At 40.0% G+C, this 288,358-nt stretch overlaps 5 protein-coding genes and 1 long non-coding RNA gene across 17 annotated transcripts; 4 read left to right on the top strand and 2 right to left on the bottom strand.

Annotated features, from left to right (window-relative positions):
• The first annotated feature begins 62,881 nt into the window (after nucleotides 1–62,881).
• Nucleotides 62,882–67,891, top strand: LOC120411610. Its single transcript, XR_005604055.1, has 3 exons — nucleotides 62,882–62,956; nucleotides 65,963–66,030; nucleotides 67,731–67,891. It is a non-coding gene; the product is annotated as an uncharacterized LOC120411610 (long non-coding RNA).
• Nucleotides 67,892–137,008: 69,117 nt separating this feature from the next.
• On the bottom strand, nucleotides 137,009–164,606 carry ERMARD (ER membrane associated RNA degradation). Of its 6 annotated transcripts, XM_039570059.1 has the most exons (19): nucleotides 164,301–164,606; nucleotides 158,226–159,022; nucleotides 155,589–155,757; nucleotides 154,312–154,451; nucleotides 153,713–153,814; nucleotides 152,472–152,561; nucleotides 151,256–151,353; nucleotides 150,605–150,741; nucleotides 149,222–149,336; nucleotides 148,582–148,684; nucleotides 148,106–148,135; nucleotides 147,524–147,592; nucleotides 146,600–146,770; nucleotides 145,618–145,701; nucleotides 144,736–144,815; nucleotides 143,665–143,793; nucleotides 141,996–142,205; nucleotides 140,968–141,081; nucleotides 137,009–140,406 (listed from the first exon to the last, which is right to left on the bottom strand). In XM_039570059.1, exons 2-19 carry the CDS (start codon nucleotides 158,241–158,243, stop codon nucleotides 140,247–140,249), a joined length of 2,019 nt encoding a protein of 672 aa, XP_039425993.1. In that variant the 5' UTR covers nucleotides 158,244–159,022; nucleotides 164,301–164,606; the 3' UTR covers nucleotides 137,009–140,246. The 6 variants fall into 6 exon arrangements, with proteins under 6 accessions (XP_039425993.1, XP_039425995.1, XP_039425994.1 ...); XM_039570061.1 differs by lacking the exon at nucleotides 140,968–141,081; XM_039570060.1 differs by lacking the exon at nucleotides 158,226–159,022.
• Nucleotides 157,007–162,287, top strand: DYNLT2 (dynein light chain Tctex-type 2). Its single transcript, XM_039570068.1, has 4 exons — nucleotides 157,007–157,115; nucleotides 159,623–159,763; nucleotides 160,591–160,749; nucleotides 162,113–162,287. Exons 1-4 carry the CDS (start codon nucleotides 157,068–157,070, stop codon nucleotides 162,221–162,223), a joined length of 459 nt encoding a protein of 152 aa, XP_039426002.1. The 5' UTR covers nucleotides 157,007–157,067; the 3' UTR covers nucleotides 162,224–162,287.
• PHF10 (PHD finger protein 10) lies at nucleotides 164,046–182,387 on the top strand. 4 transcript variants are annotated; one of them, XM_039570065.1, is made up of 12 exons: nucleotides 164,046–164,172; nucleotides 166,751–166,857; nucleotides 167,418–167,548; nucleotides 168,357–168,440; nucleotides 169,875–170,008; nucleotides 170,120–170,269; nucleotides 171,368–171,477; nucleotides 172,929–173,082; nucleotides 175,532–175,687; nucleotides 180,343–180,451; nucleotides 180,726–180,914; nucleotides 182,163–182,387. In XM_039570065.1, the coding sequence occupies exons 1-12, from the start codon at nucleotides 164,104–164,106 to the stop codon at nucleotides 182,291–182,293; spliced, it is 1,524 nt and encodes a 507-aa protein (XP_039425999.1). In that variant the 5' UTR covers nucleotides 164,046–164,103; the 3' UTR covers nucleotides 182,294–182,387. The 4 variants fall into 4 exon arrangements, with proteins under 4 accessions (XP_039425999.1, XP_039425997.1, XP_039426000.1 ...); XM_039570066.1 differs by having other exon boundaries at nucleotides 164,051–164,172; nucleotides 168,363–168,440; XM_039570063.1 differs by lacking the exon at nucleotides 175,532–175,687.
• C3H6orf120 (chromosome 3 C6orf120 homolog) lies at nucleotides 181,070–186,091 on the bottom strand. 3 transcript variants are annotated; one of them, XM_039570067.1, is made up of 2 exons: nucleotides 185,852–186,091; nucleotides 181,070–184,157 (listed from the first exon to the last, which is right to left on the bottom strand). In XM_039570067.1, the coding sequence occupies exon 2, from the start codon at nucleotides 184,111–184,113 to the stop codon at nucleotides 183,556–183,558; it is 558 nt and encodes a 185-aa protein (XP_039426001.1). In that variant the 5' UTR covers nucleotides 184,114–184,157; nucleotides 185,852–186,091; the 3' UTR covers nucleotides 181,070–183,555. The 3 variants fall into 3 exon arrangements, with proteins under 3 accessions (XP_039426001.1, XP_010389882.1, XP_010389881.1); XM_010391580.4 differs by lacking the exon at nucleotides 185,852–186,091 and adding an exon at nucleotides 185,607–185,764; XM_010391579.4 differs by lacking the exon at nucleotides 185,852–186,091 and adding an exon at nucleotides 185,337–185,525.
• Nucleotides 186,092–190,267: 4,176 nt separating this feature from the next.
• On the top strand, nucleotides 190,268–283,902 carry WDR27 (WD repeat domain 27). Of its 2 annotated transcripts, XM_039570031.1 has the most exons (24): nucleotides 190,268–190,588; nucleotides 191,462–191,603; nucleotides 193,882–194,006; nucleotides 194,451–194,564; nucleotides 195,283–195,334; nucleotides 195,828–195,898; nucleotides 196,799–196,913; nucleotides 198,235–198,370; nucleotides 201,377–201,480; nucleotides 201,929–201,996; nucleotides 202,921–203,054; nucleotides 204,454–204,530; nucleotides 206,104–206,182; nucleotides 206,710–206,781; nucleotides 207,950–208,053; nucleotides 209,172–209,261; nucleotides 212,125–212,246; nucleotides 212,832–212,965; nucleotides 216,773–216,870; nucleotides 217,169–217,290; nucleotides 221,208–221,305; nucleotides 230,504–230,606; nucleotides 242,560–242,658; nucleotides 283,180–283,902. In XM_039570031.1, exons 1-24 carry the CDS (start codon nucleotides 190,406–190,408, stop codon nucleotides 283,225–283,227), a joined length of 2,490 nt encoding a protein of 829 aa, XP_039425965.1. In that variant the 5' UTR covers nucleotides 190,268–190,405; the 3' UTR covers nucleotides 283,228–283,902. The 2 variants fall into 2 exon arrangements, with proteins under 2 accessions (XP_039425965.1, XP_039425966.1); XM_039570032.1 differs by lacking the exon at nucleotides 194,451–194,564.
• The last annotated feature ends 4,456 nt before the right edge of the window (nucleotides 283,903–288,358 follow it).

Raw genomic sequence — 288,358 nt, 5'->3', positions numbered from 1 at the left:
CTCCTTTTCAGAAAGGCAAACCTTTTCAGAAATACTGAAAGAGTTCTAATGGAGACTAGGCATCCTGATACCTTTGGCAGCTTTGCAACCCAGCCTGGACATGCCCCTGGGTGCCCCTGGGTGCCCCTGAGTGTTCCTGGGTCTGTTGAGGCACTCAACCCACTGCTGCAGGGAGTGCAGAGTGGTGCTATCATGGTGCAATCTGACCTCTTAGGGTGGCGGCCACCTCAAAAAACATTCAGATGTTGCTGAAACGCTCCTCTATATCTCCTGCCTGCCTGACTCATCCTGGTTCTCCAGGATGCAGGTCACATCCAAGCCCTTCCAGGGCAGTGATGGATATGCCATAGGGAGCAAGGGGGATTGTGGACCCTCCCCACCTCTGCCCATCAGCTACACTGTGACTCAGCTCCATGAATGAAGATGTGTTCCAGCTGTGGGGGCCTCCTGGCTCTTCTCAGGGCTCTCCTCCATCCTGGCATGGCATGAGCACTGGTGACCCCCGGCTTGTACACCTGCACAGCCCTGGAAGACCCCTTTGGAAGGTGGTCTGGGCTGATCTGCAGGTTCCAGGTGTGCAGTGGTACTGGAGGTCAGCCATCCTTGCCCAGCCCTCAGTCCCCAGCAAACTGCTGCCCTGTGTGTAATTGAATATTACCATGGGGCTCGCTCACAACACGACAGAGTTTAATAGCTGCCATCATTTGTCTTTCACAGCAAGATGCACATCTGAAACAAGGTGATTAGAGCAGGGCTGAGCATAACTGAGGGCCGGGAAGGGTTGCCTTATTTCAGAGGGCACCCACATAAAAGGGAGCTTTTACAATGTGAGTACAGTAACATTTGCACAGCCATGCTTAATCTGACAGTTATTTATTGCTCTGGGTTAGAGAAAAACCTCCATGTAGAAAGGAATTGGGGCCTGAACTCAATATGTGCCAAAATCCACAGATGGCCCTTTTCTCTGGCATGAGGTCTTGAGAAGCGCAAGAGAGACCTTCAGCATTCACAGGATTGCAGAGCCTAGACCTGCTCCATATCTGCTCCACGTCTGCTCCTTGTGTTTGGCACCTGCAGTCTCACCCCAGTGGACAAATGGGATGGCGAAGCAAAATGGTGGCACAGAGGAGACCAGGAGTTTCCAAGTCCACAACAGCAGGATCAGCTTGGGAGTCCTTGAAGAGAGCTGGGGGGTGGATACAAGCAGCAAATCACAGAGCTGGGGAGCAACCTACAGCAAAACACGTGCATCTCCACCCGGATAATGCAGCCTCACTCAAACGCCTTCTCAAGGTGGGGATTTTATAACCAAGAGCTGGAGGTGGCATAAGATTTCAGATGGCAAGAAAATAGCCATAGAGGCAGTTGTGCTGGAAAGTGGGGTCTGGAGCTATTTCTGAACGTGAATTCAATTAATCTGCATTAGTTTTTCAGAGAAGAATCTACCTTTTAGAGAAGAAAATTCCCAGTGATCTTTTTTGAACGGAGACATTTGAGTTTTCAGTTGGAAACAATGCTTTCCTTTAAAGAGCTTCCATAACATTCAATAGGCTATGCGCATTGCCCATAGCCTAAAGACAGCTTTGTCTATTTTCTTTAACTTTCTCAGAAAATGGAAACTTTTAATTTTTGTACAGCAGAAAATAATTATTTTTGAGCTAGCAAACTGGTGTCCCAATTACTTAGATAGCTGTTAAAGCCCAGCTGGGGCTGAGGTATAGTTTTGGAAAATGAGTGCTGGTCCTCACAGGGTTGCAGGAAGAAAGATTAATCCTCCTACTAGAGGGAAAAGGAGGACAGTGGAACCTAAAATTGGCAGAAGGCTTTAAAATACTCAAAGGATGTAATTTATCTAATTTCCTATACATGCTTCTCATCTACATTGGGGTATATCAAAACCCCATATCTGAAAGAATAAGCAGAGGCCCTTCTCTTTGGAGAACAGCAGTGGACAGAGCTTTAGTGTTTCTTGACCAGAAATTGCCATCTCTTGGACTGAGGCATGCCCTGGTCAAGGGCTCTGATTGCATGGCAGAGAGGGGCACGGACCATACCAAAAGTAACAATTTCCCTGGAGCTGGTGGCCTTGGCCCTCACCTGAGCTGACCAACCTGTGTCCAAATCTGCTGCTCCTCTATGTGTGTGGGAGAGGGGGCAAGGGAGATGAAATTTCTGCATCTGGGTAGTCAAATTGGTCAGATTAACCTTCATTAGCAAGATACAGTGTCTTGATGAATCCCCAAACCCCAAAATTTCTGTTCCAAAGAGGTTAGGAATTTAAATTTCTCTAGGAAACCAAGTCATAAACAAGAGGACCTAAAGCTGCAAAAGAGGTAACAAAGGTGAAAGACACAACAATGTGAAAGTTAATTCCAGCATGAGGAATTAGCCATGAACATTTGGCTTTCCTCCTTCTCCGCAGGCAACTGCATACATGCAATAATATTTGGGAAGCCCAAATGCTGATGCTAATTGACACACCAGATGTTCCTGGTGGGCCACGAACACTCTCTTCAGCTCTTACTGCCAATGCAGCGGGCAGTTCTCCTTGTGCAGTGTCCCAGGCAATGGTACCTCAGTGATACATTGAGGAGTTTCATGGCTTTTTGTCCATAAGGATGGAGTTCTCCCACTCTGGCATCCCATGCCCGAAGTGTTGTCCACCAACGTGTGTGATCATTCACTTTGGGGATCTCGCTCTGCATTGTTTGCAAGTGAACATCATGTTTAAACACAGTCAACTTACCACATGAACAAGTAAACTTTGAATAAAACTTAGTTATTCTGAGAATATCTGACATCAGGTAAACTTAGTTTGTTTTATCCAGTTTTGTGTGAATAAACAGCCAGCTTTGCATGATGTTTGCAAAACCAACATTCGCAAATCCATGTTTGTCCCAAAGCTTCCAGAGCCTTTGGAATCACACAATGTTTTGAGACAAGAAGTTATGCAGGTACATAGGATAGGAACTACCAAGAGGGAATGAGGGTGTCCAGGCTGTATTTCCACAACACAATTTCTTATTCCTAACAATAACATAAGCCTCCCTGATCCAGCATGTTTTTGCTCAAACACATGGTTTGCTTCTCTTGTTAGACTGGCAAGCCACACACAGGGTCATCTCAAACCCACAGGAGAATAACGTGGTTGCTCTGGATTTATCTTAGTGATATTGAGTATTGCCTGAGCACTAAATGTGCAGGGCAGGACAAATATGTAACCACATATTGCAACATATAGCTATACTGTGGACTTCATGTTATTTAATTAAAAAAAAATTTGTCAAACTCCATTTAGTCCAGAAGGAGGATGAAGAAAAGAAAGAAAAATTGTTCAGTCTATTGTATTTTCAAAGCATTTGCCCTTTCAAAACTGAATGTCATGAGCAGGGAATGTTTCCAGCGATCAATACTTGGATGGGAGGAAGCTTTCCAGCACTGCTGAGTGGCTTTCACAGCAGCTGTGATCAAGATGGAGAGTTTGTTGTTTTGTTTTTTAATTTTATTTCCTTGTCTGTAATATTCATTGATTTAAATATTAATATAAACCTGATGTTCATCTTGCCTTTGCAGTATTTTGCACAGAAAGAGTTTTTCTCCCAGTAAAATGAACAGTGCATGAGAATTCAGGAGAGGATGTGCTGACTGTTATTGGTTTCCCTACAATCAACAAAGGAGATAAAGACAAGAAAGAGTTCACCTGGGAATGGCTCACAGCTCTCTCCTGTCAAAAGGACAGTTTAGCAAAAAATTGGAAAAGGGGCTTAGGTAGCAGCCGAATGGAGAGTGCCTGCCATGTTCCCAGGAAGGTGGTGCAGGGCCCTGAGGCTCCTGCTGCTGCTCTCCAGGGATGACTCCAGCTCTGGGCTCTCAGGTGGCTGAAGCAGCAGTAGGATCAGCTCAGGCCCAGCCTGTGAGATCTCCGCTGATCTGGCCGCTCCATGCAAGGCCAGGCATCCCTTGGCAGTGGCTGGGAATGCAGCCCCTGCTGTGCTGTGCTGGGTTTGCAAACTGGAACCCCAGCACCTCTGAGGTAGGCACCATGAGCATAAAACTCTCTCATTGGCAAGTCTTCTGGAAAGATACAGAGTGGCTTCCTGCTAGGTCCTCTTGATCTGACCATACTGTTGTTGTGCTGATGAGATTTCCACACTGATGCTTCGTTTATGCTGAACACAAACAGTGGCACACAATGTGTGGTCCAAGGAGATCTGAGCAAGTGAGCACTGAACCAAATCTGGGACAGATTAGGGCCTGTTATGGGATGTACATTGATGTTACATTTGTGTTGCAGTGCTGTAACATTTGAATCACGATGTCGTGATATGCAAGATAAAGCCTGGGGGGCCCCTTTATAATAGTGCAATCTTTATAGCTCTGGCACTGCACAGTGAAAAGCTGCAGAGATGAGAGGGAGCTGTGAGCAGGAAAGAAAAGCCATTGAGTGAAAGCCCTGAGAGTGGTGTTTAGCATGAAAGACTCAGAAGATTGTGTCATGTATTTTTGAAGGAATTAGAGATGGGCTTGAATCACAATTCCGAGTTCCAAATACCTTCACTTGGTGCAATATGGAGCCAGATTTATCACTTAAAACCAGTTCTGCTTGGACTCTTCTGCCCTTTTTCTCTGTTTTGGCCTTGTGGAAAGCCCACACTCTCCAAACAGAAGTGAGGGAATCATGTCTTAGCACTTAGAAGGTTGTAAACTCCCTGTGGGGTATGAGTGGAGGCTTGCTGAGGAATAGCCCACTGCCCTGAGGGCAATTAGAGGACAGTCCCAGTGCAGGAAAAAAGGCAAAGGTGGATGAGTTGAGGTTGTTTGCCTCATACTGCCAGAGTCACCAGCTGCAGCCCTAGCTTTACACACTTGCTGATTCCTGCTGTGCCACTGCCTGGATGCAAAAGTGAGCACCACCTTGGGTGATCCAGAAGGATGTGGTGGCTACTTCAGGTGTCCTGGGTGCGAGCTGACAGCAACTCTCTGTGTGTCAATGGACCTACCTTGATACAAACTAGGTATAAAAAAATGCAGAAAATCTGGGTTTAAAAGTCCAAGTCCATGAAAACAGCAATTTGCCAAAATTTAATAAACTGTGGTTTTGTATTTGTATTTTATGAGAAAGATGAATGAGAAAGAGATAATTTGGAAAGTTTGCTGTTCTGGACTTTGTTTTTGCTTTTAATTTCTGCAAGATGTTATTTTCTTTGGGTTTATTCTGTCACTTATTCCCAGGGTGGGACTGAAATTGTGTGGGGTTGTTTTTTTTGTGATGATGGGGCTGCAGGGACAGTGGCTGTATTGCAGCACTGTATATTAGCACAGTAGCAGCAACACTGGAGTTATCCCAGGGTGATCCCTGCTTGACACACATTTCGTTTAAAGCAAGAGGGCAAAGTACAGAAGACTTTTGTGCATCCCTGAGTGAGCTGCTGATAACCAGTGCAGCAACACTATTATTTGTACTTCATCTGCAATTAGAGACCAAGTCAGGGGTCAGGTCAGAATGTACTAATCAGGACACAGATAGGGAACAAAGACAGCCCTTCCTGTCAGCACTCCAGAGGCCTCATCCTGGGTGAGCTGGAATAGCTCCCTAGGCTGGTGGATTTCAGCAAAGCAGTGCTGATTTGCTGTGGCTGAAGGTCTGGCTGTTGGCACCCAGACACACGTGGCAGATAAAGCACACAGATACACACAGTGTGGCAGATGAGGGCTGAAGGGTGAGACAGCAGTGCTGTGCAGAACAGCACACTGTCCAGCTCACTGCTCCCTTGGTCAGCACCGAGTGGTGTTAAATGGGTCATTGCTTTTCCTGACTACACGAAATGCCCCTATCTCACATCAGGCATATCCAGAGGATTCTTGTCTTGGGGAGACTCAGCTTTGGGAACCAGCAGGGATCTTCTAATCCTCTGTTGTGCAGCCCCTGGGGTTGTCATCTGTGCCAGGTCAAAATGGCTAGGTGGGAAGTACACAAAATGCTACCAGTCCAAAGTGCTGTTTGATTTTAGTAGCACTTGCTGCTCCTTTGAACAGGTGTAAATAACTGTGTAACACACGTGGCAAAGGAGAGCTATCTTCACATGACGTGCTTTGACTTCTTTGCTGGATACAGCTCTGTTTCTCTGGGTTCTGATACCTTTCTTTCACAACATCCATCATTGTTGGAAGTGGAATCACTACTCTGGAAAGCATTCAGAAAAAAAATATGCATCCTTGTTATGGGGAGTGCTCAGCTAACTCCCTACCAAGGAAGCTGCTTGATCCTTCACCCCAGCCAGTGAGCAGCTCTGCCTGCCTGCCTGCTGGCTGCCCTGCTACCCTGGCCATTGCTCATCTGCACAGTCCTGCCTCACCTTGTATCTGCCCTTAGTGCCTTCACCCTCTGCCTACACTGACCTCACAGCATTGTATAACTTCTCTCCCACTGTCCTCTGTCAATCCATTGCAGCACTTCCACACTTCCTAATGCATTTCCATTACTTTCAGTTATTATTTCTTTGCAGGCTCTTCTGTTCAATCTCCAGTTGAGTCAGAGTTTCTCTATACTACTTGATGCTCTTCTTTCTACCTTGCATTCACTTTTGCCCTGCTTTTCTCCTTCCCCCATCTTACATGAAACATTTCCTGATCCATTGCTTCATATTCCCTATTGTGCTCCATCCCGTGACTCACTGCACAGGAAAGCTCAGTTGTTTGCTCAGGATGTTCTGGAGGGCAGGGGCTGAGGTCTGAAGAGAAAGGGGGGTAAGAGAGATTCCAAGAAGTCTGGAGGGAGACAAGATCTATGGTCACTTTCAAGCCTTGCCAGCTGATGCTCTTGAAAATAATTGATTGCTCCTGCTAGTTTTGTATTCTGTGTTTTCTCCCAGGAATGGAAGATGCTGTGCCCCGCTCCTCTGTGAAGGCACATCCAGTGTGGCACAACTAACCAAGAAGGCTCAGGTTCATCTTTCAGTTTTCAACCTCTTGTCTTTCCTCATCTGTGAAAAACCTTCTGATGAGAATTTCCCCATCCTTCTAGCTATGAGGTGCTGTGACTCTTGTGGTGACAGAGGGGAAGAGAAAGCTTCTCATTTTGCTTGCTTGTGCTTGGTTATGATGCTGATGGTGGTAGTGGGAAGTCCAGGTAGAAATCCTTGATTTCTCTAGTCAGGAGTAATTTCAGAGAAAGAAACTTTGCCCCAGAGCCAGCAGCACAGGAATTTGAACATGGGTTTCTGCAGCTCTGACCAAACCCTTCCTTATTCCTGCTCCCCCAGACACTTGGGAAAGATGCTGCTTTGGTTCCAGGTCAGATGGAGGACTAATGTTTGAAGTTGGCATGAAACAGCTCACTCTAGTTATTAATAACCAGGGGCTTGACTGTACCTGGTCAAAGTAGCTCTTATATGTGGTGGAAACAGCACCTCTCTTGTGGGAAGAGCCTTGAGCAGCACCTGGGGGCTCAGTTCTCTGCTCTCTGCATTGTGCAGGAGAGAAATTGCTGACTTTCCTGAATTCAGCCAGTTCTGGTTGCTTTAAGGTTGTGGAGTTCCCATATGCCTTGCTATTTCTCTCCTGGAGAGGAAGAGATGCTTTAGACAGAGCAGGGAGAAAGTGAAGGAGTTTAAAACTAAGGATTTGTGACAACTCTATTCAGAAGTGTGGAGCTAGGGGAAGCATGTTTCCATGCATTGCCCAACTTCCTGATTCAAGCAGTTCCTTTTGGCGAGCCCCGGGCGGGTGGAAATTTGCAGTGTTTTGTGTGTCAGCAGCCCACGGCAACCTCCCCTCCCCTCCCCTCTGTGACCTCTTCCTTCTCTGCACCAAAAATGAGCCTCAGGGAAGGCAGGAGCTGGAGACTGGGCTGCCCTGGGACTTTTCCAATTCATAAAAATACACTGCTGCCACCTAGACAAAGGAGGTCCAGGAAGGGAAGGGAATCCCCTTGTCTCAGCAAGTTCAAACTCCTGCTCCCAACATCCATGGCAGCAGTCCTGTCCTCAGAGGGACTTGGATGAATCACATTGTCCACAGCTTCAAGCTGCTTGCTGGGTGCTGCAACACCAGACCAGAGATTGCGAATGCTGAGGGGAAAACTCTGCCCTCTTGCCCTGGTAATGAAACCTCCATTATTTGTGTTGTGCTGCAGGCAGCTGCCCCAGGTGGCCCTGGTCTTGTGTTGCCCAATGCTGCGCAAAGAATAGGAGTTTGTTCCTGTCCTAAGGGGTTTTTGGAGGAAACATCCGAGGTTGTATTTTATGAAGAGGTGAGACTGAAAGTAGCAGGGGAAAGTAGTGACCTCCTTGCAGTCACTTGCTGAGGTCAATACCTCAGAGGTTGTCTTAACTTAGAATGGGCCATTAAAACAACAGCACATGGTGAGGCAATGGGAATAAGTCTGGGATATGGCTGTAAGAAGTGGAACTGCAAAATAAACAGACTTTCTTGCTTCAATTATGTAAAATTCAACTATCAAGAAAAACTGCAGGAGGCACCCCTACCTCCTTCCCACTCTAAAAAAAAAAGTAAAAGAAAAACCACATTTGCCTTGTACAGGAGGACAAAAGTAACCTCCAGCTGTTACAGCATGCTGAGTGTGCCCCCAGGCTCTCTGCATCTACCAAGCACCACCACAGGCAGCTCCAAGGTCCTACCAACAGCACACATGACTATCTTTAAGGAAGCAGTTTTCACAGGTAGCAGTACTTCCTCTTAGTTTGAAAGGTGAATGGTGATCTCTATCTGGAATTCATGCATGTGTAAGAGTTAGTGGCAAGGCAAGGATGAAAGGGTGGGAAAGGCAAGGAGTATTTTTCTGAGAAGAGTTTTGCCATGTCCTGGAGACAGACATTACAAGCTACCATCAACCTTGGCTAGAGAACATTAATAGTGGGAGCTTCCACAGGTACATGTGTCCATTTTTAATGGACCATTCAGAAACAGTTCATTCAGAGCACACATCTCTTTTTTAGATGTAAGAAACAGTACTGTTGAGGGTGAAGTCATGAGTTTGCTCTCCTGCGTAGCTGCGCCTTGTTCTGAGGAACACTCCTCTGACCTGTGTTGTGTCTATAGCACAGAGAAACTGGAGACAGGACCACAAGGCACAGGGGGTGTTACACCAGCATCCATGTGGCATAACCAGCCCCACTGATTCCTAACAAGACACAGACTTTCCAAAGTATGGCATGGCACTGCGGTGGGGCACCGTCTCCTGCAGCTGCAGAGCCCAACTGGAACATGTAAACTCACAGGGGAGGTCTCTGCAGAAGTGGGAATGAGCCCAGTAGCTCTGACTTGGGATCAAACAGCTAAATTTGCTCTCTTATGGGTAAAAAAGCATTGAGAGGAACAGCACCTTTTCTCTTGCTAGATGGGTAGTAGGACTGGAAAAGGACTTGAAAAAGTAAAACTGGATTGTCCCAATCTGCCAGTTATACTCTGGAATTTAGTACCATTTGATCCCTGCACTTGACTTAAACATCCATTCTTTGATCACATGAATATTCTTCAGGCAAAGCAATGTTATTCATTTCATGTTTTGGGTTGTTTTAATCAGTCTGTCAGACTGATGTGCAGATTAAATACAGATGCTTGCATGGTTTTCTGTGTGACTTTTAGAGCAGAAAGACTATTATATTTACAGCAATTTCTTCTTTTGAGACAGTGATGCTCCCAGTCTATTTGAAATCCAGGGGTACAAGAGTATCTGCGAGCGTGCCTGAAACAGGAGCATTTGCTAAATTGGTGCAGCCAGGGCAAAGCTGGGCACACTATTAGACAGACACTATTTCATTCTCTCCAATGCACTCTGCCAAGCACTTAGTGTCCCTGCCACAGCAGTTCTGGGTCCTTCCTGAGACGAGACCCACACTAGTGTCCATAAATACACAGAAATGTGCCTGTGCCTGACAAGTGTCCGCGGGAAGCTGTCGTCGCTGAGTCGTGGTTCCCAGACTACTGAGTCCTCAGCAGTCTCGGCAAGCGCAGCCACGTTCTTCAGATGAAGGGCTGCTGCATGCTGCACTGCTAATGACGGGCCCTGCAAGCTGTCTCTGCTCAGCTAAGCACACAAATGGGAAGGTAATGTGCCTTGGTGGGCAGAACAGAAGATCTTTAACCCATCTTCCAAACTGATCTGCTCTGTGACCCTGCACTCTTTTTGATTTGGTTCCTAACACCTTAGGTTAAGTTACATGTGCTGCGATGCTGACTCCTGTGATGGTCTTGCATTGCTTGCCAGTCCCTTGGCCCCCCCCAGTGAGGGTGGCTGTAGATAGGATCCTGAGGGATGAGAAGTTTCCTCACTTACCATGTTCTGCCCCAACAGAACTGCTCTGGCACCCAAAGGAGCACCCAAACACTGCTTTTCTATCACCATTAAGAGCTGTGTGTGCTGCTTTGTGCTGCAAAACGGGGAGTTGCAGAGTTGCTTATCCCATGGTTATTGCTACAAGCTTATTCCCTCTGACCTCCTGCACCCTGTTGCTGCAGGGCTCACAAGGCATTGCATTGCACTGCAGTGTAAATCCCCAGACAATAAAAAGTTGATGTGTCCAAGGAAAACAGAGACAGCAACATCTACGTGCTTTGAGCAGCTATAAATGAGCTGTGTTGTGGAGGAGTTAAGTATTTTCGTAAGACTGCCTTGGCTTTCTATCATTGCTTAGAGGTTCCCTCAAGGCCAGTGTACCATGAAGGCCCTGAGGAACCACTCCAATCCTGTGGTCTGTGTGCTGGAATTGATCGCAACTGGGTATTTGCGGCTGCACAGCAGACCTTTCTCTAGACACTCTGCAGTGGTGTTAAAGGCCCACACATTTCAGGAGCTAGTTAGCTGCTTAGGTGGATGGTTACTTAATCTCAGACAAGAGCACAGCCTGATCAAATACAGAAGATAACGGACCTCATAAAATGCAAAACAGCAATCCTGCAACAGTGGTGGAGAATTTTGAACAGTCCCTCTTCTGCTCATTGATGGACTCTAGGTACTGTGTATGAGTACAGGAGAGTCCTTACCACCAGATCTCACTCTTTTCTGGCATCTTCCCATTCCCAGATCCTCTGTGAGGTGAGAAGCCAACCCCCTCCTCTTTAAGCTCTTCACCAAGGGTATCATTCATTGTGAAGGTGGCAAAACTGGGCTTAGCATGTACATGAAACCACAACGGACTCACCATTTCACAGAAGTTTAATCCCTATACATATGAGTATAGGGGGAAAAAAAGGTCTGTGAGGCAGATGCTTTTAAAGAGCAGCATCTGCCTTGTAAATCTATAAAAGGCACCCAAATGTCCTTGGAAAATGTTCCCACTGCTCCTTAATCAGAATATATTCTTTTTGAAGCCATCTGGGACACGCATGTTGTCCATTTCGGCTCAGCCAAGCAGAATTGTCATCACTGTGGTTCAGTACGTTCCCTCTTCAGTGGCTTATTTTGTACATGGTGATGAAGATGAATTAAAGAGTTGATAAAAAATTTGGAGCAGTTCTGTCCAAATCCTGTAGAAGGAGATTATGTTAAAGAATAAAATCAAATGTCAAAAATATCCCTGAATTTTAAGTGATGGTGCTCTATTTATAGAGAAACATATATCAACAGCCTGCTCTATCCTTGCATGAGTTTTATCTTTGTGTCAATACATTTTTTATATCAGTTATTTTTTGATTTACACTATGAGCAGAATTCTTCCACCCTAGATTACTCCACAAGTTTTTATAATATGCTGAACAACCGTAACTATGAGTAGTAGCAATGATATCCCTGCATAAACTTTTAATTCTGTTCATGGAAAAAGTGTAATGCTCAGTTTCCAGGTCCTTATGCTTTCTTTTGTGTGGTACAGACTGGGCTTTCACCTGGCTCAGTACTGCTCTTAGGATTGCTTTAAGCTCTGATTTCTTCCGCTTTTCTTTTTCCAGACCCGGCTAAGAGAATACCCCCTTTGCAGCAAGTTTGGGTCACAGCCCCTCCAGAGCAACAATTGAATGAGAGCAGCAGTGGCTCATGGCTTCCATAGCAAACTTATGCTGGTTGAGGTTGGATCTTGCATGTGTCCTTGGAGGAGATATTATCTCCTTGATGACCTTTGACCACTTCCAGAGACACATGGAGAACTAGCGCATTGTCATTGGAATGAGGTATTAGAATAATCTGAACCCAGGAAATTTCTTCTTGGTCTCATGCCAGGAACTGCTTGCCTAATAACACAGGGCTCTTCCCAAAGACTGAGAGGGGACTTTCCAGATCACAAGCAGTTTCCTCAGTAATCATAAAATCAATATATCTGAGTGATATGTCTGGGTACAGCCTGGATAAACACTCAGGTACATAATTCCCATGCATGTCGTAGCCTGCCTGGGTGGCCAACAAGCAGTCTGTGTCAGGAAGAGTTCTGGAAGGGATGTTTTATCTCATATGGAGTGCCCACAGACCCTCTGCTACAAACCCTAGTGGTGGGAGAAAGTCAGCAAATTAGAGATTTCATAAAATGAGATATTTCTTCAGAAAAGCAAAGTGGGAAGTTCTCAATCAGCTACACGACCAGCCAAAGAGGGAAAATATCAGTGGAATGAGAAAAAGGCTGAAAGAGCATCTTCTAGTGCAGTCCTGCCTCCTCACCACAGTCCTGTTCTTCTCTCCCTAGCACCATCTACACTAATGCCTCATTGGATGCAATCATTCAGAAACACTTTGAAGCCTTCTCACAGGATATCCCTGCATCCATCCCAAATTTGGATAAGCAGCCATAATTACCATCTCCTCTACAAACTCAGGAACCAATTCCTTTTGGTAAGCAGAAGTGAGTACAGGTGATGTGGTCTCCTAGGACCACATACTTTCCTTTCAGAGACACTTCATTCTCATGTATCATTGAATAATTATTGTTGTGGGAGAACATCCAGAGGCAAGGAAAAGAGTGTGGCAGGTGCCTGACAGATGTACATAGCAATAAGTTGCCTGTCCTGGAGTATTTATAGTTGAAGCACACAAATAATACACAAAGGGCAGGGGGAAATGTGAAGCAGGCAGTCTCTACATAGACACTGCAGGGGCTGCAGGAGGCCCGGCTGAAAGACGTGCTTCTTATTCTGTGACAGATCTCAAGATCTGGTGTTTCCTAACCAAGGTAAATGAAAACATGAAGCTGAACATTCATGAGCAAGAAAAGATAGGAAAAAAATAACCAGCTCTATTTGGGACAAATAGTTTCCTTACAACATTTGGTAATATTTTATTTTAATCAGCCTTTTTCCTTTTTACAAGAATCTGAAACTCCAGATCTCAGTTGAAATATGTTTATTTAAAAACAAAAATTCCCCCTAAAAGTTTTGTTTTAGGATATTTGGCAGCAACTCTGTTATTCTGTGAACAGCTCTTAACAGACTGTGTTCTGGTAACAAACGTTTTGTCACAGTACTACTAAGCAACTCTGTTGTTTCCAAGGCTTTTCTTCTGTGAAAGCATTTAACTAAATGATGCTGCTTCCATGAGGTGTAATCCTGTGTAACCATCCCAGGAAGAGATTTGATGGAGCAAAATGTTCAGTATAGATATTGGATTCTGGTCCAGCATAGAGCTTAAAAGGACAAGCCTGACCTTTATCAGAAAGGGCAGATTGAGATCAAGCTCCTACTCCAGCCATTGTTACCTGCCTTTTTACCATCTTTACTTCAAAACTCAAGGGCAGTTGCCAATACCGTGGGATCCTGCTCCAACTGGGAATATGTTTTCATTCAAGGGTAGCAGTGAAATGGTGACAGTTTCAATGGGAAGAGCTCCTTGTTTTGGAGGTAAAGAGCAGCCCATCATTTGAGAATTGGCCATTTCTTCTCCTGAAAAGATGACCTTCTTTTCCGTTAATGATTTCAGATCAGGTATATGCAGTCATAAATCTCTCTGAGCTATCTCTTTATTGTATTTTCACCAGATTTGTGAGGGAACATCCAAGGCCAAGCCTGCAAGGGTCAGATATTTTCAGGATGCTGGTACCTTTGTTCTTTCTTGAGAGAGATATTTGACCAAATCGATTTTCTGTGCTTTGTCAGACATGCTGTCAAGAGACGTCTCCATATGAGTGCAGTGACTTGAAAACTGGAGTTTGTCTTTGGTTTGGTGGGATTTTGTCTGACATGTTAGATTTCAGCAGCCCATAAGATCCTTGCACGATACAAGAAATTTTTCTAAAACCAGCCATGTCTCATCATTCAGAATTCCTCACCTGCATTTAGTTTTAGAGGAGTGTAGGTTTACTACTGTGGCATTGTGCAGTCTAGTCTAAAATTAGTTCATCCCGACCACAGGGCATTGGTCAGACTGTCTGCTACTGGGGAGTGTTGACTCACTAAGTACAGGTAGTCTTGAATCAGTGAGTTTCTTAGAGTCTGGGGTTTTGTAAGTGTGATTAAGTAAAGAAAAAGGTTATCTGTTCTTCTACCATAGCCAACCAATGTGAAATAATTGTCAGAATAACAGTCTAAATTTCCTTAATTAATTTCCTCACCCTCTTATTTTTCTATCTCATTTATCTAAAATATTTCCTTGATGTAGAGCTGCAAAAACTGGAGAGGACTTTCAGCCAATGGTTTAGATTATGGCTAAAAAAGAAGATATAAAAAGTGTGCTGTTACAATAAATACTGACTGCATAAACTACAAGTTTCTGAGTCATCTTCCTTAGGGCAGACTGGAATCCAACCAGAGCTGCCAGTGAGACCTGCATGTCAATAAAATGCGTCTCTGAGGGGTGGCCCTGGGAAGGGGTGGCTTCCAGCCCTCCACTGAACCCCACAGCCATAGTCCATGTCTGGGCACAGCTTCCTGTTCGCTTCCACAGTCCCTCCACTCCAGGCGTGGAGAAATGCCACTCAAACAAAAATGAATCTACGTTGCAGAAATTGCATTCATTGTAAGCTTCAAATAAAAGCCATCAGTGTCAAAAGAAAAAAAAGGAAAAATAAAAAAGAAAGAAAAAAGACAAGAAACAAGCCCTGTCCCACACAACCGCATTGCTGGCTGCAAACAGCTGAACATTAGTCAACCCTTGACTGCACAAAGAGAGACTGGTTGTAAACAAAACGGAGAGAGCTGAGACGGAGCCTTCTAACGAAGGCTATTGAAGTTTGTGCTCTCTGTAACTTGAAAGCCGCAAATGCTGAAAGAGCCATCTGTATTAAACCATGGCTGGGATCATGTTCATTAGCTGGTTGGCTGTAAATATAGCCTCCCCCCAACACAAAAGGTAACGCATGTCAGCTCAAACCATCACCAGCAGGTTTGTGTAAATATTTACTGGGCTGTTCAGACTGCTGTAATTTGAGGCTGTTGATGTCTCACAAACAAGTTAGAAAATGAGCTGGCAAGTTCCCGAAAACAGTGTCAGAAGGCAGCTCCGGTACAGTAGAGGGAATGGGAGCTTTGTGCTCTTTTCTCCGAGGGCTGCAGGGCTTCCCAGCTACTCCAGTCTGGCTAGCTTTTGGTCTCCTTACAATCCAAACTGAGATTTAAAGTTTTGTAAAATTTTACACTTTTTTTTTTCTTTAGATTCCAGGAAAATGTTTCTTGGGAGTTTTGGATGTTGTAATAAGGATGAGGATTTTCCTTATTAATTAATTTTTCATTCCTTCTTTCATAAAAACACATTAGGGCCTAAAGCCCTTGTAAGAGGGCTGCAGGATCACAGGTGGTCCACTCACCTCAGTGAAACTGCTGCCCCAGCCCCTGTGGATCATGGAGAATGTTGGGGTAATCTCCATGTGGATAAACAACCATTGGTCTTTTGGGCTTGGGATGATCAAGTATCCAAGCCTACTGGAGAACACAGAGTAGAGTGGCTGAATATGGCACAGCCTTTCTCTGCTAGTCCCAAGAGTGGGAAAGCAGAGAGCCACAGCCGTGTCTTCTGCAGGAGGCAGGGGCAGGGCACATGTCAAAGCTCTGACTCCATGTCTGCCCACACACTTCCTTCCATCTGTGCAAGCTCTCACTCTCCCAGGATGGTATCTAACAGGCTGTTCCCAGGGAGCTGTTGGGATGTGGGCACTTGTACAAAGTGGGGAGTGGAAGCAGGGCCAGAAATTTCAGCAATTCAGTCATGAGGACATGCCTCAGGACTGAAGGACAGTCTCTGACCTGTTGTACCCTGTGGAGTGGCTGTAGCTACAGCAATCACCTTTCCCCAGTCTCCTTGGAGTGGGAGAAATCTCCTATTCACAAAAAAAACCAAAGTCAGTGAAGATCACTCTTCCTCTACTCTCATGGTGTATGAGATGCCTGGGTATCATTTTAAAGATCTGCACAGTGAGGATTACCTGAGTAGCCTTTTTTTGGGCACCTCTATTTTTGAAGTGTGCTGGTTCCCAGAGTCTTTTCTTTTTGTCCTCCCAGTGAAGACAGCAGGGAGAGTTTAGGGACCAGAGGTGATCTGCGAGCGCAGGGAGCAGTACACACACAAGTGCTCCTTGGGGCCAAAGGGCTGGGAAGGTTGGCACATTCAGCATGTACCCTAAGCCTGTAGGCCTGCTCAGCCCTGGAGGCACTCCCTGAGAAATGACACGTTTGTCTCTCTCATGGAGAGTGCCATTGCCCAAACGAGCTGCCGGCACAGTGACAAGGAGAGGGTTTTTCCAGATGAGATCTGTTTTCCTCACTGATGAAAATCATCCCTATCAAAATGAACACTTGGCATCTGAGTGGCATTTGCTGCATTTAAAGGTGTTGGGGATTCCTGAATGGTGCAGAACTGTTGGGGCAGGTTTTACAGAAACTCTGCTGCCCTCCTTGTGGGTGCAGGTGTGTGCAGCAGTGCAAGGGGTGGGGTGTGGTCTGGCGTGTAGTGCACCCACTTTGCCTCCCTGTGATGTGGCTGGGTACATGTGGCTATCACAAGGCACCCATGAGACCTGCCTCCACCTGTCTGGGCTTCTCCTGTGCACTGCCTGCCTCCAGGAGCAGGGAAAAGTGTGGCTGGCCCAGCTCAGGGGCCATCAGCATTGTTTCTGGGCATGTGTCAAGAAGCAATCAAGCAACAAAATGACTGCAGCTTTATAGCCAGTTGTACTATTGTTTTATACATCTTCCCCCTGAACTATTGTGTGCTGACTGTGGCAAAGTTGTCCTCTCAGATCTTGAGATGGCTCAAAGCAGTGAGATTTCATTTCCCCCACTGGAGTGCCCTGGACTTACACAACCTCATGGTTTAGTCTAGGAGACTTCATGTGATAGACCTCAGAGTCTGATCCTGTGATCTCAGTGTCTTACAATGTGACTCGTGCACTAAAAGCAGCCCTCTGAGAAGCCAGCAGTGTAACACCCAGATAGTGAGTAATTTCATTTGTTGGGTGACAGGGGACAAGATTTCAGCCTTCACACATAATTCAGTATTTCAGGTGATTTCCATCTGAGGTAGGACTCTGTCACACTGAAATTCCAGCTCGGAGAACCATGTTAAGACAAGGTGCCCATTCCCAATCAGCCTTCATCGAAGGTTTTCCTGTTTGGCATGAGGAAGGCACTCAAAAAGGAACCCATGTGCTCATGGTATGGATTTGGGGCAGCAACCCCTCTTTTTAAAGTGGTAAAAGCAGAGGTCTTGTGGTCCTCCTTATCAAAAATCTTCCTCCTCACGAAGTTAAATGAAGTGTCTAGATTCCAGAATCGCAGACACAAGAGGTCCTGCTCTTTTGGTTACTGCAGGAAATGAATAATACAGATATTACCAGGACAAGTGACTAGATCCAGCCCTATGGAGGAAACATAAAACCCCATCTGCACTATGGCATTGTGTGGGTGTGTATTGCATCAATCTCCATTGGAGGTCACTTACATTAATGGCAAGAGCTAGTTTACCATGAGAGGCTGTATTGTGGGCACCCCAGAAACAAGGTCTGAGCTGGCCTGAAGAGAGAAGGAAATCCCTCTGCTAAAGGTACCACTTCCAATAGGCTAGACAGGAGCACAAGTTCTGCTCTGTCAGTCATCTTTCTCCATGGGTAAATGCAAAGTGGAGAAGCTTCCTCAGACAGCTCTGGCTCCCAACACAAGGGAAGTACAGGAAGAAGTGAAGTGGCTGAGAGGAAGAGAAATGTAATGTTTTTAATATATTTATAATAATAGATATTATAATAATTTTAATAATGAATTTTCCAACTGCTGTCACTCTATCACCTGAAAAAGCAGCCCAGAATATGAGGATGTTGCCATGCTGGCTTATGTGGCCAATAAAGAAAATCCTTTATGCAGATATTCCTGTAAAGGGTATAATTTCCTGCTTGTCATAACTACCGGCTGGCAGAGACCACAGCAAGACGAAAAAAAGTCTGTCCAGTTAAAAGCAAGGAGTGAATCTAAGAACTCTGTGTCAAAGCCTTTTGTATTTTCAGTTCCCCCAGCTGATCACAGCTTGTGCTGGTGGTGTTACTACGCTGTGCCACAGTGAGGTGTGTTTAACAAGTACATTTAAATGGAGGCTACTCAATGTACCTGTTACATACATTCTCCTCTGGTACAGGGGGTGTCCCAATGGCCAGACTGCAGATTGCCAGCCTACAGGACAGGATACCATGCTACTACCATGTGATCAGTTATAGCAATAGTGGCAACTGCCCATCTTTGTGTTTTATGACAGTGGAAGAGGAGGAACATTACCAGCAGGTCAAAGGATGTGATTGTCTCGCTTTCCTAAGCACTGGAGATGCCACACTTGGAGTGTGGGGTTCACATTTGAGCTGTCCAGTACAAAACAGACATGAACATCCTGGAGGGAGACTGGTGAAGGCTCACTAAGGTGGGTATGGATGTGGAGCATCTAACAGATGAAGAAAGGCTGAGACAGTTGTGACTATTCAGCTTGGAGACCAGAAGGGCCAGGGATATCTCATCAATATATAGAAATATCTGAGGGGGTAGTAAAGAAGATGGAGCCAGACTTTTCTCAGTGAGACCAGTGACAGGACCAGAGGCAATGGGCACAAACTGAATCACAGGAGATCCTGTCTGAACATCAGGAAACACTTTTTTAGTATGAGGGTGACTGAGCCCTGGAACAGGTTTCCCAGAGAAGTTGTAGAGACTCCGGACTTAGAAATATTTTGAACATGACTGGACAGAGTCCTAGGTCACCCTGCTTGAGCATGGGCGTTGGACCAGATGATCTCCAGAGGTCCCTTCCCACCACAACTGCTTTCAAGGAAGTGACATTTCCTGGCATCAGAGCATCCATGCTGGTTTTAACTGAGGTCTCAGATAGCTGTAAAATCCAACGTTTATGAGAAATATTTTCCCATATATAGGAGAACAGGTGTTATACTTAACAGAAATAATAAAAGACATTTTTAATAGACTCAGTTTGATTGTTGCATAGTTAAACATCCTTGTACCTTGAAGGAAGGCTCTCAAGTTCACCCTTTTGTGGGGTTTATAGAGGTGTTACTGGGAAGCAATTTTTAACCAGAATGCATAAAAGACTTTGAGATAAGACCGACATCTTTTACCTCCATCTGACTCATCCAGAAAATCTTGTTATGTCTCTTGATCTGAAATTAGCAAACATCAAGAAAGTTTATCTAAGTTAACAGCTGTCATGTCTGTAGTCACTCCTGCATAACTTTAATTATTACCATATGTCTGTCTCCTGCTACTGTACATGAGGAATAGGGAAGATCTTGTCCTTCACAACCAGCTGCTCTGAAACCACAGTACTGTGTACCCTCTTCCTGGGATTGCACACTGAAGAGCCTGGTCCCTAAAAAGTGATTTGAAGTCTCTCAAGTCTGTACTTCTTGAATGAACACTAGAGTCATGGAGTAAAGAGATTATTTTGATGCATTTAAATACACATGAATACACATTTTTAATTGTTTAGAGTATCTACTTAGTCAAATCCCTGTGCAAGCCTGCAAGAAAATTACTTATGAGGAACAGAAGAGATATAAAGGTAGGATATTGCAATTTATTGTGGAGACATGAAAATTATAGCAGACATTACTTTGGAAGACTGGCAATTGCAGCAATTTTCAGATGGCTGCTGGCTGGCACAGGGATCTGTTTCCAGACTGTAGGTAGGCTGACACATGCCAGGATCACAAACTCCAGGTAGCCCTGGCTGCTGGCTGTCATCCATCAGCTTGTGATCTGGCAGTATTTCACAGAACCCTGGAGAGAGAGCTCCCAGCATGGGCTAAGGGGAGTTGGAAGGATTTCTCACTGTTTAGCAGTGATACACCCTGTGTCCCAGGCAGTCAAGGTGAAGCTCTTAGCAAGCCAAGAGGAGTCTGGAAGGAGGTAATAAGTACATCTGGGAAGACAAGGTCTCAGTTCTTACTGTGCTGATGGAGAATGAGGCCTTGTTTTCCCTGCTGCAGCACTAGTCTCTCACCTAGCCGTGGCTCCTTGTCCCAGCTAGTCTCCACACCCTCTCCTTACCAGCCTCTATCCATGTTAGTGTCCTCACCCCTTTCTACAGTTCTTGGTCCAATTTATGCCCACACAACTAATTTTTATTCTGTTTGACTACAAACTGCTTTTTCTTGGCAGATTGGGCCCAGCAGTTGTGTTGTTTGGAGCGCAGATGGGAGAAGTTCTCTTCCTTCATTCTTATTTCAAATGCTCAAGCTGCAGCTCTGGGAAAGGTCTTGTTCTGCCTCCAGATGAGCTTCCCTAGCTTGAGCTGGTGCAGTCAGGATCTTTGGGGAATGTAAATTCTAAGACTGCAGAAATCTCTGGTAAGAATTAAATTGCTGCTTTGCTAAGAGGTAACCAATTTTGGACAGCCCTTTTGTGGGAATAACCGACAAACTACTTATTTCTCCATGTCCTGTCTCCAGATCTGAAGTCTCTGCTCCAAAGCAGGGGTAGTGAAGCTTTTCAAATGAAAGACTGTGTTTGATTTTTTTTTTCCCTTCTCAGAAACTAGTCAGCTGTTCTAAAACTTCTTGAACATAAAAGCAGATAGTCTCTCCAAGATAAGCCAGACATACAGAACACACAAAACGTTTAGCCCAGATTACTGAAGTTAGGCAAAGTTAAGATCAGGCAGAGGAAAGATTTGATGTAGAATGACGAGAGGAACCTTACCAATAAACTGTGCATTGGACAGAGACTATGAGAGTAATGCATAGTTAGGCAAGATTCAGGAGTGCCAAGTTCATCCTATACAATTAAGAGCTGCTTGTTTTTCTGGGTATAAAATAGCTAAGAAATGTCATAAACATTGTTGTTTGTTCTTCAGCAAGTGCTGACACTGAGCTATGGAAACACATCAGACAAGCAGGAGGCCCAAGCCTCCAAAGCCATTGTACTTCCCCAAATAATCTAACAACCCAGATCAGCTCTCTGCAAACCCAGGCAATGGTGCAAGGCTGATATGGTATGAGAAGCAGGCAAGCATTGTAGCAGAGGCAACAGTGTGTATACTCTCTTTGGCAAGAGGCTGTCCTTGATCACAACACACCATCCTCACGCCACAGACCTGCAGATCTAGAGACCAGGCAGAAACATCCTCTCTGTCTGGGTTTGCACCTCTCAAGTGCATAAAGAGCAAGAGTGTCCTGGCCTATCTCCCCAGCCTGAGGATATTGCTGTACCACCAGCATGCTGGAGTGTAGCTTAGGATTTAGTTGTAGTTGGAACCATTCAACACATCAGTACCACAGTGGGAAGAGTTTAGCAGCTCAGTGTGAGGTCAGTGACACTACATGTGCTCAAGTCATCCCCAGTATGTCTAACGTGTGTGGGATGATGGAAATGGTGAAATGATCTCATCCACTTGAACTATATCCAGAACTGCAAGGCAAAGCACTTCAAGCCATGAAGTGATGATATTTTATCCTGGCTGCTAATTTACCAGCCAGCACGGAAGTTGAAAGAGTGACTTATAAAAAAATGTTGCCTGCATGGAGTAAGGGAAGATAGGAAAAATAGATGAAATATGCCCTGTGTTTGTTCCTTAAGTATCATAATGTGCAGGCACTCATAAAAGCTGGCTATGGTAACATGTTAGAGAGAATTATTTCAAGCAGCTGATAACAAGGATGTAGCTCAGGCAACTTTTTCTTACGGGAAAAATGAAAGAAAATATTTTATTCAGTGTTAATCTGTGTATTTACTGTTAATCTCTGGATTTTAGACTTTGACAGCCTGTGGCTGTCAGCTTCAAGCAAGAACATACAGACTCATGGATGTATGCAAACGCCAACTATTTTGTTTTTAAGAGCATAGTTGCCTCTTTCTATCCACATGCTTTGTGTTTGTAGATGTGCTGTTGGCAAGGGTTGTGCTTGCTAAGGAAGGCAGGGACTAGAGAGAGTGAGAGGAAAGGAGTCTGAGCCCTCATAGCTGTAGCAGGGGCTGTGTGTTGCTGGCAGGTTTGTGAAATGATCTAAGTCCATCAGACAAAGAGCTGTCTCATTCTTGAGCCACCCTCAGAGGACACCTTGAATGCCCCAGAATTTCCCTGCTCTTATCACTTTTATGACTAGTGTGATCTCATAAGCTCCATGGCCAGGTCATGTAGGACGCTAGGCCTGAGGGCATCATGGGGCATTCTTGGCTCCCAGAAAGCAAACACTGTCCCTGAGAAAACAGCTTTGCTGTTTTGCCTGCAATCTTCTTTCCCAGGGAGAGCTTACCAGACTGAAAATAACAGGTATAATGGAAAAGACATTACACTTCCTCAGGGAACAGAGAGGCACAGGGCAGGAGGAAGCAGTCTGCATAGAGAGGAGCCTAAGGACACCTGCAGGTAAATGAGATATTGCTCAAAGACATTGTGGATGCCTCATCCCTGGAAGAGGTCAAGGCCAGGTTGGATGGGGCCCTGAGCAACCTGATTTATTTAGTAGGTGGCATCTCTGCCTGTGTTAGGAGGGTTTGGTCCCTTCCAACCCAAACCATTCTATGCTTCTATGCATTCTATGCTATTACTTAGACTTTGACAGCAACAGTTAAAAAAATGGAGTGAGAGTCTACCACAACAGAGCTTTTGAAGTAGTAAGAAGCAGGTACGGTCTGTGGAACAGAGAGTCTACAGCACAGAGCAGGATGTGGAGAAAGAGCTGGAGCACCTTGGCAGGAGGAAAACCAGTGGGTACTTCTCTCTAGGTGGCCATCCCCAGCTGCCAGAAATTTTCTTTTTAATCCCTTTTATGATAACTGGTGACCTGGTTTTTTTTTTTTTTTTTTTTTTTTTTTTTTTTTTTTTTTTTTTTTTTAAAGCCATGATGGGTTTTGACATGATGAAACAAGCTGGATTTTCCCTTCTGCAGAATTTTTAGAAGGAGAGGTTAATATGGCTCAGTGCCACAATTCACTGATCTCCCAGTGTGCTCCAACACAGCATTGCTCAGCAAGAAAATGTAGTCCTTTCATGAGTCCTGGTGGTTGCTGTATTGCTGCTATGTTGGAGTTACATATTTGACTTGGTCAAAGAATAGTTTGGCATACAAGGATTGTTCCTAGAATCTGCTATTGCAAAGCTGAGAGCTTCTCATGGGAATTTAGAGGGATAAGCATTTTGCATGGTTGATCCCAGAGCTCCTAAACAAGTTCATCTACAGAGCATCAGTTGTATTATAGCCTATAGAAGGCAATAGTGCTACATTACTTAAGAGTGGCTGGCACACATTGGGCAGAACTAACTCTCTCTGACAAGATTTTTTTATTTGGAAAACATATCAAAGCAATCTGAACATCAGGAGTTACGCACAACTCTTAAGAACTCCTTTCAAAGTCTCCTGGGGCAGCTCAGGATTTATTCAGCTGAGTTCAAGTGTGGAAGAACAGTGTCTGAGGTGAAAAGTACAAGCCGTTTGCATTGGCTTTGCCAGTATGTGACTGTGGGGAGATCCTGTGCAGATAAACTGATGTGTGCAACAGGGAGTTTGCAAACAGGGGGCAAGTTTGACATTTTAATGTCATTGCTGACAAAAAACCAGCGGTGTAATAGGCAATGCCAAAGAACTCTCTGATCTGGAGCTCTGCCGCTGATGAGTAATATCCAGGTGGATTGTCAGGTGTGGCTAGAAACACAAACAACTTTCAGGTTCTCCAAAGCCATACCTGCGCTGCACAATGCATTCACTTCTGAAGGGACATCAAAGGTCCCAGGGGGAGCAGAAGACCCCTGACCACTCTCTCTTTGAAGTGCCATGGGAAACCCTGGTTATGACTATGCCGGGCAGTAAGTGCTGCTCCTCCATGTGTGATGTACAGCCACTGGTTCTCTTGCCCAGCAAGGCTTTTAGCCCTTGTCTGCCCTTGAGCTGGTCTCTTGTTGCCAGTCCACCTCAGGTCTGTGCCCACCCACTGCCATTGACCACCAGCACAGGTACTGGAGAGGGGCTGGACAAGGGGCACACTCTCCTAGGCCCGGTGGAGAGAGATATATATATGTAGAATGACACCTTATAATATCTTGCCTTCTCCCAAGGATTAAAGAGTTCTAGAGACTCAGCCCACAGCTTGAGATGTGTGTTTGGAAGAGCCAGAGTTATGAGGAATGGGCAATGAAGAAGAATTTTCCGCTCTTTGCCTCTCTAGCAAGTTAACATGTTACACTGGAGTAAGTGGAGTCTAAGGGCTCTTGAGACAGGTGAATTTGAGAGGAGACTGTCAGTAGCAGGGATGCTGGAAATTAGTCTGGTTAAGAACAGAACTGGAAGAGGCCAGTTCTGATCTGCATTTGACAGTGGCCTTTTCTCCGTATTTTTATTTTCTCTAATTCTCCAGGTGGGTGTCTTGAAGAACTGTTTGTGAGGTTGGTTAAGAAGCAGAATCAGGCAATTCAAGGCAAGTAGCAAATGCCTGTTTTTAATACTGCCTTTCTACCAGGACACTAACCCTGCTGCTGTCCTGACCTGAGGTCAGCAACAGGAACAGTCTGGTCCCAAACAAAGGCTTTTAGGCTTTTCTCTGCATGTGGGTCCTTTTGGACTGCTGGTGGCATGAGGCCACCACCAAGAGCCCTGTGAGACCTACATGATGTAGGACAGGTGAGGGACTGAGCCACAAGAATGATTCTGGTGGTGGTGAGAGATCGCTGGGTACAATTTCCTTGTCTTCTCAGTCCCTGTTGCTGTGTGTTCAGAATTAACATGGGCTGCAGTCCTGAGACTGCAAATTCTGACAACTGTAAAGCCCCACTGTAGGATGCAGATATGTTGTTGACATGGGTAGATTTAAAAGAAGAATAAATGAGAGCTGTTTTGAGACCTGAATAATCTTTCTTATTTTTTCTTTATTTTTTCTTTAATAGGCCTTTCAGTAGCAAAGGCAACCCCCAGCAAAGGCTGGCATCTCATTGTCTCAGGCATCATTCAAATACATATTAAAAGGTTGCTTCGTTCCAAAGAATTTACAGTCTAAATAGGGCAGACAAAGCAAGGCAGGAGAGATGAAGTTACTACATCTACACAAGAAAATAAAGTAGGAGAGGGCCTATTCTCTGGCCCTTCAGGCCAGTCGTGGTATGTTTTGTGTCCATATGGCTAAGCACTCCCCCATGGTGACTGGAGAAGGGGGAACTCCTCTGTCCAAACTGCCCGCTGGGGTAGTCCCTGCTTCATGCTGTCTTCTGAACTGAGCATTGACATTGTCTGGGGGAAATCAAGTCAGCATGGACCAAAGTCATGTGAGTGAGTGTGTTAACAATTAAACATTGTAGACAATTGTGAGCCGGTACTTGAGTCCTTGCCCTGGCCTTGTTTTAATTACCATTTTCATGAATTGATTTTTGACCAACATTTTGTGGGAAACCCATGACAAAGCCTGAAATCCAACCTATATCTACTGAGTCCTCCTCTGGAGCCCCAGACATCATTCCTTCTCTCTCATTCATTAATTTTTTGTATTCTTTCTGTGCTACATTAGTGTTTAGAAACAAATTCTGCTGAGAATTTCAGTTGGATGTGGTCAGTAGTATGAAAAAACATAGCTCAGTGAAGGAAGACATAAGATCAACAAGATATTTAATTTGGTAGCTAGTTTTACCATTTTAGGAAAACAGGAGAAACCTTAATAGAGTAAGACAGCATGTCAAGGGACTGTGTTCGTTGACATCTGATTTCATTCATCCATGCATCCTCTGGTCCTCAGCTTGGATATAACAACTCATCTTGTATTTACAGACCATCTGAAGCTACAATTTAAAAATCCAATTTGGAATGATTTGTCTGTAAACTGAAAGTTTGTCTCCCAACCATGTAGCTGAGATTGTGTTTGGTTTTAGCATGGTCTCTTGAACAAGCTTGAAGAGCATACATCCTGATCCCACCATCAAGCAGGTCAAAGAGTGAAGCAGAACAAGGACTAGATACAGACTGAAGTCTTTAGCCTCCAGTTTTCATTTGCAGATATTAAAGGGGGAAGTATCTGAAACAGGAAATTCAAACATTGTTCTGCTGAAGAGAGGTCCTATAGGATCTTTCTTGGTGCCGGGCCAGGCTGGGTATGAAGTTGTTTGTCCACCCTGAGGGAAGGTCACAGTAATTTAGAAGTTAAAGGCAATCTAGTCCCAGAAGGAAACAAATGAGCTATGTATCCTTCTTGCTGCCTTTGAAACTTCAAGGCGAGCTCAGAAGAATATGGCACAGTGACCATGGTGGTTTTGAGGTGTTTCAAAGAGGGAGCAATCCTTTCATTTCCTGCATACATGGACTGTGACTCTTGTCTTTGGTCAAGACATAAAGGGGAGCAAAAAAAGATTATCCTCTTTCCCTATTACATGTGTGTGCAAGGATCGCTGAATGAAGACTTGTCTGTTTCCTGGAAGGTCAATAGTGATGTACCATTTACAGCTATGTGACTTTTTGAGCCTTCTGGTCCATGAAATCTGCATTCTGCACAAGAAATGGAAAGGACTGTTTATTACTGAAAGAAAACGTTTATTACATCTCATTTAACATAGGTTATGCAGTATTTATACAATTTCTAAACAACAGTATAAGAGGATTCTGGGGTGAAGAACAAAACAAATTACAGGGCTTGTCTAAGGACATATATGAAATATGTTTTTGAAGCAGGCAGTACTGGTTGTCCCAGATTGTATCTGGCAGAAACATCCTACAGAGAAAGAATTACCTTCTACTGGCTTTCTGTGTCAACAGAGAAGGCTTTTGTACAGAGTGCTAAAAAGTGTTCAGCACGGTCCAAGAGCGAGAATAGGACAACCAGGTGCTAGGGGAGTAAGAGAGGACCCAGGGAATTAATTTACCAAAGCAGAAAGGCTCCCCCTTGTGAAGTGCAAAGATAAGATCTCTGTGGTCCCCTCAGCAACCAGGTATTACACATTGTCACGTGTTTGCAGAGTAAGTGCATAAGGTACAAACATGCAATGAGTAATTCTAACTTGCGAAAGAAGCTGAATTTTCTAAATTTGCTAAGCTCATTTGTTTCCACACCCCACACCATATTACCTTAATTTGCTTCTAGTTTATTAATTATAATCTAATGTGCTAATTCTTCTCTCTCTGAACTGCAGAACAGCAGCTCCCAGACTGCTGTCTCTAGCTAATATCACTGACTGCTACTCCTGCTGCTGTTGTTTCATCTGCACAGACTTTTCCAAATCACTAATCATTTCATCAGCATTCAAAAAAGACATTAAAGATGTGCACATATAATTTTTCCTGCCTTTGTAAGAGGCAACAGTGGGGGTTACTCAAGGGAAAATCTTAAAATAAGGTCATTATTCAACTTCCACAGGCTGCTCTTTTCTTTCATCTGCAAGTTAATTTTCTAATACATTAATTGCTCGTAGTAGAAAGTAGCAAGCAGACTGAAAACCAGTGGGATTGTTTCTTTAGTAAGTGGTAACATCATGCTTGAAATTAATGAGGAGATCCAGATAAGTGACTTGGAAAATACTTTTTTTCCTTTTGTTTATAAATGGAAGTTATTTTCCTCCAGAAGAAAGGTTCAGTCAAGACAGGGATGCTCAGAAGGGGTCCCATGAAGGGTATCTCATGCTTATCTTTCATGACCGTGTATTCTGAAGATTATGGTTGTGCTTAGCTAATTCACACCCTGAACCTAAATAGTTCACACACACATGCACACACATACAAAAACACTTTGTATGATGTTTTCACCAGCACCAACCCTGCATTTATATGCGCATCTGCAGACTATCCACTACAATGCTGCCTTTAGAGCAATGTCAAATTTACTGCTGTGGCATCAAGAACACAAAAGAGCATGAGTTGCACCCATGATGCTGAGAGACATGACCCCATCACATGCTGGACATGACCTCACGCTGGAAAGACACCTGCCTGGTTAGATGTTGCAGGCTCTGGTTCATGACACTGTAAGGGAGCATGGCCAGCCTGAGGCATTGTGCTCCCACATGAAATCTCTGTGTCTCTGGCAAATGAAACCATTTCCCAAAAGCCCAGGCTACTCAGCCTCTGTCTGAGCTGCCCTCCATACCACGGCCTTGATGGGGTACATATTATCCTTTTACAGCAAGCTAGAAGAAAGGTGATCATGCACACAGTGGTAGACATGGTGTGTTCCGTGGTCTGAGGTTGTCTCAGAAATGCATGAAACCAGCACTTCAATGTCTGCCAAAGTTTCTCTTTAACAGAAAGGCTGCTCTGTTGCTTTACAAATCACTATAGGCCTATGCACCGAGCTCTTTCTACAAAACGTGGAAGGGGACTGCAAAAGGGGACTTGTGGCATTGCCAAGAGCAGAGTCTTAGTACATTGTCTGCGACACCAAGCAAGCCCTCTGCTAGAGAAGATCAACCACATTGAATTCTCTGAAGTGCTTCTGCCCTTCCTGTCTCCATGGGAGCTAATAACAGCCCTGTGCCCATGGCTCTGCGGGCTTCAGGATGAACCCTCCCTGACCTCCTCTTCTCTTCACAGGCGTGGAATGCATGCCCACTGTCCTAGGCCACCTTCACCTGTGTCCAGCTGGGCAACTGCATACTTCAGGAATGCTATAACAATATCATTTACAAACTGCTTGTGGGTCATAAGCTGAGGAAATTTTAAAATATTCTCTTAGCCATTTTGGTTCATTTGTTGTCCCAGTTGTTCTCTTGTGGATTCAAGCAAGGAGCAGTAAGAGATGGATATATTTTCTTCCTTGCTTCTTTTGTATGTGGAACTAAATTAGATCTCTGTGCTGCGACTAGGCTATAAAAGGGGCTCCAATGCAGGCAGGGCAGGTGATTCAAAACAAAAGGCCTTGATTGAAGTGGTTACAATACACAGAACCACTAATGTTATTCTGGGCCATTCAGTGTAGTTTATAGCATTGTACAACAACAAACAAAGATGAAACTCACTGTGCTTACTGACTCAAGAAATTTTTTCTTCAATTTATTTTGTCTCACTCATTTAAAGAATTTATTTTAAAGGTTTGGAACGTTTTGTGACTTCCCCCCCTTCCCCACCCCCCAGACCATTTTCCTGTCCCCAAAGCCCTTTTTATCAAAGATATCTTTGTAAATAACCTCTTTTTCTTTCTGTGCACTGGGCTGTCCTGCCAAATTAGCTCTGCTGCCATGGAGACGTGGCATCAGCAATCCTTGTTCTTTTTCTGTAGGATTTCACTAGGCCCTTGTCTCAGGCCTTGACTAAATTAGAAAAAATAATGAGATATTGAATGTAAATGTTATACTCTTAATGTTGTTGGTAATGGTGCTGCAAGTGTTGTAATATTTCATGATGCAACGTCTTAGTTTTTCCTGAATACATGTATCTGTTGGGTTTTAGTTTATCCTACAATTCAAGCAGGATATCAATACCCTTATTTAGCAAATAAGCTGGTTAGAGAGATAGTAATCTACATATGTCTAGATAGCGGAGAAGATAGATGAGCCTTTTAGAAATTATGTACTCTATTTATGTTTTTTCTTGTTTGGCCTCTCTGTGAAGCATGCTTCAATATTTAGCAACATAATAAAGGCCATTTATTTACAAAATGGACAAAACAATGTCTCTGTTCTACCTTTGGCTGGAAATGACACTCCTGTAAAACTTACTGCACATACCACATGAGATACATCCTATTACTCATCCATATTTCTTTCATCCTGTGTTCAGTCAGTCCTACAGTCTTATGTTGTTTCAGGAGGGTAAGTAAAGGGTTATTTCTGCAGGGGAACTTTAGACTTTGACATTTCCTGATGGAAAAAGGCAACTCAAGACCAACTCTGCCAAGAATTTCCCTGTGAGCTCCAGAAGGGAGCTTTATAAGACAAGTAACAAGGTTTCTATAAATACATTAGCAACAAAAGGAGGGCTTAAGGGATCTCCATCCTTTATTGGATGTGAAAGGAAACATAGTGACAAAGGATGAGAAAAAGCCTGAGGTACTTAATATCTTCTTCGCCTCCATGTGTAATACTAAGACCAGTTGTTCTCCAGGTATTCCACCCCCTGAGCTGGAAGACACGGATGGGCAGCAGAATGAAGCCCCCATAATCTGAGGGAACGTGATCAGCAACCTGCTATTACCACTTAGACACACAGTGGTCTACAGGGCCAGAAGGGATCCACCCAAGGATCCGGAGAAAGCTGACTCAAGTTGCTCACCAAGCCACTTTCCATCATTTGCCAGCAATCCTGACTCACCAGGGAGGTCCCAGCTGACTGCAAGTTAGCAAATGTGATGCTTGTCTACAAGAAGACCAGAAGGAGAATCTGGGGAACTACAATCCTGTCAGCTTGGCCTTGGTGCCCAGGAAGGTCATGGAGCAGATTTCCTGAGGGTCATCACGTGGCATGTTCAGGACAACCAGGGGATAAGGCCCAGCCAGCATGAGTTTATGAAAGGCAGATGCTGCTTTGACCAGCCTGATCTCCCTCTCTGACAAGGTGATCTGCCTGGTGGATGAGGGAAAGGCTGAGGATGTTGTTTACCTAGGCTTTGGTAAAGCCATTTCCCACAGCAGTATCCTGGAGAAACTGGCTGTTCATGGCTTGGACAGGTGCATTTTTTTCTGGGTTAAAATCTGGCCAGAGAGTTGGGCCCAGAGAGTGGTGGTGAATGTAGTTAAATCCATCTGGAGGTTGGGCACCAGTGGTGTCCCTCTAGGCTCAGTAATAGGGCCAGTTCTGTTTGATATCTTCATTGGTGGTCTGGACAAAAGGATTGGTTTAGTGGTGGACTTGGCAGCGCTTGGTTAGTGGTTGGACTCAAAGTTTTGAAAGGTCTTTTCCAACCTAACAATATTTTGATTCTGTGATTCATTGGGAGGAGTCAGATTTTCAAGTAGATTTATATTGCATGTCTGGAGCACAGTTTTCTCAGGGTAAAGCTTTAGCTGGGAGACAGAGCAAGTGCTACAGAAGTGATTACTGTCCATGCATTAACGTGAAGGTAGATGAGCTTCCTAGTGTAAAGCTACTCAGAGTTCCTTGTTAAATGATGTTCTTTCTCCTCTGAAAATATACGTTAGTGACAGGACTAATAAGGAACCATAGACACGAGCCAGAGACCTGACAAGTGGTTAAGAAGCAATTGAGTTAGATAATGAGATTTTTTTTTCCCCCAGTGTTTTCATTCCCCCAGGGACGACTCAGGGGAATTTCTGAATGAACTAATATGAATAAAAAAGGCAGAGCTGCATTTTGAAGTTTCAGTTTTCCAGGAATATTTTTTTGCATTGCAGAGTCAGTTTCCTGTTCCTCCTCAAAAGATGCCAGATCAATGGCTTTTTAGCAGAAATAAGCAATAGAAAATGAACAAAAAAATTCCCTAGGAAACTTCACCTCTCCTCCCCTCCCCTCCCCACCGCTGACACTGTATTTGCAAAATAGGTCAACGTTCACATTGAAGACATTGAGTTTGCATAATCACTTCCCTTTACAAAGATGTCATCTTATGGTATTGACCCCTTCCATGGCAGCTGGAAATTCCCTCAGTGCAGCTACCTGCACAACCCCTGCACTGCAGTGATCTCAAATGGAGACAAGATGACTTTGTTATGCAAACCATCATTCTCACTGCTAACAGGAACAATATAAAGACTCCAGAAAAATAAAAGATGGGAAAGTCCCTATGAATTTACTTCCTCGAGTGGTTTTTTACAATATATACTATGAGAAAAGATGACTTCTAGAGCAACTGTAATTTCTTCTTGCAGTTCCCAGTCTGAGTGGCACAATTTACAGATGGACCCTCCATGCACTGCTGTAGGGCATCACTTGAAAAAACGCCTAAAATGGCTATCAAAATGCCTAAAAGAGCATTTGTCTTTGAATGTCTGACAGACTTAAATGTACTGATTGGACACTAGAATAAAGCTGATAAGCGTTAGCTGAAATCAGTGGTCTAGCACTAATGTGGTGTTACAAATTTTAAAGCCACAAACTATCAGAATCCTAATACTGAAGAGAATTTTCTGTTCCAAGGTCTACTTTGCTGTCCATTCATCTTATCCATGTCTCAATAGGTTCAGGATTCCCTACTTCCTTCATGCAACTCTAACCACAAATGACTCAAGATCAACCTTTGGGGTTGGGCTTGTAGACACAGACCAAGCTCCAAGTGACTGAGTGTTGGAGGAAAGGGATGTGTTGGCCTTTCTGCTGCTCAGTAGCAACATCTGCTGGCTGTCGAGGACCTGCTGTTAGGAAGGCCAGTTAGGGGCAACTGGCTTCAAAATTATTAAAAACACATATTTTCAACACAGAGATCTTGAGCTACATGTTGGGAGGAAACAAGGTGCTAGAAGTAATTATGGACCATGTGTTGGTTGGTCTGGGGTAAACCTCTTTGGAGCATAAAAGAATCCAAGACTTCTGCAACGGATGGGGTTGTTCCTCCAGCTGAGACTGCAAGAAGAATAAAATATTCACCACCTTTTGCTTGTCACTTTTACATCCTTTGATGGAGCCACAGCTTGCAACTGTGACAAACTGTTCAAAGCAAAGAAGTGGTTTCCTTACTTTTAGAGAAAAAGAATTTGTGAAGCACGGGGGTGGCACAAATTAGGACTGACTCCCTCACATCTCAGCTACACCATGGCAGATTATTCCAGGAGAAACTCCATTCCCTTACCTGAATGGCTTTTCATGTACTCACAACCCAGCATGAGACCAAGACATGGCACAGCTCTTCAGGCTGTCACCACTGTGGTTGTGTCCTTCTGTCTTGAGACTCCATGCTTTTAAGAAACCCTTTTATTCTCAGCTGGTTACTGACTGTGAAATGGCAAGAGAGGAAAGGATAATGTGCATCCCTCATCTCCTTGCAGAAAACCCCAACCAAATAAACAATCACATATGGGTATCCAAGACACTGTAAAATTAAACTGTGGATTCCTGCTGATAAGTTATAGGACATCTGGAGGTGTTCTAGAAAAACTGAGTATTAAATTCTTCATTGTAAGTTTCTCCTACCTTATGATGCTGGGTTGAAAGTGGTGTTACATGACACTAAGTAAGAAATTGTTGACCGTTACTGTTAATAGGACACAATACTTATTCCCATTTTACATGGACCAATGGAAGAAGCAAGAGCTGCCTTTCTTATGAAGCTGAAACAATTGCGAGTACCATCTTTCATACATAAAATTAAGAGATACTTTAAAAAATACCCAAAGGCAATATTTACAGGGACATTTTAAAAAATGGTATTCCTCTCAGTGTGGCATGAAATTGTCTTTCAAAAGTATGTTTCTACAGCTGTTTAACTTAAAATATTATATATGTGAGCACATATTTACTATTCAAAGTGGTGATTACCATGAATTTAAATGTGTTAAAAGATATTTTTGAGTTTTACATCAGTTTCCAAAGCACTTACTGTCCCCAGTTTAGTTAACTTCAATATAAAACCAAAGCTCTGCAATCTCAATATTTTCCATTTTATCTTAATGTATTTAGACCTTGTTTACTCAAGGGAAATATTCCTTCATTAGTACATTTGATGTAAGAATAAACACAGTAAATACCATAGGCTTAAAGAAGCTGACATAATGATAATCGGAAGATAAATTATTGGATCCTTTTCTAATATTTGTCCTCTGAAGTGTGCACAAACACTTTGCTAAGTATTTCAGTATCTGATCTTTCTTCAGATCCAAATAAGCCCCACTACATTCTGCATTTCTCAGCTCTCTAATAATATTTAAAGCAGTCCAAAAAGTTGGCATTCTTTCAACAAAAGAAGGCTGATTTAAGGTAAGACAATTTTGTCTCGAAAATTTGAAAGGACAAATAAGACTTTGCTTGCAGAAAAATCTCTTTCCTGTTCTTCTGTTTTGGCATTGCATGTTTTTAGAAGGGAGTTGCTTTAATGACCAGAGGCACTGTCAGCAATGCTTGCTTGTAACTTACCTATGCATGAATGTGTTATATTACAAGCAGCTCTTTGTTCTAATCAAAGAATTTATTTCAAAAAAACTTACTATAATGTAGATGACCTCTACAGATAATCCAGTCATTCTTTTTGATCTTCATTATACATAATCCTTACAGAGTTTACCATTTCCAGCTGGAGAGTCTACTGAAGAAAAATGTCTTTTAATAGTTCCATATTTTAAGATTCTTTCATTACATGGATAAACACCTGAGACTCAAGTTACTGAGAATTTACATAAATTTAATAGTGATGGAATGAAATTAAATGTGGATACAGTTGTAATTTTTTTTCTGGTGGAGGAAGAAACTCAAAGTATTGGCTAATGGCCATAAAGATCAAGTGATAAGTTATCTTATGTTTTATTGTATTCTTTCAGCTACAAGTGAGTGATTAGCTTTAAGGAAATATTTGTGCTTCTGTTTGGAAACAAATTTCCATCAATTTGTTTCTATTAACTTGGTGTGTACCTGGAAGTCAGCTTCTCAGATGAGGATACTGATGTAAAAATTATGCCAAAGTATACCTTCTTGTTTCATAGTTTCAGAAATTTCTGAGGTAGTGTGTTCTGCTAGGAAATAATAAGGAATTAATGAAATATTTGATTTCAGTTGTGCGTAACAAGCATCAAGCAACATTTATATGAGACAGCAGTAGCAAGAGAGGGATAAAATACACTCTTTTAATCAAGTCCATGATTGTTTTCTCAATGAAAGAAGAACCAATATATTGCTGGTGGGACATAAAGATCTGTTTCTTCCAAGATGTGTTAACTGTGGGTGAATCTTGGAAAGCAACATTTAATTACCTGTCATGGTCAAGGATCTGTATGAAAGATGTGTAAACCAGAAGTGATATATGTCTACTGCTTTTGCAGCTTCTGCGTGGGGTTTTATTTATTTCCATCTTCCTTGAAACCTAAAAATGTTTTATGGACTTTCTTATCATCAACCATACTGAAATTTTTATTCAGACCTTTTGTTTAGTAGTCCACCTCATGTAAATGGCAAATTCTACATAAGATCCAGCCAATTTTAGAGTAAATGTTACCGATTTTTCTCATCCATGCAAAATAAATTTGTTCCTTATCCTTTTTCTTAGAGACTGCATCTTGTTTTTCTGCTTCAATGTGAGAATTGAGGTCCTTAAAGAGATATATAACTACCCACTGAAAATACAGAAAGAGTATTTTAACTCAGGCTTTCACCATGATCACTGTCTGCCCTGCCCCTGCCTCTAGTTGCCTAGGACACATTTTCAAATATTGCTAGCATTTAGCTTATAATGAACTTAAGAAAGAAAAGCATTTTTAGACACCAAAATTTTCAATTTAATAATAATCATAGCCACAGCTCTTGAATATATATTCATATTACAGCTGAAATAATTTCTGTGTAAAATTTTGCAAAATTTTGGATTCTTTAGTTTTAAACAAACAACTTAATGTGACTGTTTGGGATGTGATGCATAAGATATCACCTAATGGGGTGTTAGGGAAAAAGTTATTTAGAAGAATTATCTCAGTTTCAGGGTCTGTAAACTCTCACAAAGTCACACTTTATTTCCTGGTTTGTCATCTTCCTCAGCCCAGGCTCTTCAGAGAACCAGCAGAAGTTTTACTGCAAATCCAGTGGGATTTCCACCTATTTTGAGGGACCTCTCCCCATATTTGTTATCTTTGTTGGATAAGGACACAAATGAAAAATGAGGTTTGCCCCTACCACCAGGGACCCCATGTCTCTTCCAAACTCTGTCTCACAGGTATGAAACTGTCCTCTTGGAATCCTTCAGACTTCCCACTGCTTACAATAATGGGAATGCAGCTGGCAAACACCTCCTCTGAGCTCCCCCAAACCACTTCAAGGAAGCTTGGTTAAAGCCTGTGTTTGGAAAAAAGGAACACTACACAAGGACTGTGTAGTGGCTGGAGTCACAATTCACTGAGCTTTAACAAGGAAATGTATTGCTGGCAACATACAATGGTTGTTATGTATTAGTCAACGTCTCTTTCCAGAAGTTTCCTTTCTTACATCTTTTCTTACATAATGCAGAAGCAAAAAGCAGAGGACCAGCACGTTTTAACAGACAAAGTCTCACATACAAACCTATATTCACAATTTTCATTTCAGATGTGTAATTTAGTGCAGTCTTAAGACACCCAAAAAGAAAACCCATTTTTGCTCCCTGCTTTGTGGTGAGTTTTTTGTTACAAGACTGTGACTTCAGGCTAAAATCTACACTGAAAAAGTGAGGTTTAATTAATGGTTATATTGTTTAATGTGACACTGCTAAGGCTGGATTAATTGATTCAGCCTTCTTGTTACTGGTATAACAAATCAAAGAAATAAAGGCTGGTCTCTTCTAATTGCAGGCAAGTGGTATGCTCTGTGCCAGCTCTCCTCTGCCTTCCACGAGCCTGGAATTCAGCCTCTCTTACCCAGCCCTAGCACAGAGCAAGCAAGGAAAGGAAACACCTTGGCTGCTCTATTGTTACCCATCCAGCTGAAATGGGCACAACCCATCACTGAAACAGCCTGATCCCAACAAGTTAAAGCAAAAGAAAATGCCCACAAGAATCAAAACCCTTCAAGATCAGTGTCCAAACACATTTTTCACAGTTCTGTCTGGGACAAGTTCCCAGTGTAAATTTAATAGCAAAAACCCTTTGTCACCAGATTAAGCCCTTACACAAATATGTTTTTACTTTAGGAAAGTTCAAGCAAGGCTGAGAGGGAGGGTGGAGAGAATTTGAAAGAATCCCAGCCAGGTTCCATACAAAAGTAAGGAGGAGCCGAGTATTTTCAACATAGGTTTGTAGGGGGAAGCCCGACACTGTATTTAGTTGGAGAATCAGCAAATTGAGAGCTGGTTAATGATTCCATTAGTCCTCTAGTGCAGAGAGTTGTGTATGGATCAAGCGAGATTGCCATCTGGTAGGGATGTACAAAGTGCCAGTGTGAAATCGAGTATGCCATTGAAATCCTGAGTCCTGCCTTCTGCCACTTTCCTGGTCTCTCCTGGGCATACTTCTTCCTCTTGCAGTCATGCTCGGGATCTGGTCTGATGCCAACCCTTTTTTATGTCTGGAGTGGGTCAATGAACACTACAAGATGTTTATAAGTAACTAACAGAAGTTCATGGCAGGATAGATCCTTCAGAGTCTCCAACAGTGTCTTGGAATAAAATTTATCTTTTCTTCCCAGACACGATATTACTAATAAACCACCTACCTCAGTAGCTCCACAAGTTCACCAATCTGTTCTTTAAATGATTTCACCTATTTTCTGGGGTTTGCATTGTTGCTGCAAGCCATTATTTTTTCATTCTTTTTGACTACAGTATTTCTCATTGCAGCAAGGAAATGAAGTGATAAAGACACAGTTCTTCTGCTAGTGCGAAGTGCATGGAATTTACTTATTGGTCTTTCAGTCAGAAACTTTTAGGATAAAAGGATTTCTGCTAGTCACCTTGGGTTAGTGATCTTCTGTGTTTGATCATTTGTCTGTGAAAATCACCAGGCTGCAGATTGTGCCTCTCTCAGATGTATAAACTACTGCTTTTGCTGACCTTTATTGTAGAGAAAAGTTTGGGAAAAGGAAATCAGGTCATGATTTCTTTCCCCCAGATAAATGTTGGCAACACAACTAACACTCTGAGCACTGTTCATTTCAGAAAGGGACTGGGAAGAAGAAAGGTGTTTGGGAATGTGGGGTGGGAAAAATGAGATCGGCTGCAGGTTCACAACTGTTATAATGCTGTTTTATGGCTGCTTCTCATGTGTACATTCAGTATCAGTTTGCTGTCCATCTCTCAGGTTTGATCCATGAATGGCTTGACTGGTTCCTACCACTGGTCTACATTTCCCCTCTAGCACCTGCTGTGCTCCCAGTGATGGAGGCTTTGATGTGACCCTGCCTCCCCTCCCCTCCTGGGCATGGACACCCAGCCACCACTGGGTCTCACATTGCTGCCTGCGGATGTTCCCACAGCTCTCCCCAGTCCCACCAGCCCTCTTCCAGTGAAGCCAACTCATAGAGGATGAGCTCCCCCATTCCACCAAGCTCATGCTGGGGATGCCTGGGAAAGGAGCACCTGACACTGACCCCCAGGGCTGCTCTCTTGCCTCCCTTCTTAGGAGACGATGGCTGGCCACTGTTTAGGTAGTATTAAAATCCTGTGTTTTCTGCAGCATCAATCCATCAATCAATCGTGAGGAGTTTCTCTTTAAATCCAGCCTATGGCAGAGAAATGCATAATGTGTATTTAACCATACCTCCTCGAGTGTCCTTCCTATAGAAGAATGCTTTTTTCTGGCTCTCTGAATGTTTCCAGGAAGCCCATGACAAAATTTTAGCAGTGTCAAAGGATCCAATATTAGGACATTTTGATGGATTTTCATCACAGATAGTTTATTTCATTCCTTTTCATAACACCATTCTTTAATCCTTCCTCTATCAGCATGATTTATTCCTGTCTCTTTTAAAATTACAACTCAAAGATGGATGTCAGCAATCTCTCATGCTCACTGCACATGAAGGGATTCTTATTTTCCCTGCTGCCTAACATGGGTCTTCTGCATACAAAACATCATAAAGTGTAAGTCTGTAAGTTTTGTTTATCATTCTCTTGTGCTGCCAAAACACACTGTTCTTACTATCTGGTATTACTACTAGTAAGTGCTTGGTGGGTCCTGCTGATATTTCTGCTTTTTGTGTGCCTTTTATTTTTCAATACTTGTTCATCTAAATACCAAATGTGCATTTAATGCAATCTGTGTTCCTTTTCCTTATGCACTACACACATTTCAAACTCTTCCAGGTTGCCTTTGGAGCTTTTCCCTGTGCCTTCACTGGTGCCACCACAAATTGGGTATAACCTGCAGATGTAATGTATGGTTTATCTCACCCAGTCCTGGTGGTTCCCTGCTGGACCCATGGCCAGCTCAGGACACTGCTGTTTCTGGTTACCTGTTGTTTGTGACATGCAGCAAGTTCCTAGATTTTGGTGGTTTTATCCAAGCTGGAATTAATTTGAATTTCACTTCTGTAGGATAATTTTATGGGGCGAGGTATCAAGCGCTTATGGAAAGGCATTTATTGTACCACATTCCTTCCATTGTAATTAGATTTTATAAACTATCAGTCCTGGTGCCAGGTATAATTGGATTTCTGGAAACATAGTCATAGAGGAGTGTGATCTGAAATGAGCTTTGAATGAAGTGCCAGTAACTCTTGCATGTTAATACCTGTTCTTGCAAGTTACTCAACTTCCCTACCTCTCTTCCCCTAAATGTGAAGAAAGAGGAATTAAACTGTAAAATAAAAATTACTGTGTTTACTTCTTTCTTAAAGGTGCTAAGAGCTGATTAACACTCAAGAAATATGTAACCTGTTATTTTAATTCCTCAGCTTCTGTTGTAGTCAAAGTCCTTAATCGAGTGAATACATTCATGCTTAAATTTCAGTCAATAGTGTTGAAGCTGGTCCTTTCAGCATTTTCATCATAAACCCAATGTGATTAGTGAAAATTAAACTAAACTTTGAAGATCATCACCAGCCTCACTGCTTTGCTTTTTCCTTAAAAGCAATCCTAATTTCCATTTCAACTTCTATTTGTAGTTCGAGATGTCTTTGAATTTGTGTACATAGTTACTCAAGGTTCAGTGTAAGTTCATCATGTTCCCTAAAACTTCGCAGGTGTTTCGTCTTAGCTCACTGATCTGCGGATCTATAGTTTTTCTTGATGTTCCTACAATTGTTTTTCCTACACAGTATCATAGGTAATTGCTTACCTGAAAGCTGCTGGGCTGAAAACACAGCAGTACACAAGAATCCAGCAGTTTTCTGGAGTGCAGTGATGATAAATTTTTGATACAGGTGATTGAGGAGCTGACAAGGAGAGATGGACCCTGTACCTACAAACAAGGAAAAACCATTATGAAGGATGTGGAGGTTTGGGGCAGGCTTGACTGCAGTGATCATGGGATGGTGGGGTTCAGGATTCTGAGAAGAGGCAGCAGAACCAAAAGCAGGAGCATCACCCTTGGCTTCAAGAGAAGAGACTTTGGCCTCTTCAGGGATCTGACTGGATGAAGCTCATGGGAGAGAGAACTGGCAAGGAGAAAGGTCCAAGAGGTCTGGTTGATTTTCAAGCACGATCTCCTCCAGACTCAGGAATGGTCTACACCAGTGGCAGAAAATCAGGCAAATATGGCAGGAGGTCTGCATGGATGGCCAAGAACTGAGACACAAAAAAGAACTGCACAAGATGTAGAAGCAGGATCAGGTGACCCAACAGGAATACAGAGAGGCTGTGTGTATAGGGATGGGGTTAGAACAGCCAAGGACCATCTGGAGTTGAATCTGGTGAGGTATGTGAAACAAAATAGGACAAGCTTCTGTAGATACATTGTCCTCAAAAGGAAAAGGCCAACATCATAATGGCCAATCTTGACAGTCTTTGAATTTCCCTGGTGGCTGGGGGAGGTTCCTAACAATGGGAAGAAGGCAAGTGTCTCTCAAAGATGGGCAAGGAGCAGGACCCAGAAGCTAATGGATGGTCAACCTTACCTTGATCCCCGAGAAGTTGATGAAGTGAATATTCCTGGAAGTAATTTTCAAATATTAAGGACAAGTAGGTGACTAGGAGTGGTTAACATGAGTTTGGAACAGGGAAACTCTGTTTGACCAGTCTAATAGCCCTCTATGAAGAGATGAATGGCTTGGTGGGTAAGAGTGGTGAAGGCTGTTTATCTTGACCTTAGTAAGGCTTTCAACACTCACTGCTGTATAATCCTCAGAGAAAAAGTGATGAAATATGGACCAGATAAATGGAGAGTGGGGTGGACTGAAAACTGGCTGAATTGCTTGGCTCAGCAGGCTGTTATCAGTGGCATGAAGTACGACTGGAGGCCAGTCCTGAGTGGTGTAAATACAGAGAGTGATCCTGGGACATCTGTGTCTGTTCAGCCTGGAAGAGAAAAGACTCAGAGGGGGCCCTTATCAATGTGCATAGGTACCTGAGGGGAGGAGTAAATAAGGAGTCATATTTCTCAGTAGTGTCCACTGATGGTACAAGAAGTAATGGACACACTGACATAATGGAAATTTCATTTAAATGTGAGAAAACATTTTTGTAGTTAGTGTAGTCAAACCATGTTACAGGTTTCCCAGGGAGGTTTTGCAGTTTGCATTCTTGGACATATTAAAAATGTGACAGGATACAGTCCTTGCAACCTATCTAGCTGTGGCTGATTTGAACAGAGGGTTGGATTAGGCAGTCTCTGTGAGTCCCTTCCCACTTTCAGCTGTTCTGTGTTATTCTGTGAAATGCATTTGCAGGGTTCATTCACATGAGCTATTGCAAAGTGACAAGGGTAATATCTTTACTTAGGAAGCACCTCTGTATTTTTTATGGCTACTTGTATTCTCCTCTGAATTGTCTTCGTATCACATCTTCCCTGTGCTAAACATGAATGTCCACAGAGCTTCGATCACCCACGAATTCTTGCCTCCACTAAGTTCTTCTTCATGGCCCTAAAGGAAAGAGATTTCTCTGTATTTTCTCAGGCAAAATCAAAAAAATTTCTACTGATGACCTAATTCTAGTTTGCTCTTTTAATTCTCAGATTTGCAAAAATCACAACCTAATTTATGGAAATACTTTGATTGATTTGAATTGTGTACCTTATATCAGTTTATGTCTCTACTGCCCCAAGAGATGCCCTGAAGAATTTTCTGCTGCTGTTGCTGCTCTATGTCTCCTCTGATGTTTTGATATGGCTTTGGAAGGTTAGCAAAGAAGCACAGCATCCTCTACCTTCAGTGCACTGTTTCCTATCCTCAGCTGAACAAACTGATGTAGTGGAATAAATGACCCAGTTAGTACCAGTGATGAGGTCGATGCTTCAGCTGCACCATACTGTGACAGACAAGCTGAAGAACTGATGAAGGCTGACACTGAAACTCCTGACTTGGAGGCAGTGCAGCTGGCATTTGTGAGAGGTTTGCAGTTAAGGAGGATGCTGACATCTGGGTACAGCAGCTTCTTAGCGAGAGCCTTGCTGTGGCAAGGCAGGGTAAATGCCACAAGTCCCCAGCTATGAGCTTGCACATAACAAGCTGAGACCTGCCTTGTCCTCACACCCATCCCTCCTGTGTCCAGGAAACTTCACAAGTCCTTTGTGACCCTCCCCTTTCACTCTGCTTAGTAAGTGATGTTAGAGACCATAACTGTGAACAGGACAGCCAGACTCTGTCATGTGCAGTTAGAAAGTTGATGGCCATCGGGGTGTGTGTATACCAGATGGAGGGAGGGTAGGTTTTGCTTTTTTTAAATTCTCAGAAACACTCAAGGAGTTATCTTATGATCTGAGAGACCTCGAAGGGAATTTCAGCTCTACCATAAATTGTTCAAGCCAGGCTGGTGCCAAAACTCCATGAAAAGTTCGGAATGAACCTAAATGCTGTGAAAATCATGCACACACCCCACACACCCCCTTCCATTGTATACTGACATGCATTTTCTCCTCTCTATTTCCCACTGGAGTTTAGAATTTTACAAGCACTGGAATACAAGAGAGGACAGGGGAAAACCAGCTCCCGCTGTGTCACTGGCTGCTGCCCATTTCCTTCACTGCCTTTCATATGTGTGCTGGTTCTTGTTTTGTGTGTGGGACACTTTCCACTCCCTGGTATTTTTTGACTCATGGGCTTAAATTTTAGAAATAACTTTTGAAATGTGCTGATATGTTTTATGAAGCATATCAGCACTACACATCTAAAATATGCCTGTGAGGGATTTTATGCTGCTCTCCTTTGACAGGGTGTTGAGACAGAGAACACCCACCAATTGGTTGCAGCACAGTCAGGTGTGCTGTAGGGAGCCAAGAGCAGGGCAGGATGCCCCCCAAGTGTCTTAGAGGAAGTGCATTACTGAGGGGTGACACACTGCTGTAGTCTCAGTGAGTAATTGTGACTCTGACACTGAAAAGCAAATAAGCCTCCTGAAGAAACACACATGGTTTACAGGAGCCATCACTTCCTCTTGAGTAAGATGCAGCATCCAAATTTTGTTATGGCTTGTCAGGATTAGGTAAACCACATAGGGGGGCTTGGACTTAGTTTCAACCAGGCACCTACATTCCAGCTAGGACACTGCAAGGTGTTTGCAACATCTCACCTCTTCCTAGAGCAGTTTTTAAGGTATGTTAGATGAATAACTCTGTACAAAAGCATGTTTCCATCCTTTGACAGTAAAAGGGGTGACTACTCTTGGAGGAAGATGGGATGTCTGGAGTGAGGTGGCATGAAGCCCACTCGTGAGGTCAGAGCACAGCACGGCACTTCGTAAATCCAGACTGCAGACCTCATCCAGCTGTGCTCTCCTTGAACTCCTGCTCAGGCCTCTGTCAGAGAACAAGAAGAAGACACACAGTGATCCCTGTGAATATTTAGATGTCAAGGTTCTCAGCAGGGCAGAAATTTCTCTTTACTTGTTCACTCTTTACCTTATTAGGGGACCCTAACTCGTGCATTCATCAATCCCCACCTTTACAAGATGCTGAGAATCCACAGATAAAATTAGAAATGCTCATGGCTTGACTGTGTCTCTAAGCCTTACATATATCTGGTGGAAAATTTGAAGTGTAAAAATCACTGAAGGCACTGAGTGGAGAAGTTTTTCCACAAACAGCCTAGCTGAGAGATCTGAGGCTGGCAGTAGCCCCTGACAAGAGAGAGGCAGCAAGTGTCCCCAGAGGAGTTTGCATCTTGCTTAGCTGTGTTGGGAAGAGGCTGTGAACCTATGGGCTCTGGAGATGCAGCAAAGAGGGGTGGAGGGAAGGTCATGTCCACCTCCTCTTTTGTCTCTTTCTTCTCAGAAACGGCTGAAATGGAGCTGCTTGTTGACTGTAAGGGGACACTGTGCTAACTGGGGTCCCTGGCTGGGCAGGAGGGCATTTGCTGCCACCTTGGACACGACAGGGACATGCCAGCTGCTGGCTTCCTGTCATGGAAGTCCAGAGTGTCCCGTTTTGTAGCAGCACGGTGCATCTGTGCAATATCCTACCTAGACTGGGTGTATCTTCAGGTAACCCCTGTGTGCCCTTTCCCTTGCAGTCAATGCACGAGAGGAGCGTGTGGGATTCACCTTTGTCTGTGCCTGGAGCACATTCCTCGAGTGGCTTTGGAGAACGTCTGTCTCCAGCAGTGTCCTCGGGGCATGCACCGGGGGGCTTGGCTTGCAGCAGAGAGCAGGAGCGGGAAGGAGCTGCCATCTGCTAACACTCTGAGGATAACCAGACTGTTTTTCCATTACCACTCTGTTTGTGTTGCGGAAGTACCAGAGGACACATTTCCAGTCTACAGACCGGTCTGTTTACTTGCTCTGAAGGGGTTTCAAGGGGGAGCAAAGGCAGCATGACCTGATGATCCAACACGTTAACTGCTGTCATTAACTTCTACCTTGTCAGCTCCCAGAAGGAGGTGACAGTTCTGGGGGCCACTAAAAGGGCTCTGGACCTGTACAGAGGGACCAGGCACGACACACCCTTCTTAAGTCCAGATTTTCATGGGTGACAGCTGACAATAAAAAAAAAAAAAAAAAGAATAATAATAATTAAGCTCTTGGATATAAATACAAAATCTTAGAACATACTAGAGCTTCTCAGGCCACTTAGGAAGCTTTTGTTACTGTTATTTAATTTGCTGCATTAAATTGTTATTTTTATCACATACCTCTGATGTGGGGTGGAAAAAGAGAGTGTTTGCAATGCAAATAATTTTTGGGGATTAGTAAATAGGTGCAAAGGTCTAACAGTAAGCAGTCTGTCTTCCAAATCACAACCTTCCCTTTTATCACAGATAATTATAAATCAAGCAGGAGTTGTTTAGCTTTTTATTAATGAGTTAGTATCCCTTAGGGGGGTGACATGGATTTGAGGGATTTAAAGGACATCAGAAAATCAAAATGTGCGGCAATAAATTCTATTTATTTTCCCAGTGCAGAAAATCAAATGTCAAAGCATGTGTTGATACTGATTTCCAGTGGTTAATTTGCTAAATGTTTGAGGTAAATTAGCTTTAGATTATTTTGGTCTTTAAACAAGCCTTTACTATGACTTTGTGCAACTTCTTCCGAGAAACCTGACCCTGAGCTTCAAGTCTTGAAGGAGAGACAGCCTCTGGAAATGCTTTGTGGTGCTTCCTTCTAGTTTGGACGAGACCTTTCCCTCTGCATCCTCAGGCAGTTTCAAGGATTTCAAGACCAACTTTGGGAAAATGCACATAATCAGGGAGGAGAAAAAGAAAGGAAAACGTTCTGGATGTTGACAGCCATTTGAACTCTTTCTGCCAACAGCCAGTAGGGTTGGGGTTTTTTTCCCTCCCTCTCCCCCAAACTGACTGAGCTAAAGCCTGGAAGAGGAAAGTCTCACTACTTTTTCTTGCCGAAAAAGGTCTCCACTAACATAACTCTCAAGTGCAGCTGGAGGAAGCTGGTGCTGTGTCTGGTCCCAGAAAAACAGAAAGGGAGGTTTCATGGGACTTTTAAGGATCAGTTGATGCCAGAACGACTCTGCTTAGGAGTCATTAAGCCCTGGCCACTCACTGTGAATGGTGGTTGCATCTCCCATATGACCACAGGGAAGGGAACAGCATCTCTGTTTGCACCATTTGCTCTCTGTGAATACAGAAGTGTTCCCTCAGAGGCTTTTTATCAGGGGAACAGATGGAAGCAGGTTAGTCCAAGATGATCTTTCAGAAGATGGAGTCCTCTGTTCCCTCCCTCCCCACCAACATTGCATCATTCAATGCCAGTCAGCAGACCCTGGGTAAACCAGCCACAGTAGAGCAATCTCTTTTTGTTCCCAGTACCAGATGAAGAGCACAGCTCTTGGCTTAGAGGGTGGGAGTTCAGTGACTCTTAGTTTGCCTGCAATATAAAGGTGTGGTAGTGAGCAGGAGATCCCTGATGTAGCAGGGTGGGAGATGGTATTTTTACATGCCAGAGTGCAATACCACAGAGAGTGACCATCTTGGGTTGCAACAGCAGGATGGACTGGGTCGTTGCCCTCCCAGCTAAGCATCCTTCCCTCTCATGCTGCTTTTGGTTTTGGAGCAAACTCACTCAGAAATGGCTCAGGGATCATCACACTGAATTTGCTGGCCAAAATGTACCTGCTTTTCATTCAGCTATCTGTAAAAATATATATGTTGCTAACGGACCTAATGAAACCCCACACCTGCTTTTTGTCTATGTCAGAATTCTGCTTTTAATTGGTTATTGTTGGATCTCTGTCACTTGATTATTAATAAAAGGCTGGATTTATTTACTTGGCAAGCTAAGCCAGTCTTATTAAGACAAGGCTTGGATGTAAACAATCATTGTAGTCCATCTAAATACCAATTTATCATTAAAAACATATTCATTTCAGATTAGTGCTTGTGTGGGACCCAACCATGCAACTTCTTAGTCATACAGATAAATGAACTCATACATGTAGTCTCAATTAATTCAATGGGTCTACTCATATGAGTAAGGACTGCTCAAATGAGTAAGAGCTGAGGGATCTGGCCCTTAGGGAAACATATTTATGACTTTGTTGTTAATTCTCATGACCTATGTTTTCAATAAGCAAATGGTATTAATTCAGCTCACAATAGCTTCTTAATTAACCTCCATACATCAGAGGCATATTCAGGAATCTTAATTTAAAGCATTACTATCTAAGCATGTCATCATCCATCCCATTCCTCAGGGTAACAATTGGCTCTGTGCACATGGCAAACACTAGTAGTGGGTTGACACAGTTCAAAGAGCTTCATATAACCAGTGGGAAAGACTTGGGGATGGTCTACTTGGAGATACTGTATCAAACTGGGTACCTTTCTTAAAAATGTTCTGTGTCCACAGAGAACACTTGCTATTGAAACAAGTGATCTGGCACCACAAACTGTAGTAAGTAATTCTCCCTATGGCAGGAATGTCTCCAGTTTTAGAGAGTTTTTCAGCTTTAGGATTTGGGTAGTCCCTCTTCTCTTAGTCTCCCAACCTCTCTCTCAGGACCCAGAGACCCTCAGCTTCAGCTGTTTTTGCTGTGTGACATCCCACTCTTTTGACACAGGGTGGGTGTCCTCAGGGTACCCTAACATTATGATCCCTCCTAGCTTGTTTTAACCTTATTGATGCCCAAAACCACATGAGAGAGTCCAGCCAGGGAAGGAAGATTCATGACAGCAACAAAAAACTCTGTGATCCATACAGGTATCCTAAAAAGCAAACAATCAGTTCCTCCTAAAACTGGATATAAGAAATTGGCTAAATCATCTGAAGAAAAATAGTTGCAGTTTGGTAGTGACAAAGGCAAGTGATTGTTATTTGAAAGGAACCTTCTGTACAAATACAAGCTGAAGAAAAACATCTCTACAGTAAAAGACAGTACACAGTCCTGAATGATACAGAGTTTAGTCTTGTAGACTGCACTTCAAGAAAGATGTCAGCTATCTAAAAACAGTCCAGAAAAACCCCAAGGATAATATTGGAGTAAAATGTTGTCTAGCAGGAAAGATCAGTCAAAATGAGGTAAGACTCAGCAGACACAAATATATAAAAGTTGAGAAGACACAAATATACAAAAGGTTGCCACAGAAGAAATAATTTGTGCTTTACAGTGCAGAGGATAAGAAATAATGAGGGTACATTATGGAAGAGGTTTGTATTCAGAATTAGGAAAAGGTTTCAGATGTAAGGACAGAGAATCACCACAAACAATAGCAAAGGCAGAGCAATGTATCTAATTGAAACTATTGATTTATGACACTCACAGTGGCTATGCATATTTATGTACATGGAAGACACACACAATTCAGTTTAGTACCATGATTTTAGAAGAACAAGAGACAGGTTTTTGTTTACACCAGGAGATAAAGTGAAAAGACTTTTTAGTATAATTCTTTGTTAGTAAAGGGATCAATTCCAACAAACAAAATTAGTACCAAGGAGAAACAGAATGAAAAGCAGTCATACTGCTTGAAATAATAATCTCACCACCTAGGAATATTCAAAAATTTTCTCTTTATTTATGAAGCCCTTAAAAAAGTTCACTTCAAATGTAGAGGAAAAAATAGGAGACAGAAGTAAGTGCCGTATTTGGCATTTTTATAATAAAATGCAATTTGAAAATTGTATTGTGATGATAATTGGATTATTTATCCTTCAAAGAAGAGAATCACCCCCACAAATCTGGAATAATCGAGCAGAACTCCCAGGTTCCCAGTGACCCCCTTCCACACAAAGCTGGTAGTCACTGTGGCATAGTTTTCCTTTCACCCCTTTCTGGCTGGCTGTCCCACAGTGAGTTCCTGAGAGAACAAACACACAGAACACTCGTCTTCATCATGTGTGAGTTGTAACTGAGACAGGACTTGGCGAAAGGTGGCCACACACAATGCCATGAGATCAGCACTTTCCAGGGAGTCAGGCAGGAGAGAATACTATTATGAGATCCCAGAGGTACTCTGGGGTATTATGTTTACTTGCTCCATTAAATGTGTGATTTGAGAGGCAGATGGGGAGACAAATGCTCGCCTACCTTAGTGTTACTTACACAGGGATGTACTACAGCTCAGAAGCAGAAACTATGCCATGTGACTTACGTTATTTATCAACCCTATGAATTGCAAATATATTCAAATTGCAATTGACAGCTTGTAAACAATCTGCAAACCAAGAATTAGCCTCTCCAGGGCGTCACATCTCTTTCAGAATAACATATAAATATGAATATTTTACAATCTGGATGAAACAATTCATGAGCAGTTGAAACAGTGACATGCATGAAAACCATCAAATAATGATGTATTTATTTTTGCTAATTATATGTTTGTCTTTCTTTACAAGCACTTTTTCCCCCCATGTCTTTTCTGGTTGTCTTCTCTGAAAAGAAAAAGAAAAACAAAAAAGAAAACACAAATACCCCCAGTTGGCCTTAGAAGCCTTTTCAGGCCAGAGAAGAGAGCTCTGGCTACATGCAACTGGCAAATGTCAAAAAAGAATATACTCCTGCAAAGATAGATTAGAAAGTGAGCCTTAATGACAAATAGAAACAATACTTGTAAGAAAACAAAAGCAAAACCAAAAACTCCCGACAATCCCAGGCTCCCTTCACACCAAACAATAACTGTAATTGTATTTGTTTGCATACAAGCTGTGCCCACTGAGCTAAAAGCAGTGTTCAGAAAATGCCAGTAAAATCTGGTAGGGGGCAGACCCAGAGCCCTGAGAGCTTTCTTGCTCCCATCATCACCTAATTAATCGACCCCCTCCTTGAATGAACACACACACACACACTCACCAGCCTTGTGTGCAAATGAGAGCAACATGAGGAGATTCAGATGGCTCTCCTTCTCTCCTGGTCAGGCTGGAGCTGCTGGCCAGGCTGTGAGGGCTCATGGTGCCCCGGTGAGAACATTGCTGGGTTGGAGTGGGGCTGCAGCTCTGACGCTGCTGCTGCTGAGACCAAGAGAGCTCAGGCCGAGCCCCTGCAGACCAGCCACCTTTCGCCTTTGCATCATAGTCAACGCTGGCCATTCTGGCTTGGCGGAGCAAAGGAAAGAGGCAGGAGTGTTGGGAAAGCACAGAAGGCTGCAGCATAAAGAGGATACTGAAAGATAAACCTTCAAAAGAGCTGGTCGATGGAAGGGGCACTTCTCATGCAATAGAAATGAACGTCCATGAAGCAGTGTGGTTACATCAGCTTCTGAGATCCTGTTTCTGGTGTGTCCTCATCAACACCCCTACCAGAGGTCTGTGAGGACACACTGGCAGCCTGAACATGCTGGAGAGGTCCACACCCAGAGCGGGTGTTAGCTGTGGACATTTGTATGGAGAATAGGGCAGAGGGAAATCACCCTCTGCAGTGATACACGGTGGGAACAGAAGCAATCCGGCAACAGCTGCTTCTGCTAAATGCCCTGAGTCACAACACCAAGCAAATGTGGACACACCCATCGCATGAATCCCTGCACCTCCTGGCTCAGACCTGGGCCTAGGCACAGAGCAGCCCCCGGTGCCAGGATGAACTTGGTGTCCTTGAGACAGGAAAGGGCTCAAATGAACCTTCTGTAAAGCATGGGATCTGCACAGAGAAAGAAAATCTGACCTCAGTTTTCCAGCAGAACAGGAACTTAATCCAGATTTCTCCAGAGAGAAAAATATTCTTGTTTTCCCGTCCATGTTGTCAGGTATAGCATACTGAAGATTTATTGGCCTTGGAGATGCTGCATATTTTACATGTGTAAGTGCCATGCATCAGTGAAAGCTGCTGTTTTTGTAACAAAACATGTACATGTATTTTTCTTTCTTACTTTCTCTCTTTTTTTGTTTCTTTCTTTCCATCCTCCTCTCCTCTCCCCTCCCCTCCCCTCATTTCAATGAGATTAACCACTGATACACCATTTGGAGACTCCTGGAGAGATTACTGGCCTTTAGCACTATCCACAGCCACTATTGTCCTTTCCCACCTCCACACAGGTGATTTGCCTCCAAGACAGAATGTCTTGATTGACATGGCTGCCTTCCAGGTGCACCCTGGGCTCTTCACCCAGCTGAGATGTGAACATGTGTAGCAGTAGATGGCCTGACTCACAGAGATGGATGGTCTCTCCAGGCATCCCTCATCCTTCTCACACCCTCTGTGTGCCCTTGGTTTCCCAGTGAATCCAGGGTGATTACATCCACAGCCACAGCACACATAATCTGGTACTTCTCTGTTCCCTCCTGTCAAACCTGATTGCTCCCAGCCTGGAGCCAGCAGTGGACAGCACCGATGCAGGGCTTTGCTCCCCGCCTCTTGGATGCACAGTTGCACCTCCAGGTACAGCCCCAGACCGCCCCAGTTACTTTCCACGTGGCTGAAGGTCAGGGAGAGGCCAGTTTTCCCTTCATGTATCCGATGAGAGCACAGGGTTTGGCAGCAGCGACCTTGGGCGGGGAGCTTAGGAAAGGCGAGGCGTGGTGTGCCTTCCTACATCCTCACTGGGTACTGCACCTGGAAATGGGAATTGAGGCCATCGCAGGAAGCCTTTCCCCTGCCGTTTCACATGTCTCAGCAACATGTGAAGGACGCTGCTTGTCACTGCAGGAGCTGACGGTGGATCTGGGAGTTAATGGAGGTCAGGCAAAGGAAGGGAGGTGATAGTTATCTGACCTGATTCCAATCTGGAAATAGAATCATCTGATTTGTTCCTCTTTTCAATCTGCCTAAATGGGATTGGTCTAATGCAAGGCAATAGCTGGGTTGTGAATCTCCATTAATTACAGATTCTTAATAAGAAAAACAAAAAGCTAAAAATATATACAAAAAGGAGATTTTTAGGTACGTATCTGATCTGATATAGCTACATCAGTGACCTGTATCACACACACTGTTGTGGCCTATGACAGAAAGCTGCTGGCAGTTTTTCACTGTCTTCCTCCAGATTTCGACTTTGACTCAATCTACCGTTTAGCTCGGGGCCGTAATTTCACTGCCTTGAAGATGTTGCAGACCAGATCTTCTCTGAAATGTGTCAATGCATCCTGGGGCAATGAAGAGTTGTATTATGCTATGGAGAACCCTACGAATTTTGGAGCATCCAAAAGGGCTCTGAAACATGGGCTTTGTGCACAGAAGAATGTCATGGGCTCCACTAGGACTATGGACCTTCAAGGTGTTCCTGTGAACGTGGCCTGGGTTTTCAAGGCAGCAGATTTGCTGCCACCCCATGGCAGTGCGCTGGACAGGTCCTCCTTGGTCCCACAGATGTTCTTTTCACCCATGGTATGTTTCAAGCATTTTGACTCCAAGTGGGAAGCACTGGCATGATGTGTGGTAGCCAAACAGCCACAGCCTTCACATACTTCTGTGGAGGAAATAGCAGTGACAGTAGGATGATCTACAGTCCTTTTGCAGCAGGTATGCAGGGAGAAAAGGACTGCCATAGCTCTGCCCTGTCTTTCCTTTTGGCTTCAGAGCACCCTGAAGCAACTGCTCTTGTGCTCCTCTGACCACAATTTCTAAAGAAGAAAATTGAATTCAGGAGTCTGAATCTTGATTAGTGTAACCGGCAGGAGTCCTCACATCTGGATCTGAATCTTGATCCATTAGGGTCACAGGCAGGAATCCCCACATCTAGAACACCCTGGATGCATTTCTTTTCTTTGCAATACAAGCACGTTCTTTCTGGAGAGCTGGTAACCTAAACACCACCCCTTAGAGAGGTTCAGACACGAAGACCTGACCCCAGGCCATCCTACTGAGCCCCAGACAGAGAGTAGGCACCACCAGCCAGAAAATTCCCATCCCCACCGCCTGCCCTTGGGCGCCTTTCACTGTGGAGACTGCCCTGCTCACAAAGCTTATTCTTACATGTTGGGGTTTGGACTTGGTAACAAAGGGCCTGTGTGTGCATCTTATTATGTTTTCGTATTTATTTTCTGAGATGAGTGTTTGGGGCTCAGGCCAATGCTAAAGGTCTGGGCTGACCTCTCCTCCCCATCAGGGGCTGTCTTCTTGTGTGATCACTCTCTGCTGAGGCACCAGGCAGGGCTTCTCACCAGCTGAGAAACAACTCCACAGGATCATTGTTCAGCTCCAGGACCCCTCCACAGAACTGGGGAAGGGACAGCATTCACAGTGAAAGAGTATATGAGGCAATAAATTTTTGTGCTTGTGGAAGATGCCAAATTAAATCTGAGGTATTTGGAAAACCACAAGAATACTCCAAGGCCATGAATATTATTCCTGCTATATAACAAGAAAAACAGAAGATTCAACAGACCATAAAATGAAGGGAAAAATCATGTTTTCTTGCCTCGGGAGGGTTTGAAAATACAGTGCTTCTGCTGCTGCTGCTGTTACCACCACCATTAAGGATTTTTCATTGATGTCAGTTCAGGGGCAAAGCTTAGGTGAACGACGGCTCAAGGGCATTTAACCCTCCAAGTGCTTCACAGCATTAATTAATAGAGCTGGGCAAATAATTTGCAGCAGATTATCCAATGAATTCAGCGCCTGTCTCTGCTTGCACAGAGCTAGTTTGTGCCCTGGTTTTGCTCTACTGAGCAGAAAAATAATTCTCCTTTCCTCAGAAATGCTCAGCCTACATGTTATTTTGGGTTTGGTGAGGAGGACAGATCCCTCCGCCCAGGTGTTTTCCCTGTACAGGTGAGCAAAGTGAGGGCAAAGGTGCTGTTTTGCTCTCTTCACTTTTAGGGTCAAGCTAGGAGCTGCAGAAAAATTATACTGCTTCTGGCCTCAGCAGGAGCCAGGCAGTGCTCCAAGGGGTGTCCCCTGCCTGACTCCTCCTGGGGTTGTGCTTGTCACTGGCTCCTGCCTCTGCCTTCAGTCATCAAACCATCTCCACACTGCACTGCTCTGACTGAAATGAGCTCTCCTGGTGACGACACTATGCTGCTGCAATTGGGTCTGTCCACATGTCTCACCAGAAACCTTCTGCCTGCCAGAGGATCATCCCATCTCCAAGTGAAAAATAATGAGGCATAACAATGCAGATTTATGAACACAAACAGCTAATAAATAAGCATGAGTGTGCTTAAAAACTGTATATTGTTTCTGATTTTTAGCTAGAAATTGTATGAAAATAAAAAACCTAGTTGTTTTTTGCAGTTATTTCTATGCACATAGGTGTTTGTGAATGTGTTGTTGTGTGTACAGACATGTGCATGCCCCTTGGAAGTCTGTGAAGCTGCTGCAGTACTGGAACAAAACTTAGCAAAGAGAGGAAGAGAACAAAGGTGACTGTGACAATAAATTTCATCTGCATTTCAGGACAACTGTGTACAGTCCAATGGAGACCCAGTATGTAAAGCCCATAAGGGATTTTATGGAGAGAAAAGCCATAGCAGAAGCTCAGCTCCCAGCAGACCTCAGAGAAGCCATGTGAGGGAGTGGGAGGAAGGCCTTATCCTTTTTTTTCCAGGCATCAGGAAAGCTTTGTTTCCAGCTGATATATTCTTATTCACCAGTTTTAAACAACTGTGAGAAATAGATCTGTAGGTAAACATTTTCATGGAGGGAACAGTCAAGCATAGATGCTGTGCACTCTCCATCCACAGAAGATTTCAAACCTCAGCTAGAATGGGCTGTGAGGGCTTGGTCTAGTCTTCAAGTCCTGCTTGGCCCCAGGAGCTGCATAGAGACCTCCATAAGTCTTCTCTCACCTAAATCGCTCTGTGGTTCTATGAAACCAGGCTCATTCGTAGCATTGTCTTTGGAGCTGCATGCTCAGCTCAGCTCAGGAAGCATCTAGCCAGCAGTCAATGGTGAAAAGCTTGGTCAAAGTTTGGTGAAAAGGCATGGTCACAGTAGAAGGCTAATGTTGCTGCCAAGCAAGGAAAATCATGTAGATTAACTTACAAGGAACTGACAAAATCATCCATAACACCAGAAACTGCTGTTGTGGGGGGGTTTAATTTATTAGAATTTCCTGAATTTCCTTGTGAATGGATATGGAGCAACCTAAAATCTATTGGAAGTCTTTGGTGGACGTTTCTTATTCAGAAAGTGGTGATAAACAGAACAGGAAACCTATTCTAGATTTTGTGAATTGAGATTAGTAAGGAGCACATTAATTGTAAAAGGGCAAGCAGGTAAATAAGTGATTCCTTAGAAGGGTAATTTACTGGCAAATAGTGTCGAGAAAGCTGGTGCATTAAGGTGTCTTTTATATGCACTAACAAAGAAAAATCAGTTGCCATGCAGTGAACACAACTACAAGCTTGAAATGAAGAAGGGATGGATGAGATAATACCTTGGTAAATTATTGCATTCTATTTGGCTGAGGCTGCTGTGCTTTATCCTAAAACCTTTGCAGAGTTGGCTGCATTAAACTGAGAGCCACTTCTGACTTGTGAGCACCTGAAAGAGACAAATGAGATATCAAATAACTGGAGAAAGGTTTTTCTGATAATAAAAACAGGACAAAAAAGGATATAGACCAATCATCTTCAACTTCTGGAAGCGTATTGGAAGAAATAAAGAAACTTCTAAAAGAAACTTCTAAAAATTTAGGAGTTAACAAGATTCATAAAAGTCTACAAGGACTTGTCAAGAAAAAGCCTCCTAGAAACTTAGCTACTTTTTTTTTTCTTAGCTATTGTCAAGATAATTCAAAAAAGGGAGAGTGTCCAATAGGAAGCCCTATAATCCCACCTGGCCCAGACACAGAAAGTAACTTGCCACACAGCGAGCCAGCACACCCACAGGTCTAGAGTCACTATTGCTTCAACACTGACCTAGTTCTCTTTGATCCCCAAAAAATCCTACTGCCAGACAGGCCCAGGATCCCACATCCTCTTCTGTTCCCAACTTTGGCCCCAGACTGCAGGAGAGTAAAAGCAAGTCATATTCTGCAGTGTCTGCCCTTCTCCTTGTCTTCCAAAGGAAACCAGTTTGTGTCACAGCAAAGGTACTTTCTCCGTGGTGCCATGACACTGTTCCTACATCCAATCTGAAAGAATCCTGCTGGGAGAAATTCCAGCCCCTAAATAATGTTCTTTATAATCTCAAAAATTCTACTTGCTTGTCAGTCTCTTTATTCCTTATCCTGAAATATTCTACATAAATTAAAGGGTCTAATGTGAATAAAAATATATGTCTTGTCCACTGTTTTTAGTAGCATTTGGATTGAGGGATCATATACTCTGCATATTCAAGTCAGAGAAAGCACAGGGCAGAGAGAACTGAGAAACTCAGAAAGGACAGCTACAGTCATTTCAATAATGAGAAACAACTTGCAGCCTTAAGTGAGGACTTTTCTCTGCAGGCCAGCTAGCACCTTCAATTCCCACTAAGCTTGATCAGGGGTAGGATGTAAATGCCAAGAAAAGGGAAAACTAGCCATTGAAAATCAGACCTCTGAGAGGAAGAGCTGAGTTGAACGGTGTGTGGATTTAATCATCAAAGGCAACAACAACAACATGTACAACTTTTACTGTGCGAGATAATCTTTACACTGAAAAATCAGTATCAATGTGGATTAACTAGCTGTGCAATACTGATGGAAACAATGGCTTGGTGGTATTTACTGAGGACTACAGCACACTCTGTAGTTAGAAGATTGCCTCTACCTTGGTTATAAGAAAAGAAATGATGCTGGCTTGTATACTTCCAATATAATGTGCGAAAACCTCTAGGGAATTGAGTATGGCTGCCAAGGGCTCGGAGAAAATTGTAATGCAGAGCTGAGATGAACAATAAACCTGGCTTTATTACAGACCACAGGAGAAAGCCTCTGTCCTCAAGGACTGTAAATAAGCTGGGGGCAGAACAATTTCATGGGATGAGGTAAGGGGGCCTGGGCTGGCAAGAAGGGTGGGAGATCGGGGACAGGGGTGGCTGCTGTGTGCTGTGACCAGCCCTGCGGCCCAAGAGGGACACTTCCACCCCTGTGCCTGGACTGATGGTCTCCCTGCTTCTTCTGCTTTCAACTTCAAAGCTGGTAGAGGCAGAGCAGCAGGTGGGCAGTACTGTGCTTTGCTCCTGCCAGGGAAAGAGAAAGCTCTTGCATTTTTCAAAGTCACTCTGTTAACGTGCAGTCAAAAGAACAAGTCACAGCAAATGCAGAATAGATTTGGGTTTACTAAGTCCTTTGATGGCACTGTTTCATGATGCAACATTGCACATAGAGCAGTCCAGATAGGCTTTGCACAGACAGAAATGAGTGACTACATATTGCCACCTGGGGTTAAGGAAAACATCCCTGAATGGTACAGTCCCAGCAAAGCCAGCTGCAGGGAGGTATCTGTCAGGATACTGTAATTGAAGAGATATGTTTGAGGGCAAGTTTTGAGGTTAGATCTGGAATACAAAAAAATCAGTGAAAGACTTTACTTTGGTTTGAGTGCTCTTCTGATCTTTATTCAAAGCATGTATTAATGACTCATGGAATTAATTAATTGCATGTCAACAAATGTACAGATGATGCCTAACTGGATGATATAAAAATTCCTGATGACACCAGGGAATTACAAAAATTCAGAAAGCTGAAACTATGGGCAGAAAGGAACAAAATTACACTATAGATAGCAGATAAGCAAATTTAAAAACAACAGTGCAAATGTTTAGCCATACTGTAGTGTGGAATATAGAGGTGTGGCGTTCTGGGGTGAAAATAATCTGAAAATGTAATAGTTCACCAGGTGTTTTTACCAGTCAGGTTTATTTAATGATTGGACTCAATGATCCTAGAAGTCTTTTTCAACCTTAACAAATCTATTATTTTGTGATTTTTATTGCAATTTTTGGTTCAGATCTCACACTTGGAGAGGGAAGGTGAGGTTTTACCTCACCAGAGCCTGGGACTGGCATGGAACATTCTGCCCAGATGTGAGGGCATCTCTGTGGGTGCACGGACAGATAGAAGTGAGCCCATGAAGCCACACCAGTGTTCAGGGAAGACAGCGCTTCTCCAGCATCCCCTTCTCAGAAACTGCCTGCAGAGCCTGTTAAACCAGAATGTCCGTATCTGACTACATTAATGTTTGGCTTCTATCTTGGATCCTTGGAGTCTTCTGTGTCTTTAATAAAACTTCTAGACTTGATTTCATACACATGTGCCTGCTCATATTCCTGAACTTGAGAGTGAAATATGTAATGTACTTCCAGAAAAGAGTCTTCTTTCTTAACCTGTTCTTTGTAACAGGCAGATAATTTGCATTGGCATTTCTCTTTGCCCAAGGAAGTGAGGTTGTTTTATACTTTGCCATCTCTACTGAGCTTCATATGCCTCTTCAATGAAGAACAGAATCCGGAGGCCATATGAAGTGTCTCTGTGTCCACTGGTGGTACAGTGCTGATGAATCCCAGTTGGGATGCAGTCCCAAAAGCCTGCTGGATTTGGTAGAACTTTGGAGCTATTTTACCCTTTGTACTGGCTGTGAGTCTGCAAGCATCTCATAAACCAGCAAGCGTGTTTGGAACTGCCTTTCTTCTGACACAGAGCTAGGAACTTCATAAAAATAGGATAATCATAAAGCTTTCTCTATTTTATCTCTGAATTCTCAAGTTGGGCTTCCCTGAAATCTCCTTGCCTAGGTCCGTGCTATAAATCTGGAAATCTGAAAAAACATTGGAAAGCATGGAAATAAAATTGAATGATGGAGAAATTTAGTACAAATCGAGAGAGAACAATCTTTGCATTTTTACTTTATCAGACAGTCCTACCAAATTATATTCTTACTAACCTCCAGTTGGTTAGACCTAGGCTGGTATGGAAATATAAATGTACCCCAGCCAAAGGAACAGACTGGATGACAAGCTTTTAGTTTTCTAACATACATGATAATAGTCTGGTGGCAAGAAATCTCTTAGAATCTAAACATTTACATGAAAGTCATTTACATCTAAACATATTACATTAAAGTCTTTGGTTTCACATGTAACCACAAGGATCCAGGAGTATAGTTTATTAGAGGTATTTATTATACCCAAGACATTTGGATATAAAAAAGACAAATATAGAGAAAAAAAGAGACAAAATAAAGAAAATATAATTTTATGATGGACTGCTGGAGTGTCAGTTTGAGTCTCAGGGAGGACAAATTGACTCCCTCATTATTTAGAACAGCAGAAATGGGAACACCTTACTGTAGCAAAGATTCCTAAGAACACTGAATGAGGATGGGTAGGACTTTCTCTTTTGCTGCCTTCAGGAACTAGTGAGGACACTTGCATACGTAGAGTCAAGCTGTGGATTTCCTCACTGATAACACAGGCATCCTGCTGCGTAAGTGCTGCCGGATCAGGGCTCTGGGCTGCTCCTCCCATTGGCAACTCTCAGAATTAATGAGTTATTTCTGGAGAGGCATATTCTGTCAGCAGCTCACACTGATTACAGTAATAATAATATTAATAACAACAATAACAACAACAATAGTATCATCACCTTTTCCCATGGCTTCTGCCTGGAGTCAGTGACTACAGTCTTCCTAATAAAGTTGTCACAAGTCAGTGACTGCAGATGTCAGCTCTGTGAGTTGTGGTGGTGACCTGTGGTGCAGTCCATAACCCCCCTGCTTCAAATGCACTGACAGGCTGAGGACAGTGTGCTTGCCCAGGACTGCTGCAGAAAGGGAGGAAAAACATTGCTGAGGCAGCTTTCAGAGCTGGATGTGTAACCAGGTCACTTCACTTCTGGCAGCTTGTAAAGTGAGAGAGGAAGTCTGCAGTGTACATTGATGTGAAGCAGAGGGAGAAACAGGAGTGAGAGAGGACAACAGAAATCTGCACACACATACAAATAGGAGAAAAAGGAAGAGCCCTGATAATGAAGTGCGTAAGACATCTTCATATTAAAGAGGGATGAAGTGATTTCAAATTTAGGTCAGAAAGCAAGCACCTGTCAGCAGTGCTGAATTGTGTATTATTTAATGCAACTTTGCAGCCACTGTATCCTCTTGCTTGTCCACGAGTACTTGCATCATGAAGTCTCTGAATACTGAGGATCACAAACTCGTGGGATGTGATAGCAACGAATTCACACCAGTGTCTGTAAGATGCAGGGCCCCACACTGGGAAGAAACTACCTGAAGATTTGACTCCTCAGGGGCTGAGGAAGGTGATAGGTGTTGGTAAGCCTGGCACATGTGCATGGGGAAGGGGTAAGCCTGGCCAGAGGTGACGTCTGGCTGCATCAGCTGTTATAACTCGGTGGAGAGCATGTACCTCTTGCCATACTGGAGCACGGCCATGTCCACCTCAGGCAGCATCCTGCCAGTGACCGGAGCTCGTGCCGGATGCTTCAGAGGAAGGTGACGCCCTCCCCTCTCACCTTGGATGATGAACACGGATGATGATTGCACAATCCTACTCGGGGGGGGGGGCAGACAGTGACTCCAGCCCATGATGAGCTTCCAGCCAGGAACATGGAGATAAATGGCTGTTGCAGTATCTGTCCCAGTCAGCATAACTGGAAAATGCCTTTTTACTGCATGAATATTTAACCTTTTCCTGAATCTCTTCACAATTATTATCTCATGAGAGCAAACGGAAGACAGGCTGTCTTTGCTCCCCGCCTCCACCAAGTCAGGGTCTTGGCAAGGACGTAGGATGTCAAAGGCACCACGGGGCATCATACCAGAGCACATTTGATGGGCCACTGCCTAAAGACACATGGCTTCCCCCCAGGTGCAGTGCCAGCTGCCCCTGGTGTGCCTGGCTGCAATGTGGGCAGGAGAAAGGAGTGGCAGTGTTGGGAGCCTGGCACTTTGAGTCAGCCAGCCTGAGCTGTGGGCAGCTCTAGTCTCTGTGATCAAGTTTTTAATGTGTTGTATTGGTTGAGGGGAAAACAGAGAAGAGGAGAAGAAGGTGAAAGATCAGTATGATTCAAGAAGTAAGAAGCAGTACCTTATAGGCTCTGCCCTACAGTAGCAGGTATCTTTCTCCTTTTTCTGGTTTGGCACCTTGTGCTGTTGTTTTAAAATTATATAGAAAATACTAAACTGGGCAATATATTTTCCAGTGCAATTGTTATCTTTGTGTCTCTTTTAGGAGAGTAAGAAATCAATATGCAGCATCTTTTCTGCTTACCTGCTTCCAAGTGACAGCTATTTGCTTTTCCTCTGGGGAGTACCAATGTGAATTATAAGTACTTGGCAACCAGGGCTTCACCCAGAACAGTTTATCATTTACTTGCCACAGGTTACACATTGTAAAATGATGGAACCAAGCCCTAAGTTAAGGTTTAACCAGATGTTAACTCCACCCTGGGAGCACTTGGATATCACCTTCTGAACAGATCACAGCAGGTGTGCAGAATTTCTGAACAGTAGTGCACGAACATCCAGGAGGAGAAGGGAATACATTCACCTATGCAAGGCAGAGGATTAAGTGCTTAAAAAAATATAACACCAAACTTTCAAAACTAAATATTAGATTCAACACTAAAAGTGTAATTGTATACCTTACAGGAAGAATCTTGTTAGCTTTCAAAGAAGTTTCACACTAATATAGATTTCAATAGAAGCTTCTCTTCCAGAGATATTGCCCTGCTCAGCAACGGCACCAAGCGAGCTGATCAGCACCAGCCCCAGGTCAGCATCAACCCAACCTGATAGGGACTTCTGCTTTGAGCCAGTATATTTTTAGTGTTCAAGCACACAGTGGCTACCACCCTTTAGGATTACAGCCAGTAGTGGAAACCACAAAAGCTTGTGTGAGAGGCTGTTCTTCAGGTTTTTCTTAAGTCCCGACTTGAAGCAGGATGTACAAGACCACAAGGTGGACTCCTGTGATTTCTGGTGCAATCTCGGAGATTTAAGCGTGTTTGAATAATTCAGCAATGTTTAGTCCACCACACCTGGGTGCTCATCCTCTGACAGTATGAATCTCTCTTTACTCCTCACTACTTGCTGCACTGATATACTTTCTCTGAACATAAATAATGCAACAAGGGCTGTATCCTCTGGAGAAAGCTCTAGTCTTTCATGGGAACTCTTCCAGACTGGATCCCACCCTAATCACATGCAGTCTATGAGTAAGCATTTTCTGGGTCAATTCCCTAATTGTCTTTTAATTTTTGGCCTTCTGAAAATTCATTCTTTATCCCTGTTACTTCATTCTCTCTGCGTATTTTTTTATCTGTATGATTCCACTAACCCTGAATACCCCCTGCCTGTAAAACGGAGAGAAAACAGAGTTATCTTTCTATTATTTTTGCTGGTATCAGGAGGATATCAGATGTGAGGTTGGATTTTGGCTAAAATTAATATACTTTTCACCTGGGGAGAAGCATAGGAGGGTTTTCTTTACATATCACTAAGTTAAATGGAGGCTGGGAAAGTTAATATTTTAACTGCAGTACTGGATCAAAGGTATCTGGGACTAGCTGGCATGTGGCCTTTCATTTCTAAAATGTCGTGTAACACACTTTGTTACTGCTTCTCAGGAATTTTGTGGGGGGAAAAAAAGATATATTAAGAATAAGTGTGTTCAGAGTTGAAAGAAGATACTTAAAGAAGATGCAATTTTGAAAAATTTGGCTCAACTTGAGATAGACTATTTTAGAGTGTGAAAGGCTTCAATCCCGGCTCTCAGTCTGGATTTGAAGGAAAAGTCCACAGCACATTGACTTGGCTAAACTATACCCAGAGAGTTATGTTGAGCACAGGGATTTGTCTATGCCTATGAACAGTCTGAAGCTGCTGTAAGCAGCCAGGAAAACAATGACAGTTTATTTTGTGAGCCATGCAGAGCAGAGGCAGGGACCAGCATGGCAGGGTGGACACCTGGGCTTTCCCAAGCACAGAAAGCAGAAGCAGACTGATCAAGTCCCTGTCATAATTGGATGGACAATGGGATGAGCAACTTTTCCACTTCCATGTGAGCGATAGATGTATTTATACACAGATATTTCCTACCACGGTGGCTCATGGGGCGTTGCCAAGGAGAACAAGGGAGAGGAGGAGAACTGTGACCAAGCGGGAGGGGAAGCAGCAGTGGTGGCAGCCCTGCTGAGGGCAGATTTTAACAGGTGATTCAGAAACCAGTTGTGTTTTCAACAGCTGCTCTGCCTGCTGTACCAAGCACAGCCCTAAAACTGGACAGCTTTTGTGCCTGAGACAACCAAAGAGCTCTGCAGCTTCAACAAAATGGGATGAGGTGAGTGAGTATATACTGAATGTGTCCAGGAGGCAATTGCTCCATGGAGATGCAACTCTCCTGCCTCACCCTTGCACAGGGGTCTGGGGGCAGACAGCAGCCCAGGGGAGTGACAGCTCTCTCTCCCAGTGTGATACCTCTTTTATTGGTGCCAGCTGAGTCCTGAAATCTCTGCTTTGGAGAGATGAAACACATGCTCTTATATTGAGATGGGACAGCTCTAGGGCATAGCCACACTTGGCTGTTTATTTCATTGTCTTTCATTTATTCTTTGGTGTTCCCCCTACCAGAAATATAATAATAATCAGAGAGATAGAGTAAACAAACAAGAACCTCTGCCTAAAGTTTCAATAAAAATTGAGCTTAACTGTCTACAAAGATCAAACAAACAAAAAAAGCCTCTTAATTAATTTTCCTTTTTGTCTTCCCTTTAATTTAATTAAAAATATGCTGGGTACAGAAGTAGAGCTATCAAAATCCTTTGGAAAAGACATGCATTTGCAGATCAACTAGAAATAAGTTTGCAGAGTCCTGTATGGGGACTCATGTTTTTGTGGCTTGCAACCTGTTTTTGCAGTTACAAAGAGATGTGAGTAACTCGGTACTGCAAGTGTTTGAATCAGCAGGATTTCTGAAGCTCCCAAAGTTTGTCTATTCCTGTGGGTTTGTTTTTGTTTAAAAACCCCCAAACCCAACAAAATGAAACAATGAAAACATAAGTGACTGAGCCACTCCTCCAAAAGGATGCAGGAGACGCCTGAGTTAGTCCTAGCATGTGCTGGCATGCCAAACTGTTGTTAAACTGTGCACCCATTATTGTCCAATGAGCTCATTCAGCGAGTCTCCATCGTTGCTCAGTAGTGTGTATTAAAGCAAATTTATTTTGATCACCAAAATTGTAAAATAAGACCTGCCTGCCAACAAATAGCAGCATTGTCCAGCAAAATTCACTTGCTCCTGTGGCCTCCTCAGCACAAAGTCAAAAATCAGTGGTTTGAGGAGAAGTAGAGCCATGGCATGTGTTCTCAGCATCATGTACCTGTGTCGTCCATGCCATCCAAGTCACTTGGACACCCCAGCCTTTCCTTTCTGGCAGTACTGATATCCTTCAGGAAGTTGGCTGTTGGAGGATGATATGACAAAACAGGATTGTGGGCATTGCAAGGTCTTCTTGTCTCCATCCTCCGCTGCTTAAATCTTGTTGTTATAGCTGTTCTAATTAATTCAAATAAAGACCTTAACTGCTCAAAGCTGTATTCACATTTTCCATTACTGAAATGCTATGGGGCAGTGAAAGGCATTTCTAGGAATGCAATACCCCGGGATATCCCTAGGCAATAAATTATCCTCTCCCCACTCCCCCTCCCCACTCATTTCATTTAAAAGTGAAGGGTGCTGAGCTTTATTAGGCCCCCTCTTGTCATCACGGTCTGTGATTTGCAGTCCCAGGGCTAGACTTCTCTTCCCTTTTTTCTCCCAAGCACCATGAGATCGTGTTACATTAGACGGCGAGGTCTGCCAGGTCACAGCCCCGGTCACTGTCACCCACTTCCCATTTCCTGCAAAATCCATAGGTGGGAACATTTCCCCTTCATCTTTGTGAACAAAGAAAAAAAGAATTAAAAAAAAATGGTCTGAAGGTTTGCCTGTGCACAGATTGGTAAACAAACACACTTGCTGTATTCATGGGTGTACTGATGTACACAGCTCTACCTATGAGCCAGGTGGAAAGAAACCCTGAAAAAGAAAGGAGGGAAAGTGGTTAAATCTGGGTATCTGGAAAACACATTTCCCACTCTTGTACCACTTGTCACCGCCTTTCAAGCAAGCCATCACCCTGACAGGAATGTATCGCTGTTCAGCAGCATCCCCCTCACTGCCTGGGCGCACAGCAAGTCAGTCCAGCTGCCACTCCAGGATTTGCCAATTATTAAGCTCAAAGCAAAGTAAAACAAACATTGATACAAGCATCAGTGTCAGCAAGGAACCAGAGTACATGCATTCCAAAAAGATTTATGATGTGAGACCCATAGGGCTCCAGGACGATTCTTAGAGAGTAGCATTTACGTCCATGTCCTTGCATGCTTATGAGTTAATATTGCATTTATTCACACTGTCAGGTGGCACATATACCCAAACCTTCAACGTGTGCATACAGCACAGCTGGGCAGTCAAAGAGCCAGGAGCCACCCTGGCTTGGATGCCTGTCCCTGGAGGAGCACCTTGTGTTGCCAGGGGAGGGACCAAAGAGAGTCTTTACCTCCTTCCCTGAGCAAACTGCTATGGTTGTGGAAACACTGGTGAGGGACAAAAAAGATCTTACGACTGGCCAGGAGATTCTGAAATCTTATATGCTTTTGCTCCCAAGTGACTTAACCAGCAAGTTAGAAATTACAATCACTGCAGCGGGATCGTCAAGGATATCACTGCGGTTTCAGTTCTGTAAAATAAAGACAGTTTCCCCCAGGGGAGTGGGAGAACCAAATTATTTTCTTTCTTCTGTGTCTCTTGCATTAAACTTCTGTGAGCTGCCTGTCTTCTGTGCTGACATAGCCCACAGCCAGAGCTGAAATAGAGGCCTGACTTTATCAAACTCTGCAGGTTACCTCCTTCTCTTTTATGGAATCCATAACAGGAAGGAATTTTCTTTCTTATCTAGGAAGTGAACCTAAAATTGCTTTTCCTCAGGCTCCTGGTTTAGCTGAATGGTATTTGCCAGTAATAAACAGCAATTGTTAGCTGTAGTAGAATGGGGGCCCTTACCCTGGGAGAGCAATGGATATGGCTCAGCTAGCATCTGGAGTGAAGGGATGGGAGGCACAGCTATCTTTCTCTTATGAATTATTAGCAGCCCCAAGTGGGGATACAGTGGGGGTTGAACCATGTGTTTACCCAGTGTCTGAGACCAAACCAAAACAGTGTGGACCTTCAATACAGCAATGTTGTAGTTTTGAATGTTTGGCATTCACAGTGTAATTCATACCATATTCTGTATTTTTCTGAAAGGTTCATCTTCCTTAAAGATCCCTCTCCTGAAGCAATATTAAGCAGAGATACCAGACTTCTTTTTGAAGGTAAGCTTCCAAGCTGTAAGACCAAAAAGAAATCTGAATACACGAATCTTGAAGGTTCTTTAAATATATCAAGTGTAGAAGAGTGTACTGTGCATGAGGACAGCCATGAGAAATCCTGAGGTATTGAAAAAGGACAAGGAATGAGATGAAGCAAAAACAAGGAAGTTGCCTGGAGGGAAGCTATGTGGAGCTTCAAGGAGAAAGACAAAAGAGACTCAGCCTAACCCCATGGTGCCAGTGAGAGTCTGGGAGATTCACACAGGGGGTGATATCTGAGAAAAAGGAAAAGATGATGCTGGCAGAGACAGTCTGTGTGAAGCACTTCCAATGCAGACAGGAAAAAATGGTGAAGAGCAAAGCAAGAGTTAATAGATTTCTGGGCAAGGGACATCACAGTAAGCACAGGAAGGAAAGCAAATAAAGAGTTGGAAAGGAAGAAAATACCCAACAGTTTCCAGTAGCAAGTCAGGGTGATGAAAAGGGAGGCGAGAGAGGAATAACATCTGACAGTGGAGATGCAAAAGGAGATGGCAGGGAAGTTAAGATCAGTGAGAGAGGCAAGTGGAGCTTTGCAGTGGAGAGCACTCAGTGCCTGTTTTTCTGGCTCTGCACAGCTCAACTGAGAGGCAAAGGAGCAGCCAGAAATGTTGAGTACAATAGAGATGGAGAAACCCTGATAGGGAAGTAAGTTGGACAACACAGGGTTATGTCAGCAGCTCAAGGTGTAACTGAAATCACCTTAGAGAAGGTAGGGAAATAAAAGAAGATCACAAGCCAAGTTGAAAATAAACTCAAAAAGCAGCCGCAAAGATGCTGCCAGTTAAGAAGCAGCAAAAAGAAGACGTAATCCCAGAGAATGTAAAGAGCTCAGGAGGTGAAACCCTGGTGTCTAGAAATGAAATACAGAGATTAGTGGCCAAAATTCTTTCTTTCAGGCAAATCTGTTGAAGCAGAGCAGTCTCCCCTCAGTAGATACATGCTCCAAACCCAAGGTGTTTGGTTTCAATGGCAGACACTTGGTGTGCTGCTCCAACATTAACTGCAGGGAAAAAAAGTCAAAATTTATGGAATTATTCTCATCTGGGACTCAGTTGGGAACAACTGGTTGGCATAGCTCACTTTCACAGTGTGAGGAAACTGCAGCTTTTCTCCTGTGGGGTGTGAAAATGCAGATAAGAGGGTGCCTGATCCCTATCTGGAAGAACAGGTCCTCTGTCAGCAGGGCAGTTACATTTACAAGGAGTCTCAGATATCCCAGCATGGCAGGTAGAAAAAAAAGCAAAGGCGGCCCAAGTAGACATCAAGAAAGCACAGGAATACTTCAGATTGTGTGGCACTCTTAAGAAACAGAAGAGCTTTATTTGGCTTCATCAATGATCATTGTGTGTCCCTTCCAACTCAAAATATTCTGTGGTATGTGTGTCATAGCTTATAGCTTTTAAACCTGTCTACCCATGGTGAGCCACTTGCATGTGTCTAACCAAGTATCAAGTAAGGAGACTTAGCCTTAGACTTCTCTGATTAAGAGTTACCAACTATAGCATGTTCCCAAATAGGGCAGATACAGGAGAAGGAAGCAGTGCTTTGTTTCAACAGGCTCACCCTCACCAGCCCTGCAATGCCATCAGGATGGTTTCCAGCTTACTTTATTGTTTGGACTTCTTTCACTCTTCCCACTTCTCCCGTCTCTGGTGCCTCAGCTCCTTTTCCTCCTACCTGAACTGGACCCCACAGGATTTCTGAGGAGCAGCAGCAGCAGAGGCTGGCTGAGAGGGAAAAGATGCTTGGTCTGACAAGGCAGGACAGAGCAGCAGTCTCAAAGATCACGTTGCAGGTGGGTTACTCTTCATCTGTGACTGCCTTCCTGTTTGTTATGCCTAACTAGCTAAAGCAGTGGGTGGGAGAGGTTTTTGTGCAGGCTGCAAACAAGGGTAATTGTATGGGGAGTTTAGTGGTGAGGAGCTGCCTCCTGGTGTGCCTGCCCTGCAGCGTTCAAGGGGCTAAAAGTTTGCTAGGAAATGTCTTTGGGAGCTACCACCTTCACGCAGGTGATGGGCAGACACCACAGGGAAAAGCAGTGGCTTGTTGTGGGAGGTGTTGGCACCCTGGGCCACCACAGCTGCGTCACTGGCACAGTGGATGTCTTTGCCTGCTCTTGTTCATGGCAAGAAGCCAGCTTGCTGCAGGAGTTACAACTCTCAGCAAGTTTTGCCTGGCTATCTGAGAGGAGGATTTATCCCAGGGCTTTGCTGCCTTTTCTGCTGCAGTTTTCCTACTCTGAGTGTATGAAGCATTGGAGGTGAGTCTGATTTCCTTGACAGTCCCAAGGGGAATGAGGGGAAGCCTCAAGGAAAGGCAGAAAATTGAAGATTTAATGACTTATAGATGCTCTGCTCAGCCCCCTGCTCTCTGGTAAGATTAAAAGCTTGACCTGCTTCCTAAGTATCTCATGGCTGGATTTTTGTTTTATTTGAACAGAGCAATGCTGGGCCTGTAGGACCTGTGACTCTGTTTCTTCTGCTGGGAAATGCTCTGTGGGGAGCAAGGGTTTGTGAGCCAGGCCTCTTTGTGGGTCAGAGGGCAAAGAAATGGGGACAAAATACTTTTAAAAGTAGACTTCAGAGTGGCACATGAAACATTAAAATGTGATTGAAAACCATGTACAGCTGTGTCTCCTCTTCCGCACAAGCGCACACTCCTGAGTCTCCAAAAAGTAGGACATGGGGAAAGAGTTCAGCCTGATAAACTAGCAGCAGACATATTTCTAAGCAAATTTCCCCCAAATCCCTGTCAGTCACACCGTGAAGTGCCACAGACACTTCAGAACACCTGATTTCTTTCTTATAACGAATTTCTTGAATATTGATCCTCCTTTAATTCTTTCCTCTCCCCCATAAAAGGCAAAGATGTTGTCCAAAAGAACTAGATTGGAATATTTGGGTGAGCATTCGTATTTAGGTTTCTTAGTCTAGAATTCATATAAGACACCAGAGCAACTGAAGCTGGTAAAATTTGTGGCCTGAAAACACAAAACTCTCTGACAGAGTGCCCTCAAAGATACTGTGTGTCTTTTGGACTGGTTGTGGACATCCTCCTGTCTCATGCTAAGGCCTTTTATTGTGGTTTAAACTTCTATCAAGTAAGTGAGGTCTAAATTCCTTCACATATAACTACCCCTGAAGTGAAAACTCATGTGTAAAATTATAGGAGATCAAACTTAGAAAAGTTCATAAATGCATGAGTATCTAAAAGTCTTTCATAAAGGCTTCTAAAAACTGTTTCTTGAAGACAATTTCTCCTCCTAAAATTAAATTTTAATTTCTTACAGCAAACAGGGTAAAATTTTACCGCAAGGATAGAGTTTTGTTTTTTGTAGACTTTTACCCCAGATCAAACTGGGTTAATAAACTTCTGAAATATGTAATGAACCTGTCCCAAGTTTACAGTTTATATTGTTATCTGATATTAGCAAAATTAAACCCGTCTTCATTGTGAAATGTAGCCTGAGGTTTAATTTTTAAGCTGACCATGCAGCCATAGACAGAAGAGTTGATGATACTACACAGAAACTGAGTCCCATGCTCGTGATTCAAAACATGCTGGGCCATTCACCTCTGAATTTAAAGTGAACTTTAAGCAAGCACTTCACTGGTGATTAAAAGGCAAATGAAGAACACCAAAGAGATCACATATATGTTTAAAGTTACAAATGGTTTAGTCAGTTGTTGGATTTTGGATCAACTAAGCATGCCAGTGTATGAAATCCAATCAGGAAGATGTCTGTGAGCACTTCAACATCTTCTATCTGACTACTTGTTGACATTTTAAATGTTCAGGTGTAGATATGGGTATAACTATATATGAAAGAATTAGATTTTTTTCCTATTTCCATATAGGTTGAATCTAGTAACAGCTTGTGTTTTATCTAGAGAAGCCTCCAGAAAACTTTTTCATCTTTTCTGTTCCAAAACCACTCTCCTGGTACTGGAGATAGAGCAGCTTTAGACTCTCAAAAGGTCTCTTGGTTACCTGACCCAACCAGACACAGACAAGCCTTTACCAGTTACTGACTCATTAAGAACTGGTTAAAAGGCAACTGATCTGCCCCAGCTCTTTGCTCTCTTTGCACAAGTGACTGGAGTCAGGGTTTAAATGGGGATGTGGAGCTGGATGACTGGGCTGTGTTTGTAGCTGTGAGAGGAGGGGAGGGCAGAGCTGTATACACACATATACGTGCTATTTAGGCAAAAGTTAAAGCACAGCTATAAAAATTATTCATCTCCAAGCAGGCTTAAAGGGTAAAATATAATTTAGACCTATCAAGCAGCAAGCAGAAAGATGTTTTGTCACTAATGTCTAAAGCTGTGAAAATGTGACTTTTCCATCATTTCTGCAATAATCCAGTGTGCAAGGCAGGGTTAAGTTTTCTTTTTCATCACAAGCCAGTCACTTGAAGTGTTGCTAATGTCTGAAATAAAATCTGAGTGTCTCCCCAGACTGTGATGCTCTGGGTCTATCTTTTCTCTTTTGGTCCCCATCCCACTGGACATGTCATACATTAAATATGTATTATTTAAGTTGGCTCATGGGAAAAGCAGTGACTGTGTCATGTACTAATGGCCATATTTTTAGGGTTACCTACCAGGATTGTACCTTGGCCACTGGCATATTGCCTGAGAGTGTAATGATAATGAACAGATTTGCACCTGTCTCTGTAAAATTTTATTACTAATTTGTGATTTTTTTACTCTTCTTAATAACTCTCTGCCCTTCCCTGTTTTACTGCAGGATGCTCTAAGGCTTCTTTGATTTCAGTTAGTATATATGGAGAGAGAAATAACATTTTATTACCCCAGATAGGTGTCAGGACCTGTAACTCTAGTGAGATGTGGGTGGTTCTGAACATTGTGTGGACATAGTGAAATAGAATAGAAAACACCAAAAATTGGACTGGTGCTGATGCTTAGAATTTCAAGACATTAGTTAAGCAGCAATTTATTTAGACATTGAAGTCAATGGACTACTGAAGTTCTCATCACATTGGTGTAAGAGACTCTTTACTTACGTGCCTCGTCAGAGATAAAGCCTTTAGTGTCTGTGTTTCAAAATGCTGGCCTTGGCCATGACCCAAATTGTGTTATACCTACTTTTTTTTTAGCGCAGGGAGATTCTGCAACAATTATCTATGACTGTTGCTCTGCAACTTGGTGTCCTTACAAAAAAATTAATTTTTCAAGAGAGCTGAAGAAATCAGCTATTTTTGTTTGGCAAAACAATGGCTGAGAAGGGATGTGACTGCTGAGTGCAAATACATCAAGGAGCAGTAAACCTGAGGGAGAGGAAAAAAGCTATTTAAGCTAAAAAGTAACTTGGCACATGAACAAACAAATGCTAAGTGGTCATGAATAAAATTAGCAAAAGTAGAAACAGGTTGCCAATGATCCAAACAATGAGGAAGGACCTTTCCAAGAGAAGAAATACAAGCACAGTAGTTTTTAGTATTTTTAGGAAGGAGTTTAACTAGTTCCTGAAAGGGAATAAGGAGATTCAGCTTGTTGGTGCAGCTAAGCAGAAGGGCCTGGGATCACTCCCATGTCAGGTTGATACCTGAGTGAATAATCTCTTTCTCCTGTCTCCTTGCAACCTATTTTACATAAACAAAGACTTCAAGTCCAATAGTGGAAAGCAAAGAAAAGAGGTGGCATAGCATGACTCAGGTCTCTTTCCTGGAAATACAGGAAGCTGAGAATTTGTTCAATGGTACAGAGTGAACCCTCACTTAGGTCCCTCTTGTGATGCTGGAGGACTGGAGCAATGTTCAAGATTCACATCAGAAGGCAGACATTTGTTTTTATCAGTTAATACTTTCCTATTTTCTATATTTAGAATATATTTAAAGAAAAATACTCCACTTGTCATATATGAAAAAAGGCAAGATCTCCCAAGCACACTTATCCCCACAAAGCTAGACACTCTGGGAAAGAGATGATCATTCCAACACCTAAATAACTAATCTTTAGTTAAACTAGTGTTGATTATTAAACTGAACACCTGTCTGCAAGCCTTACAAGTGTCTGTAGGACCTCTGATCCTTTGACTGGCACGCTGATTTAACTTTACGTCTTTGAAGAGTACTTCCCTTTAACAGATTCCATAATATTGCTGAAGTGTTTGTTCTATTTCCTGACTTGACTTCTACTCTGTCACTGTAACAGCTCTTTAATCACCATATACTCTTTTGTCACACTTAAAGAAGACATCAACAACTTCCATTGTGTCAAGTGAAATCTCACCAGGCAAAAATCAAGAACCTCCTAAAAAGTAGAGTTTGACTATTGATATTTATTGTGACACATCCCTTATTCAGCTGTGGGCAATGCCACTCCATTCTTTCCAAAATGATGGACCTGCCTGCTTGTACTGATAAAATAATTAGATCTAAAATGTGAATATCAAACTGAATATACAGAACTATTTTCTATCTTTTTCTGAAACTGCTAGATGGACTGCTAAGCCTCAAATATCTCATACACTACCATTTACTTAACCATCACTCTTCTAGATGGACAGTTTATTAATGCTCTCACCAAGAGGTCTCACAAACCATGCTGCCCATCACTTGAAGATTATATCATGAAAATGTTCTCTGCAACTTGTATGTGATATTGTCACTTTGTTTTCCTCCTCTTCTGTCCCTTGGCTGAGTGACAAGCCAGTGTTGTGTGGAGCTATACAAGGCCTAGGTCTTCATTCTTTGGAGGAGCAACTCTCCCACCAATTTCAGATGAAGTCTTGTGGAGACAGTCACCCAACATATTGCTCAGGTATTGCCCAGCCACTTGCCTCAGGAAACAAGCAGCAAAGATCCTGGTCTCACCATCATCATGAGGAAGATCTTTTTGCTGTCCTTGTGAGCAGGTGTTGATTAACCTCATTTCCTGGGTGCAGAGTGTGCAGACAGCTTTTGTGTCCTGGGAAGTGATCCATGCACAATTGCCTCACTTCTCAGGACCATTATCATCAACTCTTCCTCTTTGCTGATCCTTTGGAAAGGGGATAATTTTTTCCCAGGCTGTTCATTACTGTGAACAAGGGAAGGAGGGGCAGGAACAGCAGCAACAGTTTGACAAATGACCCTTAGTAACAGATTAAACAAATGGTAAAAATTAGCTGTGCTACAGACTCCCTTAACTCCCTCTCCCTTCACCTCTGCACAAGCATCTTCCTTCCCACCTGCATCGCTGAAAGAGATCTTCTCAGGGTCCTTAATTATCAGGAACACATTAATGGAGAGGAAGGATGACCAAAGCACACACAATTAGTCACTGAATATAACTGTAATCCACGACAGATTGGATGAATAATTGATTCTTAAATCCAGCACTGCCCAGGCACCAATAGGAATACCCAGCATGGAAGTGCTCTGCCCCCAGTAATCACTTTCACACCAAAAACTGTGTCTCAATGACTTACATCAACAAAAACAACCCAGTGTGTACAGCAGAGTCAATTGTTAATTTACCCCACTCAATGGACCCTCAGCCTCTGGAAACAAAAAGGTGCAGAGTTTGTGCAGATGTTTTAGCTCCTGTTTGGAGCGGAGGAGGCAGCCAGGGTTGCAGCATGATCTGTCAGTTTAGTCCCAAAGGACTGGCCAATTCCTCCTAACTCTGTCAGACATTTTGGAAAGACTCCCACTTGTAGGAATATATTCATACCTGGAGCTTGAGCACAAAAATAATGTTTCTGCATCTGTAAATCTCAAAGGTATGTGTAAGCAGAGGCTGTGAAAATAGACCTCTGACCATATCTGGCAGGGTCATTCTTATGATCTGATGTTGGAGGCTGCAGAGACATCCTTGCCTTCCTGCTCAGCATATCCCACCATCCAGCTGGTAGTGAAACTTAGCACTGGGCCATACCTCATATCCTTTGCACGATCATACCCACTTCTCATCTTTTTCCAAGCTTCATCTGAAAAGGGCCATTTTACCTTCTGTTGATTAATGTTAGTCTTTTAGTTCATTTAATGTCAATATTTGTGTGGAGGTAGTAAATGAGGCCAAGCTGTCTTCAATTGCCTTTCCATTTTTGATTAAGGTCACCAAGTTCTGCCCTGTTGTTAAACAGGTGCCTCTTTTAAACCTCACTAGAGACTGACGTGTTTCTTTCAGTAACTCCCATGTTTGAAGGCAAATCCCTTGAACTAAAACTCTTCTCCCACTTCTTCAAGGAAGATCTTGACTCTGATGTGCCACTTTTCCAATGTGCAGAAGTCTTCTTCTGGGTCAGTCAGAGATCTTGCAACAGGGTGTGATCCAAAATGTGGCCCAATGAGGAGTGCTGGTCTTGTGGGAGACATTGGACTATATATATCTCAGTCTTGTTTCTGAATGACCAGGACTGAGACCACCCAAACATGCTTTAACCCATCTCATTGATGTTGTAAATCCCAACCACTTCTCCCACCTCACAAAGCATAAGAAACAGGAGAGCTGAAGCTACAGAGTTGCTCTCTTTACTATACTTATGTGCCTGTTATGTCTTACCAACAAAAGGTTACTGCATCAGCAGACTGAAGTAGCTGATTTTCTAAATGGAATAACTTTCTGTCTTTATTTCTTAATTTTCCTTCACAGTAATGGAGTAATGGAGATTAGTCTGAATCAGTCTAAACACTTCACAGGAAAACTTTCATTTAAAATCATCTGCATGAAGTACAGATTTGGAGAATGAAGGTGAAAGAGTTTATCTTGTGGTCAGCCAAGCACACAGAAGAGAATTCATAGTTGAAAAAGACAACAGGGACCCTCAGTAGTGTCTAATTATTTGTGTGTGGTGTTTGCCAAACAGTTACATTTTCAGTGAAATGTTTAGAAGGTCCTTTTGGGCCAATGCTGTGTCACAGCTTTACTTTTGTCATAACATTCCTGCTATGAATCTCTCAGTAATAAACACTGAGATCTCACCAGTGTGTGGTGAAGGATTCCTTGCGATAAATCTGGAGGTTTTATTTGTAAAATTTTGAATTGCATCAGGTTATACATTTCAGTTTCCATCCATAAAGTGACATCCGAAATGCCTGGATACCAAGCATTGAATATTTGCTTAGAATGTCCTCCTTTTCCAGTTTAACTTTAATCTACAAATAACATGTAAAAAATAGCCATTCTTACTTGTACTGGGGCAGAAATCTCCTGAAGACCAGATTACTTCATCAGGTCAGATGATATCAATAATTTCAGCATGAGAATATCATCAACCATAGTCTGTAAAGAAGCAGGACTTTTGTGCAGGATCCTGTACACACAAGCACACACAAGTGCATAGGTGTGCACACACCTATGTGCTGTAAGGAGCAGGAAATATGGCTAAAATTTTAGAAAAATCTTCTGCATTTTGCCTTAAGAATCCCTAGGTGTGGATACCCAAGAGGCAGCTTATCCTGGGCACCCAAAATGGTTTTTTTTCCAGCATGGAATCCTGATGGTAGCCAGAGAGGCCTGAGGAGTTTGGCGTGCAAAGGAAGGGCCAGGACAATGTATGACCTCCCATCACAGGCCACCCCTGACACCAGCACACCTCTAGAAACAGGACAAGCCTGAGACACACTGTCCTGAGAGCCACTTGCCCTCTGTCCTTCACTGCCAAGTCAAAGAGGGAGGAAATCTCAGTGAGGTTTCCTTTCAGCTCATGGAAATAGAGCTGTAAAGAGCACACACAATCATCTTTACAGGAGAAACACTTAATAGAATCATTTAGGATTGAAAAGACCCTTAAAATCCAACACATATTGCCTTCTTTTTTACCTTTAAAGGATGAAATTGACACAAACACATTTATTTCATTGAATTAGCATAAATTGTGGGCTTCTCTAATTTTGCCAGCCAGGAGTCTCACAAGAGAGTAACACCCAGAGTACACCCAGTAAGATTTCCAAACCACTGCTCTTAGGTTTGAAATTTTGTGAGAATAGCCTTTTCCCTGGCATTTTGGTGCTCTTTCTTCAAGTGAAAAATGGAAACACAGAGGGCTCAAAATGAGAGGGAGAATTTCAGCAAAATGAGAATCAAATGGGAACTTTCTAAAAGGCACAGTTTGGTATGAGCTTGGTGATGAAATGGGCAGAAGTAGCTTGTTTTTCACAGAACCCTAACTGGATCTCTGTCTGTGCTGGTTCATATCCCACCAGTGAGGATGGTGTGCAGGGTTCAGTCTTGCTTCTTTCAGAGGTCCTGTAGAGGGAATCTCATCCTGTATGGACAAAGCAGCTGTTAACAGCTCTGTAAGATTTGAGCTTCAGAGAGTTAACTCACAGCTCACCTCTGACTTTGACCCTGTGAACTAACACAGCAGCTTCCTTCAAACCCTTCCAGTATCTCCTTGAAGAAAATGTTTTAAAACAAGATATCAGAACAAAAGCGTGGTTAAAGACTATGTGGTTTGCAGAGAGTTTTGTCTACCCCTGAAAAACAAGAAACTCCAAGTAAATATTTACAGTCTGCTCATTAGAGGTTTAGACACAAACCTACTAGAGCTATTTACAGTTTGTTAGTTAGGAGTTTAGATACACACTAATATCAGCACTCAAGAATTAGTCACTCTTCCTATTCCCATTATGCAATGAATTCAAGAGACAAGTTTTGTCCTCTGATGTTTGCTGTGGGGAAGGTGTATATAACCACAGGGCAGCTTGGCCAGAGATGTAGAGCTCCCACGAAGGAGGTGCCACCTCACTAGCATCCAAGGCAGTGTTATGTGAACAATCTGAATCCTTCAAAGTGTCTGCCTGTGGCAGAACATCCACACCCCCCAGTAAGTTGCCTTGGTCCCTTTTTTATGGGGTTACTTCTAAAAGGTGGCTGAATTGAGAGTGGTTTGACAGCAAGAGACCAGGCAGAGGCCTTCTACATGGGCACCTGCTTTGTTCAAGGCTCTGTTTTCCGTGTCATTTGTGTGTGCACCAAATGCTGTCAGCTGCCTCCTCTCCAGGCTGCTCAATATCTTCAGAGAAACCAAGCAAGCAAACCAGAAACCACAGGTAGGTAAGCTCTGTCTGCCTCTGCCCCAGAAAGAAGTCCTGTGTATCACAGCTCGTACTTCACTCCTGCGTGTGCACTCACTGCTTCACATCAACCACTGCTGATTCTGCATGTGCTCACCAGGCACTTGTTGGGAAAAAGCCTGTGGCAAACACAGCTTTATATCATTGAAAGGGTCTGAAATACAGCTATGAAAACAGTTGCCTTTTTTATTTTCCTTGCAGCATCATTTATATTCATTTTTAACATGGCAAAACTCTTCTAGAGGAATCACTCCATTACAGCAAAAGGATAAAAGAGTGAGATTGAAATGAAGCCCAAGCAGGTGTATGTTGCCCTCCCAAATGCTGTTTCCCTTCTTTCCCATTCCCTTCTCCTTTGACATAGCTGGAAGGTTGTTTTCTTAGCACAGCTGGAAAGTGAGTTGATTGTGGTCTCGAGCAGGATACTTTTGGGCAGCCATGAGTTAAGAATTACTTAATATTAGTTAAAGTAAACAGTGCTATTAGTTTTACCTTTCCAAAATGTGATAATAAAACAATAATGTAAGTCACCGATTCCTGGCCTTTCTCCAGTGTTCTGAAGTTTTGTTATGATTTACTGGATACAACAATGTCAGGCAAATCTATTATCTTTCAGATGGCTGTTTATCTCAAGCCTGGTCTCCAGACCTGGCTTTTTTTTCAAGGCATGCAGCTTTATCTTGAATTCACAGAGATTGACCTGTCTGACTCCTGCTAGAATATGCTATGGTTACTTTCCAAACTATACACAAATATATACATGAAAAAGCAAAGAAGAAGCATATGGTGATGCCAGAATTTTAGTTACATTTTGTGTTGGGGCAAGTTTTGAGTTTATTTTACTTTTAATCTCTCTGGTGGAATGAAAGCGGTGGTATACAATAGCATGCCTACATCAAAACATTGGCAGATATATTGAGTGATAACATTCTGATCTCTGATTCCACTGACATAAACTCCAGAGTGGATCTCCTTCTCCTCTTGATACTCTTTACAAGTTCCACTTTTACTTTTTGTTTTGCTTTGTTTTAATCTGGAATTTGAACCTATTGCATGCAAAGAAATGACACATCAGTAAGATTAGCTTCAGGACCCAATATATTAAAGGCAGGGTAATTGCAGTGCGCAATTACTTTACATAAGGTGGGGAATTGCAATGTGTGGATCCAGGACTCATTTGGATTGGTGTTCAGATGTCTGACTGGGAAGGACTCATTGCTAGGTCTGAAAATGTTTATTGGTGGCTATTTGGCTTCCAGTCTTTCTATCAGGTCTGACTACTCAGCTATTGTGCTTTCTCCTTCCTACTGCAGTGCCCAATAAACTCTTCATGTCCATCACACATTGTTATTTCATCAAGTACTTGAATACTGGGTTTGCTGTTCAGTTAAAAATGTCACCCCAGAATCAACAGCATGGGAGCACTCTATTCTGGAAGAATATTGCATAGAAAAAGTATGTTTTTCATTCTGTGGTACAATTGCTAAAATATAAGCATGTCCATAGTTAAATAAAAAAAGCTGGTATTAAGTAGGAGTGCTCTTTAAAGACTAGGTTCATGCTATTCTCAGCATATGGCAATGTTTTTTTACCTGTTAAGTACTGATTTACTCTATCAAAGGGTTGCCACTGCATCCTGGAGCACAGAGGAACCTTTTCTGCTTTCAGAACCAAAACAAGAACATGAGAGGTCAACAACCTGAATTGCTTCTTGCAATATCTCAGCAAACCTCTTCTCAGTCTAAAGCTGGAGCCCTGCCTTTTCATCTCCTTTGATGCATCCGGTAGCACACGTAGAGGAAAAACTGTACAATACTGGAAAACTGCAATTGCATTTTTATTTCATGACAACACACTGGTAACTGATGACATGTCTGGACATGACCACATGTTTGTCTCACTCTTGACAGTGTAAATGTGGAGCAGGATGCTGAAAGGACACCTACTTTGTGTTTATATTTACAACACTAAAATTGAGGGAGGAATTACCCCAGAGATCTTGTGCTCTCTCCATGTTACACTCACACACAGAAGAACCATGCTGGGTATGGACCTAGAATGTGGATGACAATTTCTTCTTCTTAGGTTCACAACTAATTTCTTCTCAGGCAGAAAAAGTAAACACAATGTCGATGAGGTTATGACTTGCTCCTCTCAGGCAGATGTCAAACTGTTCTCAGTAGTTTTTAGGAAATAGAGGATTGCCCTGAGAATTTGCGGAAGACCCATCCCTGGAAGCATTGAAGACCGGGTTGGGTGGGGCTCTGAGCAACCTGGTCTAGTGAAAGGTGTCCCTGTCCACTGCAGGAGACTTAGAGCTAGGTGATCTTTAAGGTCCCTTCTAAACAAAATCCTTCTATGATTCTGATTCTATGATTCATAGCAGTGGGAGGCATAGCACAGGTCCTGACCACAGGTATATCCGCTGCAGAAGTTGCTCTTCCCCACCTCCTTCAACAGGGCTTCCCTGACTGGTGAAAGAAGGAAATAGACCACCAGCAAGGCACATTACCCAGTCATTTGTCCCATCAACGGTATTAAGCCAGAAATGTAATGGAAAATGTCAATTCTGTTGCCTGCTTTGCTCACCAGGCTCCTCTGGCATGGAAGATACAAGTCACTATACATCCCAGACTGAGGCTGAAGGCAGTTTCAGCCTCATCAAGAGCCCCAGAGGCACTTCATCAAGTGCACCATCAGACACAGCTGGCTGGTGCTGAGGATTGCTGAGGATCCAATCACTTGCCCTGTACACAGAATCATGGAGTTATACACAGGCTTGGGTTGGAAAGGACCTCAAATATCATCTCATTCCAAACCCCCTGCCATGCGCTGGGACACCTTCCCCTAAGCCTTAGTATATTCCACTAAAACCAGCAGTAGATTCAAGACAAAGTATTATAATGGTTGTGGGAAGAAATCATAAAGAGATTGTGTTAACATTTCCTCTGATGCAGCCTTTCCTCAGCTCCTGAGTCCTGGTGCTAGGACTAGTGTCGTGTGTGTGGGGTGGTTTCTGGAGAACAACAGGACAACATCAAGTATTTCCTCTAGAAACAGAAAGGAGCCATATATGGTGTCTTGACAGAGCTTGCTCTACAGTACTACTAGCAGACTCTAAATTTGCAGGAAAATGCAAATACTTCCCAGGCAATTAGGTTGGAGTTAAAAGTTTCCCTCTGTTGTCATTACAAAGACAATTTTCTCTAGCTTTCAATGAAGCCTCTGTTACCAACCTAGCAGCATCCCAGCTTGTCTCTTAGGTGCAAGTGGCTGCCTGTGAACTCTGGTCTGATACCCAAGGCTGGGAATCATGCTGCCCTGTGCCTTTGCAAGAGAGTTGACCCAGATTTGCATTCCTGTCTAGCTGCACACCTGATCACAAGGTTTGGGGGGCATTCCTGCTTCTGCTCTGTGAGGGGCATTAAAATCTGACCTACTTACCCACAAAAAATACCCCTGGCTGAATTGCGTTTGTTGCGTCCTTGTCTATTTTGAATTTTTTAAAATTGTGACTTTCTAAACCAGTCAACATCGTCTGGGAACGGCTGCAAACACCAACATTTTTTAATTATATGCACACATAGTAGTGAACAAAGATTTGTCAGTGATCCTCCCGTTGGCACATCTCTGCTCAAAAGAAACGTCTGTCTTTTAACCATACCCCTCTAAGCCTTTCTTTTATGAGGCATCCTGTTATGCAAGACCTTGGCTGCAATCCAAACCATATTGGGCCCCTTTAAAGCATCCCTTTTACAACCTATCCTTTACAGTAACACACCAGTCCCTTGTTTCCCAACAACAACTTTCTGTACAGAAAGCTTTCAGCCCCAAAGAAGCCTTTAGACCCAGCAGTTGTGTGATTTTCACCATAAATAACAGCTCTTATTAATCAGCAGCATTAATCTATAAAGGCATTATTCCAAAAACTAGCAGCTTTTCAGAATTTGCTGAGAATGTTACAAGAACAGTAACACATAGAAAATCCCTTGCATTCAATTACCGTTGCATTTCTTTGGGGTTGTAATGTTCAGTGCTGTTAAGATACTGTCTCTCAGTCGTCACTTTGATTGACCAAGAGGACATGGTATGTCCAAAATCAATCTCCTGGTTCCCAGAGAAATTCTCCTGAACTAATCACTGAGCCTGTTATGGGCTTATCTCACAATGACTTAAGAACTGAGAATGAAGAGATCTCGATATCCTGTTACACACCCTCCTTGCGTTACCATCTGGTTAACAAGCCATTGCCAGGGAAATAATTCATCTATCTGTAGGTCTCCATAAGGAAGGCAAAGAGAATGAATTTCTGAATGAAATTCAAAATCAGGTTATTACCTTGGATATGGAAGAAATTAAAAAAAAGAAGGCACCATCACAACTCAAATCTCTTGCTGTATATTGAAATGTAAAACTTAGCAGCCTAGTTAAGACATATTTCTGTCCTGTAGACAGAATACCACCTGTTCATTACAGAGCTATCCACCTCTAAATAGTGTGAATGGGTTTTAAACTCTTAATATTTTTGTTTTAATTCATTTTTTCAAGCATTATGCAGTGATAGGCACATATAGATGCTTTCTTAGGGAAATTACAGCTGCTGCCTTGCAAATTATGACTCAAACAGTCGTGGAGGAAAGGGTATTTTGATAGGAGTGTAAAATACCACTGGATTTTTTCATTATTATTAAACATAAAGCTCAGAAGACCATATTTTATGCCTGGATTGACAAATTTTCAGGCCAATTTGAAAGCTGAATTACAGCACCTAATTGAGAAATTGCTTATTGAACCATACTAGCCACAGTCCCTAGTGAAAATTTGAAGGTGTCTGTGTTTAGAGACTGGGAAATAAACCATAATGGATTGCTAACAGCAAATACGTTACAGCAACAAGCACAATTGTAATCTGTTACCATGTTCTCAATCCTGTGACACAAAAAAATAAAATCCTTTGCTCTGACTTTTTTTAGAAATAAGCTGCTATAATTAAGAGATGACAGGTTTTATGGGAAAGAGGAATCAGAATTAAACCTGACCTTGCTGCCGCATACATGGACACCTGCAGAAGTAGGCTACGAACCACATTGATGCATACATGCCTTTCACAGAATCACAGAATAGGTCAGGATGAAGAGGACCACGGGAGGTGATCTGGTCCAACTTCCCTGCTCAAGCAGTGTCATCCTAGAACACCTGACACAGGATTGTGTTCAGATTTCTTGAACATCTCCAGTGAGGGAGATTCCACAACCTCTCTGGACAATCTGCTCCAGTGCTCAGTCACCTGCACAGTGAAGCAGTTCTTCCTCATATTCAGGTGGAATTTCCTGTGCATCAGTTTCTGCCCATTGCCTCTTGTCCTATTGTTCAGCATCACCAAGAAGAGCCTGGCTGCATCCTCTTGGCAACCTCCCTTTATATATTTATGCACATTGATGTGGTCCCCTCTCAGTCGTCTCTTCTTGAGGCTGAACAAGGCCACCCATCTCAGCTTTTCTCCTGGAGAAGCCCAGAAGATAGAGCGCTAATGTGTGTTTAATGTGTATGTATCAAACACTGAGAGACAGATTGCTGTGGAGACAAGGGCTGTGGTTAATAACAGCCAAGAATTGTTGGTAATAACCAAAGACTGTTGCTATTAACACGTTGTGAGAAAGAACATTTCTACTTACCCTAACAACCTTTCTGCTTCTGACTCTGCTTCCATCTCCTGTGTATTTCCTGCTTATGCTTGAGTAATGACTTTGCTGTGTCTTCAGTATTCCCCAGAACAGAATATTTCTTAGTTTTGCTTTTCCTCACTGACCTTAGAGCCTGGTCTCTCCACACACTGGGCCAAGGGCAGCTGGTGAAGAAAAACCTCCACTATCTTTAAAATGCACCCCTTGCTGGTAAATCCAGCTGGGATCATTGATCCTGCTTTTGAGATAACCCCAGAAGAGTGAGACCCACAGACCTGTGTAATGAGAAAAACTAGGCCCTGCTTCTAATGCATTGCAGAACTTCAGGACCTGTGGCGGTCCTCCCCAGACTGTTTGCAGCCTCGCCAACAATGTGAAGTTTCATTAATTTGTGAGGCTAGCCTGGTCAGGCTAACGTATTTGGAGAGAATTTAACCTAGATTATTAAATATATTTTTGGAAGAGAGTGGGAATAGGAACAGGGGAAGGGCATTTCCCCCATTAGTTATTCACCTGAAGCTATCATTGTGCAAACATGATTGGAACCAAAACAAGAATAAACGAATACATGGCTTCAGCAGGGCCTTAATTCATTTGCTGTCAGGTATTAATTGAAGCCACAACTAAAACAATGGGCTGTTGGGCGCCATTGGTACAGCTGAAAGCCTGGTGCACATGACTTTTCCACTGGAATGCTTTCAAGGTCTTTTTCCTCTTCCTATCCTAGCTGTGAAAGCTTTATGCAAACGGTCTTAGTCACAATTAGATTACATCAAAGAATGTTTGTCTTGGTTTCAAGCCTGCTTGGGCTAAAACCAAGATAAATTGCAAATTGGCTAAAACCACCAACAAACACCCACTTTTTCTGGTCATTACAGATGAGGAATGTACAGTGCCTTTAGGTCTTATATTTCCACCGCCCTATCCTGTCCTTAGTCAGCAATTTGTTAGGTAATTGGAAAACAAAGTTCAATAGTCTGTCTCAGAGTGGGTGGGGATTTTTTCTTTCCCTTTTTGGCTTTTGTGCGTCACAGAGTGCTTACAAAGGAATGAATGCACAACCTGACCTGTGTAAAAGCAGGCACATGCGAAGCACAAAGAGAGGAGGCAATCCTCAGTTCATAATCCTCAGAGACAAGTAAAACTTAACATGACAAATGACAAGGGAAGGCAACATTTTTCTCTCTCCTCCTCTCCCTCCACAGTGACAATTGAGGAAAATAAAGAGGTAACAATCAAGCTTGTCCTCCTCTGTTGCTAATGTAAGCCGCTGCCCTCAAAATTGTCTATGGCCTAAAAATGTAGACAAGGATCGTTTTGGCAGCCACTTAAACAGAGATGCCTCTGGAGAGACACACCAGGACATGGCACAGCAAAGTTGTGGGAGCAGAGTTAAACACCCTGCAACCAGCCAAGGAGGGATTTGAAGAAGAGCTTTACATTTACTCAAGTGTTTCCCTCAGGTCTTGCCATGAGATAGGTAGTGAAAGCAGCAGCCATGCCTGACTCTGCCCTCCATAGACATGGGAGGCATGAAAATATCTTGTTTACACCAAGAGTGACTTTTCATTTCAAGGAAATGAAAAGTCACTGCTGCTGTGAATGAAGATTTTGTTTCTGGTGGCTTAGGGGGCCATGAAATCTCACTGCCTCAGGGCTGTGCTGCTCAGTACCATTCCATTTCTGCTACTTAAGTTTTAAATCAGTGTAGCTGAGTAAACACCCATGGGTCTATTCTGGACTTATACCATTATCTTTTAATAGAGGTGGACAGAAAAAAAAAATTAAAAACAGTTAAAGTACAAAAATACTCCTGTCTTGATACTCACCATGAGAAATATTTACTCATTGACATTTGCATTGGCCAGCCAGCCCAAAATATATTTTCTCACAAAACAATTCCATGAAGGTACATTTTCAGGGACATTTTTTCAGATTCTTTCCCTTAAGTATTCCTGCCAGGGCTGAAGGTGGCTACCATGGCTGCTAATGCCATGCTGAAATCTCTTTTCTTTAATCACAGGATGGCATATAGGCTATGCAGAAAATTTTAACAGCTGAAAGCTCAGGATGTCAGGCAGCAGTTTCAGCTGTGTGCTGCCACATGCAGATGATTAATGTACTCCTCTGGGATGCAGAACAACCATAATTATCACTTAGTCCAAACTGCATGAGAAAAGTGTTGTTGATGGTCAGCTTCCCTGGAATTGCCTGCTTCCTCACCTTCCCCTTCCAAGCATTCTTCCCCTCAGTTCCATGTCCTTCACTGCAGAAGTTCTTCAGGGTTTTGAATTTTCGCACACCACCATTCTTTAAATAGCAACAAGATTATTTTAAGAATAACACAATCCTTTACAGTCAGAGCAGAAATATGAAGACCGGTCCCTAAGATAGGATGGAAACTACAGTTTTAAACATGAAGTAAAGAGACACAGCTTTTAGCAGATAAATGTGTTACTACGTTTTCATTGTGCATGAATGGTAACTGATACTCTAAAGGTCACTTTGGACATTTCATGGTTCATTTTTTCTAAGAAGTTGTGGTTTACAAGGTGAAGTGTTGCTGAATTCAGAGAGATAGAAGATGGCTCACACTGCTCCCAGGATTACTTCGCTGATATTGGCACACAGCATGGTCTGGTCTGGAACAGTGACAAGAACTTCAAGCTGATGTTCCCATCTTCACAGTCACTGAAGCTGTCACCAGAGACCAATCAAAAATGCAGTCTGTCAAAAAAAATCCCCCAAACCACTTTGTGAACAAGCCCATGAAATATAACTCCATCAGATTGACTAGACATATGAGTAATTTACAATGAACTAATCTGTATTTTCCCATTCAGATCTACTGCTCAATACTGCTCAATATGCAGCACAATATACCCTGGTGTCTTGGCCACCTCCAGCTGTGCAAGGGGCACAGTGGCAAAAAAAACTGTCAGAGGAGGACAGCTAGTGCCCAAATCTCAACCAGAAAAGAGTCATTTGGGTGGGCTTGGTGCTGCACTGAGGTTGGGAGACTGTCCCCCAGGTATGAAAACACAGATGTGGTCTAAGATATAATATATACACTACTTGATGTGGTACGGAAGTTAAGTGGAAGCTGATAGGTAACCAATCCCACTGCATTTTTTTTTTTTGATGGAATAAAAGATTTGCAAGTTAATTCAGTGACTTCCACAGATTTTGAATTCCCTCATGGTTTACTAATGACATAGGCATTTTCTCCAAACTTTGAAGTACTAGAAAAATGAAAGTGTCACTCTAAAAAATACAAGTAACATTTAAGAAAGCAATTTTTGCTATTATGACATGTTCTCTTTCTGAGAAGGTTGGCAAATGCTTATTGTCTGATGCTTTGATAATGAAGTGGAAATTTATATTTTCCAAAACTATTGGTGGTTTGGGGTGAGTTGTGTCTGTGTGTTAAATTAGTGTCTGATTTCAGGCCTGATTCACAGAAATGCTGAGAAATGCATCTTTGGAAAACAAGCCATCTAACGCCACTGAAAATCTCAGTGAGAGTTCAGATCCAAACGTAGCTACAAATTTCAGGAGTGATTAAGTCAGTATGGTCTGGTTTTTACCCCTTACAATTATTGTGATGACTTATGAGGCTGGGATCTCTTTCCAGATTTCCCAAAAGCATGTGACAGTTCTGATCTGGCATATTCTAGGGTCAAGTGCCCATTTAAATTACTTACTTGACTGAAAAGTGTGGTTAAAATATCATACTAGCTTTTAAAGAAAAAGGCATTGGCAAGATACTGCAGCCTACATACGTAAGCAATTGCCAACCAGCAAAATGTTGTCAGACTCACTGACAAGGCAGTCTGAAGGGTTTCTTACGATCATTTAGTAAGAAAGTTTAGAGAGCTCTCCAGGGCAAAAAGGTTTCACATTAATGCATTGGACACATAGCTTCTGTTGTACAAGTCTTTCCTGATGCCAATGTGCCATTAAGTGATTTTATGGCCATAACAACGACCTCATGGACAAAGGTTTTATGGTTCTCTGCTTTGCACTGCCCGCACTTACCTTCCACATGCCATATAGCAGGATCTGCCTTCCTGTCCCATGTCTGCAGCACACAGCAATCTTGTTCTGTGATCATACACTTATTTAGGGTGAAAGACAAACAAATGCATGTCTGGTGTTAATTAATGTTATCTGATGCTAACAAATGGAGCCATTGATCTCATCTGACAGAGCACCTCGGGCCAGGTGACATACAGCATTCCCCACTCTGGAACTGTTCAGCCAACCTAGTTTAGGCTGTTTGGGCAGGGGAAGGTTGGTGGTGGTTGGGTCTCCTGCAAAATCATCTGGTCACGGGGTTTCTGGATATTACTCTTGACTGGAAATGCCTTGATGGGCTTGAAACAAACTCTTCTTATCCTCTCTTGAGGGAGTGCAGTTCTTTGGAGTATTTTTGTGATAAGATTCCTAACCCTAGGATGTCCCTGACTGCAGAAACAGAACCAATCTCAGTAAGAGATGGATATACCCAGTAAAACAAAGAAAACAAAACACATCTAGAGAATATAGGACATGTCCTACCAGAGACAAAAGCATATGTGAGAAAACAATTCTGTTCAAACAGTTGAACCAGAAAATTTCTGAAACATGGCACTTTTAGTGTACCTGATATTTCTGTCCCCATGAAAGACCCATGAACAAACCAGATCTTCCAAGGAGGATATGTTGTCATAGATTAAGTTTTGAGGGAAGGATTTTAGTAGACTTGGAAATTAAGTCCAGAGTACCAAACTACATTCAAATTTAAGTATGGAGCACAATCATGAGCTATGGGGACATTAAGAACAACGAGCAGTGATTTGGGGCTTGGTTTGAAGACATTGTGGGAGAACTCAGCATTGGTTGCTTTTATAAAGAAATATGAATCTTTCTTACATTGAGCCAATAGCATTTGTTGTCAGAGGTAGAACAAACTATACCTAGGAAAATTTGCAGGGCTCCCAGATCCTCTGTATCCTGAATATGATGTGTGACCTGCATGCTGTTGCGTGTTGCAACCCAGGAAAGATAAGAGAATGATCGAAACACTTTCCCTCTCACCTCTGTGTTACATCCAGCATCCAGAGACGTAAGAACAGCAAAAAAGGCAGCTGCTAATACTGCACTGAGTGATCTGATCAAAAAGGTAGAGGTGATGGGAAAATGCCTGTCAGTGATGACTGTAGGAAGGTGTCCAAGATTGAATTCCTGGCAGACTTGGGGTGCTTTTAAAATTGTCTTGCAGATTGCCAGGGTTTGTTTCCTTTTTTAATTTTTCTTTAAAGGCACATTCCTCAGAGTGATTTTTTCATTCCTCTCCCTCACTTCTCTGCACACTCATGTGTCACTGCACAATTTTTCTGCCTTGCTTGGTGGTGTAATGGGGAGGGAAGGTATGGGGGGCAGAGAAGTCGCCTCTTGTGACCCAACAGTGTGACAGCCATTGTGGCTGGCGGGGAGCAGAGGGAAGGTTCTCAACAGAGCCATTGCTGAAGTTGGTTTTAATCAATTTAATTGTTAATGTTCTGGGGAGAGAGGGAGGAAGCAGACCACAGACTAACACAGTGGGATTAATGGAAAGAGAAGTGATAAAATATAACCTTACAGCCTGCTGTGCAGTGAGTCTCTGAGAGATTAGAAAGTTATCAAGCGAGAGAACAATTAAACTGATTTGTAATTAACTCTGCAGAGAGTAAAACCAGCAGAGTTAATGGAAGGCAAAATACCACTTGCTGGGTTTGTCCCTAAAAGCCATTCCAGTCCCTAACTCTTTTTCTCTGTCCCCCTCAGCAATGTCAGAACTGGAAAGGATGCTTGGGCGACCTTGCCCTGGGTGGGTGCATGCTGATGCTGTTGGGCTTGCTGCAAGCCCATGGCAGTGTTTGCCCTGTCACTGCTGCCCAGCGCTAAAGATAATCCATGGAGAGTGGGAGGCAATTATCCCTGATGCTTTAGGCAGCTGCCCACCATAGGCATGGCAGGTGCCAGGCATGGCTGCAGGCGAGGGTAGGGAGGAGGCAGCAAGCCCCGGCCCCACACTGGTGTGTGCGAGCAGAGCTGGACTGGCCTCGACCTCTGAGCAGCCACTGCACAGAGCTGGGCTGACAAACAGCAGTGCCCTGCTAATGACCCACAGGGACTGTGGGGACACAGGCAGTGTAAGGCAGATGGATGGCCAGCAGCTGCTGAGGATGGCTCTCCTAGCTCCAGTCCTGGAAATGTTTCTTGCTGCTCCCTTGTCTTCACAGTCATATTCCCCAGGCCTTACACTCATGGCTGAATTTGTTGGAGCAGCAATGTCCTGACTGCTTGTGAAAACATTTGTTTCTGTGGCTTAATGGGGATTTGAGAATAATCTCGCTCAGAGAGCAATGCAACCTCTTGGAGAGCTGTATTTCAGGACGAACCCTGGCTTACTTTAACCCAGCTCCCATCCATGCCCAAAATCCCCTAACTCAAGGCTACCAGTGCATTTAACTAAAACAGTCATCCTGTCTTTGGTTATAAACTAAAACATCACTCACAGCCTGTTTACCTTGTAGTGTGGCTATAACCTAAACCCCTAAATGCTGCCAGCATGTTCCTGCCTTGCCATAATTAGTGGGGTGAAGTCACTGCAACCACACGGCGGTTCTGTGGTGTGACTCTCCTCCCCAGGGCACCATGTGTGTGGTGCTAACCACAGCCGTCTGCAGGGAAGATGTGCCATTCACTCCAGTTTCCAGTTATCTCTGTGCTCATGGCTCACACGGCTACTTGGGCCACAGAGGTGGAGGAAAGTACCCTGGTGGGGGCACAAGCGGGACAGATGGGGTCACCTCCAGCGATTCAGATGGATGAGAGAGAATCCCACCCAACCGAGAAGTTTGCTCAGCAGCCCTCGATTTCTGCAGGGTTCATGCTTGTGCTTTGCTGTTTTTTGGGGCTTGGTGTGCTTTTAGTTACAGTGTATTGCTCTAAGGCTGCAAGCAGCTGAAGAAACTACAGGGTGAAGCTTCTTTTCCTTTCTGCAATAAAAATGTAGCATGGAAGGAAGCAAGGGAAGAAACACAGGAGAAGAGATGAAGCAAGGAGACAGTTAAAATAAATAAAGAGGGGAAGGGGGAAGTTAATGAACTTGCTCCATCTAATAAACAGTTTCCTTCTCTCTCCCCATGAATGCTTTTGTTTCACCAGTGTGTGCCAGTTTCCCAGTGCTCCCTGCCCCCACCACCAGAGACTGAGTCCATCCACCACAGAGCACTTGAGCTTTCTCCCTGCCTCAGCTATGCCGCAGGCAGAGTAGCTACCTTGAAGGAGGGAGTCGGGAAGCTGATCTTCATGGCCCAGACAAACCCCAATTTCTTTTCTCGGTGTGCCAACAGGGACGACAATTAATGCCAGGGGGAGTGGTGGCTTTAATGATGTGGACACCTGTTCCCTGAGAAATGGCCTCAGCTCTCTTTGGCACGAGTCACTGCTGAGGCTCCTCAGCCACAAATTGCTTTTCCATAAAGGCAAAGCAGCTTTGTTTATAAACTGCTGTAGATAGGCTGGAGTTTTCATGATGAGAGCACAGAAGCAACAGTCATTACAGCCGTATAAATGAGTTTATTTATTCAGCAAGAGCACATCTGCCAGGCTGTCGTGAGGTAATCTGCTGCCGCTATAGCCCCAATTAATGACTGCTGGGGACAGATGAGACGGGAGAGCAACTTGCGTGTGGGGAAGGGAGAGCTCCACCAGTTTCACAGGGGACTCCGTGCTGCTTGTCCCAGCATTGGCACCTCATGGTGGTGAGGGTCTTCCTGGGGAGCCGGGGTGGCAGACCTGGTCCCAACCTTGATTCAGGAGTGCACAGAAGGAACTTGCTCAAAAGAGGAAGGTGCTGGGAATGCAGCCATAGCAGCTCCACCCCAAAATGAGCAATCTGGAGGGTAGGGCTGTCCCCCCTTATTCCTCTGGATGTTAAAACAAGATGAATAAATCTGGGCTGGAAACAGAGGGTGGATTCAAGACTAAGATTTCAGATCCAGACTGTAAAAATGGTATCCTTCAGGGGCTGTTAGGATTCAGAGCTTTGACTTGATTCACGAAAAACATTGGAACAATTTCTTGACTCTGTATCACTTTCTTGGCTCTGATTTTGGGGTGGGGGTGAGTGCAAAAGAGGTGTTAATCCAAGGGTTTGGTTTGGCCTCTTGCTCAGCTGAAAATGAATACACTGCCTGTGGCACAGCTCCTGCGGGCAAGTTGCAGGAGATTAGTCGGCTGTCATCTATTTGACCCAGTGAGGCCTGAAGAATTTGTTTGCAATGCCACTAAACTGGTCAAATGCTGAAACATGAAGGACAGATGGAAATAACTGTAAAATGCAGTAACCTGGCATGTCACCAACACTTCACAGCTTTCATACTGACTGCCAGCAGTGGCAGAAAAAGGCATTAACAGGAAAAGTGAAAACCTAGAAGACCTCCGTTACAGAAGGCAATGCTGCGAGGGGCTGTGAGCTATTCTGCACAGACGGGTCTGTAATCTTCCGAATGGCTGGAGAAACATGGCAAAATAAGAGGGTGTCACATGCAAAGACCAGACGGAATTCCCCCATCATTTCCCTTCCACCTTCAGGGTAAGGTAGAAGTGACTGGCAGTCCCAGCTGACGCTGCTGCTGCTTGTCTGGTCCCATCCAATGGTCCTGACAGATGTTTTAATCTACTGTTTGAAGAATTACTTCTGCACAGCTCTGCTGTTCAAACATCTGTTTCTGTTTAGATAGACAGAGGCATTTCAAACTGCACTGGCCATGCCACACACTGGGAATTGTTTAAAAGGCAACCCAAGTTGCTTACATTACTCAGTTACAGCATGAGGAGGATTTACTGCAGCAAACCTTGACATATTTTTAAGCCCTGTAAAACAGATCATTCACGAAAAGGGAACCATTTTGCTTCCTAAATACATCCTTTATAAAAGGGGGTATTTACAGTTATAAATCCATAAAGGCATTGCTGAAAAGCCAAGGCTTTTCTACTTGCATCCCTGTTCCCATGTCAAGGGGAGAAAAGCTTGTTTAATGATGATTTCACTGTTCTTGTCTTTCCCAGCTTTTGTAGTTGAGTGTGTGTGTGTTTTTGCTGTACCACTTCTTGCCCTACTGCTGTCAACACCCGCTGATTACTCCTGCTCCAAACAGCCCATGACACATTGCGTGTCAGAAGATTTCTATGCTGAGCTTCTCAGTTTCTCAGTGGAAAGAAACAAGCAGCAGCTACATTTCAGACAATGGTGAGAGCTCAGTATCACTAAGCCAGTTACATTTAAATTACATTTTGCATTCTTAGGTTCTGTGTACCTACCATCTTCTTTAATTACCTTTGAAATTAAAGATGTTATCATTTTTCTTCTTTTCCTCTGACCTGCCTGGTTGTTCAAGCCTTGAAATACAAAGCAGATGGCAAGATTTTCAGCTGGTCAAAAATCACAGTATATCACATGTAAGGAATATCCTGATTGCTGACCATCAAGTAAGAGCTGCCATCATCCAGCCCTTTGCCTGCATTCTTGTAACAGGTGGAGCACTTTGTTAATGCATTTGGCTGATTTTCAATGGTGAAATATTCCCCCAGGGTTCTGGTTTTAAAAATAGCAGAAATCAGAGCTCTGTCTACAAAGGGATAGAAGGAGCACACTGTGAGATTTTGCCTCTTTTGTCCTACTGGGAATTGCTGGGCTAAAACCACATGCTGAAGGATCATGCTGCTTGTTTTCTTTAGCAACCTTCTCCCTTGTCTGTGACTTTTCAGTTTTCTGAGCCAAGGAGCTGAGGAAGAAGTCTCCCTGGTTAGCTTTTCTTTTCCAGTTACAGGCTCCACTGACAAGCACCTCTCAAAATCAAACATACCACAATACTTTTGTCCTTATACACTCTTTCTATTCTCTGTGAACAAAAGAATAGGTTAAAAGGGAGCCCTTACATAAACATGAACACACTGGGTCATGGCTGGCTGTGTTTCTGTGCACCAATGGTACTTCTATGCTATGCAATACTCAAGGGTTTTATTTTCTTTATAGGTTTGGTTATAAGACACAGCTTCATCAAAGTCCTTAACTGCTTGTGCAACTCTAAGCCTGTAAATTATACCAAGCTGGATGAGCAGCTCACCTTCTTTAAATTAGACTTGTTCAAATATGTTCCTCATTTGGGTCCTGCAGTAATTAGCCTGGAAACAGCGAACAGCCAGTTGCATTGAGCTGAACTTCTCTTTCAAAGAAGTGCCAAAAACAATTGAAAGAGACTAATGATATTTCCTGAGATCCACCTGTTGCTCAGTTTCCCTTCAATTAAGCAACAAAGGGGAGGTGCGGGAACCACTTCTTGTTATAAACACAAATTAGTATCCGGACAAATGAAGCTGGGGAGAGAAAGGCAAAGGCAAGGAGAAACAATGAGAGAAAAGCAGCCTTGGCTTTATCATGGGCTGGCCATGCACAGGGGCACTCAGGAAGAGGCACATTCCGATGCGATGCAAAGGCTGGAAGAACAATGCAGTCCTTCCTCAATAAGGCATTTGAACAGACTAAATTATCCCTCTGGACATTATATGGAAGTGAAATACATCAAAATAAGAAAGGAGGAAGAAACACATTTTTGCCTTGATGAGGCACAGCCCACGATTTGCTGAGACATGACAATGGACTTCTAATAAAAACACCAAACAGCAGATGAAGGTTTTTCGGGGCGAGTGTAATTGCCCGCCTGTGCTCTGCCAATGTGTGAATGTGCCTTGGGGGCTCCAAGCTTTTGGACAGCTGTCTCTGCTCCTGCTGCACTGCTGGCTGCCCCCACATCCCTGTCCTCTATCATGCAGTTCCTTGAAAGTACTCCCGTCTCCATTCTAACACGTTCATTGACACCCATGATCACAACACGGGTTTGAGGAGCTACAACCCTGCTGCAGCGCTATCACTTTCATGCCTGTAGGCATGAAGCAGAAGAGAAGATGACTAATTCATTTGTCTTTGGGAGCTACCCAGCACCTGATACACCTGCACAGTGTTCTGGCCTCCAAGACACCCCTTTTATAGAGTCACTGCTCCGTTAAGCAGTGGCTGTGCCTCTTCTCACCACACAGTATCTGAGATATTTACTGATAGCTGCCAATGGGGGTCAAATGCCTTGTTCCAGCAAGAACTTGCCCCACAGTTGCCCTACTGACTCCCTCTGTCCTGCCTGTGACCATGGATGATGGTTATAGCAGTGATCCCTAGACATCTCTCTGGTGAGCCAGGATGAGTTTTCTCTGGTTCAGTGGCCTTGCTTTGCCGTGTGTAAGGTGTCCAGTTCTGGTCTTAGACTCTGTAGAAAAAGGCACCCCTTGTTGGCTTCCCTGTTACCTGTTTGGATGTTCCAAGGCTCCTCCAAGGAAAAGCCAGGAGTCAGGAGGGATTTTTCAGGTAGCCAGGACATTGGGGAAAAAGAAAATAAATCCTTAAACAGGCTATCTTGTAGCTCCTCTATTGCTGAACAGCACCTGGGCTTTGCAGAAGGCTTGGCGCTGTAGTTTTGACACAATGCTATTTTCCTTAAGCTTCCTGATAACACTTTCATGTTGCTGCCAGAAGCTTCACTGAGGAGCACTGTGAATGTGTCCTGAACAGTAGAGACCTGTGTCTGCAGAAGGTGCAGGTTGCTCTGCAGTCCCCCCAGGGTGCTGCATGCAGCGTTCTCTCATCCCTAACCCTGCACGTCCTTGTCTACTCTGGAAGGAAGCATAGGTCTATGTTCCCTTGCTGCCTGACATCTGAGGGACCACTCTTGTGCTATGCTCTGAGAAGCACATTAGTCCCACTCTGTCAGCACAGCCTGGAAAAGCCACCCCAACACTTCTCCAAAGGTGTTACTTAGGACATATTTCACACCTCATTGTCATAAGTCTTCCAGACCCAGGTGACATACAGACACTGTTATGGGCACTCACCAGAGACTGGTGGAAAGACCACTTATGACCTTCATCTGAGAACCTTGAGAATGCTTGTTAGTGCTCTCCTCAAGAAGTTCACTTATTCCTGAGTGGTTCGTAAATTCATATAACCCATGTACTGCCCGAAATATCCCTTCTCTCACTCCAGAGATCTCATTGTCCCAATACTGGGAGGCACCACAGCCAGGTACTTTCCCAACAGATCAGGTAAGAGCAAGTAAACGACTCTTCAGGAGGAGGCTATTCTGCTTTCAATTAAGATAATTTGTGATGAGATTACACTGGCGCCTATGCTTGTGAAGCATTCAGTCTTATTTAGCAGATGCTGTCCCTGGCAATGTCCATTTAGGCAGCTGTATCCTTGCTTTGACATGAAAATAGTTGCTGTCTAGGTGAATGTTCACTCAGAAGGGAAATGAAAAGCCCAACCCTGTCTTGTAAGGAACTAAAGATCATGCAGGCCAGTCCAATTCGGGTGTATTAATAGGGGGGTCAGTTGGGTATGGAGGTGGCAGGACTCCGGTGATGAGGCGTCACTGTGGTGATGCCACTGTGAGCTGGGATAAAGTCACATGGAACAACATCTGCTAATGACCCCAGTTCTGCCATCATGTTGCCCGAGGAGAAAGTTTTCCATATGTGTAATGTTTGTGTGTTTACATCCATTTGCATCTTCGAACTGCACAAACACTGTTCGTACCACTCTCGGAGCCTGCTGGCATCATGTTTTCACAAGTCTGCAAAGTATAGGCCAACTCCTACTCTGACCTTCGAGCAATTTGTGAAGTTCTTTCTTCAGAAGCAAAGCTTCATTTAAAACTGTGGTTTCTTGATTAAATGCTCTTTGGGGCAATTCCCTACTTTACATGAAGGTGGAAGAACACAGAAATATTGCTACAGAAAAAAGATAAAGTTTCAGACTGGATCACATTCGTGAGCATATGAAAAAATGCCTCCATTAAAGAGAATGTAAATACCCTTGAAAAATGGCCATCTCTCCAATTCTTATGTTTGGGATTTTTCCTGTGTACATGGAGTAACAGCATTTTGCTCAGGGAGAAGAAGCACCTGTGATAGACAGTTCACTCAGCCAATCATTCCATCAATGATTTATATCATATTATCATGGGATTAGGATTATCATGAGATTAGGAACTGTCAATAAAGTCACTGTCACTTTTTTTTTTTTTTTTTTTTTTTTATGTTGTATGGAGCATGGCAGTGAGCCCTGAGCACTGAGCTGGGTTTGTCTGAGGATCTGGTACCCTCTACCCAGTATAAAAATCTTTATGTAGATGTAATCTATGTTTTCAAATAGATGTCTTGCTGACCTTTTTGCTTGGGAAGCAATGTGCATCTTTTGCCTAGATACATGCATACGTGTTTATTCATTGGTGTTGTGGAAGATACTTATTCCATGAGATTGATGGAGACTGAGGAGAGGAGCTATCTGCTGTGTGAGACCTCAAGAGGTCTGTGAGATGCAGAGTCCTTTGTGGGGCCACAACAGGAAGTTCTTTGCTGTGCCTCACACAGTCTTAAAGCCCATATGTACTAGCAAAAGCCAAAAAGGTGTGTATGTCTGTGACTAGGGAAATGGGAACCTTCCAACCTTCCCATCTTACCTTGGCTCAGTTTGACATTATTTCTGCCCAAGTAAAAGCAGCAGCTGATTATATATAATAAAGATAAATGCTACATTACAGTACTGTGTTTATCAAATCACTGCATTTGTAGGGGAGTTCCTTGGCATTGTTTGTCTGTGATATAAATATTTTAAGTCTCTGTCGGTAAGTGAGGCTGGTGTGTGTATATTACATAGTGTACTCTCTTATCCGGTTAAAAAAAGCAACAGATGCAAATTGTCCAAACAAACATTTTGTTTCTCCCCACAGCTGGCCTGATTGTCATCATTCCTTCCAGCCTCAAGCTCCTTCTCTGCTCTTGGTCAAACATGTTACATTTACAGGTGTGGACTACACTGGTGAGGGACAATCCAAGCCATGGATTTCCCCCTTTCCCCACTGCTCAGATAGTGTCCCACAAATTCAGCCCAGTGCTCCACCAGAAAGTCAAGTCTGTATCTGCAGTTCTCCACTACAGCCCATTTTTCTTTTCCAGTCCACAGTCGATACAGAAAAGAGTTTATTTCCTGCCTCTTTGCAGCAATCACTTACATAACTGCATTTATGTTATTGCATCTCCTCTCAGTCCAGTCTTTCTTCTAAACAACCTCAGTTGTTTCAGCCTTCTTTCATAGGTTATGTTTTTAAGCTCTCTCATCACTATTCCTGGACTGATTCCAGTTGGTCCACACTCTCTTGAAGTGTGGTGCCCCAGCCTGGATACAACACTCCTGCTGAGACTTTCAGCACAGAGGAGGTACTTTACTTGCCTTGTTACATTCAGCACTCACATTATACTTTGTATTTCACTTTGCAAAAACAGAGCAAAATTATCCTCTACTGAGGGGAAAGCAGGCTTTCTCAGTGTCAGAAGAAACCGTTTCTGACCATTTCTCACAGAAAGCCAAAAGAAATTCACGCCAGTTTCATCTGAACTAAATTGTAGTGCTCTGCAGTGGAGCGCTTCACAACTCTTAGCAAGCCACTTTCTGATGAAACTGGGATTTGAGTTTAGCAGTTGGGTCTTACCCTGCTCTACAGTGACCACGTAGTGTTTATGAATCCCTCCTCAGTTTAGACAGAGGCACCAACGATAGAGCTGGGATGCAAAATCAAGGCTACCAAAATGACTGGCAAGTTCAGAAGAGAGGAAGGAGATGGCTGTGGGCAGTGAACAGAGGGGTCATAGCAGCTACCAGCAAAGGACATCCAATTTCTGAGATGGACTCAAAAGAAATGGACTTGAGAAAAGGTAAATTTCACTTGGCATCAAAACAAATGCCTAAGAAAGGGTTATTTCTGATCTTGCTGACCACTGCACAGATGTCATCACACAAAATAAATATGGCAGAATTACAGAAACATCCCATCAGAGACTGATGTAGAGTCCAGCAGCACTGACTGATCCTTGTGCTTTCACATCCCAGTTGTGTTCAATTCCACAGGCTAGATTTCAGGTTATCAAAAGAGTTAAAAATTAGTGGTCCTGGATGAATTTAAGTGTCCAAATGAAATGCATGTAGGTAAAGTCAAGGAAAATGGGATGGAACCACATTTTTAATAGATCAGAAAAGGTGAATGAAAACTGATGATTGCCATGTGACAGTGAAAAAAATACACTTGAAAGGCAAGGCTAACATAGGGTCTGTAAGACCAGGAGTGCCCCTGGTGAGTAGCAGTGGAGGGCTCATGGGGTAGGGTGCAGGTACCCACAAGTAGGTCAGTTCTTCATCTCAGAATCAGCTCCCACAGCATCCCCAGCACCTCTCCACATCCAGTACATATGGTGTTGCTTCATTTGAAAAGTGCTATTTGTTTTACAAACGAAAAAGCACCAGAAACAATTTGGTGCAAGATGAGGAAGTGAATGTTATTTAAATTAAAAAGGTAGCTGCTTTTCTAGCTGCTGAAAAAGTATTTTTTCCTTCACAATCCAAGCTATTGAGAAGACTGCTTGTAAAAACTTAGAACCTTAACTGCAATATTTTTCATCATCCTATATTAATAAAATGTGGATTACTTTGGTGAAAAGTCAGATGATATATGAATTTCTAAACCAGAACTGTTTTCTTTTTCAAGGGTGATTAAAAAAGCTATTCAGCAGTAGCTACTACAGTAAGAAGCCCAGATAGATTCAAGGTTTGTCAAAGGAGTGACCAAGATCACTCCGTTCACTATGATTTTTATAAAATAATCTTGAGGCTCTGATGTATTGGGAAAGAACTTCATGTTGCTTCTACATTAAAAATCTAAATTGGATAAGGTGGTACCAGATAATGGAATGGTTCATACAAGAGGCAAGCAAGAGTTGAAGCTTCATTACTGTCATTAACACAAACAACAGGGACTTATAGGAGACAGGTTTTACCTAACTAATCAACTTTTAGACATCAAAGTTTAGGTAGCCAACTTTTTAAGCAACCATCCAGATTTAACAACAAGGGTTAAAGTATTCATGAAATTAGTAATTTCCTTATTTTATGGTGTCATTTTGACTGAAAAACTCACTGCAGAACATACTGAATGTTTAAGTCTGTTTCCTTTTTCATGCTACCAACTCATCTTATTTTACAACCAGCAGGAGGCCCTGCTTTGTTTCTTTCGCTGAGTTGTAGACTGGAAAATCCAGCTAGGGTATAGATGGTCAAACTTTTCTTCCTGCCTCATGAGGACATTATAGCTCTATTTGGAAAGTACCTTTAAGGTTTTCTGAGTAACAGTTTCCAAAGTACACAATACCACTGGCATCTCCAACCAGCCCTGACTCCTTGAAGGCTGTGGACTGGTGGTGACATGTACCCTGTACATACAACAGTGCCCGCTAAACTCCTGGGGTCAGTATCCTAGGAACAAAGAATTAAAAATACCAAAACAAACCATAAAATTTTAGCGAAACCAGGATGCTAAACTAGTTACCCATTTCCAAAGTATTTTCCAGCAGAAGCACTGCTCAGGAGATTAACGAAACCAAGGCTAAAAACCAACTTGAAAATAAATATTTCCTTGGAAGGGATAAATAAGATAATCCATCACCTTACAGTTTCTTTTGAAAGTGACAAAACCACCAGTGATTAATAAGTGAACACAGGATCGCATGACACCATCTCTTACAGTAGCACTCACCATACATATAACAACATGTAGGCATTTGTCAGCCCCTGAGATAACTTGAAGGCTGCATTTTTTTTTACTTTTTTTTTAGTAAATAATTTTTCTAAGGAAAGTCAGTTTAGGCTTAGGATGACTGAGTTCTCTGGTGTTGTTTCTCAGTCCATGATATATTTCCCACTGATATTGCTGGTAAAACTATTCTTTATTTAATAGAAAATACAATGTTTAACAAACACTCTACATTTTGTATATTTACTCCTATTCTTCAGCTGGTTTTGTCCCCAACCTAAGTCAAGCTAAAAGAGATAGCTGAATTTAGATTCACAAGTGATATTTGAAAGTCCGTAGTGAATTCCCAAATGCTGTACTTGGCTCCTGGTATGACTCCTGTGGAGAGTGCTGGAAAAAGTAGCCCAACCCATGCCCATGCCTATGGCACAGAGATGGAAGGTTTGCTCTCAGCCTCACCTTGAGCAGGATTTGGTGTGGTGTAATACTGTGGGCATTTGCCAGAGGACTGGAGGAGGGGAATTCCATGTGCAGCTTGGCACACCTCACCTTGGGAGGTGAGGGCAGCTCCTCACAGCTCTCAGTCCTCCAATGTTTCCCTTAAGGTCTTTAGGGCAGGGATGGTGCTGGGCAGGAAAGCTCCATTCTTGAACAAGAGCTCTAGCAGACAATATAATTATTCTGTTTTGGATTTATATTCTCTCTATATTTTGCATACATTATGGTATTTCCTAGCACTGCCTTAAATATCTGCAAAGGCTACTTGTGGAATATTTATATCGTTTTTAACTCTTTTAGTCAGCCACAGTTTCTGAACCCATTCGAATACCTCCTTTACTTGTGTCATTCTGTGAAGCTTTTCAGGCTTTTTGCTGACAAAGAAAGACAGAGCAAAGGTAGGATATAATCAGGCTTTTGCACAAAGCTGCTACAGTGGGAAATGTAAATAATCTGCTTCTACTCTCCTCCTCTGAGCAGTGTTGGGTGTTACTCAAGCAGGTTGTGTATGCTGGAAATGTCTTAAAGATAGTTTTATTCCAATTTGTGCCTCACGGAGTTGCCTACCTGGGGGACAATAAATACCACACAGAATTGTACAGTGCCTCCTTGAAGGAAAGCAAGTGCCATGTGCAACCACTGCTTTTCTTGTTCCCAGGAGATTTTAGCATTAGAGGTATCCAGTATAGCAAGCAATGCACATCTTACTGGGCATTTTCCAAGAATGGATTTTGTTCCCAGAGGATGGCTTATTAACAAGCAGAAAGCAGCCCGACAAATTTTGCATTCACATAAATAGACATAGGATTGCAACAGATGGGGTCTGTTTAGGTTTGGCTTTTTTTAACAGCACGAGGAAGGGTTCTCAACTAAACTGCATTAGATGATCCATCAGCAAGAGGGTTCAGTCGAAAGGACTGAAAGGGAAAAAAAGTCCCATTCATTTACAGCTACAGCCATCCAAGTTAAAGCCTCTCTCGGCTGACAGCAGCAAGTGGCAAACTTAGGGAAGCAATGGGTCATGGGAAAGGTCCCATTAGATCAGTGGGAGCACACACTAAACAAATACAGTCACATGGATGCACACATTTAAATACTGCCCAAGGGAATATGTGGACATATGTTCAGTGTGGCAGCCTCTAGGCCTCAAGAAAGCTATGTTAAAAAAAAAAAAAAAAAGAATTCCATCAATCAGTCCCTACGCCCTGTGAAGTATGAAGATGAAAACTGCAAAGGAAACATGTGCTCAGCTCTCTCCACCAGCTGCCCCATTAAGCAGCACTGCTCTGCAATACTGCCCTGGAGACCCTGCAACTTCAATTCCAGTCTCCCTTTAAGCCCAGATGAGAGAGAGAGAGAGAGGGAGGGAGAAAAAAAAGAAAGAATTAAAAAGATAAACTAGCATCATTTAGGTTTTCCTGTGACCCATCCTTTTTGCCAGTGATAATGAAATTTACTTTTTATGTTAGTCTCTGTCCTTTTGAAGGAGCTGACTGAGGCTTGTATGGTAATAGAAATGCTATTAGTACAGCAAAGCAGGGAAAAAAGAAAAGACGGACACAAACTCGAACATGATAATCTGACTGTGCCAACTCTGTTGGTGCCATCCGGGGCTTTGTGATGCCATCTGCAGCAATACTGTCACTGGGGCATTTCCCTGCCTAGGAAAATGAGATCATATCAAAGTAAAAGAAACCTGTCTTCATCCCGTAGCACTGTATCACTTGCAGAAAATAATGTCAAATGTGTTCCCTCGCTTCTCAGGGCCCTGGCACATTATCCCAGTGTGTGCCCAAAGCCTCCTCCAGGATCTGCCCAGAGGCAGGCAGGTCAGAGTGGCCATGTCCAGAGTGGCTGTGCCCAGGGGCCAGGTAGGGCAGGGTGGCTGTGCCCAGCAGTGGAGGGACAGGCTGGCACTATCTACTGGGCCGGCAGTATCCAAGCTGCTGGCCTTGCTGCGGGGTGCAGATCTTTCTCATTCCTGTGATGAGGTGTCAGAGCTGCTCGGTTTGGAATAGCCCTGAAAGCTGGACCATCCAGTTGTGTATCCTCCCTCCTGCCTTTGGAAGAGCCACAGAAAGGACCTGGGCTGTATCAGCATCAGCTGTTAGCAGCAGTTTCAAGACACCTCATTCTTACCTAGCCTTGCTACCCAAACTGGGCACAGGATTTGGTTTCTTATCTTGTACCAGGCAGTAACACCACCACTGCAGCAGCATTTGCAGGATGACATCTGAGAATGTGCTTCAGCCACCAGGCTGGCCCCAGAGAGCAAAGGGACACTTTGAAGGCTGTCCCGTTGCTTAAGGGATCGCCTGCTCCCATGTGCCTGAGGATATCTTTCCTAGGAAAAGGAGAACTCTGCCCTCTGTTTCTAGACCAGCCCTGCTGGTGGCCTTGAAGTATTTCTTTCAAGAGTCATTCTCCACATCAGAGTGGGGATTGGATACAGGCAAAGCTGGCTTTTGGGACAATGCAGTGTTTGAAGCAGCAATGTAACTATGGACCTGCTGCCCCATGTGTACCTACCAGAGCCTGCTGGCCCTGAGGGTACTGGGAAAAAGCAGGATACCTGCTGGGGCTGAACTGAAAGGAATTTTCCTTTTTATGGCATGTTGGAGGAGAAAACCATAACCTTTTGTGGATATCCTGCAACCCTTCAACCCTGTTAGAAAGCTATGTTGTAGGTGGCTTGCAACAAGCTCAGGCCACAGCGTGCAATGCTGCCATGGGCCCTGAAAAAACTGCACTTGGCCCCCGTGGGACCTTTTCTTGCTGACAGAATTTGCTCTGTACTTTGGGAGCATTGGGTACAAGGGCCAGATTTCTAGCTTTGCTAGGTAGGAGCTTGTAAGGGTTGTGGGAGGTGGGAAGGCATTTCAAATGACAGAAAAAAAGCTATACCAAAGTGAGTGATGCAGGTTTTCCACCTTCATGTGCTCAGTGCTCCCTGCCAAAGCCTCCTCCTGGGAGCAGCTGTTGGGAGCTGGTTACAGGGTGGGGAAGAGAGGTGTATGGTAAGCAAGGTTTGGGCAGGTTAACATTTGTCCCTCAGCTTTATACTGATGTCCCAAAAGATTTCATCCTCTCCATCCCCCAGATCAGCCCCATGGCAGGGAACCTCCAGAAGTGCAGCCACTCCAGGGGCCTCATGCTGACTGGATGCAGGGAGAGACAGCCCCAGTCCCTGCCACAGCACTGGGTATCCATCTGCTCACCTTGGGATGGTCTAAAGCCCAGCCTAGGATTTCCCACTACTTGACATTTTCCTTCTGAAAGAAAAGACCTTATATTTTGAGAAGAAATACACAGGCATCCATTAGACTGTAAGCTGAAATATGCAGCTCACCTCCACCACAGACTTGCTCAAAATTTAAAAGCTATTAATAATTTTAAATCTATATCTATCTATCTATCTATCTATTTATCCATCCATCCATCCATCCATCCATTTCAATATATGCTTAGAAAACTGCTCACACATAATTATCACTCCCAGTACAGATATAAGAGTGATCCCCCCTCCTTCTCTCCCCATGCACAGAGCCCTTCACACACAACAAAGAGGGAGGCAGAAGCCTGCATTTTACGTCCCTTTTGACCTACAACATGGATCTGTTCCAATCTAGCAGGTAATTAAGTGATGAGGCATCCTTTTAATCCACATTTTATGTTCACAATCAGGTCTTTGGGGTATTGATATAATTAAATCATGTGATCCCCTATAATGAAATCCTTAATTAGGGAAAATATAATTAAACTGGGTTTCTTAAAAACTGAATGTCACAGTGCCTAAGTGTGTTTTTCCTTTAAACATGCGGAGCACTTTCTTTTAAGCATGCACAGCAATCAGGCTAAATCTCCTGCTGATGTTTTACTTAATTTTCTGTTTAAAACATCACTATCTATATTTAATAAGTTTAAATAGCACAAAAGGATTTGAAACAAATTTTAAACTGTATCTTTTGAAATTAGCTCAATGCAAGATTACAAGATTCCAGACATTTTACTTTTTATAACAAAGCTGAGACCCATGTTTGGCAAATCTCATGCTCATAATGTTTAAGATTTCAATCATGAAATGCAGAAAATGAGACATATTTTTGGCTTCTTTCTTTGCTTTTTAGCATTAAACCATTTCTTTATAAAAGTTGCCATGCAAAGAGGTGATGAAGACCTTGAGGAGCTATTCCTGCCCTGGTCCCTAACCTCTCACTGGAACACTACTCAGCAAGATTTTGGTGGGGGCAGAGGAGGGGGAGACAGAGCAGGGGACATGGCCCACCTTTGGCCCCTCTGTGCCTTTCCCTTTATGCTGTTCCTTGTGAGAGTTTTAGTTTTCTGGGGGCAGAGATGGCCTTTTCGTCCTCTTGGTTCAGCCCATGGCACAGAGCCACCCTGCTCTGTGCTCAGACTTCATGGTTTCTCAGGTGGTGGAATCAGTGACATCCAGAAAGGACAAGGGGCAACAGCCCCCATCACAGCAGGCCAGGATTTTAGGGGGATGCACACCTGATACACAGAGAATGTGTATTTAGCAGGTGGGCACTGCAGAGACTTGAGGATGAGGTTCCCAGGGTAGTTTTGTGAGTATAGAGAGATCCTTTCATGCTACCTGGCACATTCATCTACTGTGCTTTCCTGAGAGAACAGCAGGACCAGATCCCTTTTTTTTATTTCTCCACTTATGCTAATAGATGGCAGATTGGTTATAAAAACGCTTTGAGTGTCGAAGAACCTAAGCTGACAAGAATCAGCATCTCCTAGCTGCTCAGGGCTGCAGGCTTGGCTCAGGGACACAGATGCCAGGGAGGGGCTTGGGTACCACCTCAGCAGTGGGCAAACAAAAAGCTGCTCTCTACATCCTGCCCTGGATGCCATCAGACCTTTGCTGCCACTCCTGCTCGTTGGGGGCTCTGGGCTGGTAGTGATGCTGTGGCTCACTTTGAGTTGAGCAGTATGTCTTGTGCTGGTTTAGGCAGGAATGAAAAGGGAATAGAGGAATGGAGAAAGCAGCATGTCCAAAACTGCTGGAAAACAGTCTTTGAAAGAAGTAATAAAATTTCATGTATGCTTGTGCAGAAAGAAAAATAAGTTTTCTCTCTTTCTATTGCAGTAAGATCAGAAGTAGCACATGTGGTAACGAATGGCATAAAAAAAATCTAATCTGTTTTAGCTTGATAGCCAGTGAAATGCTCTCTCTTTTAAAATAATTTGATTATAGCTACAAATGCTTTGCCACTTGAAAGCAGTGTTTGCTTAGCTGCCAGAGTTCAAGTCATACTGTGAGAGGATAAACACCACATCTTAGACTTGCCACTGACATTTCTCTATGAACTGAGTTAGAAGCTTGTAATTACTGATAGGTTTTCAGGGTCCACATTAATGCTGACCCCCGAAGACAAGCATATAAAATGTTTTCATTATTCCTGGAAATAAATAACTCCTTAAGAGAGCACAAGCTGTTGACCAGTCTCCTGAAGGAAGTGGTGAATCCAAAACTGGTGCTTGGTTGAACCCAAACCTGGTGATTGATGTTGACACTCCAAGAAACATTATTTATTTTAGGATTCATTTTTTCAGGAAAGCATTAGCAGTTCTGAAAAAACACAAACTTTGTAAGACATTTGATTTTACCTGTAGTTAGTTTCTCACTGAAAATGGCAGTGAGATTGGCATTTCTATGTCTCCCTTCTCCCTCAGATAGGATATTTGGTTTTCCACTGGCCTTCTCCAAAACCTCTGTACTCCACACCACTTGCTGTGTCTTTGGCCACTGTTAGTGCTTCTTAATGAGCATTTGCTAACAGGCAGTGTTGAAGCACACTCTTAACACCTAATAACCTTTCCAAGGTAACTATAATGAGTCAGGTTTCCCAGCTTCTGTCTGAGCCTCAGCTTCTCCTGGGCAAAGCAAATACATAAAAGAGCCAATCTAAGGTGTGCTCACATTTGTATTTCCATTCTGTAGTGTACTTCTGAATTTTGTCATGGTCCTTGCTTACTGTGCTTCAGTTCCAGAGATCCCAAACTGGATTTTTTTCTTTGCAAAACTAAGTCAAAACACATGCTGCAAGAGCCCAATCTAATTTTCTCTGCCCACAAGCAGACATTCAGTCCTGGGGATTGGATGAGAGCCAGAGTCAAGAGAAACTGCAGAATGCACCCAGACAGCCAACCCTATCATGGGCTGCATCAAAAGAGGTGTGACCAGCAGGTTGGGAGAGGTGATTCTCCCCCTCTACTCCATTCTTGTGAGTGTGGACACAGTATTTGCCTCGAGTACTGTGTCCAGCTCTGGGTTCCCCAGTATAGGAAGGACGTGGAACTGCTGAAGCAAGTGTGGAGTAGGTCCACAAAGATGATCAGAGGGCTGGAGCACATCTCTTGTGAAGACAGGCTGAGAGAGTTGGGATTTTTCAACCTAAAGAAGTGAAGTCTCCTGGAAGACCTTACAGCAGCCTTCCAGTACTTGAAGGGAGTCTACAAGAAAGCAGGAGAGGGAGTTTTTTCAGGGGCATGGAGTGGTGGGAAAAGAGGGAGTGGCTTTAATCTGAAAGAACACGTTTAGATTAGATATCAGGAAGAAATTCTTTACTGTGAGGGTGGTGAGGCACTGGAACAGGTTGCCCAGAGAAGTTGTGGTTGCCCCATCCCTGGAAGTGTTGAAAACCAGGCTGGATGAGGTCTTGAGCAACTTGGTCTCCTGGAAGGTGTCGCTGTCCATGACAGGGGATTTGGAACTAAAGGGTTTTCAGGGTCCCTTCCAACCCAAGCCAGTGTATAACTCCATGTCTCTGTGTACAGGGTAATGGTTGGTCCTCAGCACCAGCCAGCTGTGTCTGATGGTGCACTTGATGAGGTGCTTCTAGGGTTCCTGACCAGGCTGAAGCTGCAGCCAGAGCTTTCTCCCAGCCCTGAAACACTGAGCCATTGTTGCATCAGGACTGACTGGGTGGGACAGGGCTGGCACTGCAACTTCTGCAGTAATAACAGACATGGCACAAGGGTGTCCAGGGCTGGGGAGGGAGCCACACTGAAGGAATCTTGGCAATATGTTCCTAGAAAGCTTGAGTGAGGAGGCTGGAGTGCAAGCCCAATATCATGGCATAATCTCCTGCCTGGCAATTGCTGTACTTGCAGCAAAACCACTGGCAGCTGTGGTTTAATTTCTGGACCACAGGAAAAAAATTCTGTTGTGGTTATCTGCCTTTTACCACATTGTGTCCTGTCTGTGGTGCAGAATGAGAGAGAAATGTGGCTTCTTTGCATGTGTCAATGCAGCTACCAGTGTGGAAACAGAGTGGTGATGTCCTTAGCACCAGTTCAGAATGGAGGCACACAGCACACAGCAACACAATGAGGAGAAAGCCGAGCATTACAGGGCCAGTACAGCCGAGCACCCACTGCACACACAGTGCACACACAGCCTGTAGGCTCCTGGACAGGATCTGGGGTCAGGGGGAAGCAGGGGGAATAACACCCTGCTCCAGTGCTACAGGGCAGCTGAGGCTTTCTGCATCTTACAGCTCCTGCTGTACTGAGTGTCAGCAAGAGCTGGAAACCACTGCCACAGGCCAGGCAGCCCACACAGCCCTCCCCACGTGGCAGCCCTGATTTCCCAGTAACACCAGAGCTGCTGGTGTGTTGTAAACCAGGATGCAAAATGCAGAGATTAAGAGGAGGTGAGAGCCAGATTGTTTTGGCTCACACGAGCCACATGTCAGCTTCACCCAGGAAAGTCTTGTCATGTTTGTTGGAAACAGGAAGAAAAATGATTAAAATGCGCAGACTGGGTAAGCAGTGGCATTGCTGAAAACACCTGGTAATTACAGCACACCTCAAACTGAGCAAGCAGCACCATGTCACCTTTGAGATTTTTTTTTCATAAAGTGAAAAAAACCAGCCTTGGCTGGACAACGCTTTTGTCCTATGACAGCCATTGGAAATATTTATTTCAAAGGCTTCTGAGGTCTCAGCTGGGGCAGTGGGCCTGGATATGGGCTCTGATACTAGAAGGCAGGCCAAAATTACAAAGTTGAGGCACCACAAAAGGCTTCAAGGAGAGATTGACTGAAATAGGTTTGCCTTCCCAGGGAGGAGGGAGAGTAAAAAGGGCTATAAGGAGAACATCCCTGTATATAAAGGGATGTTGTTTTAATGAGTAAGATTAGCCATTCCTCATCACCTCTGTCATTGTGACAAGATTAACCACATTATGAGGCAACAAAGGAGATAAAAGCAATGCAGAGAGAAAAACATAATAACTAAAAAGGTATAATAGACTTGTTTGGTACATCATTGGATACATTGTTGGAGCAGGGTAGTTTGTGAGACCGAAATCCCCCTCACTAATATTTAAACACAGGGTCAGACAAACCCACAGCCTCAGGGGACCAGAAGTGGACCCCTGCCAGGGGTTCTGGAGGTCCTTCCAGCCAACATTTCAACAGTACTGATGAAAAATAGCAATGAACCAACAACATTTTCAGGTTTTTGGTTGTCATGGAAAATGGTGTTGAGACAGTCACCTTTGATAGATTGTGTATACCATCATGTATTAAACTACTTTCATGCATACACTGTTATTTGTCTATCTTACTGTAATTGTTTGTGTTTAGCAAGAGGCAATTTGAAGGCTGTTTATCTTCAGCTCTGATTTGCAGCCTAAAAAGAAGCAAAAAGGAAGGCTTCCCATGGCTTTATATCAGCTTAGACAATCGAGTATAAAAGATTGTAAGTTAAGTAAGTGATTCAGCATGTTTCTCTGCTCCATAAATAGCATTTTTAGCTGATATGACCAAAGACAATTTGTTCCAATGCTTCTCTTTTCATTCTGCTTTCCTTGAAAAACAAGTTTGCCTCAGCATTAGAGACATGTATTTTCACATAGAGACGTTGTTGACCATGGTTTTACTAAGGCGCTCCACCTGAAGATGAACATAGTGGTTGTTATTTGGTCTGGTTTTTGGTTTTGGGTTTTTTTTACAAATAACTTCTCTTAACAATTTGTTTTTATTGTTGACTGTTTTATGTTTTCTCTCATTTTTGAGGAGGATTTTAAGCTTCTTTAATTTTGAGATGTTTTATAAGATTCTCTCAAAGTAAGAAAATCAACTTTATTGTCCTCACTGTTGTGCACAGGCTGTGCTGATTTCAGGTTAATGAAACACCACGTCAGAGCTAGGCTCAGACCATGTGCAAGTTTCACAACAGCATCCTCCTCCATACAGAGATGGAAATGGAGCCTCTTTTTGTTTGCACATTTGAAGATGGTACAGAAATGAGAAACCCTTTCTTTCTCCAGTCTGCATTGTCTGCCTTTAGAACCACGGGATGAAAAGTGCATGAAACACCCAAGAAGCTTAAATGAACGTGACTCCTAACGTTAGCTTTTATGATACAGAATTGCTGCTGATGTGCCTGGTTTTCCCAGAGAGTGTATACCTCCCCAGACTTTAACAGCAGGCCCCAAACTGATGTGTCCATAGAATCAACACTTTAGACATTTGAGTGCAGTTTCTACACTTAACAAATTTTGTCCAAAACATTAACTGCTAAAGTGCTTCCAGTGCCAATCGTCCTTCTCTACCCTCCAGCTTCTTCAGCAACCAGAGAATAATGGAAACTTTGCAAAGCGTCAACTATTTGTTTGATAACTGTCATATGCTTCAGGAAGATGTATTGTCAATAGCTGTCATCTCAGGAGAAATGTTTAACAAGAATGCGTGTTTGTTTAGCAAAGCTAACGAAGACTTGGAAATCGAGCCTTCTCATAACACACATCACACATGGAGTCCCACAGGACCTCACACACCAGATTTGCTTCTCTGTATGTACGTCTCAAGCACAGCACTCTCAAGTTTTATGAAGATTTTTCTCAGGGCTTAATTTGATGCAACTAGCGGCTATTTTTTTAACTATCCAGAAATTGCTTGCTTTACAATTTGCCTCACTGCTACAATGTTTGTGGCTTGAAATCATAATATCCACACTGTTTCTTTTCTTCAAACATTTTTTTCCAGCTCTGCACTCTGTGTGATGCTCTTTAGTGGCTTCTTCACATGTTCCATTCTCACAAAACAACTTTGCATTTAATTAAATGTACATCTTTTTTGCATCTAAACATCAGGCTTTTATTGACAAGTTTGTTTTGGCAGAGAGGGAGCATGGTGGAGGAAAGCTAATTACAAATTGCTTCTTAAGCTAGAAAAAACAGCCACCACAGTACACCAGTGAGACTTCCAGCAGGAAGAATGGATGGGAAAGGGATTGCTCCAGTGGACAGCACAGAAAAGCTTTATACTGGATAGTGTTGATACAGGTCTCTCTCCTGGAGCACCCAGAGAAATAGACTGCATTACAGCACACTCAATTCATTTTACCTTGCACATAGCACTCACCTCTAACCAGTGGGGAAACACAAAGAACTAAAGAGCTAAACAGAGGCTCACCTTCACTGGCTATGGAGAAAGGAGAACACATTATTTGAAAGCTTCAGGAAATATGTCCCTTTCTGTTCTCTCTTCTCCCATATTCAAAGCACGTCCTCTTTTCCATTGTGTTTCCTTTATCTTACGCACTTTTCCATTTCAGGGGTGAAACACCTGAAATGTTAAGTTGGTGGGCTCAGAGCTGTCCCAGCCAAGACAGCTCATGCTGCAAACCCCCAAAACATCTTCCAAAACACAAACAAACCCTGCTTTTAAGACTCACTTTTTTTTTTTTTTTTTAAGATCCCTGCGAATAACTCACTTCTGTTCCTTGGCAAGCTTGCAAACTCTGGTCCCACAGCCTCTGCCCTCTCTAAATGCGGCATAGTCCTCAAGCACACAGACTTCTTTCCTCATTACTTGAGCCAACAACCTTGTTCTGCTGATTGCATGAAGATAACGTCACAGATGAAAACAGGCACATCTTTCTTTCAGCTGCAGCACCGTCCTCCCCAGCACAGAACCCTTTTTCCCTCCCCAGGACAGGGGAGCCCTCTCTTTATGTCCACCTATCCGATTATGGCCTCACTGGGAAACACACCTGCAGTGGCTTTACTTCCACCCACCTTGCTGTAAGCAGTACCTCTCTGTGGTATGTTACAGGGATAGCATCACCTGCTTCAAAGCCACTGACGCTTTCTCTTGCTGGCTTTTAGCTGTTAATTGGGAATTAACTTAGCCTGAGACTCACACTGTAAAAAATACATTGTAACTTGAATTCACACCCGAGCCACACTGGAAATTTATGCTGGTGTCTGTCTGGCACTATGGGCTGTTTTGTGAACTGGGTGTCTAGAACACAATCCATTCTACTGCCATTTTGCTGGAAAAGAAGGAGTGATGCCATGTGGAGGACAAAGACACAGGCCTGTCTAGGTAGAGTAATGCGAAATTGCTTTTCCTTTGAAATATTTTCTAAGAGAAAGCACTATTTTAAATTCACAGGCAATTGGAAGGGACAACAGTCCTGTGTGATTAATCTCACAGCAAAAGATAATTAAGATATTCTCTCTGTACTGCTGAACATGTAAGTAGAGTTGTCTCTGATCTTTACTTTATGTTTTTTTTTTCCTGGTATAGCCTCTGAGAGGCAACAGCCAAGGGAATTCGTAGCAGTCAAACCTGTGCCAGATCACATCACAGCTGACATCGTACCTCCAGCAGCGGCCTCCTGCTAGATGCTCCGGGCAAAGACAACAACAGAAGGTGCCAAGCCAAACCTTGCTCCCTGTGGGCAGTCCCTCATCCTTTAGCTGCAAAAATACCAGGATCACAAAGAAATCAAGGGCACCACTATATAAAACTGTATGAGGACTCAGCTGATTGAAATTCTTAACAAAACTCTCAGAGTCTTTCAAAAAGCAGGCTTAGGCTAAGCTCCCAGTGAACTAAAGTGGGCTTCTCCTGCCTCTCAAGGAATTAATGGAGCTCACATCACTCCTCCTAAGCTACCTACAGGAAAAATTTCTTTTAAACCTTCTATAAATTGATCTCTGCCCTAAGGCAAGTTCAGCTTATTGCAAAGATGAACACAGGGTCTTCTGCTCTTCTTTTATTAGGATCTATTTCCAAAAAGTTAACCATCTATTTTTGTGTTTTGCCCACAATGTAGAGAATTTTGCAGGTTGACCATCAGTGTATTAATGAGCTTCTTCCTATTTTGGGCCTAAGTTTTCTGTTCATTTATTTAACATGATATTATAATTGCCAAAGAAATACCTCTAAAAGGAGTGAATTAGCCTTTCCTCCATATTTCTTACATATCCAATAATTATTTTATGATAAATCAAAATGAAATAAGTGCAAGATTTTCAGGAGTTTGTCTTCTCTCAAAATTGTTTTCTGATCAAACATATTCATAGATTATAAAGCCACCACCACTGTGATCATCCTGCCTGATCTTCCCTGTAACACAGTACCTAAAAGTCCTCTGAATCAAGTAAAGTATCTCTTTTTTTTTTTTTTTTTTGGGAGGTGGGAGAATAGATAAGGAAATTATGTGCTTTGAAAGTCTTGGATGATAGAAAATCGATCACAACCTTCAGTAAGCAATTTCAGTGGTTCATTGTCCTAGGTTGCAAATCTACCCTTTAGCTTGCATCTGCCTAATTTCTTTTTCTTGCTCTAGGTTTTGTTGTCCTCTGGCAGACTGAGGGCTGATGCACTGCCAGATTTCCTTTCCCAGGGAAGGTGCTCGGGCAGGGCAGGAGCCTTGCTGCTACACTGGAGATAGACGTTTCCTTGTTTTTCACTCAAGGCTGTAGCTCTGTCCAGCTCCCTGCCCTGAAGCCTGCTCTCCTTGGCAAACTTTGCTGTCTGACAATCTTTGTATATAACATGGCTTTCATTTTTCTTCCAGATCACTGATAAAAGTGTTAATGAACTTGGTTCAAGAAGACATCAGTTGAGAGCCACTAGAATGATATTTTCTGCTTTCTCTTAACTTTGGAGATGTATCAGCTGGTTCCTGTCCAATCCATCTAGCATATTTTATATCTTTCTAGCCTCTTCATTAACAAATCTTGCAAGAGACCAAGGCTTCCATACACAGTCCAAGTGTCTTAGTCACCCAAATATGTAAATTCACTTAAAAGAGAAATCACATTGCTTGGATAAAATCTATTTCTTTACTTCCTAATTTGCTGGCAGAAACCATAAAACCGCTTTCTAATTCCCCATTAAGTAAATCTCACATTAGCTATTGATTCAATATTATTTGTTTGTTGTCACAAGAAAGGAACTTGAAAAAATTTGAAGGTTTAATGTAGGTAGGAGGCTGTGTGGAAGAACATCTGTTCTCATTAAAAGCATCAGTTTATTGCATAGCATTAATTGCCAGTACCAGGACGATACAGAAGTGCTTCAGAGTGAAACCACCCAAGGCTCCAGCATTTTAACATCAGCATGGGCCTTCTAAACAGCTGTGATCAAAATAAAAGTGCTCTTTGCCTGTGTGAATAACATTTCCCAGCAACGCACCTAATGTGGAAAGCAAGGGTGGCTTCTCTAGGAAATTGAAGGAAAAATAGGCCTTGTCCAAAAAAACCACCCATCACAGCCCTTTTTTTCCCCAGTTTTTCTTTTTTTCTTTGTTTTCTGTTAAGGGGAGGGGGAAGCTGCGAGAAGGCTCAGGCAGAGACAAAAGACAAGATTTGTCTTCAAATAGCAGCACTTAAATGCTAAGCCCCGGCCACGGCAGGTGTTTCAAGCCCTGATGAGCAGGTGCAGCAAACTGGCTATTGGGTCTTGCAATGCCCTCCAGCCAGATTAGACCATTCATTCATGGAAAGAAAAGGAATGTGCAAAGCCACTGGGGATCTGGCCAAACGCTGGGTGACTCTCAAGACCGCCAAGCTCCAAAAGTGCCCAAGGCCAAAATAATGGGAGCCTCCACTTTCAGTGCCTGCCTTGCATCTGTTGCTCTGTCTCCCTGAGCGAGCCCGGCAGAGCGGCTGCCACCACCCTGAGCCTGCATCACGCGTGGTCTCATCCTGCACACCGTCCCTTGCCAGCACTGCCATCTCCTCCTGTCCCGGGGAGGGAAACCTGGGCACGAGGACAATGAAGGAGGCATTGCTGGGATGTCCTCTTTCCCCCTTTGGGGATGAGGGATGGGAGCTGAGAGACCCAGAGGGTACCTACCCCACATCCCCTGCCCCATGGGGAGGGTGTGTGGGCAGGAAGAGAAGCTGCACTGCTGGCACAGGTGGCAAGGGTGTGTGCAGGGCTGCGCACACAGCACAGGCTCAGCCTCTGCAGCTTGTGCATCTGCGTTCACCTGAAAGTTTAAAGGCTGAGAAGTTCTCTTGATTTGCTTCAAGCCTACAGTTTGAACTGAAAAAGCATCATGCCAATGAGTGAGGCCCTCAAGGCACGCCCGATACATGGGCAGTCCAGGCAGGGCGACACGGGGAGAGGAGCTCCTCAGCAGCAGCCTCTCACCAGGGAGCTGGGTCCGGCAGCCCGTGTGGTTGTGCCCGTGTGGGACGGCGGCCGTGGGGGAGACACGTGTTTCTCCTAAAACGCTGCAAAATGCAAAACAGCTGAGTGCCGCCTGTGTGGGGCGGCCATGCTGCCAGCAGCTGGCTGTACCCCACACAATTCCATGGCTGGCAGTGAAGGGGCAGTGTGCCGCATGCTTTGCTGTGGGACACGGTGCCCCTGCACAGGCTGGGGGAGCTGCTGGGCGAGCATCACTCCATGCGGGGCAGGCTGCTCTTGGCCATCTCTGTGGGTCACACCTTTCACCTCTTTCCCTCCTCCTCAGCCACACATAGCCTCCTGTTTCCTCACTCCTGTTTCTTCACACCCTGCAAAAATGAGACCACAAGCAGCTGTGCTTGAGGCAGACCCCACAATCCTGCATTTGCAGATGGGATATGTGGTAGCCCAAAAGCCAGCAAAGAAATCATAGGTATTGGCAAAGAGCAGGCTTCTTCCACCTCCTGCTTATTAGCTCCACAACTACCATTAAAACAGACACTTCATTAGCGGCTTGTAATGAGCACCAATAAAGCATGTGCTGGTAAATAATAAATATATGTGGTTATTTGAGATGGCAATTACAAGTGTAGCTGATGTTGTTGGATGACTCAGTTCTGGAATATTATGGCTGGGCAGGATTGCACCAGCTAGTCTCAGCTTAGTAGCAAGGAGCTGGCAGGTTGACCGGGCCTTCCTCCCCCATGGAGGGTGCTGCCTGCTTTCCTTCCATTCTCACAGGCAACTCGGTGGGTGTGATAAACAGCACATTCTCTGATGCATATTTGTGCAGAAAATATCTCACTGCCTGTAACTGTGCCAACATATATACCTGTAGAAATCATTTCTGCAAAGAGTCAAGCTACATGGCCAGGATCTGGGAAAGCTCTTAGAAGCGTGATGAATTGTAAGCATTAGTTGCTTCATTGGAATGGGTATAGAAGTAGGTAGAGTGTAGGTGTTTGTGGAATAGTCTGAGAGTCCAGAAACACTTTGCAAAGCACGGATTAAGGTCCTGGACCCTTATATAGGTATGTAAAAATGGTGCTACTTGTTCAGAGAAAGGATCTAGGGTACTTGAGGAACCAAGGAACTAAAAAAACAAACACATAATCACAGGGTACCTCAGCAGGTATGAATGTGGCAACTGGTGATAGGGAGAAGGCAGGCAGCAGGATGGCTGCTCCTGTGCTTGGGAGCCAGCCTGATGATGTTGCCTACTCCCTGTTCATTTCTTGGCCTTACGGTGTCGTGACTGGAGGTTTTTAAAAATTCAGCCTGAACTCCCACAGTGGAAAGTGCAAAGCATTATTCTGACTGTGACTACATGGGAACAGAAACCCAAAAGACAAGTCTGTTATTCTGGTAAGGGCACTTTCATGAGCCCTTTGCAAAGCAGTCACCAGCTGGGTCTCTCCTGAGGTCACATGTTTCAGGTCTGTTGGCTTCACTGGGGACCAGAGCATCCTGTCAAGCCTGCACAGCTGGAGAGGTGCAAAGCTCACCCAGGGCAGGGCAGGGCAGGGCAGGCTCAGAAGTGGCTTTGGACACATGCTTTTCCCCAGGTTTTGGGTAACAGCATGGGATGACTATTGCTAACTTGCCTCTGGAGCCATCAGGACAGGCATCAGGACAGGCACCTCCATGAAGGAGTATCTTACTCAGACCCCGCTGCCTCCAAGCGTCCATGTGCTGCAAATGTTGCCCATGGATGAAGCTCTGATGGGTGTGGAAGAGACACCCCTACACAGCCTTCAATTTACCAAGATTGTGCCTCCACCTGATTAAATTACACCTGTTCTGTCTCCCATGAGGTTACTGGTTTAGAAAGGAGGGATGAATTTGTCCCAGATGTCCAAAATACTATTAAAAATGCAATTTCAGTAATCTGCCCAACAAATAAGTTCTAAAGGGCCCATAAAAGAGTCTAAACAACTGCAGTTTTGTGAGGCTGGCTCTTAAAAGGAAAGTCTTCAAAAAATTAATCATGGGCAAAGTAACCTGACTTACTCCCTCACAAGCAGGGGCAGGAGACAAAGAATACTGGTTATTCTTGCAGCTGCCCCCCAGACTGCCCCCCAAAGTCAGATGACACCCTGGAAGAGTGGGAGGGCACAGGGCAGGGACATTTCAGGTTGGTATACATGGCACAGCAGTGATTTTACTCTGCAATCATAATAAGCGTTAGGGGAGAGAGGAAAGGGAAGATCAACAAACTTTCATAGTGCAAACATACATCCCAGTCTGGCAGCAATGCATCACAGCCATCCTCTCTCAGGCTCTTTGGGTGGGCATGTTTACAGCACAGAGCACAGAGCACTAGCAAGGGCATGAGGAAAGCATCACAGCTGCAGCAAAGAAAAGTTTGGTTAGACCTCCTGAGTTCATCAGAGCATTCCTGATTTTGGGAGGCAGATGACACCTATCTACAGCAGGCGACTGCTCGCACACACAGGGTGTGGCAGCATGTGGCCCTCCCTGTGTCCTGTGTATACCAGCATCACCACGCACGCAGCCCTGATCTGCTGGCTCTTCTTCTGCCTTGATACATGGTCTAATGCATGTCTCAAAAAGACTTTTCAAACAAGATGCCTTTTGTACTCCCAGCTTCTGATGCAGTAATGAATGAAGGGTGCAAAGTGGCATGTTTCCCCTTGATTTTTCAGGTTCTGTAGATATCTCATGGTTTACATTTTGGAGGCATCTTTAGCATGTTTCTCACCCCTTTCACCTACACAGCCTTTCACCTCTAATGAACTCCTGTAGCATCAAGTCACCCTGCCCCTGGTAGGACCCTTGTATACTCTCTTGTATATCTACAACCTGGTGGCAGGCTGCAGGTTCAGGCACACGATGCTATGTGTCATTTTGCACAACCAAAATGTAGCTGCTGAGAGAGAGCATGCATTCTTACGGGGCTGGCTTGAATACTTCCAGGCTGCTTCCTTGCAAGCATTTATTTTACCTCCAAAGCACTGTGTCTAGAAAGCAAGACCAAAGAAACCCGGGGCTTGAAAAATCCTGAGACACTATCATTTTCATTGCCAGTGCTGCAAATGCCTCCTTTGATAAGTTCCAGACAGATGCATTATTTGTGCTGTAATTTGGCATGGATTTTGCTCCCCTCTTTGTGTGCAAGGTGCCTTGCTGTTCATGAACCCAACCACACTGCTACTAAAGAGCCAGGAAAGCAAACAAGCAGTGGTGACATGCCAGTGGTACAAAACGCCCTCATCTCTGAAGGCCAGCAGTGAGGGCAGGGGTGTAAGGCATGAGCTAATACCCGAATGGCAGCCAAGAGGTTGAATGTGCCTTCTCATTTCCTCTACTTCGGGAGGTTAAAGGTGGGCCTTTCATGTTCCTTAACTGTAGCTTTGGTTTTGATGACTCAAACTAATCACACATGGTTGGACACTTATATTTATAGTAGATTGTGCCTCCTGGTAGCTCTCCCACCACCGTGGAGCTCTCTACCCTTTTAAGGAGGAGCTGGGAGTTATCAGCTAGTTGAAATTAATTTTGAGTTTTATACTAATTTCAAATGCTTCACCTTTTTTTCTCTATGTCTTGCTTGCCACAAGCCCATGATTGCTTGTTTCGTTATCTGGCGTGCCCCCCTCAATCGCATGCTTGTTTGGCAGCAAGCTCTGCAGACACAGGACTTGTCCAAGTCCTCCTCCCAGCTCTCCCAGTAACCTTTGCAGGAAGAAGTTTCCCATTAAATGTGAGGTGTTAACTGTTCTCCTGCCTGCATATTCCAAGATGTTTCCTGCTCATATTTCAGGAGCGGTCTGCAATGTTGCAACCCCCACTGGGGCCGTTCTGTCAGTCCAAGCATTTAATTAGCTAATTACAACCTGCTGACATGAATACACAGAATATGGTGTTCGAAGAGCAATTTTTTTTTCAATTCATTTATTATTAACCCCCAGTAAACATCTGATATGCTCTTCCCCGAGGGGACAGAGTGGTAATTGGTCCCTTGAACACTGAGTTCCCTTTCTAATCTGCCTGAGCTGGAGCCGAGTGTCACCATCTGTCAGTGTTTGCATATACAGCCCACTGCGCGTTTCACGTGGTGAAAGGGGAGAAAGAGAAAAAGGAAGCAGGAAAATCTCAGGGAAGGATTTTGAATGTAGTCAGGTCCCAGCTCCTCTGCCTGTCAGTCACTGCTCGCACATCTGCACCCGTCCCGGCAGGCGGTGCGGAGGGCCCAGATGAAATGCCCTGCCCAGGGTGCTGTGCTAATTGGGCTGGCTGTCGTTAGCCCTGCTTTCTTCCCTGCTTCATCAGGCATCTGTATCATGTCTGAGGTAGTGGTGGAAATTACTCTCCCCTGCAGCATTCTGACCAAAGTGCCACTAAACAGCGATATCTGGGCGATGTTTTTGGAGGGGACAAGGATGCCCTAAAAATACGAAATGGTATGGGCACCTGATCCTGGGTGAAGCACAATACCTGGAGACTCTCTGGTGAGCACAAATGTACCAAATGAGGCTTGGCTGATCCTCTCAGTGCTACTGGAAGGAAAGAAACTGATGTTTGAGTTAAAACAGCACCTACAGGTCCCCTTGGTGCTGTTCCATTTGGAGCTGTGGCAGTGTGAGTGAGGATGGAGACAATCCCTGCTCCAAAGAGCCAGGAAGGGCACAGGCAGCAGCAGGGGAGTGCAAAGTGGGAGCAAGGACTGGGGGGTCGCAGCAGGGCGGGGTGGCTGCTGCAATGTGCCCAATGTGCACGGCTCAGCTTTCCCCTCCAGCTCAGATGCCTTATTCCCACCACACAAATCTTCCTCCCCAGCAGTATCAGAAAGGTTTAAACCACACTCCTAAGTATTGACATAAAAAACCCCCAGCAACACAGAAAACCTCCAGAAGGCTTCATGATGGTATTTTAAAGCATCTAGACATCAATGGTATCCATGCTGCTCCAGCACCCGCTTTCTATGAATGCAGAACCAATCGCCAAAAGGTAGTAAATGCTAGGGAATATCTAGAAAAAGCAAGATTTTAGACTTTGACTGTGCCCATAGAGACATTTCTGCTTAATATGATGAGGAGTCTCCCCAATGGTCTGCAATATTTTCACAGTGGTACATGTGAGGGTTCACAGTTAGATAGAAAAAGCAAAGTCGAAACATAGAAAAAGGCAGGTGAATCTGGGAAGACAAAGAAGTAAGGGAACTTTGGTTTTAAGTAACAAAAAACAGTTTATAATCTCATCAAATATTTTCAAGATATCAACAACAAAAATACCCATCTGTCTTTGAATTTATGAAAATGTAATTTGCCCACATCTGCCTTGGAGGAAAAAGCATCAGAATCCAGAGGAGACAGAAAAATAGATAAAAAATATATAAATGAAAAAAAGAAATAAAATTTGTGTCAAGTGGGGATGGGGGAACACTTGAGCTAGCTGGTTTAAAGGCAGATCACTGTAGACAATTTGTCTCTGTGCCACTCTGCACAGATGGGGAAAGCTGGTGGTTATCCAGACCTTGCCCTGTAAGAGTGAATCAAGCATGGGCAGATAACATCACTGAGTCTAAGACCCACATGTTCAACCCCTAGAAGAGAAAAGAAGTAGTGCAGCAGCTGGGTGGTTTAGACAGAGACTAACTTCTGGCTAGACTTCGGCTCCAGAAATTGATGTTATCAGTGCTCTGGCTCTGATGCCAGCATGGCTTTTTTGCATGCGCATGTAGCACTGAACCCATCACGAAACTAGTTAACAGCATTCTCTACAGCAATTCAATTCAATTTCTAATAATTTCTGATGTAAACTGTATGAAAAATTCTCTGCTTTAAGAGACCTTGAGGAGCTGTTGTTCTTTAGAAAGCCTTGACTTGCAGTTCAGGAACAAACTAGCAATACTTTGTCATCCTGAAAGATCATTCAGAGGTGCTAAGGGAAAAACCTCTGCTGTACACAGATCTGAATCAGAAGGCCAGAAATGTTGGGTTTACAGAGTACACCTCAGCCTTTAAATCTGGAAACCAAGCATGAACTTCATTTTACTCAGAGACATTTAGTTGTTGGATCTGGTCCCTTTCCTCCTGAAAAGGAAGGGTTCCATTCTTATCCAATATTTTTTGTGTGTGGTCCAGTACACCAAAGGTGTGTGCCTGTCTCCTTCTGGGAAATGTTTTCTCTCCAGCTCCCTGTGGATGGGTGGAATGAGCCTCAGCAAGCAGGCTGACAGCAGCATCTCCTGAGAGGAACCCTCTAAAACAACATTTTTGGGTGTCAGGGCATCCCCATGCACAATATCTGCAGGTGCCCATTTTGCTCTCCAGCAGGGCCTGATAGGACACCATTCCATGGGAAGGGAGAAAGCTGCGTGTTTCTGCCTTGAAGGGGATGGCACGGCTGTGACAGTGGGCAAGGGCAGAAAGCTGCTGGTGGTGATGCTCCAGAAGACAGCTGCTTTTGGCAATTCACCTAAAGCTGCCCAGGGTGTGGAGGCATCCCCAACACAGCCCCAAGGCCCTGCTGCTGCTCTTCCCTATGTGCAGCTCCCCTGGTACCTTCGCCCTCAAAGCAAGGCTCAGGTAGGCACCAGACACTCCCAGCTCACAGTTTTAAGCCTTCCTTCCATGGATAGGGGATTTCCATGCACAGCCCTGGTTATTCTGGGTGAGCAGAGGACAGGGCCCTTGTCATGGGCCTTGGCGCATTTGTGTTAAGCAGGTTTTGGGTAGATGCCATGTGCAGATGGATACAGAGCATTTCAGCTGTTCCCTTGTTGTTTGCTGCAACAAAAGGACACAATAATTTCACTGAACCCTGCTGATAGTGCAGAAAATGTTTCTCTTCTCTTTTAGCTGCTCTGGCTTTTTTCTGCCTTTTTTATTCTTTTTTTTTTCTTTAATGTGGTATTATTCAAACAGGTTGGCTACTGACAACTGAGATCATGATGGCAAAGACAGTTTGAAAAAATATCATGAATTAATTATTTTCTCCCATGCCCGGCTGTATCACTTATCAGGCCTTCAATGGGAGCACTGGCCCAGCTCCCTTACCACGTGCACACTAATGGCTTGCTCCTCTATTATCCCTTTTGATCAGACACAGGTGGACAACAAGGCCTCCTCCTTGTCTGTTGAAAAAGGTGCACACTGTTGTCAGGGTGATTATATCTAATTACATCCCAGTTAATTATCAGACCTGAATAATTATGGCAGAGCTACTGTCCTCCAGAGATAGGTGCATCTTCCAGATGTCACAGTACGGTCTTTGCAGGGCAATTTCCCAAGACCTTTTGTTGGGATGTGCTGGCTGCAGGAAGGGACTGCGGGGGAACTGCTGACACCCATCAGGGACCAAACAGTCTTCAGAACCCCTCCCTGAACTCACAGCCAACTGGGCTGAGTTGCTTTGTGTTATACTGGTAACAGAGCCCCCATTCCCCGTCCTGCTGCACCACTGGGGTGAAGGAGGTAGAGAAAAATCAGGAGTGAAGTTGAGACTGGGATGAAGTGAGGGGCAGGGAGGAAGAGGTTTTAAGATTTAGCTTTATTTCTCTTTATTCTACTCTGATTTGTTTGATAAGGAATCAGTTTCCCCAAGTGGAGTCTGTTTTGCCCATGACAGTAATCAGTGAGTGACCTCTGCCCATCCTTATCTTGACCCACGAGCCTTTTGTTATATTTTCTGTCCCCTGCCCAGCTTAGTAGGGAGGAGTGGCTTTGGTGGTCATCTGGCACCCTGCCAGAGTCAACCCACATTGCATGAGCAATCCTTATGTGTGTGTCCTGATGGACTAGATCAGGTGACAGCAGTCATCCCAAACCCCATGTGTTCATATTGCCTGCAGCTTCTTCTGTAATGTCTCCTCAGCCTGGATCTAGTTGTTCTCTGAAAGTTGTGAATATCTCTGACAACCTGAAAACAGATTTTTTTTTTTTAAATTAATCTATTTGATTCAGTGTAATATATGACTGCTTTCACTTCAAAGGCTATTCCAGAGTCTGCACTGTGGGCGAGAGCAAGAAAGAAACACCGGCACAAAACCCAGCTAGACTATCTAAAGAAATGCATGTTAAGCATGCACAAGTTTATAATAGTTTGTACTAAACCTGCTTGAATATTTAATTTCATGCCATAATTGCCTTGTTATGAAGACACAACAGAGACTTCTGTCATAGGTGTTTTCCTAAGTCCTTAACCCAAAATGTTGCATCCTCATTGTCAATTAGTGAAAAGAAAAAGAAAAGCATAAAAATAAATAAAATAAAACAAAACAAACAAAATAAAGTAAAATAAATAGCTATCAGCTTCCAAGTTTCTTTAGTATAGTTCTGACCTTCTCTTGATAATATAAATGTCAAGCCTTACTTTCAGTCTCAGTATGGTTTTGGGCTTAGAAGATGCATCTGCTTTAACATTTAAATTTGAATCTGAGATGTGATTTTGAATTGTTTCTCACTGTGGTCCTCATGTACCACACTTTGCTTCACAGGGTGGAGTGATCATATCTACTTAGTGCCTTTCCAGTGGATGAATATAAACCACAGTGCACACTCCAGGAGTGCAACGGATGGGCTGCTGCCACTGAATGTCTGGTCTGTGGGATCAGAGCAGATGTAGTCCTGTGTAAAAGTCCTAAGGGCTCATAGCAGGGGTGGTGGTCCCCAGCACCTGCCATTCACTCCACAAGCCCACTCCTCCCATGACAAACCACTCTCTGTTACAGGTTTAGCAACTGATGTCTGGTGGCATTGAGGCTAATGATATGTGTGCTAAACAATTTCTGTTCTTAATTTCTGTTCTGAAATTACTATTTTTCCAATTCGCTCACTCCTCTCTTGTTTCTGAGTTGTAACACAGGTCAAATCGGTTTTCTGTTTGCTAGCAGTATATCACAACCTACTTTTATGGTATTGATACAACATCACCACATTTTCACCTCTTTAAAAATGTAAACTGTCCAGTCTTTTCAATCTTTTCTCAGATGGGAAATTTCACACGTCCTTTTCCATTCCTGTCACCTTTCTCTGAACTCTGTCTTGCTCTGGTGCAGACTTCTTGTGAAAATTGGGAGTATTGGGTGTCCAGTCCTGCATATGTTATTCCAAATGTGAATGCATCATTGACTTACATAATTAATTGCTTGCATTTTACACATTATTCTCTATCCTGTTCCTTTTGCAGTCTAACATCTTGCCTGACCAATAAATTAGAGCTGTGCTCTGCATCCAAATGATCACTGAGACATCCACCGTGACATTCAGCTGCCTTTCCCAAGCCACTGCAGGTAATTGAGAGCTCTGTAAGGCATATGAGCACATCCATTTTTTCCCCCCAGTCAGTGTGCAGCACTTTGTCTGAACAGAGCTGAACCTTGTATGACACCATGTCACCCATTCATCTAGTCAGATGAGGTGCCTCTGAACTTGCTCACAGGCCATTCAGAATTTTACTAATTCTGTATTCTTTGCAGATTTGGTGGATTCACAACCACCTTTTTTCCAGATCTTTCCTGAGTATCCTGAGCAAACCAGGAAGCCATATGGATCCTTAAATAACCTGAAAGGCAAATTTTTGCTATGACGAAACATATATTTAAACCCAATTTATTTTTTTCCTTCCTCAGAGTTAAAAAAAGCTCTCACATCAGCAAACATTATATGGGATTTTTTTACTCTTCTTTTTTCCCTCTCCTCTCTCAGTATGCAGGGCTGTCCCACTCATATAGGTGCAAGCAGAAAAAACAAGGAGTCCATTAAGAATCAGCAAGAGGAGAAATCTTATTCCAAGACCACTCCAAAACACTGAGGACAGCTATGGTACACCCTGGTATCCACTAACAGCTTTGTGCCTATTAGGAGTAATTTTCCTCTATTATATTGTAATTAAAACACCACCATTTTCCTTTATTCCTGCGTCAGCCCATATTTGTCTGAGGTTTCAAGAGCACTGCGTGTCTGTCCCTATTTTTATTTCAGTTTTATTTTGAGGGAAGAGCAGTGCACGATATGGCGTTGCCCAAGATTGGCAGACTCCAACATGGCACGGAAGGGAGGGACAGGAAAGGTGCCAAGCAGGAATTAAGTCTGCATTCTGCCAGAACAATGCCACATCATACAGACGTGTCCTGGAGCACACAGCACCCTAGTGATAATTTCACAGAATTAATTTTCCCAAAATGAAAAAAAAAAAAGGCAACAGCACAGAAAGGATGAGGCAAATTACCAACACTAATCAGTCTCTCTCTCTCTCTCTTCCCTTTCCCCTTGTATGATAATTATGATAATTAACAAGCTAACAAGCTTCTAGTAAAAACAGTTCCAGAATTTCAATGTATAATTAATATTTACATCCATAACAAGTTGTCATTTACGGAGCATGTTGATTTTCTTTTTTCAAAGGAAATTGTGCTTTATACTCAGAAAAGATAAAGCCATCAAGAGCATGCACTAAAAAGGCATCATAAATTCAGAAATCTTGTCCTTATTTGCCATTTATTTTTGCAGGGATAGACAAGTGTTTTAACATCTGGGTTTATACAAATTATGAGTGCACATATGTAAGTAGATGTAGTTTTATCTTTTTCTTCACAGAAGGCCACAAATCCACCACCATACTCAAAATCACTTGTGTTTCAGGTGGGTCCTTGCATGTAAACCTTGTATCATCTTTTAGTGACCTGAAAAACCAAGTTCAGGTGACCAGTCATTTCCAGAAATTATGGGTCCTTATTATGCCAAACTGCTGCTTGTTCCTGCATGTTTTCTTCAAGAAAGCTGGATCTGTAGTTTTCCACCTGCTCGGAAATATAGAGCAGGAGGCAAATAATTCACTCAAATAGGCTCAAATTTCTCAGTGCTGATGCAGGGTACCAACCATGCTCAGACAACACAGTGATAATGGACAAGAGCTGCCTAGAGAAATGACAGCCACTCCTCTTTGAGTACAAAACATCACCCATGGGCAGCTGGGTAAACTAGCTGCAACAAACACCTTAAAATTGCAGCTTCTGCATTACAGCTGAAAGATGCTAAAACCTGAGAAGACTGGTACTATCTCAAGGGTAGGTTTTGACTGAGTTCCTCTTAAACTCCTCCATATGAGATGGCTCTTGTCCCACCTTATGGCAAAAGGCTGTCCTCAGACTCTCACAAGATGATGGCATTTCAAAGGAGTAACCAAAGGAGATGGGACGATGATTTACTTGGCATCAAAAAATCGGTTAAAGGATGAAGGAAATCTCTAGAGATATACAGAGAAGAGAACCATTGAGAGATACAGCCAAGAAAAATTCTGGCAAGATTTACTGTTGTTATTCATTAATATGTGATCCAACAATGTATGTTTCTTTGGCCAGTTGTTTTTCAGGTTTTGTCTTCCTCACAAGCTCGATAACCAAAGGAAGCATGGGCGGTAGGGTGAAGGGCTTGTTCCACCAGTCCAGCCCCAGGGGAAGGACGATGGTGCTGCAGGGTGGGAGCCATCTCAACCTCCAGCTCCCTCCGGTGGAGACCACAGCCCATGCTCCCGGGGTATCTGCTTGACAGGAGGGTTGGGAATAGGGAGCAGGGGGAAGAAAAAGGGAGGGAATACACACCGGGGAAACCAGGGTGGCTTTGGGTCTCTTTAACACACAAGTACTCCAGAAAAGGAAAGGCACTATAAATATCCACAGCCTAGAGAGAAACTCATAGGAATAGCCAACTTCAGAAGGGAGTCAACACTTTAAGTTGGAACCAAAGGTAGATTTATATGTAAGTGAAACTGGACCTGAATTATGGCATTACTTCTTTGCTAGATGAGATGAAATATGTGGTCTAGATATACAGTCAAGTCCACAGAACCTGAACTAATTAAAACACTTCATTAAATGAGTCACATCCCAGCTGTGGAGCATAAGCATTCATCTACATCAAGTCAACATTCTGTACAGTATTTCATGGCAAAAAATGAAAGGAAGAATCTTGTGGTTCTTCCAAACTACTACACAGACAGATCCCTGTAAACTTTGATAGCGAAGTCATCTTGTCACTGTTTCCTAAGTGACTGGCAAACTTTGAATGAATTCTCTACAGATATATTACACTCACCTTGCGTTGTTGCACAAAATTGATTAAATATGCACAAAAAGTCAGAACAGAAATACGCCTAGTGTGCAAAGCTAGAAAATGCCTTCTAAGCTCTGACTCCTGTAGTTGTTCCATGCCTAGAGGTGGGTACTTTGCCACGATGAAATATAGAAGAAGTATTGCACACAGGATGCTCAACAGCTGTTGGGCTGTACATTTGATTAATAAGGGCAAAATAATGACACAGGAGACTTAGATTTCTTCCACAAAGCATTTCACCTGGTACCATATGGCATTTAATTAAGAAACTAGGACACTACGAGATACAAGCTCTTAGATTAAATTTATTAAAAATTAACTGATATTTCTCAAAGTGCAATTTGAAGTGGGAAATCTTTATTGTGGGCTTTGGTCTCCACTAAGTGGGTGTGACTTTTATATATATAACATATATTTATATCTATTTTTATCAGTGGGGAAAAAGGAGTTTTAGCATTGCAGGTGGCACAAGATAACACTTCTATTTATCTATGTGCAATTCAAGCATTATGGTAGAAGTTAGGCAGTTCAGATGGCGCTCTTAAGCCATAAAATATTGTGATGGAATGAAATCCCTCTTTCACCATGGAAACTGAAGCATTTCTCTGCTGTTGTCAGTCACTTACTAGCTGTGCACTGATCCACAAGTGAGATTGCTTAGGCAAGAAACAGTTCAACAGCTATACAGAGGCACAGCTATACAGAGGCAAATTAACAGTAGTAATGCTACTGTCAGTAAGAAGGAGGATGCAAAACTGCTTCAAGAGTAACTAAATAATAAGCTTCAGATGAAAAAGAGGAAATAAGAGGGACACATTCTTGCAGGACTTTCAGTTGAATCAGGGAACCTTCTATGGACAGAAAGAACAAATCTGCCTAGCCTTGATCCTGAACAGAGACTACCAAATGGAAAAGAAGTTGAACAACTTAGAGAGCTTCACCCCTTCCCAACTCTTCTGAAGGATAAGAAATAAAATTAAGACATATATACGTATTTGTGTGTGTGCTTATTACTTCTTCAGATCTTTCTCTCATGTTCTTCTAAGTAGTTTGTAACACCATGTTAGAGTCTGGCAAAAAGCCTGTCTGTGCCTTTTATGCTTGTACTGGGTCTGCGGCCCCAGAGTACCCCTAAGGATGCAGCCTTGGAAAAGGCTGGATATGCTGCAGTGGAAGTCCACAGCTCACAGCACAAAGGCAAGACCCTTTCCTGAGACCTCACACTGGGCTGTGAGAGATCCCATGATGAAAATTCTGGTTAAAGATAAATTTGGCTCACTTTGGACTGACAGTGAACAAAACCAGAAACATTTCTCACAGGTGGGAAACATTGCTTCTTACTCAGTGGGAATAATTAAAAATTTGATATGGACTTTATCATATTCCTTGGAGGATGCCCCAACAAACCTTAACTTACTGAATACGCAAGCTTTATTATTAGCACAGGCAACTCGATTTTCTTGGGAAAAGAAGGCCACTGGCTGCTTTTTTCAGCCAGGCTCTTTTTGATAGCCTGGGTTCAGACCATGGGGGCAATGATTCACAAAATTAAAAGCCATCACTACGCTGAGCATCCAGATCTTCAAAGGCCCCTGTTTGATTACATGTGTTTTAAATTAGGCTAGAGAAGGAAACAAGTCAGTTAACATAATAAATAAAAGCCTCCACTTGGAGTGCACAGTGCAAGACTTGGAGTACCAAGAAGCTGTTCTCATCTCAGAACAGGGCTGCAATAGGGACATAATCCAGAATGCCTACTCTGTTAACTTCCAGTTTGGACATACTCATTTTCTACAGAGGGCTGCCGACATTTAGCTGGTTCTGGAGGAGAGTTAAGTGGAGCAACCAACAGACATTCTTTTGTGACAAACAAAGGCATCTCTTTAAGGAGATTATTCAGAGCATTATTTTAAACTCACCTCCTCACACACACTCACTTATTTTGTAATAGCCTCCCCATGAGGACAGGTGCTGAGGCTACAGAAATGTAGGTGCTATTGGAGATATGTTCACTGGGGAAGAACATGCAGCTTTTCATCACGGTAGATGCACTGATGCCCTCTATTTTGCTCTTTTATTGAGGACATTTTATTAGATGTGCCCTCAGAAATAGGAGTATTCTTTCTAATAGTCCTCAAGACTCCTCACTATATGTTATTATACAAAACACTTGAGCAAGAGGCAGTGCAAGCTTACTGTGACAGTTGGGGCAGGATGGCTTTGCAGAATGGAAGGAGGTGAGTGCCCTCCAGCATGCCATCCTTCAGCTCCCAGAGAGGCTACAGTGTGTAACTCAGAACTGTGCAATCCACTGCCTCACAGCCTTGCTGGCTGGAAGCTGAAGGTGGCTGGAGCAGACTGGAAGTTGCAGTAAGGTTTGCCCAGCCACCCTGAAGATGAGATGGGCAGACATTGTTAGCAGTGAGGATGAGTGAATGGGCTTGATCTGCAAGTGATCTCAAATACTTCTGAATCAACTGGACAGGCTTTTTTGCCTGGATGGCATATGGATGCCATATGGATAGCAATACCTGTGATGGGCATGGGATGTGAATGCGTCATTGTGCAGCTCTCCCTCCAGACAAGGTAATACAATCTCCTTTGTGGACAATTCCCAGCATGTAGAGAGCTAGGAAGTTACTAGCTCTTGCCAATCTTGCTCTGCATGGGATTTCAAGGCAATAACTCCCTGGAATCCCCCTTTTGTTTCCAGGAGAAGAAGCCATCCACCACTCCCTTGACTCAGCCCAGTACCATCCTTTATTCTCCAGCAGTGCTACCCCAAACAGATCTTTTAATTTAAAAGCCCCTCATTGCTAACATATGTAAATCTAAAAAGATTCCTTAGGTATCAACATTAGTTTTTCATGTAAACATGGTATCTGTATACAGAAAAAGAGGGAGAGATGAGGAAAAGAAGAAAGAAAGGAAGGAAAGCAAGCAAGCCCATGCCCAAACCCAGGAGCCTTGACTATACTGATCATAAAACATAGACAGGTAGAATTGTTCTCATTTCACTCATGAGAAAGTGAAGCTCTCTCTCCCTCACATATTCTTTTTTTTGTCTTCTAAATCTACTCTCTTTCTGTTGGAAGCCATTCCCCCTTGTCCTGTCACTACGCGCTCTTGTAATGCTTATACATTCATTGTATTTTACTTCATGTTAAATATGACTCTGAATTTATGAATACCATGACTTGTCCATGTGTTTCATTGGGAATTTGGACCTTAGGCTGCATGCTTGCTATCCTCAACCTTAGAGATTCCAAAAGTGTAGGCACCATTAGAACTAATTTCCCCAAATCTGTTCCATTTTTGCACTCCGTATGCATGGCTCTTAGTCACGCTTTTCATGCAAGAAAGCTCCACACAAAACAAGTGACCTCTCACCCGAAAGGGAGAACAGAGAGGTGCTGGGGACATGGCCACAGCCCCCAGTCCCCCTGGCCTCTTTCCTCTGAGTGGGGGCATGGGCCCACTGCCTGCCTTTTATTCTGGAGCAGGTTGTGCCTTCTGGGCCTGTTCTCTGCACTTGCAGGAAAGAAAATGCCCATTGCCTTGTCTTCTTACAGGCCATTCACATAAGGGAAAATAAGGAGCTTTGCCTTAGTCAGGACGTGTCAGCATTTGAGTCAATGGCAAACCTGATTTATTTTTTCTCCCAGTAGGTAAGCATGTGCTTCTGTGCAGAATAACAGAAGACATCCTCCACCACCCCCTCCTTGCTGCCTATTTGTTTTCTCCCAGTTAAGTCTGTGAGGAAATCCTCTTGGTAAAGCCAGTTAATAAGATTAGATAAATGTCTTTGAAACCAAAATGCTGATATAAAAATCAGAACAACAGAGCACCAGCTGGCTTTTCTTTTGCTCATTCAAATGCAGCTGGAACACCACAGCCAGTAACGTGAAAACTGGGAGTGATAATCAATAAGCAGTGAAACAAGAGCAAGATGCCTCTGGAGGAATTTTCCCTTGGTGAGAAAGATGGATTAACTCTAATTCTCAAGGCATATGAACAAAAAACATTTGCCTAAATTCAGACATAGTTTAAATACTGCTCCGGAGAACCATGACAGCCTGAAATAGCAGTGAAACAAGATCCTCGGGACACAGCCAATGATGATATTTAATGTAGGCACTGGCCTTTTTTAATGCAAGGTAGCTGTTGCATTGTATAATAAGGAACATATAATAACAATGTATAATGATTAAAGGCTGTTTAGTTAAAGACACGGGGTGAGAGAATGATATTGCTGACTATTATAGCTCTGTGCATACAGAGGCATGCAGTTCTGGGCAGCTTATCCAGCAGGGTGCTGTGTACACAGCAGGCTAAAGACAGAAACATTAACTAAATCACAAGTTCGGATCATTTATCTTATCGTCGCATGGGGGAAGAGTTTATCTTTCAAGCAGGCACACCTGCTCTCCTTGTAAAACTTGACTCATTCCACTGCCAACTGCGTTCTTTCTTCTTGTTCAAACATGCCGCTGCAGGAGTGGGATGGAGCCAAGGGTGGCTGTCCACCTCTCTTGGAGCGAGCTCTCCTCTCTGCATCTGCACATCCTGACTCAGGCGGGAACAGCCGCCCGTCTTGGGGCACCGGCCCGTGGCAGCAGCAGACAGGCTCCACTGCCCTTTCGCATCACCCACGGCAAGGGGTGAGATCGAAAACACTCTACAGGCATTTACAGAAACAATACAAACGCCTCATTTTGTGCTTCTGCCCTGTGGAGTAAAGTGATAGGAATTAAATTGGGAATTTGATGAAATTTGAGAGTTTCATTGGGTTGTGATAGTCTAGTGAACTGGGTTCAAAATCTCATTGACTGGGATTTCAGATGAAACCTGTAATGTCTTCCAAGACAAAATTTATGTGTAATGTCAAACCTCTGGCCAAAGGGAGAACTCTATAAGGGTGGCAACAAACTCATGTGGATGAATGATCACCTCAAAAATTGTATTAAGCAAAGATCATGTAAATACTGGAAATTTGGATTAGTATCCGAAGAAGTCATTTTAGAGTTGAGAAAGTGTGCCACTAAAGTAGGAATTATTTCAGTTAATCTGACTTCAGTCTTAGGCAAGACTGGTTGTATAGATGAGGAACTAAAACAAGAACAGGTGCAGGGAAATGTTACTGGGCACATCCATGAAATAACAAACCTATTTTATGAGTGGGCACTAAAAAAGCTGTGCTTGTTTAACATTAAAAAAATGAAGTCTGAGAAAGGATATGGTTCCTTATTATAAATACACTGAAGTGATATGCAAACATTAGACACAGAGCAGAGCCACCCAACTACGGGACAATATTGGCACAAGAACAAATTAATTTGAATGGGCTGTGAAAAGAATCTTGGATACTAGAAGAGGGTTTCTAAGCAACATGAACAAGGTTCTGGTACAGCAGTACAGCAAACAGATGAGTAGGAGAGACAGATTATTTCTGGTATTTGACAGAGCTGAAAAAGATCGTGTGCAATCTGGTTGAACCAGCAGCAGACAGAACCTAGGAGGTCCTTTCTAGTCCCATCCGTGACATTTCTAAATGGTTTTCACTAACTGGAGGGGAAACTACGTACACAAAGGTCAAACTCAGGATCTTTGGAAAATTTGTATAAAAACACCTGAATAAATAGAACTTATATTAGACCAGTTTGTAAAAGTCAAAAGGAAACGATAGCTTCCTCTTGATTGCTAACAGCTGCAATCCCTGCCATCCAGCAAGGCTGCTGGCAGGAGAATCTCCACTGTCACCAACCCACCGACGCACATGGCCAGTGCACTCAGGCTCACACCCTTTTTGCTCTGAGCCTGCAGAAGTCACAGCTATAGATCACCACCCTGCAGATGCCAGGCTGCAGGGCTCCCCCCATCCCACATCCTGTCTTTCCCACAGACAGGACTGCACCTTGCTTGAATGTTAATGAAAACAAACTCTCAAAATATCCACAGCATAGGTTTGACACAGTTCATGTTAAATTAAACTCCATGAATCAAGTACATGTATTTGCATATGTGGTTGCTCTCTCCGGGGATCAGTAATGTCTCTCTTGCTTCAGTACGTTCACCTGCTTTATAGTAAGGGAGGCTAAGAAACTCTATTGGACACTATCTCATATTAGCTGGTATAGATAATAAACAAAAAAAAATTCAGTCCCACAATAACCTCCCTTCTCCCCCTCTCCCCCACATTATACATATGCAAATCACATGGGAGACTAAAGCCAGGGGAAAAAAAAAAAAAGAAAGGTTACAAATCAGGTTAAATTGTTCTGTATTTCTAGCATGAATAATAGACTGTAAATAAATAAACAACAATGGTGTGTGATAAAGCTTTAAAGCTTTATGTGATTCCTCATGTCAAGTAACTACTGATTAATTTGAATAGAAATTAACAGCAAACTGGAAGATAATTGTGTAGAAGCTCTGTACCCTGGATCCAGAGCGCAGGTGCTGGGCCACATCTGCCCCCGAGGATAGCACAGAGACCATTATTCTTAACCAGAAAATATCCTGTCCCACTTTTACAGCAGAAGACTCAGGAGGACAGAGAAATGCTATCAATTTGATGGCCATCAGTTCTGTAATCATCCCACAGCCATCTCCCCAGAGATGTACTTAGTATCCAATGAATTTTCAACCAAATAAATATTCCAGACTTTAGTGTTAATACACCATTAAAATGACACCATCGTGCTACATGAAATACTATAAATTAGACCTTGAATATTAGAGGCCAGACAGAAATAGCCATTACACTCTCCCCTGCTCCTTTCTCCATCACTGCCTACCCTCCCAGAGAAAAATATTTGTAAAGGAAGCAGAAAAATGGCTTGCATGTAACAGTGCCTGTGACTTTGAGACAGACACTCTTTCTCTGCTGATTCAGGTTCCTAAATATCAAGAAATAAGTGCTGGGAAGGTCAGCTGGAGAACATTTTCAGTTCAGAGCATGGTGTTGAAGATGTGAGCTGGGTTTGCTTTATCTTCCCTCCTGCCTCTTTTTCTCCTTCCTCTTCCCTCACATCATCTCTCCCTACCCCTTCCCTTTGGTGCTATATAAACCAGAGGGCAGGGCATCCAGCTGCTTCCACAGCAGAACAATGTTTGGGCAGAGTCCATGTTGACACAAGTGCATTATATCCTGAAGGTTCAATTGCAGCTTTTTTTTTCAACTTCTTTTTTATCAACTGTGTAGAATTAACCTTCTGCTTTTGCAAAGATGCCATTAGTTCAAAATTTATGAGCACATCTAATTGTCATCTCCTGTCATTGTACTATCCTGCCAGTTTAAGGGCAGTATTATTTTCCCATTAAAACTATTAGTAACCCTCCCTTTCCTTAACATTTAATAAAAGGTTAGACAACCAGGACTCCATTCTTCCATCTTGGACTTTTCTGAGCATGGATTTTTAGGAGTGACCTTATTGCTCTCTACAACTACCTGAAAGGAGGTTGTAGCCAGATGGGATTCAGTCTTCTCTCCCAAGTAACAAGTGATTGGAGAAGAAGAAATTGGCCTTGAGGCGCGCCAGGGAAGGTTTAGGTTGTATATTAGGAAAAATTTGTTCACCAAAATGGTGGTCAGGCATTGTAACAGGCTGTCCAGGAAAGTGATAGAATCACCATCCCCGGAATAGTTAAAAAAAATTTGTGGATGTGGCACTTGAGGATATGGTTTAGTGTTAAACAAGGTAGTGTTAGACTAGTGGTTGGACTCAATGATCACAGAGGTCTTTTCCAGCCTCAGTGATTCTGTGATTCTCTCACCCGAAGGTCAAACACAAACCCCCAGTGTAGCAGCCCATGGTCCAAATACTGGCTAACTCGGTCCCTCCACATCTGCCCCTCTGTGCCGGGGAGAGCTGTCCAGGGGCTTGGCCTGCTGTACATAACCCCTCTCCTCAGCACACCTATGCTTCTCGGCCCTAGAATCCTTTAGGAACGGTAACCTTGACATGGGAGGGCCCATGTGTACAGCTCATGTTTACAGTGTACAGCCAGTTTGAGAAGGGCCTTGGTAAATGCACCATCCTGCAGTTCTGAAGGGGCAAACCAGCTTCAGTCACCTAGAGGTAACAGCCCAGCCAAAAAGCTCTGTTTGACTGCTGTTTCTGGGAAACAGAATCATTACTCACCTTTTCAGGAAACATCCCACTTCCACAAAATGCTCTTAAAGTGAAGTTCAGCCAGTGGAGTTGCTCTCAGAGAGGTGTATCTGAGACAATTCCATCTATTACACAAGGATGTAGCTTTACTAGTAAAGTTCCTCACAGATTTGAGGCTGACATTCTCAGAACAAGCACCCTGTGATTCTTCTAGATATTCTAGGCATATTTTCTGCATGCTATAAGGTTTTTTTTTCTGGTGGCAATATACTCCACAGTCTGCAAAAACTGACTATCTGATGGTGCTTGACTTTTCTTTCTTTAATGGGATCTCTACTAAAATCAGCATAAAGAAACACATTCCTCCCCCCCTCCCACTTCTAAATACTGCACATTAATAGTTCAGTGTGGAGATACATTTTAGATGCAAAACAATCAAGCAAATCAAAGATTTTTTTTGTTTTTTTAAAAGAAACTTCCACCAAGTCTTTGTGTGCTCACTCTTCCAAAACACAATGCTATGGTATCTCAGAGTTTCTGAAGTGGCAGTGTAGGCACTGTACTCTTAGGTTTCATTGAGTGCTCGTTCAAAACAGCTGTATGTTCTATATAAAACATGTTTACATAGTAAATGTACTTCCTGTAGACACAAAGAAATGTTAATGAATAACCATTCCTGCATTTCAAATTTTGCAGGGCTGTGGGAAGGATCAGTGCATGACAAAATAGTTAATGTTCACCCACTTTCTGGCACATGAAATCTGTTACTACAACTAATCCCTTACAGAGAAAAGAAAACATGGAAAACAAACTGGCACTGGCTGGTTCTACTACGCTTTCTTTTTTTTTTTTTTTTGAGAAACTGTGAGATGCATATACATGGGAGAGGAACAGAGGAGGTATTCAGTGGAGAATGCCAGAAGGCATGGACTCCTTTTGGTAGGCAAGGCTGTTGGCTTTAATTGTATATATTGTCTTGGATTCTCACCTTCAGAAAAAACGCCAGTTTGATCTCACACAGTATTCACTACCCATATTTACATCCTATTGCCTGAGGCCCAGGGTAGACAAACAACAGGCATTTTCCTTTCAATTTCTGTCTGAAAATCTATATGGCTTAAAAGACTTCTTAAATAGGAGATCTCCATTGATCCTTGAAAAGTTTTAAAAAGCAAATATCAGATGACCTAACTTATAGTGCTGACCCAAAAAAGCCTCAAAAAGAAAACTCATTTCTACTCTAGGTGAAGTTCTTACTGAAACACAAAGATAATAAAGAATTTAGAATTTGATTTGTAGCTTTGAAGTCCCACACATGATCCTCACTTCCCTGCAACGTAAGCTACTAAATTAATTAGGTTTTGCTATACAGCAATTTTATCTGAACTACATGGCTCTTTCTTCCAGTCCCCTGAAAATATATAAGCCTGAAAAAGATGTACAGATAGAAACCAATCCCCTTCAAGGGAAACTGAAACAGCACAGGGAAGATCCTTACCAGAGTAAAGGATCTGCCCCAAAGAACATGGAACAGGAATCGTTTACACCAGCCAGGAATCTGTTCTGCATCTGCAGACCAATTTATGAAAAAAAGGTGATACACCACACATGGACCAGATGCACTCATGTAGTGTAAGGCAAAAACAAGCTCTGCTGGGGACGTTCCAACATTTCTACATGAGACTTCACAGTGTACAAAAATCACTTCATGTGAATGAAAATCTTTTCTAACTGCAACCCCTCTGCAAGGTTTGAAATTGCTACTGTGGACAAGGTTTTCAAAGGCCACCCAACAAGCAATGCTCAACTAGCTCTTCTTCACAGGGCAGCATATGAATAGCACATTTCAATTTCAACAGACTGAAAAATCATTACCACAGCAAGAAGGCTAAGACCTTAGTGAAATTTTCTCAATAAACATATTTCTTGACAATTATTATTTTTGTTCCAAAGATATATATTGCTTTTGAGAAAAAATTTTTTGGTACTGTCAAAATTGCTTATGATGATTAATAAATGACAATCTGATTTTTTTTCTTTTAGGAATATCAATACTCATGTTTTGTAAAAACCAGTCATTTGTTAAAATACATTATTTATTAAATTCGAAGAACTCATTCTCTTAAACTATGTAAGGAGAAGGGCAGCTGATGGACTTCTGGCAAATTCCAAAAGTCCTGAGCAAGTAGTGTGGAAAATGTGATGAACCTCTACGTAATTATTAAATTGTTTGCAAAAAATTTTTTTCGGACACGTTCAATGTCTCCAAAAGTGATCTGAAACAAATGAGAAAACAAGTTTCAACAGAAGACACAATTAGAGACTCAAATAAACAAAACTGATGAAATCAGAAGAAAACTTGATTTTTTTTATACATATCCTAAGAAAAGAGATAAGAAAGTGAAGGTCAGCACGGAGTACTATTTTGAATTACCAAACACTGCCACCATGTGTTCACTTCAAAGGCCGTCAGGCTGCTTGAAAACCGCTAGATGGGATGGATTTTAAAAGATAAAGTAAATCAAATTTGTTGCTCTATCTCTTACATAAACGTTTCTGTATAATGCAATAGTGATGACAATCCCAAAAAGGTTTTAATTACTTTTAGTCGCCGGTATCATGTTTGAATAAGAACACATGGTTTTGTTTCTAACCCCTCCTATCGCCACTGAGGAGAGCACAAAGTAGAGAATGACTGAAAGAACATAAAGTACAAGCTTTGTTTCTACACAAAGATGCCTACCATAAAAAATATTTCATTGTATTTGTGCAGTACACAAGCCCACCTCAGTGACCTTTTAGTTGATCCTGATGCTCCCTAGAAGGTACCAAAAATCACAAACATTGGAATGGCTTGAAATTATGTCAGGAGAGGTTTAGGCTGGATATTAGAAAAATGTACTCCATCCGTAGGAATGGGCTCCCCAGGGCAGTGGTCAGAGCACCAGCCTTACAGAGTTCGAGAAGCGTTTGGACAATGCTCTTGGGGTCATGGTGTGACTCTTGGGGATGGTTCTGTGCAAGGCCTGGAGCTGGACTTGATAAGCCTTGTGGGTCCCTTCCAACTTGGTGTATTCTGTGATTCTGTGATAAATTGACTAATTGAACTTGGAATAAGTGACTTAAGAATCATCATTCCCTCATTAGCATTATCCAGGTAAACAAAATAATTCAACACTTACCCTCATGGGGTGCTGAAATTCCACATCTGTGTCTATATAGATTCACTTAGTGAATACCTCAAGGAAAACACAGGCCTCAGGAAGCAAGGCCAACAATTAAATCAGATCCAAGTAATACTGGGATGAAATACCACACTTGGAAGAAAACATTCTTTGGTATAATTCTAGATATATCTAGATACATTGTTATTCCGAGCTTCTTTTGCTCTCAGGAATACCAAATGTTCAGAGTTTAGACTCTTTCTAATATCTTAAAAGTGATTCAAAAGAGATGGCAAAGATGAGTAATTTAAGTGGAAAAGCAAGTACCTGATAAAGGACAAACCCAATGACCTCTACCATATCTCTTGCCATTTGTTCTTCAATGTGCCCTGTAGGATATACACTTATTCTATAGCTCTATTCCACAAGTCTTTTAACAGCAGGAAAAATGTGTAAGCCCCACATGCAAATGACATGCAGGGCTGTCATAAGCCATAAGCCCTGTGCGCATAAGCCCTTCTGGCAAATGACAGCATTAAGTCAGAAAAAATAACTGGATTGTCCCAGCCTGTTCCAGATTTGTTTAACAATAGATGGTAGCAGTGCTCCCATCAGAGAGCTGCAGAGGTAGGAAAACAAACTGAAAAAGCATCTTTGACAGTTGCCAGAAATCCTTCATGCTTCTTAACGCAAACTTATACCAGCAAATCGCATCTGTGGCACTAATTAGGAAAGAAGAAACTGTCAATGTGCTCCATCTTAGGTAAAAGCAAATGAAGTGAACAGAATGCAAGATCATTTTACCAAGGTTTAAATATAGCAACAAAAGGAGAACTTATGCTGTTGAAAATACACTTCTGTGGTCTATAAGGTGCTTTTTAGTACATGAATGCACTTTCAAAAGGAGAAAGTGTGTCAGCCGTTTACATGCTTTCAAAACATTTATGTACTTTCAAAATGTGTTAATTTCTTGATCTCTTTCCTACAATGAATACATAAAACTTAAATGATTTTTGCCTTAGAATACTTATCACCATCAAAGCAAGTGTCACCATAAATGTCACTACCAAGACACACTTAACAAAGTTAATACATCTGAGCAAAGTCAATGAGTACAAAATAAGCCTTCAAAAATATAATTAGGATTTGCTGACTCAGGTTTTAAAAAAAGCTGAAATTTTACACTGTGGCTCATACACTACATTTGATTAATTCTTCTCTATTTCTACATTTAATCTATTTTATCTAGTTCAAACTTCTTCACGTAATTTAGTTTCACAGTAAGAAAAGAACCCTTGGAAAGTGACAAAGTTCAATTTCAAATACACCCAATATACTTCAAGAGGAGCATAAAGGAAGCAATATGATCTTAGTTTATATCCATCCCCCACAATGAATAAACCAAACTAGTAATTCTCTAGCTGTGATTTCCAGTCAAGAAACATTGCAAAGAAGCTTATTAAAATGTAACTTGAATCTTTAATCCTTTGTAGAGCCAAACACTCTCCAGAGACTACCCTCTGGTTTTACTCTCCATAGGAGAAAGCAAATGGAGAGACACTGGTGGTTTTCTGTTAATCTGTTCTTCAACCTATGCATTCCTTTGAAGTTCTTCTCTTTGGTGATGAAAAAGAGGGAGAATTTATTTTGAAGAAATAAAGTATTCAAATTAATATTGTGTGCAATAAGAGAATAGCTTTCTAAACTTCAGTGAATACATGTCTGTGAGCATGTGCATGTTCATATTCATTCTGTATGAAATTAACTAACTAAATAAATATGTATTGGAATGAGCAGATGAAATTAAACCAAACACATACCGTGCAGAGGTTATTCCATCCTGTCGCCTTTAAATCCTCATATATAAACAACTGGTTACTGTGTTACCAGCTCTGCCTCAGAGTTCAGAGCAAGATCAGACTCTTTACAACTAAAAACAACTACAGATGCCAATAAGCACTATTTTACACTAAAAGTTCATAATTTCTTAATGTGTTGAACACAGTCTCTGACATAATATCTGTATTCCAAAGTAAAAAATTAGTTTTTGGATTTAAAAATTTCCAGAGCTTTTATTCACACTTTTTTCTTAGGTATTTTTCAGTACAGTAGGAAATTTAAAAAATATAAAAAAATCAATGTACAAACCACAAAATATATTTACAGTAGAATTTGTATCATCCTGATTTAGTTCACAGTAAATCTTTTCCAGTGGATTTGACAAACAACCCATTCTCTGGAAGCTTGATCCTTCATCTCCAGTATCAACAGCTACCTTCTAATAAAAAGACTAAATTTTGCATCCAAAATTTGACAATGACTGATGAAGTTTGTCTTTGAATTAGATGGATCAAATATGAGGTCTCCATAACTATTTAGAAATAACAATGTCCAGACAATCATAAGCCCATTTAGTTCACGTAGCTAGATGCATTAACATTAGCTTTCTGTCACTGATTTTCCTTATTTTTATCAAAATCTTGTTTGTAAGTTCCATGGTTTCATCCCACTTGTTTTTCTCAGGGCTTGTGTAGGTCACCAAGTTCTCAGTGTACTGCAAGACTGACTTCAAAAACCTACAAGAAGTAACATTAGAGAAAAACTCTTAAGGATTTAAAAAGAAAAATTAAAAAAGAAGAGAAGAGAAGAAGATCGCAATGGCTGATTCAAAGCTGCAAACATCTTCAAGTTTCCAAATCTCCCTCAGGATGATTGGATGATCAATACATTAAGATTTGCTCTGCTTTTGGAGAACAATCACTCCCTCCCTCTCACAGTAAGATGTGATGATTTTTAGAACTGCAATTAACACTACCAGAGAAAGAATACAGTGACCATATGTGTGACAGAATTTTCCCCAAATGGCTTCCTTTGCTTTCTTGGTCAAATGTTTCACAATATACTTGATATCCAACCAGCTCTTAATTAACACACAAAGAGTAAAGTGAGCAAAATATTAATTGCAGCTTTTATGTATTAATATTCCCTATCTACACTTCAACAAAGTTATTTTAGCTCTCGAGTGAACATTGTCCAAGGTAAAATTATGACTATAATGACAAAAAATCTCTACAGTACAGATCAAAAAGGAATTCTGAGACAACTCCTATTTTCATTAAGTAAATTTATGTACTCACTTTAGATACTGCTGATAATCAAAAGGATTCTTCTTACAAACTGAATGAACACTGACTAGTTCCAGAGTAATCAATAGTAAGATGAGCCGCAATGCTGGAGATAAAAATTTAATGCTAGAAATAAAAAAAAACCAGAAAAACAAACTTAAACAAACTAAAATCAAATTAAAAAGAAATCATTAATATTAAAAAAAAAAATCTTCAGACTTCTGCACCCAATCCAAATTTCTGGATATTGCAAAGTTGGGGAAAAAAAAGACTACAAAATGTCCTTCAGCAAAAAGCAGTGCAAATCCCAGAAAAACAAAGACTATAAACTGAAAAAGAGGGCGGAAAAGAAGGCAAAGATCTAAGATTCCAAAGAAAAACTTGCAAGCATCCATTAACCCATCGATAATAAACTACAGTTCAACTGAATCACAGATGCGTATCATCAGTTGTCAGTTTAAGCTGTGTTCCTTAAATAATATGGCTAACACTTTTAGGAACATAACCTGGCCAATAACACAACACTTATAAAACCCTGGAAAGCCCTTAAGATTAGGAAAAAAATTAACAGATTATTAAACCATATCTCTTCTATCTATAAAGAGGCTGACTCAGGTGTAATGATAAAAAGCAGCAAACTAAAGTAGAATAAATCTTCAAATCAGTTAAACCTATTGCAGTCAGATAAAACTTGAATGTCATTTATATACCTAAATAGGAAAACTAAAAAAATACAATCTAACATTCAAATAATACTTAATTTGAAAGCTCATAATTTACAGTGACATAATCCAACAATGTCCATTATATTATTCTCCAATTTGAGATTTTCTTGTTATTTCAATATTGCTACTTAATAGAAATCTGGTTGACACTTGACTCTGAAATGGTTAACAAGAACACGTGAACACTGTTGACTTTAAACTTCCAAGTGAAGTTGCTGCTCAGTGCAGTGTTGCTGCACTGAAAGGCAGCAACAGCAGCGTGCAGCCATTCTCTCATAAACCCAACCACACAGTAAAGCAAAACCAGCAGCCAACCTGTTCAGCATCCGTAGATAGTTGTGCCTCTGGCGAGAACGCAGAGTCTTGTTCACCCACTGCGTGTATCTCAGCCCAGCGCCGGCAATAACCTGTTGGGACACTTGATGGCACTGCGTGCTTATTTTGCGGAGTACCACCACTACTTCCAGGACAGGTCGTGGGGAATAGAGTGTGCAAATACGCGTATCACAAAGTTCCATCAGCAGCCTCCAAAACAGGAAGGGATTTTCAATGTCAATCTTATCTGTTAGCTGGATTTAACACAGGATACATTTCATATTAAGTGTGGTTTAACTCATAATGTTTTAATTCAGAAAACCTGGAAACAAACTGCCCTTACCTCATGACTGAAAAAAAGCAAGAATCTGTGCAGTAGGGGTAGTGATTGTGTTTTCTATCACTTTATTGAATATAAATGCAAAACTGATTATGATGAATATGTTTCCCATTTCAGATCAAAGAAACACAACCACAATAAACAAAACTGCCTGGTTGAAATGATACACTGAACACATCAAATCACAGCAGGGCTGTGGTTGAAGCCTCCCACCATAGCTCAACTCACAATGAATTAACATCCACCATAATAAAACTCACTGAAACAAATGCTATTAATTAGTCCTCCCATTAGTGTGTGGTCTTTCTTCTGGGCAGAAGAAGAAGCAGACTTAACATTGCGTAAAATGCAGGTGGTGAGGCCATTTTCTTAATCAACACCACACCAGATCATGCTTTGTTAAAGTACACAAATATCTTCTTGCTGTCATATCTGCTACACTAATGTATCACACATCACTTTGAACACTCTATTCTTATAGAAGTGTTTCTAAATTTCCCTCATGCTCAGTTTCTCTCTGAGATAGCAAAACTTTAATGACTTGAAGTGATAAAGGCAGAAAAAGGCTTAACACTTCAATAACTAGGCTTCTTTCTCACAAATGATAAATTTGCAGATTGGCAGGTAGGAAGCAGAAGACCCACAGGTTACATAAGTAAAGCAACAGGTAAAATCCTCTTTGCTCTATGCTGCCCATGCCCAATGGTTTGATTAGGAGTGTTTTGTTCTAACATTCAGTCATGGGACTCTTAAGACTGCTCTAAGAGTGGCAATTAAAAGTCAAACTATTTTGATCATTATTCCAAGTCAGACATAATTGGAACTAACACACCTCCAAGTCTGACACCAAGTATAACAAGATATTTTCTCTATCTGAATCTTGATATTAAAGCATGAAAAATAGAATTACATAGTGGCGTATTGCCATTTTGAATGCCACACACAGCTGTGACACCAAGCACATTAAAACGAATTTCTGATGCAGTTTTAGCACAAACTATACTAAAACCAACCTCATCTAGCAAGTACACAGATATTTAAAACATTTTGCTTTTGTGGTCTGAAAAAAAAAAGTTATTTTTTCAGGTTAATTTCCAAATAAAATCTCTACTACAATTCTAAAATCTACAATGTTTCATCCTCATTTTGAAGATGATGTTCAGCTGCAATCCTAAAATTTTCAGATTAACTCAGCACAACACTAGAAAAGTGCTTACAACATTTCAAGCATTTCTCTGCAAACAGGGAAATGATAACTTAGCTTTGAGAGTTCTCACATGGGGCTCACGTAGAAGCTGACAGTGGCAACCAGGAGGGCATCAGACTCACCTCTCTGTTAGGACACTATTGATTAGATCATCTGAACAGCAGCAATTCTGGGGCATGTAATGATGCAATTGAGATATAATTTCAGATACCATCAAAATTAAAGTATTAGCTTCAGCATTTCCTTCCAACCTTAAAAAGAAAAGAAATAAGATTTGATATTATAAAACTGTGTAGTACGCATTTATTTCTTAAATGGCATAGATGCAGATTTTTTTGGATAGCAGTGTATTCAGTGTCCACGCTTACTCTCTATTATTTCTTTTCCCTCTACCTTGTAAGCATGATTTTCTTTCTCCAACTAAAACAACCTTTTCTCAGTGTCAGCAATCTTCAGAACCCCTTAATTCTCTCATCATTCATAAAAATCCTGCAATATACTGAATATATGATAGATGCATTGAAGTTTCTTCTCTCAGCTCTAAAGAAGTACAATTTCCTCCAGTGATATTATTAATGACTTCATCCTTTTCAAATAACAACAGAATGTTACATTCTTTTTCTAACTAATATCTCATATAAAGTTTCCCACTGGTTACCAAGTCCTTTTCAGAATAAGGAATTATTTGCTGTTTTATAGCTGGCGATCTTATACTGATGACTTTTCTTGGTCTTAAAATTAAGAGTTAAACACAGTTAGAAGGGAAAAAGGGATTTTACCTTGGTATTTATTTTACGGATCTTTAGGTGCACTATGTCTAGGTTGAATGCACCTCAATGCACACCGCAATGCCCACCTACAAAAGATCTGGTATAACATTATAGGTCTTACTAATTAGCATATATATCAAAAATTCCTCAATGAGAGGCTTGAATGAGCCCCCCCTCCCCAAGGAGCCTTCCCCTGGATGGTTCTATCTTAGTTTACAGAATGTGTTCTGGAGAGAACCTTGGGGTCTGGGGCACACTGATCCCTAGCTACGAAGCTTCTGAAATGTTTAGTCTCTTAGCTGAACAAACAAGTCTAAGAATGTAGGCAAAAAGCACTAAGAATACAGAAGTTGTAAAAAGGTATAACAGGGGTATAAAAGAAAAGGGAAAAATCATCATGGCATCAATACAGCACATACATACCCTTTAATAATTTGTACTTGTTCCTCAGGCACTGTTGGCAATTCAGGCCATAAGTGGATGCTCTTCATACATTCCGGCACCTCAGAAATATATCATGAAAAATGTTTTGTAAGGTATAGATTTTGAGATGCTTTTCTTAGTGGCCCATTTAGAAAAAAACTGCAACAGGCAGTAAGCTATTTGTTCACTAGTCATAATTGTGTAAGCGAACTTCATTTGTTAAGGTTTAGGTTAGGGCAAAAAGTCTTGATGTACACTTCCATGCTAAATCATTATCTGAATGAACTAATTTAGCATTCTATATTTTTTTTAATATAAAAAATTAATTAACAAACATAACTTTTGTAACCCACTGTTTGAATGCTGTTGAAAAGTAAAAGAACTAAGTATGTCTACTGCAATCTCAAATCAATGAAAGGAATATTCTCAAGCGGTTCATTAAACTGATTGGCAGAGAACTACCATGACAATGGAAAACAGATTTTGCTACCATGACAGAATCTTCATCAGCTAGCCTCCACACAGTAAAAAAATTAGTAATGGCCTAATCCAAGATTCCTGGAGACAGGACCTAGCAGTGTTCCTGACATAAAAAAGCATAAAGAGATTAAGAAAACTACAGAATAGCAAACACTCAGGTAAGAATAAAACTATTTAGTGATCTAGAACACAAATACAGTATCAATTGCATTAGCAGGAGTGTGCATAATTATATCCCACTTTAGCCACTGTGATTTCCTTTAAGTTTTGAAAAATAAACAAAAAAAAAGTAAGGTTTTAAATTTTTTTTAGGACAATCAAATAATGAAGAAAAGAATTAGACTAATTTTGAGGAGCCACAATTTTAAGGACCACAATGCTTTCACAGATGGAAGTACCTACCTGTTTCTTGAGTCGGGAAATTGGATGAAATCGAGACCGGTAGCAACTTGCACAGTTCATCACTGGTTTTATGACCATGTGTTCCTGATTTACAAAATCACAGACAATACACAACAGTTTCTCTAAGCTGTCCTAATTATATGCAGACCTAGACTTATACTTCATTTTATGCAAACCACCTATAGCACTGACGTCAATAAACTCTTCCAAATGTCTAAGGGCTGAAAGAAATAATCAGCACAGTGAGTAGTTAAAGCTTAATTTCACATATTTTAACTATGAAACCTGACAGCAGCTCACAGAAAAGCAACTAAGTATTCTAGCAGCACACAATACATCTTGAGAAACTAAAAGAGAGCTGCAACTAACAAATGGAAGATTTATCTCACAGGTTGCTGTGTTATATTGAAAGAAGTAATCCCAAATATAAACAGGAAACAGGGGAGAGTAAACACAGTAATAGCTAATGTTGAGAAACATAGTGCTAGGCAAAAAGCGTTTACAAATTCATAGTGTAAGTATGGATACAAATAACACTTCCATTAGCAAGGCACTAAGATTTGCAGCAGCTCAGGAAAAGGAAATCTCAATAACTACACACTACGTACCTCAGTGGGTGAGCTACCGATGTTCTATGTACCTTTTAATAATTCTGCAGATAAATAGGCTAGTTCATCAATACAGTTTGACAAAATTAAGTGGAATCATTATAATTTATGGATCAGCCTTGTGAATAAGAACTGGTTAAGACAGCAAATTAAGATACAGCAAGAAAGGGTAACATTTTGGAAAACTTTCTGTACTTACTTCACTACAAAACTAGGGAAAACATACTTTCACAATTTTTTACTTGGAGAAATATTTCATTTGCACAAAAAGCAGCTGTCAAGAAAGATTCAGTCATAAAACTCTCTAAAATTGTATTTGGTATCCAGAATAACTGAAAAAGAAGACCTCCTGAGAGCAAAATATTGGTCCCTACCTTAAGAGAAAACATATCCTCATCTGAGAATCTGTAGAGAATAGTAATTGCAAATCCAACTATCTGGTTAGCTACTTCTCTGGGAAATGTTCTTAGATTGATCTCTCCGTGGCTTAAACGATCTCTTATACGTGGGCCCTCCTGGTGGTTCAAGATATCCCAAAGGAAGTCCTGTGGAAACGTACACCAACTATACAGAATTCTATTCTATGTGTATTCACATAGAATTGAATATATTCAGTGTACAGAATACCTCTGAAAGACAAGTATGTGATCATGTCTGTAGGACAGGGGCGTTCAGATATTCAGAGAAAAACCCCAATGCAAACTATACTCATAACATACATTCTATACTGTGACAGCTAACAAGAGATTTCCTTCAACTTTGTGCCCCAGGCACTTCACAGCCCCACTGCCTCTGGCAACAGGACAGTAACCTCAGATCTCCCCTACACTCTCAAAAGACCTCTAAACTCAACACCCCTAGTTTTCCCGTTCACGATCTGTTTGGGTAGTGACATGCAGAATGTGCTCTGGTAGGTTTGAGACATTTTTGTGCTATCTGCCCAGATAGTGCAAAATGTGTCCCAGAAGCAATCAGAAATAAGTTTGAAATCTCCTTGTATGAGGCATCAGTTCTCCTCCTGCTCCATTCAGCTGAACTTCAGAAGTCTAAAGACAAATATCCCTGATATGCTTATATTTCAGAAAGAAAGATAGTCCTATATGGTAATACAATACAGCTTACCAGCTATGACTTTGGATCCCTCATAATAAAAAAGGCTAACAAATTCAGGTTCTAAGCTACTGGACATAAGCTATATGAAATAAATTAATATTAGGTATATCATAAAGATTATTACTAAGTGAAACAAAAAAACAAAAAACAACAACAAAACCCCAGAAAATTTTCAAAACACTTGCCATGGCAGGCTCCTCAAGAACTACAGGTAGCTGGTTGACTTCTTCATTATCCAAATGCTTTGCTAGCATCTAGAAAAAAAAGTAATTTGAACAGAAATTTATTAAATTATTGAAGACCATATTACGAAAGCAGGAACACCAACTAAAGTAGTTTTCCTAATCTGATGTGATTAACTTCTGCCACTCTAGAGTCAAGATGCCTAATTATTACTGACAAACAACTTGAGATAATCTAATCAACTTGTAAAACTGAGGGTTTATGCTTGCTATATTTATTCGTATTTATTTGGAATAACTGAATCTAGGAAAAATGGCAGAAAGTTTGCTTCTGTGGAGTGAAGAATTTCAAGATAAAAACATTTTGAAGAAAATAGTCTGTTCATTACAATTTGTATTAATTGTGATATTTTCTGAAGCATTCGAAATTTGAAGTGTTTACGGTCCATCATTTTTTATTTGGAAAAAAGTTAGAAATAATGTCATATTCAACAAAAGAAAGTGCATTCTTAATTCTAGTAATGGGAAACATGCATGGCTTAAATTCTGACACTGATATATCTTAAAAAAAAAAAAATACAGTACCTCATCGAAAGTGGTGTAGAGAGCAGAAGACTAGAACAAAACACAGATAATATTATTTGATTTTCAAACAAAATCAATTAACTAGATGTGTATATCAAACTTTAATGTATTCATTTGCATGAGATACCAGAGGTGCATGAATAGCAAAAACGTCCCCTTATGAATGAAAAAAGGGTCTTTGGGATTTTGTGCTGAGTTTTTTTAAACAAATATATCATGGCCTGCTTTTCACCCTAAGCTACTGCTTCTGAACACTCATCTTCCACTACTTTTTCAGTCCTTTTTAGCGCCATACATTTAAAAAAGAATTGAAGGCATTCATGAATCTTAACTGGAGATTTGTAAATAATGTTCCACAATTGTTTGAAATGTTGTGGGGTAACTCTGTAATTGGTTATAGACACTGTGCTTCTAGAGTAACCATTCTGCAAATATTGCAAGCACTAAATCGTAATTGACTTTAGACAGAAGTTTACCTCTGCTGTTAGCAATCGATTTGGACATTTATTAGTTGTAGTGAAGAGCAATCTAAGTCCAACTTCCAGCTGAGGAAGTAAGAGAATCACACTGTCAGCATACCTGAAAAAGTAACAGAGATATCCAAAGGATTTTTCTCTTCCTTATAAATATAAACTATTTCAGCATTACAGTCTCAGGCCAAACAACCCTGACAAAATTCCTTTGTAATGCACTTTGTAAACAAACAATAAATGACTACCTGTGCCAAACAGAAACTGACCACTGAATTCAAGCTCAGAAACTAGAATAACTCACAAAAAGATGGAGCATGGGAGAGGAAAACAACACACTTTTTAAAAATTCAAAATATGTGGGATTAAACATATGAAGATTTACTTCCACTTGCTTTGCAAACCTTTCCTTTTTTCCTACATCTCCAACAGCTCTTTTTAGGCTTCAAAATATAGTTTATAACCTTAGTTGACACAAAACAAAGCCATTACTCAACAAACCTTCCAAGAGATCACCATAACAAAGCATAACTATATGCTCTTAAGTAATTTTGTAAGAAGCCTTGGAATCTGCAAATGCAGATATAAAAATGCAGAATATATTCTTTATAGATTCTATTAAAAAAATAATTTTAAAAAATCTTACTTGCTTTGCTTGAAAGCTGTTAAAGCAGCGATCCAAAATGGTAACATTATTTTTAATACAAAACTGGACTGTTTTACAAGTTCTTCAGCTATGGACAGTATTTCATTACTAAGATCTGCAAGTTAAAATACCAACATTGAAAAATTACATATAATCTACACTTTACTAATGAATTTTAAATATTTCACTGAAAATATAATATTATTTCAACATTTGTAAAGGGAGTTTTTAGTTATCCAATTTATTTTAACTATGCAAGTACAAGAGTAGCCATATTTAAGATCAGAATTTAAATATGTAAGATTGCATTTGTGGTGATAATATAAAATTACAGAGTAAAAGCAGTTTAAAAAGTCATGTTTGCTTTTTATTGAAAGACTACATAGCAACTGGACCCAGCTTCTGTTGAGTTGTTCTCTACCTACTCCAAATACTTTAAAAAAGTATAATATAAATTAATCATTTCTATTCAGCCAGAATATTTGAACATGAGCACATTGTTCCTATTTTTTCAATTTTCTGTGTTGAAAATATAGCATAATAAATTAACACTTCAATGCTACCGTGTAATGAAAGCCATACCTATGAATTCACATTATAAATGTCTTATCCAAGAGAAACCTCAAAATGATAAGTGTAACTTGATTGCAGTAGGTGTTTTTTCAAAGCCAATCAACAGCTATAGGATTTATACTACATAATTATTGGAATGTTATCAGCTTGATTTGGTTCCCAAAAGCTCTGTCTCAATTTCTTAGACAGATGTTCCACTGATTATGCAGCACAAATTGACCATGATCGCCACTGACACCAAGATTCCCTATACACTGTTATTGCCTTAAAATAGTAGGAATAAGCCAAGTAAGGTGTGCAGACAGGGAGAAGGTTTTAATCTGACACATCAAATCCTTCTGTGAGAAAAGCATTAGTGTACTGAAGATGGGTCAGCATCTTCTACTGTGTCTCAACACTAACTTCCCTGTAAGACTCAGGGCACCCTTGCAGCTGGAACCCATTGACTCTGAAAAAAGTTAGATTTCATAAAGGCAAACTAGACAACTCTTACATGAAATTAACTCTCATAATCAAAAGAATGTAACATACAGTTGAAGTCTTTTAGAAGCAGCTATATTTCATGTTTCAGTGTGTTATAATTATTTTAGAATGCAGTAGTTTTTTACTCAATAGCGAGTGAACTGCCTATATATTAAGAATCTGCCCTACAAGCATGACTGGTCCATCTAATGACAGTGTATACAGGTATCTTAGTTAAGATTTAATCTTGGAACTCTGGAAAGTGCATTATTTTCAACAGCACTTTTGGACAAGGAAACAATAGCAAATACAGGATAATAAAAAATTTGCTAATGGTTAAATACTTGCCTGGAAATGCATCAAGCTCCTCTAAGCTAACGAAGATCACATAAGGTCGATGTACTAAAACACATTTAGTTTGCAGAAGATAAGTCTGTAACAACTGACCCAATCCTGCAGTTAAAAAAAGCAGCATAGCACAGTACCTAGGGAGAATACCATAACATATTAGAAAAGCTAATACAAAGAAATCTTTTGCAAAGAATCAACATTTGTGAGTTGGGGACACAAAGGGGTTTTGCTGCTCTTTTAAAAAACACGCAGAACCTACACTCCCCATCTAAGTACGGGCATTTAATAATCAATTGCATTCGTAAGCATGAAAAAAATAAAAGTAGATTTAGAAAAAAGCATCACAGTATTCTATATTGGCTGCTATTGCTCCTCCTTCTACCCCAGTCCTCTGCCTTTTGTTTCAAGTTATTCCTCATTGCCCTGACTTAAAAAAAAAGCTTTTTGTTTTCCCTAATAGTAAAAAAAAACCACTGGACCTAATACTGGCCATCTTTGTAATGGCTGAAGTATTCTATGGAAATCCATTTCCAAAAGAAGCAGAGGACGCAGGGGAAATTTTTTTTTTCCCATAAGAGAAGTAAGTTTTACTAGTCACTTTTCACGTCTGACTGGTAAGAAAAGGAGGGTTTTTTCCTGGTAACTTACTTGGCAGGAATTTCTTGTGGTGATGCAAACCCATGCCACAAGACATTACGAAGGTTCAGACCATATGGAGATCCAATGAATACCCTCAATACATTCATCTGATTAATAAAAAAAGTGATTACTGCATGAAAAAATCTAGTATTTTTTGCCTTTCTTACCCTTCTTATTTTTATTACCTTTCCCTGGCAGAAAACTGCAGAAGTTATTGAGAAACTACAATGTCTACTGTCAAGATAACTGGCCACCGCTCATCACAGTAACAGAAACTCATTATTTGCAATTCCCAGTATTCTCTGAAAGAGAATCTTTCAGCTTATTTGTACAGGATATAGAATATAATATGGGAAGAACAAAACTAGTTATCAGACATCCCAAACAAATGAGATTAAGTGACAGACGAACAAATGAGATTAAGTTTAGCTCTTACTTCCTGTAGTATTAATCCAGCGTAATTTAATGCAAATTAACATAAAATACAGAATTTGCATTAAAAGCTGTATTCACAGATCACTATCAAACAAAACAGGAAACTTTGGTTTATTTTTCAATTGTAAGAGTTTAAATAGTCCACATGCCATCAAAATTCAAGACATAATCCTTATGACACTACTAGAATGGCTAACAACTCAACCTTCCACAGGTTCACACCCAATATTTTGTCCTAACAAAGAATGTGCATTTTTAAGACTGTATGTGAAAGATCCACCTACCATGTTTACACAAGGGTGCACATGTCATCCAAATTTTGGTTTTTCTTTTTTGCACATTACTTTCCTCCATTTTGAAAAATTCTAATGTGGTAAAAGTTATAAAGCATCTTACTGCAGTGCTTTTGAAGGGGAAAACTGCTTATCAGAAACAGCCAGTGCAGGAAGTGTAATTGCAAGCACTGTAATTTAAGATGAAGCAGATGAATCCTGCAGTTTGCTCGTCGCCTTGTCAGACATGTGAAATTTTACATATGTAGGTTTTTCACATGGAAAGGTAAATAAGAACTTAGGAGCTTGCCTTTACAATATTCACTATTTTTTTACATATATCCCCCCCACTGTAACATGTATAAAATGAAAAAATATCTAAAATATATTTTTCCTATATATTACAGAATTTGCAAATTCTCCCTCAGTACAAGTAAAGGCTGTGCTTGGAAACCTGACATTTGTTAGGAACAAAACCAACTCAGCAGTTATTCCTTATTTCAAAACTATGCACTTACTACAGCTTGTCCAAAGACATCTGCAAGCTGGTCAGATGCAAGCAAGTCTCTAAGGAGGAAAGGACAGTCATTACCCTTAAGTAAATACACCTATTAAAAAAAAAGAGCAGAAGAGATAATAAATAATTTAGTATACTTTTTTGTATTTCAAACATTTGACTATTTCATCCAGCAACCATTTTTATTATTGTAAAAACACTAATCAAACTAAACCCACCAAATCCTTAAAAAGCCTTTAAACTCCATAATTTCATGACAAATTAAAATTTAGGTAATATGTCAGAAAAGAGTGGATATTCTGTTTAACGTTCCCATATCAGGCTTTTCACAGGGTCTGTATGTATACTGCTCTTCTCTTCCAAAAAATCCCACAAAAACCAATAAAGCACAACAAGAACATGTAACTAATAGAATAAGCTCTACCAAGGACACCATATTTCCTTCTTACCATAGAAATTTATGAGGTCTGTCATTGTGAAAGGGAGGACACTTGAGGTTTGTCTTCTGATTCAAACTGTTCTTTAAACTAGATTTTATCGTTGTTGGGCAATCTCAGCATCTCAAGTTTCAACTGCTGTCACACCTTCCAGTCTTTGTATTCTCCCTGAATTTTTTTTCCAATCTTTCATAATTTTTTGTTACTTCAAAATTCACCATGCCCCATACCTGGGCGAATTGATTTGTGAGTTAACCCACTGCTCTTTCTCTGTCATTTCCTTTTCCAGAGCTCCCCATAGATATTGAACAACCAGCTACTTTAACTTATCTGGCTGCAAAATTGCCCAGCAGCAAAAACTGTTTAAGTAGCTGTTTCTCCTTTCTCGCTAGGAAAGAAGTTACCCAGCAGCCCGTTTTTCCAGCTGCATGCCACCCCTCACAGAAGTTAATACACCATCAAATCATCTGTGGAAGCTGTGCTGCCCCACATCAGTTAGATAAATCAAACTAACAAAGACCTACTGTATGTACACTGATTCATCAAACTCTTCTCTTTTTTAATTAACTTTGTCAGTAACAGCACTCACACAAGCAACTTTACAAGCACTGGTAAAGGAGCCCCACATATGCTTCCATTAGCACAACTGGATCCAGAAAAGAACCTCTGTCCTACTCAAAATGCATGTGAGCTATTAGTGTACTACTACAGTACAGGGTAATATCCCTTTTTTCAATGTGCAATTAAATCCAAGAGGTCATTTCCATCTTATAAAGCCAAATCTGCAATAGATCCTGGCACTTACATCACCCAAGGCTCGCTCCAAGCTTGATGTTAGTTTCATTAAGCCAAGTGCAACTTCTGTAGCTTGTGTATCTTGTAAAACATCGAACACTTCAAGAAATACCTGCATGATGGGGAAGAGGAACAATGTTGTGTTCAATATTCAGAAGGAAAGATCACATTGTCAAAAGCACAGAGAAACCTAAATATTCCTCTGTGATAGTGGCTATACAAATGTAGAAAGAAAACCATGCCAAGGAGATAAAAGTGTAGATGCCTGGACAGAAACTTCCCTAGAGCACCTCTTGATATCTAGTGCCTTACCTCTTTAAAATTATCCATAATAACTTTACAAGGTAAAACTTGATATTAGGCACAGATTATTAGAAAAACAAAATACTACAAACTCATGTTAGAACAGGCCTGAAGTTCCTGATGCTGTCTAATACAAAATCTAATTACAAAGTCAGAAAAATTACAAGCAACCATCTATCAGAGAAGGACAATTAGTTACAAATTCTAAGCATTTTGGTTCATGGATATCTCTTCTGTGTTCTCACACTAAACTTCCACAAAAGGTTCCCATGCCAAAACACAAAATGTTAACAGAAATTTCCATACCTCTGTGCAGTTTGTCCAGTGGAACCATGATGCATACTGAATCACAAATTGCTCCTTGGTCAGAGATTTCAAGTACAAATTAACAGATTCACATACAGGTCCTAATGAGCGTATGCTTTTGATATAATCCACACTTTGATCTTAAATTGAAAAACAGAAGGTGATTAGGGTACCAACCTTGCCAAAGGTCCAATATTTTAAAACTCCCTAGGGATAAAACCTGCTACAGTTTGTGTACATATTTAGCACAGACAATTTTATCCAGACTATTTTAGCACACCAATACAATACAATTTACAGTCCAAAACACTGCACAGAAAATGTACTGAAAAGTAAAACTGCAATGCAAAACCAGGTAAGATCAAGCACCTTCTCTGAATAAAATAAAAAAACAAACAAAAAATTCCATCCCAACAAAACCTTAACACAAGAAAATATGGAAGTAAATAGGATCATTATGTTCTGCTTTTGTGGAAATGCAAAGAACCTACTAGAATTTCTACATAAATGCCACATAATCAAGCTGGAAGCTAGTGCTGGCTCAGCAGGAGTCAAATTGCACCACTTACGGCCCTTAAAGAACACAGATGGATGTGGTACCTTACAGAGTGGTATCACTGCTTCTTTTTCGTGGGACGCTTTTTATAGGAAAATAAATTCTTCTGGTTTACTGAAAGATATTTTTACCACTTCTGGGATTTAATAACAGAGGTGGTAAAATATACATATAACATGTATGCAATTTGGCAAATTAAAATTCAATGAGTTCATCAGGAAATAAATACTTTGTTTTGGTTAAAAAACAACTACAAGCTATTCTTCACAGAAGAGAAACAAAACAGTACTTCTGTACAAGTTAAAGTTGGGAAACAGAAATAGAAGCAACAGTAGGAATATTGATGGCCCTGGGCTTTTAAATTTACTGCAGAAGGAATATAAAGAACACAGAACAAGGCAATTGTGGGGTGGGAGAGAAGCAGAACAGAATCCCTTATGTTACAGACACATTCAGCTGGAAACCAAGATGAAGGGAAAGTAGCGGCTGCTTAGGTGGCACAGATTACATGAACCCTAGGAGGCAGCAAAAGCCAAATACCAAACGTGGATGAAAAATTTAAAGCTCTTTGTAGATATAAACTGCACATTCTCTAATCTGCAGCAGAGCTAATGCTGCACTGTAACAAAATGTTACAACTTAGCTAGGATTGCTGTGAACTGTACTGAAATTCTGTATCAGTCTTACAAATGTATCACTACTACCACAGGCAAACACCAACCTGATTCAAGGTAACACACATGCTCTGCAACAGATTGCCAACATACTTCACCGTTTCCAGATAAAATATTATTAATATCATAGGTGTCCTTTTTCTCAAATCCAAGTTTGCAAATCGCATAATGCACAGGCTGAGAAAGACAAGTAGTGACCGAGTCTAACAACGCCATCTAGAACAAACACACACAGACAAAAAGAATCCTTGTATCAAGAAAACTCATGAGAACAAAGAAAATTATTAAAACATACCCATAAGCACAGCTACACAGACAGTAATACTGTGTCTGTAAACAAGCTGTTAGGGTTTGCAATGCAAGTTTCATCCACGCATGTGATGAAAGGAACTCTCAACCAGAACCACCTTTGGAAAACTGAGGGAAAGAATTGCTCCATTTTCACAAGGCCAGAAGGGTGTATTTCAGATGGTTATATCTGCTGAAATCATTACAAGATAAACTGAAGCAAAATATCCCAGTCACATATAAATGTTCTGCCTAATCTCTGACCTTACAGAGAAACTGATGCTACTTCAAGTAAACCAAGAGCATCAGTCCTTACAACCAGCAAGATCCTCAGAGGGAGGCAGGAGAAGAACATGTGAATTCTGTAGCAGTATTAGTGCAATTTAAGCATTCATGCTATTTCCACATTAGTCTAAACAGAAAAATGGACAGATTCAGAAGCACACATTTAAATTAAAAAACTTGCACAGATAAAACTGCCTATGTTAACAAGGGTGAAAATAATTCTGATTTAGTAAAAAAACCCCTCTCACTTCTTCATTATCCAGACAGACAAAAAAATGTTTGAAAATGAAGTACCACAATTAACAATAATGAAAAATATTCCATTTAAGTTAAATGAAAAACATTTTTTCCTCTTTAATTTGGTGGCAGAATTGACCCTCACATATGTAATTTCTGAATTCATGGCTTCAAGGAAAGAGGAAATATTTATATAGGTATCAGCACTGAGCAAGGGTAACAGTTCCCACCAGAAACCGCTATTAGCTGCCATCTGGAGTACCTACCTGCTATTTAAAGAAAAATAAATTTAAAAATCTACAATATTCATAAGACGTATCATTCAGTCCACCTTAATTTGTGTCTTCCCCTTCCCGTTCGCCGTTTCATGTCAGGGACAGAAGGCCAGAGCAAAAACTGCAACACCACTGCCACCCTTTATTACTATTACTTATGTAAAACGGGCCAGGCACGGGGCGGGGCGGTGACCTTTCCAGGGAGAGCAGGTCACCAAGCCCCGGGCTGGCACTGGCAGAAGCAGGGCAGGGCTGTCCCCTCCCCTCCCCTCCCCGCCGCGCCGCCCGCAGGCCGCAGCACCAGCGCTGCCCCGGGGCCCGGCCCGGCGCGCCCGGTCCCGCCATGGCCGCCGCTGCCTCCGTTACGGCCGCCCGCGCGCGCCGCCTCACGGGCAGGGCCCGGGCCGCCGCCCGCCGCCGAGCGGGACCGCGGCCACAGCCATGGAGAAGGGGGCCAAAGCCGCCGCGCACCCGGAGGGAGGGAAGAAGGTACGATAAGGACACCGTGAGCGGCCGCCAGGACGAGAGGCGGCTCCGGGGGCTGAGCTGGCGGGGGTTGGGGCACCAGCGGGAGCGGGGGCAGCGGGCAGCGGCCCCGGGGCGGGGGAATGTGATGCCCGACTGAGGCTGGGGTGCCTGTGCGAGCCTGCAGCGCTTCAGCTGGGAGGGAAGGATGGGGCTTGTGTGCTTAAGGAGGACAGTACAGTGCGTGGAGAACGTGGGTTAAAAGGTGCGTGTGGTCTTGTGAAAATTGGTCTCAGGAATGCTGTTCCCTCTTGGTTAGCGTCCGATTTGCGGTAGCTCGTGCACTTTCTGCTGGGTCAGGTGTTATGTTCGCACCTGCCCTGCAGCTGGCATGCTGGCTCGCTGGCTCAGGCATTGGGAGGCCGAGCTGTTGTGATGGTAAAGAGAAGGGTGGTCCTCCCTTTGGTGGGGCAGTCCTTCCAAGTCGGGGTGCTGCTTTAAGCTAGGAGGGGTGCCCTCTTCTGAAGGAATAAACAAGAAAGGTTTCTTGTTTGTTTTACCAACTAACAGCTATTGGTTGTTAAAATGGACTTACTAACAAACAGCATTTCATTTAAATAGCAAAAGCTGTTTTTTCTCTTAGCATACTTCCTTCCATATGTCCAAAGTTAAGCCAATGTACTCGAGCTGAGTAGCATAAGAACAGGCATTTTTTTGGTCAAGTCCTCAAATGCAGTCAGTTCTTGAACTTTTGAGAGATTTTTTTCACAGAGGGTGCAAATATTTTACAGAAATGTAATTGTAACATTGTGCTAAAAACTTGGGTTTTTACTGTGTGTTTTATACAGTGATATATAGGAGTAGGTTTATTTACTAGGCATGTCTATAGAGAAATCAATAAGGCTTTTGGTTGCCTCATTAGGAAATGTAAGGACTTCTTGCAAGTAATTATGAAAGCTCATGTCACTAATAATATCAGGTAAAATTTTAAGTATCACCACTGTGTGCTATAGACATGAATTTTCTTCCATCAGTAATGAAAGAGGGTGAAGGTGGTGTGGCTCAAGCTGAACCATGTCAGCAAAGAATCACTGTTTGGACTGCGCCCTTTTTCACAAGTTCATTTCTACTCACATGGATGGGGATAGTCATTTGAAGAGCTCAGCTGCAAGACTTGAGGTGGTTTTTCTTCTGTTAGGTAACCTGTGATGAGCATGTCAGGGCTATAATCTTTTGAGATCTGTGTTTGCAGTTAGTAGGTAATGAGTGTCCACAGGCTAAGTGCAAGTGTGTTTGGTCTTTGCATTTTTAGAGTAAGTGCTATTCAGAGTTCAACAAACACCAGCAGCCAATTTGCACTAAGGCTGCCAACATCACTGCTTTTAAGGAACTAGAGGACACTTTTAGGTAATGTCCACAGTTGTTGACAGAGCCAATGTGTAAGTGATTTCATAGAGAAGAAACTGCATTTCTTCCCTGATTCTTAAAACTCCTCAGATGGAAAGACTTGAGAGCCCCTGAGTAGCGCATCTTTTTAAATAATTCTCATTTTATATTATCCATAAGTGACTTTCTTCTGTACTTCTTAGTATAAGTCTTGCATCGTGATGTTATTTCACCTTTGAGCTCTTTTCTGCTCTCCTGGAAAGGAACTGATGATTTTCTTTCATGTTAAGTTCTAGCAGTAGTCAGGAAGTGGAGCAGAGACTGAAGAGTCAGTAAAACTTGGAAGTGGTTTGTTAGGAAGTAGCTGGTGTGGAAATCCATTGGCTGTAGTATTTGTTATGATCTCATTGGTTCCTTGTGCTTTTCTGTCTCTGTTACCATTTTACGGTTCTGTGGTGGACAGCAGGTGACTTTTCGCAACAACAGACTTCCTTCTTGCATTCATAGAGGGATGAGTTTTGTTATGTGTGTTGAAGAGTACACAGCTGGATGGGGAGAAAATGCGATCTTCAGAGATCTGTTTTTAAGTTCCAAGCAAAATTACAAAGTTTTGCAGAATGCAGCTTACTTTTCCTTTTTTTTTTTTAATGAGCAAATTAAATCATCTATACATGAGCTACTTGTTTAGTAACAAGGAATAAGAATAAGTAAAATGAAGAAGTAAACAAACCAAGTCTGTATTTTGGGTAGGCTGTTTGAATTAAAAGCTTGAACTTGTGGCTAACAGTCTTGGATGGGTATGTTAACATCTGTGTATTTTTACTTGGAAAAGGGGGTGAATTCAAGGTACTAATATGGTGTGTCTGATTGAGTTGAAGGGCAAACTTCAGTTGGATTTTGCTGGAAAAGAGGTTAAAATTGAGTGAAAGTCGACCACTTCTCTGTTTTCAGGCCAAACAGTAGTGTTAAAACAGCCAGAAGATGATAACCAGTTTCTAGCCTTCTGTGGTTTATTGTTAACGTATTCCTAGACTAATTGTTGGGGTTTTTTTCTCTTAACTGTGCACCATAAAGTATTATTTAGAGTCCGTTAAATTCTAAAATATTGACATGTGATGTGGACGTTTTTTTATTATTTTGTACAGTCAAAAGGAAAAAAGACACAAGCACATCACGAAGCTCCAACAGAACAGGCAAAGCCAAGATGCCCTAACACATACAGACTAGAGCCACGTACTAAAGTTCAGGATTGTTTAGTAAGAGACAAAGCTCAAGCGATACTAACGGTATGGTATTTTTAAAATTAATTGTCTCATTGCTAAAGTAGCTTGTCTTGCAAAGTATTTATGGAAGAGTGTAATTTGCATAAACTTAAACATTTGCATAAATCTCTGCAGTCTTTGAGTTTTGGCACATGAGAGTAATGTGAATGTACTCTGTTTTGCAAAGTGCAGAAGAGCCTCTGCAAGGTCATTGCTGAGCATGTGCTGTTTAGTTGGAGCCGAAGCTTCCTAAACTCTTGCATTTTTTTAAATCAAATTGAGCTACAGCACAGTTCAAAGTACCATAATCTGCAAAATACCCAGTTAGGGAAAGATCATGACATCAGATTTGTGGACTTCTATTAATTCTGCTAATATCACATGACCTGCATAAAATTACTTGGTATCCTTGACAGTCAGACTGCTACATGCATAAATTAAGCAAAAATGAAAGAGAACAATCTGTTGAGATAATCCAAAGCTGTTAGTGGTATTTTGAACAGTTATAACCAGATCTTTTTAATTCCGCTGTCTGGAAGACTTGTCTTAGATATTTGGTACAGATATTTGTAGCACTATTTTCCAGTGAACTGAGCCCAAATGATGGAGAAGAATACACTCCTGATTGTTAAATGGAGGTTGGCTGGGCATGTGTGTCACCTTTAAAAAAACAGATAAAACATTTTAGAGTAAAAGTAGTGCATCCTTTGCTGTTTGAGATGATCATCTGTACTGACTATTCAACTCATTAGTTCTTCTCATGTTCTTTTAATGAAAATAATTGTAAAGGGTGTTTTTTGCAAAAGACGACTAGGATGAAAACTAAGATCTTCCAACATTGTTTTTGATAGAATAAACTACAAGAAGCCACATACGATGGAGCTTCTAGTCCCTTCTTGTGTGCTTCAATCTCAGAAGAAATATTAAAGGCTGTGAAGGAATTGGACTATGACCGTTATAAGTATGTGGTATCAGTGCTAATTGTGGAAAAGGCAAATCAGGCAATGATTGTAAGCAAACATATTTGTTACACCTTTTGAAAATTGGAAACAACTTTTAGAACTGTGTGTTATCTCCTAGGTGTTCTTTCACATTCAGCAGCTTAACTTGTTTGAGGTGGTACTGGAGCTTTTTTCTTTAAAGAAAGCTCCATACTTTCTTCATGGGTAGTAGTTTGCCAGGTGACAATTCAAGGTGCTGCTGTGACTGCCTAACTCTCTGAAGGCTGTTTTCTTCATGTATTCAATAAGTGGTAAACAGTACCTACTGTACTTCCCTGTTAAACAGTTGTTTCCACTGTGTGCTGTGCCAGTACAATCGCTTGAGTTCAGTGAATTTTGTTTTTCTTTGTCCAGTGTACTTGGATCTCCATTTGGGTTGTCACATGCAGTGCAAAATTCTGTGCAGTTGTAATGCGGGGTGACATGGAACACAAGGATGGCAAGGAAAGGGATGGTAACTGCAGCTGCCACCAGACATGCTCCTGGGACTTCAAATTAACACCAGTCACCTGAACTTGGAACACCTAAAATAAAAGGATAGCGGATTTTGCTGTCTTGGTATATAAATTTAGTATTCCAAGCTCCCATTGGCATTCAGAACGCTTTTATCTGTCTAACAGAGTGTCAAAGAACACTTCTACCTTGGAGTGTTCATCATCAGTTCTCAAAACCTGATTGAAACCAACCTGTGTTTAGTAAGTTACATGAAACAACTTTTGAGGGTTCAGCTTCAGTACCAAAGCCAGTTTGTGAGGTGCCTGCATCTACCTGCTTTTCTGGTGCTGTCTCACAGTATGCTGCCTCTTAAGCAGTGCTTTAACTGAGGAGCTGTAGGTGCAAACAGATTAGTGAAGTGGTCCAAGCTAACTTTTTTCTCACAATGAATATGTTTATTCCAGCAATCAATGCACACAGTTTAGTTTTGAAAGCAATTCTAACAAAAAGGCTGAGAGCCCAATAAATGGTCACGAGTAGACTGGAGTAAGCTGGAGGTGGAGGAGTGGGGGATGTGACTTCTTAGTTGTATATGTTCCCAAAACTAGTGTCCATTCACACAGACACTCTATTGCTTTTGAAGGGGTGCTCTTACAGTAGGTTAAAGTGTAATAAGTGAATGCAAAAGAGAATTGGAGGTTTGGTGTTGAGATTTTTGGAGCTGTTGAGGTGGGAGCTTTACTGTGAAGCAAGAAGATGTATTTAAAATCGAATAGGAATTGTTAATTTTATTCAACTTTTGCATTTTGTTAATAGTTGTAACTCTCCTAATATGATTAGATTAGCATTTAGATAATGCTGTGTGTTCTTTAAAAAATAAATAGTAAAACTGCTGTATATAGGTTCACTAATACCTTTTTCTCTTTTATCCCTTTAGGTTGCCAGCAGATGCCTGTGGGATGATCAAAGAGACACTTGGGTTTCAGCTAAATGTGAAACTGATACATTTATTGCACTGGCTTTGGTAATGGCTTGTTATACTGACTAAAACTCTGAAAGTCACAGCTGGATTCATGCATCACAGTACATGGTATACTTGAAAATTTTCAAAACATCATTATTTTAGTATTAATTTTTTGTCCTATTGCTGTTGGATCATTCAAACTGACATACAGTTGTGATAATTTTGCTCAGTTTTGCTCTATTTAAAAAAAAAAAAACAAACCCAAAAAAATGCTTTGGAAGTGTTTATGTTTGAGTACATATGGGCTTCATCTGTTGTAATGCTTTGCTGTGGAAGTGGAAGCAGCTGGTGTAAGGCCAAACATTGCAAAATTTTGAATGTTGCTTGTCTGTTGGGTGCCTAGGACTGTTAACCAATGCTTACGTGCAGTTGCAGGTACCAGTTTTCTTAAAAGCATGCTTTTTATAAGAAAAAGCAGTGTTCATTTTTCATTTTCATAGTTGTATCTATGATAAAGTGCTAGTTTGCCTAGAAACTTGGCTGGGAAGGAAGCTGTGTTTTGCAGTCCTAGGAACTTGTGCAAATTTCCAGTCGTTTGCCTTGAATGAAGTGAAAGTTCAGTTATTAGGTTCTCCAGGTCTTAAGCTTTGGTTAAGTATTGCTTAGGGTCTGGTTGGTGGAGAAGAACTGAATTGAGTGAATTAGGTCACTTTGGTCTAGGGGCTTCTGGTGGCAGTGGCAGGAGGACGACGGGGTCAACCACGAGGCTACTGAGAGTTGGTCTGTAATTGGCAAGGGCAGCAGTGATTGTATTTTTTAAAATGAGACTCCAGCAGATCTGTGAAGTGTATAGACATCAGCTTTTGGATCTGCTGTGTGTGGAAATCGAGCGCTGGTGCCTTTGCCATGTCCGTTTTATTGCTGGGAGCTGAAGATAAACGCGGAGGGGGCAGCGGTGCTTCCCAACGCCCTGTGGCCAGCTTGGGTCTGAGCGCGTTTGGAACCGCGGCCGGGCAAGCCTCGAAGGGCGGTGAGCAGCCCGGGCCGTGGGTGGGCGCACACGCGTGGCGGGGGGAGCCCCCGGTCGGGGGCGGTGCCGGAGCTGGGGCGCGGCCGTGCGCTTTGTTCGCCGGCGCGGGGGCCGTGCGCGCCCACGGGGCCCGGCTGCGTGCGGGCGGGCGCGCGCGCCTTCCCGGGCCCGCGGGACGAGGGTCGTTCCCGTGGCGGGTAGGGAGGGCTGCGCCTCAGCTCCGCCCGCCCGTACCGGCGAGACCGGCACCGGGAGGCGGCGCGGCCCGGCGCGCAGCCGGCTCGGCGCGACCGCGCAGCGGCGGGGAGCGGCCGCACGCGCCCTCCCTCCGTCGCAGGGGCGAGCGCGCTCGTGGCGGCTCCTCCGAGTGCGCCCCCCGCCCCCGAACCCCCCTCCTGCGGGGGCTGATGGTTCACAAACGTAGCTCGTCCCCGGCTGACGTTCCCGGAGACGGGAGCCTGCCGGCGGAGCGGAGCAGCCCGGCCCTGCTGGGTGCCAGCTCCCGCGCTCGGCGCTGACCACCCGCCGGGGCGATGCTGCCCCTCCGTCCCGCGCTGCTGCCCAAGCGCTACCGCGGCGGCTCGGCTCCGCGCTCGCGGCCGGGCCGCGCGGCCGCCCGAGCGGCAGCGGCGGGAGGAGGAGAAGGGCGCGGCAGCGGCGGCGGCGGCAGCACCGGCGGCGACGGGTCCCTCGCGCTGGTCCCGCGGGGCGGCGCCGGGTCGGTGCGGGTGCCGGTCCGGCGGCGCGGGCCGGGGTCGCCGCGGGCTGCCCGGAGGGGGGCGGAGCAGGAGCCACCGCGCCCGTGCGCGCGCTGGCCGGTAGGGGCCGCTGCCGCTCCCCGCAGGGCGCGGGGGGCGGGGCCGGCGGGCGCGGCGCGAGGCCCGGTCGCGCGGCGGCGGCGGCGTCGCTCCTGTTGGCCCAGCCGGCGGCGGCCATGGCGGCCGTGCTGTCCCCGCGCCTCTGCGACAGCGACCCGGCCACGCCCGGCGCGCAGTCCCTCAAGGTGAGAGCGGGTGGCGGCGGCCGCGGAGCTGCGGCGCAACAGCCGCCTCGGCGGGAGGCCTCGCGCGGCCCCCGCGCCTGGGCGCCGTGACCCGCGCCTCCCACCCGAGCCGCCCGCCCCGGGCTCACCTCACGCCCGCCGGGGGCGCCGGGCGACGGCGGGCGGCCTCCCGCGCCCTGGGCCGAACTTTCAGCGCGCGTCTGGGGCTGAGCGCCCGGGGCGGTCTTCTTCCCAAAAGTCCGTCGGCGTCTTCCCGGGGGCGGCGCGGCAGCGGAGTCCTCACCGCGGCAGCGCCGCAGCCCGGAAAGTTTGGGTCTGGCCGCGGGCAGTTCCGCGTTGGCCCTGCCGGCTGCTCCCGGGCACCGCGGGCACTTGTGGCGCCAAGGACTCCCGGCACAGATCGGCAGTCGCTCTTTGAAACACGGCTTGGGTAGTTCAGGCTTCTCGATCGCTTAATAAAGGAGCGTTACGTCGATCTTACAATAATAGACGTCCCAGAAGTTTGTAACGTCACCATGTTTCGTAAGGACTAACAGGCTTTTTACAGAAACATGCGTTTTCAGCGAGAAAGGGGCTTTTTTTGGCAGTGTGTGACTTTTCATATAAAGAAAGTCACAGAGTTATCCTTTTTTTTTTTTTTTGAACAGTAAGGGTGGTTGAGCAGCAATGTGCCTTTAAGATTGCAGATGTTTTTGCTTCTTACACGAAGTTGTCTGCAACAAACTGAATTTATGTGATTGAATTTCTGAAATTTTAAGCAAATAAGGAAGCAAAGATGCAAATGGAGGACACTGATCTCTCTATGTTATGGATACTCATACTTTGTAACAGTACCAGATTTAATAAATGAAAAATTACAAAGGAAAAAAGGGAAAACGAGAAACTGATACCAGGCACTTCACCAAACTGTCAGGTTGAGATCTGTCTTTTAAAGACGTTTTGAAGTCTCTTGGAAGTTTTGGTATACCAGAGGGTTGCTTTGGACCTGTTCTGGTTTCTGTCTAGCAGTTAAAATGATTTGGAGTGGATTAATATTCTTGAGGGAAGTAGAGATGAGCTACTGATGAGACAGCTGTGCCACAAAATACTCCTGCAATGTTGTTTTGATTGGGGGCTGCTGCTTTGTTTTTCTGAATTTGTACAGGGTATTCTCAGCAATACTAGGAAGTGGCATTACTGGTAATGTGAGTGGAGATGCTGCATACCACTTTTTTTTAAGAATGACTGTACTAAGAAAACACAGTTTCATTAAGTTTTGCTTTTTAATTTTTATTACTGCATGAAAGATGTTCTTTTTGCCCCTTAAAGAGGAAGAAAAATATTTGTAAAAAATTGTGCAAACAAGAAATAAGCCAAAATTCCAGGAGACAAATGCTTTTTGCCTATGGCCTGTCTTGATTATAACATTTCACAAATGTTGCATAATAAAAGTAATGTATTCTTATTTGCTGGAACATTTTAAAGTTGCTATTTCAAGTCATATGTGAAGTAAAACATACTAGAATGAAAGACATTAGCAAAGGTAAACCTAATAAACATTGTTGTCATTATTAAATAAGTAAGTATCGTTGAGTTTGATCCATTTATTCCTGACAAGTTAATTCCTCTTGCTTAAACTTTTCACAGACTTTAGAAAATTGATTCTTTCACACTGCTCCACTTTAGAGATTCAATTACTTAAAGAACTATTTCATTCCTGACTCTACTACTGGTTACAGTAGGCAATTCACTCAAAGATTTCTGCTTTCTGTATCTCAGTTATGATCAAACAGAGTTGGTCACTAAATGCTTTGAGATTGTTGGTGGTGTGAGTAGGAGTTGTATAGCATTACTGGACAACAAAGCAGTGGAAAACAGCATCAGCAGAGTCACTGTCTTCTAGATTTTACAGACAAAACTCTTTGTTTTGCTTAGGTCTTTTTTTCCTCTTCACCCTTTATTCCCTTTCATTATATTGATCACTTGAAATCTGAATAGTGACACTGTAAGTTAACTTCTGAATGTTCCTTGGAATAGCTTTGTTCTCTTCTGTATCTGTTGTAATACAAAGTTGGGGTTTTTCTTCCAAATATTTTTTCATCTCAAGAGACGAGTCTTTGCTACTTGCTGTTATGATACTTTTTGTAAACTGTATACTGTTCCTTTTGTTCTCACTGTATGCCCATAAACTCCTGTATTGCTTTTGTAATATTTTCCCTGATTTTATAAGCATCAGCTCTCAGCAAGGATTTGGTGGTTTTCTTCTGCACTTGCTTTTGGTTTGGAGTGTTAGTCTAATCAAGTGCCAGAGGTAGTTTACATCAGGAATTATGAATTTGGTGGCCAGAGCTACAGCTCTGTCTATTCAGAACTCTACCTACGCCACAGGTGAGAAGCCACCCAATTCTCCTGGGCTACCATGCATCAGGCAGGTAGTTTATAACAAAGAATAGTTTGTTATGTAGACTGCCCTGTGAGTTGTTTGTTACAACAGTCATAGAATGGCTTAGCAGTTTGAGTATATTTAAATTGTGGATTGCCTTGTGCTTTACATACCTTCAGAGTAGTCTGATTTTTAAAATATTTATTTTCATTTTAGGATGACACAGAAGAAAATTCCAATGATGGCAGCCAGCCATCCAAAAGACGGCGTATGGGCTCAGGGGACAGTTCTCGGAGCTGTGAAACTTCCAGTCAAGACCTTGGGTAATACCATTTTTTACAATTCCCACTTTTAATTGCAAGTCTGAATTTCTTGTTCAGTATGCTTAAGTATTAGCTGTTTTTTCTTTACTTGCATATTCTTCATACATCTTTCTGAATTGAGGTGATGTCCTATAAATAGCTAGATGTCTATTGCTCCCAGCATATTTTAAGGTATTTTATTTTAAAAGGCCACAAACAGTGCTGCATCTGATTTACAATCAGCACAGTTTACCTGTTTTTAAAACATTGCATACCTGAATGAATTTTGACACTGTAGTAGTTGCTTTTCCTGGTGTCCTCTCCATTATGATGGATATCACTTTCTTCAGGTTCTGTCCCTTAGCATGTTGATAAATGGTGATTTAGAAAAATATAAGTGAAGTCGGGTATAACAATGTGACTTTTGAAACGGGTTCACAGGATGCTGTGTCCTAAACTGCTTGTCCAAATTTGTAGTTACTGTTCATTGATATATAAATAGGAATTACTGAATTTCTAGAGATGTAAGCATTCTTCTTAAGTATTGTTGTGATTTGTTCTAACATTGTTCTGATGCTTAGGTATAGTTATTTTCCTGCTGAAAATTTGATAGAATACAAATGGCCGCCCGATGAAACAGGAGAATACTATATGCTTCAGGAGCAAGTTAGTGAATATTTGGGTGTGACTTCTTTTAAAAGAAAATATCCAGGTATTTATTTTTAAATAAAGTTTTTCTTCTAAAAGCTTGTGTCTGTAAACAGTTTGGATGTAGTGTGTGCTTCTTTGGTTATAGGATGAGCTAACTGCTTAAAAAAAGACCCAGCAAAAGCAGATCTGGATTATACTTGTTGTACTTTGTATTTTCATTACTGGCATATTAAAAATGTATCCAGTGGTTTTTTGAAGTAATGCAAGACTTCATGGTATTGCCACTGAAAATTTGTGAACAAGTCTGATTGGGGGTTAGATCAGCAAGAACCTTTTAAAAATTGATGTCAATTCTATTTTTAAGTGATTTGTTGGTCATTTCTTACTATATAACTGTACCTCTCTATTCTGTTTCCTGAATTATGGCAACACTCCTACACTGTGGAAAAATTTAAAAAAACATGTTTGTGGAGGTTCTAGTATTTGAGCCTTCATTATTCAGAATTGTCAAATCTGATTCTTTTGTTGGGGAATTTATTTTTAAAAGTCACAGTAAAAGAAAAAAGTCTGTGCTTTCAGTACTTGGTAAAAATTTCTGCATTTGAACTTGTACATCAGGTTTCTTTAGTTTTTCTGTAAATGGTAACTATAGGCAGGGTCTTGACCTACTACAGGTCAAGAAAATTTACCAGGTTCCTACATTGTTTATTAAAATTAGTTTATAAAGTTGTCATGTTCCTTGGAATAATGGTATAATACAGACTCTAGGTTCCTGGAAACAAACTTCTTGTGAAGTATTCTTACACTGTTCATGGGGGAGTTTCAGTTACTGCACACATTTTTATTTCTCTTTTTTGTTTTCTTTGGAGATTTAGAAAGGCGAGATTTATCTCACAAGGAGAAACTCTACCTCAGAGAACTAAATGTTATCACAGAGACTCAGTGCACACTAGGTAAGAAAACAAATTGTTAGACTCCTTATTACAGTAGAAAAAGTATGGCATGCTGAAAAAGTGGGTTCAGTTTGCTAGAGAAGAATTGCATCCCTCTTAACTGACAGCATAAATTCTGAAATTAGCACTGGTTTATTATTAGCTTGGTAAATTGGCCATGATGTATCAATATTCCATATTTATTATTAACAAATATATTTTGGATCTATTCTAATTACTTAGAGAGGATTTTGCTATATTGTAAATTAACTTCTAGAACCTTTTTCTCTTAGAAAAGAGACCACCATAATTGTGTGGTGTCATATAAATACGTTATGTATATATGTATATATATATGTAGGTGGTGGTATATATTACACATATATATGTACATGGTGTCTTTATATACATTAGTCTTACTTTCCTGCATTGCACTGGAGCTCAGGAAACATCAGTGTATCTTAAATGGTTCAGCTTCTATGTTAGAAATTCGAGGAGTGTATATTAAGGCGCTTGAATGTAGTTGAAATGGATTGATGTAATTGCTGAGGCTTATATTGAAAGAGTTTTTTTCTTACTCTGCTGATATACGTGACTTGGACATGTTAGAGTTTAAATGATGCTGCCACGATTTTTTTTCTGTGTATCATGAGTCTGTCATCTTATATGCTGCCAATCTTTAGTATAACACCTTTATTTCTTGCCTGCCAGCTCTCTATTTTTTTTAACTTAGCTATTGGTAAGGGAACCATATCTTAATTTTTATTAATAGAAGTAAAATGTTACATTTTGCCCGTTATATCCAATAGAGATATGTGCTGAGTTAGCTACCCCTGTTTTTAAAATTATAGTTATAATTAGTTGTAGTAATATAAGTCATTCCGTGCTGTTGTCCATGTTTGGAGTTTAGTTGTGTTGGAACCTTCACAGGAGGAGTTCTGCATTGTAGCTGCAAACTGAGGCATTCTGACTTCTGAACTTGAAATGCTTTAATTGGGAGTCAGGAGTCTGTGTGCAGTTTGCTGCTCTGAATTGCTCTCATAATGATTCTTCCTTGATTTGTATAGAGGATGTACGTTATGTAAACCTCGTAATTTCAGTAATGGTTCTGCAGGGTAATGAAACTTCACTAGCATTGGAAACTGAAACTAACAGTACAGGAGGTCCCATCTAGAACAAAGGTTCTGCTTCACCAGTGCCTTTAAGTAGGTGGTTGGGTCAATGTGAAAGGGTCTGTAGCTGTAAGTAATTACACAAGCCTTGGGTACGAGCAGACTCCTAATCAACCTTGAAAGCTGAATGGCAAAAGTTCATTGCTGCTTGAGAAAGGGAAGCATTGTGCACAGCAGGTTGTTGTCTTTAGCTGCTCAAAAACTTGAGTTGGTCATTGTGGGATATAAATAACCTACAGTTACTTTTGCCAGATAGCATCATTATTGGTTTTATTTATTTTAGGTCTGACAGCTTTGCGTAGTGATGAAGTAATTGATCTTATGATTAAAGAATACCCTGCCAAACATGCTGAATATTCTGTTATACTGCAAGAGAAAGAACGACAGCGAATAACTGATCATTATAAAGAGTATTCTGTAAGTAGTTATCATTCAAGTGAACCAAATCTGTGACATGAGTGTGAGAAAAAGCTCTTCTCAAACTGATAGTGAAAAGTATGTGAATTAATATATTTGTTTTTATTCCAGCAAATGCAGCAGCAGAACACACAGAAAGTAGAAGCCAGTAAAGTTCCAGAATATATTAAAAAAGCTGCCAAGAAAGCTGCAGAATTCAACAGCAATTTAAATCGAGAGCGGATGGAAGAAAGAAGAGCCTATTTTGATTTACAGACACACGTAGGCACATTTAAATTGCTTACCTAGTGAAGTTGGGTTTGGTACCATTTTAGCTATTTTCCAGAGGGGTTGATCATTGTTTCATTCATATAGGGACTTACAGCTTTGATGTTAAATGGGTAATTCTGCTAAAATAACAATCTCAAATATATTTAATCTGCAGACTTTTTAAACTTGAAAATACCTGTCTTCAGAAGCTCTAAAAATTTCAGTGTTATTTTGTTATCATGTCTTTATTCTGATAGTAGTAGCATAAGACTAAGGGGGTTGTTGATTCACATAAATGGCGAATTCTTCTTTTGAATACCTCAAAAATTTTGCCTGACAGTATCTGAAGTAGAAAAGAAAACTATTTATTACTTAAAAGTGTGCTGCCTGTCAATGTTATGCCCTTGTTTTTTGTTAGGTGTTACATTATTTTTGTATTGCATATGTTACATGCCTCTGCTTGATTAAAATAAATTATCTTGCATTTTGAAGCAATATTGTTCTGCTTCTATAAAGGCAGTAAAGCAAAAATTTTCTCTGCAAATTATTACATGACAGACAATTAAGGAAAGTTTTCGTTTTCCTGGTATTGTCCCATGTTAGAGACAAGATAGTGGATAATTACTTCTCTTTCCTTCTGAGAGAAGGAAAGCTTATGTGTAAGCTTCTTCTTTTCATATATTTATATTATTAATGGGTTTTTTTTGTAGTACAGTCTGGTTTCCGAATTAGATGGATGTGTTCTTTCTACTCTAAAGCCATATCAACCGATAATGATAATACATGCTAAAGATGCCACTCACAATGGCTAATGTTTGCTATTTCGATTGCTAGGTTTTAATTTCAAGATTATTTTTCGTAGTATACTGTTTAAAGTGGTTTTACCTAATGTTTGTTCAGTTCACTAGATGCTTAGTGATTGGCTTAATCCATGATACTGTTTTGTGAGTGGGATCTCTTAACGGTTTTAATGAATTGAGTTTTTCATGGTAGCTGTTCCAATTCAGTAAAACTGGCAAGTTAAAAAATGTTGGGGGAATAGTTGGTGAGGAAGGCTCAACAGTTTGTATGTGAAACAAAAATGTCATTGTTTTATATTAAACAATGCAGATTATCCAGGTGCCTCAAGGGAAATACAAAATCTTGCCTACAGAGAGAACAAAGGTTAGTCCTTATCCAGTGGCTCTCATACCCGGCCAGTTCCAGGAGTACTACAAAAGGTATTTTGAAAGCGTTTCAACTGCCAATTCTGTTGCACTGATCTCTTTTGTCTACATGTAGCAGGTGGAAAACATTGCAGTGTCTTTGCTGTAAGGTTTCAAATTAATTCTATGTTTGAGACACTTGCCAGTCTTCAAAGATGCATAGTGTGACAGCTTGTGTCAACAACACAGTACTGACTGCAAGAGCACTGCCTCTGCTGGTGTATTGCAGTGCCTGAGATTTGTCCTGCTCAGGTGTTTACCATGGTAAAAAGAGGCATTGATTTCACTCCTGCCACCGTCCATTTTTACTTATCATCTGCCTCTGCATGTGTGCTAAAATTAATGTTTCTGTATCAAAGTGTTGTAATGCTGGCTTGTGATCATGTGTTTTCTGTGTGACAGTCTGCTGTTCTATTTTGAATTTTTAGAAACTCTTTAAAAAAAATTTGATTGGTCTTGTGGGCTAAGTTTGATGTTGGATTTGTAAAGAGAAAGACAGTGCAGAATGGATCTTTGCATTTAATGAAAAACATATTACTTGACTGTTGACATAAATTTAAGATTTTACCAGTGGCATGCTACCGTTGAACAAATCTGTACGGATTTGAAGATTTTGCTGAAGTCTTTCTGTTGTACAGTAGAGATGGTATTCATGCTATATGTGCTTGGTTTTCTTTAGAGAAGCTCTTCGTCTGCATGTGCCTTGCTCCTTCCAGTGTGTGTTCATCCAGCCCACCCCAAATTTGCATGTTACAGGACGTTCCTGAAGGACTTTAATTTTATTAAATTAATTGAATTAAAATTACTACGTATTATGTTTATTTTGCAAGTGAACTGCAAGTGAAGCTGCTTTTCCATCTCAGTGAAGGACATAACCTTTCAAAATATGCAGCAAGACAGTATCCTGTTCCTTACAATGCTTGTCCTCAGCAGTAAGAGGACTTCTGTTTCTTAGTCCTTAAAGTAAAAAAGAAAAAGGGTAGATTATGCATGTTAAGCTGTATCTGGCTATAAGCAGTAGGATTAGATCTTTACATTCTTCTGAAGTTATATTTTCATATGCATTGTTTTGTTCTCAATAATCAGCTATACAGCTGTATTCTTTACTTTGCTTTGGACATGTTTGTGTGCCCTGGGTTAGAATTGTACACGTTATGGGGCACTGTACATTCATAAACAAAGTGTATGGTCTGTTGGGCACAGTAACATGGATTGGTTAAAACTTTGCAAATACACTCTCCTGTGTTCCATGAATATCTGCTCTACAAAGAAGACAAGTACTATACATGGTATCCCATTTGGGAGGAGAAATTAGTATGTTTCCTTTGTTTTCGGAACTGCATGTTTTTATGTGCCTTCCTGAAAAAAAGGAGACTCTTTCTCAGTGAAGTTCCTGTATACTGTGTGACTTAATGCTTATGCATAAAGTACACATAAATGAATGAATTTTATTTATTTAACTTCAGATACTCTCCAGATGAGCTTCGTTACTTGCCATTAAACACAGCTCTTTATGAGCCTCCTTTGGATCCAGAGCTGCCAGCATTGGACAGTGATGGAGATTCAGATGATGCAGAGGAAGGGCGAGGTGATGAAAAACGGAAAACCAAAGGCAATTCGGTGAGATAAATTGAAAGTATTCTTGAACAAAAAAATCCTTTCCTTCACTTTTGTTAGTTTAACTAGTTTCTTTGTAGAATCTTCTAACATTTGCGAAATGAAGGGAAGACCATTTTAAGTACTTCTGTTTATTTCATAACATTGCTCTCCAGCTTTCTGTTTTGGTCCATTTTCAAAGTAAATTGAACAAATATTTGAAATTTCAGGCCTTTTTTCTTTTTTTTCTTTTTTTTGTTTGTTCTGTTTTGTTTAAAGAAATTTTCAAGAAACTTCCCAGTGCAGCTTTTCATTATGCCCTTTTTCCAAAGGGAAGTTGCTGGCATTTCTGAGGAGAATGAACATTGTAGTTCAGGTCACAGTATATTTTGCTGTTTGAAGTCCCACAGAATCTGTCCCCAAAGCAAAGGTGTTGATAACCTCATAACTTTTTGTGATGTGGAAGCAGCAAGTACTCAGTATAGAAACAGTTACTTCATTCCAATTTAAAAAGAAGGTAAAAAGCACTGGTGCTTTTGCTTTACAATACATATTTAAAAAGATACTTATGTTCTCTCCACTTAACGCAAATACAAAATTAACTGTTAGCTGAAACTTAAGGGAAACTTTCACCTATGTACCTTGATAGTGTTTTAAATGCTTGAGAGCTAGCTGAGTTTCAAATTAGCTGAGTACAACTGAACCATTGGTGTATTGGTGCAGTTTGTATGTTGGTGACAATGTCTTTCCAGAAGTTTAACCCTAACTTTAACAGCAGTGGAATGTCACAGTGCATTTAGCAATTTCTAGTGTGATTGATGAACCTGTTTGACAATGGGTATGTACAATTCTAAATTTTGGCATGTAAATATTCATCTTATTTGAATTTCGTAAGCTACTTCTAAGTGAAGAAGAATGGAAGAGGTCAGCTTGTAGGTTAACAAAAGGAAATACAGGTGTTTAATATACTGTTTCTGCTTGCAATTTTTTGAGAAGAAGAAATCATATAAACACAACATGCTAAATGTCAACTCAAATTTTTGATTTAATCACACTCCAGCTTTTTTACAGTTGGTCAGTTGGTCTTTAACCATTTTTTCCCAGTTTCCTTTTCCACTGACTTCCATTCTCATTATTGGTAAAGAAAAGTAACTGAACCAAGCAGACTATCCTTTGATTTTTACAGAGGCTCAGAAATCTTTTTTTTGTGGCAGAATGCAGAAGGAAAAATGTCCCTGGGTTTGAAAAGTGTAGAGAAGTGTGGAAAATTGATAATCAGATTCCTGTGAAGTGGTTTTGGCTTATGGGAGCAGGGGTTCTTAGCTAGTCAGTCATGGAGGGGGGCATATAGTTCAAAAAAAACTTAGAGGTGAGACATTGTCTGATTTGGGCTACCTACCATTTGTCAGATCTCCCTGGTGAGTCCCATGATATGCTTTATACCTTTTCCTTTTTCACCCCCCCTAACCCTCCCCACACTGTTGGAGTTGGTAGCAGTTTTCTTCTCTATAGTGTTTTAGTGGGGCTATCCTAAATAACCCTTCCCCTAAAATAATGGTGAAACATACCATTTCTTGTTGCCACATAGTTTAATCTGCTTTTGTGTTACACTCCTCCATTTGCCCTGTGTCTGTTTTATCTCTTTTGATTTTAGGATCTGGGGCACAGGCTGATTACTATTGTGTTTTTACAGAGTGTTACTGTAGGGCACCATTGTTATTTGGCCTCTTGGTTTTTATTGTAATAAACGTTAGTAATCACACTGCTTCCTTCTGGAGCTTTTTGGAAGCCTTTATTAACACTTTTCTGAGAAAAGTCTTGTGCTGCTGCTCTTAATTATGCTTACATTGATCTCTCCCCCTCTTTGAACCTCTTCCCATCTTTCTTGCCTCCTCATTCGTCAAAAAAAAAACCCAACTTGTAACTGCAAAATAAATTCTGTTGTTTGGTTCTATATTAAATATGGATGCCTGTTTTGCCATTGATAGCATTCTTCTGCTGCAGTCCAAATTAAATATTTAGATTGCTCCTGGTGAAAATAGTAGATGAAGGTGGCAGAAAAAAACCTTCACATGTTTAATTCAAAGCAGTGCTTGTACACTTTAAATACATGAGAAGGGCACTTTTAATTTTTTATTGGCCCTATACGATGTAAACAGCATCTTGCATTTAGTGGATTTCTTTCTGGCTTCTAATGGAAAATGGTTCAAAGAATTACACTGTTGTGCTCCCCACACTGGTACTAAGACCAACTGGAAAACATGACTGCTGTTGCTGACACCAGTCTCTCAAACCAGAAAAAAACAGATTAAGAATGTTGTGAACAAAGGTGTTCTAGATGTGATAAACCCCATGCTTTTGCAGAAGGAATGATGTATCCTTCTCTTACCTTAGCTGGCTCTAAGGGGCATAGGAAAGACTTGTCTGTCTATCCAAAAAATAAAAAAATATAGCTATGGTATTTTTATTATAGGACAATTCGTCTGGCAATGTATCTGAAGGTGATTGCGCCACAGACAACCAGGAGGATTCTTTTCAGGGAAGACAAAAAACAAGAGACAAAAGTGCTACTCCAAGAAAAGATGGTTCCAAACGTTCTGTATTACCCAAATCAGTTCCTGGGTACAAGGTAGAAGAAAAAAGCCCCTGACTGAATTTTACTCACCAGCTTCTCCCTGAAGTATTTGGTTTTTTCAATAATGTGGAACTGCTGCTTGCTGTACTTCACTAGCTGTTCTCCTGTTGTGTGCTCCATCTGTTTGCTTCCTTATTTCCTTTTTGCTTATATTTCATGTGGGGCTTTTCTTTACCCTAGCTGTACAGTGGCCTCCTATTGTGTTAACTTCTTAGATTCATAGGCAGTAACGCTAGAAAAATCCACTGTGGATTTATCATTGGAACTCAACATCTTTCTGTCTGCTTTAACATAGCAATCAGAAGTATGTGCCAGTTTGAAGCTAGCATTCTCTATTTGTTACTTTTTTTCTAGTTCGTATGGCAGCATATCAAGAGACCAGTGCTGTAAAGTGCAGCTATATAGCTAAACATATTGTTACGACATTGATTTTAAATACAGCCTTTTATCCTATGATGTTACAATGTATAGGAAGGAAGGCAAAAAGCTTACTACAGCTGTATAGGCAATCGTATGTAACCCCTGTAACAGTATATGGAAAATAGCCTTTTATGTAGTTCATACTATATAGTAACATTTGTGGGCAATATGCTTTTATCTAAACTAGAACGTTGGTGAGGATGTTAAGACATTTCAGCTATCAAGCAGTGATTGCCAAACTTAAGACCCAAATCTTCAGTATTCCTGTATAATAATTTCAAAAATTATGATAAAAATACTTTTCAGAAGAAGTGGGTTTTGACATCAATTTTTATGTGTTACTATTCTGCATACTGAGAGAGGATCTGACTAAACTGTAACACATTAAAAGCACGTAATTGTCTAGACCTGTTCCACTGAGAGGAATGAGAATTTTCCGTTGACTTACATGGGAGCAGGAATGACCCATAAAGAGGGAAAACACTAAGTTAAGGTAGGGTTGAGTGTTTACCAGTCAGGAATGCTTATTTACAGTTACGGGACAAGAAACAGTTTTGTCAGTGACAAGTTTGTACATACTTAGAATCTGTCTCAGCAAAAGTGAGCTGTTGATGACTTGCATTTTATATTCATAAATATTTACTATCTGTATTTACCAAGTTAATAGTAAATAAACTATAACTTACAATAAGAAGCTAATTTCCAGCAAGAATTGGACAGCTTTGATAAATTTCCTCTACATACAGTATCTGTACAAGTTCATAACAGACAGCAAGCTCCAGTTGCATTTTCTCTTTTCAGGAACTTACTAAGAAATGGGTGAACTGTGGATTGTGGTTTACCACATATATATATTTTTTTATGTGTAACTTTGCAAGAAGTTGTGGACATAGAATGCATTTCAGTATTCCCATGAACATGAAATCCAAAGATGAAGGCTGAAATTTTGCTTTAGCTTTGTTTAACTTGACATTAGGATTGTGTGCCACTGGTTTACAGAAGTTTCGCTTAGCTGTGAGATGCCCAAGTGTTTGATTAGTCCAATCTATTTAATGGCCTCATGAATGCATAGAGAGAGAACTGATGGAGCAGAACTTTCAGCAAAGTTTTGGACTTAAAATTGTAGAAGAGTAGTATACAGCACTGCATTTTGAAAATGGATTCCCATAGCAATTACTTATTGGTTCAAAATCACTGATCCTGTCAGTAACAAGGTCTTACTATAAACTTACAGTGCCACATCTTTGCAATGTCAGCATACCCTGCCTGCATCAACCATCAGGCTCTTGTTAAGTCAGGGGTGGTGATGATGTGTTGGGAGGGTGAGAGGATTGGCTTTCTTGTTTGTGGGAACATTTGAAAGCTTGCAATAAGCCAAATTACATGAGCTGTTTTAACTGGCGAGACAGAATGATTCTTGTTTGTGAGTCTATAAAAACACCCGATAACAATATACCTACCATATGTGCCTACATGTTAAGGCACTTTGAGCCGAAGGCTTGACTGATTCAAAATGTTTTCCCTGTGAAATCTTTATAAAACTTTTGTTCTATATTGTTCTTTAATATTGGACTATTTTTGTAGGACACTAATTTTTGGTTACATGTAGTTAAAATTGAAGGATAATTGCTATGGCATCAGCATATATATGTATAGTTATAGGCACGTTATGAGTATTACAGGATTCCATACATTTCCACTGAGTTATTTTTGAGTAAAAGAAATACTGTATTTTATATGGAGTCTTTTTTTATTGTAAGTTCTTTAACAAAGAACAATGAGCATGTGTTTTACATTTTGTCACGTTACAAGTAGCGAGTCTGTTGCTGCAGGACTGACTACTACAATTGCACACACAGGGTACTGTTAAAAGTACAGGAGATTTTTTTGCACATAAAAATGAAATGTATTGAGTATCTTTATTTTGCAACACTTCTGGTTTGGGTCAATGTATATGAAAATGTAACGCTTTGCATTCAGAATAGGATGTTATAAAAATGGTGTAGTTGGAAAGCTTACTTTGAGAGCTGCAGCACAGCAGCATGGAAGTGAAAACCTACACAGCACAAAGTCATCATTTTGAGCCCCCATTCATTTTCTCTCCTATCTTAATCCCAGTAAGATGAGGAAGTAGAAAGCAAAATTTACTCCTAATGAGATGGGATATTGTGACTTCCCATTTGGAATTAACAGACATTTTTATAGCATTTCTAAAAGCCATTTATGTTGGTAGAACTGAACTGGATTGAAATGTGAATCATCTTGATTTTCTTTTTTTTTTTTTTCTAAAAATACTTCCATACTGTTGGAACTTCATTCTTCATAGGCTGTGATTCTCACCCCCCTTAAAATGCACAGTTTCTAATGAATACAGTTTAGTGAACTAAGACTAGATGGAAGCATTGTTAATAAATGCATCTATATCAATGAGAGTTATGTGTATCAGAGTGTGACCTGCACATACCTGTAACACTGGTGTGTGTCCAAAAGGCAGCTCACTTCAGCTGGAGTGTGCTGTTGTATATTAAAGGCAGTAAAATACAAATATAAGCCAGAAGTCTGATTAGAAGAGTGTACTTGCTATTCTAGAAAAGCTCAGTTTCTTAGATTAAAACACAGTTAAAATAGCCTAAACAATGGAAGGGTAAATGCTGACACACTGACAAAGTTTAAGCATGTGCCACTTTTTTTGGGAGGAGCAGGGTATAAAGGTATACATGTAGGACACGTAGTAGAGTTAACAGTAATTGAGTTCATGTGTGGTTTTGCTTCCATAATATTTATTATTTTGTAACAATGTTTGTGTGTTAGACTTCTTTTACTGTTTTATTATATTTATGTATAAAACAGGTGGACTTTGCTTTTTTAAAATAAATAAGCAAAAAAATGTGTCTATGAATGCCTCTGTCATCTTTTGAAGGAAGTTACCTATAAACGTCTAGTGTGGTGTTTTGCTTTCTTGAATAAAATTCCTTAGACCAAACAATTTGAAGCAGGCTGTAGACATGTTTTGACATAAAAAGCAGGTTGAAAACTTCAGAAAACTTGATGCAATGCAGCCTGATACTTTAAAAATGAATCAAGATATTAATTACCTTGCTAGGTGCTATCAAAAAGTGGCTGGGAAAATAAACGCACTTAAAGATAAGTTGTATTGCAAAAGATCTTTGTAATTATTTTTAAATATATATATATACACACACATATACATATATATTTGTGTTTCACTTTTTAAATTTATTTTAGAAGTAAACCCCATTCTTCTCCCCGTGTGTGATGGGTAGTTGACTGGGATTCTTGCTTACTGACAAGCTGTTTAGGGGAGAATATGCCTTCAGCGCCCTCTCCTAGCTGGGTCTTTGCAGCAACGTTGTTTTTTAAAACTGGCACTAGTCAGTTTAATATCGGTGAGCACTACGTTAATTGTAGACTACATTTCTCACTAACTTCATTATGCAGCAGTTAAAGCTCAACAATGTAACTACTGCCATGTTTCTGAAATTTGGAATGCCTTATTTCTTCCTCAGGCCTCCTCAGGATGAAACTGGTTTATCTAATGAGTTGGGACACAGAATACATAGATGTTTCACATTTTAACAGCCTGCTATTTCTCTTATCCTTTAAATGGATCTCATGGACCCAGACACACTCCAGATGATCACTTAGAAAAATTACAGATGTAAATCTGTAGTTAAATGCAAGGCTCTGCTTATAGTGGTTATGACTGGATACAAAAAGGAATGGTAATAGAAATACAGCCTTGTACAGCATAGCTAACCAGATAAGTAGAAACTGAAGATAGATAGAAAAAGCAATGTATGCAAATAAAAAATTATCTGTAATTTCCTTCATTAACAGGAAATCCACATAGTTCATAAAGTAGTATTCTGTATTGGAAGAATCTTCCTGACATTTTTCATTGTATGTCACATTTAGTTTACCGTGAGAAGAATGTTAGCTGATGAATTAATAGGAAGAGGCAAGTACATGCTTTTGATCCAATTGGATTTACATATAACTCACTGTGTATGACAAATGCAAAATTTTAGGTAGTTAAATCTACGATTTTTTTCAGTGCTGCTGCTTGTCAGTGATGGTCACATGTTTCAGGGTTCACACATCCTGACAGATAGTTTATTAATTTTAATAGTTAAGGAGATAGATGACATTTCCTGTTGAATCTGTAAATTCTTCTGGAATGAATTTATAGCCCTCTTCTACCCTTCCAGCCAAAGGTCATTCCAAATGCTATATGTGGAATTTGTCTGAAGGGTAAGGAGTCCAACAAGAAAGGAAAAGCTGAAGCTCTTATACATTGCTCCCAGTGTGACAACAGTGGTAAGTATCTACATACACTAAGTGGATTCCTAAGGGAATTTGACAGATATTTTTGTAGACATATTTAGTGGATACTATGTGTAGCAACAGTTCAGTTGCCTTTTCTGTCCTTTGTTAAGACCCCATCTCTCTCTCGTGTTCTCTGTACTCGCACACTCTGCACTGTGGGATCTCACCAGGAGGTGAGCTAAACTTCATGTTCGGTAAAAGCAAAGTCTAACTAATTTTAAATTTCATTTCAGGCATAAAAGTAATAACACTGGTTTTAATCTAGGCCACCCTTCTTGCCTTGATATGACCCCGGAGCTTGTTGCTATGATTAAGACTTACCCTTGGCAATGTATGGAGTGTAAAACGTGCATTATATGCGGGCAGCCTCACCATGAAGAAGAAATGATGTTCTGTGATGTATGTGACCGTGGTTATCACACTTTTTGTGTGGGGCTTGATGCTATCCCTTCAGGTAATAAAGTAAGAGTTACTTGTTCCCTTCCCACCTCCTCTGAGTCCTGGGCTCTCTCAGAATTAATACATGCATTGCTTTTGAAAGAATAGTTTAAAACAAGTGTGAAGGTAAGAGTAAGAAATACTGTAGGAAAGCATTCACACTGTAGGACCTGATTTTTTTACTAAGCTTTATTTCTGTATATTTGGTTGTGCACAGTTAAACCTGGCAATTCCTGTGTAGGAAATATAATTGGCTTTTACAGCATAATCCAAACAGGCTCACTTAGAACTATTTCTTTTCCATATCCACAGAATACTGAGAATAATTAGCTCTTTTCCTTGAAGAAACCTGTAAAAGAAACTGTATTGCTGCATATTGCTAGAGTATAGCTTTCACATTAATTGTGCTTTCTAAATGAAATAGTTGTCTCAATTTAATATTTGTAAATACCTCTTTAAAATACCCCTTTCATTCCCTTTTTTATTCTTGTCAAACTGGAACAGAAGTACCTCCATGGGAGACAGGCAACCTGTAGCTTTGAATTGCCCAGTCACTCATATCATCTGCCGAACTCAGGGCAGTAGAAAGAAAGTAACAGCTGGCACTGTTGCTTTACATGTAATCCTAAGTCCATTGTAAGTTCATGAATACATATTCAGTGGCAGTGACAGTATTCCCTGGACAGTACTTAAAACACGCTGTACTGCCCCATTTTGGGAAGCACTGGAGCTAGCTGTCACTTTAGTACTTTTGGTTCTGTGGCTGATTTCACTTTGAGGCTGACCTAAGAATGTAAACAAAATAGATTATATGTCTACAAAACTACAGAATTACCAAAGCAACCTTTGATCCCAGCTGTTCTAATATAAACAGTTAAATGCTTCCCCAGCTGCCATTCATTTCTGCTCTGGGTAACTTCACGACCTCACACTGTAGTCATTCACCTTAAATATGACCAGCAAACTCGAGCATCCTTTGTCAAGCTCGTACCTAATAACCACCGCCTTGGCAGTGCTGGCACTTCCTGAGGTCCATGAAGATTGGTGTAGCCAGTGGTTACACACAATGAGTCTGCAAGGGAGCATGAATTGTATATGCTGCTTTATAGAAGAGACGCTCAATTTAAAGAAAAGCATTGGTTGTTCGCATTAAAAGGAACCACTGCAAATAGATAAGCACCTAACAGAATGGTGAAGGGCTGCCTAAATAGATGAGAGAGTAACAAACTTAGTTTCCCAATAATTGATAACTTTCTTTTCTTAGGTCGCTGGATTTGTGATTGTTGTGAGAAAGACCCTCCTGTACCCAGAAGAGGAGGAAGAAGGGGTAAAACAGCAAGGAGGGTTAAAAAGGCCCTAAAAACTTGCTGTCCAAAACTTAACTGCACAAATTAAAGTGATACTTTGGTGCTATTTAATCAACCACTCTAAGAGGAGAAATACCACTTTTTTTTTCCTTTTTACTAAATAAACTTTGTCTATATAATTATTTTTTTGTGCTACAAATCACTAATGTCCTGTCAGATGTTGAGATAGACAAACCAAATTCCCACTCAAAAAGAGAAGCCTTTCAGTAGTGAAATCTAAATTATACATGCATTTGTATAAAATTATAGTAACATACTTGTTTATTTCAGTGCACTCATCAGTAAGCTCTGTGAAAAGAAAATTAGAGAGCAATTTAAATATAGTTTATTTGCATAGCAACTGGTTATTTTGAAAGACTCTACCAAAGCAAAAAGTATTCCTGGAAAAAGTAACTTCTAAGAAAAAGTGGGCATGAGATGACCTTCTAACAAGATACTGCAAATCCCTTTTCAGCAGAAATTTTCCTTGCAAGCTAATGACTTATTCAAAAATATGTGCTTGAAAAAAAATATCAATCACAAAAACCTATCAAGGGAAGTGTAAGAAAGCCCCTCTCGAGATACCTATATACTGTGTTGTTTTTAATCAGAGATGAAAATGTCATACTGACAAGTACCAACAGCTGAAGGCTCCCTCTCCCTGCAGTAATAGCAAAGAAGCAACATGCACTTGATTCAGGTCATGGATTTGTAGTGATTATGAGTGACTGGACCAACCTGTTTGACAGATGGCTGATGTGATGTAGAGCACATGCAGTCAAAATACAGACCATCTATTCCCTTAGGTGATTGATTGTTTCCTCCTTCCTTCACCCTAAGCTCCTCAACTTCATGAATACACTCAAACACGTTGCTAATCAGTTTTACTGGAGATACTTGCTCAGAAAAGAAGCAGGTTTTATTTTTAAATGTGATCTAAATTGAGAGGGGGACTGAAGTGCAGTAGTTTATTCATTTTTCTTTATAAAATACAATAGAAAATACTGAATTGGAATTGACTTTCCTAAGCACCTATTTTAAATGAATTTAACAAGATCCCAACTATACATTCATTTTTAAGCCCTGATCTCTGAAGAGCACTGCAAATACTGTGCTGGCTGCTCATTTTACGTATTGGGGAGGATTTACAATATAAAATTAAGTATGGCTTTTTCTCCCCACTTCCTTTCTGGTTTAGGAAATGTAACCTGAATATCTCTTCAGGAAACATAATGAGTATTAAATATTACAGCAAGTCATTCATACCAATTCCACAGGATGAAGTGTGACTTAAGTCCAGTGTGTATCAATTTAAAAAAGAATTTCAAGTATTAATTTCAAGATTCCAATAAGTATAGTCCAGAAAACAGACTCCTCATCCTGAGGTTCATCTTCTGTAGACTGTGAGTATTTCTGGTTTGCCTCCATCTCCTCAGGGTTATAAGAAGCCTCGCCAAATGGGTACTGTACAACTGTTCGATCGTAGTACACCTTCATTTCAAACTCGCTCTCCAGGTGAGAGGGATGGCCGTAAATCCCTATTCCCACAGGGCGGCGGAAGTGTGCAGGCACATGGACGATGTCTTGGCCACAAGTTACAGACTGTAACTCGTACTCATCAAAGCTGGGGTGAAGTGTCACATCAGATACGTACAAGTCTGCGTCACCTTTTAAACTCCGCATCTGCAGAACTATCTTTCCCTCGTGATTTAGTCTCAAATAGCTGTAGTTTCCTGCTCCAATCTGACCTTGGACAACATGGAGAAGAATCCATTCCTCCGGTATGTCCTCCTCCTCAAAGGCATTTACCACCAATAGTACTTGAGCTGTCACAAATACTGTCAGGAGTCTTCTCCAGTGTGTTGCCATGGTCTTAAGTTGTATTTGGATTCTTCCTGTGTCCCGTGTGCTACCTTGTGAATACAAAACACAATTCAGATTTTAGTATATTCCCTTCTTGGAAGTAATCTATTACTTTTTTAAAAATTTGGTAATTTGTATAAATCCTCTCTAACCCATACAAAGTTAACTTCAATTAAGTGTGTTACATTAACTTGTATTTTTTAATAGTCACAGAAACCAGTGCTAAGATTCAGAACTTTGTCAGAATAAAATGGCTTAAGTTTCCAAAAGTTAAACAGAAATTAACCTAGCCAGCGTTCTTGCAACAGAACTGACATAGAGACTCTAGTTTCATTCTACCCGCATGCATGCCAGACTTGACAGATACCCAGAAGGGATGAAACCTAATAATGATTTTAGCTTCAGTTTAACAAACAAACAAAACAACAGTTAAGGAAAGGAAGGCTTTTGCATGCTTGAAGATGCTTAACTTTATATGAGGTACTCTAGGGCATCCTATTTGTTCTCCCATCCTCTCAACTTCAAAAGACAATAAAGGTGCAGATCTGGATGTGGATTTGAAGCAGTAGGCATTCCAACTTGCATGGAGATGGAGTTAGAAATAAAAATAAATTATCTAATGAGGTAATACATTAATTTATGACCCTGATGTGTGGCTTGTTTCTAGGACCAAATTTGGCATATTTTCCCTGAAAAAAAATGCATACTTTCAAGAAGATTTTGTTAAAAATGCTCAGCTCTTTACAGCATTTGCATACAAAAGATAAGGCTGAAGGTATCAGGACAAGGGGAAGATGGAAAGGACTGCTGCAAGATCAAGGTTCTTACAGCCTATTCCCTCCTTGCTGCACACTCCCAGTTAGGACAGCCTGAGTGTGCCTGCCACACTCCAGCACTCTAAACAGCTGCACTAAGTCTCTGTGTGCAAAGCAGCAGCTTCTAAACCTTGATGAAGGCTTCCAAAGTATATAGCTGACTGAATTTGACATGCAAATCACAGAAGCCACAAGCCTGAACACCTTCATGTTTAAGAGGAAGATTCTCATCCCCTCATTCCTTCCAGAAGGACACTACAATTATCTGAAACCAGAAAGCTGCCTGTAAGTCGTTTTGTACCCTGCTAGCATCAAAACAAACTGCATTACTTCCACTGAGATGTCACTTAAGCATTAGAAGTTCTACAATTGAATGGATCCAGGGGAGAAAAAAACCAGAAAAAAATGCCCAACTGTTTCTGTAGTTCGACGTTTTCTGCTCCAGATGCCTCTCTACTGCAGGGCCACAATTCTGCAAAGACAGCATAAAAGAACAAGGTGCAGCATTCGCTGAACCTGCCAGACTGACAAAACTCCCTCAACGGCTACACGAAAAAACAGTCTTTTGTTTCCCCCACATCAGGGAGGTGACTCTCTGTCACTTGTACATCGAAGTAGTGACGAAAAAGCCGAGCGGAGGCACAGGAGGATCTCCACATCTGACCAGAAAATCATTAAAGTTACCTAGCAAAGAACGAAAGCATGCCGACGCTGGCGCAGCGTTCGGGAGGAGAAGCGATTCCAAGAGACCTTGGACAGAGCCACGAACGAGCAGCTCTGCCCGCCCCGGCTCGCCCCCGCCTCCCCGCGGGCGGGACGGCAGCTCCGGGGGACGCGGGCGGCTCCGCGCCGCTCCGCCGGGCGGCCCCGACAGGCCCGGCGTAGGGCCCGGCGTTACCCCGCCGGCCGGGGGCTGGGGCACGGCTCACCTCCGACCTGCCGCGGGGCTTCCGGCTCCGGCGAGGCCGCAGCCACGGCGAGGAAGAGCAGCGGGGACTCCGCGGACGTGCGGCAGCGCAGCGCGGCCGGGGCCCCGCGGAAAGCCCCTCCCCGGGGCGGGCCCCGGGATAGCGCGGCGGCCGAGAGGAGGCCGGCGCTGAGGAGCCGACGGGGAGGGGCGGGACACCCGCTCTCCCTGCGTGCCCCGCGAGCCGCTCCGGTGCCTGGCCGAGCCCGGCCCGCAGCGGCGCGGGCGGGGTCGCTGGGGGCGGGTGGAGCCGCCGCACCCTCCCCGAACGCCGCCGGTACCGCCGGGCGCTCCCGCCCCGCCCGGGCATGGCCGCGCCCCCGGTATCGCGAGAGCGCGCGGCGGGGGCGGGGCGCGCGGCGGGGGCGGGGCGCGGGCGGACGGGTGAGGGACGGGCCTAGGGAGGCAGCGGGGCACGGAACGGGGACGCTTCGTGCGCCGGGAGAAGCGTTCTTCACCGCGGAAGCCTAAAGTTAGAGAAGCCTTCCTTCAGCTGCACTGAAATTGGATGTAAGATGTTTACTGGAGGATAGGCGTCCCTCCCTTAGTTAGTGGCAGTTTATCTGAACGTCGGCATAAGCCTGATCTGAGGTCACAGAACAGAAAAATAGTGTGACAGCAACAAAACCCCCAACACTGCTTTTGAATATCCATTGATTTCAACAATTACCTGGGTTTGGTTGAGCTGCTTAAAATCATAAACAAGAGTGAAAGATTGAAATGGAAAAAAAAAGTCTTTATGGAGTGCATTGTGTTCTAAGAGATTTAAGAGAGCCTGTGTACGTACCCCAAGGGCCCTGTACTAACTGAGCTAATGTTTTATCTTCCACGCCTTCTGATTTCATAATGCTCATGTAACTTGTTCTCTTCATTCCTAGCTCAAACTAACTGGCTACATAAAACAGCCAAATGCAGATTCTGATAAATTTTAGCTTTTTTGAAATCAGTTTTGTTCCTATAAAGACTGTTATTCTGCTTAAACCATAGAAATATTAAAATTACTAGACCTAATTTTTAAAGTTCTTCTTATGATTGAGTATTGAGACCACTAGAAATATACTGTTGGACACAAAAGCATGATACGGTAAGGCACTGTTGTTTTCAGCAGTCTTTCATGTTCCACGTGTATGTCAATTTCACTGGGGGTGCTGCAGTGGGTCCAGAGAAGGGCAATGAAGCTGGTGAAGGGTCTGGAGCACGTCCCATAGGGGGCAGCTGAGGGAGTTGGGGGTGTTTACCCTGGAGAAGAGGAGGCTCAGGGGAGACCTTATCAATCTCTACAACCATCTGAAAGGAGGCTGTAGCCAGGTGGGGGTTGGTCCCAGGCAACAAATGGCCAGACAAGAGGAAATGGTTTTAAGATGTGCCATGGGAGGTTTAGGTTGGACACTAGGAAAAATTTTTCACAGAAAGGGTGATTAGACACTGGAATGGGCTGCCCAGGAAGGTGGTGGAGTCACTGTCCCTTGAGGTGTGTAAGGAAAGGCTGGATGTGGCACTTAATGCCATGGTCTATTTGACATGGTGGTGTTCAGTCATAGGCTGCACTCAATAATTTCAAAGTCTTTTCCAACATAATTGGTTCTCTGATTCTGTGATTTGTCATAGGTGGGTACCCAAGGTGAGGGAGCGTGTGAAGCCAAGGTCTTTTAGCATTGTGTTGCATAGAAACAGATGTGTTTCACAGGGGTGTGATGAGGTAAAAAATTCTCCCTGCACATGTACACGTCACTAATACACTATACAGTCAAGAAATCAGTTCAAGATCTGTGATACTTCCTTGGATTGCTGCTAGTTCCCTAGTTGTTATGGACAGTAGGTTGTTGAAAGTATTGAAGGTACAAACATTGAAAGATGAAAATAAAGTAAGGTGAAAATTTTAAAGAGGGGTATTGCTTAACTGCCTAGAAGCTGATACAGAGACACAACATGTTTCAGAACAAGTTCGTTAAGACTCCCAGGAGTCGTTTGCCTGTCAGAACAGCTCCTTTTTTGCTGTGTGAGCGTTTATTTTTCTTTACCGATGACTAAACTGTCGTAACATATTCATGACTGTATCGCTCATGAAAATTGTCACCAGCATATTAACAACAAAATTTTCCCAGCCATGAGTCACAGTTCAGAAAAACAGTGTCATGTGCAGAGCACTGAATTGCCTCTGTGCAGCTGGTGCTCAATACAGTGGCTTTATCCACATTCACATGCACACACAAAAGAGAATTTTGACTGGTGCTTTCTCCAGGCAAAACTAACATAGACAGGGAGACTATGTTGTCAGTGATGACATATATCAGATGCTTATATAAGGAAAAAATGCTTGTAGTGTTAATTACAGATAGACACAATAAAGACATTCCAATAGAAAATACCTGTTTGAAATGCAGTTGAGGTTGGTATTGACTGATCTGCATCAAAATGGTTTAAGTTGGTATAGACCAAAAACTTGATCATAAAACCATAACCTGGGTTGAAAGGGACTTCCAGACTCCCCCAATACACCTTCCTGTTCAAAACAGTTCTAATTAAATTAGGTTGCTCAGGGCCATGTCCATTTGACTCCTGGACAACACCAGATATAGAGATCCACAACCTCTCTTCAGAAACTTGTTCTGATATTCAACTACTGTCATGATATTTTAAAAAAATTAAATACTAATTGGATGTAACTGTAATTGGGTTTTCCCAGGTTCCAGCTTATCACTGAGTGCCTCTGAGAAAAGTATCTCTCTGTCTTTCTTGTATCCTCTAATTATGTTGTTGTAGGCAACAATAAAGTCTCAGCTGTCTCTTCTCCAGGCTGAAGAGGCACAGTTCTCTCAGCCTCTCTGTGTACATCATTTTCTCCAGCTCCCTGACCATTTTTCTTGCTCTCTACTAGAATTGCTCCAGTACTTCAGGATCTTTCTTGTACCAAAAACCCCAAAACTGGACATAGCACTGCAGGTGTGGCCTTACAGGTGCCAAATAGAGAGGAAGGATAATTCCCACAATTTGCTGGCTACTCTTTATTACTGACACAGCCCAAGATGCAGTTGGCTGCCTCTGCTGCAAGGGCACTGTGGTGGCTCATATTCATCTTGTCCAGCAGGATGTATGGATCCTTTTCTGGGGAGCCCCTTCCCAGAGAGCCACCCTTCAGCATTTCATCTTGCATGGAGTTACTCTGTGCCAGATGTGGGATTCCACTTATTCTTACAGGACTCCACGCAATTCTCATCAGCTTGTTTCTGACTGCTCCCCCCCCCCAGTTTGGCATCATCCACCAACTTGGGGAAAGTAGAAGATTTGTTTTTCTTGTTGGTGATTCTGCTTCATGTGCTGTCTGTGCTGTGTTCTCTGCATCACAAAACCACAGATGGTTTGGGTTGGGAAGTACATTTAACAATCACTTAGTCCAACCCCCCCTGCTGGGGGCAGGGGCACCTTCGAGTAGACTCAGTTGCTCAAAGCTTCCTCCATCCTGGCCTTTAACACTTCCAGTGGCAGGGGATCTACAGCTTCTCTGGGCACCCTGTTCCAGTGCCTCACCACCTCCATTGTAAAAAATATGCTCCCTCTGTCCAATCCAAATCAACCCCCTCTTAGTTTAATGTCTTTGCCCCTTGTCCTGACACTAAAGACCTCTGTAAAAAGTTTCTCTCTGTCTTTCTTATATGCTTGCTTTATATATTCACAGGGTACTATAGGGTGTCCCTGGAGCCTTCTCTTTTCCAGGCTGAAAAAGTTCCACCTGAGTATGAGGAAGAACCGTGGAGGTGACCATCCACTGGAACAGATTGCCCAGAGAAGTTGTAGAGTCTCTCTCAACATAGGGGTATGGGGATATTCAAGAACTGTCTAGGTGCAATCCTGTGCCGTGTGCTTTAGGATGACCCTGCTTGAGCAGGGAGGTTGACATAGATGACCCACCATGGTCTGTTCCAACATGACCCATTCTGGCTGTGATTCTGTGAAGAGCCCCAAATCTCTCTGCCTGTCTTTACAGGCGATCTGTTCACGTCTGTCCTTAAGGTCCCGTTCCAATAGGTCTCTGCCTGTGTCGTGCTGGGTCCCCAGCGCTGGGTGCAGTGCTCCAGCTGGCGTCCCACGAGTGGGACACGAGTGGGGCAGACGTCTCCCTGGACCGTCTGGCCGTGCTGCTTTCTGTGCAGCCCAGGACGTCGCTCTGGAGAGGCAGGAAGCGGCCCCGGGCGGCTGTCGCCGGCCGCGGGGCCCGTTGCCCGGGTGAGGGACAGCGGCTGCTGCCGCGGGCCCGCCGCGCTCCGCGGGCGAGCGAGGGCTGTGCCGTGCCGCCCGGCCTCCCGTCAGCGGCGGCGCTGCCCTGGTTACGGCCCGGGCTGGCGCGCCGGGGCCGGGGGCTCTCCGCGGGCCGGGGCCGGGGCTCTCCGCCTCCCAGCGGGAGGGAGCTCCGAGCGGGGCTGTGACAGCCCTCGAGCCCCCGCGGTCAGGACGCGGCCGGCGGGGGAAGGCGGCCCCAGTGGTCCAGCTCTGCCGCGGGGCCGTTCGCAGCCGCAGGATGGAGAGCGCCGGCGCCCGCCGTGCCTCTGGAGGAAGCCGCAATCCTGACGTTGTCTGCGAAAAACACTTGTTTAAAGGCAAATTGCCAGAGCCCCTCTTTCAGCTGGCATGCAGTCACCACCTCTGTGCTTTCCCTGTGAATCTCAATGAATTATGCGTCTGGAACACAGCCACTGCTCAGGTAAAGCTAGAATAGAGCCTTTCGTAGGCTGCTACTTTAAACTAAGCCATAAATAAAATATTTGAGGGTAATATTTGAGGTAAAATATTTGAGGTGGAAATGTTAGGTTTCACTTTAATGCTGGAAAGATACTAGCATTTGTTATGGGCTTTGTTATTGTGATAAGAATAAAATAAACTGTTGTGGTGGGTTGGCCCTGGCTGGCATCTAAAGCCTCACCCAGTCTCCTGCTCACTCCTTCCCAGCAGGGTAGGGGAGAACATAGGATGCACAAAAGTGAGAAGTCACAGGTAGAGACAAAGGTAGTTTAATGAGTGAAGGGAAGAAAAAGAAAAAAACTATATGAAGGCAGTCACCACCCCCTAGTAGCAGACCAATCCCAGTACAGGCTTTGAGCAACAGCCACCTTAGAATCAATCTCCCAGGCCCTCAACACCTTCTTGCATGCAATACCCCAGTTTTATTGCTGGGCACAATATCACATGGTAGGGAATGTCCCTTTGCCAGTTCAGCAAACTGAAAAATTAGTTCCAGCTGTGTCCCCTCCCAACCTCTTGTGGATCTTCAGCCTATTATTGGGATGGGGAAACTGAGAAAAAGTAGGAAAAAAGAGAAGGGCCTCGATGCTGTGCAAAGAGTAGTTGGCAACAGCCAAAACATTGCTGTGTTATCATCACTATTTTTGTCACAAAATCCAAAGCACTGTGCCATGCAGCCAAACCCATCCCAGCCAAACCCAGTACAACTACATTGTAAATAAAAACTAGTTATCGTTGTGCTGATTTCATGTACATTATCCATTTTTAGTTTTGTATTAGTCATAATCTTTGTTTGAAGTGATTCATTTAACTCTTCTTTATCTACATTTGTCAGCCATTATATTTGTTGGGGCATCATTACTCAATTTCTGCAGTGTCATTTGGAAGTAAAATCGATCCACTTCTTGTCTGCTCTGCCTCACATGAACGTGTGATAGTGTGGAATCTTGATGAATGTACACAGAAAGTGCAAGAAGGTACAGTATTGCTTATATAATTTATATATCATATATATAAACAAAGAAGTGATTCAAAAGCAATCATTCACCACCACTGACTCAGACCAATGTCCAGCCAGTTTCTGAGCAGCAGCCACCTTGGAAGGCCACCCCCAACACCTCCTTTTCCCCCATTGCTCCTTCTATAACAAGATCGTTATTTCTGAGAAGCACACCTCAGCCACTCAGATTCAGCAGCACGAACAGCCACATTAATGCTTTATTTCTCTGTCGCTCTTCTTCGGCAATGCCGACTTGAACCAGGCCGGTAGCGCAGCCAGTCCTGTCATTGTACCTTCTTTGGAGATGCTGCGTTCACAACCACCGGCCCCATGCGGCGGAGGCCCCGCGGCGATGCTGAGCTGGGTCAGGAGCTGGCCGAGGTGCTGTGCGGGAGCGAGCGCCTGCTGGCAACCTCGGGGCAAACACAGAGAAACAGTGCAGAGGCAGTGACGTTCTGCCATTGTGGAGTAAAATGGACAGAAGAAAAGTTAGTCATAGCAGTACAGCATAATTAAATATGCAACGCCAAAATACTACCTTTTCTGGAATACTTGTGGAACCAGTATTTTGCATCCTGGTTTGCCTCTCCTTCTGTCTCTGGAACACTGTTTTCATGTGTGTGTGAGAGAGAGACCAATGCAAGTATCTGATTTGGGAGAAGAGTGCATGAGTGAAAGAGCATTGTGGTGACATAACACACAGAGAACGGGAGTTTTAGTATCCTGACCACCGTCTTGGTTTGGAGCTTCAACCAATGGAATTAGATTCTAGGGAGCAGTGCTAACCTCTCTGCAAACTTAAATTAATTGATTCATTGGAAAGTAGAAGAATGATGAAAGGAAAAAAAAAAAAAAAAAGGGCAAGATCCCCAGAATCATGATTCACTGGATTCCCAGTGGCAGTCTGTCCCCCTTTGGTGTCAACATTTAAAGTTGCATGGTATTGCCCCACACTACTAAAAGTTTCCTCCTTGTTACCTATAGTTAGAGATTTGCTGATGACTTAATGTGAGTTTGCTTGTACTCTGCTCCACTTTGAATTTACATATATATATACATATATATAAATATATATACTATGAAAACTAATGTTGTAAAGAAAAGTTTAACAAAATCAGTGATTCTTATAAAAAAAGGTCAGTATTAAATTTTAATCTGTGTAAGAGTAACATAGAGAATCAAAGGATGCTTCAGGAACTGGGAATAAAATGGGACTATGAATTTGGAGGAAATAAAACTGGAAAATAGGAATAGAAAGTAGCAGACAGAAAAAGAGTATGTGTAGTTTTGATACAAAGTCATCTGACATCCAGATTGTCTGCTGCTGGATTTTTTCATTTTCTCTCCATCTACAGGCTCTTCAGCAGATGCTGTAAAGTCTTTGTCTCCCCAGACTGTCCTCTGCACGTTCTTGGCATGTTTTCTCATACTATTTCTTATAAATTGTGTCAAAGTAGTTAAGGAATTCTTTGTGGGATCTCGACCTGTTAATCAATTGTAAAAAGACTCCACAGCATCTAAGATGAAAGCCTGAAAGGACACCTGTTATTGTGTTTGTATTCTAGCTAATTTGTTCCCTATGAAACCCTAGAATATCCAAACTGTCATCACATTAAAGGCAGCATTATAAAATAGGGATCTGCAGAAACCAGTCTGCTTGAACCAGTGAGATGACCAGAATGAAATAATGAAGACAGGAGTGAAACGTGACCTATTCTCAGAGCTAGTCTTATCTGACTCTGTAATGATATTTAGTCTTGTACTTCCTCTTTCAGTCTTTTCCCACAGAAAAATTAAAACCAGAGGAGGAAAATTCTCCTTGTTGGCTGAGTGGCTGGCATATTCTCCCAGAAGAAGTATTTTTCAAAGCCCTGTTATGCTGTGCTTCAGTTAGGATTTCTTTCCTCCAAAGTGAATATGGCACTAGTGGGCACATAACCCTACTCCAAAAACCCTTTCCCTGGCAATCTTCAATGGAAGCATGAAAGCATGATTTAATGGCAATTATTAATATCTCAAAGAGCACCAGATCATGTCTAGGTGACAGGGCAGATGGAGGAATTCTGGTGGTGCTTAGTTCTATACTTTTCTTTCTAATACCCTGGTGTAATTAAACAGTGTGTTTGTCTGTACATCTTCCTAACAGAAACTGGGACAGCTCTGTGGTTAGTAACTGCTACGCAAAACTTCTAAGGATCTCACTGCACCAGATTTTTGTATTTCATTGAGTCTCATAAACAATACAATTGTTGCAGGGTTTACACCTCGAGGAATTGTTATAGGAACTCTTTTGGGAATGGTGCTTCATGTAAGATTTAGCCCAGATGATCAACAAGTGGCAGTATGTGCTGGAAATCAGATCTACATATTAAGTGCAAAGGTGAGATACCATACTTTGTAGCCATGGTACTGATATTTCTTTTACTTATTTGCTTTCAAATAAAATCATGATACAGAAATGTTAGTCAAATTAAGCAAAAACATTCATTTTGTGTCATAAAATAAGTAGAACTGATTCTTGATAATGCATCATATATCAGATAGAAGACTAGGTTTAAGGAATTGAAATAGTACCTCAATAACTTAGAAGTAGAAAATATTCTTAGGTCATTGAAAATTATTCCTGTATCATTCAGTCTGAAGAAGCAAATGTAATGTGTAGTGGCTTTGCCAGCAGGATGGTATACAGGGCTTCAGTTTCAATCAGAAACATCTTACTGAATTTTACTTTGAAAACAAATCTGACAATGATTAGCAACAGTTGTTGATTATTAAAACACGTATTAGTCAATTTTATGTTGAAGTCTATTCTGTTTAATCACAGAATGAAGCTATACTAGCTGAATTGGACGCCCACTTGGCTCCGGTAACTGCTGCTGAATTTTGCACATGGGAGAAAAATATGCTCATATCAGTGTCAGAAGACAGAACCTTTAAGGCAAGGAAACTGTAGAGATGAACTTAAAAAAGAATAGTGAATATATGAGGTAGTCTTATTTATTCCCCATTAAATATGTTTTGAAGATTAAATAAAGAACATCTTTGACTTTATGGAGATAAGGACATTGTTCTTAGAATTTCTTGGGAAATTGTAGTAAAAATTAATAACTCTTTTTTTAAAAGAACAATGCAGGTTTTGTATATTCAAAACTTTCCATGGTTAAGTATTAATTTCAGTGATCATTATCATCTGGAAAATAGAAATAAAATATTTTGATCAGTTTGGCTGCAACTGAAGTGTTTCAGATATGCTGAACGGAAGGAAAACATTTCCCTTTGAGCCTGATGACATTGATCTGAATTTTACCTTTTGGGAATATTGGATTGGGTTATTGTATGCAATGCACCCCTCCCCTCTTTTCTTTTCCATGTATACCTTTTCATAAATTTAGCTAAAATCACTGAGAGGTCAACCTAAGCAAAGATGATACTTTGTGTATCCATATCATGTGACTTCCACCCTTTTCACCAGGGATGCTTATCATAGCTGGAAACAGGTGCTGAAAAAAATTCTTTCCTAAGAACATCACTTTCAGTGACTGCATTTCTCTGTTTTCACCACGTGATGGCTGTTAAAAGTTGTATTTTCTGTAGGCATCTAAGTAGGTACCTATCTTTATATTTTCTTTATATCTTTTTTTTTTTTTAATCTAAAGGTGTGGGACTATTCTACCAGCCAGTTAATATATCAGTCAGGAATAATAACAGGTAAGTGTTCTATTTTTAAATGTATTTTTTCACAGCAAAACCCTCCTATCTCTAAACAATAATCTATGATTATTATAGAAGTTTTAGGTTGATTTAGTGAAAATAATTCTAGTAGACTAGGTAGCAGTAAACATATTATCCTTTAAAGCCAACAGTAAATATTTTTTCCTTAAAGTCTGCTTCTCAGTGGATAGTTTTAGTGTACTTTCATAAACAAGTCTGAAAACCATGCCACAGCAGCTTGGGTGACAGGTGCAGGAAAGCCCTGCCATGGCAGCTTGGGTGACAGGAAGTTCAGAGACCTGCAAACAGAAAGCCCTCAGCAGCACAAAGGCTAAGGCACACAAAGCACTGTGCAGCCAATAGAACTGCAGTAAGGGCTTTACCCCCCTGTCTTTATGAATAGGAAGATGCAATTTTTAATCATATATTTTAATTAAGTATCTGATTTGTGTCTACTCCAGAAATACTTTTATCTTTCTTTTTTGAGCAGCATTTCCTTTGCTAAGTCTGCTAATTGATGAAGAAAGCAAACAGATTATCACTGGATGTGCTGAGGGACAGGTAAGGATTGTCCATTAAACTCAGTCTCTGTGTCAAGAGTCAACTATTATTAATGTTTCTGTCTATAAAGAAGGTTCACAAACTGCCTGTTTTGAACTGCTAAAAGAGTTATTTTAATAAGCACAATTCAGTGTTTCGAGTGCAAATCATAAATGGTACATAAGACCTCTATTACAAAACAGAAACTTTTTCCTGAAAACCAGGAAAATTTTTAAGACCACAATCAGTGATTATGTAAGAAGAGTACACTGAGAGGCGATAAATATATCTGTTAAAAAAAACCAAAATAGGTGAAAAATAGGATTCTCCTATTTTGGCCAAAAAAAAAAAGAAATGCATGACAATAAATGGAAGAGGCTATGATTTCAGCATTTTGGAATTCTAATAAAAATGTGGTAAATGTGAATATCCATTTCACCTCTTCCTTAATGGTAAGAATATATTTACGTGATATTTTCCAGCTGTTTTTCTTCAGTGTTACTATTCAGTAATTCTGAAGAAAATTAAAGCTTTAACTATAGTGGTGTCTAAAATGAGAAAAGTATAAATGAAATCCATGTACATGACCCAGTGAGCAATTACATGCATGTTACCTGTGATTTTTAATTGTGGCAAATAGTCTATAAGGAGCTTTTTTCAAACACATAACCTGTGGGAATTAGTTGTACAGTTCAAACCGATCGTTGCTGCTTTTGCTGCTTTTGAATACATTCCCTTTGATTATCTTTAATAATCTTAGAAATACATATAATTGAAGTTCTTGTCCAAGGTGAGATGCCATACACAAAAGTTCACTAATTACCTCCACGGTTTTAAATATTAGATCTTTAGTTTGTATTCATGTAAGCTTTATATTTAGTGTCAAAATGTTATTGCAATTGCTTTTTCTTTTTCTTGCAGCTTTGGATCTTCAGTTTAATCAGTGATTGTAATTACCGTTGCATAGCACATATCGACTTAAAGAAAGAACAAGAGAAATTCTGTAATAAAAAGTGGAAATCTGGCAAAGAAATAGGTAGCACAGTGTTCCTAGAATGCTGTTTATGGTATAGTGTAGTTGTTACTGGCTACTGAGTGTGTGCTTTTTATACCATGATAATTTATTGTAAGTGATAGACTTATGAGTCTTAGACTGTGGCATGGAATTCTTACTGAAGCTGATATGTAGTTGGGTATTGGTGTATCTGGAAGGAGTTACTCACCTATGTATATAATAAATTCTTGGCCAATGCATTTGTTCATAAGACATTGCATCATGTGCACTATTATGTTTTTTTATTGAATTAACTATCCAAGGCTTCAGAGAGAACAGAACCACTGCCTAAAAATTAGTCTAAATGGAGTACCGTTTCTCAGTTACCTTTGAAGTTTCTAGGAGTCTCTTTATTTTTTTGTCTTTTCTTAGATATTTTTTAATCCATACCAGTACCTTCATGAAATGATATTTTTATGACTGTGATATTTCTAGTGATATAATATGGAGTACATATGAGTTTTTAAAGACTGCCCTGGTAACCCCAGCAGGGCGATTCTCTGATACCACACTGGTTTGATAGTTCTCTTGTTCTGCCTTGGGATCACCATGAGCAGGTGACAGCCTTGGTACAACAGGAGGTCACCCTCTCCCTGCTGTGGTGCCAGTGTAAACGCCCATCCCCTCAGCACTGCTGTGGCTTTCTTAGGGAAAGGGAAATCTCATTCGCCTCGCTTCCTCTGTTTCTGGATCAATGGCTGTTGTGTTCTTTCCTGCCTAGTGGTCCTGCTTCCATAATCCTAAAGTCCTAACCCAAGGAGAAAGACTGCTACATTTCTTGTTATTATTTAAAATCTGTGGATCTCACTTTCATGTTTGAAAGAGAGTGATGTAATGTCTGTGCCTAATGCTGAATTTAATCCTAATACTTCTTAAGTGTGAATTACACATGCAGAATGGATTGGAGACTCCTTGGGAACAGGGAATTGAGGTGGATTTTCATCTTGCTTTTGGATTATGTTGTAACTTTAGTGTCCACGGAATTTTCAGGCTAGTGGAAAGATACCCATCATGTTTAAGGATTGTTGGAATATGGCTTTCAGTGTCACTTCTTGAGGTGAAAACCCCTAAAATCTGCAAACTCCTTTTCAGTCCATAAGTAGACTCTTTGGATTTTGTCTCTAGGTATTTGAAAAAACCCACATAATGACAAGGAAAGCTGGCTCTTAGGATTTATCTGTCTTTTGAAATAGAAGTTTCTTGAGTGTGGTCTTAGTTTTTCATCACTGCTACAAATTCTCTCTTGAATCCTATTTCCCTTGTTTCTTAGTTTTTTGATAGCTGTTATTGTTGACTTTCTTAGGTGATGGGCAAAATAATTCCAAGCTTTGCAAAACAGACAATAAAACGAGACCAGAAGGATCAGTGGAAACATCGTTTCCTATCCTCTTAATTGAACATTGTGACTTTTTTGTATGTTTCCATAATGAAGAAAACACGTAAGTCCTTTAAAATACCACCTAGTATTTAGCTTGAATTTATTTCTAGGAGCTCCTATTGGTTCTTGAATTATTTTCACTGCAACTTAGTATTTCTTGAAAAATGCAATAGAAAAATCAAATCATGTTTTTAGTGATCTGCAAGTTTTGGTGGCCCACTCTTGGGAGGATAATGTACACAAGCTGATACAAAGTTAAAACTGGTTTTTATTCTGAAAAAATAATTTTATGAAAATGTCATTGAGAATATACTTTAGCATCTACTGAAACCAGATGATGAGGGAAGATGAGTTAAAATGTAATTAATAAATCAAACTTATTTTGAGTTTTCTGTCCTAAAAATGTTTGCTGCAGCCACTGTGTGACTGTGTCAGTATGCCTTCCAAATTTAAATAATTTCTGAACTACATAACCTGCTCCAGTCAAACTTCTGTCACGACTCTTTCAGAACATGATGCTTTTACTCCTTCCCATGGAATTGGTTAGCCAGGTAGAATTAACCCTTATATTGCATTTCTTTCCTGAAGAGAAGTTGAAACATTATCAGGTACCTGGAGATCTGTTCAGCATACTCCCACAGGAAGTCTCAAAGAACTGTTTGTGTTGTAATTTATGACTGTCACTTGGATAAATTTCTCAGCCACACCATGTTTTAGAAAACTTGTCCTAACTTTTGCTCTGTGGGGGGTTATTCAGACAGAACTGATTAATCTCTGGTTAGATATACAAACAACTTTTGATAAACAAAGAAGAAAAATATCCAGCAGTGTTGGATGATTTGGTTGTCTCTACGTCAAATTTAAGTACTCATTAACAGTTATTTTCATGATGCCTGCATATTTAGAAGTACCACCATTGAGAGGAAGGAAGTGGTGATTTTTAAGATGCACATCTCATACTTTAATACAGTGACAGCACTTGAAGGCCAGATGATGAATTATTACAGTCTGTCTTATTGCTTGTGTAATATCACTCTCAAATTTTCATAACTTTGTCTTCATCACAACTATAGGTATGATTTTAACTTTTAAAGATGACATGTTTTCTGCTGATAAAGAACCCGCCCTGTCCCTAGTGAGGTTGCTCCAGGAACTGACTCATTCAATTTTGCTTCTAGTCTGAATTACTCTCTTTTCATATACAGGCTTTTAGTATGTCTTTTACTCTGATAGTCCAGTGCTAGCCACTATCAAGTTCTCTCCTTGGACAGCAAATTACAGCTCATTAACAAGTTACCTCTGCACTTCTGGATAAAACTGTTTGCACCTTGTATAAGGCATGTTTTGTGTAATGTTTTTAGCATTTGCTCTTGAAATTTTCTGAGACTCAATGTCATTTATTTTTCAGTCCCCTTTTGGGACATGGTTGCCTGAAATGGATACACAGTAATACATTATTTGAAATAATTTTCTGAATTGAGATAACATCACTTTCCCATACCCACGTTACTGCTTCACATTGTACGTCTAAGGTCTATTTGTTCTTTCAGCTATCACATCGCAGTTGAAGGTTTTGTTCTGCTTATAAACAACCATGGCCATTAAATTCTTACTATTAATTCAGTTCCGTTATCTTTTGGGTTGACAGTTTTGTATTTATAAATATTTTTTTCTATTTATTTTTTAAATAGAGTGTGTTGGTTTCAGCAGCTGGTTCAGATTTGCCTGAACAATTGAGAAATCCCTGATATACTGCTTTTCCTGCCTGCAATGAAAAGAAACAATGAAACATTTTTGGAACACTGATGTCCAAAATTAGGCATCTCACACTTTCCTAAGCTTTTTGACATTGAGCAATCTCATCACAACGGGTTTTATAATTGTAAAGTGGGAGTGAGGTAAACTTCCTGGATATATCACTTTATGTTGTTCATAATAACTTGATAGTGACACTTCTTTATGAATAATTCAAAGAATTTGCAAATTAAATCAGTCTGTTACTGCCGTAATGAATGTAGTGCAAGCCACAAATAAAACTATTCGTATCAAGTAAAAGTATCAAAAACCAAAACTGAAACTTGTCTATTCCAGTCTGCTTCTTAAAATATTTGACTGTATATATTTGGAGAGGTTTTTTTGGTTGGCTTTTTTTGTTTGTTTGTTTTGTTTTGTTTTTAATAAAAATAGTACTAAGCCACTGTGGTGAGTTTTTTCATACCAAGTTACAGCTTCCTATTTTTCATATCCTTACTTCAAGTCCTGTGGTCTGGTTTTACAAATAAAACTGATAAGTCTACTGACTCCTATTTGGAAAATTTATTAAAATGTTGATGTCAATTTTTATTTATTGGGGCATCAAAACAGTTTTAGTTTTTTTGAGAATGACAACTGTTATTTTGTTGCAATTATCTTATGCTTGATAATATATTTCTTCTGTTAGGGTGTTGACTGAAATTGTAACCAGTTGGTTTACTCTGTGGTGCTTGCAGAAGCTGGATTTCATTACCTGACTGCAATAGCGCGGCCAGTAAGCACAGGCTGAGACAGACATTCCAGACTTGCCTGGGGGTTTTCCCCCTTAGTTTGTGCTGGCTTTTCTCTTGTACTTTATGTAAAAACATACATTGAATTTCACTGCTTTTTGGGTGTTCATATAAGAGTGGCAAAAGTAAACTATGAGTGGATTTGCCTCTTGGTTTGAATTTTCTCTTTGTGTATGCAGTGCTTTTACAGCATCTCCCATCTCTTACAAACCACAGTGATTTTTGAAGAAAAGTATTTCCTGTGCAGTTTTAGATGTGCCACGAAGCACTTACACGAAATCAAGGATTGCGTTCTGCTCTTAGTTTTAAAAATTTCACCAGTTTTGCTTGAAACTTTGAACTACAGATTTGAAAAAAAAAAAAGTTTTAAATTTAATGTATTTTTTTGTGTGTGTGTCTGCTTTATTATTGCTGTACTGGGACTGGGTAACGAGTATTAAAAAACCCAATTGCTGTTTGTTGTATGGTAACAAGAAAAGCTTCTTTATCCTACTAAGAGATATTTTTTCTCCTTGTTTTAATAGATATTCTTCCCTGAATACTAGCTATTTTTGGATAGGAACCTCTACTGGCTTGTTAATAATTAATTTGGCAAACTTTGAATTAGAAGCTTTTTTATCTTACAGAGGTATGTTTATAAGCTAGCTGATTACACCATAGCGTGATTGCTTTTGTTATCTGACATAAATAGTGTAAGAATTAGGTTGTGAAATAGCATAATACAATAGAAATAAAATATTTCCTAATATTTTTCCTAATAGTTTTTTTCCTAATAGTTTTTGTATGTTTTCCTGGACCTAGTGACTTTTCTCAGAAGACATATTGGCACTAGATCAGTGCAGTGGCTAGCAATGAATTTTTATTCAATTTTGCACGTCATGAATATTAAATACAAGGAATGTTACTGTACTCCATTATAATTTGAGGGTAAGCTAGAAGTATGTACTTTGAAGAGAGTGGATTAGGGTCATGTCAAATTAGTATGAGTAATTTTTTTGTGTGTGTCTTAGAGATGATAGGTTTTTTCTTTGGAAATGCAGATATTATTTTATAGCACAATGTTCTTGTTGGTAAAGATTACAGTGACCTCAGCATTCGGATTGCCAGATCATGTGCCTTAACAAGGAAGGCAGCTGATCAAAAGGTGAGTATGCAATAAACATTGCTTTAATAATTTTACCAGCTCCAGTTATTTTCAATAAATATTAATTAGACATTTTGCTGACAGATTAATGTACAGATTTGTTTTATTTAATGTGAATTACACAGAAATGTCTTTGAAGAGGGCTGATTCTTCATTATGGAATCTGCTAGTTTGAAGCTCTCGCAGCTTATGTACAGTCTAAAGTGATTAATAAGAAAAAGGTGAATTTTTACAGTGTTCAGGGTGTACCTTGAATGTCAAGAATGACCATTGGAGAAGCAGAGGAAAACCTTTAGGGAAAAAAAAGATATAAATATTGTTATACCTTGTTTCTCAAACAAATGTTAGGGTGCATTAGTTCTGAATCCTTCTAAAGGATCTGTCAAAATTATTTGGGTTTTGAGAAAATTTCTGTTGAAAGTCACTAAAAATTATATTAATAAAATGGACGTTATTCTTGTCTGTATACTCCACTTTTGATGTTGTAGTTTTCCTACAGATGTAAGCTCAATCTAGGCTAGATATTTAACATAGCAGTCCTAGGCTTTAGAGAACAATTTTGTTTAAATTCAGTTCTTAGCATGTTCTTATCATGTTGCTGAAGCCAATCTTTCTTCCATGTGTATTTCTTTTCTCTCAACTCTTACTGCAAAACTGTCTCTAGTGTTGGAGGTGTTGGAATTTCTGTCACTGTTATGTATGTAAGTTTTTTAAAACACATTTAAGCAACATAGGTGTATTTTTGAAGGATAGCTTTAATCACTCTTTACAACTTAATGCTCCTCAGGACTAAATCCATGGATATTTTTGACTAATTTTTACAAATTTCAGAAATTGATTTCATTATTCATTATAAATGTGTTATTGTTTTGTACTTAAATTATGAAGTAAATGGAGTGTTAATTTATGGTATAATTGCTGCAGGCTTTATGTTTGATCACCTCGATGTTTGAAGATATGATTGCTGTGTTGGAAGTTAACCTTGCTGCATTGGTGAGAACTCAGCACAGTGATTTTGTCCCATGTGGAAATGAGAAAAGTCTATCAGTTTTTGCCAGGTACAGAATAATTAAATTTTTTTCCTCCATGTTGGATTATGGATTTGTTTATCTGGCACTAAAGTGTGTCATATGGTTTTCTGCAGTACTATTTGTTGACGTGGTTTGATTTTACTTCTTTTCCTATCATGCTTTAGTTGTATAGAGAGGGAGCAATCACAGAATCACAGAATGGTTGAGTTTGGAAGGACCTCTTCAGGTCATCCATCTTGTCCAGCCACCCTGCTCAAGCAGAGCCACTTGGAGTCATTTGCCCACTACAATGTCCAAACAACTTTTGAATATCTCCATGAAGGGAGAAGCCACAACCTCTCTGGGCAGCCTGTGCCAATGCTCAGTAGAACGTGTTTGCTAGTGTTCAGAGAGAACCTCCTGTGTTTCAGGTTTTGTGCATGGCCTCTTGTCCTGGCACTGGGCACAGAGCCTGGCTCTGGAGTCTGCCTTACAGCCTATGCTGCTGCATAGGCTTGTTCCTCCTCTGCTGCAGGACTTTGCTTTCACCTTGTTGAACTTCACAAGGTTGCTGTCTGCCCGTTTATCCAGACAGTAAATGTCTCCCTGGATGACAACACAACCTTCTGCTCTTTAAGACACTTCTCTCAGTTTTGAGCTGTCAGCAAACATGGTGAGGGTACACTCTGCTCCCTCATCCAGTTTATTAATGCAGATGTTTAATGAAATTATAGTCATGGAATTATGTGGAATGGAGTTATAATCTCTGGGTTACTCCACTAGCTCCTGCTTTCCAGCTAGACTTTGAGCCACCGATCATCACAGTCTGGGCCTGGTTTTTCATCTGGTTTCCAATCCACCTCACTGTGTACTCATCCAGACCATAGTTCATCAGCTTCTCTGTGAGGTTCTTATGGGAGACAGTGTGGAAAGACATAGTGAGATCCAAGTAGACAATATCCACTGCTCCTCTCTCATCTGCCAAGCCACTCATTTTATCACAGAAGTTTATCAAATTGATCAAGCATGACTTCCCCATGGTGAATCCCTGCTGGTTATTACTTTCTTGTCCTTTATATCCCTATAAATGGTTTATGAGAAAATGCTGGCATCTTGAAGATGACAAAACCCCTGCAATATACCCTGAAGTGCAGATTTCAGTGCTTATAATAAAATCATCAGTTAATATGCACAAAACTGGGATCTAACATATAAAAGCTATGGTCTGTGAATCGAGTCAGGGCCGAGGCTTGTCTGTGCTGATGAGTATCTGAGATGATAACTAATCCACTATGCCTAACTTGTTTTCTGTAAAATCTCATTGCTACTGCACATGTATACACACATATGCAGACAAATAACTAAAAAGGAGTTTTGGCACCTTTTCTAATCTGACATTTTTGTCCATTGCATTGGTCAATTTTTTGTGCTTGGTTTTATAATTTAGGTGTACTTTATTGGCAAATTCTCCATTGTGTAAAGGTTTAAAGAAAAACATGAAAGAACCTTCTAGTAAAATACCTGGTAAGTATAAACCAATCCTGAAATAAATTAATAAAGTTATATTTTGAATAACAGTAACAGACTTCCAGCTGTCTTGTGCCTAATACAACCCGTGCATTAATTTTTTAAAAAATATATTGCATTATATTTTTACTTCAATAGGAAGAATTTTACATTTCTATTAGTATTTCATATCATACATGTTATCATTCATGTAATTCATATCATGTATGATAATTTCATATCATACATGTACATCATTCATGTAATTGTAGTTGAAAATTATGGTTATAAGTATTTTTCTTCTTTTAAAACCCACTGTCTGAGAACTTTCTGTGGATTTTAAAAGTGTTAGAGCGTAGAATTCACATTTTCATAAGTCATTCTTTGTCCATAGCATGTAGTAAATTTTTGTGTATAATTTGTCATTTCTTTCTTAACTTTGGTTATTAAATATACCAAAGAGATGTTCTGATATATTTTATTGTTCTGAATAATCTTTTGCCAATTCTGGATGTTTAGGAAGTTAATTTTTGCCTCAATATTCTACTTCTTAAAAAAAGAGAAGATCTGACTTCCAATTGCCATTGAAGCGCTTGTAGCTTTTTTTGGTTAGAAAAAATAAAGTCCAAAAATATTAAAAAAAATGTTTTCATCATCACCAATTGCACTTATTGTGCCCGTTAGAATGTCAAAGGTTATATCTCCAGGGGTTTATGGTATCTTCGAACACATCTACATCATTTTAGCTAGAATTCCAGGCTGCCTTGGACACCCATCACTCACAACTGTGCTGCCTTTGTTGACATTTCATGATCAGATCGAAAAGTGCTGTAATGAAATCCTTTGGTCCCTTAAGGCATGTGGTACTGGGAGCTTCTCAGGAAGGACCTTTTTGTGCCTCATTGCTGCATAGGGAAAGGATAGTTAGTGGCATTTGAAGGGACTTCTACCCTCAGCATAGGTAAATGTGTCCCAATGCATCTGAGTTTTTTCCCTGGGAATATCAACCAGATACAACATTTATTTGTAGACGCTTCCAATGTCTATTTGTTTAGTTTGTTTCTGCTGATATGAAATACTCATATTCAGTTTGGAGCTGAGGGGTGCCCCCCGGGTTTCCTAGTACAGCACTGGGCATGCAGACATTACCCATGACTTGAGCTGTGTAGGAACACAGATGCTTAGAGGTTCCCACCAGTCAGCTTGTTAGTGATCTTTAGATGCATTCCTTATTCCCTTATTCCAAATATAGGGTGTGAATACATTATAGCTAATGCATACAAAGTCTAAGCAGAGGCAGTTAGAAAACACATTTGTGAACGAATGGTGAAAAAGTGGTTCAGAACAGTATTCTTGCTACTTCAAAGTTTAAAGAGGCTCCTCCTCATTCATATTATTGGAGGAAGGTTGTAATACAATGTAACAGTTCATATTTCTTTCCTTTTCTCACAAATCGTAATTTTAGAGTGATTGGTCATAAACGTGTTTTATAAGGAAGCATCAAGTATTTATATTGTGCAAGCCTGTCTACCTTAACTGTAAAAATATATCAAAAAAACATTTTAATGTAAATTAAACTATTTTGCTACAGGAGTGAAGGGCACAATGAAAGATAAACCATTGGTTTTCCATAATAAAATTAAGTCATCAGGATATACAGCAGCACCACAGTGAGTAGAAATATTACTATTTTCCCTGCTTTATTGATGTGTGATATTTTTTCACATAATATAACTATGTGGTCTCATGACTTTGAAATTAACCACCTGTGAAAAACAGTTATGATGTTATCAAAGAAAAGAATTAAAAAAAAATATTGTAAACCAAAATTTTCACAGCTTCTGGTTATTGGTCAACTTCTTTTTGAAATCCATATTAGGTGTCCTGATTCTTTCATCTGAGTAGACTCTTGTTTCTTCAGCTTGCAGAAAGAATTGTCTGGGAACTTTATTTTTATGGATTCTGACCTTCAGAATTCACTTTTCAACAAATGACTCATAGAAATGAAGGTGCAAACTCAGGCATAAGAATATTAGACATTTATATTGTCATCAAAGTCTACATTCTCTTGTCTACTGACATTACCCATAGATGTAAATAGTAAGAAAGAAGTAGGATTGCTTTTGTTTGAAACGATCTGTTTCTCCCATACAATGTATAATGTTTCATATAAGAGAGTCTGTTTTCTCTCTCGTAGAATGACCATGTTTTCTCCAAATACTAACCTGAAAAAAAAAGAGGTATCAAAGTGGAAGATCAGTTGTAAATGGTAGGTAATCTAACAACTCTGTTAGAGGAGGAACAAATTAAAAGAAGGGTTATTACAGTTCTATTGAAAATATGGTTTGTCTCTGCTTCTCTCATTGGAACTTTTTAGTAAGGGTTGTCAATAGAACTAAAAGGCTTTGTAAATTTGATATAAAATTTATCACTGCAGCAAGTGATTTGGTTTATCAGACTTTGAATTAAATTGGAGTGCTTCATATAAAAGAAAATATGCATATCTATTTTCCTAGATTTTTGTTGGTAGGAAGAAAGGTGCTAAATATGGTTGGAAGCTAAGTCCCAACACATTCTTAAGCTGCAGTTCTAGTCAAAAAAATAACTGGATGTGGCACAGGGAGAAGTGATTTCAGATCATGTCCCTCATTCACCCCTAAAATATTGTTACTTTAAGTTGATGCAAACTTATTCCAATGGATTTAAACAGAGTATGTGTAATAGTACAAGTTGACCAGTGCAATCTTTATCACTGGTCATAAAGAGCAAATGTTTTTCTAAAGCTGGCATATTCATGTTAATTTGTGTGGAATGTTAAATGGGGATATTGCACACATTTTTTCTCTTTACTATTATTAAAGTATTTGCTTTATGTAATACAAACATGAAAGTAAAGAATGATTGATGCCATCATTTCTCTCATTTTAAAAGAGTTGTTAAAGTGTTAAGAAACCCACTTAATAGCTCAAGACTAAGTTTTTGTAAACCTTGCACCCATAGGAACCCTTACATGAGTACTTCAGATAATTTCAACTTTGGTTTAGCACTGGTTTATATCAGTTAAGCTACTTAGTATTTTAAGTTTTGTGTGGGTTTTTTAGTTAAATTGCTTTTTCTAGTTAATATTGAATTTTTTCACAAGGTCTTTGTAAACAAGGTAGAGTTTACATTCTTTAAATACTTTTGTTAGCTATGTGACTTAAGAAACTTAATTTTTTTGCAAGACTGTTAATTTTTGATCTCATGAATTCACAACTCTCACTGATAGGAGTAGTTTAAATATGACAATTTAAAATTAATTTGGCTCTTACCTTGGATTTGATCTATTTTTTCCAGCAAATATTTATATAAAGATGTTTAGAATAGTTCCTAAAGCGCATTTATTTCATAACTGAAATGAAGTTGTACTGGTTTCTTTCCTTTTTCCTTCTTTGAAGTAAAAATAAAGAATATCCATTGGAAAGTTATCCTCCAATCAAATATGAGAAAGAGATATCTCTTACTTGTAAACCAACCCCAATTTTTTGTATTCAATATTCTGGTAAGTACAGGCTCTATAAAAAATGCAGTTGTGTCAGTGTGCAGAAACAAATCCAAATTTGTGTGGCATAGTTTCTAAAAATTGTGGATTTAATGTGGGTAAATTCACAGAAAACTTTCTGGTAATATCACATACTGTTTTGCCATAATTTTTTCTTGCAAAACCATGCAAGCTGTTACTACATATGCAAAAGGATTCTATTTCTGACTTTATGTCTTGTTTCCTTTTGAGTTTAACTTTTCCACTACTACTTGAAAATTAAGAGTTCTTTCACTAAGGAATTTACTTTCTGGCATATTTACTTAGAGTCATTAGGGTGTATTAAAAACTGACGTTTTGTTTCAAAATACTCAGAACACTCCTATTTCTTACATAAATATTATTCAATTTTTATAAATTAAAATATTAAAAAGGAAATTTTTCTGTGTGATCCAAAGAGAGGCATTTTTCTTAACTGCTTTGGATAAATGACTATTGCGATTGGTTTAGTCAGTTCCTATGTAAATATGATTAAGCAGAAAGCACTTCCTAGATTAGCAATCAAGCATTCTACCTGGTATATAATTATGTCAATGTACACCCTGCAAGCCAAAATATTTTCAAAATATTTTAAAAATTAAATCTTTGTAAGTATTTTGAGGACAAGAACAACTTTCACCATCAGGAAATAAAAGCAATTAGATGCAATCAGTAACTTTGTTAAAATATATTCCAGCCATCTCTCTGTTTTGCTAGTACATTTTAAGTATAAACTGTTTTTCAGTTTGAGGAAGAAACATCTTTCTCTCTTTTTCTCTTTGTCTCTTGCACACCCATGCATGCACACACAGGCTTAAATAATCACAGTTTAGCAAAAATTTCGGAGGGTTCTTTGTTTGAGTTAAAAAATGTTGTTATTTGGAGAATATGTCAGGACAAGAAATGAATTGCCTACAAAATCATACCAAATTCTGCAACACTAATTTGTGATGTTCATACAAAATCTGTGTTAAACATAGGATATGAATATCTGGTTTTTGTTCTGTTTTAGTGACATACGTGTTTTTTATGATTAAAGAAGCAGCATATTAGCTTCTTTTTGCTTTCAAATGTAAATCATTAGATGCTCTTCTTTATAGGGGATGGAGAGCTGCTGGCTTGTGGCCTGGCTGACAAAACTGTGCTGATATTCAATTCCAATCTCACTGATGTGCATAATGTTTTTTCAGGTAAATTTATGAGTTATATTATTGAAGATATAGCATATGATTGAATTTGATCTAAATTGGCACAGATTCCACTCACATCACCCTGAGAACAAGAGAGAGGGAGTACTGATGATTCAAGATGTAAATTTTATTTTTCTGGTTGCTTAATTTTGTCCTAGAATTAAACTGACTACCAGGTGTTCCCATTATCTCAATTTTTTGTGAGGTAAGAAGCAATCTATGATTATATATATTGAAATCTTCATCATGATGTATATTACAATATTAAAGAGATACAATAAAGGCAATATATTGCAATAATAAGGCATGTGTATATTGTAGTAGTATATTCTTATAGTTTATTAGCCAAAAATTGGTTGTGATGACTTGGCAAAAGATGTGTTTGCTTTGCAACTCCAGACTTCTAAAGAATAACCATCTAAAAAAAAAGGGACTGTTCCTATGAAGATATCCACAACTACAAAAGTGTATGTATGTGTAAACATGTAGACTTTTAAATGAGTCTTAAACACCAGATTATGTCTAAATTTCTATAGGAACAATCTGTTAAATTTTTAATAACAGTAAATGTTATGACTTTAAATCAGTCCTGCCAAATGAATTTTCTGTGAGAGCTCATAATGGAAAATGAATGGTTTTTACTAGCTGACCCTAACAAGTATTAAAACCGGACTACTTACAGATATTTTAGAGAATTATTTCTAAGTAAATAACTCTGACAACTGATTTGTGAAAACAGTTTTCTTTTTGAGTAATTTTCATTATATTTAGTGGAAGAAGCTCTGACATTAAGGAGGCAACATTACTAATATTCTCCTTCTTGTGTGAGGAAATTGATGAAAATATGCCATGTGGACAGAGTATTTTTCTTCTACAATAGCAAGTTCTTAAGTTTTTCACTGATTTATTTGATTGGTACCTTTAATCCTTTGTGTCTTTTTTTTAATGATGCACAAGTCTGAAAAACAATGTAAACCACATTCTATTGTGCATGTAGTTCTTTTCAAAAGCAACATAAATGTTGAACTGCCAGATAAAGTAGTGCAAGGGAGTAGGAACTGCAAACCATTAGTTGCCTGCTTGTTTCATTCACATTGTTTTTTTCTGTGCAGTTCAGATTACCACGTAGTCACCTGCTTACCTTCTACTTTTGACGCTCGTGTTTTAGATGTGTCATAATATATGTGTTTTCATGAAAAACCATGATGCATTATTATTACTCAGAGCTGCAATCAATGGCAATGTAAAATTTTCTCTTCTTCAAGAAATGAAAATTGTATCTATTCTGCTAAAAAATTTCAATTTCAAGGCAGCATTAGCATCTGAATATTGCTGGTTATCAAAAGTCATGGTTTTATAAGGCAGCATCAGAGGAGTGGTATAACAACAGTTTTGCTGTAAGCCTAATTTATTCAGTCTTGTTTCCTGAAGGGCTCAGTTACAGTTTTAAGTAGTTCTGCATTCTTCTTCAGTGGTGGCTCTTCAGGTGTCTGTGTCCTGTAGTGAAGTGCAGGTAATGTTGAACAGCTGTAAAGAGTTACAGCCAGCATGGCCTTTTTGAAGAAGTCTTTTCACAAAACCAGCTGCTATTCTCAATTTGCTCCAGGACTGGGGAACCCTGAGTAATTCCTGTTTTGAATCTTACTGGGCTCTTTCAAGCCAGCTGGCATCTCCTTCAGTGTGCTTTGGGACTGAGGGGCCTGGAGCGCATAGATTCTTAAGCTTTTTGTGTGGCTCTTCCAATTTTCCAAACCTCAGATTTTCCTAAAGTTTCTCAGGTTCCTTACTACTTTGGAAAACTGTTTTGTATATTCTGTTGTGGTTTTCTTTTTTTTGGTTTGTTTGTTTGATTGGTTTTGTGTTTTGGTTTTTAGAAAATCGAAGCCTTTAAATAAAGCTTTGTGTTGTGAACAAAACAAGAATAATACTCACATGTGTATTTGTGCGGTACCTGTGCAGTTTTCTGGTGAAAATTTTGCAGCTGTTTGGTAACTGGGAATTAAAATATCTCATTTATAAGAGTTTTTGTAGCCATATGTCTACCAAATGAAATATCTCAATTGCTGAGATAAATTTAATAGCCCTCCTGTAATTTAAAGCAAACTATTTTTTAATATAAAACTTCAGTTGACTAAAGATAAAATGTGCACAAGAGGGCAGCATAAGAACTTTGAATGTTTTAAGGCTAGATGAAATTTATCAGACTTTATCTGACAAATTGCAATAACATGCATCAAAGTTTTTAAAATTTGATTGACATTATTTTTTGATCTTTTTGATCAGCTTCAATATAATGTTAGATCACATTAATATTTTAGCTTTTGAATATTGTTTCTGGCTTTTAAAGTTCTTTCTTTGTAAGTTTACATTCTTGTTTTTAACAAGCCATTGAAATGGCGTACTCATTTTATTTTGACAAAAATAGCTAGCTCAGTAATAAAAGGTTAATAAATAAAATAAAGTATTTCAACTATTTTCAATGTCTTAAGGGGTTTCCAGATCATGTTTAATATAAAATTTCATTATAATATAATACTCAAAATCTTTTTTCAATACTGAATCTTTGCTTAAGTTTAATTTAAAGCATATTTCTTGAAAGTGCTCTTCCAATAACTTTGAAAAGTTAAAGTTGGAATTATCTTTGTCTGTTTATTAATGAGAGACATTTTTCTGTGTTTTTTGGTGGAAGAAAATTTCAATAGCTGGTTTACTGTTACCAGTTGTAATCCAACCATTTGAAACCTGTACTTAGAATGTATTTTAATATTGTGCATAATTGTATTAAAACAATACAATTAACTCCAGAGAAATTAATGAATGCAAGAAATGAGCTTTATGATATTTCCATTAATATTTTTATTAGGTCATGATGGTGCAGTTAACTCTGTTGGCTGGAGTCATGACAAGAAGTGGTTAGTTTCTGCATCAGAAGACCGAACTTTAAGGGTCTGGTCAGTCTGCAATAAGGAGCCTGCCCTAATTCTGGTAATTGGAAGCTTCCATTGGTTTGGACACAGAGAACACTGTTTCGCACTTTCATTTACTTCCATTTTAAAAGCTCTGTAGAAAGAACCAATTTCTAGAACTACTGAATGGTGACTTCAGCTGATATAACAATCTGGGTGATCTCCATCGAATTCAAATTAGGTTTTCCTCATGATAATTTAGGAAAAGAAAAAATCAAGCTTGATAAAAAAAACAACTAGTGGGCATGTCTGGAAATTTTGGTTTTATTGTCTGGTCTGTACATTTTATTTCATTGGCTCAGCTCTGCTTGGCTTTAGTTTACTCCCCAATTCAAAAAGAAGTTCTAAGTATGAAGATAGATTGTGCCAGATTCAATTGACTACAGATACAATTAAATTCACTTCCAGCTAATTTAAGCAGAATGAAATCTTTATTTTGAGAGTAATAGATGTCAAAAATAGGAAGGGCCACTACACAGTAGTTTAACCTCCTGGCCTATGATCAGCATTACATGAGGGAGGCTCTGCTTTAACACCAGGAATCTCAGAGCAAAAATATTTGTTATGTTTGAATCCATTCTTAATAGATTCCTTTATTTTTCAGGGTAAAGAGAACTTCCATAAGAATGTACGCTTTGCACAGTTTTACTTTATAGATACATTTATATTGCTGTGTTGTGGAGCTGAATTTCATCTATTAAGTTTCCATCTAGACACAACCAAGGATGACCTAAAACGGTGAGTTCATTTCTCATTAACAGACCAGTGAAAGTGCTCGTACAGTTTGATCTGGGATATTGTCAGTGGTGAGGTGAGGTGAGCTGAGGGGGCAAAAATATTACAGAAGATAAGAAACTGAACAAATGGTAAAAGCTACTTGCAAAATATCTTTGAGTGGAAGGACAAAAAGAATTAGGGCTACAACACTGAAGTCTTAGTTGATATTGTGAATGGAATGTCCTGTCTGCTGATAATATTAAAACAGTATTGAGCTGCATCCTTAGATGGGAAAAACTGGTCTATTTTCTTGGTAGTTTTGCTGCTGCACAGAAAAACATACTAAGTACAAGCTTAAATATGTTTAGGAATAGGAGTGCTTTCCTGGATTGAGGCATGGCCCTGGTATGTGGAACTTCACTGAAACGCTAAATGGTCAGACAGAATTATGTAATAGCTTTCTTCCATAATCTGATTACATACCTTCTGTTTTACTCATTAATTCTTAGTTTATGGAGATATTAATAAAATAAAAAGGGAACCCAAATTGCTACATAAACTTCAATTTCTAACAGATAAGAACGAATGAACAGTGTCCAGCTCAGTGTGTCCACAATGGCTGCCTGAATTTTAAATGACTTGCACTTTGAATTGAACATGTATAGGACGTGTAGCAAATGCACTGTGTCAAAAAAAAAAAAAATTCTTAAATATACTAAATTTCCTCTTTTTTAAAAATAATGGGTACTCTTCTATTTTCCCTCCTCTGTTGTTTTCCTTCCTCCTCAGTTTTCTCATGACTTATATTTGATGAATCCCAGTTTACTCTTGGTTGATTTGCTTTCTATGTGAAATTCTACCTGGGCCATGCCCTGTGAGGTATTTGTGTAGCAGTCTGCAGTGTAGAAACAAGGTACTTCAGCTAACTCAAACAATTGTTCTTGCATTTGGGAGCAACTTAGCTGTTTCAATCAGCCTCTCTTAGCAGGGTAAATTGGACCAAAAGAAGCTTCATACTGCCTTCATTAGATTGTACCTATTATCTCAGTCAGCTTATTTAAAGTTAGCTTGGGTAGGTTTACCCAAAAATAGAGATAAATCATTTGCTCTTTGTTGTGGGTTTGATGCTGGCTAAAAGCACCAGGCGCCCACAAGAATTGTAACAAAGGGTTCATGAGTTGAGATAAGGATTAGGGGAAAAAAACACTCTAAGGCAAAGCAGGTTCAAAACTTAAACAGTTTTGAAAAAGACGAGAATTTATTATTAAGAGAATTAAAAGTAAAAGGGTAATGAGAATGAAAATAAACCTTTAGAACACTTATTTTCTCCCCAGCCCCTCCCTCTTTCCCACCGACCACGCAAGGAGACAAAGCGTGGGATTTTGGTCAGTCTTTCACTTTCTAAAAATATTTCTTCAGTATGCTTAGGGAAAGGAGTTTCTTTCTTCTTCTGTGCCATGGGATCTTTCCCGCAGGAGATAGTTTTCTGTGAATTTCTTAGCATGGTCTTAATTTTCACGAAGAGTTGTCCCGCCCGACCTGCTGTAATGGGAGTTCCTCCCACGGGCGTAGCAGTCTTCCCAAAACTGCATAGCATGGGTCAGTTTAGTTCATGGGGTTTAGTCTTTTAAGGAGAAGCTGTTCTAGTTCAGAAGCAAGGGCTCTCTTTCTCTGTCTCTGGAGGCAAGGGTCTTCTCTCTTTGTTCAAGTTTCTCACTAGATTACAGCTTTTCAGCATCCACATACTCCAGTATGAGCACTTTTCCTCATGGGCTGCGAGTGGATCTCGGAATCTCCCCATGCACTTAATGAATTACAGGGAAACTGTTGTATTATAGTCTTCACTGTGGCTTGTAGAAAAAATTTCAGCTCCAACGCCCCGGGCACCTCCTCCCTCTCCTTCTTTTCACTGACCTCAGTGCTGCCATGTTGGTTCTCCTCATGTGTCTTCACTTTTTCTTCTTCTCTGACTTGGAAGAAAATTGTTGTCCGTAGGTATTATTGTTCTCAGGGTCTATCAATTGAAAAGTTCTTATAGAGCTTTGCAGCGCTGAAAAGGTTGATCTCGTCTGTGCTCCGTGTCAGGGAATTGTTTGCCATGTTTTCGTCACTGGCCACGTGGTCCCTGCTGGCATCACACAGGTGGTCCTGGCATGCCAGGCCTGGGGCTTCTTGGAGTCGGGTTCCCAAAGCGAGTGGTAAACTCCATCTAAGGCTAAATACTGGCACGAGACCGATAGCCAACAAGTACCGTAAGGGAAAGCTGGAAAGAGCTTTGAAGAGAGAGTTCAAGCCTTGTGAACCCCTTGGAAGAAAAACCCTGCGTATTTTTCCCTTCTTCAATATGTCATCACAGAGGTGCTACGAACTTCTCTAATTGGGCCAGCAACCTGCCTATCATCAGAGCCTTCAGTGATTGGCTCTGTGCCGGACATAGTATAAGCTTTGAGTAGTTTCATCTCTCAGAAGCTGCCCCTGTCGCTTCCTCTGCCCATTAAGAAAACTAGACTGTTTTAAACTAACACACTCTTGAAGTCTAGTGCAGTTTATTTTTTCATTTATTTGAATAAAGTACTTGTGGAAACTACAAAATATTCTTGGATTAAATTGCAAAACACTGTATATGTCTGCTGCGCCATCACTCCTAAAGTAGCTCTGATGTCTATCTGAAAAGATCAGCAGACCATTGTTTGAGAATGACAACTAAAGGAAAAAGCAAGTCATTAAACATTTTTCTTTTGAACAGATCTGGCTGATAATCATGTTGCTCTTGTCAAATGATCTCAGTTTTGCAAACTTTTAGCATTGTTGGAAAGAAACAGTGATGATTCCTACAAGCATGTCATGCATGGACTTTTGTACTTTCATTAGACAGACGTGCTAAAAAGCAAGTATAATATTGGCTGTTACACAGGAATTATTTTAACACTGTGCAGACAGTGTCCAGCAATGGCTAAAATCCTGGTGTGTTATCAAGACGGTTTTGATCACAAGTCTGAAACACAGCATCGTACAAGCCACTATGAAGAAAATTAGCTCCACCCCGACCAGACCCAGTACAGTTGTTAACTCTCTATTCCTTAGGTGACTTCTCTGAAAATCACCCTCTTCTTGCCTCACATATCCATATCCATATCCATATCCATATCCATATCCATATCCATATCGTCATGTTTTCTGTTTAAGAACAGATCCCTGTTGCCTATGTGGATATATTTCAGTAAAGAGAGAGTTCTAATCAGATTGAATAGCAACACAGTCTTGTGTAATATAAAAACGTCTGAAGCCATTTTAGAGGTTTTGGCATGTTTTCCACATCTGCATGGAGCTGACAGGTAACCCACGGGACCTTAAAGGGTTTTGTGTATGTTGGGAAACAAAATTTCTTTGGTAGTGTGTGATCAGCCCCTTATTCCCCTAAGTGGAAATTATTCTTTCCTCACTGTTTTCTCTTCATTTTCTTCCTGATTGCCCTATCATCAGCACATTAAATGCTACACTGAAACCAGTGGCATATCTGCTTTTTCGAACATAGGTACATTACAGACTTCTTTTCAACATTTTCAATATACATACAGGATTATTTTAGCGTTTCATGTTGATGGAAGATCAGTCTTCTGTATATTAATATCATGTTTGCTTTCATCCAAATGAGTTTTGTTACCAAGTTCTTTAATAGAGTTCAGCAATAAGCCAAAAGGTCTGTGGCTTTAATTTTTCATAATGAAAGCATTTTGATTTGCTTTGTGATTCCAATGGGAGTTTACTGGTGACTACAAATCATAACTTATTTCATTAACACTAGCATTCATTTGATATTGTTTGCAGATACAAACAGAGGAGTGTTTGCAAATTGGTACAGAAATTTCCCATGACATCAACAATGGAGATTACCAGCCTTTCAGCAGTAAATGAGTTCTATTCTTGTATCCTTTGTATGTATTTTCTTTGCAGTTCTTTGGGCTTAATGACATGGACATCAGTTAAAGTAAGTAGCATTTGATTATTTACTACTCCTTTTCTATTAGAGTAAAACACTTGTAATTTTTTTGATGTTGAACTTCATCCTTAGATGAATTTTTAGTGCTGTAAGATTTTTGGTGTTGCTCATAGAGGATTAACTACAACAGAGTTAATATATATATTTATTTATCTGTATTTTTATCTGTCTATATATTTTTGTTCCTTTAGATAAGTTTAACTTTAACCCAGAGAACTGTACAGATATTGTACTTACAGCTGGCAGCAACAGAGCATTGGAAGTTTTTGACCTCAATGCAGGCTGCAGCACAGCAGTGATACCGGAAGCTCATGTTAGATCAGTCCATCAGATCTGCCAAAATAAGGTATATACTTTAGTGAATTTTATTTGTAGTACCACTACAACACCATCAACAAAGAAATTGGAGGCTAAAAATAGAATTGCTAGTAATCAATAAGTTTTTATGTATTGGGGAGGATGGGCAAGAACATGAGTCTCTGTGATAGAGTCATACAGATTTCATTTGTTCTCTAGTGTAAAGGAGGGAGTAGTGAGACTGACCGAATGATCTTGCTATTAGAGAAGTGTTTATTACCCTTTGCCTTACTTGCACTAGACTTTAATACTGTAGTTCAGCAGGAATTTTTCCTTATGTAATTTTTCTCTTCTGAAGCTCAATCTGACACTGTGTGATTTTTTCTGAAACTTTGGAAACAGCAACCAAAAAGAAATTTCTCAGTACTGCAATAGAATAGATGACCCCTCATCTTTTGCTCTTTTTTTTCCCTTGAAGACTGATTTGAGTGTTTGTAGTTTTTATGGTACCATATGTTCTGGAATGCCTGCTGTGTTAGGTCTGGTTGAATGTGGTGCTTCATTCCCAGTTGGAAAGTCCTTGCTTCTGTGGGTTTAAAACAGTTCCTTATTATTACTGTTGTAGATCTCTTTGTGGGTTTTCCTTATAGATGTGATCTGGTAAAACACTTAAAATTGTGCTAACTGTTTCAGTACTGTTTGTAACACATATAGGCTTAAAGTTCTGGCTTTTCTTTTTGCTGGGTCAGCTTAGTGCCTTCAGGTTATTTAATCAAGAAAAACTTTAAAGATGTGGGCAAGTATTCACTTGGGAAAAAAACCTGGAGGTATGTGGTATAGCAAGGAAAACTGACCATTTTGGGGGAAAATGATACATCAAGGTTCTCTACTTTTTTCAGTTATATAAAATTAATACTTTAGATAAGTCAATAGGAAAATTACACATCGACTATTTTTATTACATTGGGTAGTTTAAAGTTATTAGAGAAAATACAACTGCTTTTTCTTTAAGATGATATGCTAAAATATTTTATAGACTTATAAAAATTTGCAGAATGCTGTGTGCAAAGTACGTCCTGTTTAAAGTATAGAACACCTTGGAATCTGAGGTTAGCTAGTGCTGAGACATGATTCAATGGAAGCAAATCTGTGGAGTGAAACAGTTGATGCTGAAGATCCAGTGCCTACACCCCAAAATTTAGGAAGGCTTTCCTTTGGACTATTCCTAGTCACATTGTGTGCCCTGAATACTCATTTGTGATTGCAGTATGTATATATTCTTGAAGTGCATTTTCTACTTTAGATTCATGCAAATCAGTTCTCATGTTCCAAGACTGTTTTGTGATTCTACCTGGACAGTAGTAAGTGGGCATAATCATAAAATTTACTCTTTAAATGAATAAAAAAGAAAATAATTTTTGAAGGTCTTGTGGGACAATAGGGAAAGTATGTTCCAATTAAGTGTGGGAGAAACCTGTTAGCAAATTATTAATACATAGGATATCCTACAAACCTAGATGATCAGCATGACATTCTCTTATTTTTGGTTTTAGACAGAAGCAGCTGTAAGCAAATATATATAATTTGCCATGTAATGACTTTGATTTTAAGTTGTTCTTTTGATCTGTTCTAGAGATTGTTTGCAATTGCCAGTGCATGAAATTCATCTCAGCCTGTGGTGTGTTGATTAAGCTTATTACAACAGTCCATTGCTTTTTATATGCACTTTTAAGAGACATAGTAAAATGAATTGATTGAAATATCAAAATCATGTTCCTGTTACAGAGTTTAGGAACATCTGAGATTCTGAAATAGATGGCAATTTGAGATCAGACCACAAAGATTGAGAGCTTTAGTATTAATAATATGTTTTTTCTGCTGCAAAACATATTCTTTGAACAGGAATCTGTCATTATGAGCCACAAATATTTGGATGGCGTATGTTCTGCTAGCACAGTTAGGGAGTACACTCATTTTCACAGAAAGAGCAAGTTTTCAGTTTTCTTTTCAGACCCTTTTGTTTCAAAATTCATTGGTTCATTAGTTAGGAAGTCTACTTGCTGTGAAGACTGAAAAATGTAGTAGCTAACTCCAAACTTTCAGTCAGTTAACTTTTTCCTAAGCATAGTTTCAATGTTGGTGAAAGTATAAGATCACCTGGAGATATGGAGTGCTTTCTGATATGTCTATTGATCAATGCCTTTAGCATAAGACAGCTGCACTGTTTGGATGACATAAATGGTGCTCGTATGGAATTAGTGAAAGAAAGAGGGATTCTGTAGAACCATGACTTCCCTGAGGCCAAATTTTATGTGAAGGTTGCAATGTAGTTGGTCTAGAGAGAGGCTGAGAAGGGATTACAGTGGTGGATGAAGGGGTGCATGGGGCAGAGGGAAGGGATTTGTCTATCAGAATGCAGGGATAGTTTCAAGAGTGTGTGGGACTGTGCTACTTTTTGCATTAGATTCTCATAAATAATAGATTATCATAAATTGCTGGACTATAAAAACACAAAGTGATAAATAAAATTCAGCTTGCACATTACCCCAACTAGTATGTATTTTCTTGTCTTCTGTATCAATATTCAGTAGCAAATGTAGTTTGAAGATACAAGTATATGTATTAATAAAGTATATTGCTGACAAAATTTCAGGGCAGACAAGGAACAAATAGATTGCACTTCTTCCTTAGTTTATTAGTCAGTGTATGCTGTGTATTCCATAATAAAGAGTAATGCACAAGGTAAATGTGTATGTGTGTGTATAACCTTTTATTCTGGGCTCTGTGACCAGTGCTGACTGAAGCAAGGGATGGTGAGCAAACATTTCAAAGGCACAAAAAAGGGTGCTCTGTAACTTTTAATGAATACTGCCCTTTGGACTGCAACTGTCTTTGTCTTTTGCATTACTCTTTTTTTATATAGTTATACACAGCTAATGTGAGAATGTGTAGACTTTGCTGGGAAATCTGTTGCACAGTGCATTTTAATTCGTCTCATAGGGCAAGCTTTCATAATGAATAGAAGATTCCTGGCAATCAAATACTGATTGCAGGAAATTACCTTGAGGTTTCTGTGATGTATTCAGCCAAATCAAGAAAGTGAATGGTAAGGAAAGAAAATGTTTTAATTGTTTCAGTTTGGTTTCCTGGAGAAAGAAATTTGTAGCCAGCAAAAAGGCCAATGTGGACGTTAAAAAATCAGAGGTTTTAAACTGGATTTAATTATTTAAAGGTATGAAGCCAAAATTAGTCTTGTTAAGAATGAATGCAATTGCTACTGGAGTCAATGGAAATTGTACACTTAGCCCTGGGCTAAACATGTCTTATAATTCATCATTGAACTAGTCTTTGCTCCCTCCCTTTCACTGCCCTTATTTTCTTCCCTGAACATCTCGTAATGTCTTGTGCAATCACAAAAAGATCCTCCTCTGCTTCACATGATGGATCCATGCCCTGGTATTTAGTATTCCCCATCTGTCTGTGAGATGACCCAGATAGCCTGTCTCACTGATCATGCTGGTGTGTCACCCCTGGACCAAAGGGCTCATGGCTGTCCTGGGACAGCACTGAGAGGAGTCGAGGCCATGCTCAGTTTCTCTGAATGGGTTATGGGACTTCTTCTGCATGCCAGCTTTCCTCTTCACTCCTTTGTGTGTGGCAGACAAGCTTTTTTTCACATAACCTAGCAAATATTTACTGTTTATTTCTTAGATGGACTAAAGTCTCCCCTGAGAAGGTGGTTGGTCACTGGACCAGATTCCCCAGGGAAGTGGTCCCAGCACCAAGCTTGTCAGAGCTCAAGGAGTGTCTGAATGATGCTCTTAAACATATGGCATAATTCTGCAAGGAGCAGGGAGTTGGACTCAATGATCCCTATGGATATGTTACATCTCAAGATATTCTATGATTCTATAAATAATTAATGCCATGAGAATTGTTACTTTAAACTGATTTACTGTTCTACAGGGATCGTCCTTCAGCACTCAGCAACCTGAAGCTTACAACCTTTTCATGACCACAGCTGCAGGTGATGGCATCAAACTGTGGGATTTAAGAACACTGAGGTATGAATGAATTAGGTACCTTGGAATAAAAAGACATGCTTTATTCAGAATTGTCATGCTTGTTCTCATATATCAGTAGAAATTTAGATGTGGAATCTGAACTACAGGCTAATTGAAGTTTACTAGTTTTTATAGACCAAAAAATGCTCATTCCTCAATTATAGTTAGTTATGTGGAAGCCATTAAATATTTAAGATTTATCACCCATGTTCACCCACCTTTGTAGATCTAATTGTACATATATAGTAGTGTACTGAACAGAATGCTAATGGTATTTCTTAAACAGCATGCCATTACTGCTAAAATAAGTAAAATCTATGATCTATCTTTTAAAATATAAGCCAATTGCAACAACATTTTTATAAACCATGTATGTAGTGCTATAACTTTGCATAATACATTACCATAAACTCAGAATTAAATGCTACACTGTTTCAAAACACCTTTCAGTGTTATACTTGGGAAAACCTCAGGGCAAAGGAATAGCATATCAAGGAGGGAACGTTGATCAGGAGAATTAATACCTGGGGCAAGCTCTGTTGTGCAGGCCAAAAGAATTATGTTTGAAATAAAAGCGGTTTGGGCAGGAGGATGTTTAAGCTTTCAAGAATAATTTCCTATTTGCTTTCTGTGTATGTAAACATATCTATGGAAAGATGTAATATAATTTTTCTAGTACTGAATTTTCTATTTGGGACGTGCTTAATGAGCCTTTCATTTATTTCCATCTTTCTGTGGTAAGAATACATTAAATCTATAGGGGGCATGTATGTTCTTCCCAAAATCATTGCTGTATAACCTTCACTCAATGCCAGAAAGTAATGAAACTGGAGCCTGCTGGGGTTGGAATATGTTACCTTCTTATGTTTTTCTAATAAGCTGCTCAAACTGTGTTGCTGAAGAGTAATGAAAAAGTAGAAAGCTTTTCACAGATCACTTATCTGTCTCTTTGTTTCTAAATACTAACATAGGTAAAGTCGATGAATGGTAAAATAGTTAAAGAGTAAAATCTGGGCAATCAATTAAATAAATATGTCTTCAGAAGAAGGGACTAATTTATGTATGTTCTTGCTGTATATTTAATTTGGCTAGGTCAGTGTATTCTAGTGTCCACTGAGTTCTATTAGCCAAGCTTCAAAAAAGTAATTCAGGTCCTTAATGACAGATATTTTAAGGGTGCTTGTGAGGTACTATGCATATGTGTGTGTTTGTTACACATTACACAGTGATCAATGGTATTAACTCTTGTGGAAAAGAAATAGAAAAAAATAAATCATTGTTGTTCACTTGCTAGCAATTTTCAAGGAAAAAAGAAAAACAAACCAAATTTTTTAAAATGAAATTTTCTGCCATTGCTCAGTCCAGAGACCAAGTCTTCTATATTTTAAAATCTGTTCTTGAGTTCTCAAAAGGAGTAAAACTGTTCAATTTTTCCTATGTGTTCACCAGGTGTTTTTCACATAAATAAATTTAAAATGTCTAGGTTTGGAAAGCTCTGCTTGAACTTGGAACAAGTCTCTGCTGAAGTGTTAGGTCTACTATAGTTACACAGACTGTACACTTTTGCTTATTTTTTTTGTTCATAGGTCTTGTCCAATCAAATCCAGTCCATTCCTTGCACTGTTGAGTACTTACAGGAGGGATTAGTTCCTAAACAATATTATGGTGGGCCAGTACTTTTAATCCCTTAAAGCTGTTAATTTGCAAAGTTGGTGCATGAGCAACTGTTTCCAATCCCTCTGGACTGATCTCTCTTTGTTTCTGCTTTGGGTTTGCCAGAATAGGGTTTGTTTAGTGAAATCTTTGTCCAGTGTTCTTGAAATATAGCAAAGGTAAGTCTGCCTTCTCATTTATACTCTTTGCAGTGTTGTGGATAGTAACACTAACTGCAAGATCTCCACTTTACTGTTTGTTGATTTTGTTCTAAGTATATTCCCTAGACATCCACAGCGAAAATTGTTTTGCTTTTCTTTAATCTAGTTGTTGCCCTTGAGAATCTATCCATTGTTACTTTATTTAAAAATACTTAAAGTACAAGATTTTGATTAAATAAGGGGAAAAAAATCCCTCCAGCCCAGTGCTCTTCAAAGCTGCTGTTGAAAGCATGGGAAATAATTTACAGAATAACTCTGCACAATTTCCTTAGGACTCTTACGGGTTTTTTTATTCAGTTTCTTTGATGATGGTTCCTTTTCTTATGACATGCATTTCTTCTCTCACAATTGACTGAGGAATCATAGCAGGATTCTTTTCTCAGGTTCTTTTATGATCTGCTTAGATTAAATCTTCAAACAGGTTAACCTGGCCTACAGCTTTATAAGTTTTGAATATATTGATATTTTTGCTCTGAGTTCTATAAGAATTTTGCTATCCAACATGTGTTATCAAACTACATTTTTTTTCCCCAGTGAAAATTCATTTAACTTTTCTTATGTTCTTGAATTCAGTGAAAGTATTTTGCAACTTCAATTTTCATCATCTTTTCTGGATAAAGCTGTGAGTTTGTCTGTCTCTTTGACTATTGATGATCGGGAGGCATTCCAGGATTTCTTCAGAGAGTGCCAGAAAGTCTCATGGGTTCCTCTGAAGGTGGTACAAGAAAAGACACTTTAACTTTCTGATGTTGTCAGCCAACCTCACACAGCCAGGTCATCTTGCCAATAAATGAGGGAATCTTGGACACTGCTAGTGGTTTTTGGATTTACTCAGACTCCTGCTTCATTTGCTTTGAAATGCATGGATTTGTAAAGTTTCATCTGAAGATTTTGAATATTTTTATACTTCTCCTGCATTCTCTTCATTTATAACTAAAGCTAAGAAAAGCTCTAGACTATCTACAAAACAGACTTAGGAATAAAGAAGCAAGGAAAATAGTTTTTCTTGGAAGAAGAAAACTATGCTTACTCTTCTTCCAGATTAGGATAACGAACTATGAGACCTTATGAATACATGCTTTAGAGTAAGATAATGACTTTTGACCAGCTTCCAAGACATTTTGAAGAACAATTTAAGTCTACATTGTCTAAAAGAATGACTACTTGGAGAACAAGTAAAATTGCTTTCTCTTGTGTCCAAGGTGAAAGCAGTGAACACAGGGGTTAGGCTGTGGAAATCTGAATGAGAAGAACATTATTGTCACCAGCTTCAGGATACCCAAAAAAGACTCAGAAAAACATTTAATGATCAGGAGGTAGAAAAAGTTAATGCATTCTTACATTTTTGAAGGAGTTTAAATGTTCTTTGTGATGAAACCTTGTAGACTCTCATTTGTCTGTAAGACATAAGAAACTTTACCATTCTTTCTCATACTGCTGTGTGTATTGAATGCATTTTGGAGACATTGCTACTCTTTCTGAAGTCAGGAATCTAGCATTTATTCATACTCACCTGTACCTGTTCTCTCCACCATTTAAATTTAATATCTCAGAAAAGTCTGAATTGGAATACCACAAGTTGCTTTAGATTACAAAGGCCAGATATATCAGAAAATTCCAGTACACTAAGCCTCCTTGTCTGCCAGTCCTGCCTGTGTTTAGTGGCTATGCTCATGAGCAGTGAGATGTACTTTGGCATCCCAGTGCTGTAAAACCAATGCATAGAAAGAATGTAGAAACTTAGGAATTAATGGACATTCCATTCCCTTACACAGTAAACACATAACAATACAAAGTATCAGACTAGACTAAATACCAGCTGCTTTAATACGTTCATTTATCACTTAAACTTCATATGATAGTTTTAAATTCTGCTTTACCAGTCTAGATCCTTTCAATTTCTCACTTCCTCCCACTTGTAGATTAGATAATTCTGTGCTTTAAATGTCCAGAAGAAAGATTTCTTTTCATTCATTCTGTTAGGAGGAACACTATGAATTCATAGTGTTGCCCTCTTCACTTTGTTTAATGCATTTAGAATATTGAATAAACACTTAGTAGCACCAGCTCACATTCACTAGCAAAGTTACATGAATACAGATATCTTCATGACTGGCTGATAATGAGAAATATTGTATGTCCTGTTTTCTGCAGCTTCCCTAGGATGGTTAGTTCCAGGGAGTCCGTTTCCTAAAGAGAGGTTTTAGAATGTGAAGTAGTGTAACTTTTCTTCTCCAAGGCAGATTTCAGACCTCTTGTATCGCTTTTAGGCACTGATGTGGACCTTTCTTTCTCATCAGTAAATTATGGCTAAACCCATAATACAATAAAGTTTCATTCTTCTTTGTGTCAGTAATTGTGGCCTGGCTTGACCTCAGATTTTCAGGTGTACCTTTACTCAATTTACGAGCTGTGCTGTGAGGATGCTCTCTGTGCCACTGGGCCTTAATTGCCCTGACCCTGCTCTGCTCCTTGCTCCAGGCTGTAGAAGTCTGTAGAAATGAACCAACAGAAGCCTTCAGCAAGGGGGAGTGCTGGCACCAAATGCACCAAATGCAACCCCCAGGCACCAATATATGCTGAGGGGGGCAACTAGATGGAAAATATCTTTGCAGAAAAGGACACCAAGAAGAACATGAGCCAGAAATGTGCCCTTGAGGCAAAGAAGGCTTATGATGTCCTGGGCTGTATCAGGAAGAGAGTTGCCAGCAGGTTGTGGGAGGTGATACCTCCCCTCTGTTTAGCATTGGTGAAGCCACACTGGCTCTATGTAAGCAGTGAGTTTGGATAAGATGGCCTCCAGAGCTGCCTAACAATCTCAACTACCATGTCACTTTGTGATTCTATGAAAATAGCATTTGTTCTTAACTTGCCACAGAAATGGGAAGGGTATGGGAAGCTGGGGGAGCTGATGTAATATTGACTAAGAGAGCAAGATGTACAGTAACAGCTGAAATTGAAAATTAATTTAGAAGGCAGGAGAGGGAGAGTTGTGCTATGCTGTCAGACGTGCTGTGCTTATTATCTACCCAGAGATGAGGAGAGTGGGGAAGAGTTAGTACAGCCCAATTTGGAAGTCAGGGATGCTACTGTGGTAGTGTGAAGAGGTAGACGTGGTAGGTGCTAGATTACTGTTGCAGGTAATAAGAATAGCAGGGACAAGGTGTTAGGAAGACCTCCCAACACCAAACACACTAACACCTATGGTGGCAGGAGCTGCCTGCCTCTGACTCACACTCTGATCAGTTGAGAAATGGAAGTTCAGCTGTTGAACTATGCTGTTTGCTGCTGAAATAGCCATTTTTCATCTCCTTCTGAAAAAACAAAAAATGCGCTGGGCGCTTATCAGACCACAGTGAAGACTTGAGGAATACTGAGCTACTTGCACATAATGAATTGCTTCAGCAAAATACTCAGCTGCATGATAATGCTTTGATGTATGATCCCAGAGAAAATCAGTTTCACCTTCTTTCAGTCTCTGAAAGAATTTTCCAATTATATGAAGATAGTATTAGACATTAAGGCAAAGTCTCCAACTAGTGCTATGATGCTGTGCAGCTAGATCATAAACTCCTCTGGCAACATATTTTAGCAGAATTCCGGCAGCCACAGGGAACTCATCTCATTCATTTTCTGACAATTGCACTTTGAGACCTTAGGGTCAGACATCCAGTTTGAATTTTGAGATGCTTTTCAGTTTGCATCTCCACTGTGAGCTAGCTGCTTGACATCATCCTAAGCAAGATACAAATATACACATACTCAGAATTTGATTGCTTCTTGGTTTCTTCAGAACATGAGGATCCCATGATTTGTCTTTTTTTTTTTTTCCTCCTTGGAGCTTTTGAGTCTAGTTATTCAGATTCTGAGAGATAAAAGACTGGCTGGAGTTCCTCCAAGTTTGGGACTGGAGATGCATGAAAGTATAGAGGATGAGGAACACAGGGATGTGGTCCCTGCTGAATGCTATGGTGAAAACATGCTGAGCTCCTGTGTGAAGGGTTTGGTGTTTCAATGAAATGAGACCCATGTGTACAGTACATCTAAGGTAGCTACTACTACTGTCAAGTTATACTTGCATTTTGCAGAGCCTCAATAGATCTGCTGGTACTGAAGAGTCTCTGAACAAATATCAGAGCACTGGCACAAAGTAAAACAATACAAATGAAAGTGGTTTAAAAAAAAAAAGAAAAGAAAATTTTTGTTTGCAGTTAATTTTTTTTAATGCATCAAGTATAATGAAATAGACTCCTTCGTGAGAATATTGTCTTATTTATAAAAACACACATTCCAGTATCTTTCTCTTCCAAAGAGAGAAAACATGGTACACTTTTTTCTAATATTCTTCAAGTTTTTTCCAACATAAAAAGATACATATTTTGGAATGTAGACTAAAAGATGTACAATAGAGAACATAAGCTGTTTTCTGTCCCATGCAATTACCAGATGTTTGTCATGGTAACCCCCGAAAAGCTCTGACCAGAAAAGCATTCTTAGGAGGCTGGAGAGCATGCCAGCTGGCCACGTAAAGCCTGCAATATCCAAAATAATTTGGATCACCACCTGTTGCTACTTAAAAAAAATAGAATAAAAAAAACCAAAGCCTGAAAGAAGACAATCCCTAAAATAAGCTAAAATCATACACATAGTATGTACTATTAATTATTGGATTTTTTGCCCACTTTTTTTTTCCATTGCTGTGATACCTGTGGGTATCTGGAGTTAATAGACTGCATAACAAAATTTCTACTTAATTCTGTGGAAAGTTTAATTGGAATCAGTTTGGTTTTTTTAAAACGTGTTTTTCAAGCAGGATTTTGAGGGGTTGGGGAAGTAGTTAAACTTGTAATGGAACATATATCCTGATATAATGGAAAAGTTGAACAAGAAAACAATTAAGAAAATAGTATCCAGGATGCTGGTTATTACTGTGGCTGTACTAGCACAAGGAAAAGGACACTGTCCTATGACTGGGACATTGCTTTATATTGCTGTGGTGTAGCAGAGAAAAGATCAGTCGAAGCCTTGGGACCCTTTTAGTTCTTATGTATCTATTTATATGTGAAGTATTCAAGTTATTGGTCACAAATACAGAGGAGTCAAATTCTTTGGAAAGGAAGTTTTTTGCATTATTTTATTAAGAGACTCATCTGTGAAGAAGACCCCATTGAGGAAATTATGTTTTACAGGCTCTGACAATGAGATCTTAAACACTTAGAAGTAGTCCTGATGACCAGTGCTCTACTTAAGGAAGAATGGTGAACCTGAAGATACCTTCAGGAGGGACAGTGGATATGAATTTTATTTATTTTTCTCATGACGAAATTTCTTTCATGTGATGCTGTTGTATCTTACAAGTATAAGATTAAAAAGAATTTTTTTCCTCAAATTCTCTATCAAAAGGCACTCAGAAGGGAAAAAAATCTCCCTGAAATTTGCAAAGAGTGCAACTGGGACTTGATGCTAAATTGTGGGAGAAGTTTACTCTACACAATGAGTAATGTTTGGTGGAAGCCTAACTGAGGAGGAAAATACTGTGGAGACTGAGGTATTCTCCTTTGCTGTCAATAGGAATCTCTAACAGAGGCAGGTTATTCAATAGGCCAAATGTGGCTATTGGTTACTAAAAGTCTCTGAAGATTCATGCAAAAAAACTGAAGTTGAAAAATATTTTTACATCTTAGTCACAATAATTGGCTCTCTTCATATGTTGCTTCTCTTGAACTGTAGTGTTCTCTTAAATTGGGTTATTTTAGCAGTTTTAGGATAGAACTCATCTGAGGTGAAGTGTCTGGTTACTGTATCCCCAAAATGTCTGTTAATATCAGTAGTTTTGTTATACAGAATACAGTAAAGTTCAGAGTTAGGGTCTAAAAAATGATGTATTTTCATGCATTCAAAAGTGTCTCTTTTATGCTTTAATAAGTGATAGCAATTAGATCAGTCATGAAGCCATGTTTTTGTTTAAGTATGTCTGTTTCACCTGGGTGAATGAAACCAGCTTGGCATTTAGTGCATTGATACACATACATGCGTATCTGCAACAGAACAACATGGTATAAAAATTTAAAGCTTTTTGCACATGGGTTCAGTCGATTGCATTTAAATAGCTCCTGTGATTTCACTGGCCAGGAAAAAGTGTATATCACAGGAGCTGGCAGGAGATTTTACTATTTCAAATTTGTTCCTGGGCCTAGCATACATTAAAAAAAAAAAAAGAGAAAAAGAAAAAGAGTATATGACATCTGCGTTATGGTGAAGTATGTGAATTTGTTTTGTAAGAAGGGTAGGTTGACAGCATTCATAATAAAGGCAAAAGAAGAATATAGGTTATTATAAGTCTGTTTTACAATAATACCTCAAAGTTATAAATATAAACTTTTGAAATGAGGCATACGTATGTAAATGACAGCTCTGAATGGTGTTGAAACTTGTATTAAAATGTCTTTTAATACTGAGGAAACTCTAAATTATATTTTTTTAACATTAGTTTTGTGGTGACTGCAAACATATCATGGTTCTTTACAACCATGTGGTGCTTTTTAGGTGGATATTAATCTCCATCTCATTAAAAACATTATTATTTTTAAATGGCCCAAGTGTGCTCAGCTATTTAAAACTTACTCTACAATGCTTCTTGCAATATTAACATGAAAAGTACGAAATTAATTCCTTGCATTAATTTTAAATCCATTCCTTCCTTTAGACTGTATTAACACAGATAGGTAAGAAATTATCAACAGTTATAGGACAGAGAGAGAGATTTCTCACTTTGGAATGTTGTTTGGATATTGTCTTTCTTGGTTTACCATATACAATAAATTAGTGTATGGAGTAGAAATGTAAATAGGCAACAGGGTTTAAGTATTCAGATTTGGGTGTGAGAAAAGCAAGCAATAATTATTAATGTTATGATTCCACATACTGCATCTTGATTTGATATAAATAACTTGAGGAAGATTTATAAATCTTCATGAAGCAGACTTTCACACCACCTTCCCCTTTGATGCCAGGCATCACAGCTCCTCATTCCTAATTATTAATGATGTTTCTATCCCTGTAAACTAAACAAGGGAAAACATGGGTTTGGTCACTGTCCTGGGGCAGTTTTTTCTGTTCATTTTATTTTTAGTCATTAATTTTCAAAATTTTCAGTTTTGACAAAATCCTACTGCAGAGATATTTAAAACTTAATTTGTGGATTTGCCTTAGTGAATTTGCAGACTAAGAGAAACAGATGAGACTTCAGCAGGATTTCATGAAAATGGCAGTAAAAGAGGTAGTTTTTAGTTGGTATTAATAGCATTGAAATTCCTCTGTGTAGGTGTGAGCGTCGTTTTGAAGGGCACAGTAGCCGCTGCCATCCATGTGGAATTGCAGTGTCTCCCTGTGGACGCTTCATAGCCAGTGGATCAGATGACAAATATGTAAGTAATGTTTTTGCTTATTTTCTTCCTAAACTATAGGAACTACTCATATTGTACAAAAAAGAGTCTTTGCAAGCATGTTTCTAGGATTCATCTTAATGTGCATTATTTGGGTCTATAATACTTTCATATAGTTCATTCACATGTAGTAGTTACATATGATTCATGATTATTCTGTCTGAAAAATCCCAGAGCAGCTAAATTTTAGTGCTCAAAGTAATTGTTAAAAGCTTGTTTCTATGGGTTTCTATAATATTTGACTCTGAATTGTCATGTGCCATCAAAGATGAGGAGAATGGTGTTCCTTGTAGCACAGCTTTATGTGTTATGTACATATCTGACCATGAGGAACTCTGTAGCAAATACACATTAATTTACTTAAGCTCCCAAATACAGGGTGATGAACCTTTCATTATGGCTCTCTTATCAACCAATCAGCTGAATAAAATGATTCCAGTCGTTCAGCTGGAATTAGAACTTTCCACACCCTTTGTGTGTGTGTTTTCTCCCCAGACAGGTTCTCTTCTGTATCAATGTCAACCATATTTAAATTATTTAGAAATTAATCCTGAGTACACATGTATTGCTACCTTTTTGAGTTTCCACCTAAATTTAATTCAGTAATGCCTGCATTGTTGGCAGATGTTTTTCTTGCTGTTTGTGAAGAGATGGATGATTGCTGACTTGTACTATAGGCCTTTGAAACTGGACTGGGTTTGGGTTTATTGCAAACACATCCTTTCAAAACAGCTGGGTAGGAAAGCTGTTTAAATTTATTTTAGGTATTTCTAGGTTAATCATCAGAACATGACACAGAGTTTCTGGTCAGCTTCAAATTCAGAACAAGAGGAATTTACTCTTGTGGCTAGTTTTGAAATACTGGCTCAAAACATGTGAAGGTTAGAGATTTTATTGGCAGATTGCTGGAGGTTTGGCAATAGGTATTGTGTTCTTGACATTTTCATGTTAAACATATTTTTCAAGTTTCTGGTAAATAGCATTTCAAAATGTAGATTGCAATACACAAGAAGGGCTTTTTGGTTTATCTGTGAAAAAATGCATCTAATATTCATCTCAGGTCATGATTTATATGATATACTAATATATTTATTTGAGGTTACTATTTAAAGTTGCTCTTGAGTTGTATAAAAAGAGGTGCAATCACAAGACCGTTTGTCTTCTCTTTTGCATTAAAGTATTTGTTTGTAATTAATGCTGATATAAGAAAAGAAAGACAGCATGATTTTGTCCTTACTCCAAATTCTTGGCACATGGTGGGTCATCAGAGGAAGCGGAATAGCTGGCATGCATCCTGCTCCAGTTGGCTTGTGGTCCCTGGTGGGCACAGCGCCAGTCAATACTTTTTAGTGTGGCTCTTAGGTTGGAATTTTGCATAATTTGTGTCCTATGTCTGTAGAGAACTTTCATTGTTCTTCTTGTCCCCTCAGGAAAACTGAGTCAAATTTTGGACTCTTGCTTATACTGTACTGTTAGGACAAAGTGCAGTTTTGGAGCATTTTTTAGGAACCTTCCCTTTGAAATGTTGAGACTGGATATACTTTTGTGCTTCCTTTTTAAATAGAAAATTGAACGTTGTACTGAATAGTCCATTCATATTTTTCAACTAATAACATCCTGACAGATGGCTTAATGTACACCTGGGACAGTTTTAATAGTACCAAGAAGTCACATATTTCTGAAGATTGTATGAACGAATGTCTACTGGAATAAGCTGCATAAAATCAGTAGTGTAGATACAATGCATTATCTTCAAAAAGAGCATTCTGGGAATAAATTATGAAACTTTCAACTGAGAAGCAACTGCATCTTCAGTCATCTTGGAGTTTACTTTATCAAGTGCAATTCTTGCACTATGTGATTAACAAATGTGATTGATTTTAAAGCCAAAAGAGGCATAATTGGAATATATTTGAGAGGTGTTGACCTTAAACTGCCTTTTGTATTTCACAATATCTGAAGTATTTGACAAAGAGGAATATGTTGTCTACATTGATTAGCAGCAAAATCACATTCCTACAGGGCATAGAAACGGCAAACCAAAATACGTTATTGTAAAAAAAGAGATGAAAATTCTGTCTGCTTTTTTCTCTCCTTAGAGGGTATATGACCTGTTTTGTATAAACCTGTTTTTATAAAAAAAAGAGCTAATTTTCTTTCTGTGACATGTAGTTCTATTTAGCTGTTTTAATTTATGTCTAATTAGGCACTTAACTTTTGTCTTTGGAGACCTCAGGGCTCTCTCAATAAATTCCAAGTTTCCAGAAATGAAGTAGGGAATGCAGAAATAAATAATTGTCTCTGTAATTGTTTTCAGATTCATTCTTGCTGGCTCTCTTTGAACTGTAGACTCTAAGAGGCACATTTTGACCCTAGTGCTGAAATTGGATTTTCTAACATAAAACTCTCTGTCCATGCCAAATCTCAAAGCCTGTGTTCGTAGTTCACATGGATTGACCCATATCACAAACCCAGAAGTTTTTCAGCATAGCAGGTTGCTACATGAATAACAAAAATACATGGGTAGTGTATGACGTTCTCTTCCCTTTTATTTACACTTTTCAATGAAATCTAGGATTTTGCTCACAACAGTGACTTTGAAACACATTCTAAATCCAAGATTAAATTTATGCCTTCCAACTGTGAAGGCACCAAATCTTGAGAGAGTAGTCCAGAGGGCAGCATCATCGAAAGGAGTAGAAGGAGACAAGATAAAGCAATTTGATGCTTATAGGTAACATCAGTCTAATAACCAGTTGTGAATCCCTGAATATTAACCTTCATGCAAAATTGGTTTCAGAGTAAATTCTCATTTTGCAAGTGATGCTGGAAAGTGATGCTGGTCAGGGGACATGTCCAAAGAGTTCTGCGAATCTGTGAGGGGTGGCTGGATGCAAACCCAGACCTGATATTGTTTGCATACTCAGTTACTTTCAAATGCAAGATTCTGCATCAGGCATAATACAAACTGTAGAATTTGTTTATAGTTGACACCTTAATTTTAAGTAGATAAAGAGATTGATATTCCAAATAAATATCAGTGCTGCTGAGCAATATACTCTGATGTTTTACTACCAGAAAAGTACCTTTCGAGGTTGGGCTGCCAGCACTCTTTTGTTCTGTACATCTGCTCCTCTTGCACTGCACTGCTTCCTAATGTAATCATCACCATAGAAGATTATGATATATTTCTCGACCCCCATAAATATATTATTAGTCACATTAGTCTTGCTATGGCTCAGTTCTGATTTATAAAGTGGCGATCAGCAATGGTATCTTTCTTCTCTCCTCTTGTCTTTAAAAGAAGAGTTTAGATGAGGCCTATCTCAGTTTGTTATTGTTGTGCTCAGATGCTCCGATCTTATTTATATGAAATACTTCCATCCTCGTGTGTCTGTGGTGTGATAAACTTTAAAATTGCATCTGATTAGGTTTAAAACTTGCATAAAATGATCTAGAGATCAAAGAAGAAACACCCCAGGAAACCCCAAATGTGAATGATAAATATGTGGTAGATTGTTCTTCCTTTAAGACCCCAGTTCACTAGAACTTTTTTGGTACTAATAATGGTAGGTAAAAGACTACAAATGAGGGAGTTAGCGAAGATATTAAGATATAGGTGTGTGTAAAGGGAAGAGATAGGACTAGTTAATAGTTTAGAATGCTTTGTTTCATATCTCTTGGGAGTGTATCTTGGAGGCATCACTGAGGTTTAAATTAGGTATCTTTGATATATGATAAAGTATGCTTTAATACTTTATTTGGAGAAAATAGAAGGCTATTTTCTTTACTGGAAAATTACTTTTAGAAATGTATAATATATATATATACTGTTGTATAATGTTTGTTGTCTTGGTCTACACTTCATTCCAGAGGGCTTGCAGAACAGAATGTATTATATGAAGTAGTGGTAGCAACCATCTGAAGTATTTTAGTTTTCAGTGTGATTGGTATTCCAATTTTATATTGCTCAGGTTTTATCTTATGAGTCCATACTGTTTAACTAAGATAGACTTTAACAGGAAACATCTGGAGAAAACAGCTTTAGTAATGTTTACTGTGGAAAAGGCAGAACTGACATTGCTTGGCAGAACAAAATCCATCGCAGAGAATGAATGACAGACTCTGACAGCCTCTGTGCCAGCTATTGATGGAGAAAATGTATCCCTTTCCAAAGAAAAACACAGTTTGGTTTTGCTCTTGAACCTGAGTTTCTTGGATTCCTTGGTAGCGTGGTTGGCTGTTAGGCCGCTTATCCTAGCAGTGAACAGATAAATGTTGCCTTCTTAATCATACAGTCATGACTTTGAGTATGCTGTTGCTTCACTGTCTCTTTGGGTATATCTTTGAAGATGACTGAAAATCTTGGCCTTGGTAGATTATTTTATGAACCATGGAGCTATAGGAGTATGAGCACATTAATTGTTCTCGTGTGCTTTTTGGTCAGTTCAGGCTATTGCTTATCTAGGCCACCACACTTCAGATCTGACCACCACAAAACCAGATTGGCAGGTGAGAGAGGTGGAGGATTTTCTGCTGGGTATAGATGTATTGTTATTTAATTACTACAGAACACATTTTTTAAAATCAAACTGAATTTTATGAGTATGTAATTTGTTACTGTGTTAACACTGAATTTTGGTAATGTTTTTGAGAGATGGGTGGAAGCGTGAGAAATTAGCCTTTTTGCTAAAGAAAGCTAATCTTATAAAAAATACCCTGTGTTCAACTGTAGGCAAAAAAGGAAGTCGAAGTAGATATGAATACCCAATGTTCATTTTGGAATGCATACAGTGGAATCATACTTTTAGCAGTGAGCTGATAAAAGTGGATATATATAGTTTTATATCCACAGGGCTTGTGTTTTCTATATGTGTACCTCTTGGTTTCAATTCTTGACAGTAGCTGAATTTTAGGTATCATTGGTACATCTGGTACAAAAATCTGATTGAAGGTCCTTTGCAGCATCTGCATCTTTCAGTACTTCAGTCAAACAGTCAACACCACCACACAAAAAGGAAATGTAATTATTGGTATAGTTGATACAGAGGAGAATCTTAGCAGCAGTCAGCAAAGAGCCAAAGTGGGTGTGATACAACCATGCTGCTTCATAGTGAGAGAAATTTTTCTTAGAATAAAATTTTCTTAGAATAAAATCTTCAACTAATAATTCTGTACTCTGACAACACTACGTGTGTTATAAAGGCAACCTAAATTCAGTTGTGTGCTGCTACATAAATTTCATATGAAGACAACTGAAAACAATCACATACGTGAGGCCTTGAAATTAGGTAATGAAATAGAAAGTGAATTGGCAAAAACTACAATTTGGAAGCTTCATAGAAACGTGGTTTAGAGAGGGAAATCTGAGATACGGTTTATGTAATCTTTTTTAGTGAGGAAAATTCAAATGTGTTAGCTGTAACTGCCAGAAGACTGATACATTTGAAAAATACCCCCTGCATCTTGAAAGAATGATGATTTGTATAATATTAACTATTTTAATAATAATAACTAGTTTAATAATAACTAATTTAATAACTAATTTAATAATAAAATATTTTAATAATAAAGAACATTATAAACATTCACTGTCACTCATTTTTTAGTTATGTCAAAGGAAATCATATGGAGACTGGGATCTTAGAGTAGTGGGAAGTTTCCCGTGACTACCAGAAAGACAGCCTCTATAAGTGTCATTAAAAGGGAAAGGGACTCTCAGCGGGTGTACTGTACTCAACATTTTGGTGCCAGGCTTGATTAGACTTTCCATGCTACCATGTGGTAAGTGTATAAGATATCTTGGGACTGAAGAGCATTAATCAGTGCTTAGGATACTTGTGAAATCTGTTTTATTATGTGTGGATTTGGCACTGATACCTATAGTTAAGGTAGTCTAACACTTTCCACTATAATTCTGTTTTCAGTTGCTTGTAAGTGAGAACATTTTGGGCTGGAACTTTCCATGCTCAGTGTCTGCTTCAGGTTAATTGTTATTTTTCTTTAGCATAAGTAGTTCAGGAGCTTTTTCAGCTTGAGATTGAGGAAAGAATACATGGTTCTATGGGATATGTGTCCCAGTATAAATAGGGAGTGATGGAGTGCAGGTCAAACACTTATATCATGTACTGTGGGATTATGCATCAAGTTTGATGGCACTGATGCGTTATTAATAACTGGAGATATCGTTTATAAAAACATGTTAGATTTTTTATTTATTTTTCTATCGGGGGCTTTAACATTTCTATCTTCTGTAGCTCATTTGACTTATTAGGAAAAATAGTCACAGAAAAGTGATGACATTGGCTAATCCATGCAAAACATGTGAAGAAAACATCTCTATTTGTGTAAGACCAAATTAGGTATCTTAGATATCAATGTCTTTTTGTTTGTTTGTTAGTTGTGTTCTTTTCCTGTGATCTGTTTGTAAAATGCACACTTCAGCTTAAAGCCACAGCAGCAACAAAATCAGTTTCCTTGAAACTGGTGTTGCTGTTCTGATCTCTGTGCAAAAGCTGATAACAAGGAGAATCCGTCTGCTACTCTTCAAGTGTTTATGATCTGCTTCCCCCTCTTTCCTATCCCAAGAGGAGTGTAAGGAGTTTGACACAAATCTATATGGCCATGGGTTAGACTAGGGGGCAATGGGAACAGATGAGAACAAGTTTCCTTTGAAGTTAGAGTGTGAGAAAACAGAGGAAAGAATTTACAGTGAAACTCTGCAGATAAAAGTGTCAATTTATCTAGCACACTCTGTCTACCAATTGAATTAAATAATTTTCCATTTGGATACAAATTCCTCCACTCAAGGAAGGGCCTTCACCCTTATTCCCTGTCTCTTGGTACAAATCTAGAGAAGAAAGCAGAAGCTTATGTATACTTGTAAGGTGCTACACTGTCACACTCTGGTTTACTGAAACCTGACTCCTCCAAATTTTCTTCAAATATCAAGTGAAAGGAAATACTAGTAAGTATGTGGTTATGGGTCCAGGAAACTTCTTTGGAAGCTATTGGTACAGGTAAATTATTTTTACTTTTGGCTGACCCTCAGCAAGAAATGGAAAGGAAATACCAATATCTACTGGATCAGTATTTTTATTAGACAAAATTAATCTTAATATAAAAAAGGGGATTGACTTTGGCTAAAGTCTAAGACATTATATGCACATATGCATTTTGGGCATTGCTGAGTGCTTCCTAGACTGTTTTGTTTTCTTTTTCATTACATTTGTTTTGCTGAAAATCTGTTCTTCCTCTGTCATTGATTTCAAAGTTTCAAGCTTTTTTTTAATTCTTCTGTGGCTAGTGTTATGGTATCATTTACAATTCAGTTACTGTTCTTTTATTTTTTTTCTAAAATGATCTAGTAAGTATAGAATAGAAAAACCATTTGGATGACATCAGAAAATACAGCAAAACTAAAATGATGGCTGACTATAGTGGAAGAATGTTTATACTGGAGTTATTCCTCTTCTTATGAGTGTTAGTTCTGTTAAAATACAATTCTCTTTGGGGTTTATGTTTTGTTTTGAAACTTTTGAAGTTAAAAATAAATGTACTTTCAATATTTAACTTTTATTCTCAGAATTTAGACTCTCACTGGCTAGTTTATATATCTGTGGCTAGAGCTACTGAAACAGAAGCTGGTTTTATACACTTTTATATGATGATGTTTTTCTTTTAATCAGATTTTATTGTGTTAAATGTCAAAATTACTCAAAAAATTACTATTAGTTTTCCTTAAATCAGTTATTGGAAGTGAAGCTGCCACAATGTAATAACTATGTAACTGGAGTCTCTGCCCATTTTTCTGTTGAAGTTGAACCATAACACCTAAATATTTAAGATTTATGGGACTAGAAATACAGATTCAGAAAGATGTTTAGCAGTGGTTCCACTAGGATAGATTTTTTAGAGTGGAGTGCAATGGGCAGGTTGTGTTCCCAGCAACGTTCTGTGTGTTTTGTCTAGCAGCTGTTCAATATGAGCATACTCTTTGTAGTAAAGGTCAGAGGAAAGGGCTTTCCCATGTCTTCCAGTGCTTCAGTGGTTAGCTACAGGTGGGCTTCTACCAGTAGCTGCTTGTCATTACTTCCTCTGATCCACTGAATCTTGTTATATAGTGTGACAATTTGGTAAAGTGCTGCATCCCAGCCCAATCTCTAGCTCAGGTCTAAGAATCATTTCTTGAAAGGTGGGAGGTAAGGGTTTGAATACTTTTTAGGCTGAGAAGTGTGACTACAGCACCAAATACACACCTGCTAGATTATAATGAAGCTGCATGACTGCTTCACAGCATTTTTTTGAAAGAAAGGTATGAGATAAATGGTCGATTTAGAAACTGTGTGAAGAGCATAAATTACTAAAATACCTGGGTTTAACAGACCTTGGATTCTTGTTAAAAAAAAAAAAAAAAATGAACTATTATCACATCTATTTTACAGAGTGGAACGGGGACATAAAGATTAAGCCAAAAATGAACATAGTCCTTCCCAAATTAAACTGAGAACCTGGAATGGAAAGTTAATTTTTATTGGATAATTTTGGCAAAGTGCTATAAGCCATAGATTCTGATGGAAAAATTTCAGCTTCACTAACCATGTCTCTCTGTGATATATTCTCTTGGTTAAAAAATGGAGCATGTTTCTTTGTGAATCAGAACATTTTGTGCTTTTGATTCTTGCTGTCATTGACTTTGCCTCTTCTTTGTTCCTCCTTCCATTAAAGGGAAGGAGAGTAGGCTTGGAGAAGTGAGAGGAAAGCAACCTGTTTTATTAGATCCTCATGTGTCAGTTAAGCAGAGTCCAGATGACTTATTGTGTGTATCAAACGCATGCATTTTGATTTCATTATCTACAGTAGAGTTCTATTCTGTTTAAGTTCTTATTTCTAACAAAGTTCTGTAGTATATTAAAAACCACAACGTATTTGTACTGTTTTGGTCATTCCCACAGTTCCAAAGGGGATAGATATTTTTCAATAGCTATGAGTAATAGGATTTGATTTTATGATGCAAATACTTTAAACTGTCATGACATTACTGAATATTTTGATACTGTTGAACCATTTTGACAAGATGTCCTTGGGATTTAAGAGGGCCCTTTGGTAAGAATGACTTCTCCCTGTTTTCACTTATACTCTTTCTTTAGTTAGATGTGTAGGAGCATCCTGTTCTGGAAAGTGCAGTGCAGCTTGTAATGCTTTGTGCTCCCCTCTCACTCAGTGTACTCCTTTCCTTTCTGGAGTTTCCCTGGAATATGGACTTCTACATCATTTTATCTCTAATTTTCTTGAGACTTGCATGTTCCAATTAATTGTGTGAGCACGACCGCTGTAGTTTGTTCTGGAACTGTGGTTGTGGTGCTGAAGTACAACCTGACTGCAGTCTCTACACCTGATCCTTGCTGAAGTACAAAGGTAATTTCCAGCACTCTGTTCATGGAAGGAAGACCTGTTGAAAGTCTGGACAATAGGATTGTGCAATATGGAGTGTGACAAAGCTTGGTATGAAGGAGAGAGCACAATATTACAGGTACTGAGATATCACATAAATGTGAGCATCTGATAATTTTGGTACTAGCTGGGTTGGGGTATGATAGCATCAGAATTAAAAATGGAAAGCCACTGCAGAGGGAGGAGAATGGATGAATGTGGATGTGGTTACACCCTGTAAAATAAGGGAAGAATACTCTTGTGTTAGAACTCTGAAACCTTCTCTGTTTAAGCCTAATAGCTTGGCAATATTGTAATCTGTTTAGGATGTGAAGTAAATAACCAATAGTGCCTCTTAATTCTTTTATGTCGATAAAACAACTAGAGGTATTTACAAGGAGCTTTTTTGCCTTTTCTGTATGGTAACAGCAAAAAACTTGAGCTGTCCTGTGTATAGACTGATTTTGCTAATACATGGTCTTGTATTTTTCTTTAGAGGAAATAATTTCATGTCTACAGATGCATCAGAATGCTTTCCTTTGCGTCATATCACTTTTATCTTGTTTGGGCTCCACTTACTGTTCTTTTCTGTTGTGAGATGATCGTGTCCCAAGTGGTGAAAGTCACAGTAGCGATGTTATGGCCATATATTTTAAAACAAGCAAATGAAAATTGCTGCTTTTAAAGTAGCAATGACTACTAGCAATGACTACTCATTATTATTACAGGTTTCCTAAATTATTTTAGAATAAGGTTTCCTGAGATATTTTAGAATAGGCAGAAAGGTCTTACTTTTTAAAGAAGGATTTTTAATTAACAAGCATTTGCTTTTAGGAAGGAGACAATGATTTTAGCACATTGCCAAAGACTCTGCTACTTTCTCAGTATGCCAGTATCTGTGTGTAATGCTACAAAAATCCAGAGTTTAAAAATGGATACCTACATTTCTGTCTGTTTTCAGGTACTCCATTTATGCCAGTAGATGGTTTCAATTCCATATCTAGGACTGCGTCTGGGTTATGAGAGGTTTATAAACTTGCTCCAATTAAGTAGATTTACATTTAGCTTCTTTTTTTGACTCCCAGTGGATATGGCCATGAATGGAATATTTGACACTGAGAATAATCCAATGATTTTTCAGTGCTGGTTAGGACTAGACAATCTTTGGTGTTGCTTGCTAAGATTTGTTTTCTGAGTGGAGCATTAAACTTTTTTCAGGACTGGAATTGGTCCATGAATATTTTCATAAATTGGGAAGACTGTCAGTTGAGTCCACACATTTTTGGGACACATATCTTGTTGCTATTTGCTGTCTGATAGGGGAAGTTCAGCTGTCTTGAGTCTGAATGACTAAACTTATTTTAGAGCACTATCAGCAAAAATCTTAAGTCACAGTGTAATACGCTTCTGTAATAGAGTTTCTACACAGTTTAGTTTGGTTCAGTTTACGTCAGATTGTGTTCTGAATTCCATGTTCATTAATGTCAGAGATTTAGTAAAGATGGCGGAACTTTAATTTTTTTAGTTGAAACTTTAGAGTTTGGATTATCATCTTTGACTATTTTTTGCATGCTTTACAATCTGTTCTATCTTTTGAGATACAAATTTTATTTATAATATACCAAATAAGACTACATACTATGGGTCTGTTTTAATATGCCTTGCATATGCATAGTCTATCCTACAAATAGTTATGATTTTACTATATAAGGAATAGTCTAGAACAATCCCGTGTGTCTGCACGTGACTCTCACAAGTGTTTATTGTGTGGAAAATCTATAATACAGGATTTATTTCAAAACCTTGTTTTTTTTTTTAATGTAAAATAATGCTGATTTAATATCACAGTAATTCCATTTTCATAGTATCAGTTTTGGGATGGTTTTCTGATGCAGTTTTTTTGTTATTTGAGGCTGTACCAGTAAAATTTTAATTTTCTCCTAGGAAGACACTTTTCCCTTTTTCTTTTGAGAAAAAAAGTCAGGCAATATACTTTTTCTCATTGATGATACCTGCAGCACTTGTAATATTATTGAATTGTTGTTGAATTCTATGCTGTTCAATTAAAAATTGCAAAGAACTGTGTAGAAACTGAAAAAATTTACCTTAACATTGGAGTGATCAAATTTAGAAAGGTATTAGATTCCACTTAAAAGAAAGGATTTAAATTCCAAAGAAAACAATTTAAAATATATTTTAAAAGGGTAATTTTTTTACCTGCTCCTTGAAGTACACCTAATGTTTAGTTATTTATGGGGAAAAGAGTGCATTACTCTTTCTAAATACTTTAAAAAAAAATTGAGTTAATTTAAGCATTTGCTAAATTATCCCAAATGATAGAAATCAATTCTAAGACATTGATGACTTTTATATTTGTTTAGCTATGATTAAAATTTTCTAACTTCTCTGTAGGCTGAATATTTAATGTTCTATACTATATCTTAATGCTTCTAGAATGTGATTATTTTTCTTATAGTGAAAATATCAACTCACTGTTTTTTAGGCTTACATATATGAAATGCGTTCAAGCACTTTTTTACATAAACTGGGGAGACACACAGAATCTGTCATCAATGTCAGTTTTAGTCCTTCATCTCCACAGGTAAGCCATTGCTTTTTTCCTCTTTATAATTAAAACATGTAAAATAACTATAATTTTATCATTTTAAAGCTACAAAATTACAAAAAAGCACCCTCTCTGTGGTCTTGCTCTTTATTCTGTAGTCTGCTCTTTTATTTACATGTGCCAATGTGCTGTGCATCTGTAGGGCTATTCATCTACTTCCCACTGTAGTGAGGTTATTGTGCCAATTACAAACTCATGCAAAATTCCACATGCTACAGCGACAAATGCCCTGATTAAGGGCCTGGAAAGAAGAATTCTGGCCTGGGAACTCTTATGAACCTGTACATGTTGAATGTTGGGAAAAGGAACATACATGTCGAATTACCAGAATAGACAGGGTATGTAAGGGAGAAATAAGTAGGGGCAGGGAAATGACAAGGGCCTCAGGCTTGCTGTCATTATTCAAAGGCCTGAAAGATTTAAAAAGCAACATTATTTTAAGTTTGCTGTCTCAGAATAAATATTGAAATATCTTTATCACAATATTTTGAAAAACTGTTACTTTTGTGCTTTGAGTGTTTTTGATATCTATAGGTAAAAAGTACTCCAAAGAAGTTAGGCATTATGCAGTTACAGTTTCTATTATTTTAGTGAACATTATACTATGCTAACAGCATTCTATTTCAATGTAATGGTTTAATTATAGTGCAGCAATATATACGAAGAAGTTTGTTTTCTAAGTTTTATTTTGACACCCAATCTTCCCTGAAGCTATTTTATCACGTGAGTTCTTTGTATACTGGTTTTAATCCTAAAGATGTACTTTCTTTGTTTTCATGTTGAATTTGCATTGAAGCCTTATACTTTCCACTTTTTTCCTTACTCTAAAGACACAACAATGGTCACTATATATATTTAAGTAAGAGTGCACAGTAGCTTCTGTTCACTTCACTACCTCCTCACCACTGGCTATACTTGTTACTATTAATATTTATGGAGTAAATAGAATTCTTTTACTTGTAGGAGTATTGGAGCATTTACATATCTCCTTCCATTTGTAAATAAAGATGCTAGCACTTCTGTGATTTTAGAATTTCTGGAAGTTTTATTCCTTATGTATATATTTCTTGAACTGAGAAATAGTTGATTGCTGTCTTATGGTGAATATTATGTGTTTCTGGTCTTTGGATTCAGCAATGTTATATTCAACCAAATGGTATGGTTTCTTAAATGTTGCAGCCAAATTAAGAGCAATGCAAGGTTTAGCACTGAACACACTTCTGCAAAAAAGATATTATATACCATAGGAATGGAGCTGACTATAATCTTGCAGCATCCTGATCTATGGTCCAGCTGTTGGAATGCATTTTGGTGGAAAATGTCTGATTAGGAGTTTAACTGTTAAAAGTCTAGAAGTTCAATTGTAGTAATACTATGAATCAAGACTTGGAAATAACCAAGTTCAGGAAAATCAGTTATTGATCAAGGGGGCAGAATCTATAAATGGTGTAAAATAAATTTTGGCTGCGGCTCTGAGCCAGACAGGTATGAGACTGTGCCTTGGGGCACAAACCCTTCAATAGTGAATTTTATGAAACATCACACAGTCAATTAAGTATTATGGTTGAGAGCCTAATCTGAAGCTCAAGAGCCAGAAACCCTTTTCTTGAAGAGCTCTTTCCTGAGAAGCAAAGCCTGTGGACTTGAACCAGCTGATGAATCTCCCCACAGATATGGTTCTGGGGAAAGATTTTGATGTTATCAGGAACACATTAAGAAGCAAGGAACGTGTAAAACTGCTGCTTTGAAGGATTACAAATGAAATGTAAATTTAATTAACCAAGTAATTCTGCATAATAAGCACTTCAAAATGCTTTCTAAGTAAGTATTTTTGGGGGAGTTAGAGAAACACAAAAACTAAATCAAACCAAAAAAACCTACCTGGGCTTTCCAACACAGAGTTTAGCAAGACGTTACATTCCAAGGCACTAGGAGAAGCTGCTAAGCAATGCAATGATAAGCTTGTAGAGTAGAAAAGAAGAAAACCACAAATTAATCAGAAAAAGAATAATCTCATACCTTGAAAGAAAGACTTTGTATTAGGCAGTCAGAGTTTCCAGTACTGGAAGATTTTTGTACCGATTGTTACCACTGGTTAGGGATTTAAAATTGGCTCTATTCTTGTTTCATCCAATGTTTGAATGAATATAATTGAGATTTATTTTGGGTTCTGAACAGCCACTGAACAGCATAAAGCCCCATTGCATTCAATGGAAAACACTGGCAGGGGAAAGAGAAATGGGTGAAAAAAGAAAGTGGCTGATGAGTGAAATTCAGACATTATAGCTAAGCTTTCTGCTGTGGAAACATCTAGCCAAAAGTGAGGTGTTCTGTCAGTGCTCCAGTTCAGTTGTTGCTTGCCCAGCACCTGTCCATGAGGTAGCTTATTCCAACCATTCTTATAACTCTCCCTTGCATAAGTGTTCTTCCAGAAAAGAGGGGAAAACCCTGTGTGGATATAATATTATTATAGGGGGCATTGTTGCTTTTATCATATGGTAATCTGCAATGATTTATAAAATGATTGATATGAAGGCTGGAGAAGGAGAATAAGTTAGAGCCTTTGCAGTTATCTTAATTTTCAAGATGATTTCTCAGTTTTAGCTCCTTATTGTCACTTCCTGGTTTTCACTCATTGTTCAAAACTTATATAGGGATAAATATTTATCTTACCAAAATCATTAATAACATTTCAATCTATTTTAGGGAATATACATTAAGGGTTATTATACTGTTTAACTATAACTGCAGTTACTAACTATAACACATTTGAGTCAGTCTAAGTTAAAAAAGGTGAGAGTCTTCCAAATATGGGAACAATAGATAATTTCTGAAATGTTTTTGAAGCAGGATAAAAGCAAATGGGGACACTATTGTCATCTTCTGTTTTTTGTGAAGTTGAGTATTGGTATATGCTGTGATGGAAGTTATTTTTTCCTGGCGGAATCATGACTTTGAAATCGGTGTGCATTGCTACCACCCTATTGATACGCTGAGAGGCAGTTTCATGCTTTTGGTGAGCTCAGGCTGCACTTGCAGTTGGTCAGCTGGCCTGGCTGAGAACCTTCTGATGCAGACTATGATTAAAATTGAGTGACAAATCAGAGATGATCAAGAACAAGAGAGACTATTTAATTTTTTTCCTATTTAATGCGAAGCCAGCATGTTCTCATGTGTCTTGATAACAGTTCTTAAACTCTTTGCTCATTTCACAAGCCTGTTCTCTTTCCTTAAATATTCCTTGTACAGTTTAAGAGCAATGCAGTCTTTGTATGAAGATTGTCTTTGGCAAAGATTGTACTGCAGTTTATGTCTGGTAAGAAGATATTTCCTTTACCAACATCCAGCCAAAAGAGGCAGTAGCATTAAAAAAAAAAAAAAAAAAAAAGCCTCCTGCTGACCTCATCTACAAGATTTCTGAGGTTGAATGTATTTCTGTCTTTGTCTTCTTGAACTTTTAGCTAAATCTGTGTACTCACATTTGGTTAATCTCAGTGAGGTGAATGAGAATATAGAGTGGAAATTTCCTAAATTTAATGAACATACCAGTTTAATTTTTCTATCCAAATTACTGAAATATCAGTCTGATTAAATTTTATTAATATTTTATTTTTATTCACCATCATGTTCAATATCCTTCTCTTTTTCATCCTCAAATGTACAGATTTATTATGATGGTATTAATAAAAAAAAGAAGGGATGGCAGTTAATGCAATTTGTCCTAATCTTTCATGGGTTGCTCCAGATCAACTTGTAAATGTTACCAAAACATTCATGCAAAGCAGTCCAAGGCAGCTGCATCTGCCCTTTCTTATTCTGCGAGACTCTAAGACATATGAGGGGGAGAAATTGGGGTAAAAAGATCTCTTCAAAAGGTAACAGCACCTGGAGTACTGTTGAGCAAACAAATCACTGTGACATGAATTAAACTTTGGGGTTTTTTTTATGTAAGACGGTGCTTTTAAAAAAAGTCGTTAGCAGTCATTGACTGATACAACTGTTTAGCATGCAAGCCTGCAACGTGTTAAAAGCCTTGATAGTCTTCAGGTTTGGAGAACTGCATAACTCTTCAGCTTTCAAACTTCCAACAGTTAAATGGATTTAGAAATTGAGCTGAAGCAGGGAAGTGCTAGTCAAAGTAACTCAGGGGAAAAGAAGATCTTCAAGTCTACCCAACTCTGGAAATCCTCAAAGTGGTCTTGGCTTCCTACAGTGCCTTGTTTGGCTGCTGTCTTTAAGCCACTGGTTATGTTTGCAGATCTTGGCCCTTGCTGCCTTAAAAACTGCCTTGACAGAAAAGAATGTAGAGCTTTGGGCTGTCCCACACTCCTGCTACAAGGGTAGTTGAACCTGTGGAGAACCTACTAGAGTGACACAGCAGATAGTCCTACTGAGTTTATTCCAATCCCTGAGAATTCAGAATTAAGAGCTCATCACTGAACATATGTGTCTCTGTTTATAGCAGAAAGATAATTTCTTTTGCAGTTTCTAACAAACTCCAATAATATTGTGTATGAATATAGCAAAATATGAATTGATGTTGTTTAGTGCAAAAAATCGTTTGTACCAAAAAATTCTTGCGAGTACATTTGAAAACATATGAAGAAAGATGGCAGATTTTAAAAGAGAAAGAAAGATCCTTCTATCAGCTAGAAAGAACAATATAATTCAGTTTAATCATTGAATACTCCATCCATTTTAAGTGTGTTGCCAGCAAACAACAGCTGTACACCACATGATTTTAAATATGCTTGCAGAGGTAAGCTTCTCAATTCATAGCACGTTTGTCATATAATCTTTATGGTACTTCTTACAAGGGTAGATACTTTATTGAATGGCGCTGTGAAGTTGAAAGGGCTGGTATGAAACAAGTGGTTACTCAGCTGTTCAATGTGAATTTTGTTTACCAAATATCTAGACAGGGTTCCCTGTGGACTGGAAAGAGAGAGAATTGGCTGGGAGTGGGAAGGAAAGCCACTAAGTGTAGCCATAGAGATAATGTGGAGAACAGACAGCTTCTTGGAAACTGTCAGTTAGACAGTGAAGAGAGAATGGTGGAGACTAAAAACTGGCGGGAAAGAACATATATATGGAGTGAAGTGATGATGTTGGAGAGATGAAGAGAGTGTCTAGAGGGAGGGAACGAAAGCCCTAAGAGGTGATAGCTGCAAGGTTAAGATTTATATTTTCTGCACTTCTAGTTAAGCCTTCTTTTTGAAAAAGATAGCAAGAGTCAGATGCCTGTCATTTGGTTTTCAGAGATGCTGAGAACCAGAGGTTGCTCTTTACTTAACAGTTCTGAAAATTGGTGTGTTCAATGCCTCAGAAAAACCCAAGCTTTTCAAAGGACATAAAGGGAAGCTTCCAGATGAGATAAACCTCACTTGCTCCCTTCACACACTACACAACTGTCTTGTAGGAGCCAATAATACAGTATTGAAAGGGATAAGCAAGTGAGAATCTGCTTTTCATGCTCCATGAAGGGGCATGTAGAAAAGTATTTTGTGAAGTGTACTTTGAATACAGTCTCCTCCTCTGTCCAGAGGAGCTGAAGTAAGGAAGCTTTGCCAAACAGGAGGAACTAAAGGACTAATGATTAGGAGTTTGTTCAGCTAAAATTTTTATAGAGAAGCAGGAATTACAATTTAATTATCTTATGTAGCACTTAAGGAAGCTGTCAAGGTACCTTATTTCGCTTTCTTGAAAAGTGTTGCATTTTACTCGCTCAACAGATAGTATTCATAGAATGCAGTTGAACATTTGCTGATACACTAGAAACCATTCTGGAGGAAGCTCCAGTTCTAAAATTTCTGGGCTTTTCATGTAGAACATGAAAAAATTTCTGGGCTTTTCATGTAGCTTCCTCCTCCATTTCAATTAAAATTCAAGCATTTGCATTCCAAGAAGATTCTCCCTTCCTGGGAGAAGAGTCTTTGAGAAATTTAAAGGCAAATTAATTGGCAGTCATGATACAAATGTATAGTGAATGTACAACAAATCAGAGCTCAGCCATTAAAAATATATTTATATGAAATACAAGCAAAATGAAGTGTGGAATAAGCTGCATTCTAAATGAGCTTTTGGAAAAGGGAAAGCTAAGTCTTAGCTAACAGATTAAGTATGAAAAGAAAAACAGACTCAACTTCTGTCTTAAATTAAAATAGCAACATAAAATGATTCCAGCTGACTGATGGAGTATGATATAGCCACACCAAACATCTTGGCCCAGCTCCTGGCTGTATCTGAACTGTGTTCAGCATAAAGGGGAAAGGCGGGAAGCAGAAATTCTTTAAAGCTGCCTTTTGTGCTTCTTTTCTTCCAGTCCACTGCGTAAAGTACAGCAGTCTCAGAAGGGATTGATTCTGCACTCCCTAACAAGTTTTCCTTGTGAGCTGATCTGGCAACTGAGGGGACTTTTGCTTTGCCTTCTTGCTTTCAGGGCTGTGATGTGTGCTGGAGTAGGCAGGGAAAAGTACACGCTGATGAGGGGATCCTGTGCCCTTTTTTCCTATCTTATAGAAATATTCAACATCTGCAATCACCACTGTTCCTTGCTGCTGTGCTTCTGAAGAGTGGTGTTTGAAATGTTTAAAAATTATGGTAATACATGCATTAAAATGCTGATATTGACACCTGAAGGGACTGGTTAATCTATGCTTTTTCATAAATCATTCACAATGTATTTGTCTGGAATATTGTAGCTGCTGAGACACTGTGACATGTTTCTTTTACAAAACTATAGCTGTAGTTTATCCAGCTAGTTATTAACTCATGTAAGAAAATTTCTTGAAAGAAGTAGATAACTTCCCTGCTGATATATCCTGCCATGTCATGCCATACCATATCGTACCACACCAGAAACAAACACAAATATGGGACTTATTCCAGCATTTAATACCTTCATTTCTGCTCCTCTGCTAACATCTGGAGAGAATCACACTGCCACTGCCTTTTTCTTTGGTAACCAGGTAATGAGTGACCAACACTGTTCATTGCAGAGAGAAGCTAGATTGGGAGAAAGAAGAATGGCAATTATGAAGACTCTTTTAAAATGTCAACGTGATATGTGTGTCATTCTTTAACCTGAATCATAGAATGTCTTGGGGTGGAAGGGACATTAAATACAATCTATTTCAAATCACTCTGCCATGGACAGAGTTGCCACCCATTCATTACACCTGGTTGCTCAGGGCCCCATCCAACTTGGTCTTTAACTCTTCCAGGGATGGGGCATCCACAACCTTCCTGGGCAATCTGTGCCACTGCTTCACTACTCTCTGAGTAAAATATTTTTTCCAAACATCTAATCTAAATCTCTCTTTTAATTTAAAAACATTTCCCTATGTGCTATTGCTATCTGCCTGTGTAAAGGGTCGCTCTCCTTTTCTGTAAAACACTTTTAAGTACTGAAAGTCCACAATAAGATATTCCTGGAGCCACCTTTTCTCCAGGATGAACAACTCCAGCTCTCCCAGCTTGTCTTAGGAGACGTGCTCCACTCCTCTGATCATTTTGTGGACATACTCCAACAGGTTCACATCTTTCTTGTGCTGAGGACCCCAGAGCTGGACACATTATCTCAGGTTAGGTCTCCTTGAGAGCGCAGTGAAGGTGGAGAATCATATCCCTTGACCTGGTGGCCATGGTTCTTAAGCATAGCCCAGGATGTGGCTGGCCTTCTGGGCTGTGAATGCACATTCTTGCCTCATGTTCAGCTGAAGATCCACAAGAACCCTCAAGTCCTCCTCTGCAGGGCTGCTCTCAATTAGTTCTCGCAGTCTCATGGCTGGGATTGCTCTGACCCAGGTGCAGCACCTTGCACTTGGAACTTACTGAACCTCATGAGGTTCTCACAGGCCCACTTCTCAAGTTTGTCCAGGTCCCCCTGGATGGCATCCCTTCCTTCTGTTGTGTTAATGGCACCACTCAGCTTCAGGTCATCTTACAGACTTGCTGAGGGTGCAGTCAATCCCACTGTCTTTTGAATGACAAAGATATTAGAGACCACCAGTCCCAAGATGGAGCCCTGAGGGACAGCTGTCATTACTGCCCACCACCATAGACCTACAACAGTCTGGCTGTGCCCATCCAGCCAGTTCCTTATCCAACCTTCAAATCCATCCTTCAAATCCATGTCTCTGTAGTTGGGAGATAAGGATGTCATGTGGGCCCTTGTCAAAGGCCTTCACACAAGTCTAGGTAGATGACAACAGTCAGTTTTCCCTTGTGGACCATTGTAGTCACTCCATCATAGCAGGCCTTCAAATCCTTTGAGGAGCAGCTAAGGGCCTTGAGCTTGTCTAGTTTGGAGAAAAGAGGCTGAGCAGTGACCTCATTGTTCTCTACAGCTTCATGAAGAAGGAACATGAAAAGTGCTGACCTCTTTTCCCTAGTGTCCAGTGACAGGCCATGTGGGAATGGCTCAAAGATACATCCATTAGAGGAGGTTTAGAGTTGAAGTGATGAAACATTGTTTTACAGAGAGGATGGTGAAATATCCTGTGGAACAGGCTTCCTGGTCAATGTACCATGCTTTAATACCATGCTTTAATTTTTGGTCAGCCCTGAAATGATCAGGGAGTTGGATTAGATGATCCTTGTAGGCCTCTTCCAGTTGAATTCTATCCCATTCTATTTAATTGTAATTCTAATTCAATTTATAATCCAAATTCAAATTTGAATTTTATTCTTTCTATCTCCTCCTTTCCCTAGCAGTACGTGCTGAGGAAATCTCTCAGATTTCTTCCCAGCCCTGCATTAGTAGAAGGGACTGAATGACTAATCATGTTCCAGCCGAGGTGTTGGCTGTGCCCCTTTGTGGGAAGAAGGCATGTACCTTCTGATGGGTGTGAGAGTTGTGGACCATCTTATGATGATTTGAATAACTGGACAAATTTTCAAAAAGCATGTGTGAAGTGTTTTTTCTTAAAGTCTGTGTTCATCAAGTTCGGCTGGGTTTCCAAAGGATGTCAAACCCCTGCATCTCTGACACTCGCAAGGCTCAAAGGCAAAGTGCTCAGTCTGAAGCAGGGTGTGCTCCTGAACTACATGGTTGCAAATGTTTTTGAGGTGAGCAATACCTGTTCATTTCCCTGTGGATTTTTTTTTCTCCTTGTAAACAATTTTGGAAATGCCTGACCTGTTTTCTGTGGAAAAAAATGCTAAAACAAGAGAACTTGAGAACAGCAGTGCTCATCAGAGCAAAGGTCCATTGGCCCAATACTCTTCTTCAAAGTGGTCAGCCATCGTTGTCTAAAGGAAAGCTTATGAGTTGTGCAGGTCTGCTCCTGCCAGGGTCCTGTGAGTGCAGGCCTTTTATGGCTGGGACCAGCATTCCCTGGAGCTTCAAACCACATGGTCTCCTGCCAAGGACCCAGGGGATGTGTCTCAGCTCAGCCTGGGACCTTCAGTCCCATCTGAGCTGTGTCCACTTCTGACCTTGTTTTCTTAGTGGGCCTGGGACCTGCGCACTGCAGACAGCTGCTCTATGTACCCCTCAAACTAGGTCATAACTTCTTAGGCATAATGCCAGGCATAATGTAGCATAATTATTCTATTTTATTCTATTTCCTGTGATCACCATGAGTTGAATAAAGATGAGACTGTCATTTGCCTGAAATGCCAGGGGTTTTCAGCTCCAAAACCACTTTCAAGGACACGTCACAAAGATTACAAGTGGAAACAGGATTTTTATTTCTTTCCTTTTGTCTTTCTAAATCTGTTTCAGAGCCAATGCTCACAAGAATTAAAACTATCTCACAGTCTTCAGATTATTCAAGCTTATTTACAGCTAATGCAGACATGTCAAATCTTATCATTTAGTGGTCTTTTCTGAATCCCAATAATGGGTTGAAATCTATTTTTTCATTATGTATTACTGAGTACAAATTTATTTAAGATAAAAATTATTTTACAAGCCAGTTTTTCTCTTGGCATGACTCTATAGACTTTGCTCTCATGAGGCCTCTATCGTGGCTTTCTAAAGTGAAGGGATTTTTTTTGTATCAAAAATGCTTAAAGAAGAAAGGGCTATGTTTTTATCTAGAATTTTTTGGGACAAAGTGAAGCCTTTTGCTTATTAACAAGTTGGAACTCAAGTGTCCATTTAGAAAATTACTGAACTTGCTCAAGAGATGTACAATTGCTGTGATGCAGAGACTTTGAGAAACAAGGATAGCTAAATCCTAAAGAAATATCTGGAATTGTTCCCTACCCGTATTTGTCTGAATAGGTGCATATATTTATCATCTATGTGTACCATATCCATTATCCCTAGACACATTAAAAATGCACTTAAAACTAATGAAAGAAGCACTTTGCTGATAAAATGTGAAAGCTGTAAAATTCTACATTGAATTGATAGTGCCAGAAAAACTTTTTTTAAAAAATTGTCTTTTTTACTTCTACAGATATTTGATTGGAGAGAACAGTTTTTTATTAATACATTTATAATATGTTGTTTACTTTCAAATTTAACAATTTAATTAAATATGAAATTTTGAAACAAGTGGAAAATATAATTACTTTGTTGTGCAACAGGTCTTAAAAATTGTCTAGTGAAATATGAATCTTGTTTCTCACTGTTATGCCAAGATAAATTTCTGGGAAAGGCTTTTTATTAGTGTATCCAAAAGCAGATAGAGTGCTCATAGTTTTAAATCTCAAATTATAAATTTGTATATTCAGCTGAAATAGAGGTTTTTTTTCTCCCTTGCTTACAGTCAAGACAGAATCATCTATGGTCTCACAATATATATTCATAACTCATGGCCATAAATTCAGCAGTATTTTTTAGGAATAGACCTTGCATTGTAATTAGGTGATAGGAAGTTTCCTGAGTTGTAGCACAAGTCTGTCAAGTATGCCTTTCTCAGACATAAACTCTGTGGATCATCTAAAGATTTAAGGAACCTCCTTCTTCTCTGACTTCCATTTTGCAGTTCTTTTTTCACTCATCTTTGAGTGTTTTGTCAGTTTGTGTTTTGGGTTTTCTCCCCTTTTAAGCGCTGGAAAAAATAAAAAAGAGGGACCTTTCAGAATGCTGAAATTTTCTGGAGATATTTTAGCATTCAGAAACTTCATGAGTAAGATGAAAATTAGTAGATCTACTATCAATATGAAAATATTCTTCACTGGTAAAAATGTTAAAAGAAAAATTATTGATATGCTGACAGCATATTTCCCAGGATGAGTGATGGAGTCCACAGAGAGAATTATTCCTGAATATCTGTGGCAGTTTAGAAGTTTTGAAAGCCAGACTTTCCATACTGTTTTTCCCCCTAGTTCTATACGGTCTGGCATACTGAAAGCAATGAAAAATTATATATAATATTAAACCTTTTATTTTAGGCAAGGGATTCCTTGTACAAATGCTGGTCAGGTGTAGGCAGTTTGAGTCCATTAGCCTTTATTAGCTCTGTCTCAGCAGTGGGCCTGCAAAGTCAAGTGCAGTTGGTCTTCACTCGTTTAAAATACAACACGCTGAAATGTAACACGTGCCATTGCAAAATGAGATTATGGTTTTCACAATTAAAATTCTAGGTTTGAGATAGGATGATGAGTGTAGTATAGGAGCCTTTGTAGAGCAGAGTAATTGAAATTTAATTACCCACTTCGAATTTGGACAGAACACTGAGGGTGAGAAGTCTGTAACAGTTAAAAGCAACATCTGATTCCAGTTATCAGATTTTAGCTAACCTTCCTATATTAAAAAATTTTTTAAATAACTGTATGTTGCCAAATATAATAAATAGTATCATAATAAAAAAAGGGAAACAGAAATTGTAGAGCTATCATTCTAAGAAAAGGCATATAGCAAGATTAAAGTTTATACAAAGAGTATGACATAAATGCTACCCTTTCAAGGGTACATATTTAGAATTCCTTAGGAGTAATACACATAGAACCATCAGACAAATCTTGAGGACTTCCAAGAAGATGTACCGTAAACTAAAAGTCACACTATACATGGCAGCATTTTATTGTATCTGGAGCACGTAACATTTTCTCCTGTGATTCTAATTAGAAGTTGAATTCCTTCCATTCTATTTTCAGGACTGTTTTAATATGAAGTTTGATACAAAATTGAGAAATTTTTTTGTTTTCCTTGAGAAGCAGTCCAAAAGTCTATAGGAATATACCAGTTATAACAATAGATTCCCATAAATGCCTGTCATGCCAAGAAATAATAGTTACAAAAAAGTGCTGTTTTAGAAAACTAATTTTTTAATTGGGCTGTTTTAGAGAAATATCTTTAGTACTCATCTTAAGGTTAAAAAAGTACCTAATGAGGGACACCCAAGCTGAGGTTCATTACAGAATTCATAAGGATTTCTGAAATCCCTTCTTTGCCTTGCAGAATACTGTTTTTTTAGTGTGAAATATGAACACGGACTATGAATTTGCTTCTAATCTAGATGTGATCTGAATGTTTTGAATAGGTTCCAGCTAGCACCTGAAATGTTGGCATTGCCTCTGAAATGAAACTTTTGAGGTTTTTCCATCAATAATTTATGTAAGCAGCTATGGTACTTACTGGGAGAAGTGTTTTTCACTTCAAGTGCCTTCTCTTTCCAAACTTCAGACTTACTCTATATTTGAAGGTTGGAACAAGTTCTGTCTATGGATGACTCAACTTCAAAATGTTTTGTTTGCACTGCAGAATATGATACGCTCTCCATTGGGAAGCTGCTAGTCTGGCATGTTTAGCTAGTTTTCCTGCTGACTTACCAAGTGTTATGCAAGCATTGCTATCCCATGACTTGAACAGCTCCTGTTACTTTTACTTTAAATATGGACACAGAGCTTTAAAACATCTTATAAATAATAAAGTCCTTCATGAAAGGGAAATGCAATATTTCAAGATACAAAGGTCCATATGAAATAAATATGATTCCACTTTTTCTTTAAGTGTGATTTATATGCCTTTATTATTTTTAAACAGAATATCCTCTTCTCTTGAAAATATTTAAATATGCAATATGTAATTTGAGACCATGGTTTGTCTTTAGGATTTGCTATCTGACAAATATTTTCCATAAAAAGGTGGATAACCCAGCAATAAAATGAACTTTCTTTCTGTAGGCATATAGATATAGGGTGGAATAATTAATGACCAAAATATATTTTGAGTCCCAGGCTATATCACCCAGGCACATTGAGACATTGCAAATCTCTCAGCCACAGAGGTTGAGTACCACCCAGAGCAAAACAGAACCTTTAGGAAATGGAAGCAATGCTGAATTAATAAAACCCCTTGTTACCTAGGTCAGGTTGCGTATTATGGAACTGTGGTGTGTGTTAGAATGGCAGAAATCTTTCACATATGTTATTTTAAAAGGAAAAATCATTATTAAACTTCTGGGAAAATATACTTAATATGTAACCAATATATTAAAATTGACCAGTGTGATGGAGTTTTGTACAGAGAAATGAGTCATATTAACTCCTGTTTGCGTGTAAGGAGAGGTAATACAATTAGCTAGAGCTAGCATTTCTGGCCTCTTTAAAAAGGAAATGCAAACAAAAGAGAATGTGATGGAGTCTGAAGGGAAAGAGACTGTTCTCCAGGAGCAAGTTAAAGAAAACAAATGTTAATATATTTGCTAAATTGCATAGTTAAGACTTACGCTGGAAGAGGAAGAGGTTTTTTGTTAACGTATTACGCTACATGGGAAACTCTGAAGAAGCCAGAGATTTTTATTTATTTCAATGAAGAGTTTTGTAAATAAACTGTATGATATCAGATCTGAAATCCATTTGACTGACATCAAATGTCAAGTACAGCTGTCCAGCCTGTCGCAGTGCTTACAAGTGAAGTGAAAAACTGTCACAGTTTTAAAAGTCCCACTTCTGTAAACACTTCCTGTTCCACTGAGTTATTTTGGGAGTTTTAATGTGCAGTGGTTTAAAAGAGGTGGTGCCAATGAGTAGAATATAAAAACAGTATTGAAAATCACTTACTTTAACTTAGTAGGAAATTATATGTTAGATGGCAAAGTGCCCTTCAACTTAGCCTTTATTTCTGACATTTGATTTATTAAATGTTTGCTGCTTTGTGCCTGATGGACACAAAGTATAGTCTTACAGTTCAAAAGGAGAAAAAATGAGCGTGTCTTTCAGATTTATAGTCAAGATGTAGAATGAAGGGCTTCCTAAGAGCTAAATTTAAGTTACAGGTCATTAATAGACAATATTCAAACCATGTCCAATGTTCATCCTTTCATTTTCATTTCTACCATGCTTCTAAGTTACAAATTTCTAGATTTAAAAATTGGAAAGATTTGAAATTAAAAATAAATTCTGCTACAGTTAAAACTAAGAGAACAGCAAGATGACTGAGATTTATACAGTAGTTGGTGGGAACAATATTCTGTTGGAGTGTAGGTGGATTATACAGCAATGTTCATGACCAAGATGCTCACAAGACAACAGTGGCTCTTTATTAATAGTAATATTGGAGTCTGGAAATATAAGTAGATTGCAAAAACAGGCAGCCCATGTTAATGAATCAGAAGGTTTTGTACTTTTCCAGGCTTTTATACATAAGAGTGTAAGGTATCTGCTACAGATGTTGGCTTATGGACTAAATAGCAGGATATAAAAACACTCAAGTGATTTAGGCTTCTAGCTTACAGATCCTTTTTGAAGATGGAATTGGAAGCTGCTCTTGAGTCAGTTATTTAGTTATCATTTATTCATTTGTTAGATCTTATATTAAGTATTTGAGCTTTTAGTCATTTAACTCAACTCATGGAGACTCTTACTGTTGCTGTCGAATGGCCTGAGTTCCATTCCTCAAGCAAACCCACAATGGGTGGTCATAATATGTTGGCAGTCTGGGACACTCCACCAATAACAAACAGCTCCTAAATAGGATGTATCATGGGTGGCCCAAGAGTTTCCTGGGAGGGACAGTTTCAGGAAGACACTATGGCTTGAAGGAGAGTAATGCTCTCTATTTATAGATGTGTTCTTTGTTTAACTCTGCTAAGCATGGCTAAGCTTGTGACAGCCGCTCATAGGGGAAGGAGACACTATAGAAAAAGGTGATACTGCATACATAATAACTCCACATGAAACTGTCTCACAGGTCACAGTCTCATTTTTAGGGATACTTTGGTAAACGGGCCTGTTCTATGTCAGTGAAGAAAATCAGAGTTTACAACTCAGTTTATAATTATGGAGGAAGGTATGGCTCCTGGATTGTGGTAAAGTAGTGAGAGATCAGAATATTTCATTATACATCTTGCAATATCTTTAAAAATAAGTAAGCTCTTTACATTAATTGATATAGTTGCATTCTTCTCAAAGAACACAGTTTTACTTCACAATACTGTATACAGTTGCACCCTTGTGCTGCTCTATTGCCAAACCACAGAATTTTTCCAAACTTTGAAGTTGAAAGAAATTTGTGTGCCAAATTGCTGTGGGGTAATGTTGATTTGAATTATGTTTTCCTAGTATGGAAGTGAATCACTTCAGTTACTTTCTTATTAGAGCAGTTTCTTTTTGTTGTCTCTTTCTTAAGAATGATACTACTTCCAGTAGTACAGCTCCTTTGTTTAAAAATATCTTCTGTTGATTTCAATGCCTTCTATATATTCCTCATATGCCAATGCATTTATCAATTCTTAGTGGTTTATATTAATATATTTATGTCAGACGTGGCAAATTGAAATTTAGCCATGAAAAACCAGCAAAGTAGCCTTTTTTTTTTCATTATTCTGGGTACTATATGTTTATTGTCCATTGAATGCAGTCTAATATCTTTCTTTTTATAAAACGCAAATCCTGCAATAGCAAAAACAATTGTTTTAATTGGAAACAAATGCAGAAAAAACAGAAAAAGCATGTTGCTATAAACAACTATTAGGGTTGAATCATACTAGAGTTTTGTGGATGTTTTCATTTTAGAGTGTCATTTGTTTACTAATTTCTGACTTTTTTTTATTTTTGGACAAATTATTAACACATGTTTTCTCAGCTGCCAAGAAAAAATGTTTTCATATTTTTAAAGTAAAAGGTGAGCAAAAGTATTCTTTGCACTTTTTGTGTGCTTGCTCTTGTCTCTCTTGAAAAATATTACAGTGGCATGAGATAGCTGCTAAAACCATAGCATGGATATAGTGTTTTCATGAAGTATCTTTCATTGGTTTATGAGAAAACACTTTTGCAGCTCTCTGCATTATGTTGTATATTTTCAGTAAACCTGACAAGAGTCTACACTGCTCAATTTTTTTTTTTGGGGGGGGGGGGCATCACGAAGAAAGAAACAAGAAAGTACACTGCATTAGTATTGGTTAATTCTGACACACAAAGTGGCCTTAAGGGCAGCTAGGAGAGAGCTATTAGTAATTTTATGGTTATTTATGCAAGCATATAAACCAGTCCATTTAGTTATTGAAATCTTTAACATGTCTTCATTTTTTTGTATACCCCTACTTCCCTAACAATATGAGAATAGAGACAGACTAATGAAGTCTTTTAGCTGAAATTAGTGCTCTTTTATTTTTTTTTTTTTTTGGTCATTTGCTGTTTAGAAAACCATAGTTGATGAGGCTACAAAACTGAAAGGTTGTTTCTAGATCAACGTTGATCATTGAATTTGCAAGCTAAAATTTGACAGTGTATTTGAATTTATTGCAAGTTTGCTTGATAAAGAATTCAGAAAAATCAGCTCTTGGTTTCATTTATTTCCAAAATTCATAATGTGAATCTGAAACCAACTATTACCTTGCAGGAGGTTGATTTCACAATTGATTTCTTGGATGGTATGGTCACTCTTCTGTATATTAGTGTTGATGAGAGAGTAAATTATCCCCTTTTGATTTTGAATTCACATCACTGTTGTGTGGTACATGAATAAGTGAGACTTTCTATATGTACACATACTTGCAGAGATCATCAGAAAATCTATAATTTGCCATCTTATTCTGAAGAAATCTTCAGGTCTAACTAGTATTCAGTACCTTGAACCATTGTGCCATTATAGTCTACTTATAATTGTGATGCTATAAACATTGTCACTTGTCGTTGAAGACATTTATTCCCTCATACTATTAAAGAAATGCAGATATTTTATAAAATTTAATTAATTCTTTGAGCAAAATGAAAACATTTTTTCTGATGGATAATGGCAAAGAAGTCTTTTGTGGGATTGAAGTAAATGAAAGCAAATTAATGATATTTTTGTGCTTTTACATGCTTGAATATTTCTAAATGCAAGTAAAATTAAGCAGCAATCTTTTCCTCTCAGTACAGCTGAAAAAATATTTTTTGCACAGCTAGATCTGATACCATGTGTGGATAATTAAATCTTGTGGAACTGTTGACAGCACTTTTTGATTTCCATGTGTCCTTATCCAAGCTGCCCCACTGTAATTTCAAGGAATCTTGTATGGGAGGTGGCTCAGCTGGACAGTAACTAATACTACTTTGCTTTGGAAATTCAGCAGTGATGATATGCCATTTCTGGCTTACTTTTGTAAGTCCATGCAAATGCTCCTACATACAGTTTGAAAAGAAAGTCTATAATGGCTTAGTTAACCATACAGCTCCTGATTATAACTGTCCATATTGAAAATCACTTGCCAGTGATACAAAGGTGAAATAGTGTAACTGCTTCAGGGACTGTTAATGAAAACTATCAGCTCAGTAGTAGGTTTTAAAAAGATGTCCTGCAAATGAATGTTTCAGAAAGTGAAATATTTGCAGAATAGCTCGTGTCTTTGTCTCATATTAATGGACTGTGGATGCTGAAGATGACTTCTGAGTGGTAGCCTGATGTTATCAACACTCTCTAATTTTGTTCTTTGCCTTATATCAAGTAAGAGAACAAGATCAGTCATAAAAGTATTTGCAGCAAAACCAAACTGTTACTTCCATCTTTGCTGGTTTGTTTTTTAATGATTTTCTATGAAAAAAAAGAAAATGGAAAACTTTCAAGTTGCCAGCTTTCTTAAGAAATTGTTATTTGTCAAGTGTTGCATGCTTGTCCAAATTATTGACAGGGCAGTGGTATTGCCAGAAGTACAGTCACCATCTAGGCTTCTGCATAGCTTTGGATCTGCAAGGAAACTGTGCATAGAAACTGCTTTGGAAACTGCATAGGTGCCAAGTCAGAAGTGGAGTGGTTTGGAAGTGGGATGGAAAGATAACATTAATTATCTGTACATTAATTAAATCTGTAACATTAATTAAATGTAGGTAAGAAAGGTGTACCAAGGGAAAGAAAACACAGGAAGCCATAGGGAAAAGAAAGTGGACAGAATTACCTATTTGGTCTGAATTCTAGACATTTGCTAAGGATGTATGTCTTTTGCACAAGCACTAGCACATTTACTAAACCTCCAACAGATGAGCCAGAGAGTTTGCAACAAGGTAAGAACATATATATTTTTTTAAAAATTACTTCATGAGCATTCATTGTGTGTTTGCTTGTCACAGCATTCAGAGATTGCTTACCCTCACTTGTTACAGATTGTCTTGTGGAAAAATTCTATGGTCAATGTGCGGGCAGTTGTGAGTGGTGGAATTTCACATAAGTCCTGCATTCAGCATGCCCAAAGCTAAATCTTCCATATTCCAAAGAAACTTAATCTGTGTTTGGTATTAGCAATTTTTATTGAACGTCCATTTTGAGCTGTTTTTTGAAGACATGCAAGTAATATTATTATTGCTGATGTAATACGGTCCTTTTTTTAACTGGGAGGTTATATAAAGACTATGTTATGTATAGCTATATATGAAATGTTTTGAAAATATTAAATATTTTCAATTTTAAGAATTGAGCTATTAAAGAATAATACCTGTCTCTTTGAATTTTTAAATCACAGTTATTTTCTCCACTTGCCTGTGAGTCTTCTTTATGCTGCTCAGAGTAAACATGTAAGGATTTCTCTGTCTGTAAGTCTGTATGGAGTCTTCGGTCGTTCTGTGAAAAAAACTCTATTAAACATGGACATTTGCTCTTAATGACCTTCAAAATTTAATACTTTGGAAGACTAACAGTATACCCTACATTCTCTTATTTTATACTACCCTGACAGGAAACCCCAAAGATTATTACAATTATGTTTATAAACTTCTTAGAAGTAATTTTTTTTTGACACTCAAGCATCATCTTTTTGGGTTTCCCATGCTACCTATCAATATAGTTTTGAATTTCAAATTTCATTCCATGCAAGTAAAAATACATTGATGTAGTACTAATTAACACTTTGCAGCATTCCACAACTATTTGGTTCTTTTGAATGTTAGGGTAGGCTAAGGAATTATTTGTTGCACTTATGTCTGACACAGGAACTGTGCTCCTGTAAGCAAGATGCTCAAAGCTTGATACAGGAACAAACTTTGGAAATTTGATAGTGAAAATTATTAGCTTAGGTCTGATGCAGTGAACAAAAGAAAGGAAAGGTGGTGTATAGTCACAGTTTTGTTTTGAATTAAGGGGTGACAGTGGTGAAAGAAAGGAAGGATAAAAGCAACTAACCAGCTGAGGTAAAAAGACATGGTTGCAATGAGTCCTAGACCTAGATAAATGTTTTAGCTGTTTAAATTAATGTGGAAGACCATATGCTTGAGGTCTTAAGCAGAAAATTTTTTAGGACTAGCACATAACCTAGAGGTGACAATGTAGAAGGAAACTGAAGTTGCAGATAATCTCCAATTTACCTGTCCCAGTGACAAGTTACTGACTACAATAATGGAGAAGGTTTGAGCAAAAATTACAGTGAAAGAGAAATAAGGATCCTTGTTCTAATCTTGTTGGAGTTGAAATAATGGTGAATCACTAGCCTGGTATGGAGATTGGTCTGGAAGAGAGGTTTAACTGTGAGTCACGCTTAGAGAAAAAGTAGCTTGACATTATCTAATGTGTAAGTGGGGGGAAAGAGAAAAGTAAGGACAGACTTCTGTGAAATGTTGTTGAGAGCTGACTGGGATATAAGAATGCTCTTCTGAGGGACTTATAAAAGATAATCAGGACACAGAAGAAGCATGGAATCCAAGAGAGATCTAAAATCCAGAAAAAGCATTATCAGCTGTATTGAAGGCAGCTTGATAGATGGAAGCAAGTACGGATGAAATGTTTATTGTCAGTTATGTCTAGGAACAGATCATTGGAAAGAATGTCAGGAATTTTTCATGGGCAAATTCAGGGGCAAAAGGTATGATAGACAAGAGGACTGCAAAAAAAACTTTACCAAACCTGACTGCAAACAGTGCATGCTTTGTTATTAAGTAAATGAGAGGTGATCTGTAACTGGAGAAAGAAATGCAGACAGCAGCAGGCCTTTCAGAAACTAAGGAGTGTTTACACTGGAAGGAGGAAGAGTCAGATGACATTGATATGTTAATAAGTAATGGAGAGAATAAAGGAAAGAAGTTAATGTGTGGGACTGGGCCTCTGAGGCAAAGGAAGGAGAACAGAAGAGGAATATCTCAACTGACAAGGAAGCACTGCAGTAGGTGAAAAGAAAAAGAAGACAAATGTAGAAAATACTTTGGAGAAATAAAGGTGATTAGGAAAGAAACTGTAGGGATTACAGACATGAAATTTTGTGCTAGAAAAGAAGCATTATTTAGCCAAGGTAGTAATCTCACCAAAAGCAGAGAAAGAAGAATCTCAGATTCTGTATTGAAACTCGTGCTGACCATTCCTATAGGTAAACCTTTTCAGTTCATCTGCTCAGCTGAAGCATCACAGTCACTCCTTCACCCACGTACATAATAAACAAACCTAGTCTGTCATTAGGGCAAGGGTCTGCTGGGTACTTCAATTGCCATTCCTGGTAACCTATATTTTATCTTCAGTAGAACTGGTCTCTGAGATCTGTACTCATAAATGTATAAAAGATAACCTTTCATGAAAAATGCAGATAGATCTTTACAAAGGCTTTTTATTGAATCTCTTTGGGTATTACATATCTTCATGCAAAGTGCTGTGAAACTCATGCTTTTGGGGAAAAGGATAGAACAGAATTGTCTTCTTTAAAAGTCTTTAGAATTCTTTCTTCACAATTTTAACATACATCAGTCTGAGTCTCTTAAAAAAAGTTTCTTAGCTGTGTAGGGCAATATAATATTCCTTGTGGACTAAATTTTATAGGAATGATGGCAGCTCAAGGATATGCTGTTTCAAAGTGACCCATCAGTCTTACAACTCCTTTAGGTTCTGACTTTTTCAAATGAAATAAGAACCAAGGCAAAGGATTTGCTTTATGGATACAATTCTTACTTGTGTGAGCTTATGCCATTAGTGTCTAGGTATTTACATGCCAAAATAGTTATACTTTATGTTCTCCCATGTGCAATACTAGATTCTCAGAAGGCTAATTGCACCATCCTACGCTATGTTTATATACGGAACATGTTATTAATCTGGTTGCTTATGTTTATTCAAAAGGTACCTTTGGAAGGTGACACATTAGCACTGAGCATGCCTGTCAAACCTTGGCAGCTGAATGGCTTTGGCTTTGTACTGGCACTTGGAAAAAAGAAGAGGAGAAAAGATTACTTGTTTCTGTTTGAAAAGTCTTTTGTTCCTGAAGGAAATACATCTACTAGGTAAAAATGTAAAAAGGTTTCTCCCTATTTCTGATCTGTCTATGACCTAAAGGAGAAATCTTACTCAGGCACTACAGAGAAAAAAATACCAAGATCAAAAGCTTGTTCTTTGGAATATACTTGACAGTGATTTGAGTAAAAATTAATCTTCAAAAGAAGTAGTAGCAATTTATCCCGCCAGAGTACTAAACCATTATGTAAAATAGTTATATACAATTAAACTCACCAAACAAAACAAAAAAAGAAAAAGAAGAAGAACAGAATCCAGAAGAAAAGAAAAAAAAAAAAAACCAAAAAAATTGAGTATTCACACACAATTTTAGCGGAAAGCTTTAAAGTTGCAGGAAAGGGTAGAATGAACATTTATTTTTATAAGATGGAAAATTCTTAAAACAAGAAAGGATAATAAAAAAGTACTAAAAAACACCAGTAAATACAAGGTGAATAAAAAAGAGATATGCCTTGTACTTGCAAGATAATGACCCTAGAAATGTAATACATTTCCCCAAGAATTAGATATAATAATTAATTAAAAATTAAATATTAAATTTATAATAATAATGACATAAAAGAAAAAATAGCAAAATTAATTAAACAGAAAAAGGATTTGCTCTGATTGCTATATGGGAGAGAAATTTTTTTATGCAGCAGTGGCTTCTCATGTTGTTTGTTTTCATGTAAGATACAAAGGATTTTCTTGATCACTGCACTTAAGAATGGACTAATAGTAGTTGTAGTGTCACACATACTTTTGTGAGTGGATGCAGTTTTCCAGACTTATAAAAATATATTTTTAAGTCCCAGTGTTCTGGGAAGGAAATTGTTTAAGTAAGTATTTTATTTTTAAAAGATACAGCATATTATTAATTTATACCAGAGCCATTTTCAAATACCTGTTAAAATTTAGAGAAAAACTGGAAAATAGTTAATTATAAAAAGAATCTCAGTCCTTTATGATATAAAATATAGTCACAGGGTTGAAAACTCTGGGTTTGAAAATTTTTCATGAAATGTTTGTAACAGATCCCCAGTGCTATTTTATTTGGCTGTGGAGTCTGCTTTTCAGGCCAAGAACTTGGGGTTTGATTGGCCTAACTAGGACATTATGCAGTATGTATGGTGAAAAATATTGATATTTGGAGACAGGATCTATTTCTAAATACAGAACTTTGTTTAAAGGTTAGTCATTGTAGTTATACTTAATTTGACAGTGATTTTAAAATATAAGCAAGTGTGGTTTTGCGTTTTGTGTGCTCAAAGTACTGGATCAAAACAGTGGACCTTGCTCTGACTGCTATTAGTGGAAACAGCTATCTGTTTTATTTTTAGCAGTGTTGTGACTAGAGGCTGCCATGAAATGATAACAAATAGTAGCAAAGCCTACTGGAGTAACACCTAGAGCCACAGTCAGGATGTTATATAACATATTAAATGGGGAACCCAAAACCACTAACACAGCTTCTTGTGGAAAGGTGCATGTACAATAGGGTTTCTCTCAGAACCTAGTCAAGAAAATGTTGACATCTTGAAAGTCTGAAGAAAGATTTTTGTAGTTATTTTCTCTGTAAATATTTCACAGAGGTGAATAGAATTGACTTTCATAAGTTTTCATGCACATCTCTGTATCTGCCAATTAACTTGACAGGTTTAGGTGTGTAAGGTTAAAATTAGGAACTTACCTGCAAACTTTGGCAGCAAACAAGACCCCAGGATTTTCTAGCCTCTGAAATACAGCAGGACATGTTCCTAATTTTCCACTGTTTACTTTTTGAAACTCTTAGAGAATGTACCACCTCTCTTCTTAACTATCCAGCAGAGGTAAAGTTCTTTTGATGTAGTGTTTTATTTATATTCTGCATGTTCATCTTCCACATTAATTGCTGGGTCTTGATTATGCTGCCTGTCTTGACATTTCACTGTTGACCTCCTATTGTCCCCTAAATGAATGGACTGAGCTTCACCTGTGCGTCTGGTTTGGGAGCCCAGTTCCACCCTTTAAAGAAGGAACACATACAGCTAAGCATTTGGGTATCCAAACCCTGAATCAGGCAGGAGTATCAGGAAAAACTGACATTCTCTCCACTGTTTGTCTCTTTAGGAGCTCATGTATGTTCATTTTTGGATTATTATTTAGTTACTGAGAAAAATGTGGGTGTTTTTAGTAGAGAATTTGGTTTTAGATTTCAAGGGTTAGTTGGTCCAGGCATCCTCACCTTCTGCATGGCTGCTCAGGAAGGTCTTAATAACTTGGATCAAACCCTGGTGCTTATGTATGTGTTAATCATTCAGGGGAGTATAAAGGAAAGAAAAAGTACAAAGCTCTTCTTCCCCTGAAACAGCTGATGCCAGGAGCCTCTGCTGCTAGCCATGGCTTCAACCATAATCAGCCTTTTCCCATTTTTCCTCTATTGCTATCTCTTCTGCCAACAGGACCACCTATAGGAAGATGCCAACTTTTCTTCTCCAGGACCAGTTTAGGGTTCCCTGCTGGATCTTTTGTCTTTATCTGAAGCTCTAATACAGTCCTTTTGTTTCTGCTTTTTCAAGCTGTTTTCCTTTGGTAAATACAGAGAAAAGCAAGGCAGCATGTTTTCAAGAAAATTAGCTGACATGCATGGTAGAGATGTCATGATTTCAGGACTGCTTATCAGCCCAGACTTGTTTAATGGATTGAAATGAATCTTTGGTGCAAACTTCATAAATCTGCTCCAAGGAATATTCTATGACTCTGAGGGTTAATGCAAGTTTAGTTGGCACATAATTAATAATGTAAAGGAAACTAAAAATACGTAGTAAAGAGGACTGGCATTCCAATGCTGAATGTAATCAGATGCATTTCAATCCCAGAAGACCCATTTCTTCCCCGTTTGACATGAGGAATTCTGTGAACTGTGTGAAGATGCACTTAGCATCAGTGTCTGCTCAGTGCTCTTGTGGAAGATTATTTAATTTTTCCATACGCTGACATCTGTAAGTTTGAGCAATTGGTATTTTTGCCCTCTAGAGACCATATCACAGAAAGGGGTATCAGCTTGCTGTGAAACTTTCTGTCTATAGTCTGGTATCTTCTTTTAATAACAGTGGCCTTTTGGTAATCACTGTCTTTCCTGGAAAAATATAAAGATTCAGTCTTTTTAAAAGGAACTGCTGCATATTATTTGCTTTTCCTGATATGATTACTCCTGAGGCTTTCACTAAGTTCCTCTCCAAAATAGTGTCAGCTTTCTGCATATCTGCTGTGAAGGTCCTGGAGAGAATTTTCAGCAGCAAGATGTCAGCTCAATGTGAAGGGACTCCCAAGAAAATTCTGGAAATGTCTCTAAGCTAGTGATGTGCATACTTACTGTCTGAAGATTGACCCATGCTTTTACAGCAAATTATGCCACTGCTAAAGTGAATGTGTTCTTCTAGTATCTCTGAATTTGTCTAATTTATTAGGCTAGGAATTATATGGCCTGGGGCCATCCAGAGGATGAGTATGCAGTGATAATCACCTGTGAGAAAAGATGATTTCCTCAAAAACGAGAGGGATGGTGGGAGGGAAATTCTTAGTAAATTGTTATTTGTATTCACAGCTGCATTCCTTCTCTTTGTCTCTTTTTGAAAGGGAGAAGTTGGGTTTGTAATCAAAAAGGTGGGGCCCTTTCTTCATCTTTTCTTTCAGGTTCAGGTAGTGAGACAGGGAAATCTTATGGATATCCCTAGTCTTAGATGCTTGATTGCACATGGGTGCACAGACTATGAATGTCTGTGCAGACTACTCCACTTTAAAATTACTGACACATGTGCTCTAGGATGACCCTGCTTGAGCAGGGAAGTTGGACCAGATGATCCCATGTGGTCCCTTCCAAACTGACCCATTCTGGGAATCTGCGGTTCTGTGATATTTACATAGGTGTGCATGAAGGATCTAGCCTTGTTTTAGTCACACCAGACTTAAACTCATCAGTGGAGTTCTAACGAGCCAGTTTGTGGTCTGGGGCAGTTAAACTGTTTTATTCCAGGGCTGTAAATGAGCTAATGCCTCTTGTCAGCCTTACTAACTCTCTGGAAGGTCACACCAAACTAACATGGCTTCACTGCTTGTGAGCTCACATAAGTAAGACTGTGTGGCTCTATGCTAAACCGTATGGACATAGTGCCTTGTTTCTCTGTTGACTGAAGGACAACCACACCGTGGTCCATTTCACAGTACAGGCATGCCCTAAATTTCATGCCTTCAAGTTCTTCATTTTTGTTTCTATGATGATATAAATAGCAGACTTCTCCTTATAAGACTTACAGTTGTTTTAAAACTTGGGTTGAATTTAATGGATGCAGTCTAACCACCCTGAGTTACTTAAATCAAATGTTTTTAAAGGTATAGTTGAATGAATATGAATGACCTTGTTACTTGACTTGCTACATTTAAAGTTCTCATTTGGCTGTACAAATCATGCACTTAGGAAAAGCACGTTTTAAGAAAGCTATTAATCTAGTTTCTCTAGTGTTTTTCCTTTGTGAGCTAAGAAATTCCAGGAAACTAATTCTGGTTCTACTGCTGTTAGTGTTCTGAGTGTTTTGTGAGTGTATATTATTTTAGTAATTGGTTTTGTTCCAAATTGCAATGTGGCATTGCATTTTTTCCTGCAGAATATTTCTCCATATTTGCAATTTTGAAAAGTTAACAGAAATTGGTAAATACTCAGTGCTCTGAAAATTAGATTATTGAAAATGTGTGTTCTCTGTGTGACTTGCTAGCTAGAGGGGATATTTATAATGGTGCATATTTAGGGCCCTTCATATTTTATAGGATTTTAGTCCAAAACATAAATAGAAATCAGCATGCTTGCCAATGGCATAATAGAAAATAAATTAAAGCATGATTTAAAAAAAAATTTTGCATTTTTACAAAAATATTTTCATTTCAACTTTCTATTGTGATACATTTATACTATATATACTGTCCAAAAGATATCAGGTTAATGAGGAAATGACAAACAGGAAAGTTTATCACTTGTAGGAACTTCAGATATAGTCCTTATTTCCCAAATGGCAGCAAGCAACATTAAATAATTTGTGTATAAATAATCTTCATATTATGAAAGAAATAATTCCACATGTAGAGCCTAGTGTTGCATTATAAAATTGCAATGGTGAGGAATCTTGAAATTGCACCTTTGATGAGTTTATTTCAGATTTCAGCTACCAGAAAGATTAAACTTCAAACTTGATGAAGTTAAAATAGAAAGTGAAAAGCTAAATCAGTTCACATTTTCCTTCTGTTGTTGCTTGCTTTTGTGGGTGGAGAAGTGAAGAGTATTCCAGATGTGATGACCTATTCTTTGTAAAAGTGTAAGGTTACAAGTAAAAAAATATGTACACCCTCATCAAATATTTTGCACAGGAATAGGAAACTACTGAAGAGGCATATTTAAGTATCATTAAGACTTAGAATGTGGATTTAAAAGATTTACAGGTGAATCTGCACAGGATTTCAATCATCTTAAAAACTTCTTTATAAAACTAAATATGATCACAACAGGACTAGAGTTTTTTTTCATATTCTGTATTATATTATGTAGCTCAGAATATATTTGTAAGTTCAAGAAAACAATACTTTTAGGAATATCTTACCTGTATAACACATGTAAATTCTCCCTCTTTCTCTCTTGTGATATCCTGAGTGGTATACCAGGTCTTTGATTCTCTTTGAGAAGTTTGACTTAGCAAGAGTCATTTACTTTAATGTGTCCACAGTTGTGCCCTATTTTCCATTAAAAGTTTGCATCTTGGCACACTTCTTGTAATTACAGATGTCAACAATTATAATCTCAAAATATTAAGACTATTTGAAAAATTTTAGAATAACCATCTGTTGAATGGCAAAAGTGAAATGAGTGATGGCCTTCTCCCTCAAGATGATTTTACATACTGTGGTGATTATGAATGGAAAATTCATGCCGTGCAGCTGATCCTGCTGCGCAGACTTGTAGATGCCTTTTAGCTGCCCGGACTGTAAAAAAACATCTTCTACTTTTTGACAAGAGGGCTTTCCCATTTTAAGGCAGGAAAGCCCTCAGATTTAGGACTTATCCATGCTTTTTATGTGTTAGATTCCAAGTGACAGTAGCCCATGTCTCTCAGAATACAGCCTGTGGAGGCTATAAAGGCACACTCACACAGCTGCTAATGAGTCACCTGGACTCTTTCATGTACAGACAGTTGTAATTTGTCGCTAAGGAGTGGGAAGATACTTTTTTCAGGTGGTGACATCTCATTATGTTTTATGGTTTTTGACTGCCAACACCTGTACTTCATTTTATATGGAAAACACATTTGGCTTCTCCTTTTCTTCAAAGTTCATCTTAAGAATTACTTTCAGTAGTTGCTTCCAGAAGTATTTTTAACAAAGTGGAATCTGTTTCATCCTTTGGGAAATAATAATATAATATAATAAAATAATATAATACTAGTGCAATGATTTTTTATGAAATTACATTCTATTATTGTGGTTAGGAAGGTACAATTCTGCAGTCCATGTATCAGGTTGAATTTTAATTGCAGGTTAAACTTTGTTTCATCTATATGTTTATGGATGATGCAAATATAAATTTCATTGTTTTCTACCATTTTAGATGAGATTAATAGACATTTGGAATTATTTTTATTTAATGATTGTACTTTTGCTTTAATAAATTTCAGAATACATGTACTAAAGGTCATTAGTAAATGTTAAGAGGCTTTAGAAAATTTAACTTACATAGAAAGATCATACTGTATTTTGTAGGGTAGGCCAGAGCTGAGGGGTTTTTATCATTTCCATTAATTTAAAGTTCTTTAAAAATTACATTGGTGGTATTTAAAAAAAGTGTTCAAAAAAACACAGTAGTAAATTTTTTGGTAGAAGCATATAAGATTAGTAACTATTAATTGTTTATTTTCTTTATTTAAATTGTTAACCCAGAATTAAACTAAAATTTAGTTTACTTCTACTACTTTTAGTTTACTTCTACTTTTACCCAGCAAAATTTAGGATGCCTCCAGCCACTGAGGTTATTGCAAAATGTTTTAATGATCTGTCTGCTTTTATACCCCTTTCTTTTAGGCAACTAATCTGATACATTTTATTTCAAAATCTTTTAAACTATGGTGACAATTTGAACTGTATATGTAGGTACACTGAAGAAATACATCCACCTGCAGTTACTGTCAGTTGGGTCTAGGTCTTCCAGGCACAAATGACTTCATTATGCTGCTTTGGGCCTCTGTGATCAGTACTTAACACCTAATTTAAAAAAAAGAAAAAAGTTGCTCTTGCTCAAAGCTTTTGTAACACAGACTTTATGCCACTTGGAGAAATTTTGTAAATACCATATGGGGATAAAAACAACACTATTCAGGATGAATCATACTGAGAATTTCCTTTTACTCCTGCTCTTTGTTTTGAAAATGTTGAATGCAAGAAGTAATAGAAATACCTTCATACAGAAGGTTTACTCTTTTGATAATTTTCTGTCTTTTGTGATACACTATTTCATAATGAAGAGACTATTTTAAATAGTCATTAGGAAATTACATGAGAATATCTGGGTTTTGGTAAAAAAACCCCACACTATACTCTGAGTAAACATGTTCAGTCATTTGAATGTGGAATAATAAAAGAAGCAATGTGAGGCTGTTAAATTCTGATACAAGATTCAGTTTTAGAAAGAAAGATCCATTCGTCTGGTGTTTCAAGGATAATTAGGGGTGTAAAGCTACTTCTTTGATGAGGAATGCCTGATTATGCTTGTGTGGCTAGGTTTGCATGAAAGAATTTTGGTTTTTTACTGTATTTTTCCTGTGAGATAATGTCCAGATTTTGAAGTGGAATTTGAAATTATACACCTGAGTAGGATGCTAGTAAAAACTCTTTTTCATGTTTTCCTCAGTTTATTTAGTTACTGAGTGAAAAGACAGGATTGTAATGACAATGATGTCATGCAAACATTAGTAGCCTCAGAGATTATGGCAGGCTTTTGAAGAATGTATGATATTACATTTAAGTTGTTTCAAACCCATCATTAAAACAAATGATCTGGAAAACAGTCCTGATCATTTGTCCAGCCATGTGAGTTCCAAGTGTATTTTGCAGACTTTGAAAAAATTACTATTGTAAGACTATCATAAAAGTGTTTTCTACATTAAAAATGCATTACAAATGCCACTAATTTTACATTTTATATTTTTATTTAATTGGATTTTGCTTTATTCTACGCAAGTTTGACTAGTCTTAGCACTTTATTTCTCATATGATAGTGATTGAGCCAAATAACTACACTGTGCTCTTTGTTTTTCATCATGCAGTATCTTCAGATTCCTGCTTCACCAATCTAATATCACAGAGTCACAGAAAGGTTGAGGTTGGAAGAGACTGCTGGAGGTCATCCAGTCCAACACTTATGCTCAATCTGGGCTACCTGCAGCAGGTTGTTCAGATCCATGTCCAGTCAGCTTTTGGATATCTTCCAGAATGGAGGCTCCACAATCTCTCTGGGCAAATGGACAGCAATCTGACTGCAAGATGGCCTTCAGTAGGCTGCAATCATGACAACCCCTTTATTACAGTGACCCACATTAAAAGTGGATATGTATCTGAAAAAATCAGCAGCCAGATTAGCAACTGTCTTCTGATAGTGCAAACTTCTGTCTGCTACACTGAACTTGAGATAGAGAGCTATGGAGAACAGAGAATTGCCTGAATTACTGATATAATGGGGAATTCTTAGTAGAATTCTCTATTTCATCCATGAAACTTTCAAAAAGTGTTTCTGAGAAACAAAAATCGTGGAAAAACTTAAAATCTTTTTCTTAGTTTCCTGCCTAGTAATCAAATGAGTGAGGACCTGGAACAGACTTCTAGTTGGAAGTTTAGGGATAGAAAGACTTTTAATTGCAGAATGGATCTTGATCATATATGAAACAGATAAATGTTCCTTGATCTAGAATATTCTTTTCATTCCATGTCCTATACTTAGTTCATGGTGAAATGTCAGTGCAGGCTATTATTTAGTTCATCTGGAAATGAATGACGCTGCCAACTCCTGCACATAACTGCAGCCACATGCCATAACATATACTGGAGGTTCTCCTCCTAGTGTCAGCTCCTCTTGTGCGCATCAGTTCTTTGGTAGTACCCAAAACCATGCAGGTCCTGGTCTAAAAGTGTTAGCTGTTTGAAGTATATAAACATACACACACACATATACATATGTATGTATAAATTGAATATTAAATAGAATATTCAGAAGCTAAATAAAAAAAATCCCACATAAATTGCAGAAATCAGCCAATAGTTACAGCAATTCAGGCCGTAAAAAAACATTTTCAGGAACATGTTCTAGACCGTGAATCCTGAGTGAAATGAGCTTCCCACTGCCTCGTCCATGGTAAGGAGCCAAACCCTGGGAAAGGATGGAAGCAAGGACAATTCTGTGACATCGTTGTTCCTCTGTTGTCTCTGCTGGCAAACATCTTCCTACTCGGTGTGCTGCTCTGGATTCCTTTCTGAGCTGCTTACTTTGTTTTATGGAGAGCTGAGGTGGCCATCTAAAGAATGAATTCCATGGTCAAATTTTTTGGTAGAAGGACCATTTGCAGCTGAGATGTAACTGACTATGATATGAGTCAAAGTAATGAAAAAGTGGAGTTACAACAAAACCAGTAGAATTATCCAGTTTAAATCTGGACAGGAATGAGAATCTGCTTCTGGGTCTTTCTTTATTGTTACAGTTGGAAATATTTTTGTGGGATTCCTATTCCACATCTCAATCTCCACAAGATTTTAAAACTCTGTGAGTCTCTTTTATGATAACAAAACAGATGAAGCAGTCAATATGAATACCTAAAGCAGAAGTGGTAATCTTTGTTGGTGGTATAAACCACAAACCCCAAGAAATTATTTCCAGCTCTTTGTAGTTGCTGGTGACTTTCCTCTCAATTCCAATGGGAGCACAGCTTCATCCAGGAACATGGAAACTCTTTGGCATTTTTATCAGAAAGCAAGGAAGTGCTGACTCTGAGTATGAACTCTCAAAGGAAATTCCAGATACAAATGCTTACAGGCTGTTTAGATACCGTAAATTTAGAAGAAATTGGAAAAGTTTAGGTTGGGTTAGTCTAACAATGGATAGGTTTATTCCTTCTACTGTTTTTATGTACATGAACCAGTGAAGTAAAAGATATTTTACGTTTCCTCAATGTAATATCCTGAGGCTAGCCAGCTGTTTGTTGTGTTGGGTGTTTTTTTACGTTAATTGATGTGTATTTATAAAGACACAGTAATATTAACATAGCACTCTTTCGGGTTCAGTAAGAAAGCCTCGGAGGCATTCTTTATCTGAAACACAACCAGTTCTTTATCTGAAACACAACCAATACATAACAAACTTTTAAAGTTTGAAGAAAGTAACAATAAACTCTATGTATGTGTATGGATATGAACTCATGCATAAATGCCCATATAAACTTGCATTGTTAATTTATGGCATGATTTTACCAACAAGGGGAGTAAAGCAAGGTTATAGTAGAAGAGGAAATGTTCATGGTATGTTTTTAATTTCTTATTGATGTTGTAATAGAAAATGGAAGCCAAAGAAGAATTAGCAGTGGTAATGAGACATAGGAATGGAAATTATTTTATCTGTGACAGAAATAAAATTGAAATAGCTTCTGGTGATTATCATGGTACCTCTAATTAAGGTAAATTAGAAACCCATTTCTTGGAATACAGGCATAATTGGCACATTAAGTCATACTGTCAGTTACCAAGTTTTGCACTAAGTGCATTGAATGAGGGATGGCAACACATGAATGTGAGACATCAAACAATTTTTGTAGTTGATCCAATCTACATCAGTGCTGTCGAGTCACCACGTGGAACACTGTAGCAAGTTTTGAACATTACATTTCAAGAAATGCTCCACTGACCTCAAGAAATGGTATCTATTATTGACTCCAATAGGCTTGATGCAAGCACAATTTAGCCTTTGCCAAGGAAAGCCAAACTTCTGTGTACAAGGCAGCCAAGAACCATATTTGGCAATTTGAGGAATAATATGTGAAGAATAATATGTCACAAATTGCATCACTTATGAGTAAAACCTCAAAATCACTCGTCAATTCTTATGCTATGAGGGAAACAATTTTGATTCTTATGTTGTCTGCAGCAACTGTGTCTCAAGCATTGGTAATACTATGCTACTTTCTCCGTGGCTCTTCAGAAGCCCTAACTCTAGGCTAAGTTTTTCCCTTGTCCATGAATTAGCTGTGTGTGTGAATTCCCACAGCAGGAAGTATTGCTGTGTTGCTGTGCTACAGTCAGACACATTGACATTTGACTTCTGATGTAAGAACCAGTGTGGATTATTGTGTAATTTGGGACTGGACATAAGACAGGGTATCCCACCATCTCATTGAGGAGAGTTTGGGTTCCCAAAGTGTGGGGGCTTTATGGAATGCTGGATTAATGCAGAAACTAGAAATGTTCTTGCTGTAAGATTTTGGTGTCTGAGATGTGTTTCCCTTTGTATTCTGAACCCACATTAGCTCTGCTTTTCAAACAAGTCAAAATACCTCAAAACTCTTAATTTGATAGGAAACTTGCAAATTAACTTACTGGAAGTATAATTAAGTAATCTGAAGTAAGGGTCAGCTTTCTGTACGTCTGTAATCTGGCAAGGGAAGTCAGAACAACCGATGAAGTGGCTTACATACACATACTGCAAATTAAAGATCTTAATTACAGCCCTGGCCCCCAAGAAGTCAACTGGAGTTTTGCCAAGGGATAAAATCCCTACCTTAGATATTGGGGCCTGTTTATTATTTTAAATAAAGCTGAATGCATTGTAAAACAGTTACAGTTTGCCTGAACCTCAGATGTGAGCAGAAATTCAATATAAATGGCTCAGTTTGGTTTTGAAATTTCTTCTCCTTTTTAACTTGAATACTTTTATCAATATTTATGTGTTTTATTCCTCTTCTCTGTTCCTTAGCCTAGGAAAAGGTTACATAAGTTATTCCATGTTAATGGGTTTTGATCTTTTCAATTCTAGTTCTTTCTTATGAACTTTCAAATCTGTAGTTTCTTAATTTTAGACCTGAGACATGCAGTAAGACATTTGCCATGATTGCCTTTTGAACAAATGTTTGGCAGGCAACTCAGTTTATCTACTAGAAAGAAAAAAATACTTTGCTGGAAATTTTTTTCCTAGTTATTTAGGTTGAGAAAAAAATAATAGGGAGGAAATCTAGGGTACATAGGAATTGATAGAAGACAAAAAAGAACCCCAGCCAAACTCAGTATTTCCAGATTTGTGAACATAATTGGAAATGGATCTTACATAAATGTAATGAAGGATCCAAGAACAAGTTGATCAAGTAATTTTGACACATCAAAAGAATTATTGTGAGTTACTAGTTTTACTTGCCTATAAAAATGTCATGTTAAATTAAATAGATGAAAATTCTGCTTTTACTGAACACTTAAATAATATTTATTAAAGGCTGACAGCAAAGAAATGTAGGTGCTGAAGTAGGTAGTGCATTTAAAAGTATTATGCATTAGAGAAGCCTCCCAGGAGGCTCCAGGAACATCTGTCCAGAAGAGATAAACTTAATCTGAGTCATAAGGAAAGTCAAAAGGTTTTAAAACCAAAGAAATATGATGGGAAAACAGAGTGGACAGCACTGAGGGAAGGTGGCCCTGGGTGATCTGATAGGCTTATGAAATATTTGGTGGAAGAAGGATAATCAGTGGAGGCACTCCGGTACAAGGCTACAAAGTGTATAGGGAACACAGACTGCACCTTGCCGGCAGTGGACTTAAGCTTTGCATAGAAGAGAGGCAAATTAATAAACCTCAACAATAATGAGTCCTGAAGAGGCTGAAATTCTAGTCCAGTATGGGAAGAATAGAATATTTTTATACCTAGTTATCTTTAAATGTATCTGTTCATTTGTTTATGTGACTAGTGAAAATACTGGATATTGTGGATCTGTTACATTTTCATAATTTTTCTGATTGCATTCTGCACATATAGGTGGTCTGGAAAAATGTTTTTAATCCTTGGCCTCTCTACAGCTGCAGCTTACTAACTTTGAGACATTGTTTGCCTCTTACAACTTCAATCTATTGAATAATTTGGCTTTCTATACAATTATCCTTCCTATCAATTCTAGAAAAAACTTTCTCCTCTTTAAGGCCAAAAGCCTACCTAGAGCATCTCTATATAAACATCACCAGTGGGTCCTTTAACAGCTGTTTAATGTCTCATTCATGGTGGCCCCTGAACTTGAGTCCCTCTGAATAGGCAAGCCATCTCTGATATGCAAAGCATATCAAATACAGGCATTAGAGACAGTAAAATCCACCTACCCTATCCATGCATAATGGGAGGAAAAATGTGATCATGTATAGCATACAAGTACTATAAAAACTGAAGTTGTCAGCTTGAGTGATGCTACAGGTACTTGCCCCTAGATGGTTATGTGTGTATGATACACCTCAAGGAATTATGGCTAAAAGCTCTTAACCTGTTTTTTATATTTTCTCCTCAGTTCTCATTTCTGCAATAGGAGAGCTATCTTAATAAAAACTTCTGTCTTCTGTTTGCAAAAAAACTCATGTGGCTTTGAGCTAACTGATTGAATGCTTAAGAGTGCAGCTGTCAAATTAAACACTCGTGCAGCTGTCAAATTAAACACTCATCTTTCAAGAGAACAAATCTTTCCAAAGTGCTGCTTACATGTCTTCTGTTCTTGGCTTAAACCACAAAATCAGAGTTGGTAAAGCCTTCATGCACTATAGATCATCAGGATTAAAGGTGGTGAATTCTGCGTTGCTTTGGACCCTACTTTCTGAACAAGAAAAATGTAGTAAAATCCAATTCCATAATGCCTCCTTTTCCTGTTGCTCTTGCTTGTTGCTAGTTCTGAAACAAATGCAAAATTCAAGAGCATTGGTTCTACCTGTGGCCTCTTATTTTCATAGAAAAGTTTGAATAATGAAAGCTGAAAATACTAACCCCCTAAAAACTACATTCCCATCTGCTCTGCTTAGATACTGGACTTTTGGCAAGATGGTACTTTTTGCTGTGCAGCTAGTGGACATTTTCAAAATTTGTGTCTCTACTTGCATATTACACATACTTATACTAACTAAAAGAAAGCAAAAACATATTATGTACCTGTAATGTGATACCAGATGAAATTGCTTTGATTCTTGTTATTTCCTGAAGTACAGTATATCTTGAAGCCTGCCCTCTATACAAATATATATACACACGTGTGTTGTGTGAAATATTAAAACAGAATATTAGTTTGATGCATTTCTATACAAATTCAACCATTTGTGTTTGTAGCTTAAAAAAATCCAGGTCTCTAATTTGCGGCATGGTTTTTGGGGTTTTTTTTTGGTGTGATATCACTACAGAAACATATTTCCCTCCAACCAAAGATAATTCTAGAAAAATATATATACTATGTTAATATAAAAGGTAATGCAGTAGACAGTGTCTTGAAAATCATGCTGCTAGTTACCTGATAGCCTTCCAACACTGCATGTCACTGGTTTAGCTTAAATATCCAATAAACTTTTCTATGTTGTGCAGATCATGAAGTAGAGGAGAGCTGTGTTCAAGAACCTGTTCTCCTCCCCATTCTGGAGTCAAATGTCATAGGTACTTTCTAAAGCTTGAATTTTTTGTAAAAAGCTCTAAAATGCTCAGAACTTCAATCTTCTTCCCCACCCTGCTTGAAGGTTTTTTCTTTGCTCATATATCCATTGATATAAAAAATAGTCCACAATTTCATAATATTCCATAATATTCTAGTGTTTGTCCCATAGGAAACCTTTACATAGGTGTCAAATTATTCACAGAACTGACGCCAAGATTTGAATATGTAATAGTAAGACATAATTAGTTTGGGCGTTTGGTTTGTTTGGGTTTTTTTCTTTTTCAATCTTAAGTAGTATATTGACTTAACTACTATAGAGATTTCAAATCTAATGTAAAACACAGTTTTGGAGTAGCACGTTTGGGAGCTGAGGGGTTTGAGTGAAGTAACATACTTTCATTATTTGGAGATGTAATATCATCATAAGTCAAATATTTTAAAAAAAAATCTTATTGAGATTTCTATAGATTCTAAATATAATTGAGGACATTATTAATAAATTTTAATAGCTCTTAAGTGTGATAAACCAGGAATTTAAAGGGTCCTACAGGCCAGATTTTTAGTAGCTCTTATTATCTATGTTAATACAAATTGCAATTAGCTTTATACTGTTATTATACTGCTATTACACTATTAACCAAAATTTCTATAGTGCCTGAAATATAACACAGTCTAAAACTATTGTTATGGATGTTGTGAATTTATCTTCAGTCCCTTCATAAAAGAAGAGAAGGGGAGACTGAGGGGAGACCACATTTCAGTTACAACTTCTTCATGAGCAGGAGGCGGGGGGGCGGGCAGGCATTGATATCTCTCTGTGGTGACCAGAGACAGGACCCGAGGGAATGGCCTGAAGTTGTGTCAGGGGAGGTTTAGGTTGGATATTAGCAAAAGTTTCCTAAAGGTTCACACCCCAAAGCGTGGCTGGGCGCTGGAACAGGCTCCCCAGGGCAGTGGTCACAGCACCAGCCTGACAGGGTTCCAGAGGCATTTGGACAATGCTCTCAGGCACATGGTGTGACTCTTGGGATAGTGCAGGACCAGAAGCTGGACTCAATTATCCTTGCGGGACCCTTCCAACTCGGCATATTCTGTGGTTCTATGTGGTATGCCACTTACATAAGTGAATATGCTTTTTCAGCAGTCAGGCATAGGAATTTATACTAACATCTGAAGGCTGAGCTGGGCTCCCTGTAAGTGTGTATTAGCAATTTAGTTTGGATCAGAAATCTGCTTTTGAATCCCTCAGTTGTCCCTACTTATCCCACTTCACTTCTCTTTGCTGTATACTTAGTGAGGATGCATTTTAGGCTTGTCTCTGACAAAGTCAAACCAGAAAATGGACTCAGTATGCTAACAGACTTTCAGTCCATTGAACCAGAGCAGAGCTAGTTTACATTAACCCATGTAATGTCTAAATGTATAACCCAAGAAAAACTCATTCTAAGGAGGAAAATCACCATTAACACTGAAAGAACTCAGGATGCTAATGACTAATTGACCCCATCAAACCCTCTATTTTTTATGAAATATTTTTAAATAATTAGGCATTTTTTGTATTATGAGTGTTAACTGTCTAATAATTAGGTTATTTTTGTTAGGCTTTTAAAACATTGGTTGGGCTAAATAAAAACTATTGGCTCTGTATATAGGGTATATTCCTTTTGTTCATGGCAAGATACTGAGTGTAACACTTCTCAGGAGAATGGTGCAGCCAAAGGCCAACCTCATTTTATCAACTGCCAAGGAAAACAGGTGGAAAAAGTAAAAGAGAGGGAAAAGGAAGGAGAAGGACTTGAGGGACAGCAGTTTAGAGCACATGACCAACAAGGAGAGATCTTAAAGCCAGAAGGTGGGCGTTTTTAGTTCAGCCAACCATTCAGTGATTGGTTTGATGTTGCCAAAATGTGGAGGTGGTTAGTTGGAGTAGAAAGATAATTTTTTATGGTTGATGAAAACAGAAGGTCCCTGGAAGCAGAATGTAATAGCAGTGTAGCGAATACATTTAGCAGGTGGAAGCCAAGCTGTGTTTCAGTACTGTCAGAGGATATCACAGGAGGATTGACCACACATTGCAGTTTTTGAGGTTCAGGTTGGACATTAGGGAAAAAAATAGAAAGACACTAAGAAGGCAGTTAAACACTGGAATTTGTGAAATTTCCTTGAAATTTTTCAAGATTTAGCCAGAGAAAGCCATAGCTAAGCTTATCTAATGTTTTCTGTTGCACCTGGAGCAGGATGATGGACAAGATGACATCCTTAGGTCTTGTAAAATTTGAGTTTATTTAAAATTATTTTGTTTTAAATTGAAAGCTAAATAAGATTTCTATATTATCTCCTGTAATAGAATTAATCTCTGATTTCTCAGGTTAGGTCAGTTTTCTTTTGATAACATGAAATAATAATAAATTAATAAAATAATTATTTTTTTCCCCCCGCACATGATAAATGGCTACAGAAATTTAGAAAGGACACATTACTTAGGCATTTTATAGATACATTGTCTTTCCAATATGTCCTGGTTTTGGCAGGGATAGAGTTAATTTTCTTCCTAGTAGCTGATGTGTTTTGGATTTAGTATGAGAACAATGTTGATAACACACTGATGTTTTAGTTTTTGCTAAGCAGCTTTTATACCAAGTCAAGGATTTTTCAGCTTCTCCTGGTCTGCCAGCAAGAAGGCTGGAAGGGCACAGGAAGTTGTGAGGGACACAGCCAGGACAGATGACTCAAACTGGCCAAAGGGATATTCTATGCCATATGATATCATGCTCAGGGTATATAAACTGAGGGGAAAGCTGGCTTAGTGCATCTGCTTGCAAAGTGTCTAGCCATCAGTCAGCGAGTGGTTACCCTTGTGCATCACTTGTTTTGTATATTATAACTCTTTCATCATTATTGTTATCATTAACATCATTGTTATTTTCTTCCTTTTGTGTCCCATTAAACAGTCTTTATCTCAACCCGTAAACTTTCTCACTTTTATTCTTCTGATTCTCTGCCCCATCCCCCTTGGGGTGGAGCGAGTGAGTAAGCAAGCAGCTGTGGGGTGCTTAGTTGCTGTCTGGGGTTAAATAACAACACAATAATAAGATGCAGAGGTAGATAAAAACCATATTAGAAGTCTTTGGGAGTATGTAGTAATCTTGGATAGCTGTAAAAAGTAGAGTTGGAGAAATTAGATTGGACAATTATTTCAGGTTACGTAAGTGAGAGTAAGAAAAAGAAAATAAGAGAATATAAGTCACTGTCTTGAGAGATAACACTTATGAGAAATTAGAATCAATCATTGGAGATATTGAAGGAGGGAATACAAACCCAAGAGCATAATTCATTGAACACAGAGTTCGTTTCTCCAAAGGAGGAAAGCAAATGAGACAAAGTGTCAAAGAAAGAACAGATCAAGAAAAATGAGGATGCAAAAAGTTAACCAAATGAACTGGTTAGGGCATGAGATGCCTGTTTTGTTCCAGCCCTTCAGATTTTTTATCACTGGTGTGAAATAACTGCAAATCCTAATATGCAAGGAATAAACACTTTGAATTTTTAATTACTAATGAGTGGTGTCATTTGTAGATTATCCCTTTCTGAGATACAGCAGGTTTTCAAGTGCTTGTTTGTGGGGGTAAGTGCAGAAAATAGTGTTTCCTCTTATTTTATAGTTAAGATCTTCTGACACTGGTGAAAGAAAGCTCACGCAACTGAAGGCTCTTTATGCACGTCTTCAAGACTTGCCTCTTCATAAAATTTTTCAACATACTTTCTTACAAAGGAAATTCTTACTCTACACTTTACACCAATAAAAATCAGAAAACTGTATTTGTTGGTATGCCTGATTTAATTCACAGTATTTTCCATCCTCATTTATTCCAGCTTGTTCTTATTTCTTCCATATTCCCTTCTTGAGTCATACACAGTGAAGTCTGTTTGACTTTCTATGTGGTTTTAACATATGCTTCAGTTTTACAGACTGTTGATGTGTTAGCGGATGTTGACACAAATTTGAAAATAGTTAGAAAATAAAAGTCTAAGTGAAATGGAATTCTCAGATTAGCTTGGTTGAGAGGAGTCTATGGGTTTGTTTTTTTTTTTAAATGAATCCTGGATCTTTTAACATAGAAGTAATTTAAATATCATCTTAATGATCTTCATTCAGTTTGTTGCTCTAAAGTAAACTGTGCTTACTGGAAAGATCTTCATTAAAGCCATATGTTCTTTTCTTTTGAACTGCAGCTCACCACAGCCACCTTGGATGGCAAACTCCAATTGTTCCTACCCTGACACTTGCCAGCCTGGGGAGCTTTGGCCGTGTTACTCTGAGAATAACAACTTGCTGAGAGAAAGGAGACTGGTAACTAGCCATAAGCAAGTGGCATAATATTCCCTTTTAAACTACAGTTTTCTTCTGAGTTTATTTTCTGGAAGTTCCTCAAGCTGTTCTCAAAGTTTCTCTGTTGTACAATCTGTTACCTTTATTGCAAAAATACAGGCAACAGATCAAGAAAAGAAGGAGACTGCTCAATCTGACTTCATTCTAGCAAATCACCTCAGAAGTGGCTTTCAAAGGACTTCTTGGGTGTTTATAGTTAGATGCATTCTGTAGTGCTTTTCTAGACTGGGACCACTTTAGTCTAGACTGAAAATACAAGGAAAATAACAAGTGTTCCATTTTTAAACTTGATCTGTTTGTGACGAATTTTTAAATTATTCTGAAAGAAAGAAGGATTGTATGTCTCTCTGAAATGCCATGAGAGTCCTTCTGTTATACTTCTTTGGGCTTACTGGAGTCAGCACGGATGTTTGAAGGCAGAATTTTTTTGGTTTACTATTCATACTACATTCTGTGAATTTCTTAGGGAATATGTGACAAATGTATTCTCTTCAAAAGAAATGATATCTGTCTTTTAAATAACTGTTAAATAGTTTCAAAAATGTTAAAGTAATGTGAAAATAAAATTATCAGAAAAAAAATGTTCGTTCTTGTGTTCTTCTTAGTTTACTTGATCTTAGAAAAGAGTTTTTAGACAGTTGGTTTTGTTTTTTAGACTAGACATTCTCACCGTTCATTGACTTTAGCTAAGAGAGCATGTACGTGACTGGTGAAAGCAGATGGAGTTTTTCTTTTGCTGTCTTTTCACTTAAATTTGCCAAAGCAGAATTTTTAAATCAGATTACTTTAAAAAAAACCTGAAAAATTGGAGTTACTATCCCCACTTTAACACCAACCAGTAAAGCCAGATCACTTTCAGTACTGTAAAGAATGTTATATTTTAATAGATCTCCCTAATTTATGCATGTAATATTTAGTATAAATAGATCAAGTTGTTTCTATAATTTAGGGGTTTTTTATGTTTAGGTTTTTTTATGTTTAGTTTTTTTGGGGATTTTTTTTTTTTTTAAATTATGTTTAGTTTCCATAACAAACATTCCTTTGCAAAGGATTTAGCAGTGTTTTGCTGAGCAAAATCATACACTGGTAGGATATGTTGTATCATGTCCAGGTATTCTCTAGAACACGGTGGTCTCATCAATGACTATAGAAGTGTAGTGCAGCCAGATCATGCTCAGCAGAACTCTGAATATCAGAATCAGGTTTTGTATGATCAAAGCAAATGTGGAATAACCCACTTCATTACTTTTAAACACTTTTTCAGTTCAAAATCAGATTAACCAAGAAATCATTTTCTATGCAAGGCCTACACCCTGGTATGCTACACTCACAAATTATTGGCAAGATTTAAATTTTAATTTCCACCACAGGGATCCTCAGGATGGTCTTCTTCAAGCTCAATTTAGCAAATGTTCTCATCTGCGTGCTCTGAACTACACATCAAGAGTCACTATCAAATACAGAAGATAGCCCATAGCTGTATCAGCAAGTGTTTCTGAGCCATGGGTTGCAACTTAGTAGTGACTGACTCTTCAGGGAGGTTGCAACATCTGCTGAGGAGGTGTGAACTGTAATTATTACTTATTTTTTTAAAGCACCACATATTTTACACAGAAGAATGATATTCTCAGGCTTAAGGCAGAGGACACACTTAGAAAAACTATGAATTCTTGCTGCAAGCATGGATGTTGTCACAATCCCCACTGACTGAAAAAAGGGAAATACTTCAATTTTCTAGATCTCCTACCTTCTAGGACTAACTGCTGTTATTACCCAGTCAGACAGTGTGCATCCCCCAAACCCCTCTTAATCTTGAGCGAGTTTGATCTCTGAAGGAGAAACTCTTCTCCCAAACCTAATGTATCTCTCTTTCCTTAAAGTGGGACTCAGCTGTGTGCTGCTTTCTGGTTACTTTTATCAAGGCCTTTTTCTGGATAGAAAACCCCTTTGGGGCATTTTGGCTGTGACCACAGCATCATCAATCCATGCTGAATAGAGACATTCATCTGTTCAGCCCTCGCAGCTGTGCAGCTCTTCCATAGCCCAAGAATTTGTTAACCCCTTTTTCCCTCGGGGGAGAGAGAGAATCTGCCCTACGACACAGGCACTAGAACTTTTCAAATGGAAATTCACTATAATTTTTTTCCATCTTGAAAAAAAATCCCCCCTGGACTCCTCATAAATGCTTGAATGCTTGTGGTTTTGAGAATGGAAAACTTTAGCTGACACACTTCAAGTTTGGCAAAGTTAAGTGTTTGAAGGATTTTCTAATGGCTAATAGGAGGAAAAAACTGTTGTGGATGGTGTTACCATCCTGCAATATTGTATTTAGAATTTTCATAATCACTAGGTTTTCCCTCTGAGATCGCTTTGATAGAAGGACACAGAAGGGCATACTTAATTACCAAAGAGTTAAAGTCATAAAAGATTAATCTTCAACAGAAGAGTGTATCCACAGAAGCACCATCTATACCTTTGTGTTTTTAACAGGCAAACCAGAGAGTTTATAAGTTCAGTTTCTCTTCTAAAGACAAGACTATTTGAAATTAGAAAGTCCCAAAAGCAGATAGGAAATGTTCCTAGTTAGCTAAGGTGGATAGCATGTTTCATCTATAAAAAATCGATACAAACAGCTGCAAGTGTAAATATTTAATAGGTCTTTTCAAGGAATTTTTAGTATGCTTTGACACTGCTTTGAGGGAAAAAAAGTGATTATAATATAACTCCCAAATAGCTTAAGAAAAGTAAAAGTCTTGCTTTGAAGGAATATGTAACAATATGTGAGGAAAACAGCTGGCACAAGAATAGTCTAGTTTCATTAAATATTTGCCGTGTCATCTGTCCTTGAGTGTCCTGTATGCTGGGGAGAGGAGTGGTGTTTTTGTGACTTTCTGTGTGCTGTTATGTGGGGGACTTTCCCAGCTGAACATCTACCAAATGCCACAGAATTCTTAAAATGGATTTACACAGCAGATTTTTCTGGTGCTGTAAAGGTCAGAAAGCACAGCAGGGTGGCCAGCACTGTTCTTGTTTACAGCAGATACTGTAAAAAACTGTTTGGGATTAAGTGGTTTGCAAAATATCAGGTACTGCCCACTTTTCCGAACAGAATCCAATATACGGGCAAGCTTGGGTTGCACCGTCGGGAGGAGGGGAAGAGCAAGCCCACGAAGGAATTCTGCTTTCCCTTGGCCTTTTCTATTTTATTAACTCACCATGAAATAAGTACTTTTTGGATGTATTCTCCAAAAATCTTTTGCTTTCCATTATACATGATTGCATTTAGATACAAAGTTATATAATCCTGGAATATCTGGTGGTAGTCAGCAGTACTTAATATTTTCTTTCTTCCATTATTTTTTCATTTAATTATACCAAATTATCTTTTCAGAACAGTGTTGTGACTTGTATTTTCCCTTTTAAGAAATGAATAGATCTATTTGTCTCATGGTACTTTATTGCAGAAAGAGAAAATATCAATAAAAATACATAAAACCGTTCAAAAAAAATTGGCATATGCCTAATAAAAAAAATGAAGTGGTAGGGAATTTCTGTTAAAATGTAATTTAGGATGCCTTGCTTCAATTCATGATTGGCAGTCCAAAAACAAGGAGCAACAGAAATTAAAGACTAAAATAGGATCTTCCCTGAAATCCTTGCAGGCCTGAAAGTGACATCTTTTTTAAGGACAATGTAAGATGTTGTTCTGGAAGATACTGCTTTTTATTTTATTGTCTGCATGGAGCTTCTACCCACCAACATTCCCATGATCACTTAAGCCAAATTGTGCTCTTCAGAATTCTGCATTTAATTAAAGCCAGAGTAATTCTGCTTATTTTTGTGAACAAGCTGCTGCCAGGAGTGGACTCTGTCTCTGGCATTTTAATAACTTTGAAGGGGGAACAGTATACTTGTGTTAATGACAAATTTTTGGTGACAAAACGGTATAGGGTCTGAAAGCTGGATACACCTGGGAAGGCCTACAGAAGTCACTGATGATAAGCTAGTCCTATGTCTACTGGTTTATGTTAAATCTTTATTTTTGATGTGAATATAGCATCTTAAACTAAAAAAAACCCCAACACCTTCATTCAAAAACTAGTGTTAAACTGAAGGTTTTATATATTTTCATGGAAACTGAATGTTGCTAGCAGAAGATACTGGACCAAACAGAGTAAGTGATGTGGCATAAATCAGATTTATAGCTATCATGAATTTGATTTAACAAAGCAATATACATTCCATTCCCAGATAAGAACCTTCCAGATTAGTTTTATTTTGTGTCTGAAATGAAATGAACCACAATGAAATATTTCCACTGTCTTAGTTAATGTAAACAAATGAACTCATGCCTTTCCTTCTGTCCAAACCAGAGAGAGTTTGTGATTTCTTGGGTTTAGTTTTGGTGGATGAAAATACATTCTAAGTACAAAGGTATTGTAAAATATTGTGCCAATTAACTTGATTCTGTCATCCAGTCACAGACGAACCCTTGGGAAGTCATCTCCAAAGATCAGCCCACCAGCCCAAAGCATTTACTTCTAAATCATTCATGATAGATGTTTGTCTAAACTGCTCCTCAAAACCTCTGGTGACAGAGATTCCACAGCCTCCCCAGGTGGGAAATCCCCTTGGTGCAATTTAAACCCGTTATTTTCTGTCTTAATCCATTAGGTACAGAGGATAATTCATTGCCCTCTTGTAGCAACCCTCTACACACTTGACAGTTATCATGTCTCCCCTCAGAATTTTCTTTTCTACTTTAAACAAAACCAAGTCATTCAATCTGTTTTCATATGTTGTGTGTTCTAGACCTCTGTTAATTTTTGCTGCTTTCTGAACTTCCTCTAGTTCCATGTTTCTCTTTCTGGCAGTGCAGTGCTCTCAAAGGTTACACCCCTGTATGGTTAACACCCAGTGCTGTGAAGGCTGAAGGCATGGCTTGGTGCCTCTTAAATATGGCACTCATAATTTAGCATTCCACTGTGGTATTGAGTTTGTCTACAGATATGTGGCATTGCT

This window comes from Corvus cornix, chromosome 3 (genome assembly GCF_000738735.6).
Source record: "Corvus cornix cornix isolate S_Up_H32 chromosome 3, ASM73873v5, whole genome shotgun sequence".
Lineage (NCBI taxonomy): Eukaryota > Metazoa > Chordata > Aves > Passeriformes > Corvidae > Corvus > Corvus cornix.
This window is presented reverse-complemented; position numbering and strand designations above follow the sequence as displayed.

Coding starts and splice junctions, on each gene's coding strand:
- DYNLT2 (XM_039570068.1), top strand. CDS start 157,068: ATGGAGAAGGGGGCCAAAGCCGCCGCGCACCCGGAGGGAGGGAAGAAG. Junction 157,116..159,622: donor ACCCGGAGGGAGGGAAGAAG/GTACGATAAGGA, acceptor TATTTTGTACAG/TCAAAAGGAAAAAAGACACA. Junction 160,750..162,112: donor AGGCAAATCAGGCAATGATT/GTAAGCAAACAT, acceptor TTATCCCTTTAG/GTTGCCAGCAGATGCCTGTG.
- ERMARD (XM_039570059.1), bottom strand. Junction 152,562..153,712: donor TGGAGCGAGCCTTGGGTGAT/GTAAGTGCCAGG, acceptor TTTTTTTAATAG/GTGTATTTACTTAAGGGTAA. Junction 140,407..140,967: donor GATTATCAGCAGTATCTAAA/GTGAGTACATAA, acceptor TACTTCTTGTAG/GTTTTTGAAGTCAGTCTTGC.
- PHF10 (XM_039570065.1), top strand. CDS start 164,104: ATGGCGGCCGTGCTGTCCCCGCGCCTCTGCGACAGCGACCCGGCCACG. Junction 166,858..167,417: donor ACTTCCAGTCAAGACCTTGG/GTAATACCATTT, acceptor TCTGATGCTTAG/GTATAGTTATTTTCCTGCTG. Junction 180,915..182,162: donor GCTTGATGCTATCCCTTCAG/GTAATAAAGTAA, acceptor TTCTTTTCTTAG/GTCGCTGGATTTGTGATTGT.
- C3H6orf120 (XM_010391579.4), bottom strand. CDS start 185,409: ATGCTGTCTTTGCAGAATTGTGGCCCTGCAGTAGAGAGGCATCTGGAG. Junction 184,158..185,336: donor AACGTCGAACTACAGAAACA/GTTGGGCATTTT, acceptor TGTATTCACAAG/GTAGCACACGGGACACAGGA.
- WDR27 (XM_039570031.1), top strand. CDS start 190,406: ATGGAGAGCGCCGGCGCCCGCCGTGCCTCTGGAGGAAGCCGCAATCCT. Junction 194,007..194,450: donor TCTACATATTAAGTGCAAAG/GTGAGATACCAT, acceptor GTTTAATCACAG/AATGAAGCTATACTAGCTGA. Junction 212,247..212,831: donor AGGAGCCTGCCCTAATTCTG/GTAATTGGAAGC, acceptor TTTATTTTTCAG/GGTAAAGAGAACTTCCATAA.